Here is a 288,358-nt window from a genome sequence, read left to right on the forward strand (position 1 = left end):
CTCCCAAAATAGGTATCCAGCTGTAGAGAAAGCTCCCCTGTGTAAGTTATGGGTGGGAGTAGGAATAGCTGCATGGCTTGGGGAGGGCAGAGCTAAATGCCCTGCCCCCAATGTCAACATGTATACCTTGACACGCAAGTAACAAACAAAGATGGCTTTGATGGTGCAATAATCGAATGGGGTGCGAGCTTCTTACTCATTCAGCATTTGATTGACACATGATGCATGCTGGTTGTTAGTGACTGCTGTTATTTTGGGGGATTTGGTTGGTTTTAAGTGTATTTAAATTATTGGATCCTGCTTTAAAAATTTTCTTCCTTTCTTTTCCTTTCCCCCCCCCCCACCCTCGAAAGGTGGGATGTGAATTTCTTAAATGAATGAACAAAGGCTGCCCTTGGCTTGAATGCACAATATACAGCCCCAGTCAAAATAGGCACAACTGTCTTCCAGTTTGCAATCTGAAGCTACTGCTTTGTCATTCCATTCTTGCTTAATGTATTCTGAGCAATCGAGATGAGTAAAGATTAACGGGATCAGCAGAAAATGCTTATCAGAGCTGTCAGTGGCAGGGTGGGGGAGAGAGAAGATGATATAGAGATGGTGAATATCCATGACATTAACATTCATGTAATAGCGTAATATTTTGGGATAGGTTAACAGCCTGATCAAAATTGGGTAAAATCAAGAGCGTGACTGGCTGGCTGGCATATCAGCTTAATTTTAGCGACTGAATGGCAAACAGGAATCTTATTGGTAAAACTTCTCATCACCATACCTACTTCTCGGGGCAAGATGGGAAAAGCAAGAACTTCAACTTCTTCCATCAATTCCAAATCGTTAAGACAGATAAACACGATCCCAGAATATGGTTTGAAGGCCACCAGCTTACTGAAGCTAAGCAGGTCTGCATCTGGTCAGTTCCTGGAGGGTTGACTGCCTAGGAATCACGTGTATGCTATCTTGGGTTCTCTCCCAGAAGAAAGGCAGCTTGGCCATTTAAAGTAGCCCTTCTCTCTGTGTTGGGCAAGAGATGTGCTGGGAAGGGTTTATGATGCTGACTGTCGAACTCCAGTGGGTACCCCTGGGGGCTAATGTCCCAGTGCCAGGAGATATAAGCCTCTTACCAGAACACTTACCAAGGACAGCAGGTTTGAAGGCGCAACACCATCCAAGCAAGTTAGGGTCCAGCGCAGAGACTCGGTTCAGGTCCAAAACGTGATCCAGAGGCAACCGCCCAAGGTCAATAAGCACACGGGATGCAGGTAAGGTGCAAGGAGGGGATACCAGGCTTGGGAATGGGGTTCAGAGGTTATATATGTTGTTTGGGAAATATATACCAATGTCTTATGAGGTAGTGTGGTCCCAGGGAGCCTTTAAAACATACTAGAACTTTGCCATGTATTTGCTTGCTATTTTTACACATAGGTGAAGCGAAATATTTCACGAATGGTTGAAGTAGTTGGGTCTTATCCAGTGGTCAGTCTTTCATGTGAAATGTTTACCCTGAAATTATCAGCCTAAAAAAATCAACCAGTTGTCCTTATGCTTTTTGCTATGTGACCGGATTTGTTTTAAATAGTGATTTAAGGAAGAAATAAACAATTGTCATAAGTGTCACCAGGTTTGTCAACAAGTGTATTTATTCCATGGAGAAAAGACTGGGTGTACAGGACAAGAATGGTCTAATGCATTAGCAGAGAAGCTGGCCAAGGAAGTCTGAGCATTAAGAGGATTAGACTATGAGGATGGTTTCATAGGCCAGTGATATGCCTTTATTCAATTGGTGAAAAATGCACGAATGAACACAATATGAATTAATAGCTTTTCCAGTGGACTACCATGCTTGATAAATGCTCAAAATCTTCCTCAGGACACTAGCAGTGTTCGCTGACAGCCCACTGGGTCAAGAACCCACAAAAACTTGGGAGTGAAAGCTGATGGAGCTGAAAAACGAAATGTTACCTTAAACTGAATATCAATTTAAAAAATTGGAAAAAAAAAAACTGAATGGGGATTTGTGCCTTATTATTATTATTATTATTATTATTATTATTATTATTACACATGACTCACAATGTGGGGATGTTCAGAGAAAGTGAAAACCAATCAGATAATTATGCTGTTCTTTGGCAACGGTACCATAGGGCAAGCTTAAATAATGACCTTCCGTTCCAGCAGATGAAATACATTTGGTTTATTTCTTTTCTAGTTTTTTTTTGTTTTGTTTTTACATATACATATATCATATACATAAGTGAAATCCTTCACCAGCTTGTTCACTTCCATAAACATAAAAATCCATCCAAGAGGCTTTATGTTTTCGTTGTGCCAAAGCAAGAATATTCCAACTCATTTTTTAAAAAACGTAGTTGTCATGGTCATGAACATGTACACAAGAAAGGGGCTAGGGGAAAAACTACGATATCTCACAGCTTTGTAACATCAGGCAAATTATTGTCTGCATACCATAGAAGGGAGACTCCAGCAATGGTAAAACAGACAGAAGTGTATTTATATACAGGGGAAAAAACCAAAAGCAAATGTAAACTTAATCCCCAAAATATTATTTCAATGATATAAAAACAATATCCACATAAGTGAGTCCATCTACCATGTGGAAGAGGATCTCCATAAGTGCCTTCATTAAATATGAAATTGCCTTTCTAGTACCTGTAAAGAGGGAATAGAGATTTTAAAGGAAATTCTATAGTACCTGTAGAGAATATTAACAAAATGCTTTGGACCCTTTGGCTCCTGGTATGAAGGAAGTAGGTTGTGCTTTGCCACTTCTTGTTCCCATAGGGAGAAATTAACCTTCATGGGCAGAATCCTGGCACATAGGGTAGCTTCAGGATCCTGCCTGGCATAACAAAATCTACTCCGTATCTAAGAAGAAAATGATTGGTCAATAGTACAATTGGCCAATGAACAGTAGTGGAAGGACAACAATTAGGGGAAAGGGTTGGCCGTGAACCAAGATTGATGGAGTCCAGGTAACCTACATGGTTAGGGTTATAGTCTGTTATTCCAACCTCAAGTCGTGTAACGGGATGAAGGCTAGTATAGTCTACAATTCAACCTCAGTTGTTGTTTAGAGTTTAGCTTAGAGTATACACGGACAATTCCTTAAAAAAAATAAAAATAAAGGAGTAACAAAGGAATTTGCACCAGTTTGTTTGCATGCATGCAGGTTTGTGTGTATGTGTGTGCATGAGTGCACAGGAACAATTGTTTTGTCTTCCTATTATGCTTATGATCAACATTCCCCAGAGAGGTCATGTTCTATAAGCTCGTACCAGCAAGAACAAACCATTTTGGTGGCAACTGTGTATAGGACTGCTGAAGTTCAACCTCGACACCAGCATTCTTAATGGTTGCTGGAATTGTAGGAGGGAGTTCCATCAACTCAACTCAAGGCTAATGCTCTTGACGTGTGTGGCTCTGAAGACCTGTCACAGCCGATGGCAGCCTTCAACACCACCACCACCAAACTCTTCCACATGCTGCCTTCTACAATAGTATCCACATGTTTTTCATTAGGACACCCTTTTGATTACCTTTGATAAAAGTCTGGCCTACTCTCCTTGTCTTGAGATAAGATAATCAAGTCACTGGAGGCTGGCAGTGGTGCGTAATGCACTATGTCCCTCAATGTGAGGGATACTCAAGAGATATGCTTTCCATCTTAACTCTGATTCTTCTGTGTGCAGGCCTCAGATGAACTAGAGGTGAGAGGGGAAGCTTAGGAGGAAGGGAAGAGCTCCATGTTCTGCCTCGACCTTAAGGGCTTATCCATGCTTTCCTCTGCTCTTTCCAAGTACATTCCACATTTTAAAGCTCTCTGTCCAAGCGCCCCCCACTTTTGCTTCTGAGGTTTCCCCACAAAACCCCGCTCTTTAAAGCTTAATCGGAGTAAACGACAAGCCAAATGGATGTTTGCTTTGATTGAGTGCTAAAGAGCAGGTTTTTGCAGGAAAAGCTCTGGAGGAAAAATAAAACGCTTGGACGCTGAACTTTTAAGTGCAGACCTGTGCTTGGAAAGAGGGAGACAAAAGTTAAAGTGTGGGTAAGCTCTAAATGTTCTTCCTTGACACTGGGCGATCCAAGAAAAGAGAAATGGAGTGTTACCTTTTCAGTGTTGCTATGGTGAAAGCTTCACCGCTCAGGACATGGGCTTTCAAGACCTAGAGCAGGGTCCAGCCCAGCCCTTGTGTATAATTTCAGTGGAGGAACTCAGCAAGTGTTAAGGGTGTTTTACTGAAACAGAAGCAAGGCATGAAGTCCCTGATCCCATGAGCACATTTCAGTACTGCTATGCACAACCGATTGATTCATATGCCGACACATTATGCAGCAGTACTACTTTAAACTCCCACTAACCATTTACAATCAGCTTTGACAGGGAAATGTCTCCACCAAGAAATCAAATGAATAACCACAAAACAATGGTACAGAAAGATCTCCTTGAGTTGGCATTTTCCTGTTAGAAATAATAAATAAAACCTCATCCTCAGAGTCACTGCAAATGTCAAGTCAGCTACACCATTTCTTCAAGAGGTAACAAAGAAATAAAGTGGGTCCCGACTGGACTAACTTCTAATGTCACATGAATATGTAAGCTTTTGAATCTCACATACCTCTGCGTAAGGGAGGATGGAAAGCTCACTGCAGCTATGTATTGAGGAAAGGTGGTTACTGTTGCTTCAGACAAACCACTATTCTAGACACAGAAAAAACTTTAAACGTAAGTCGCAACAAGTGGGAAGCACGTGCTGTTTAAATGCCATCTCTGCTATGAACACAGAAGTCAGAGAAGGCTTGGATTAAAGCAATCCTTATGTAAATTGAACAAAAGAGCTAATGCATCTGGCTGCTTCCTTCCTAAAGCCGCATCTGAAAAAGAGGCAACTGCTTGCTGTAGTTTACTTCCAGTCACAGCTGATTTTTTTTTTTTTTTTGGGGGGGGGGTAGAGCTAGGAAATGATGACTAAAACAAAGCACCCAGAAACAATAATCTCATTATACAATAGGAGACCTATTGTATTCCGCCACAACAGCTACCTGTCATACAACACACAGTCACTTAAAAGGCATGGCACACGTTACTAGTACAAGGTGAAATTTAAGTTCTAAATTTGCCAGTCTATTCAAGTTCTCGAGGCAAAATTCACATGCAGTATGGCCTCCTAAGTGCTACGATATGCCTCTATAAAGAATTGTTGTTTTTTTTATTTTGAGGAGACACTAGCCAGCTGTCCAAAAAATATTTTACAGGCCTTTACATCAAGAATATAAGACCAGCCCAGGCGTGGTACTGATCCACTGTGCTCCTGCCATCCACATCTTTTCATTCTGCCCAAATTCAAAACGAAATCCAGAAATTTGGGATAGAATCATTCTTAGCACTTGAACATTTCCAGAGTGTTCAAAGCACTGAACATAAATTATCACAGCAAGCCTTGCAACAACCCTATCTGGCAGCCCAGTGCTATCTTCTGCCTATTGCAGATGGGGAGCTGAGGCTTAGAGATGGAGGCTTGCTTAAAAATATTCACATAAAGACCCCAATCTCTTCCGAAACTTGCAGCCATGTCTGGCAACCTAGTAAACTCTAGCACAGTGCCTGATGAAAAGACAGTTTTGTTCTGCCGTGTACCAGTTAAAGCAGTCTTGACAGTCTGAAAGAGGAATTTAAATCAATCACTGATTTTCAGACAAGTCTGTCTGCTGAGAAACGTGAGCGCATTACCTCTTTGCAGACAATGGTACCTAGGGCACACTGCAAATCGGAAAATTAAGTTGATTTAATCCACCATTTGGAGTGATCCTGGGAACGGATCACAAATTTGGCACTGAGAAGGTGCCAAGTTGTAGAAGATGCAAGATATGACTGCAAGATGTTAAAAGCAAGCACATATGCCATACAAACTGTCTGCCAGAAGCTTCCTGAGCTCAGGAATGTCATATTCACAATTAAAGGAGAATATAAATGACTCCTTGAACAATGGCTAGGCTGTAAATCGTCTTTTTTAAATGAACGAAGAGCTTTCTTGCTTTCTTTCTTTCTTTCTCAAATATAATTTTTACTTAGCATCTATTTGCAATAAAACAGGAACAGATGCAAGATCTCAGCTTAGCAGAACTTAGAGGAAAATTGAAATACTAACTTAGAGAGCTCTGCGCATGTGCACATGATGGGGAGCAATCAGCATTTGGAATACTTTCCAACCATTTCAGTTTGTGTGAGAGCAACCTGACTAGGCAAAAACCCATCGGCTGAAGATGCATTTGGGCCAGCTTTGGAAGTTAGACCACAGAAACTACTAACACCCAAAGTTCTATAAGCCTATCTGCCCACACATACCCACACTAGTCATTTGTGTAAATGAATTTTCTAAAGCTATCCTGAATGGTTTCTCTGGAGACAATTCTTACTTGCGGTAGGTGAGCAGACAAAGCAACACTTTACTAATCTGTTTTGGCCATCTCATCATAACCTCATCATCAGTTCTGGCTGGTGCCCATCGAAGGTGGTGGGGTGGAATGCAGGAAGCCCAAACAGTAGACAGAACCAGTGCCAATGAGAGGTAGAGCTAACTAATTCTACTTTTATTCCAACTCTCCTCCCCGCTGAGTTCTGCAAGGGCAACACTGAAACTAAGGGGGAAGAAGCTAACAGCCAGTGCCTCTCCCTGCACTGGTTTTAAGTAAGAAGGTAGGCTAGTGGGAACTGGCTGAGGAGAGACTTAACATGGGTGGAGCAGCGCCCCATTGAGCCTAGTCGGCCACCCTCCATTGAGGGTCAATTCTTGTACAGAAGGTTAAGCGCTGCTTGCAATCCTATTTCCTTTTGAAAACCCAGATTGCTACTACACTGTGGACTATGTGGATTCTCAATTTTAAAAGCGAGCAAGCAAGCAAGCAACCAACCAACCAAGTATTTATAAATATACTGTACAACCAACAGAGTATTTATAAATATACTGTACAAGCCAAGTTAACATACATATGGATGTAGAAACTACTCTGCAGATCCAGGGGTGAAAGTTAAGGCCAAGAGGGGTGAGAAGAAGAAAGAGAAGTGATTAAAAGAATAACAAGGCATAATTTCAAGGAATAACCGGCTCCAGTTAAGGTCAAGCACATGGCTTATAATTCCAGGTAGGGATGTACTTTTGTATCAACGTTCACCTTTGTTTGAGTATGTATGTCCCTATAACCACTATGGAAATGCTAGATCAGAACAACTACAGCTTGCTTCTCAAGTGAATATAAAAGAAGAATCTGAATGTATATAAAAGCCACAACCCATAGTTCAGTCGCATTCTAGCGTGACCAAGAAACAGAGCCCCAAAATGGGACTATGTAGGAGAGGCTTGATTCTTAACGGCTGGAGTCCCCATGTCACCAGGAGTGGGGCAAAAGCTTAGCTTCCTCAAGTGCATTTTTCAGTTTTCTCCTGTGAAGCAAATATACAGGAAAAATAAATGTAGTGCTTTGAGAAAAAGCAAAGAGCTACTCTTGGGAACAATGCTGCACTGAAAGCAAAACCTTCTGGGGCCTAACAGAGAGGCTGTCTGAGAGGCGCAGGGTGGGAATGGTGGGTGGGGTGGGGGTTGTCCTTGCAATTTACAAGCACTCCCTCAACACATACGCTCCGTCATCATGACGGACATTCTGCTAGTAAGAAATAATTAGAATTCCCCTATGGTTCTTAAAATAAATAAATAAGAACAGATATAAAATGCAGCATTTCAATTTATTTGCTCTGCCAACATTCACAATGAGAGCATGCATGAAGCACACTCCAGCTTTCAACTGTGCAACTTAAAACTGCCATCTCGGGGGCTATTTTGGTGCCCTGTAGTACTGCAGAATGATCAGCAGAAGGTTTCTCTGCGGTTACCCAGCCTTTTTAAGCTACCACACAGGAACATGGTGTACAACGGGCTCAGTTTGCATCTTTAGCTTCTCAACAACAGGAAGTGGGGGGGGGGGAGAGGATGGCATGTCAGTAGTAGCTATGTTTTATCCATGGGCAAAAGAGCAAGGTGAATGTTTCACTGGGGAACCTTCCTTTGAGGATACGGATCTCCCCAGGTGCGCTTCCTTCCTTTCCCTGAACTACCAGTACTCAGCTCTTTTACTGTTTTCAGCTCTCCTCTCCCTGCCAATTTTCTAAAGCAAAGATGGCCATTGGCCTTTGGGCCAATCCAGGTCACTAAAACACCCACAGATTCATTCATTCAGGAAAGAAAATAATACTCAAAGTGTGTGGGGGGGGGGAGAGAGAGAAAGAGAGAGAAAGAGAGAGAAAGAGAGAGAAAGAGGTATCTTCTATAATTTAAAGTTCTTTCATTCTCTTTAGAAGCCGTGCTCAAACTCAAAACATCCTTAGACTCATAGAACCATCACTGAAGGGATCAGGTTTGCACAAAAGGCAGTTCCAGCCCAAGGGCCACTGTCAGGCAAACAAAACAAGTACTCCTGTCCCCCAGAATACAAAGCCACCCACTGCTCTAAAAGACACTGCCAACTTGCACCTAGGAAGTGGTACCAAGTACTAAGGGTTGCATTCAACTAAGCTTCACTCTAAACAGAGCTGCTGCAATTAATGGCCCAAAATTAGTTGTGTCTATTAATTTCACTGAGTAGGCATTACAGTGAGTGCAACCCTAAGCCTCCAACAATGTCTGCATCACCCACCTCTCAAATGAGACTCCCAAGACAGTGCTATCTGGCCAAGAGAAAAGCTCCCTGCCCCACAGTGCAGATTGTCAAGGGGTGGGTATATATAGGGGGAAATGCAAAAGAAGATAGTGCTTGTGTGCCTTTAAACAGTTGGAGAAGGAGCAGCTTTTCTCAGCCTGAAACTCTTACAAAGCTGTGCATCTGGGCACCCTAAAGCATACTGTAACCGACACAAATATGGGCATTATGCTGGATTAGCTCCTCTGTGCTCTCGCTCTCTCTCTCTCTCTCTCTCTCTCTCTCTCTCACACACACACACACACACACACACACACAGTCATCTCTCCTTCAAAAGAGTCATAACTGGGTCACCCAGTTGTTGCATGACTGCAATATGTATCCTCCCTTCCCAAATCTTAGCTGATGCAAAGCTCATTAACCTCCAAGGGAAGGATATAAAGAGTCGCTACCTCTCCTTTGATCATCAGACTACAGTGGTTTAACTGTGCGAAAGCATATTGACCACCCCGTGACTCTGCATCTTCAGTGGAAGCAAGGTGAATACCACCCACCACCTGATAATTCCTACTCCAAGCTTTAGGATGAACACCATGTCAGAACTTACGTCGCAGCCATTCCAAGAAAAACTGCTATTCTAGAGTTTGCAAACACCACTCAGTAACACTCAGCAAACAGCCATAGAGGCCAACAGCCAAGCAACACAGAAGGCTCCTGAATAATTCAATTTGTTCCATCTATGGAAAACGCCAGAGAGAATCACAATGCAATATCATGGCTTTGCACATGTTGGTAACTGCAATCTCTCTTTTTTCTCACCTCTACCTGCTTCCCCAGCTTTCAAAACAGTGGGTGTTTCCTCCCCCCCCCCCATCTTTTTAAAGTCATCTTCACTTTTTGCCTGCACTCCACCAGAGATGATACACATAGCAGTGAAGCCAAGGTCACCTCTTCCTTCTCAGACAATGCTAATCGGTTCTGTCACTTTATTGCTGTCTCTCTCTTCTCATTATAACTGGACAGCTTGCTGACTTTTCTGAACCACTGGTGAAAAATGAGCTACAGCAGAAGAACTTGCGAGCCACTGCCTCACAAATGCCACACTTCTGGGCTCATTCATTCTCACAGTAACTATCAACCGGTCTACATTAATGGCCGGTTTCACCCTTCATAACGTAACAGGACTGACAATTCTCAGCTACAGGAAGGTGCAGGTGGCAAGGGATTCCTGTCCCACTTCTTGGATTAATCTCAACTAGTTGCCACTCTGACTGCCAATGCCAGGAACATACGCCTTTCGCCACAGAGACTGAGGGATAGAGCAACACTTCTAGTTGCGCCTAGCCTGTGTCTTGGCAAATGGCGGCTTTTGATTTAGCACAGCATGCCACTATAGTCCTTCTTCCTCATCTCTGAGGCAGATGGCTTCATGGGAAAGTCACCCTTTACCCTGTCTGTGACAGACAGAAAAACATATACACACACTGCCCCCAGATCAACAGCAGGGATGGGGAACCCGTGGACACTTTGCTGAACTGCCATCAGGCTCAGTCAGCATAGCCAGAGATTATGCTAGTTGCAGCCCAACGACAGCTGAACAGCCGCAGGTTCCTCATCCATCACATACGGGAGCAATGTGTGTCCTTAACTTTGAGCTGCCTGTTCTGGGAGCCAACAGGAAAATCTATCATTTTTATTCGTAGCCCATGTTCTCTTTGTGATGAAAGGAAACAGAATGTGGAGGGCATTATCTATGGTGGGTGATATTTTAGCTGGAGGGATCTGCTGGCTGGCACAGGGTGGCTGGAATGGAGCCAGTTTTTCATTTGTAGGAAGAAAGAATCTAGCTGTCATTCCTAACACCGTATCTCTAGGTCTCCATGACTTTTAGTTACAGAAGGGAACTGAGTAACATGCTGTCTCTTCAGACATTCCAGCATTCAGATAGAAATTCTCAGCTGCAGTCTTTTAGACTATAAAGTGCCTGAACATACTTCTGGAGGAGGATCGTAATGCCAATGGAAAATAAATACACATTACAGCTGTCTGTACAGCAATTGTATGACTAAGATACTGCTGAAAACTGTACAGGTAGCACAACTTGCTGATAAAACAGAGAGGTCCATGGATAAGACCTTCAGTTCAATGAAATGGAAAAATAACCCATTTTTGGTTGGAGCCATTTCAGATCACCAAAGGCCTTCCTTGGTGTCTAAATCTAGTATGCTAGCTTTGTTAACTCCATTTTTTCCCATTCGCTTTTCAGCCCCTTACAGACTGTGGGGCTCAGAGATCACAACTGAGTTTTTTCACAGTCTAGCAATTGACATGGCTCCCACCACATGCTAGTTACAGAGCTCTGCAGCACTTGGAAACTTAATTTTCTCCAAAGATGTGCAGTTTCACCTAGTCTCTTTTAATAGTGAGACTACTATTGTGCCACCTTGGGAAATGCAAGAATCTGTTCACAAAGCTAAACGACTCAGTAAGCTTCGGTTTGTCCAGTTACTTGCCCTACTGCAGGAAAGCAGCAGATGACTTGAGATATGAAAATTACAAGCCAACAAAGTAAGATAAAAAGATGAGAGAGATGAATACATCATCAAATCTCTCCCTTGCTGTACCTTTTCCTTCTCCCTCTCTCTCTTTTTAAAAGGACTGGATCAATTGCTTTATGATAAATGAACTAGGCAAATGCAAGTCAGAAGCCAAAACATCTCCAACAACCTGTACAGAAACAACAAAAATTTACAATTGAAAATGTCACTAACACCCCATTCAGGCAGATGTGTTAATTTTTGTTTGTTTTGTTTTTGCAAAGGACAGGTTATCAAAGAGCGAGTGATCATGTTGTTCCTCCAGCCTGCCTCAGTTGCCCTAAGTAACCTTCTGCTTGATGCTCGGTGTTTCGGGTCTATAGTCTTTCCTCTCAGAGATGTTACGCTTCACCTTGGCACTAAGAGGGGACTCCTGATTTAATGAGGGGCTTGAGTGGCATTTCTTCAATCCCGGGCCGTCATTCTCATTGGTGCTCAGCAACTCCTTGCCGGCTCCCTCTGTGAGAAGAGACACGTAGGTTTCGTACCGAGTTTTCTGAAAAAGAAAAAAAGGTGACAAAAAGAAAGACTCAATCTACAGCGCAACTTCAGTGATATATGAAGGAAGTCAAGCAAGGCGATTTCTTCCCAGGTGAGAGGACCTCCTCACCTGCACAGCAAGTGCACAGCATAACTATAGCAAATTGCCTTATGGGTAGCAAGAAAACTGAGATGCCACAGAAATTTCCCCTGTAGCAAAACTGGGGGGGGGGGGGGTAGTGGTTCCTCCTCAAGCAAAACATTTGAGGAAAATCTAAAGAGTCTCACCAAGATTATCAACATTTTGGGAGAGGGGAGGTGGAGATGTCCCACATATCCCTAAGTTACCATTGCATTTTGCCTAAAGCAATGGTTCCCATACTGTGGACGGGCCTCACTTGGGGGGTGTGGAACATCTGGAAGAGGTGGATCGGTAACAAGTTCTAGGGAACAGATTTACAGCTGTGATCACTCCAACACTTTCTCCATCATTCCAACCTAATTTGCGTAGATCAACAGCTACCTGTGGTTTAAGGGAGGAAGGTCTTCTTCTATGGTAGGAATTCAACATCATACTCTTATGCTTCCTCTGTCAGCACAAGTATTTCAGCTTGCCTGATTAAACGATCCCCCTCTCTCCTCCCCTCACATGTTGTTTTGTGGATTTTCCTGACACAAACCAATTTTGGGGGGCATGGGGGTATATAGGGGGAGGAGAGCAGGTTGTGTGGTTGGTGGGGAAAACATACAGAAGTTAGAATATGTCTTCTTGGGCAACATACCAGAGTAATTTTTAAGGAAACAAACAGGGAACTCGTAAGACGTGTAAAATGTCTGGGTGTGCATGTAACTACTGTTCTTTAAGGTATACATCATCAAAACAACAACAACAACCCTGGATTGTTTTTTCTGTAATCCTTAGATGGCGTCTACTTATATAGCAAGGCTTCAACAAGGTTTTGTTGCAAAGTTTTGAAATCCAGTTACTAGTCTTCACAATCAGTCCATAATATTAATATGGAAAATATACCGGCTCAGTCACAAGCACTGTAATTTTAGGTACAGCAAGACAAACCCTCATCTCTTTGATGAAGTGGATAATGCCCTTTTCCATGAATCAGACAGGCCTCCCCTTCATTTTGGATCTGCATATTTACAGTGAACATTGACACAATTAGATCCCCAGGAGCTAATGAGAACCTGTACATTTATACGTGTCCAATAGTTGAACATTTCTGTCCTACAGAATAATTGGACTAATACTTCCAAGGGCTTTAGGGCATTAGATTATGGTAATTACTATCAACCTGGAAAGTTCCCCTGATGATGAACTAGCCAACAAGTCTCAAAAAGTGGGAAAATGAAATGAGCAAATTTGGCCAGTCAACATGGCCAATGGTCCAGGGTGATAGAAGATCTAGTACAACTTATGGAGACCCAAGGCTGGAGAAGGATGTAATTCAGCATACTTTGTTTTTAAGGTGCAACAGGACCTGGATACTTTTTACTGCTATAGGCTAGGAAGTCTGAAAACACAGGAGCCATTTATTTATTTTTGCCCATTTCTGAGCAGTAAATATATTTATCTGTATGTCAAAAGAGAGGCTTTCACACAGGTGGGTGGGTGGATGCTTGACTGCTAAAGATTTCAACGAAACCTTAAGCACATAGCTGGTTCTTGCCTTTCTGTTCAGATTTTTAGGCATTCGGTATCATGATGTCAAAATGGCATTCCTAGAGAAGCCAAAGACAGACCTTTGGCTCTTCTCTGTGCATTGCATGCCAATGAGCTATGGCCTCGCTCTGAATTAATTTTTAAGGTACAGACCCTCGCTGCCCCTCAGCTGGGAGGACTGTGGCATTTCAAGCACATTCTGTTCCAGGTACAAATCTACTAAGCACACCAGGCCCAAAATACGAAGCTGCAGGAGACCCTATGTATTTCTGCAAGGAGCAAACTGCTGAATTTATTCACTGTCTAGAACAGCATGCAGCCCTCTGTTGTAGGGCAGTTCTATCTGCAGCCGCATACAATGGCTCTGTGATTAACTCAAATAACTAGTGATTAGCTGGGATTCAGAAAAAGGCTTTTAAGAGTTGCAAAATGCACACTCTGGCCTTCCAGAATAATTTTATTTAACAATGCCGTCTTCTGACCCGTCTCCAATGAATCAGTGCAAATGTTGATGAAGTTCCACCAGTTGCCCACACGGTTTTCAAAGGGGAGAAAAACCGATTGTCAAGTTATTTGCATGCCACAATGAGGGGGGAAATGCACACACTCTTAATTCAAAAAACAAAATTCAGGTAATCATTATTATTCAAATGCAAGAGGACTTCAATGCCTTTATGAAAGGGGAGGCGAGAGAGAGAGAGAAAAGATGGCTATGAATGGCCTTTCCAAAGAGCTTTTGAAGAGATAGATTCATGCAGAAAAAGATCGCAAGAAAAATCCACTTTAAAATTAAATGAAGAAAGACAGCCATACACTTGGTATCTATACTTCCACCAGCAGTGAGGAGACAAATAAATTAAATAGCTAAAGCATGTCACTCACAAATAAGGGAACTTGTGAGATGAATGCTGATAGTGCTCTGGGCTGATTCATTTTTCATCAAATAATGCATACGCCAGAGAGCTGTAATAGGAAACGGGACTACAGATGCTGGGTCATCATACAGTAATTCTAAAGTCCTGGTGTTTTTCTGCCTGCGCTGCTGTCAGTCAAAAAGTTGTGGCATCTTTCTCGCCTCCCCCGACCCCCCACCCCAATCTACAGGGCTCTTGGGAAACTTATAAAGGTCTTTCAATTAGAAAAGCACCGAAGGCAGAACTGCTTTCCTGAAAGACAGCTCACTCATCTGTTTATCTTCTCATGCAACCAACAGCGGGAGTCAATGCTTGACAGTGCACCCTCAGTTGACACGAGGAGATCAACAAGACCCAGAACATGCCTCAGAATGCTTTGCAATAGATGTGGATTTTTTCTTGGCTCAAAGAATGCATTCACCCTTGGCCAACCCTAAAGAAGTTGCGTGGCAGTGGTCGGTGTGACCACCCCACTCTCACTCACATGCACAACAAACAACCCCCAATCCTCAACTGATCCTTCTAGGTCAGCTGAGGACTCTGCACCGAAGGAGTTTCTCTTCTGAATATGTACCTGCCTTTGCAGCTTTTAAGCCAGCAGGCAGAGAAAGGGGACTCAGTTCACAAAGATACTTCTCCCTTCAAGTTTACTTTTCTATTTAGCATTTATGGTTCTCACTTTTGCTGGTTTCCACATACATCCAGATACTTTGAACTACTAACGTTTTTATCTGGCTACTGCCCACACAACATGACATTCTGCAATTTTGCTTTGAAACAGTTATTTAAATGCCAGCCCACTATTAATTATCCTATGAAACAGGATAATTTCCACTGTTTCTGCAGTGGCTATCTTTGTAACAGTGCTCTGCCATGGCTGACCCGGACATACCTCAAATTCCAGATAATGATCTTTCAGTTTGTAGTCCTCCACTTCCTTGCCTTTAAGTTTCTTATCTGGTGGGTAGGAACGATGCTCAGCTAGTTCAGTGGAGATTTGCTTCAGTTTACTTTCATGTGATTTCAGCTGATCATCCTGCAGGAGACAATAGTATATGTCACAGTGAACCTCTAGTATATTTAGAAAATGTAAAGGAAAGGGACAAGAATATGAACTATAGGTATCATAATATATTGCTAGGGGCTGTTTTGAACCAGGTAACACAAATACAGAGAAATGTACCAACAAATAACTTTCTGGAGGGTCAGTCAAGAGACCTGGTCAGCTAACTGTAACTATTGGATGCTCATTTATTTATACTTCTATTTTAGATGAACTGTGGCTTATCTTGACGTCCAAACTCAGACAACAGTGGCTAATGAACTGCTATGAAGTTGGCTTTTTCCAACAAACCTTAGTAAAATTTAAGCACATTCTATAGTTCAGACCGCTAAACGGCAGGTAATCAAAACTCAAAGCTGCTTATCTTTTTCTTGTGACAATGCTGGGAGAAGGGGGAATGCATGAGCCCAGTGGTTGCTGCAACTTGCCCATGTAGCACTAAACCAGGCATCCCCAAACTCAGCCCTCCAGATGTTTTGGGACTACAATTCCCATCATCCCTGACCACTGGTCCTGTTAGCTAGGGATGATGGGAGTCGTAGTCCCAAAACATCTGGAGGGCTGAGTTTGGGGATGCTTGCACTAAACCATAGGTTAGCGTTGCATGCAAACACAACTATTATGCCTCTCGTTCAGGAGCAATTAAGGTCAGAACAAATGAGGACTCCTCAAAATTGTGGTCTATAAACCTATTTAAGGATGATTTCAAAGCTATTTCTGGTTAATGCTAATTAGAGCTTGCCCAATTCTGGCATAGCAAACAAAACTACTGTTATGGTAAACCATGGAGAAGGGAAGGCAATTCACATACAATGCGGGGGGGGGGGGGGAGCCCACAGTGCACTGGGGAACTGGGAGATTAAATGTCTGAACTGGGTCACTACAGTAAAAATGGTGACACAGGCTGGACTACATGTTTACCACAGAACCCTCTATCCTGAGCTTCTTTAAAAGAAAAAGCAAACAAAAAGGAAAAGAGATAACAACTGGAGGGGCCTTGATCTAGCATTTTCAGGCATCCCCTGAAAAACCCCCACCACCCTCCAAGGTGCTATTTTCCCCTGTTGCAGAAAATGGCATCTTTAGGGGCAAATAAGCAGGTGGGGGTTTCATGGAGAAAAATTGTGCAGGGAAATAGGCAGATCCTGCTCTCCCCACATGCCATGGTCCTGATCTGGATTAGGGCCCTAAGCAGTTGCTTGTCCTTCCTTCCTTCCTTCCTTCCTTCCTTCCTTCCTTCCTTCCTTCCTTCCTTCCTTCTCTACTCCATTCTGGATCTTGGGTACAGAAACAGAGCCTGCGAAAGCAACTCTTTGCGTAGTCACATCTTGATATGAGCAGCAACTTCTAATACAGCAGCCAGGCAGAGTTGACAGTACACATTTCATCCTCTGCAGTATACGCAGGAGCCTACTGGCAAGTTCTCTATCTCATAGATAAAAACAGGCAGTTCTCAGATTATGCCTGAATTTATCTCATTGGGAAGCATAGCACTTTTTGTCCCTGCCTTTTGGCTTAAAACAGCTCCTGTCCTTTCACTTCTCCTTCTCTTCTTTCTACCAACACGCAAGGCCCTACTTTCCTGAATGGGTAGCTGAAACAGGAAATTATGCAGCCAGACACCAGTTTCCGTACTGTGGCAAATCAAAAAATAATCAAAAGCTGTAAGATAACTTGGGATTTAATACAAGGTAAAATAATATTGCAGGCCCAGTTCATAGCAGCAAGGAAGAGAAAGAATAAGTGAGCAAGAGACCTGGCCACAAAAGTGGCTCTGTCTGTTTGTGTGCTTCTGGACAGTGGCTATTTTGGGGTAGGATTCCATCATGTACGAGCAAATTCAGATTGCACAATGATTTGTGAAACAAATCTGCTTCCCCAAAAGATTGCACTTTTTGCTGTAAGGAAAGTGACAGAAGAACTGGAAAGTGTGGGATAACACTTGCTTTGATGCCACATCATCTAACCACCCTGCAAACAACTGAGAATGTATGCTCATTATATAGCCATTGTCATGATATAAGGATGAACGCTCAATAAACAGGTTGTCTGGAAGTGCCTCTGTCTAAATATCAGTCTCAGCACTCTTGTCACAATTTAACAGAATTAAGGAAGTTCTGCAGATGATATGGTAGGGCCAGATCAAAACATGATTGATTCTCAAAGGCTGGAAGGAGGGTGGGTCCAGCAGAGCAAGCAAAGACTTTTGCCTCCAGCCAAACTCTGTTTCCAAGTAAACCCCTAGACTTTCTCCTGTACAAGTTAAGTAGCTGCCACTCACTATGAGGGCAAAACCTGCCTTTTCCCCAGTAATGGGTGCTCAAGACTAACAAAGGTATTGAATGCAGAAGGCTGCAGGCAGTGCCTCTCTTGCCCTCCCCTCTATATATTCCAACCGATTGTGCAACAACATTTTACTGGTTATTACTTGAAATATTTCTACCCGTCCTCAAAAGTGTCCAATGTTTCAGGCATGCCCAAGAGCATCATTTCAACTTCTGGGGCTAGCCTTCATGGAAGACTGAGCACCTCCTACTGCAAGCTCTGCTCCCCTTTGCTACAGCATTTTGCTTCAGCTCACATGGGTCTGGACTAATCTGAAAAATGTCCTCAAACAGGGGGATTAACACCTACAAGCACCCTCCCTTCCCTAAATTCAAGCACTTGCCCTATCAATGGTTTGCTCTTTGCAAACGGGGTGGGGGTGGGGGGAGCTTTCTGTGGCTCATTAGATGCACCCTTGAAATACACTTAGGGATGTAGATTAATCACCTGAGACAATTTGGTTGTGGAAGCAGGTAACAGTGGGCGGCTAAACTTTTTCTGGGATCCAATAGCAGCTGGAAATGGTGGGGCAGAAAAAACGGCTGCCACAGAATTGATCTTGTTGATCCATAACTCCATTTCTTCCGGGCTCCTGCAGGAGAGAGCAAAAGGTCAGTCAGTCTGGGAGCTTGTCTGTTTTGCTTTCTCTCCAGCATCTGCTCTGCCCTAAAAGGAACCGCCGCTCTGAATCACATTTCCTACTTCAGCATCTCAATACTGGACAGTGGGCACTGACTGCACAGCTTGGAAGATTCCACCTGCTTCTTTCTCCATCCTTTGCTAGAGGTTGGTCTAAGCCCAGAAGCCCCCCTTCTCCTAATAGGTGAAATGTTTACCTTTTCTAATACTTGGTGCTTTTCAGCTTCAATTGCAGCTGAAATATTTAACCTGGAAAGGGCCAGAGCCATGGGAGAAGAGGAGCTGCAGGAGTCTAGCCTCTTCAGGGATCATTACCGCATGGCAATGTTCCCAAACCACAAAAGCTATCCAGAAGGGTACCACAATCAATTCATCTAGGATAATTAAACAGGATGGCACTCTTTCTTTAATTCTCCCAGCAGAAGTCATCCACCAGAGCAGTAGGAAGCCCATAAACAGTTCCCGGGAAACCAGACGGATAAGGGGCTAGATAATCTGCTCATCTGGGATTCCTTAAGCTGGGTACTGTTGCACATTCAATCACCTTCTCAAAGAATGGCACAATAGATAGACATATCTATAGGTTGCAATATTAAATGACTTCAGTGATGGTTTTCAACTGCAGTCTACTCATCGCTTCGTTCACTGCGACAAGGCAGCTTTCTCTCTCAGTGAAGTATTTATTGCCTCCAGTTTATTTATTTATTGAATTTGCATACCGCATCCGAAGATCACTTGGTGGTTCGCAACATAAAAATATGAAATAAGAACACAAAATACGTAACAAAACACCCACCTACACCCCACAAACACATCTAAAATACGATAATCAGCCAAACAGAACGATAATCAGCCAAAGGCTTGGTTATAGTTTCTTATGTTGGCTTGAAACTTCCATGGGGGGAAATGACAAGAATGTTAGTGGTTGGCTGCACTCCGCCAGATCCTTGCCAGCTTCCTCAAGGGTAAAAAAAAACAAAACAAAACCCCAAAGCTCACAAGCAATTGTGACCAGCAAGGGCCAAGGATACTTCCAGCCAGATTGTTCCTCAATACCACATTGGGTATTGGGTTGTAAAACTATCAGTTTTATACTGCTTTTCGATTGGACGCCCTATTCCAGAAAAATGACTAAAGCTCTATTTAGGCATTAACTTCCTTCGTTTGGTGATTATCATGTTTGGTTTGGAGGGTGTAGTCAAGCTTAGTACTATCTCTGTCACCTCAGCTATCGTTGTTTTCTGTCTTTCTCTTTTATATGCATCTTTGCTCTCACCCCCTTTCCCTTTCTTCATTTGTACCACATTATTTCTTTAAAATGGAATTTCTTTCAAGGAAAATATTAATATTTTTTAAAAAACCCAGTCTATTAGGCAGAAGGTGGGCGGCATAGCAACTGAATTCATAGCAGTGCCCCAAACCAAGTACAGACACCGAACGAAGAATGGATGGGGTGCCCAGTGAGGAAAATGGAACGTTTAGGGGTTTTGGTGACCCCAACCCCACATCTGTCTTGCTGCTGCATTGATTATCCAATCAGTAGCATCAGAGTCGAAACAGGATCTGCTGCCACATCTGAACAGGGTTGGGGTGCTGCACACCAGGTTGATGCCTTCATGCAAGTTCAAATAAGGGATCACAGCAGTGTTACTGGAATTTGAACTGATACTAAACTGCATCAGCTGTCAGGCTGATGAGTGACTGATGGAACCGCAGGGGTTTGATGAGCTGGAAGAAGCCTGGCTCTTTTCTCCCCTTTCCTGGCATACTCTGCTCTCGGCTATAAGCAACTATTCTGCCATGCAAATAAAAAAAAAAATTCCACAAGCAATAAGAAGAAAAAGATGGAGACCCTGTCCTGTGAGCTTGCTGGCTCAAAATGAGCTTGAGTTTCTGAGCTACAGTATGGAGTCTATGCCTTTTCATTTTCATACTATCTTATATTCAAGAATAATTTATTAATTTTTTTAAAATCCAGTGTGAGAAGGCACACCACCCTTGACTGTGAGCATATTTTGCTTGAATCCCTAAAGAAACCAAAAGGGAACCTACTGGGCTTGGAAAAGCAGGACCCTCCAGTCAGCTGTCTTGAGCTTCAGAACATTTGGCTTCTTCTCATAGTCGGTCGCCTTCGATGCCAATGCATGGTGCACGCTGACTGCATTCTTAAGATCTTCCTCTGATAAAGCTTTATCTGGTTTGTATTCATCCTGCAGAAGCCCAAATTAAGAGTACAAATTATTATATAGTGCCAGTGTTTTTAAAGCCTGATTACATTCCAAAAGAAGGCAATAAACAAAAGTGTATTTAAAAGACTCATCTAACTTGGCAAAAAACAAACCAACAATCCCATATGCAGCTATAACCCTGTGTATATTTATTCAGAGATGAATCCCACTGCACTGAGACTTAAGACTGGAATCCCATGCAAACAATTGGGGGTAAACACTGTTGAACTCTTTGGGACTTTCTTTGGAGTAAATCTGCATAGGATCAACTTATTTAAAAACAAAAATGCTGCTATTTAAATGTTTGGGTTGTGTTTTTTTTTTTTAGCATTTCAGATTCAAAACAAGCATTTGCAACCTTCAACGGGAGATGCCAGGATTTGAACTTGGATCCTTCTGCAAGCAAAACGTAAGCTCTACTACCACATTATAATCTTCTAATATTTTCCCAATTACAATTTTCCTAATGTACAAGACACCGTTGCCTAGCATCTGCTAGAGTGATGTGCAATGTTCAACAGAGAGATTGAGAGATCCTACCATAGCACAAGTTTGGATTGTCTTGTGTTCTTAAGGGCTTAATCACTGTTGGATCCGGCCGTCTACTTTTGAAAACTCTTGATGAATAAAAAAAAAATCCCACATTTACACAGCAGTAGGCTGCTCTGTAGCAAGATCCCCTGATCTGCCACTGTGGTTTCCATTTCCCATCCCCAGCAGTGAATGCTTTGCTTATATGACATCTCCAAAGTACATTGTTGGGGGCTGCTTGTTTTTTTAACATTATTAAGGAAAAAATATCATAAAAACAACTTCCAGTAGCGTCCACACTGGTTACATAATGTGTCTTCAGCAGACAGACATTACAGGTCAGCTCTTCATTAAATCAATTTCAGCTCAGTACTGACCCATAGCAAATTCACCGTAGAACAGCCTGCGGCCAGCATATTAAGAAAGGTAAATCAAAGATTCTTCCGTGTTCAGGAGATGGGTTTTGACTAATATGCTATGTATCCTATAAAGGATGGCTAACTGGAAGTCAAAGTATGTTTTTTAGGATGGGAAACAATGCTATAGAAATCAAGTGAGCGGATCTGTGCCTGTGTGCTTGTTAACAGTAGTATGGCAAGGCAAAAACACAGCTCAGGAAACAGAGGAGTAGCTGCTGTGCCTTTTAATAGTTGAGTAAAAGAGAGAATTTCAGCAGGGCCATCTTTTCCCAACCCTACAAGAGAATCTGCTCTTGCTGAAATCCACTCTTCTATAAAACTGTCAATGGTACATGAGTTCTGTCCTCCTCTAAGTCTTATTAGTCTATATAATCTGTCACCTGCTGTTGACAATGGACATGACACCTCGGTTGGTTTTTTTACTGACATTGCTTCTGCTGTTAACAGACCTACAATTTTAGTAGTAAATGATTCCAATTCGCGTTTCACAATGAAGGTTGGAGGAGGAAAGTTTTTGACATCAACAGAAAAGATCAAGAAAAGAGATGGGGGTATGTCTGGCAATGAATAAAATCTTTCTGCTTAGGCAGAGGTGTTTACTCAGATATAAACCCCACTGTCTATTACAGGGCCTATTCCAAATAAGTGTACATAGGATTAGAGCCTTGGACTGCAATCCCATGGACTTGTTTTGCATACCCACCTGTGCTCATTTGGGAGAAAGGCGAAATATAAAGGTAACAATAACAGAACTTTCCTGCACTCTTTGTCATGAACAGGCCCCAGCCATTGAGAACCAAGACTGTTCTTATCTGCGCAACCACATTCTGCGTCATCTGTTAACCACACAAGTGATGGAACTTTATGCATTCTAATGTATATTGATATATTTGCTCCACTCCTGAACCCATGGGACACTTGTTGCTAAGTTGTTTAGGAACTTCAGGCAGTTTCAGCCTGCCCCAATCTATGCCACTTAATGCTTTCAGGAGAAAAATCTGGATGTTGCTAGTTCCAATAAGCAAGTTGCCAAAAAACAATAGACTCATTCCCTGCCTCACTAAGCTGTTCCAGATGCTTAGCCATAGTACGGTAAGCATTTCCTGAACTTGATTTTATGGTATTTGTACCAGTGCTTTGTGAGTCGCTGTCCTACAATGTTAGCTCTGACCAAAAAGCTGGCAGTTCCCAGAATTGTTCAAGCTTGCCCCTTACGTATCTTGTACCTTCAGCTTCATTGTAAAGAACCCTAGATGCCCCATCACACAATTTCTGTGTCTTGTTCCTCTTCACAGCTTACTTCTTCGATTTTCCATTATTCCCCACTGAGAAATTATATTTCAAAACAAGCCCTGTGGCATTAAACATGGCATTTGAAGGCTATGACTTTGCATGTTTGTTCTGTGGGTCGTGTAGATTCCTTTTCTCCACTTTGACCATGTTTCTTTTCTTTTCTGTTTCAGAAAAGGGAATCTCTCACATTCAGTGACTAAGCTTGTGGCCGATACAATCTTCAGGCTACAGAAGCAGAGATGAATCAAGGCATTTCTTTTTAAAAAAATACTGAGCGGGAAAGCAGAGGCATCCAGAGGTGAACTGGCTGAGTCAAGGTCATAAAGCAAGATGGTGGCAAAGTGATGTCTTTCTGAAGCTATCATGTTGAAAAAGGAGTTGAAGCTTGAGATGTTTGCTAGAAAAAAAAGTCCACAGTTGAAGCTGCTTTCATTCCTGTTAAGACTGCAAATTCTTTTCCTCTTAGGGCTCCTCTCACATTACCTTCATGTTGTGAGAGCCACTGTAGCATAAGCTACGTCAGAAGCCCTGGCCCTAATGGAAAGGTCCCATATTGCAGCTCCCCTTCCACAACCACGTTGTTCCAGTTACCAGGAGTTGCAGTGGCTCAGAGATTCTCACGTTACTCTCACAGAAGTGAGAAGAAACCACACTAAAGTGATCCCAGTGCCATGAAGTTAACGTGTCAACACGGTACCATTGTGGTGGATAGTGTGTCAGACAGGGAAACCTGAATTTAAGCTCCTTTCCAGTCTAGAAGTTCACTAGTTGGGCCTTGTATTATCAAAACTTACCTAAAGAACCTATCATAGAATCACAGAGTTGGAAGATATCCTGAGGATCATCCAGCCCAACCTCCTGTAATGCAGGAACATGCAGCTGTCCCTTACGGGGTTCGTACCTGCAACCTTGGCGTTATCAGCACTACGTTCTCTAACCAACTGAGCTATCCTTGGGTTCCTCCATTAATATCTGGGAAGGGTCATAGCTCGCTGGTAGAACACCTGCCTTACATGCAGAAGATCTCAAGTTCAATCTCCAGCATCTCCAGGTAGGCCTGAGAATATCTCCTGCCTGTGCAGCCTCTGCCAATCAATGTTGATAATACTGAGCTAGACAAACCAATTGTCTCACTCAGTATGGCAGGTTCCTGTGTTGCAAGCAATAATCCTTCAAAAATGTTCCTGTTATTGGCTCATTTTCCACGGCTGGGAACCCTCCCTTGAAGACGGACCACCATTTAAAAGAAAAATGTAAGCAATTTGCCCATCTGCACAACATTATCTTTTTTTAAAAAAAAACAAAACCCAAAGAGATCAAAGAGCAGTCGAGTGGCCATGACAAAAGTGTAGCAAACTCCGACACACTCGGTAATTTTTCAAAGCCGCACGTGCCTTTTCATTCATGTCCTTAAAGACCTCTCCTTCAAAAATTAATCCTGCAATTGCCTTGTCGGCTAAAATCCTCCATTTTTCAAATCAGTTTTTGAAAAATTGCTTTTGTAATGGCTGAATTTGGGATTAGCTAACACACACATATCAAAAAGAAAAGGAGCTCATCTCTCTGTCTTAGAATGAAATGCGGTTGCTGGGAAAGTTGGGATAAAAAAAAAAGAAACAAAGAAACCTGAGTACCATCTGTTCGTTTTTAATTGTAAACAGGGATAGGATTATCATCTATAATGGGAGAAAATGTTTCCTGTAACCTTCTATCTCTGCCTCAGTCTCCATAAATTTCCTTCAGATGTGAAAACATTTGGCACTTGCTAATTACATAGTGTCTATTTCATGACAAAACTTTGGTGTTCTGGGTATTTCAAGGAAACAAGCAAAGAAGAAACGTTTGTGACTTAACATGCATCACTCTTTTGAGTACCCTCTGCTTCCAGGTTTCACATGCAGTGCTGGGGAAAGAGGAAGAATTTCCCAAACTTGGGAAAGTTTAAGTATCTCTGGGGGAGTTGGGGAGACAATATGTGCTCCTTCATCTTCACACCTGACTTTACATAAGACCTTAATGCAGGGATAATAGTAACAATAACAATAACAACAATAATAATAAATTTTATTTATACCCTGCCCTTCCTGGCCAGAACCTGGCTCAGGGCGGCTAACACCAATAAAATCACAGTAAAAACATAATAGGGGAAAAAGAGAGCAGGGGGGAACCAATTTAAAATACAGGTTAAAATGCAATTTAAAACGCAGACTCGTTTTAGAGTAGCTGATATTGGGGAGCCTCTGGCCCTCCCAATTATTGTTAACTCCAACTCCCATCAGACCCAGCTAGCATGGCCAGTGGACAGGAGTGATGGGATTCATAGTCCAGCAACTTCTGGAGGGCCACAGGTTTCCCGCTCCTGCCCTAAAGTATGTGGAGATGAAGTACTCCGGCTTCTGCTCCTTTCCTTGAAACAGCCAAATGCAGCTCAGATACAGGGAGCATCTAAAGCACCTCAGAGAGGTGAAGTAATTGCAGACCATACTATCATTCACTTGGCTTGTGGGCACAGACCACACACACAAGCCAACGAAGGAAGAAGACAGGGTGAAACACCTCTCCTTTATTCTTAATCTAACAAGGAGTTCAAGGGAGTGTATTTGGCAGGGAACCTCTTACCTTTTGCAAATAAAGCACAGTTCCTTTAAGAACAGCATAAAAGGCTTTCCATCCCCTCTTCCCTCGTGGAGCTGTCAAAGTAGAACATGGACAAAAAAATATATATGCATAAGTAACCATTGGTAATCTAAATCAAGATCATGCTCTGTTCAGGATCTACCCCTTGTTTAATATGGGGGCAGGAACAGAAATAAGCAACAGTGCATATGTTTTGTTGTTGTTGGTAATAATAATAATAATAATAATAATAATAATAATAATAATAATAATAAAATTATTTATACCCTGCCCATCTGGATAGGTTTCCCCAGCCACTCTGCGTGGCTCCCAATTGAATATTAAAAACACAGCACAGCATTAAACATTAAAAACTTCCTTAAAGAGGGCTGCCCTCAGATGTCTTTTTAAAGTAGGATAGTTGCTTATTTCCTTGACATCTGATGGGAGTGTGTTCTACAGGGCAGGTGCCACTACCGAGAAGGCCCTTTGAATACATCCTTGGAAGAAACATTGTTGTTAAACAGCTACTTATTGATATACCAGCCCTATTTTCACTGAAGCCACTTCCTCCAAGACAGTGACAGAAAGCCCTTCAGTTTGGTGGAGGGTATGAAAATGGGTGCTTGATGTAGCCTGGGCTGGAATATGTGAGGGACTAGGGTTGAAGTAAGGAACCTAGGCCTAAGCAGGGGTAGCCGTCATCGGTATAGGAAGTGATCGGCCTCCCCTTCAAGAAAGCCCTGGTGAAGAAGGGAGAGGGGAAGGGAGTTTTCTTACAGCTTGTTGGGTGCATGAGAAAGAGCCAGGTGAGAAATGGAGAGCTCTGGTGAAACAGCAAAAATATTCAGTCAGAGCGGAAGGGGCTGGAACCCTACACTAACCCTCCCACCTCCTCCTTGTACAAGGCCTTGCTTACAGAATGCTCTGAGCATCTGGGGGCTCCCTCCTTGGTAAGCTTCACATAGATTTGTACAGTGTGAACATTCCTTCGGTTCTCCTTCCAGCTTGCAAGGTGCAAAGGCTGCTCTGAAACCCTGGACTCATCTGCCGGCACCCTTTACTTCCCTTCCCATGAGGCAATGGGGGCAAGTGAGTTGGACTGGGCAGCTGCACACATGTAGCTTTCCGGTCATTTCATCCCCTTCCCCCCCTTCTCCGTTGCAGCATGAAGAGAAAACAGTTCTCATTGAAATGCACTCACTCTTCTTCCCATCCATATCAGCATGGATTTTACGTGCCAGGAATCCAGTTTTGTATACAGCAGCATTGGGGTCATGAGGAATGTCCAGGAAAGGGTTACCAGAATTGCCTATGCGGTTGCCAGACTTCGACTGAGTTCCATTATCCTTCTCGTCGGTACCATCCGAGGGGGATTTTTTCTTTTCTTCATCATCTCTAAAGCAAATTTGGAAAAACAACAACACATACATACATACATAGTAAAGGTAAAGGGACCCCTGACCATTAGGTCCAGTCGTGGCCGACTCTGGGGTTGCGGCGCTCATCTCACTTTACTGGCCAAGGGAGCCGGCGTACAGCTTCCAGGTCACGTGGCCAGCATGACTAAGCCGTTTCTGGCAAACCAGAGCAGTGCACGGAAACGCGGTTTACCTTCCCGCTGGAGTGGTACCTATTTATCTACTTGCACTTTGACGTGCTTTTGAACTGCTAGGTTGGCAGGAGCAGGGACCGAGCAATGGGAGCTCACCCCATCACGGGGATTCGAACCGCCAACCTTCTGATCGGCAAGTCCTAGGCTCTGTGGTTTAACCCACAGCGCCACCTGCGTCCCTACATACATACATACACACACCTAAATTCAGTTGGCGAGCCCAATGCAATCTTTATCTTTTAAAAATCAGATTAAGGAGAGGAACACTTTTTTTATCACCTCAGCCTACCAAGTAAGTGGAAAGACACTTCTTTCATGTTAGGCGCTGTGGTCTAAAACGAACTGCAGTACTTCTAACATACACCTAATTTTAAACCTGCAAGAAATCTTATTAGTTTCAGCGGGGTGGCTCATATATTTATATTTAGAGATATGAATCAGAACCAAAACCTCTGCACCATTCCCCTGGTGCTGCATGTTTTAATTCGTTGGTATCAACATTTCTACCCCAAGAGAGCATTAACTATGTAAGACATGTAACTAGAGCCAGTGTGACGTAATGGTTAAGAGTGTTGGACTAGGACCTGGGAGAGCAGGGTTCGAATTCCCACTCAGCCATGGAACTCACTGCATGACCCTGGGCCAGTCACCATCTCCTAGCCTAACCTACTTCACAGGGTTGTAGTGAGGATGACATTGTAGTGAGGATGACCATGTACACCACCCTGAGATCTTTAGAAGATAAAGGTGGTATACTATCATCACCCTCATCATCACTGCTATATGCCACTGTTGTAAAAAAATTGCCAGATTTGGTGTTGTTAAGAAGATGTCTCTCGCTTGAGTGTAAAGATTATGAAGGAACGGAAGGTAGAATGTAGTTGTAAAGGCATATAGGATTCCAGGTTTTTTTTTAAAAAAGTATGAACTATGACATAACGTTTTTTTAAGTGGCAAAATGTCGGAATGCTAACCAGGGGCAGCAGCTCTCTGTGTACCATACATTTTTGACCAAGGACTTATTGCCTCGGTTTAATCCTGCAAATAATGACTGCAGCAAATAACTTCAAGATTCTGGTTTAAAGCACAGAACAAGAGCAGTTAGACAGAGAACGCCTCTTGTCCAACTGACTGTCAACAAGTTCTCCCCCTCTGTTTCATCAGCAATGCACTAGTTCATTTTGTTCCAATACTACTGGAGTGACATCAACTAAGGGGAGTGAGAGCTGTTATTTGATCTAAAATGTAAGAGCCATCTGCTGCACCCATAGAAGCACAGCACAGTGTTTCCCACAGGGCACAGGGCTCACTTTGGAGCACCAGTGGAGAGGCCACAGTCATTTGAATGAATGCTGCACTATACAGAGTCTGTCTAGCCCAATGTAGTTTGCTCCAGTTGACAGCAACTTACTAAGGTCAGAGAGAAAGAAAGGCCTTTCTCAGGCCTACAACCTGGACGCCTTCTTGGTAGGAGAGCCTGGATCTGGGATACGTTTGTTGTCACGGCTGTAGAAAAGCCATACATGTATTCTGTCTTTCTCTCTGTGCTGAAATCAGTCACAGCCCAGGTCTCAATTAACAGAACTGCTATCTAAACTATAAAATGCACCCTTTGAAGACATCTTTCCTGGTGGAAATTCTGTCATCTTAAGGAGTCTGACATAGATGGATGATAAATCAGTCCTCTGCAATATCTCCTTTGCTTCCTAACCGTTGAAGAAAAACACAGCAGCCGTCGCTTATTTCGAGTTTTATCAGCTAATGCTCATTTCCCCAAGCCCCTTGGCCCTAATCAAGAAAAGCAATTCTACCCTCTAAATGTTAAGATGTTTATAAATTACTCCAAACAGAACCAAGTAATTCCACAAGTGTCCTTGTCAAGTGTGGAGTACCTGTATAATGTCAGGAGTTCGGGTGGTGTAGACTGTACAGAATATGCTTGCTGATCAAAAAGGTTAGATAGCTGAGTTGGTTAGAGTGTGCTGTTGATAACGCCAAGGTTACAGGTTCAATCCCCAAAAGGGACAGCTACATATTCCTGCATTGCAGGGGGTTGGACTAGATGATCCTCAGGGTCCCTTTCAACTCATGATTCTATCAAAGTAAAAAGCTACCTCATTTAACTTTGCTCACTTGGCCATCTGCTTCAGCACTGTCTATTCTGACTGGTAGTGGCTCTTCAAAGAGGTCTTTCCTGTTAATCTAGTGCCAAGACCATGTTAGACAAAGATGCTGGAAGTATTTTTTATGCAAAGGATCTGCCCAACCACTGAGCTGCAGGGCACTCTCAAAACAAGATCTAGTCCTATAAGTTTGATTCTGTAGATTCTACATTTCCCAAGGGCCATCTAAATCTTGTGTTCCAGTGCTCCAGCCCCAAATAATTGTTTTCTGGCAGAGATTCTTCTCTGGCCCAGAATTCTTTGGCTCCAGAGCTGGAAAAGAATTTGGAATATGGAATTAAGGTCCTAATGCACTCACCTCTTCTTTGTGATGAACATTATGAACCTGCAAAGCCCATGTCGAAGCCTGAGAGGTATGAGTTTCACTGAGGTAGTAGGGGAGAGGCTTCCTCCCCATTACGGAGGGATGTGCCCAACAAGGGAGCTCTTGGCAAAGGAACTGCAATCTAAACTGCACTGTTCTAAAACGGTATAGTTAAAAGAACACAGAGTTCTACCCACCCTCTGTCATCCTCTGCTACACCCTGCCCCCCCCCCATCCTGGTCATTTACCTTTTCACTTCTCCACCTTCCCTGGTTATTCAGGGCAGAGTCTCCATGATGACACATGTGTTCTAAATTGGCTGGTTTCTACTCCATGATGCTATCACAAGCAAGATGGCCCTAGAAAACTGGGTACTCTTGTAAGTGCTACTGAGAGGGAAACGGCTTTCTCCATCAGTAGAGAAGAAGAAAGAGGAGCAGGGAGGTAAGTTCCTGTGGCCACTCTTAAGTACATGGATGAAGGTTAAATGAAGGACAGGGTAGTTCAGACAGTGGAGGCTGGCAGCTGATTTCAACAGTGATGAAACCACATGATGTCAAAAGCAGCAGCTGATATAAGTGAAGATCCTGAAGGACCACAGCTACTCCAATGATCTGCTTTTAGGTATCAATGTAACTGCACTTGCCCACATTCCCCTATCCCAAAAGTCATCCCTGCCTCTCATTCCCACCCTGCCTGCCCCCCTCCCCCATTTGCTTTAAATTGGATGCTCTTTGAAGTGAGGGCCTTGCCTATTTTTCCCCCTTTGTAACTGTACACTAATGGGACTGTATAAATAATAATACATAATAATAATTAACTTCCATTATCACCAGGAGCAATTTGATAGTGACTGCTACTGTCATGGGAGTGCAAAGGACTCAGTAATACTGAACGGGTAATTATGGCATCTTTCATCCCGCAAACCACCATCAGTGCAGGAAAAGAGCCTGCAGATGTTCCACTGCAGTTGGTGTAACTTGAAAGCTCTTAGAGCAGCAAAAGCTGCCTCCATAAAAGCAGCCTTCTTACCAGCATCAAAATGGGCACGGCTGCATTTAAACTGACATCCTCTGTTCTGCCATAGCCTTCACACAACAGCCACGATTCTCTCTCACTACAGAAAGCACCAGCATCATAAGGAAGTCAAGCAAGCAGGGATGACAGAGAGGAATGATTAAAGTGTCTTGGCAGACACTGGACTCCTCATGCTTGGCTTTGAATTCCAATTGTTAGCTTCCTGAAAGCAGCCGAAGTGGGGTACATTAGGCCTTCCGCAATTAATTATCTTTGATATCAGTTCGTTGTCAAGCTATCCATAGTTAATCAAGAGACAAACACGAGACAACAAGCCAACAGGAAGAAATCTGACCCGAGACGTGTTTTCTACTCAGCAAGTTCTGACACAATGTCCTGGAAGATAAAAGGCCGAAAACTAAGCACGTGTTTTAATCATGCTGCCACAGATTAACCGAGGATTTAATTTCTCTCTCTAAGATGAAGTTTCCGAGCCAAATAAAAATGTCCTCCACCCTTACAAGTGGCCTTTCATCGCTAACAACTCGTTTTGCTAGCCGGAGTAACAGCAGGCATGTGGATTTCATGATATAATAAGGGTTTGACAACCTGCGCTCTTGTTACAGCTTTGAGGACAGCTCATCCAGTGTTTTGTGGACCAGGGAGTTAAAGTCCAAATGCACAAATCAGCACATTTTCCTGATGTGCAATCTCCACTATTTCAAAAAATTCCCATAAAACACCATCAAAACAGCACATTTGTAAGGCAGAGTAGAAACTCTGAAACTGTGCCATGAGAAGAATTATCCATCAAGGACACATTTCCCATTGGAACAACAAAACTCAGTGCAGCAGAATTATCTCCCCCTCAACCAGTAACATGAGCAATTGCATAATCTCAAGGGAAGGAACAAAGGCACACTGCGATTCCTGGATACACATTAAACAACTTGGGACTAGGGTATCTAGTGGACTGCCTTCTCCTGTATGTTCTCTGCTGGGTCCCCTTGAGAGCACTCTATGCCCCAGAGGTGTGCTCATCTTGTACTAGAAACCAGGTTCTTGGTGTCATAGCTCCAGTTCTCTGCAATCGATCACAAGCCGAAATTAGGAGACACCTACTGTCATAATGTTTAGATGCCTATTAAAGACATTTTTCTTTAAGAAGGCTTTCTGAAATGACCCAGTCATTTGTGGCACAGTTGTATCTCTCAGTAAATTGTTTTCTTGCTTTTAGAAGTTGTGTGTTTGAATTTTATTTTGTTGTTTATCTCATGTGCCACTTCAATGGGCTCTATGTTATGAAGCAGTCTATAAATCTGTTAAATTGTTATGGCAACAAAAAGCAACAATAATTAAAAAGCATCTCCAGTGCTTGAGTACAAGTGACTAGACAAAGGGGAGGGCAGGAGTTGAGGAGGCAATAACCATCAAGCCACCCTGAGTGTATGTACAAGGCATTTGTTCTGAGAGATGAAAATTACATATACATTACAGGCAGGATTATTGTAATGAGCTAAATGAGGCTTACTTTGAAGACAGTTTGAAGACTTCACTTAGTGTAGTGTGAGGCTACTTAGATTACCAACTGGGACTGGGCGTTATGAACCATTTCCAGATTCAACTGAAAGTGGCAGTCTAAGAACATCAGAAATTGCCTAAAAGTCAGACCACTGCTCCATCTCACTCAGTGCTGACATCATCAACCAGCAGTGGGTCTCCAGAGTTTCAGACGTGTTTCCCAGTCCTACATGGATATGCCAGAGATGGAACCTGGGGTGTTTTGTATCCATGCTCTTACCACTGAGCCCTGCCATTCCCCAAAGTTTGAACCTATAAAGCCCATCGTGATTTAGGAGAGTGAGAACTTGAAGAACCACGTGTCTCCATATGCATCTAGCTATACATGAAGATCTTTGGAGCAGGGTCTCTTGCAAGTAACTTTGCTGAGTGAGGCAGGTGGCTACTGGGCGGAGCGGGCCTTCTCAGTGGTGGCTTTTATGATTCTGTAACTTTTAGTTTACTGGCGTTTTGTATTTACACTTTAATTGTTTTATTCTGGGAACAGTCCTGGAAATAAGACTGGAAGGTGACCATAAATAAATAAATTTTGTGTGTGTGTGTGTGTGTGTGTGTGTGTGTGTGTGTGAGAGAGAGAGAGAGAGAGAGAGAGAGAGAGAGAGAGAGAGGGAGAAGATAGCTCAGTTGGTTAGAGTGTGGTACTGATAATGCCAGGGTTGCAGGTTCAATCCCCGTATGGGACAGCTGCATATTTCTGCATTGCAGGGGTTTGGACTAGATAATCCTGTCTATCAAATGTCTGTTTTATAGTATTTAAGTGCTTCTCAAAACATACTTCAGTAATCCTTGCAACACTACTGTAAGGTATTGTCAGCATTATTATCCTTACATTGCAAATAGAAGGAAAGACTGAAGCTGAGAAGTGCTTGGTTTGGCTAAGGGCCACCTAATGAGTTCATGGCTTGGGCTGAATTTGAACCCGTGACCTTTCAAGTCCACTGCAGCTCGGTCTCTTAATTGGCATACAGTACTAGCTCTCCTGAATGAATAATGACTATACAGCAAATGAATGCAAGAGGACTTGGTGGGTTGCTCCCCTGGATTGCTGGGGTGGATTTCTGCAAGATCTAGAATCTGTTCCATATGCTGCCTGCATATCAAGCGGAATGCCATAACAGGCGTCATTTTTAAAACTCATTAATTCTTCACAATATACTTACACTGCCCACTCAAGCTTCTCGTTTTTGATTGAATTGTAGAGAGCCTGTAAAAGGAAAGGAAGAAGAAATTACTGGGTTCGTCTTGACCGCACACAGAAGATTGCTGATTTTTTTTATTTAGGAAAAAAAGACCTAAATGTCACAAGCAAGCTGCTTTTGATCATGAAATCACCCATATACGGCAAAATCAAGCACAAATGAAAATATTATTCAAGAGCAGGGTGGCACAAATGTGCTTGCCATTTTTTAATTCTGCTGAGAGCACTCGCTTTTTACCCAAGTCGAGAGAACAGCAGATGGTCTCTGTGACCTTGCACTGACTTTGGAGGTTCTCCAAAGTCACACTGAGATGTCACACTGACTTCCAAGGTCCTCAGAGTCATAGAGTGAAGGTCAAAGTCCCCACCAGCCCCTTGCCCAGTCTAGAACTGGGTAGGATGAGGGAGCTTATACTGGGCCCCAAAGCTCAGCATTAGATCACTGAGAAAACTTGCTCTCCCCTTTTGGAGGAAGAGAAGGGGTCAATGATGGACAGCAGAAATACCAAGCAATCAAAATTTGCTGTCCCTTCAGATCAAGGAATAATGAATAACTGTTGGTATATATGTGTATAGAATTTTGGGGTTCCATCCTGCAATTAAGAGAAATCAAAAGCAATGTCCTGAACAGTGATGCCACAGACCAAGATTAATGCTGGATTGTTTACAGAGTTAGGAAACCAGCAGTCCACATTTTCCTTCTAGGCATTCCTGGGGCTTTCCATTTGGAGCCACAACACACAGCCTGAGCTCAATCCATTTTTCTTTTTTTTTTTAAGCAACACATTTGACTTCTCCAGACACAGGTAAAGGGGCTCTTTAACCCTATGCCTCTCCCTAGCTGAACAGCAACAGAGGCCTTGGTAAGTCAACAAACAAGCCAATTAAGAAAGAGCAGCTGGTGTCCACTTAAGGCAAGATGTTCAACCACAGCCTCTTCTGCTGTTTTTGTTGAAGAAGAGCCCTTTGTCTGTGGCTTGTCTGTAGTTCATGCAGTTGTAAAGTAGCTAATGTTGTGCAAACAAAAAATAGCCCACATTATTTACCCTCATACCAGATTGTGATCTTCTACCAAGAAACACACACACAAATGAAAATCGAAACTGACGAATTCCATCAATACATTTCAAACATCTCTCAATTGACTGTCATCATCATCATCATCATCATCATCATCATCATCATCATTTCACATACTGCTGTTTATTGCTGTTTAAAGTGCAGGTGGTATAGTGCCCTGTGAAGATAGATGGGCAGTTTTACTTTACAGAATTCCGTTATATTATTAAACACCATGCCAATCCCATATGGTGAGGGTCAGTCCCTACTTTGTGGTGCCTATATCAAACAGTATACTAAAAAATAATAATATTAAATTACGATACCTTTAGTATCAAGCAATCACTTAACTCCAGCAAGAGAAACCTATAGTGTGACTGTTAAAGGTCTTGAATGTTAGTTTCAGTAAGAGATTGCATTTTAGGCCTCTTTGATATGCAGACAGGTTTTAAACGAACGCATGCACGCACGCACGCACGCACGCACACTTTATTAGTATTATTTAATGCCATCTGCACACTGTCCTGCAGCGAAAAGGATCAATAAGAATCTATACAAAAATCAAACAAGCACAATCAAGACCAACAATCAAAAGCAACAGATTAAAATAATTGAAAACTCAAAACTTTAAACAATCTTTATGAAAACAAACAGATCACACCGACTGATGCTGAAAAGGTAAGCGTCTTTGGAGACAGAATTCCATAAACAAGGCACCACCACTGCTTAGAGTTCCCAATCCACCATATTAAGTGCAAACATGTTTGATTGTGCTCAGAAATGCACCAGAAGCCAGTCCAGTTCTTTAAGCACTAGTCTAAATTTGTTCCCAACATCCAGTCTGGTCATTGCAGCTGTGTTCTGAGCTAACTACAGTTTCACATAGCATTTAAGGGTAGCCCCAAATATGATGCTTTAAACCACAGTCAATTTTAAATGTTACTATAGATTACCAGGGCCAGGCAATCTCTGGCCAGAACTGGCACGTCAGATTCAGCAGATGGAGGATGTTCTTCATCACAGAGGCTCTTGGGGTTGAGGTAGCAAAGCTTGATTCTAGGAGCCACCCCACCCCCAGCTTTGCTGCTTTAGGTCTTAGGGGGATTCATTCCTGTCCAGAACAGGATGAGCATCATTCTCCCAGTGGTTGCTCAAAGGCACAAATATCACTTCTAAGGTCGCTACCAGAAGAGGCCACTTTGAACAATACTGCTGATTTATTTTCACAAAAATAATGCAGCGGTTACACAGGTGGAATATACGCACATATAGAAAACGCTGTGAAAATGCTTTTTTAAAATAAAAAAAAAGTTTTGAAAAATACATTGAAATTTCCATAGCTCACTGTCACTATCTAGTGTCACATTTCTATACTGAACGTCTGTTGTTGTTTAGTCATTTAGTCATGTCCGACTCTTTGTGACCCCATGGACCAGAGCACGCCAGGCGCTCCTGTCTTCCACTGCCTCCCGCAGTTTGGTGAAACTCATGCTGGTAGCTTCAAGAACACTGTCCAACCATCTCATCCTCTGTCGTCCCCTTCTCCTTGTGCCCTCCATCTTTCCCAACATCAGGGTCTTTTCCAGGGAGTCTTCTCTTCTCATGAGGAACTTTACAACACACTTAAAACGTTTTATTTGTAGCTGTATAGCTGAGTCCACAATGTTGCGGTACTTTCTGCCATGTTTTTCCATCTCTTTTTATGCCTCAGAAAATCCAGTTTTCTTTTCTGGAAGTGGATTTCGTTGCACAAGAGTGCTGTTCAGTTGTTGCTATTTATCGCAATATATTCACTTGCTCTGTGGTGGGTGATTAAGGTGCATTTATTGTAAGGTTACCAGACGTCCCCGTTTCCCGGGGACAGTCCCCAGATTTACAAAATCCCCCTGACAAAATCCATCTATTTAGTAGGAAGCTGAAAAGTGCCCCCAGATTCACTGGGGAAAAAATCTGGTAACCTTAATTTATTGTGCAAAGGCTACCTACGGACATCTGCCCAAATGCGAGGCAGATCTGCACAAAAGGCAGGCACCCTGGAGGTGCCCAAAGACTCTGCTAGTCTGACCTCTTTGAAGGACCACAGCAATTGCCCATCTCAAACTCAGAACACTTCATAGTGTATAGGAAGAACCATAACAGAAATCCAAATAAGAAATCTGTGTCCATTTAGAGAGGGACATTCCAAAGACGATCACTCTACCTCAGTTCTTCACCCCTTAAACAAGCAACATATCTAATACAGTTGTACCTCGGGTTACAAACTTAATTCATTCCGGAGGTCCATTCTTAACCTGAGGTGCCACTTTAGCTAATGGGGTGTGACGCCGACGCCGCTACACGATTTCTGTTCTCATCCTGAGGTAAAGTTCTTAACCTGAGGTACTACTTCCGGGTTAGCGGAGTCTGTAACCCGAAGTGTTTGTAACCCGAGGTACCACTGTAATTTATTGAGATTAACAAGTGGGGTAAATGAAACCATTTGGAAGAAACAAAAACAAGCCTAAATGACTGCTAGAAATCAGTTATTGCTTTCCCCGTTTCCAGTGGCTGCTTTAGAGATGCATTTCTCTCACTTGGTAATCTTCCAGTGCCGAACGTATTAGTTTCTGTCTTATTCTTAATGGCAATTCAGCCCAGATCAATTGTTAGCCCAGTCTCCGAGTATGAGTTGGCATGAGCAAGCAATAGTCTATTGCGGAGGGCGGGATGTCCTTGATGAGAATGATTCCCAGCTGCCGGGCATCAATCACACCTTCACAACTCTGGTTTGGGGGGAAGTAGCCACACTATGGGAAGTCCCAGAGGCCTGCCAGGATGCCACAGATAATACACTAGTCCCTCGTTAAACTAATAATGTTCAACTTGCACATCACAAAAACAGACTGCCATCTCCGTGTCCAGAGGAGGGCAACCAAAATGGTCAAAGGCCTGGAAACGATGCCTTATGAGGAACGGCTAAGGGAGCTGGGCATGTTTAGCCTGGAGAAGAGGAGGTTAAGGGGTGATATGATAGCCATGTTCAAATATATAAAAGGATGTCACATAGAGGAGGGAGAAAGGTTGTTTTCTGCTGCTCCAGAGAAGCAGACACGGAGCAATGGTTCCAAACTACAAGAAAAAAGATTCCACCTAAACATTAGGAAGAACTTCTTGACAGTAAGAGCTGTTTGACAGTGGAATTTGCTGCCAAGGAGTGTGGTGGAGTCTCCTTCTTTGGAGGTCTTTAAGCAGAGGCTTGACAACCATATGTCAGGAGTGCTCTGATGGTGTTTCCTGCTTGGCAGGGGGTTGGACTCGATGGCCATTGTGGTCTATTCCAACTCTATGATTCTATGATTCTATGATTCTATGATCTCTTGACATACAATAGAAAGCAACCAGCTAAGGCTACCTAAAAACATGTCAATGCTAAGGTTTTGGACTCCCAGTACCCAAAAAAGAAAAATACCATCTGAAACAGGAATCATATATTATTATATAGTTTATCAAACATAAAATCAAATAAACATACAAGTGCAATATAGTACTATTAAGGTTGTCTTTAATAAATCATTCTTTCACCACTTCAGTCCATGTGGATTTTTTTTTAACCTGGATGAGTCTAAGCTACAGAGAAAGTTCAACTATTTCTTACCAGTAGGATCATTTTTATTTTTAAAGTTGGCCATGCTTCCTTGCCTTTAACAGCTTCCTGACAAGGTCCAGTGGATGAAGTTTTCTATGCCTTTATCCCTTTGCCAGGAAAAGCTTCCATTGCCAAAAATTCTGTATGTCAAGCAGCTGTCATAGGTCTAGGAACCTAGCTAGGAAAGAAAGTTGGCAGTCCCTTTCTGCCAGACCTTTCCCTCATTTTCTAGAGTAGGGGTGAGGGAACTTTTTTTTCCTATTCAAAGCCACAGCAGAATCAACACTATCTTTAATTGTGCTCTTCATTGTTAAATATTCTTAATTCTATTAAAATACCATAAATAAATACAAAAGTCTACAAAGATGATACTAAGGTGTTGCCGTGTTGGAGTGCCTCTCAGTAGAAGCCCAACCAGCCACTAGCAGGAGTTGGGGTTTATTTTGCTTTTTTTAAAAAAAGTGCTGGTACTCATATCTCCATAAAAGTGCCATGGGTACCCATATGAAATAGGCAGCAAATTAAGAGGCAATTGTGAGTACTGTCACACACACAAAAGCAGTGTTAGTCAATTGCCCTTCCCTCAGAAAAGATCAGCAGGGCTGGGGGTGGCATTGGGTGCCACTTCTGGAATATGTGCCCACAAGAATGATGCCTGCCAGCTGTTCTTTAAACATGCTCTTCCTAAGGAGGGGGGCATACAGTGGAAGATCTCCATTTGGGGGCCCTGAACTGTCATGGGGGCCTCTTCACAACCAGCAATGAGCTCTATGTAACCACTGTTTTCTTCTTCAATGGGGTTGTTCCATGATAGATCACCACCATTTATTTATTTTTTAAAAAGATAAACTACTACAGCTCAGATTTTGATTAAAATTGCTATACTGGATTATATCACATGTCAAAGTTACTGGAGTGAATAAAAATTTGGTATGCTTTATAGTTTTTGAGTTGTGTGTGTGTGTGTGTGAAAATTAGGGAATGTTCTAAGACATGCAAGATGCACTTTTTAAAGCACTGGGTATGTATTATAGTTTCTTTTGGGGCCCCTCGAGGATTAGGAGCCTTGAAACTTAAGCTTGATTAGTTTCATAGTAGTTCCACACCGGGGGCATATGTTATGTTTTCTGAAAATGCCTAGGTGCAAGATGAAATTTAGCAAGGGGACAAATGTTCCCCAACCTAGAGGAATGGAAGCATAAAAAGTATGGCAGAAATCTCCGAAACATGTAGACTGTATCACCTAGACATGGATTCTGTATTGAAGTAAACACCTCTATAAGATATCTATTGGAGTTTTGGATACGTAACGTCACTCAGGAGGCTATTCACTATGTATGTACAGTCATTTATGAATGCTGGGTTCTTAGCAACAAGTGCTGCCTGATTTGGCAAAAATGCTAATTTTTTGCTATTTCTTTGACACTACTTATTGCACTCAGCATGCCTCTCCTTTCTTTCAAGGACCTGGTGTCCACCCTCCCAGGCAATCTTCCTTCCAGATGAAAGCAGAGTCCAGTCCCAGACCTGATTTCAAGCATGATTTTAATCCCTCTAAAAGTTCTTGCATGCCTGAAACCGGAGTTACAGAATGTTCTAGAAAACACAGAAGGTTCTAGAAAGCACAATTTTAATTACAAACTGGGGGTTCAACCTATAAGCCAAAAGGCATTTAGTTTAGCTGATAGGGATAGGGCACAGAGGGAAGATTCTTTACACCTTCTCTTTACAAAAGAACCGTAACACACTGTTCCGTTTTATATAGCTCAGGAGCCAAGGCTGACTGGTTATGCTGACCATGCATAGCCAAAACAACAAACTGGGGTCAATCTCAGCCATCCCTGCAGGTACCAAGAATTGGGCTTGGGACCTCGTGTGTGTAAAGCAGACAGCTTTACCGAGCTATAGCTTTCCCCATACGAATGAAGAATTGTGCATTCGTGTTGTTGCATTGATTTGTTTTTCCCCCTGGATTGCATCCTTCTACTCCCTAACGTCAATCGTTATTTTCTTCAGTCTGTTTCTATTTCCTGGCTGCCAAAAAATCTTAACATCCCCTGAGGTTGCTTGTTTTTATAATATCTTATTCAGCATTTCTATAATATCCTATTCAGGTATTCCCACCAGGATGGCGAATGTATGTATGTCATATGACTTTCTTCATGCATTCAAAGGATGCAAGACAGAGCCAGAGGGTTGTGCCAGCTAACCCCACAATTGTGATGACAGTACATAGCAATCAACCCATCCTCCATTGTGCATTCAGACTTCCACATCTACCAGTTCTCTGGACCAAAGCTGGCATAACTCAATAACCTCCTGACATGTACTTTCAACATACTGGTGGTAGTGATGGGGGACATGTGAACCTTCCTAGAGTCAACTGCAGCCTCCCTGTGGTGTTCTGAAACTTTTACAGACAAGAACCCTCCATTTTTAAATCATGCAATACATTAGTGACATTTCCTGAAAGAAAATGAATAGATCATGAACCAATTTCCTTGTCGTCTTCACCATCCACCCCTTCCCACTACACCAGGGGATAGGTGAGGAACAGAATTCAACTACTCTTGGCTTGAGGAAACTTTGAGTCCACTCAGGGAGGGTGTGGGTGTCAGAGACTTCAAGGAACCTCTTGACTTTATTCTGGGATTTAGTCTAGCGAGCCACCGTGGATGGCATATGCTGTCACAGAATTCTGACAAAGTAGGGGGAAAGAGTGTACAACAATGGCTGCTGCAATCAGCAATCAGCATGAAGCCTTAGTATAAATACTAGGGGCCTGGCAGTCTGCCTTTGCCTTCTCAAAGCAATATTTGCTGCCTACAGACCCCAGGACGCCCCCCTCCCATCTAAGGTCAAGCCTCCAGCTCCACTTCCAGCAACTTAACTCTTGGACTCTTGGTCTAGAAAACACACCCACCTAGTCAAAATTTAGTTATGGCTGGCCCTGATGGGAGAATCTCCAGAAGGTTCCTATTCTGCAAAGGTAAAGGTACTCCTGACCATTAGGTCCAGTCGTGACCAACTCTGGGGTTGCAGCGCTCATCTTGCTTTATTGGCCGAGGGAGCTGGAGTTTGTCCGCAGACAGCTTCCGGGTCATGTGGCCAGCATGACTAAGCCGCTTCTGGCAAACCAGAGCAGTGCACAGAAATGGCGTTTACCTTCCCGCTGTGCTTTCGAACTGCTAGGTTGGCAGGAGCAGGGACCGAGCAACGGGAGCTCACCCTATTCTGTAGGGGTAGCCAATATGGTGCCCTCCAAATGTTGCTCTGCCAGCATGACCCAATGGTCAGGGATGATGGGAGTTGTAGTCCAACAACATCTGGGGTACCCCATGTTGGCCTTGTTGTGCTGGGTTACACCACTGTCTCTAGAAAGGACACTACTTTTTCTCTTTCCATGCTTGTTTTTCAGTAGTACAAGATCATGTTAGCACCAGTGCACCTCTGTTGGCACCTACTGATGTACTGTCAAATTCTCTCAGACATATACAAATATAATGCTTTTTAGCATATCAAGCTAGCCATCCCTATGATGTAAAAAGCAAGCAGCCCATTTCAAATGCCTGTAGCTGTTGCTCGGGACAATACTGGTTTCATAAAACAGAATGCACACAAAAGAGCTGTATTTAATCTGACTCTGAAAGACCGTGGATACCGACCTGAGGCTCTAAACAATTTCACATGTTTTTAAAGAACATATTCTGACAGCAACAACTCCCTCTTGCTAGAGATACACAAACTTTCTGCCACAGAATCAGCCAGTTTCCTTAACTCCGAGGCAATATAAATCACACAAAGATTGAATGGCCTTTCAGAACACCCTCTCTATTACAAGTCTTCTGTTCAAGGGAATAAACATGCAGATCAAACCATGCGGTCTTAATATGCCAGCAAAATGTATTTATTACAGCTACCATCTGTTTACTACAGGTGCCATCCAGTAGGATGTTGCTGCCATCCAAAAAAACAAACACAAAAGGCCTGTGACTGTCTGTACGACCCTGAGCTCTGTCTGCCCTTGGATGTCCTGGCCATATGCCTGTTTGTGATAGAAGCAGCCTCTTTAATTGAGCCTAGTTTAACGTATGGATACTAAAGCCCCACGTTTCTTCCAAATAACTCAGAGCAGCTTACATATGGTTGCCACACGGTCTACAAGGGTTGGACTTGTTTAGTTAGCAATAGAAGCACTTGGCCATTTACAAAACGTTATAGCGAAATAGATCCTCTGCTCATTTAGATTCAATGGCAGAGAGAAGCACATGTTCAATTATCTCATTAATTCCAACTACAGGATCTCAAATGACACATACCACTGTCTTTCACTCCTAATGATGGAATAAGCACCTCACAACCTGGTCAGTTCAGAATTGGGCTTGAAAACCAAGCTTCCCACACCGCAAGAAAGAAATAAAGAAAGAGATTTATTTATTCCAAGCCATATTCCTGATCTCAATAATATCAACTGCCCTTGGAGCCCCAACTCCACAACCTGCTTCCCACTTATCAGATTGCTGGTAGCAGTGACATTTTCCAGGATACCTGGTGCCTGAAAAGCTGCTGTAGCAGGGTTATAATTATCTCTGCATAGCACCCTTCATCCATAGAACTCAGGGCAGTTCAAGGTACCAGATAAACAGGTGAGCGAGCATGAGGGATGAGTTTCTCAACAATCTGGATTACAATCTGAGATACAATCTGTGAAGATCTCTTGGATCATAATGCTCATCTCAGGACAGAACAAGTATTCTAAGAAGGGTGAGGAAACCTGTAGCTCTCCAGATGCTGTTTGACTGCAACTCCCATCAACCCCAAACAACGTGGCTAATGGTCAGGGATGATGGGAGATGTGGTCTGCAACTTCTAGAGAGTTGCAGGTTCCCCAGTAAGTTGCCAATGTTAGTATTATGAATCAAAAAATTGCAAACTTTAGCAACTTCACTACTCATTACCAACTCCACATAATTATCTTTCATTCAAATAAGTAGGACTTTGCATGGGTTATTATCAGCAACTAAAGAACACATAATTTGTTAGCTGTTAGCCTCAATTTATTGTCCTCTCTCATATCTTACTGCTATGATTTTAAATAATAAACGATTTCACATTATGACTTTTAATTAAATCACTCTAATAAAATGAATACTTTTAAACCATTTAACCAGCACAACCATTAATCTTCACTTGCCCTAAACAGAACCGGATACAGCAATGAAATGGCTATTCAGTCTTCACAAATAGCAGCAGATGATGTAGCTGACAGGAAAAGATGCAAGAAAAACAGTTTACAGACTGGAAGAAAAACAAACATAGAAACAGAAACCCAGTTCTTGATATTGATGCCTTTTTTTTACCTTATTAAACCGAGAGTGGCTATCAACTCAAGACAAAGACATATGACACAGCCTCCCTTGAGGCACAGGTAACTTTGTTCTGTCTTTGACCTGGAAGCAACTGAGTGAACCCATCACACATGATGCAGAAACACAGATGGTGATAAATAAAAGCCAACATCAGAGCAGCAAATCATGAAGACACACTTAAGCACTCCAACCATGCAGACACCTATGAGGGTGGGCACTTCGAGCCCAAAGAGACTTTTAATTATTTATTCTGCATGGCATACAAGAGGGCACTGGTGCAAAATTGGGAGGTTTCAGCGCCAGAACTGCAACAGCCTCAAAATGAAGTATCACACAGCTCCATCGATTAAATCTGCGGCCTTACAGATCAATCAGCTAAAGCTGCAATTGATTAATATCCCAATTAAGCCTATTAAAACTGCATCCCTATTATGGGCATCCTGAGATTCAAATCACATGAAAAGGGTTGTGCACACTGTACTTAAATTAATGAATTAGGCAAATTAATAACTGGATGAAATTTACACTTTGGCAAACTATAGCCACAGAAATATTTAGACCCTGCTATAGAAGCAAGTGGAGAGTACACTAAGGAGGTCTGTTAACATCAGTTTCAATATCGTATAATAAGGATTTCTGGTTTTAAACAGAATGCTTCAAGCTGGATAAAAACAAGCATCAAGAAGGTACTGCATTTACTGTAGTCCTATATGGGGGATAAAGCAGCTCCCCTTATTTAAGTCATGCTCCTACTACTCAAATGTTAATATGGTACCCAGTAATGAGAGCCGACCATCACTCTAGCCTTTGACTTATCTCTAGCATGAGGAAAGCCTGCAGGTCACAACTTGATAGGTGCATCCTTCATATTTACAGAACAGAGGCACTGTGGTCTAAACCACAGAGCCTAGGGCTTGCCGATCAGAAGGTCGGCGGTTCGAATCCCCGCGACAGGGTGAGCTCTCGTTGCTCGGTCCCTGCTCCTGCCAACCTAGCAGTTCGAAAGCACGTCAAAGTGCAAGTAGATAAATAGGTTCCACTCTGGCGGGAAGGTAAACAGCATTTCTGTGAGCTGCTCTGGTTTGCCAGAAGCAGCTTAGTCATGCTGGCCACATGACCTGGAAGCTGTATGGCAAGATGAGTGCCGCAACCCCAGAGTCATCCACGACTGGACCTAACAGTCAGGGGTACTTTTACCTTTAGCCATGTCTGTGGCTGCTGAGAAGCCCTTGTAGGAGAACACCATGCTTAAACTGGCTCTAAATCTACCAAACTCAGATTCTGAAGCAGACTCGCCTGATTCAATCTGGAAGGATCATGACCTGGACCAGGTCACGAGGCAGTCTGAGTGCTGCAGCAGTGCCTCTGTTCCTATAAAACATATTTCTTGTCATGACAGGTAAACCAAACACTCACAGCCTGGAGCGTTTAGCTAGTGCATGGGGCTCCTTGTCACTGCACACTGCAAACCCGTATGAGAGCAGCAGGACTTGATAACATTGCATTGCTCTTAGAAGGAACTACACAGGAACAAAAAACAACAACCCATGGCTGCATTATTAGGGGCAGCCATTCCACCCGAGAACAACAGGTCATTAAAACCCATCACTCCCAGGTGGACTTGTTGCATTGCATTCAAAGCAGGCAGCAGCAAGGAACTCTGCATGCTGGCTGCTCCAGGCTGTGGGTGGCTAGATTACCTGTTTAAACTTTTTTTAAAAGAAATGTATTTTATAGGAAGAGAGGCAGAACAGCAGTCCTTGGACCACCTCATTGAATAGTTTTTTTAAAAAAACTATACCACGGTTTTTTTGCCTTTTGGGTTCTGCACAGCCTGTTTTCCCTAAAAAAACCCATGCAGAACCAAGAAGGAAAGGATTTAGTCTTGTTTTCATGCAGAACTGAGACAGACTGGAATTTCATGGATCGGACCTTCCCTGTTGCCCAGCAGGTGTAGGGTACCCACCCACAGCCCTCAAACATTAACGCAAAACTGCTTCCTTAATGTAAGTGCTAGGCTTAAGGATAATCCACAGTTTGCAAAAAACATGTAGTATCATTGACTTAAGGCTTCTGAGCCCTTAGAAAGATTTGGGGCTACTGGAAATATTTTTGAAGAACACCCTCACCACCCCAGAACCTAACCCTTTGAAAATGAATGCATGTATTTTGAAAAGGGAAGCAGGTTGGAGACTGAGGGTTGAAACCCTGAAGAAAAACCTAACTGCAATCAGACAAGAAAATTAATTATTTTAATTTGAATCTTAAATGGCTGAAATTGCTAGTTGAAACCATAGGAAACAGTTCCTGCTGACAAATGAGTAGGTGGAGTTCTCAAGACCTGGGGAAATGCTGTTGCTGTTTGGAGGGAAAGAGCTGGCTGCTGATCTGCTTTTTGAGCTCCTGTTCCAGGAAGATTACAGGTAAAAATATTACATAGGTGAACATTTATTCATTAATTGCTCAAAAAATTGTTCTCATTGAAGTCCAAGCCACTCTATGAAAAATATGCCTACTACAAAACAGCTACAAATGAATCAGCAACTCTCTGTCGATATCTGTGATGAAACATCGGTTGGATCATGAAACTTTGTTGGAAGAAGCCTTTTGCACGTGGTCAGAGGCTCTCTCTTTTATTACTGATCAGCTCCAGCTAAAATTCCAGCACTGAAAGCAATCTCTAGAGACGGATCTGTGTGAGCACTGGCTCAGATTCAGTTCTGCCATAACAGTGATTTGGGGGCTAAGCAGCAAATTGAACTGAGGTCTCCAAAGATTAAGTCTGGCACCGATCCATTACACAGAGGCAAACCCAGATTTGTCACTGAGTACCTGCTTAATAGTTATGGTATATTCAGTTACATTCACCTTTTGCATTCTGAAGTGTGCACCTAAGATAATGCGTGATATAGCCCACCTGTGAAGCTAAGGCCAGGGTTAGCCAACATGCTGCCCTCCAGAAATTGTGGACTATTAGTCTCATCTTCCCTGATCATTGGCCATACTGCCTGGAGCTGATGGGAGTTGTAGTCCAAAACATCTGGAGGGTATTTATTTGGTTACACTCCAATTAAGGCCAACATTCAGACATGGCTGTATGTGGTCTCTTGGATGCCACCCAATAATATACTTTACTGTCTGAAATGGATCCCAAACCCAACCCACTCACCCACCCTCGGCTAGGGGCAATACTTTAAAAAGTCTTTCTGCCCTATTCAAACAGCAATTCCTACCTTCATCCCCCACCGCCCGCTGCATGGTGTCATCAGAAGTAGGCCCCTCCATGTTGCAGCGTGGCAAGGCACGCAAATCTTAAGACGAAGGAATCCCTGGAGCCATTTCAAACATGGGAGTGGAAAAACAGCAGATTCATGCACAGTCCTGATTGGCACTGAAAGTGAAGGAGTTTTCCATTCTGATCTCCAGTGCAACATGTATTGGGTTTTCGCTGGAGAAAAACCAAGGGATAAAAAAGGATGCTGTGGTGCGCCCACAGAGAATCATGGGCGACAGCAGCTTCCGGTGTTTACCACACATTCAGGCTGTGTGTCACACCAGTCTTTTTTCCATTCGGACTCACTCTCGAAAGCAAAATGCTGAACAGCAGCATCTGTAAACACCTGACAAGGCTAACCAGACAAGCACTTGTAAGTATCCATTGAGGTGAAAGCAGCAAGGGAAATGAAAAGCACAACCAGGTGTGCAGGGAAAGATGAAGATTGAACTAATTATCCCAGCTGTTTATTTGTGGAGAGGAAAATCATTTTGGTAAACAAAAAGCCCAGCCATCCTAAGCCACTGAATGCTGAGGAACTGCTCTGTGGGAGACCCTTTACTTATTAGGTGGCTGGTACCGCAGGAGGCTTTTAAGCCTGCTAAGTCAGCCAAAGGGTCTCTTAAAAAGAAAAGTGATGCTGACTCCATTAAAAAGCAGGAAGAGGAAACCTTGCAAGTCTAAGTTCGCACATAATACTGCTTAGAGACAACCGTCCTTGCTGTGTCCTTTTAAACATTTTTAAAATATATGACGACGAGGGAAATGTGTTATTCCAAAGCCATCTTTGACTTGGGCAAGTCTGTCGAATCAAAGACTGGGGAGTGCATGCTTTGAATATAGAAGGATGCAGGTGCACTTGTGGGCATCTCCAGTTTAAGAAGGAACAGGTAAAGACCCTGTACCTGAGTCCAGAGTTTTGGGTTAAGAAAACAAGTATTGTGATGACCAAGCAGCTTTCCATGGTCCTACAAAGAGGCTCAACTGCATGCCAATCCCCAAGGCTACTAGGGTGTGTGACACCCCCACACCATCAAAATCACTATGCGACTATTCTAACACTCCCTTCCTTCCCTGCCCCTCCACCCCACCTCATCTCCAGGGCAGTCTATAGTATCTGTAAAATCAAATTACAAAGCATTTTCTTTGAATCACTTCAGGCTGCAGGAAGAGGGAACTGCTAGCTGAGTGCTTGTCTAAGTTCAGGGCACAAAAGAACCAGCCTCCAAACTCATTTATTTATTTTTTAAGAAGAAAGCATTTCCCACTCGTGATTACACCACAACCTGTCCTGACTACATCCTTTCAAAGCCGCTGGGGGAAGAGATGAAAACCAGGGGCTGGGGCTGCAAATACTCTGCCCTAAAAAATAATAATAGTAATAACCACATTACCATAAGAAGGATACCCAAATTGTGCATATGTGCATGGGATGAACTGGATCGTATTTGAAGCACAGGAACGTAGCATTCGATTTGAAAAAGTATTATATGTTTTGGACACAATCCAACCGAAGTTGAGCATTCTGAAGTCTCAATGATTTCGGCTGAAATGGACAACTCTTCTGCTGAAATCAATGGATCTTGTTAACTAGAACTTGCACACTGAAACTTCAGTATTTAGAAGGACCTCGGGAGTTCACTCCTTTGTGTGATGATCGGTTTCCATTATTTCTAAAGTGCAATAGTATTTTCCTCTGGCACATACAAACATATGGTTCATAATCTTTCATGGTCTACTGCGGGTGAGCAACACTTTCTTAGGGCTCCTTGGTCATTTTGTGATTAAGAAGTGCTTAATTCAGTAATCTAATATATTAGGTAAAGGGACCCCTGACCATTAGGTCCAGTCGCGGCCGACTCTGGGGTTGCGGCATTCATCTCACTTTATTGGCCGAGGGAGCCGGCGTACAGCTTCCAGGTCGTGTGGCCAGCATGACTAAGCCGCTTCTGGCGAACCAGAGCACCACATGGAAACACTGTTTACCTTCCCGCTGGAGCAGTACCTATTTATCTACTTGCACTTTGACATGCTTTCAATATATATTAGATGGCTCTTTTTTGGCCCAATGGGCAATACCGATATCTTCCCTCACCATGTGGACCAACTTCAGCAGGTGGGCGGGGCCACCCATTTATCAATCATTTGATATCACAATGACATTAGGTGTCTTGTTCACCTGTCAAGTTGGCCTGCAAGGTGTGGGGAGGGGTCTTCTTTGCCTGCACATTCTCTGAGTTATTTTCAAACAAATGGCCTCATGAGCTGATTTGGGCCAAGACTGAGCCACAGGCCAGAGGTTCTCAACCCCTGAGATACCTTATGCTAAATTTGAACAAGTAATCTTCATAAGACTGTAAATCTATTTTTATTTTTTTGCAATAACCCACCAATTCCGTAATTGTTAATACTGTGCACAATTTATTGCAGAATTCAGTGCAAAGTTTATAATCATGGGATAAATAAGATTTCCAGGTTTGTGACCACTGTAAGAGTGCTTCTCGATGGGGGTTTAATATTGCTTATGGGTAATATTACAAATGGGTAAGCAACAGGAAATTATGAACTATTCCCTGGAAAGAGTAAATCCAGATTAAATGAGGGGGAAATATAGGTTAGCATTTGATGACAGTGGCTTCATGTATATGCTGCACAAAACGTGCATGCATGAGGAGCACAGATGCCACAATAAACAACTGTTTGGAAGCACCCAAAAACTTATCAAGCCGCCTTTCTAGTTTCTGAGATTTTACCTGTCGTTGCCCATTTAATGTCAAAGCTCCATCTGGCTCTATCAGAAGACAGCGTGAGGCGGCTGCTTCAGGCAGCTGATTTTGGGTGTCATGAAAGGGCAGCCAGTTGTTAGCTGTTTAATGTATTATTGCCAAAATGTGTTGAGGTGCAAAGTATCTTGGGCATGCAATGTAAAAGGATCCTGTATCAAATTATATTTCTTGTGGAGTTTTGCACCAACCAGAGCGCCTTTGTTTTGATGAGTCCCTTTAAAAAGTGATGCATGGAATAAGAAGTGTCCATCTATCGCCACTGCTGACTAAAAACTGGAATTGTTAAATCTCATCCCACAATGGCTGAGGGTTACAAGGACAGGCTAGTTAAAAAGATCTGAGTGACTAACAGAGCAGACCTTGCACCAAGAGCTGCAGCAAAAGGGAGGGGAGAAAGGAGCACTATTACACTTAACAACACCAGCTGGTGAGTTTTATAAAGCAATGACTGACTGGCAAGAAGAAGAGCTGGGCTTTAGCCTGCAAAGCTTTTATGTTTATGTTTGATTGATGACGTACCAGTCTAGGGATTAGCTTCTTGCAGTTCAAAATCCTGAACTGCAATACTTTTAAACAATGCCAGCTTTGTTTCGTTCCTACTTGTGATTGACTGCTGTACACCGAGAATGAAACTCAAGCTAGCATATAACTCGGCATGAACTAAATCTGCTCCATGTGGGAGAAAATAGACTTATTTAGTGTGCAACACCTCTCTCTCTCTCTCTCTCTCTCTCTCACACACACACACACACACAGAGAGAGAGAGAGAGAGACGCATACAACTGACTAGGCAATTTGTTGTCCATGTTAGCTTTGGATTAGCTAAACTAAGCCTAAATATCTCTCTCTCTCTCTCTCTCTCTCTCTCTCTCTCTCTGTGTGTGTGTGTGTGTGTGTGTGATGTTTTGGCATTTTGAAATGGGATGAGTAGGAGTTGGGACAGCTGGCGTCCGTTCTTAGCTCCACCCCTGAGTCACTGTGTGGTAATAGGCATGTTCGAGTCATATAAAAAACAGCAACGGCTATACTAATGAAATTGTATGCTTTGAAGATGAAATCTGCAGTAGAACCTTACATCTATCCTGGATTGTCATGGCAAGACTGCTAACTGGCCACAATTTCACCCTCCTGGCCAGAATAAGAGGGTGTAAAACCTAAAAGAAGAGATCCACCATTGGGTGGTTTTGTTATTTTCCATAAGATATGTTTCCCTTCCCGTCAAAATAAATAAATAAATAGGCTCTTCAAAGGCACACTTTGCCATTACATTTTAAAAGCTGCTCCCCTAGGGGGAAACCGCACTTTGCAAAGCCTCAAATTGGATTAGACCTTAGATCCTTAACAAGCAAAATCAACTGCCTCACTCAGGAAAATGCATTCTGTGCATTCTCACAATCATTATGCCAGAGGTGCCAAAGAATTTTAGGAAACCAGAAACTCTGGAACAAAATGCAGCAGCCTTGTAGGCAGGGCAGCAGAGAATGGGGGTGCACTTGTGGATTTGCATTTCATCATTACTCCCTCAAATAATGAACTTGGTGTCCCCATGCCAACAGGAATGAAGACAACCCAGCCACTGAGAAACAAGGAGGAGGCATCACCATGTCTGGGAATAGTAGAACCCCAGTCTACAAAATCACAAAAAAACCAAAAGCAGACCCTTTAAAAACAACCCCAATGGGGACAAACTCCCCCTCACCATGTCCCAAACAGCTCAATGGGGACTCAAAATGCCCATGGTCGCCAAGATCCATGGAATGTTGTCTGCCAACTGGAAAAGGAAAAGCAGTAAAGCAGGGTGGGAGGAGATGATAACCTGGCTTGCTTGAGCACCAAATAGCTTGAAGTATCCCAGAGGAAGAAATGGATGGATGGTTCTGTAAACAGGAGCAGTGCTGTTAGGGGAAGTGATCCCATTTGTCCACTTATAGTTCTCTCTCCCTCCCCACCACCGCCCCAATGTGTTCCAATGGATATAGCACTCAAGAGATTTGACAACTTAAGGTATTTGGTCTCAACCAGAACTGTGGGCTTTTTACAGCTTCTTAAACTATCTCCTTGTGCAATTTCAATTTACCAGCTCCGTGCAATGAGGAATGAATTAAATCTTGAATAGCATTTTGCACTAAAAGCCCTATAGAAATGCTAACAGATATCTATAAATAACTTCTGTTTTGTGTGTTGAAGAAAGCAATTAAAGAAGAAGAAGAAGAAGAAGAAGAAGAAGAAGAAGAAGAAGAAGAAGAAGAAGAAGAAGAAGAAGAAGCTGCTAAAGCTAAATCTTTAGTTCTGGGGGGCTGGGGTAGAAGGGGAAGAGTTTGAAGCAAAACTGGATAATCTCATTTCTGATTTCATAATCTCACATCTTCTTCCTACTATGGCTGAGAGGGGCATTTTCCACTGTATTCCAGAAAACAGCATCTGGGCAGCTTGTTTCCATCTCAGTGTGACTTCATTGGATTACTGAGATGTAACATGTCACTCACCAGCCTAATATATTTTGTCTAAAGCAGAGCCCAACTCAAAAATAATTAAGGGTAAATTAAGATGGTATGAATTTGCTGAACAAATTTTTAAATGGAATACAAAAAAGGAAGGTGTGAGGAAGTCATGAAAATAAGTAAATGAGTGGTAAGATATTAGAAAGAGGGATTTTTTTTTCTTTTCTTTTTTACGTTAAATTTTGGTCTTTGTACTTTCTTTGTGTGTTTTTTTGTTTACTGTTTATTGTTCTGTAACCTTTTTCTTTTTGTTAAAAACTTAATAAATATTATTCAAAAAAATAATAAAAAAAATAAAGCAGAGCCCAACTCCCACAACGGCCACCACTTTAAAGAGTCTTGTTGTACTATTTCATTTCCTGCCCTCATCTATATGCTCCCTCAGGGTGCAACCCAAAGAATGGTGCTTCACCTGGAGCATGACAGGGCTGCTCCTGCCCTCCCTCCCACCCTTCTGAGGAGCAACACCTTCAACTAGTACTACCCTGCTTGCTAAGGGCTCACTATAAACCAGTAAATGCACTTCATTAGAATGGGTAGGTGGTTGGTCTGTGTACGTAGGGAGTCTCACAAAGGACACTGCAATGTGTCAGCATATGCCTCTGCAGGACTGCTGAGTATTTGAGTGGACAGGCTTTGCCCTCATCACAACAGTACTCCCACTTTTAGACCACCCACTAAACTGGGCAGCCGCTATTCATTTATATGGGAGAAGAGTGCATTAGGATAATTCGCAGCTCCAGCGACTGAGATCTGGGGCTCTCCTGCTTGTTATGAACATTTGCCTGCAACAAGAGTCCACTTACTCACAGCCCTTAGCCTACAGCTTTTGGGAGGGTTGGAGAAGAGTTGGTGGAGGCTCTCTCCTAAGACAAGGTTTCCCAGAATATATTAGGCATCTCCTTGCACCATTAGCTTCAGGGATTTACTCCTGCTCACTCTCTCCACTCAGTTTGTCCACGTTCTAGTTACTCACTGAAATAATAGGGAGAGTGATATAAATGGACCACATGGGTGGGGGCAGGAGAGAAACTAAGTCACTCAGTGGTTAAATGACTTTCACAAGAATATGCTGAAGGTCATTCTGTTGTCTCTTTTCCTGGCTGACCCTCCATTGCTTTTTTACTTAGTGCTGTGCCTAATTCAATGTTTACGCTTTACCTTTTTATTGTATGTCAAATATTTTTGATAATATTCTGTATAGGGTTAACAACAACAACAAAAGAGAGAGATTGATTCCATAAATGAGAGACCTAGCCCTCAAATGGGATTAGGTCTGGGATTAGAAGTGGCTGGGGAAACTCAGCCAGATGGGCAGGGTATAAATAATAAATTATTATTATTATTATTATTACTATACACACACACAAATAATTTCACTAAATTCAGCTGGGGGACTGAGATGCATAAAGAAACTCTTCGAAGGCCTGGCTCACACAAGCACATCTACATTCCTTGAACGCTTGTTTCTCATTACGGCTAAAGTAGGTTCTAGGGCAGGGGTAGGCAACCTAAGACCCGGGGGCCGGATGCAGCCCAATCGCCTTCTCAATCCAACTCGTGGACAGTCCGGGAATCAGCATGTTTTTACGCAAGTAGAATGTGTCATTTTATTTAAAATGCATCTCTGGGTTATTTGTGGGACATGGGAATTCATTCATTCCCTCCCCCAAAAAATATAGTCCAGCCCACCACATGGTCTGAGGGACGGAGGACCGGCCCATGGCTGAAAAAGGTTGCTGACCCCTGTTCTAGGGTATTGGTCTTCAAGTGGTGGGCTGGCTGGGACCCACTATGAAATCATTGCCAGATCCAGTGTGGGTTGCAATAGCAGCACTTCTGCCCTATAAATATATGGCAAAAGGGAGAGAGAGAGAAAAGACATGGGTCCCCAAATGCATGTCTGGGTTAAAGGTAAGTCCCAGGTCCAAAAAGGTGGAAGACTACTTCTCAAGACTACAAAAAGTTCTCCCGCAATATAGCTGTTCACCTTTAATGTGTTACCCAATCCTCTTGGTGACTATGAGCCATCACGGTCAAGTCTACAAACTGCCTCAGTTCGAAAGTATCATGATTGAGCCAACTTGGGCTGAGTAAACTCTCATGTGTTAATATGGTAAACGAATAAGCATGTATGAACTGGCTTTAGGTTACAACCAGTAGAGAACTGAGAATTAGTAATTTCAGTCTACCAGAGGCTCACAGGAAAAGGGGGTAGGGCACTTGTTTTATGATAGTATATTGGGGGAAAGAAACAGAGAAAGCTGCCTTATAGCCTCAGATCTTAGCTCAGTGTTGTCTATGCTGCCCGAGCAAAGCCCTTCATTCAGACAGGTGCCTTCTCCAGCTAAGGATCTAAGTGGAGACCTTTTGCATGAAAAGTATGTGCACGGTCACTGAGCTGTGGCCCTTCCCCTGGGGATGCCCCTCGTGACTAATCATGATCATAACATGCTTAGTAGCACACCAGCTCAGCAATGTTATATTTATGTATACACCTCTCCATGCGTTCGGCAACGGTTATCAGCAAAAATGCTAGGGTTTCATTATATCGTTCATTTGCTGCAAACCAGCTAGATCTCGCCGCAGGAGGCAAACACCAACTGAGAGGTTTTATTGTTTTTTTCCCACAATGGCATTCCTTTGGGGGGTGGGGAGGACCTGAATGAAACCGAACCTATATAAAAGTGTGTGCAACCTTGAAGATTCCAGTCCTGCCCCTTCCCTGCAAAGGGGCAAGAAAGCTTAAATGTCTGCCTTGAAGAATCACAACAGGATGGTCGCAAGTTTAAAGATCCTTGCTAAGTCCACATGATTTTGGCATGCCCGCCCACCCTCCCCACCCATACTGGTGAGGTTCTCATGCAGATGGATATTTCGAACCTAGCACCCTGAAGGCAACATGATGCAAGAGGGAAGTAGAACAGGGAAAGGAAACATGTGCAAAAGCACCAAGTGTATACAGGTATAACAGTAGCAGCATTTACATCTGAATTCCAATACTGCAGATTTACTGGGGGCGTGTTTTAAAATTTTATTTTTTTACCACCCTCCTTTATAAAAGGCTACCGTACTTCCTGATGTGCATGCTAGTGGAAAAACATTGCCATTATGTGTTGCAACAGGAGGAAAGAGACAGAGAGGGCAATGGGTAAATTTGTGCTCAATCATGCCCACATGCAGATACCCAGACAAGGCTACACAATGTTGCTTTTAAAACAACAACAACAACAACATCAGCAGAACAGAACGCAATACGACAGTTTAAAGGCACTCCAAACAGCTCCTAAAGCAGGTGGCTGGAGCCAGCTGGATACAGTACTGTCTACGGTGACAAACCAAGTACACAGATGACAATTTAAGGGGGGGGGGGAATGCCATGCACACAAACACAGAGAGAAATGTAATAATGAATATTTCATTGCAATATTTAGCCATGCATTTTAAAAAACATCACCTGAATCATGCAAGCAACCCACACAGACACACACTAAGGGAGAAGGGAAATGCAATCAGCATGGAGAGCATTTCTGTCTAGAAATTGCAAGGTAGATCTTTCCCTTTCAGCTCCACCACCACCCCATGTAACACAGGTAAATGGCCAAAGAGAAAAACACCGGCTGGATTGGATCGGCTACCAAGTTGGCAGCATTGACCCAGCTCCATGAAGAGACATTCTCTGAAAGTCTATCAAATCCATCCAGCACCTACCTTCAATCTGGGATTTGTCCCTCCACCCCCACCTGCCAGCTCATTTCTTCCCCACGGTATTTTGTAAGAAATAAAAGGCACTATCAACCAAAGACTCAAGGGCAGCGTCCCCTTTTCAGGACTGCCAGAAATGTTGTGGAGATTTATATGCAATGTTGCATCCATTTACCTTGGCTTCTTTAGCAGAAAACTCCGTGGAGTTGGAAATTTTCATGGACTTTGAGCGGTGAGTTTGCCGCCAGACTGGGTCCTCTCGCGGGTATTTCACCGAACCTGTAGCTCTCACTCGGACCTTGCTGGTGCTCTGGACACTATTAACTCCAATCATTTCCACAAAGTAAATAAATATTCTCTCTCTCTCTCCTGTATATATATATTATATATATATATATGAAGCGGGGGGCAGAAGAGGAGAAATAAACCACACTTCACAAATTCTCTTCAAGGTAGTTTAGAAGGAGAGGAATCTCTGTGGAGCCTAAGCTGCAGCAATCAGTGTTTGCTTAAAAATGCACCAAGCTGGTCCCCCACTACCAGCCACCACACACATACACACAGAGAGCATCTTCAACTACACTGTTTTGAGGCAGCGTGATTGTTCCAGGCAATGCCTACGTCACTGGCTGCAAAATATAAAAGGGTGGAAACCCCACCCCTACTCACTACCCTGCTGCTCAGCACATATCGCCATCCTTTCCCAATACACACACACACACACACACACACACACACAGGGGGGGGTGCATTCTCCAGTGCGGCTCAAGGGTATCAGTTTCAAAGAGCGGAACAGATGGCAAAAGGCCAAGCAAAAAAGCAATTCATTTCTGACTGCAGACAGGCAACACTTGTATTCCAGCCATACCATGTCAAAGTGCATTAAGCTGGGTGCAATAAAATTAAGACGGCACAAATAAAAGACTGCCCCAAAGGATACGAGCCTGCCAGGTAGCCGCTGCTTCGAAAAGAAAATTGGGGTGGGGTGGGAGCTAAATGGATTGCAAAACATCTTAGGAAAGACAAGCATGTAAAAAAAAGATGCTGCTTTTTCACAAGGTGGTCTGCAGACACTAGCTTCAATTACAAGTGGGATTTACTGGGCAGCCCTGTGCATTTATACACAGAAGCACTTGGTAGCTGTGATATGGTACTGGGAATCAAGAAATCCCCCATTCAGATCTTGCCTCTCCTTAACGCAAGCTTCTCTCTGCCAGCTCCACACCTACAACTAGGATTACCAGGGCAATATATGCTCCCAGGTAATTTGTGAATAGGTTTGCAGATTTAGAACTTGTGTCTCAATTCAAGTTTTTTTTTGGGGGGGTGGGGGGGTAGGAAGAGGCATTAATGGCTCACATACATGCTCATTCTCAATTTTCGGATTCATTAACTGAGACACAAGGTCACACAGCTCAGTAGCAAAACCCCACTGTCCCAGCTTTGGCAGCGAAGGCTGGTATGTGAACCTTTGTTCCCAAAATAACTAGTGGAAGAGGCTTAAAAAGTGTGGCCAGTTCTGCCTTCAAATCAGCACAAGTGAACAAAAAGGCAGAGGCTATGATGGTATTCCAAGTCCTGGATCTGTTTCGCCAACTAAAGCAGCCCGTAAACCGCTGCACAAGAGGAGTGGGTTTTTTGCCCAAACAGTGTTTCAAACGGCGTAAGGGGAAGTAAGCTCCATATAAGGGAACGGTGGTGCTTACCTAAAGGCTACGAAGTCCAACCCCCACCCCACCCCCCAAATCATTTCTAGCTCCTGGAGACCCAGAACACAGCAGATTGCATGTAACCATAGCAACCAAGCTCAGATGAGAACTGATCCCTAGTACGTTGGCACACAGGGGGAGTATCAGCTGGTAGCACTGGCTGGAGAAGGTAAAGACAAAAGTTGAACTGCATATGACTGAGGATGCCAGGAAGGGCACACATACGCCAACTGTTCCAATTTACCAGGCACAGTTCCCTAATAGCTAGATCTATTGTTATATCTATCTAATAACACACACACACACACACACACACACACACACTCCTTCAGATGAATCTACAACTACCAGGTATTTATGAACACTGCCCACCATCACTTACAAAGTTTACTGAACCATCAGTATACAAAACTCCTTCATAAATTGCTGCATTCTGCACATTCTCTCAAGTTAGGAACTATCCTTGTTGCATGAGCTAAGAGAAAGATTATGCTGAAGTGTGAGCAGTCTCCAGTGTTTCATGAAGGCTATGCATATTGACCAGAGAAACACTCTTGAGATATACACCGTATTGACCACAAAATGTGCATATTGAGCACTGAAATGTACAAAATGCAGACGAGATAGGCACATTTTCATGTTATCACAACATTCTAAACCAACACCACATCCCCCCCCCCACAATAAATGGCAAATGACTCTTGTCCACCCTGCTATATGTTGAGGTTTATCCAGTAATATTTTCCCCCAGTGCCTTCTGAAGCAGAGTATTAGCAATCCAGTTTCCTTTTTAAATGAAGTCATTTAATAGAATGTTTTCTCTCACAATGCACTTGATTTGCACTTATTACAATGCATTTAGCAACAATTGCCACCTGAGGAGGCAGCTATCAGGTGGAAGGGAAGGGGTATATTGGCATTTTGTTCCTGTGTGTCTGCATATACAACTATGTGCACTAAGAGTCAAAATATATTCCCGCTCCCCCATCTGGGGTTTTCAATTCTAGTGACCCTGGGGAAGGATATGAAGCCCAAGGAAATCATTTAAAAGATTTTAAATTAATCAAACAGTGCACACAGAAGACTAATTAAAGGCCATGATTTACCAAGGACATTTTATATACAGTGGTACCTCGGGTTAAGTACTTAATTTGTTCCGGAGGTCCGTTCTTAACCTGAAACTGTTCTTAACCTGAAGCACCACTTTAGCTAATGGGGCCTCCTGCTGCCACTGCGCCACTGGAGCATGATTTCTGTTCTCATCCTGAAGCAAAGTTCTTAACCTGACGCACTATTTCTGAGTTAGTGGAGTCTGTAACCTGAAGCGTATGTAACCTGAGGTACCACTGTATACATTGGGGGTAATTTAAGATGAGCAGTACATAACAGCTAGTTATTGTGCATATTCACCACAGCTCCTGGATAATGTGCACATAATCAGTCTATGAAGAGAACTGTGCATATTTCCAGGTAAACGTACGTAATCCGCAAACAGCAGAGGCCATATTTTTATCTGCTAGGCAGGTACTGAAACTTTGTCAGTGCCTTTTAAAACACTGGTGTGTGGTTGGGGCGGGGGGAGGTTTACTGAGTTCTGATGTTTTTATGTGAAGCTGCTGCCAGCACTGCCATCATCAGCACACGACTTTTCCACCTCAGTGGTGAATGTTTAAGTTCAGTTACCTTATTATGCTGGCACCCCTGGGATATGACAGGGTTACTTTAAAGAGTAGGGGAAAGTTTTCCACAATCACTGTAACAACAGAAACCGATGTGGAGCTATGAAAAATTAAAAGGCAGGTCCTTTTGAAAGTGGCTAAGAGCTTTGTCCTAGAGAACACAAGCTTAACAGGTTGCCTAAATGCTTCTTTGCAGCCTCATCAACAGATTCTCTGCTTTGCACAGTTTGGGGACTTCATTGCACCTCTGCCTGCTGCTCTGACAAATATAAAAATAAGAATAATACAGTAGCAGCAGCAGATAAAACTTCAGAAACTTTCTTGCCTCCTCATTTTCTGTGTTAGTAAAAACCAGTCTTGACAATGCCCGTGAAAAAATGGTGTGCATCCACTTTGGAAGAAGCACAAATACCAAACCAAAGCTGCCCCATTTGGAGGTATGTGGATGTCCTTGGAGCAGTCTTAAAGTGAAGGTTGATCCCAAAGCTTCAGACCAACTACAACACTTTGTAAGGTCCTGGAGGAGCTGTCAGTTTCAAGAGTGTGCCTTCACAGCAAGCAGTACATGCTTATGCCAACACAGTGCAAGGAGGAACAGCTCTGAGGGCACATATCAGTGTGTTTGTCAGAAGAGAAGAAAAGTAAAAGCTATACTAAAAACAAAACAAAGGGACGCGGCTGGCGCTGTGGGTAAAACCTCAGTGCCTAGGACTTGCTGATCACAAGGTCGGCGGTTCGAATCCCCGCGGCGGGGTGAGCTCCCGTCATTCGGTCCCAGCTCCTGCCCACCTAGCAGTTCGAAAGCACCCCTAAGTGCAAGTAGATAAATAGGTACCGCTTTATAGCGGGAAGGTAAACGGCGTTTCCGTGTGTGGCGCTGGTGCTGGCTCGCCAGATGCTGCTTAGTCACGCTGGCCACGTGACCTGGAAGTGTCTGCGGGCAGCGCCGGCTCCCGGCTTCTTGAGCGAGATGACCACGCAACCCTAGAGTCGGACACGATTGGCCCGTACGGGCAGGGGTACCTTTACCCTTTTTACCTTAAAAACAAAACAAAATAAAATGGCTGGGAGTGAAGATAACGCCACAAGCAATGACCCTGTTGCCCCAAGGGTCCTTTTGGTGCGGGGCTTGCCACAATTAAAATGGAGTAAATGTTTATCATTCCTTTGGCCTGTAAAAGCGAGATAAGCGCCGCAACCCCACAGTCGTTCGCGACTGGACTTAATTGCCAGGGGTCCCTTTACCTTTTTAAATGCTTATCAGAGACATTTATGCTTATGTTATATTCAGATAGAATACTTTTAAAAGCATGTATTCTATCCTCCTATTTTTAATTGTTAAGTAAACTGTATTTTAAACCCAGTTGGATTAAAAACTTAAGTTATGAGCTGTGCAGAGCAGTGTATGCTGACCCTGATGATAAGAAACAGTTCAAGCCTTAGCAACTGCATGACAACCATACTGAAACATTTGTGTGTGAGAGTGGAATGAATTGTTTTCTTCCTAAGCAAAGGCTAAGGAGCAAAATGAGCAGGTTTGGCCAAGCAGATGTGCAAGGACTGATTTGGGCTTTGCTGCTAACTTTGAACCTACATAAATGGAAGTTTCCATGCACATCAAAAGGACAAATATTGAGACAATAATAATTATAGCAATGAATTTTGACAAAGCTAACGTTACTTTTTCAACCCAATGGCATTTTAGATCCTGTGGGATGGAACTTCCATTTTCCATGTTTATATAAAGGCAGGACTGTCTCAGTGCCAATTTGGAGGCACCAATTTGGAGAAGGCTATCACAGCATAATCCGAAGAGGCAACATGTGTCTGCAGCACTCACCTTTTCCCTCTTTGTGTTTGTTACAGGATGCTTAGCCCAGGCCATTGACAGGTGGATGGGTGTGAGTATACCCCATCTTTTGTGTGTATGAATTTAGGACTAGTGTACAAGGTAGGGCGGGGACGCAGGTTAAACCACAGAGCCTAGGACTTGCCGATCAGAAGGTCGGCGGTTCAAATCCCCATGACGGGGTGAGCTCCTGTTGCTCAGTCCCTGCTCCTGCCAACCTAGCAGTTCAAAAGCACATCAAAGTGCAAGTAGATAAATAGGTACCACTCCGGCGGGAAGGTAAACCGCGTTTCCGTGTGCTGCTCTGGTTCGCCAGAACTGGCTTAGTCATGCTGGCCACATGACCTGGAAGCTGTACGCCAGCTCCCTCGGCCAATAAAGTGAGATGAGCGCCGCAACCCCAAAGTCAGCCACGAGTGGACCTAATGGTCAGGGGTCCCTTTACCTTTACCTTACAAGGTAGGGCAATATCTTTACTCCTATCTCCCCTTTTCCCCAGAGTCAATCTCCACGAGGGAGAGAACACCTTGCTATGGAAACATGTGTTTAGGAAATAAAGCTTTAGAACTTTCATTTTCAATCTGGTTGTTTGTCAATCCCTGGACTCTCCAGGCAGAGCTGGGAAATACTTCCTGCCTGAAACCCTGGCAGTCAGTGTCAACAATACTGCGTCAGATAGTCTGACTTGGTATAAGGCAGCTTCCAATCATCCCGCAAGTAACCAAGGACAGGGAGCGCAATAAACTCTGTCTTAGTAGAAATGTTGAATCAGGATAGATGTCACCTGTCAGGCTGTTGTTGAATGGGAAGTTAGCCAGCTGGCCAGTTTCTTTTCCTCTTGCAAGCAAGCAGTAAGGACTAGGGGATCCTATATATGAATTTTGTCAGGGAGTTTTCATTTCTCTCCTTTTCAGGCTTTATCAACCAACACTAAGGATTGGTAAGTTCAGGACAAAAGAGGAAAACTGCTTTGACCTTGAACAAAACTGAGTGTTCTTTTTTGTTTCTTTCCCTTCCTTCTCTTTCCCTGAAGACCTACATTGGCTGAATCACATTCCAGTTTCCTCATATCCAAACAGCACCATCTTTCCTCCTTAGATGTCCTTCCAACTAACATGCACATCAATTCACTTTTCCATCATCCAATGTCATTTGGCCTGGACCTCCTCTCCTTTAAGCTCCTTTTTAAGACCTCCCCCAACTCCATCCGTTTTTCTTCTGCATTTCACTCATCCTCCTCCACCACCACTTGTCTTCCAAGATCCCTTTAGCCCTTAATACTCAGGTGCTAGGACTTCAGTCTGTCTAAAAAATCCCATCAGTCATACATTTCAGTCTCCTTGCTTTACCTCCCTCGAAGAGATAGATAGCAATTATGGTTATCTAATGGTGAGAGAAATACACGCCGAGTCCCTCTTTGCTATTTCCAGAAAGGAGCTATGCCAAAGCCCAGCTGGCATCAATGGCAGCTGCCAAGAGCGCATGCCATGGGCAAGTTCAGCATTCCTGGGCACTGTAAAGGGCTATTGTTTGTTCTGAGATAATTTTATGTGTATTCTAAGGAAGTGTTATTTTCCTGTCACCTAGAATCTTTACGGCCAAAGAACACACACCCGTTTACATTGCCTTTCTGATTTGTCTGATCACCCACACAAATTACCCATCAGGGCCTCGCTGTGAAAAGTACTTATAAAAAGGTGATATATCAATGTGCCACTGGGAGAAAGGGGGAAAGGACAGGTGTTATCTTTTCCCTGCTGCTTACGTGGACAGCCCTGGGATCATTATTTTCCACTTTCAGCAGTGGAAATAAAACTATTCCAAGAGAGGCGAGGATAATTACCAGTGGTGCTATTCCCCCGAGATTCTTTTAAAAAGTAGTTGGTGGTTGAATCACACTCATCAAACCTCCGGCACTTAAATGAGCATGCTCCAGATCATACAGCAGAGGACTATCAATAGCTGTTAGTCATGATAGCTATGTCTGGGCTCCACACTTAGTGTCACTATTGGGTAACCAGAGACTGGGAAGAAACAACAGAGGATTACCATGTCTATCAAGCCCTGGTTATGTGCTTCCAAGGGGGATGTGGTCAGCCACTACTGGACCTACAGCCCATACAGCTGGAACGGATGGAACTGCAGTATGATCAAGCAAATGTTCTTATGTTTTTATGAAACCAATGATGAACAAAAAGCAGGATTCAAATGCACTCGCAGCTGTTTGGAAGCTCCTTTCTTATGATGCTATCCAATGCTGCTTAGAAGAGCATGGAGGGTATTGGAATGGAACCAGGTTTGGAGAGGAGGGACAGAATGAACATGAGTAGAACCTACTGGATCAGGCCAAAGGCTTCACCTAGTCCAATATCATGCAAAGGCTTCAGGCAGGACCTGAACACAATAGTACTGTACAGGCAGCAACAGATTTGCATGGGAGCCACATTCCAGACCCCCACACACATAGGTGAGGCCCGTGTAAGGCTGCTCTGTGCTGCCCCTTTTGTGACCTTTTTGTGATGCTTTTAGGTCACTTCTAGGTTTGGGCCGATGAGTGCATACGCGGTTATGATCATATTGGACAAGCATAAATCAGTCGCTGCCTGTACTCTTGCAATTCCTAGAAGCTGATATTCAGAGGCACAGTGCCTCTGACAGCTGGTGTAGAACATACCATCATAACTAGTAGTCATTAATAGTCTTATCCTCTATCAATTCTTCCAATCCTCTTTTAAAACCTTCCAGGTAGATATGATTTGGGCTTACTGCACTTAGGACAGAATGCCTGGGGTAAGGAAATGTATCCTTTGTAGAATATTAGAGACAATTATAATGGAGAACGATGTAGAATAATACAACAACTCACTGGAGAATTAACCATATTAAAGGCTCAGCAACTCTGCTGTTAAGAATCATTCCATAAATTTGCATTCCGGTGCAAGCCAGACAGCTTCAATTAATTTAAATAAGCTCTGACAAGTACACAGTCCATGTCCAAAAATAATTCACTAACCTATTTGCCCTTTATTTGAAGTAACCTAGTTTTCACAAGTGGATTCATAAGGCCATTACTCTGTATTCCCTTATTAGAAGGGAAAGATCCAGAGTAACATAGAGCTTCCATCAAAAGTATATTGTAAGAACAACCGTCCAACTGGATACTCTGGTATTCTGGCTAGTCAGATGTCTCTGGGAAGTTCACAGAGCATGAAGTGAACAACCATTTCCTTGCCTATCTTCAGCTTCTGGTAGTCAGATGTGTCTGAACATGAGTGGCTCAGTGTAGCTATGTGGGCTAACAGAAGTGTCCTCGATGGATGAGTAATTCTCTTTAAAAACATAAAGTTAGTGGTCATCAACACACCTTGTACGAATGAATTCCAAAGCTGATTATGTGTTGCATGAAGTAGTCTTTCCTTTGGTCTCTCTTTAACGGTGAAATTATATTCCGAGAGGTTCCTGGAGAATAGCACCCTACCTCTTCCTTCTGGCTCCTGGTCATGTTTGTACAAGTGGCTTCTGACAACACCATACATATGAGGCAGCAGTCAGGGCCTCCTGGGGATTTCTTTACTGTTGTTCTATTGATAATGAGTTTATTGCTGTTGTCTTCATTCACTGCTTAGGTGCTTCTCTATTTCTAAAACTTCTGGCCCTGTCATAATGGTGGGCTGTCAGTCATGAAGCCCTGCTACAGTAATGGGGTCTTTGTTGAGGTTGAAGGGTAGTCCTTGCTCCACCAGCTGGTCTGGAGGGTGGAAAAGACCTTCTCACCAGGTGAGATCATCTGAACAAGGGGGTCCTGCCTGCACAACCAGTGAGAGGAGCCATCCCAAGCACAATGACTGCCTTCTAGCAGCCGCTGGGAATAGAAATTCAAGTTAAGAATTTCCATCCCCCCCCCCATAAAGTAATGTTGACATGGCAGCACAATATGATAAATATCACATTTATTTTCAATATTTCCTTAAAATTAATTGTGTGTGTGTTTAATAGTCTACTAACACGAACCTGTACAAATCGATGCACACACACCGAAGCTGGAGTGGGACCTCAACATAAAGTTTTATTCTCAATTTTGTTCCTTAGTATCATCAAGAAGGCTTTTAGATATACTGTACCTTTTTTATCAATAGAACACAGAATGCACTCTAATTATCAGCTTAGACACTCAGAAAGTACTGAGAAACATCTACTAGAATTATTCTTTTCATACTTTAAATGCTTTAAATTAAAGTACTATTTAAATCCTATTCTACCTGTGTCACTCAATCAGTGATACAGATTCAACAATCTTCATAACTGGCTTTTACAATTATTGACAGTAAACTAAATCTTCCATGAATTCCAGGGGACTGGGATCCTTAGAAATTTCTTAAGTGTCAGGTTTAAATGATTCACACTTGAGCCTTCAATGAAACTAATGTTTGGGAGGCTGCTTGCAAAGGAGGTTTCATTAATGCAAGTACTGCCATGATCTCTGATTGTAGGATGAGGACATATTGGAGGGGTAGGGGAGAAAGAGAGAGAGAGAGAGAGAGAGAGAGAGAGGGAGGGAGGGAGGGAGGGAGAGAGAGAGAGGGAGGGAGAAAGAGAACCTGTTATGGTGAACTACATCAACCCATGGAAGGATTAGGCTCCCACCTCCAAGCATTTTGCCAACAACTGCAAGAATCTGAACGTGTAATGCAACAATTCCAACTGTTGCAAGGTATGTGTATTTTGTTCCAAGCAGACTACAAAACAGAAGAAACATTCCTGAGGAGAGAAACAGACACTACTCAAAGCACAGGGCAGGTGCTGAAAATAGCTGACTGGTGTCAAGTTCCCTGACACCACATAATATATAGTAATGAATCTGTGATGCTGCCTCCATCCCACAATATCCATCACTGGCCACCAAGCAAGAAGAGAACACTCAATGTGGCATTATTAAGGCATGTAGGCTACATGACAGGGACATGGGAATGAGACTTCTGGCCTGAAAGTTAATCCCTGGCTGGAACACCTCTGGGAATATGAAACAAGGTGGATTCAATGTGCAACTCCCCCCAGGGGAGGGGGGACAACACCCAACTTCCTTCCATAAGTGCCTTTACCCCTCTCAAAGAGGGACTCACCATCGCTAGAGAAGAATGGTTGAGTCTGTTTGGGGAGGAGCTGTGTGTTGTGCGGACCTTGAACCATGTAGGACTACATAAAAACAAGTGTCCAAGTAAACGGCCCTGTTAGCTTCTGATCTTCCCAAAGTTTTGGATGCCTCCCAAGCCATTTGTATAAATTAGGCCGAACTGGATATCTAAATTAGCTGAGATGAATGGAATTCTATACCCAGAGATGTTAAACTGTAACACTGGTGTAAAGACCTGCCTTTCACTGTGGAAAGAAATCCTAGATGGCCTTTGTGATGCCGAGTTGGAGAAACTCTACCTATGGCGCTTTCAGAAGGGCTCCGCTTTCTACACAAACAAAAGGCGAAGAATCCATTACCACAGTTTTTAAGCCCGAGTCAAGTGACAAAAAAATTAAAAACCTTTTTTTGAAACCTTCCAATAAACTATAGGAACCAAGTGACATGTTTGTACTGGACAAAGTTCTTATAACATAGAAAGCAATAATGGATTAATTTTATGTCCTCTCCATCAGAAGATTTATTCCGCCCAGCTCTACATCTATCAATCTGTAGTAAACTGTAACATAGGGAAGCTACCTTGTACCAAGTCAGTCAAGTGGTCCATCTAGCTCACACTGACTGGCAGCAGATCTCTAGGGTTTTAGACAGGAGTCTTTCTCAGCCCTACCTGAAGATGCCAAGGTTTGAGCCCAAGACCTTCTGGATAGAAAACATGTGCTTTACCACTGAACTATGGATATTCCCCAAACAAAAGCATTAGCGGCAGTCACCAAACCATGGCCCTGTGGCTTCCAACCTTAATTGTGCAACAGTGTCATGGCGGCAATTGCTGAGGTGTTTTACTAGTTTGATATTTATCGCTTATATGAATTCTCAAGATTTACCAGTACTTCAAACTACTGTCTGTGTACCTATTGTTGTTGTTGTTTAGTCGTTTAGTCGTGTCCGACTCTTCGTGACCCCATGGACCAGAGAACGCCAGGCACTCCTGTCCTCCACTGCCCCCCGCAGCTTGGTCAGACTCATGTTGGTAACCTCGAGAACACTATCCAACCATCTCGTCCTCTGTCGCCCCCTTCTCCTTGTGCCCTCCATCTTTCCCAACATCAGGGTCTTCTCCAGGGAGTCTTCTCTTCTCGTGAGGTGGCCAAAGTACTGGAGCCTCAGCTTCACAATCTGTCCTTCCAGTGAGCACTCAGGGCTGATTTCCTTCAAAATGGAGAGGTTTGATCTTCTTGCAGTCCATGGGACTCTCAAGAGTCTCCTCCAGCACCATAATTCAAAAGCATCAATTCTTCGGCGATCAGCCTTCTTTATGGTCCAGCTCTCACTTCCATACATCACTACTGGGAAAACCATAGCTTGAACTATACGGACCTTTGTTGGCAAGGTGATGTCTCTACTTCTCAAGATGCTGTCTAGGCCTGTCATTGCCCTTCTCCCAAGAAGCAGGCGTCTTTTAATTTCGTGGCTGCTGTCACCATCTGCAGTGATCATGGAGCCCAAGAAAGTAAAATCTCTCACTGCCTCCATTTCTTCCCCTTCTATTTGCCAGGAGGTGATGGGACCAGTAGCCATGATCTTCGTTTTTTTGATGTTGAGCTTCAGACCATATTTTGCACTCTCCTCTTTCACCCTCAATAAAAGGTTCTTTAATTCCTCCTCACTTTCTGCCATCAAGGTTGTGTCATCTGCATATCTGAGGTTGTTGATATTTCTTCCGGCAATCTTAATTCCGGCTAGGGATTCATCCAGCCCAGCCTTTCGCATGATGAATTCTGCATATAAGTTAAATAAGCAGGGAGACAAAATGCAGCCTTGTCGTACTCCTTTCCCAATTTTGAACCAGTCAGTTGTTCCATATCCAGTTCTAACTGTAGCTTCTTGTCCCACATAGAGATTTCTCAGGAGACAGATGAGGTGATCAGGCACTCCCATTTCTTTAAGAACTTGCCATAGTTTGCCATGGTCGACACAGTCAAAGGCTTTTGCATAGTCAATGACTATGTGTACCTATAGGAACCAATAATACCCAAGAGCAACTACTTATCATTTAAGCGCGCAAAGACCAAAATGGTTTCCATAACAGGATAAGAGAATATGTTTCATGCATGATGTGGAAATGACTAATATCATTACAGCTTTCAGATTTTCACTCTTTAGGCCTTTCCTTGGTCCCTATCTGACAGGGCACATCATTTAGTTTTCCATATACAGTGGTGCCTCGCAAGACGAAATTAATTCGTTCCGCAAGTTTTTTCTTCTTGCGAGTTTTTCGTCTTGCGAAGCACGGTTTCCCATAGGAATGCACTGAAAATCAATCAATGCGTTCCTATGGAGACCATCCGGGGACAGAGGGGAAGCGCTGAGCCTGTTTAAAGCAAGGGGACCTGTTTAAAGCAAGGGGCGGCGGGGAGAAGATTGCTTCTCCCCGTTGCCTGCCCCGCAATCTCCGGGGACAGAGGGGAAGGCGCGCGCCTTCCCCTCTGTCCCCGGACCTGTTTTAAAGCAAGGGAAGGGGCAGCGGGGAGAATCGCTTCTCCCCGTTGCCGCCCCTTGGTTCAAAAGGGGTCCGGGGAGAGAGGGGAAGGCACGCGCCTTCCCCTCTGTCCCCAGAGATTGCGGGGCTGGCAATGGGGAGAAGCGATCTTCTCCCCGCCACCCCTTGCTTCAAAAGAGGTCTGGGGACAGCGGGGAAGACGCGCTGCGCTTCCCCGCTATCCCTGGAGCTTGCGGGGCAAGCTTCATTTTGCGAAGCAAGCCCATAGGGAGATGCGTCTTGCGACGCGGCTAAGAAAACGAAAAACTCCTTCGTCTAGCGAGTTGTTCATCTTCCGAGGCGTTCGTCTTGCGGGGCACCACTGTAAATATGTGTTTCTAGTATTTGCATTGAAAGAAGAAACACCATGGTGCATATGTAACAGCGAAACAGGATGCCTTCACCTGCCCCAGCTGCAATAAAACATGTCTCTCCTGTATCGGTCTCTACAGACACAGCAGGCACTGTAACTCTCCAACGGTTTGACTTTACCCCAATGGCAAACTCTTCCATTGTCTCCCAAGATAGACAGATGCCAACAACTGCACAATGTTCTGCTTGTTTAGCAGTCACCAGTTTCGCTGAAGCCAATGGGAGTTACGCACAGTACTGCCATCTTGAATGAATGATGATGCAATCATACCACTGCTACAATGGCTGGAAGTGGGTTAAATCAGAACCAAACCTGTTAGTACCAATAGGACACAAAGTCATCCTGGAACAGCAGGGCCATTTTGTCAGAGGAAGCCTGAGGAGCAGTGGGACAATGCCAGTGCAAGGGAGAAAGGTGGAACAAGTGCCGCCTAAAATCATTAAGGAGTGAGGTGCTAAGCCTGGCAGACTTCCTCAGGAAAAATGCTACACCACAACAGAGCAGTTCTTGCTGGCCACCCCTGTTCTCCACAGCTCAGAGATGGAGCAAGGGCTCCATGGAAGATCTCAGGGAGTTCATACGAAAGAAGGCATTCACTTAGATGGGCTTGAAGAGTGCTTTTGCACCATAATTCTTTGGGACACCTCACACATTATCCATGCTATATTGCTGGAGGGGCATGCACCAGAATATGGTATTTTTCATGTGGGCAAACTCCAAGCAAAATGGCAGTTCACTGATAGATGAGTGGAATGGCTATGTCCATTCCAGTCATAACCCTGGCTCTTTGGCCATCAGAAATACTGCCACTTCTGAATGAATGCTTCTTTTAAGTGCTTCTGGGACAGGAAGATATTATTCAGAAAACGATATTCACATTGGTCCAGTAACTGGACAGCTGACTGTCAAATCAAGGCTCACCACCCCTGGGGGAGAAGGTCTCCTTGCCCCAGGCGCTCTCCCTGCCCCTCAAACCTACTTTTCAGGAGCAATTCCTGAATCAGAAGATAATAATTCTAATCATGACAATGCTGAAATCTTGCTTGATTCTTGAAATGTATGATTTTTTAAAATAGCCACGCGACCTCCTATGCTAATTGCATGGTGACAAATATCCTCCTGACTGAAGCCAAACGAAGCTGCTCGGTAATGAGGTAAAACAGTAATATCCAAATAACAACCAATCTCATCAGTTAAGGAAAGAAACATTTTAAGCTGTTTACACAGAATTACCCTTGCTATTTAAAAAAAAACAGATTTGCATGCTAATAATTCCCAAAACAGTAGGGAATGGGGAGGGGGGTGAGTCTTTTTAAGGAGCTGGTGTAAATTATCTCTCTTCTTCTCCTTCAGTCTACTTGCAGGCTGGAACTTATATTTTCTAGCAGATCAGTGGGAGGACCATCAAAGGACATATTTGGCAATTTGTTTCCTTCCCACACTGAAGTGGGAGTAATATGTCACAGGGACCGGAATATATGTGACATTGAATTAAGAGATTTCCCAATTCCAAAGAAAGATTCAAAATATTCTGGAACATGCTTTTTCCTTTAAAAAACAAACACAACTGAATACAACAACATTTAATAGGGAGTTCAGGCTTTATCTCCCAATAAAACAACTACAATATGTAATGTTACAAGTTTGACTGTAACTGGGGATATTAAAGAGGACAAAGAAACTAGGTTTCTACAACCCAAATCAGGCTTAATATATTTGATACTAGGTTTCATCTTTACTCACTTTTTTACTCAAAATATATCAAACGTACTTAATGATTATAAATGACAACCATTAATTGCTTTTATTATTTATCTATAAAAATATTTACATATCACTGTATCATAAAGATATATCACGGCAGTTTACAACAATATAAAAACATAAAACATAAAACAATATAAAAACATAAAACCGAACAATAACATCATAAAAAGTTAAAAGCAAAACATAAATTAAAAACAAACATAAATAGACGATTGTGCGGGATGTACTCTTTAATTGCCTGCATAGGCCTGGTGGAATAGAAAAGTGTTCAGTGGGAGTTTAAAAGTTGGCGCCTACTGAATCTCTACAGGTGTTTGTTCCACAAGACTGGGCCAATGATTTTAAAGGCCCGATTTCTCATTGTGGTCAAACAAGCCTCACCAACACAGGAAACGACCAAAATACTCCTGAAAATGATATCAGTGATCGAGCTGGAATATTAGGGTTCAGGCAATCCCTGAGGTACCCTAGACCCATTATGCCCATGCCTTCATAAATCAATACACAGTCACTATGCCACAGTAGATCTTAGCCATCACCTCCATGCTTCATGTGGAGCCAATCTAGCCACCTGTCTGTCAGAAATGAAATTTACTTTGGCCCAGAAATGGAAACAAGAAGAGCTACCTACGATAGAAGAATGGAGAATGAAAATGATGGACTATGCGGAACTTGATAAATTAACAGGAAGGATCCGGAATCGACACGACCAGAGATTCACAGAAGACTGGAGAAATTTTACAGAATATATGCAAAAATTAAGTGATAATCAGATAACATTTTTAAGTTTTAAGGAAGTTTTGTGATAAGATAAGTTAGAAATATTGTTAAAAAAATAAGATAAAAAGTAAAATAATATTGTAGTGCAATATTAATATAAGAAATGTGAAAGAAGTAACATGAAGGATTACCAGGCAAGTTGAGGGAAGTCAAAAAGGAGAAATTGGTGATAAATAAGAAGTTCTGATTGTATAATTTTGTATTGGAAAATGAATAAAAATATTATTTTTTAAAAAAGAAATGAAATTTACTTCAGTGTCAAAAGTGTGTGAAGGGAAACTAAATGTTCTGAAGCCTCTGTTCTGTCCCACATAGCGGATGCATAATTTGTAAGATAAAACAATGGACATGGACAGAGCAATCCTAATCTCTTGCTGTGCTGCAGGAAGGGGGTCAGGAAAAGGCAGAGGCATCTGTCTCTGCTAGGCTCCACCAGTGTGGGTGGGTAGGGTGGTGGAGGCAGTGCCCACTAAATGTGTAGCAGAAACGTGTAGCTATCGCCAGAGGTGTTCCCAGTAGCAGCAGCCATGATAAGGCTCAACGATGGAGCACAGCAGGGTTGGAAATGGACCCAAAGCTGGCCCATTTGTTGTACCCGACTGGGCCTTGTGCAGCAAAAACAGTAGAGCCACACACACAACCTTTGTACCCTGACACAAAATGGCAAGACTTTTGCTGTGCTGATGGATCTGCTGCTTTGTTCTGCCCTATTGCTCCTGGCCAGGGCTTTGGGTTATTCCTTTATTTCCCTAAGTAATAATAACACGAACAATAACAAACGGTTCGCTATAAGGCTATTTATTTAGAACCCTGCTGTGCTTGGGAAAGGCTGATTTTGCCTGAAACAAAGCTTCTGAGTTTTGAGAGGAATGATGAGCAAGGCATGCAAATACATGGTTCCTATTATGTGCTTTCCTGATTTGGGATTTGGCATTTACTATCACTTAGCAACTTTAAGTGGGTTCTAGTAAGTGGCTTTTATTGAAATGTCTGAATGTGTAATTCAGATAGCAACAGGCAACAAAAAACAGCCTGTATACTTCATCACTAACTGAAACACTGAACAATAAAGCAGGCAGAGTTTATTCAACTCCCTTCATTTTGGGAGGTAACAAAGATTTTATCTCTGCCTCTCTCAGGGTTAGGGCACAGGCGTTTTTAATTAAAGGAGAATGACTTTGGAAATAATTTCTCTTAATGGGGAGTGGTAGTGCTGGCTGTGGTGACAAAGGGGTAATAAAAAAATAACAGAAACATTCTGCACATGTTCAGGACAAAAAGCTATTGTAGACTTGGAAAAGGCCCCCAAAAGAGCAACAAAAATAATCAACAGGGATGGAGCAAACTCCCTTGTGAGAAAAGATTGCAGCATTTGGGACTTTTTAGTTTAAAGTTGAGTAAAAGGTGACATGATAGAAGTCTGTAAAATTATTAATGGCATGTAGAAAGTGGATGGAGAGAAGAGCTTTTTTCTGTCTCCAGTAACACCAGAATTTGTGGGCTGAATGTTGAAATATTCAGGACAGATAAAGTACACAGTGCATACGGGAGGGCGTTCCACAGGGAGGGCGCCACTGCCGAGAAGGCCCTCTGCCTGGTTCCCTGTAACCTCACTTCTCACAGGGAGGGAACCGGCAGAAGGCCCTCAGAGCTGGACCTCAGTGTTCGGGCTGAACGATGGGGGTGGAGACGCTTCTTCAGGTATACAAGACCGAGGCCATTTAGGGCTTTAAGGGTCAGCAGCAACACTTTGAATTGTGCTCGGAGGGCACTAGGTTAGAGAAGGTTGAACTAGACCATTACCCTTCAGCAATATCCATAGTTTTAAACAGCAATGTCTATCTCCTCTGCCCTTACAAAAGCAGGGGTCTGTTTCTCATGCAGAGCAGATGAGATTGCAAATCTGTGATTACAGAAGACCCACATAACTGAATTCTCTTTCACAAATACAAATGTCTCATCACACAGAGAACTATGATGTCAATCAGACAGTCAAATAGTTTTTGATGTGCAAGGATATGGGCCAGGTGTTATGCGAATGATTCAGTCATGGGAACTGCACTTTCCATCTAAAGTGGTGCAGCTAAGATACAAATATACGTCCTCATTTACTGTTTGCAAGAACTAGGCCATAGTAATGTGGCAAAACTTAGGATGATACACAACACGCAGCATTCAACATTTATTTTCTCATTTTCAGACTATATTCCTCTTCGCTGGCACAGCTCTCACACAGGCTCATAATTAAAAATGCAAATACAAATCAAGCAGCATGAGCAAAACCAATAAAAATCAGTCACAACAATAACAGTCATTAAAAGCTCCAGCAGAAACCATTAAAATAGATGCCAGTTGTATACCAAGATTAACAACCTGATCTAGCATCCAATTCCACACATCAAAGGCCCAGCTAAATAAGGCTGAGAAGGAGTCAGCTTGGTGAGTTTGCCTACATAAAAAATACTTCTCAGAGTGGGCTTTCAACCATAGATCTCACCAGCCACTTTGTGGACACCAGAAGAGACTCTCCAAATTATATTGAGGTCCACAGGGGTTTGGGAAAGGCATTCCTTCAGATAACCCTTTTTTTTTCAGCCTTAAAAATTGGGGACTTCGCTCTGAATTGGACCCCAAAACTAACTGGTAATGAAAGCAAGTGCTTAAATGATAAGTGCGATGTGGTCTTTACAGCTAGCTCCACTCAACAACCAGCTTTCTGCTTTCTAAGCCTCTTACGTACACTGCAGTCAAACCCAGAATGACTTTGCATTATGTAAAGCAAGTGAATGGACATTTGTTCCCTTTTGCCTTTAGCCATCTGAAATGAATGGTCTGGATCACACACAATGTCACTAATTCACTTTAATCAAAGGTTTATTTTGCAGGGACAGGGCGGGTAGGACCCATGACAGACAGAAAAATCAAGAGTCCGATAAACAGATCTTTAATTAAAGTGCAAAAGAATGACAGCAAAATGATATAAATGCCTCTCTGCAGCTTCCAAAAGGGTAAGATGGGGAGGGCAGGCAATAAGAAGACTGAGCAAGCAAGCAGACCAGTTGGGAAAAATTAAGAATTCAGGAACAAATAGCTTTTATTGTACAGGGGTGGGGGGGAACCCTGCTTCAAAGATAAAATTCAGCAGAAAGCCTGACCTAAAATGTTTAGCTAGTAAACTCCTTGCTATCTCCAGCACAAACACAAAACCAAAACAGCAACATTTTGTATGCAAAATTTGCATTTCTTCTTTTTCTGCCATAATTCTTTATTAAACTAGGACACATTTAGGGATTGCTGCAGTTTTCTCTTTTCCAAGCTTGTTTTAAATATATTTGGCCCTAACTTGATACAACAGTTGTTCTTTGGAAAATGGAGAGGGGAAGGAAGGAAGGAAGGAAGGAAGGAAGGAAGGAAGGAAGGAAGGAAGGAAGGAAGGGAGGGAGGAAAGAAAGGAGGAAGGAAGGAAGGAAGGAATTTAAGATGGACAGTATGGCACAATGCAGTCTCGCACTTGGCAGTTATCTCATCCAGGAGCTGTGCTAAGTTGTTGACAGGTTTCAGCAGTAGAGAGTACATATATGTCTTCTTAAGGACATTTCAGTCAGTGGGAACCATAGAAACATTTGGTAACTGACATTTCCTATTATCTCAGTGCTTCTCTAGACTTAACAATGAACTGGAAAAGGACTTTTCTCCCAGTAATGAGTTGATTTTTAAAACCAACTATATGATCCCAATGCACTATTTCTTTTGTCCATTTTTGATCACAAAATCTATGTCTGTGGATTTCAAGACTAGAGAGATTTGGAGGAAGAGTTGTGAACCACAGGGAGTCATATCATTAAATTTTCTAGTGCAATTCTAGATCATGTTCACCTCTTTTTCTGGTCGGTCTTCTATGTGCCGCTTTTATAGACCTGAAGACGGCTTTTGACAGTATCTCTAGAGAGCTGTTATGAGAAAAACTGGCTCAGTAGGGCATAGATACAAGGCTGTTGTGGCTTATGATTAAATTACATGAAGGGACGGCCGCTAGGGTGAGGTTAACACCTGAGGGTGATCTCACAAACTCTGTATCAATAAATAAGGGGGTACGACAAGGGTGCATCCTTGCCCCCTATCTCTTTAACCTCTATATTAGTGACATGAGAACTCCCCTAGATGAGGCCCAAACCACCATTCATGCACCCAGGCTTGCAGACTATCGCTGCCCCTAATTATTGTACGCTGACGATGCTGTGATCCTCTCATATTCAAGAATCGGTTTGAGGAGGGCCCGTAAGATTTTTGCGATATATTGCCAAACAAATTTACTTACTATTAACCATTCCAAATCTAAAGTCTTAATTTTTTCCAGGAGTCGTAAACTGTATAGGTGGGAACTCGAGGGGAAGCCAATTGAACAAGTCTACAAATTTCAATATCTAGGAATTTACTTCCAGTATAATATGGGATGGAAAGCGCATATCACATATCTACAAAATAAGGTTAAAGCCCTTATCTACGCTCTATTACGCTTCTTCTTTACTGAGGGGGCTATGCATGTTCCATCCGCCTTAAAAGTTTATAGTGCAAAAGTGGTTGCAACTATGGCCTATGCGGTCCCTTTATGGGGCGCCTTTGTAAACCTCATGCCTCTGGTGACATTGCAAAATCTTTTTCTCAGACGCCTTTTGAAATTACCCTCCTGTATAAGCGACTCTGCCATTCGCCTAGAACTTAAGACCCCCTCCTTAGATTGGCTGTCCCTTTGGCATAAATTGCCATATTACCATCTTATTCAGTGCCTTTGGAGAGATGAATTCACCAGCCCATGGGCAACAAAAATCCATTCCAAACTGTTGTCTTATGGAATCTCTCCTTCCGATATACTAAATTTAGATCTAATTACAGCTAAAAAGGTCATCAAACAAAGATTGGAGGAGGTTGATTTGCAACAAAATCTTACTACAGGTGGAGGTACATGTTCTCCGATAAATCAGGGCATTACATCTATGCCCCAGATACCTCGATATCTGTCTACCCTATCGGTTGCGTCGCATAGATTCGCATTTGTTAGAGCCAGATTTAATGTGTTCCCCTCAAATGTGCTGAGCAATAGATTTTCTAACGGTAAAACCTCTGTGCTATGTGCATGTGACAACAAATCAATAGAATCCCTTTATCATATCTTGTTTAATTGCCCTTTATACATTGTTCCCCGATCAAGGATTCTGAGTTCAATCATTCTGGAAATTGTTGCTAAACCACCTGAATTACATCTAGCTTATCTACTCCAGGACATTGACTCTTATAGAACATTACAGGTTGCCAGATTCCTGTGTTCAGTTCTTTCATATAAAAGACTTCATGGAATGCTGCATGACTATTAAAAATCTAGTAAATTCTATGTACCATCTTTATCTTCAAGGCCATAATACGGTACATCTAGAGATTGTAAGTAATGTGAAGGAGATTATGCATTGAAATATTTTAGTTGATATTTTAGAATGTAAAATGCTATTTTATTTATTGATTTGTTTTACCTTGTGGGCTTATAGCCGAATAAAGTATTATCTATCTATCTTTTTCCGGTTTGTTTCCTGTTCAGGCCAGTAAAAGTTTTTTTTAAAAACTGTTTTGGCACATCTGAAACAAGTCAGTTTCTGTTCACATGGGGCATTTTAAATATAGCTTTTCTCTGTTATGCTCACTGGTATATGCCGTAATACAATTAATGCCAGACAGTAAGTATATTAGAGGAAGAAACCTACAATAGGCAACAGGATACAAAGAGCTAAAGGGGTGGAAATACTGTATAACAAAATAGAAAATGATGAGTTCTTCCAGTGCATAACCATTAATAAGAAAAAGAAATATGTTTATAGGTTGGCGTTTAGGTCAAATATTAGAAAGACGTAGTTTCAAATCAGAGATTTGTGGAATCCCAATAAAATTGTTATTCTTCTGAGCTTATCCGGGTGACTTTTAATGCCCCCTAGCTGTCTGGGGCCTGAAATTTGCACAGTTCTCAAAATCATAAATATTTATTACTACTAACCAAAATTTACAAACCATCTAATAGGAAAAAAACCACCTCAGTCTACCAACGCTTGCTTCTAAAAATTTCTGAACATGTTATCTACAAGAGGTTGTCTTGCTCAGTGTTACTTCACATATACACAGGAATAAAGGCAAACAGAAATCTGTATTTTTAAATATATTGTGGAATGTGTGCGGTTTACTTATTATCCTACACAACTGAAAAAAAAGTCACAAAGAAAGAGCAATTTATCATTTAAGTAATATCAGCTTGTTTAAAAAAGAGAGAGTAAAATTCTATATGATTTAAGCAATGATATATAGTTAAATTATATCCCCTGTGGGATGCGGGTGGCGCTGTGGGTTAAACCACCAAGCCTAGGACTTGCCGATCAGAAGGTCGGCAGTTCGAATCCCCGCGATGGGGTGAGTTCCCATTGTTCGGTCCCTGCTCCTGCCAACCTTGCAGTTCAAAAGCACATCAAAGTGCAAGTAGATAAATAGGTACCGCTCTGGCAGGAAGGTAAACAGCGTTTCCGTGCACTGCTCTGGTTTGCCAGAAGCGGCTTAGTCATGCTCCCTCGGCCAATAAAGTGAGATGAGCACCGCAACCCCAGAGTCGGTCACGACTGGACCTAATGGTCAGGGGTCCCTTTACCTTTACCTATGGCTGTATTCCATTGAAAATCAACATTTGTAAAGGCCATATCAAGCCAATAAATGTGTGATGCTTCTTTCTTTTTCTAGGAATATCTAAAGTGCAATGGAAAAGTGGATTTAAATGTAAAATTACTCGTTTGAATCTCTCTGATTTAACCCAAGCAGCGTTGGAGGGTGGGTGGGAGCCTTAAAGCAAAGATCATTGGGCAGTGGGGCGGGGAGAGAATATAGCAGAACCATCTTTACAAAAACGGTGGAAATGCAGTCTAAATTCCCTTTCAATCTATTGCTGCTTGCTATGAACGCATATAGAGATGCCTACCAACCCCAACACTTTACCGTTTAAGGACCCTTTGAAACAATGCCAGGGAGCTGCATGGAAGCAGCTCCAGCATGGTTTGGATGACATTTAAATGACTCAGCCAAACAAGAGAGAATGGACCACCCGGGTCTTCCCCGCTCTCCCTCCTGGAGAGGTGATGAGTCCATGATCAAGACCCACATGACTGTCACTCTCACACATGGCTGTTATTTAAATGTTATCTGAACGATATGGAAGCTGCTCATGGAAACGTGGACCACGTGCAAATAATTTTTAAGGGCCCTTTGAGGGTGAGATAATGTGAAGTAGGCAGGTTTACCATATTTTTCGCTCTATAGGATGCACCAGACGATAGGACGAACCTAGTTTGGGGGGGAGGAAACAAGAAAAAAAAAATTCTGAATCCCAGAAGCCAGAACAGCAAGAGGGATCTGGCTTCTGGGATAGCCTCTTGCTGTTCTGGCTTCTGGGATAGCCGCCGGGATAGCTGGTCTAGCTTTGCGCAAAGCCTCTGCAGGGCACGGGGAGCCTCCATCCCTGTGCCCTGCGGAGGCTTCTGGGACAGCCCGCGAAGCCTCCGGAGGGCAGCAGGATGAAGGCACCCCACTGCCCTGCGGAGGCTTTGCGCAAAGCTAGCCCCGAAGCTAGAACAGCGAGACGGAGAGCTGCGCAGCGCTCTGTCTCGCTGTTCTTGCTTCTGGGACAGCCTGTGAAGCCTCCGCAGGGCAGCGCGGTGCCTTCATCTGCGCAGCTAACCCCAAAGCCTTTGGAGCTCCAAAGGCTTCGGGGTCCTTTCGCTGAAGCCAGGAGAGTCTTGCTCCTATAGAGCAAGTGCGTCCTATAGAGTGAAAAATACAGTAAATAAGAAGCTGAAGCAATATCCTGTTTGGGGTATCCTTGGGGGATGATTGTCCCATTTTCCTCACTCAATTTTGGACCACTGGGTATATCTATCATGCTGAAAGATGGTCACTGCCACAAAATATCTTTTTTTTAAAAAAAGCAACAATTTGGTTGTAAAGGACAACCAAATAGCCAAAACTGGCAAAACAGTATGAAACATGATAAATAACAGAAACAGTATAAAGAGAAAACATTTGGATGTCAACACAGATCAATAAAACAGCACCTGCCAAGTAAAATCGGTTATAAACCTGGTCATTATTTTATTTTATTTTTTTTAAAGATTTAATCAAGCGGACAATGAAGGAAGAGTCCTCATTAAATGCTTGGAAGCAACAACTGGAAAAGGATAGAGACCCCATACCCATGTACATAGTAGGGAAACATGGCCATTTAAATGTGTACACGCCATTTACAAGTGACTGAGCCATATGTGTATTTTGCCATTTAAAAGTCTGGGTACTTTTTGTCCCCGAGTTCAATAAGTGATGAGTGTGAAGACACAGAGAGGAGACACAACAATAAAATCTGGCTGCAACAGCACGTTCTAGCTGGTTGCATTTTATTTCTGCTCTCGCAAGCTGTACCGCTCCAGGCAGAGATACAGCCACTGTGTCTGGAAACTGTCATCTCCTGCATGTGCCAAGGCCACTAACCAGTCTTGGAACACAGCAAAGCACACAGACAGCTGAAGTAGAGGACAGAAGCAGTGAAAAGACAGACCAGGTAGACTACCAGTTCGTGACACCAGCTGCTATTCAGGTTGCTGTTTTTCAGCCACCTCTGCACAGTGGGTGCAGTTAGATTAACCAAGTTAAGTAGGGTTTACAACCCAGCGCTAGGTCAGAATCTTAGCTAAGTGAGAGGCCTGGTATTCCTTAATCACTGACATCTCCCTTTAACTGTGAGTGGGATTTTAAACCATGGATAAAGCTTGTGGTGTGTGAGAGCATAAGATCCTCCTATCTACTCCCAATAAGGAAAGAGCCAGCTTTCACGTAACTAAACTCTGAAATCATATCTGCACCAGTACATACATAGGCATATACATTGCAGAGAATCTGTCTTGCACTTGCTCTGTCTCTTATGCATAGTCACATAGATTAGACTGTAAGATCTCCCTCTCATTTGGCTCTTTCCCACTCTACACCTACTGTACATTGCATCCACTATCATCAACATGCCTGTTTATTCTACTCACACCCAACTACAGTATACAGCTTCATTTAGGCACATACATTTCCATTTCACTCACAAGTCCTTTCTGTCTGTCTGTCTGTCTGTCTGTCTGTCTGTCTGTCTGTCTGTCTTTCCCTCTCTCTCTCTCTCCCTCCCTCTCTCTCCCTCCATTTCCAATACCAGGTAAAATCTCATCCTTGAATTCTCAATCCTGTTCTGGTATCTGGTGTTTTCCAAAGCAAAAAGATAACAAGAAAAAACAGGTTTGCATACCATGTATGGATACAGCATACAACTCTCACTCGCTCGCTCTCTCTCACACACACACACAATGCTTTGATGCAAAGTTTCTTTGCATGCTCCTATTTATGAATATACTGTGATTAAACATTGGAAACTATTCTGAGAAAATGCACAAATGCACCTGTTTGTGACAGCCACATCTGTGTTCAGTCATTTTCATTACATGCATATTAAGCATATATTTCGATTATTTTTGATCTGGCTGCTTATTCTGCACACAGCTGTCCATCTTAAACCCACCTACGCTTACATATCAAACCTAAAAAACTTGGTGGAACTGCAGACATATGAAGCCAGATCTCCTTGGATTTTAGGTGGTGGTGCTGTCTATTTTTTTTAAATGCCGTGTGAACGTAGTGCTTTCAGAACTACCTACACATATTATAAGCTGTGGGGTTTTTGCCACGACCGTATGTGCGTTACATTTGCAAGGCATATGCCGCTGGTGGCATATGGCTTGGGGTAACTTCTTGAAGTACTAGCTGTACTCATCACGAAAACCTCTGAAGACTCTACTGTTCTAACAACAGCTAATTTTGAGCAGACAAAAATCAGGCAAAGAGGCTAGAGTGGTCTCGAGCAGAAGAAGCAACAGCAGGGGCATCAATTAAGATTTTGATAAAGGGGTACTGCTAGATATTTTCAAGATTAGATTACCAAAACACAAAACACAAAAACACATTGTTTACTGTTCAAACCAGTTCTTTCCTGCTTTTCAATGAGACGCTCAAGATGGCCCACCAGAGGGCTAAAAACAATCCAAAGTAAAATAAACAAATATCAATCAAAACTCTGAAGTCACAATAATATGAAAATACTGCAGTAGATAACAAAACCCAAGTTGAGAACAGAAGAGAACATGACAGCCAGGAAGCAAGCAGGGCCTTTGACAAATGTTCGCTGCTGCATCTTTCTTTCTTTTTTTAACACCTCAAAACACCTACAAGCAATATTAACGATTCACCAAGACACAAACACACACACACCTTGTTTTTTTTTAAGCAAACAGATGTATGCTTTTGGCAACCATCAAATCTTTGCACCTTCACTCCAATACACTCTGATGTTTGGCCTGAGACGGGAGCTCCTATTGGTGCCAATGGAAGCAACCTTTGAAAGTCGAATAACAGCTAGAGGCAATTCTTGTCAGGACTGCTGAGCAGGAGGAAAAGCTCAAAATCCACCACTACTGCACTTCTCCGATTTTGTTTGCCCCCACTCCACCTCGGCTTGTTGTGTCCAATTTAAAAATGATAATAATGCAACCTCAAGTGGGCCCCAAGGGCTAGCTGGGCCCAAAGGGCTAGTACTAGTCTTTGAAGCACCAAAATCAGACTAGAAGAATGTCACCTTAAGGCCCATATGAACCTGCCCATGTTTTATGACGACTCTGCTCTCTTGCCCATCACCACCAGGAAGATGGCTGATGTATACCAGAGATAGGACCTGCTCACTTTTGCTGTGGGATCCTCTCTCTGTTGAGAATTGACTGTCTCCTACTTTCAGGCAGGTGATCTATTACAGTGGTACCTCTGAATATGAACGGGATCCGTTCCGGAGCCCCGTTCGCATCCAGAAGCAAACATAACTAGCGATGGCACGTCTGCGCCCGTCCGCATCGCTTTTCGCCACTTCTGTGCATGCGCGTGATGTCATTTTGAGCGTCTGCGCATGCACAAGCGTTGAAACCCGGAAGTAATGCACTCCGTTACTTCTGGGTTGCTGCGGAGTGCAACTTGAACGCGCTCAACCCGAAGCACATTCAACCCGAGGTATGACTGTATTTTGTTCTCCTTTAACTGCCTTATCATCCCTCCTGCTATTATAATGTTATTTTATTATGCCACTGTGCTTTTCTTATATTTTTGCCCACTATTTTGAATAAAATATTTCTATTCAGAAAAGGAAGATGATACATATTTATGAAATGACACAGTAATAAATAAACCAGGAATCTCTGATTACCAGATATGGTGGCCTTTAAACAAAAAACAAAAAAATACAGCCAAGGAGCCATCAGGTTCAGTTTATGCCTAGTAAGTCTGAAACTACAAGGCATTGGGCTGGTTTTGATATATTTATATCCTGTCCATCACAAGAAGCTTCCAGGAGAGTAAGTGACACTTCCAGGCACACTCTCATTCAGATACTGGGCAGATCCAAACCAGGTAACCTTTACTCCTGGAACTATAGAGCAAAGAAACACACTCTGGATTCACCCATCAACTGACTAGACATACACACACCTCAGAGAACATTACAGTATATGGAAGACTTGCCTGGTTCCCCTTCCAAAGGCCAGAAAGGGAGAAGAAGAAGAGGAAGAAGAAGAAGAAGAGTTTGGACTTGATATCCTGCCTTTCACTCCCCTTAAAGAGTCTCAAAGCGGCCAACAGTCTCCTTTCCCCTCCTCTCCCATAACAAACACTTTGTGAGGTGAGTGAGGCTGGGAGGCTTCAGAGAAGTGTGACTAGCCCAAGGTCACCCAGCAGCTGTATGTGGAGGAGCGGGGAAGAGAACCCGGTTCACCAGATTACGAGTCCACTGCTCTTAACCACTACACCACACTGGCTACAGGGTTCTGCTTCTCTCCTCTCTGCCAGAAACATCAGCTCTGATAGTTGCCCTTGGGTTACAGAAGAAGCCCAGTTGAGGGGAAGCCACAGCAATAGCCTCACTGATGCTTACTGGGATGGGGAGAGGGAGGAGCAAGGTGGCCAAGTGGTCAGAGCTGTACAGTGAATTATTGGAGCCAAGTTTAACTCATAGGGTTAATTTTTTTAAAAAAACAACTCTATAGTTTTATAGCTTCTTATGATTACCACCAGAGCTTTTTTTCAGCCAGAGTTCACAGGAGCTCATTTCATCCACCTCTCAGGTGGACGCCATTGGCATTCTAAGAGAACAAGGGAGAAGTTCGTGGTGAGCTCTTCTTCTAGAAAAGTAGAATTGACCCCCACCATCTATTACTAAACCTTCAGAAAGGTTATTAAGAGACTACACCATTCCTTCAGATGCAGCAACTGATGAAGCAGAAACCTCCAAAATGGGACTAGAGAAAGAGGGAGAGCTATGACTCAGAGATAAAATCTATTCCACGCTTCCTGTTTTATTATTAATTACAGGCAGTGGGCGTCTCTAGTCCCACAGGAGATAAGATAGTCCAACACAACTGGTGTGCTGCTACCACAGTGGCCTAGTGCCATCTGGTGGGCCCACAGATACCAAGCAAATCCAATAGGAAACATTGGGAGGTTTTGGGGAAAAGGAGGCTGTAGGTATTCAGGAGTTCCCTCTAAGCCACCTCCCATATTTAATTTAGAAAGTGATGTTTCACATACCTGAGCCTCTTAAGTTGTATGAAAAATGCCCTTGAGGAAGGGCAGACTGCCACATGTATTTTCCATTGGCAGCATTATCAGCTGCAGACATGTTTCAAGAGCATCCCAAAAGCTTCTCCAACCCAGCATCCTGTTTCTCACAGGGGCCAACCATATGCCCCTCTGGAACACCACAAGCAGGCTATGCCCCCCCCCCTTCTGCCTCCCACCCCACCAGCAACTGTTATTTCAGAGAATGCTGCCTCTGATCTTTGGGGTAGCATATAACCATCAGGACTTATAGCTTATAGCCACTTATAGCTTTATCCTACATTATGTTGTCTAATCCATAGGAAGAAGAAGAAGAGGAGGAGGAGTAGTAGTTTGGATTTGATATCCCGCTTTATCACTACTCTAAGGAGTCTCAAAGCGGCTAACATTCTCCTTTCCCTTCCTACCCCACAACAAACACTCTGAGGTGAGTGAGGCTGAGAGACTTCAGAGAAGTATGTCTAGCCCAAGGTCACCCAGCAGCCAGCTGCATGTGGAGGAGCGGAGAAGCAAACCCAGTTCACCAGATTACAAGTCCACCACTCTTAACCACTACACCACACTGGCAAACTAAGGTCCAGGGGCCGGATCCGGCCCAATCGCCTTCTAAATCCGGCCCATGGACGGTCCAGGAATCAGCGTGTTTTTACATGAGTAGAATGTGTCCTTTTATTTAAAATGCATCTCTGGGTTATTTGTGGGGAGTAGGAATTCGTTCATTTTTTTCTTCAAAATATAGTCCAGCTCCCCACAAGGTCTGAGGGACAGTGGACTGGCCCCCTGGTGAAAAGGTTTGCTGACCCCTGGTCTAATCCCTTTTAAAGCCTTCTAAATTGGTGACCATCACCACACCTTGTGGCAGCAAGTTCCATGGGCTTACTATGCACTGTGTTAACTCCCTGCAACACGTAACTTTCTTTCTACATCTTTATGCATCAGATCCCAAATGGGGCTTTCTTTTCTCTTGTTCAATAGGAACTCAATTGAATTTAACGAGATAGATATAATTGCAAACAACTAGAATTTTTTCCAGCACTTCTTTTCATAATACATATATTAATCAAATGAAAAATAAAAAATGAGATTCTTATCTGTCTGCTGCCTCACATAAATGTCTACTACATCATAAATAGGAGCGGTTTGACAGTGGAACAGTCTCCCTTGGGAGGTTATGGACTTTCCTTCATAAGCAGAGGTTGGATGGTTATCTGTCATGGATGTTTTAGTTGAAATTCCTGCATTGCAAGGGGTTGGACTAGATGACCCTTGGGTCCCTCCCAATGCTACAATTCTGTGATAAGTCACTGTGTATCTAGACTCTGAAGAGAAGGTCTAGTTTATGTTACTGGTTTCACATAAATGTGTATTGCACTACTGTTCTGTTAAGATCTTCTGATTCTGCTATATAAGCAAGCAACAGTCAGACCGAATGCTGTAAAATTTGTCTCTTTTAAATTGTTCCCTAAATAATCACACTTTAGCCGTAAACTTACCCAAAACTGCCAGAAACCATACCTCCAAAACAGACAGCACCTAGAGCAGGAATCCCCAACCTTCGGCCCTCCAGATGTTTTGGACTACAATTCCCATCATCTCTGACCACTGGTCCTGTTAGCTAGGGATCATGGGAGTTGTAGGCCAAAACATCTGGAGGGTCACAGGCTGGGGATGCCTGCCCTAGAGATTAATACTCTTGACCAAACATGACCAAAGTTTTCTGTTTGTAGCATCAGAAAGATGCTTCACAGTTCCAGATAAAAGTGGTTGTAAGGTGGAACAAGGCAGTTCTGGCCACGTTCTTGCAATGTTGCTCCTTCCCAAGTCACAATGTAATGTGAGAAACTCCAGACACCAGCTTCTCCCTCTGCCAGCGAACCCCCCCCCCCCCCCCGCCGCCCCGCAGGAGCTGTAGCGGGGGCTCCCCTTCCCCCATGGTCCTGAGCTACACTGCAGCCATTCCCATGCAAGAGATTAGAAAAGAGCTGGTTTTGTTCTATGCGTGGCACACAGGGTGGATAAAAATCAATGATTTTTAAATATATATATATATAATAAAAAAACAGATTTTTTAAAAATTTAAATTAGGTTTTTTAAAATTTAAATTGGATTTTTAAAATTTAAATCTGATTTTTAAAATAAAATGCTTTTGGAGGAAAAATCTTTCTAAATGTAGTTTTCTATTTAAGTTATATTATAGTCCAAAAAGGCTATTCAAAGGAAATAAGGATTTGTTTTAAGTTTTTCATGTGTGCTAAAACTCAGTCTAAGTTTTTTTGTTTTTTTGTTTAACCACATCAGTTAACAAACATGGATACATATGCTATAATGTTATTGTTTTAGTTAAATAAGTTGTTTAAATTGTTATTAAGGAAATGATTATTTTTTCCCTCCAATAAAGTACAGCAGAAAAGTTGTCCAAATATAAACAGTTAGCTTATTAAACCTCACAATGATTTCACAATGATCTGTCTTGTCTTTCAAATAGTACAACCAAATCAGTAATTTTTTAAATGGCTGTGAAAACTACTCTGAAAATTTATTATTCCAAAAATGAAAACTTCATCTGGTTGTAAATATTAAGATTATATCAGCAACAATGTAGAAAAATGTAGGAAAATGATTTAAATCAAGTCTTACTGACTAGTCATTTAAATTGTCATTTAAATCGTGAATCAATTTTATTTAAATCAAATCTCCCCTGTTGGTGCATGCCCACACCTGAAAACTCTTACCAGAGGAACCATTTAATCCCTTTATATAACATACAAATAAGCCCCGTTTCACAAGAGACTTGAGTTTATTTGACCAAATGTAAGAAGGAGCAAAGGAAGTTCAACAACCTCCTTTCTCTTCTCATTTCAGAAGATATGCAAGGCACATCCAAATTAAGGCAACCGTCGTCGGGTTTTTTAGAACTGAGCTACACCAGCCAGAGATCTGATGGAATGCAACATCCTCGCCACACGTTTAGCCTAGACAGGTCTTTAATCTTCATTCCAGCTGAAGGAACTGGGGGATATTGGCCAATTCATTTAGAGCAGCTGGGAGGACTATGTCTGGAATATGGTCATAAAAAGTACAATCTGCTCGCAGAAAGATATACATCTGGGAGAGAGGGATGAAGAGGAAGCTGCCTTTATTACACTAAGTGGGCTGCTTAAATACGGCGCTAGAGATCGATCCAGTCAATAAGAGCCTGTAATTAGAGTCTGGGGCCATTCCGCTGCACCTCTCCAAGACAGCATTATAAATAAGCTGATTTGTCAACATTGGCTGAAGCTTTCTCAGTCACAAACAGCCAGAGCCAGTATCTTTAAAAACACATGCTTGAATAATTCCTACATACTTGTCTAGGACAGAAGCCAAGCAAGAAGCAGCGACTCCAATCTAGGGAACCAGGGAGGGATGTGGGGAGACCAGATGAGCAACCTTTGTCAGAGCTAGGCCTTTCTGCCCCAAAACATATTGGCTGGAAATTATTTGGGTTGCTGAGGCTTAAGAGCTGATATTCTTCCACCTAATGGTACCAGCCTAAATAAAAGCACCAGTTTCGCTTTTATTTTATTTATTAAAAGTATATCATAGAATTGCAGCGTTGGAATGGACTCCTATGGTCATCAAGTCCAACCCCCTTCAATGCAGCTGTAGGAGGGTACAGGCTGTATTCTACAGTGTGATCTTCAGTTCATGTGGGCAAACACTGAGACACCCCAACCCCCAAGTACCCTGGGCAAGATGAGAACAGTGGTACCTCGGGTTAAGTACTTAATTTGTTCCGGAGGTCCGCACTTAACCTGAAACTGTTCTTAACCTGAAGCACCACTTTAGCTAATGGGGCCTCCTGCTGCCGCCACACCGCTGGAGCCCGATTTCTGTTCTTAGCCTAAAGCAAAGTGTTAAGTTGTGGGTGAACATATCAGACGACACAGCGATTCTTCAAACAGCTCTTGTTTATTCACAGGCCAGGACAGGACTGAACTGAAGGGCTCAGTCAGCCTGCTTATATAGAGCTCCAGTACCACGTTACTGTAACAACCTTCTAAAACTATCCAATCACTGAACGTCACTTTCAACCCTTCATTTGCATAACTATCTACAGTATCTCCCTGCTGGCCCAGGGTGAGAACTTCAGTACATAACACAAAGTTCTTAACCTGAAGCACTATTTCTGGCTTAGTGGAGTGTGTAACCTGAAGCATATGTAACCTGAGGTACCACTGTATTCTCCCTAGAATATGCCCCACAAAACTATTTGCAGCATGCAGGTAGATTCTTCAGGGGAGAGGTCTCCCTCAAAGTGGAAAAAATTGGAAAGCCACAGGAAAGCCCTCCAGATGTTGCGGACTACAACTCCCCATCATCCCTGACCGCTGGCTATGCTGGCTGGAGCGGATTGGAGCTGTAGCCCTCAATATCGGGAGAGCACCAAGTTGGCCACTTCTACTGCAGAGAAATCCAGCACTGAGTAAAGTTGGACTAAGCTTGTTTCTTGCACTCATTTCTCACCCACCCTCTAAGGAACTTATAGCAGCTTACCTGAAACTTTCCGTAATTCTCCCATCCCAATTCCGCTCAGGCCTAGACCCTAATTGCTTCACAGATAGAAATTATTTGCTATTCCTAACCCTCCCTAGACCATATTCTAGGCCAGTTTACCCTCCATATTCCAACTTCAGTGCAGGGGGCATCAACAGTACACAGCCCTCTTGTATTCCAAGTATCAATATGTTTCATTCAGGGACACAACAAAAGGAAAGACAAAAAAATCAACATAAGTCTTCCTTTGCTGGTGTTACAAGACTTCAAGTCACACTTCTTTGTGCATCAAAACATCATTTTTAAAAAAATCTTCCATTGCAAACCAAATGCAGTAGCAACCAGCAGTTCCTACACAAGCAAATCGGACAAAAGAAAGAGAAACATTCCTATTAGTGCCGACAATGGGGAATGTTCAGCACCTCAAACTCAGGCTTCACCAACTATTCAGATTCGTCTGCTGGAACAAATTGAGTGAACACATATACATCTCGGCACGCAAGGGGAGAAAAGCAGTAATGTGTACCATACAGAATGTCCCGATCTCAAATTATATCTTCCATTCAAATGTAAAAGCCCAAAGGCACCTTCTTTCCAAAGCTACCTAGAAAAAAACCTGTTACCATAAATACTCCGCAGGCAGCCTTAGCTTTCTAATAAAAAGCCTGTCTGGCTTTCTCTGCTTTCGCTTATTACACAAGGCACTTGCTAGTCTCAATCTAGTTTGGACAATTCAAGTGCTGAAGCAAGATCTGCTTCTATATACCTTACTGGATTGGGAGTCGTATATGAACAAATGGCCCCTGTTGTGCATTGTCCTTGCTACATCTGGCCTCTGGTGCCGTGCAGGTTCCAATGCTCCATAAAAACAGTCCTGATCAAGAAGCCTGGCGAGGAATCCAGTTTCTTCTGTTCTGATCTTATTGATCAACAAGCACATGGAGGTCTAAGGCATGCTAAGATGCCTGCGAGCACAACTGGGCCAGAAACAATTTCACTCACACCTCTAAACTCATTTTCCTGTAAAAACACACACCAGATCCATGATCCTCGGAAGACTTACGCATGGACTAATATTAAGGCAAAGGGACACGGGTGCCGCTGTGGGTTAAACCACAGAGCCTAGGACTTGCCGATCAGAAGGTCGGCGGTTTGAATCCCCATGACGGGGTGAGCTCCCGTTGCTCGGTCCCTGCTCCTGCCAACCTAGCAGTTTGAAAGCACGTCAAAGGGCAAGTAGATAGATAGGTACCGCTCCGGCAGGAAGGTAAATGGTGTTTCCGTGCGCTGCTCTGGTTCCCCAGAAGTGGCTTAGTCATGCTGGCCACATGACTCCCTCGGCCAGTAAAGCAAGATGAGCGCCGCAACCCCAGAGTCATCCACGACTGGACCTAATGGTCAGGGGTCCCTTTACCTTTTTAATATTAAGGCAATGTTTGCCAAAGTTTTGATACTCAAGCCACATGTTTTCTAAATTAAAACTGGAGGTGCACTGTTCACTCTTACACTAGAAAGAAAGGGCAGGTATTCTGTTTCCAACTGTGAGATAGTATATTAGCACTGCCTGCTGACATCCCGTCCTCCTCTTTGTTCAGTGAGTCAGGGTTCAGGGGTGGGATTGTGCTTTCTGGGCAATGGTGATGCTTCTGGGTACTGCTGCACCCATAACCCACGCTGCATCAGAGAACGTTGGTTCATCTATAACTTCCTTCCTTGGTACAATGCTGCTGGGTAAGCACTGGCAGCCGTGACACATCAATGGTGCGTCACATTTTCCTGCTCCAAGTACCATATTGCAGGTATAGGCAGATCGTGATCTACTGGGAGATCCATGGGAGTAGTTTTTAGTAGATCGGCAAGTGAGGTTTCGTCTCCCAATGGTTTAAACAGCAGCAACCACGAAAACGGTCCTCCACCCCCATTAGGTTACTGAGCCAAGAAAGAGCTTGCAGGAAAACTATGTGTGTGCGTGCACATATGCCTGAGAAACGACTGTCAGGTCAGATCTAATCCTGAAAACAAATGTCTGCTCTAAACATTTGCTTAATGCTAAGGGTTGTATTCAATGCTAGTCCTCTTCCAAGTAGACCCACTGAAATTAAGAAGCCTAAGTTAGTCAGACCCTTTACTTTCAATGGGCTTACTCCGAATATGACTATCAGTGGATACAGCCTTACTGGGAGAATTCAACCCAGAACTAAGGAGAACATTCCATCAGTACAATTGAATGTTCTCCCCTTCTCCTTCCTGCACCCCTAAATCTGTTCTGGAGGTTTCCCCAACCCCTTGGAGCAGCCTTCAGGATGACACAAGGTGCAAGCAGAGCAAGGAGTGGGGAAGAGGGGAGAAGTCCCATTGAGTAAGCAATAATTGCTTGTGCAAAATTATTTAAGGTGCATATCGTCCTAAATATCCAAAAGCCGCCATGCACCATCATTTGGCTCCGGTGAAGCTTGAGATTCTAGTAAAAACCAAAAACAAAGGAGGCCCTTCAAGCCTCAGGCTTGTCCATCCCTGTCCTAGAATGGCGGCAGAATCCAACGTGCTGGTGTAATGTCTTCAGCCCCTCTCCCAGTGCAGAGTATGGGAACAGCTGCACTACGAATGGTCAAAGTAAATGTCCATAACCGTAGAATAGCAAAGATAAATGTGATCGGCATATAGCAGGCACTATCAATGTATTACCATTCACTCTAACGAAAAAATAAAAATCATTAAAATACAAGAAGCTTGATCGTTTTGAAAGCATCACCCTAGCACAGGCGGACGGCAGAGTTAGAGTTAATGTTGTATTCCCACAACGGAAAGATAATATAGTGCCTCACCTTCAAGAGTTCCCTTGGGAAATCTTTGCCTTCATTCATTCCCTGAAGGTTGGCAATGAATTCTTGACAGGACATCTTTTTGCCAATATTCTGAAAGATAAATGACACATAAATATTAATGCAATTCTCAGAAAAGAAAAGGACAGTAGCCTATAAAATGAGTTGCATATTAAAAGCTCTAATTGATATTCCGCCACCCCCCCATGTTAAGTTAAAAACCAAGTTGTTAGCAGCAATCCCAGGGTAAGAGACATTGTAAGGGTGTCTGCATGAACATAGCTGCAAAATACAAATCAGCATAGACAGGCAACCCTACTGGGAAAGGGGGAATCAGTGGGAAAGTGATCCTGCTAGGATAATGGTGGTGATGAATCTTAACAATTGCACAGGATTTTCAACCATGGCTATCAAAGCACTTTATGGAATTGAGTTGCATTCCAAGAACGTTAAGGTCTTGCCACAAACAAAAGCTGGAATCATGCGGCCAGAGCAAGAGCTTGAAATTGACAAGCTGAAAAGAAAGTTATGGTATATATATATATTTTAAAACCTCACAAAAATGGAACATATCTGTACAAAATTAAGTTCCAAAAGAGGGGAAAGAAGCTTTTCAATTGCCGATTATGAGGTTTCTTTTAAAGCCCTCTTTTTCAGCCAGTGGACTGTGAGATCAAGACCATTTCATCAACAGCAACATTAAGCCACTTTGAAAGCAAACCAGGGTTCCTCTTTAACCAAGCTGGATCCAAAACCTGGTGAAAGTGGGAACCCTGGACCTCCTTCTCATAAAGCCCTGTGTAATTCAAGCACTTGCACTATGCACCATATTTTTTTTGTTTTTACAAAAAGGAAGTAAAAAAATGGAGGTCATCTTATACACAGAACATGGGCATCAGGGGGTGAGGTTTAAAATATTTGAGCAAATGTTTGGGATTTTGGCTTGGGTGGGCTAAGGCGTTCCCTGGGGCCGCCACCTCCTCTTTCCCCTCCCTCTCTGGGCTGTACGCTGGTGACTGGCTAGCCTCCTGAAGCCCCACTGGGCTGGGTGTTCATCAGTATGCGGATGATACCCAGCTCTACCTCTCTTTCAAATCATAGAATCATAGAGTTGGAAGAGACCACAAGGGCCATCGAGTCGAAACCAGTGAAGGCGGTGAAGGTCCTGTGTGAGTGTCTGGAGGCGGTTGGAGGATGGATGGCGGCTAACAGATTGAGGTTGAATCCTGACAAGATAGAAGTACTGTTTTGGGGGGACAGGAGGCAGGCATGTGTGGAGGACTCCCTGGTCCTGAATGGGGTAACTGTGGCCCTGAAGGACCAGGTGCGCAGCCTGGGAGTCATTCTGGACTCACAAGTGTCCATGGAGGCGCAGGTCAGTTCTGTATCCAGGGCAGCTGTCTACTAGCTCCACCTGGTACGCAGGCTGAGACCCTACCTGCCTGTGGACTGTCTTGCCAGAGTGGTGCATGCTCTAGTTATCTCCCGCTTGGACTACTGCAATGCGCTCTATGTGGGGCTACCTTTGAAGGTGACCCGGAAACTACAACTAATCCAGAATGTGGCAGCTAGACTGGTGGCTGGGAGCAGCCGCCCAGACCATATAACACTGGTCTTGAAAGACCTACACTGGCTCTAAGGACGTTTTCTCGCACAATTCAAAGTGCTGGTGCTGACCTTTAAAGCCCTAAACGGCCTCAGTCCAGTATACCTGAAGGAGTGTCTCCACCTCCATCGTTCTGCCCGGACACTGAGGTCCAGCGCTGAGGGCCTTCTGGCGGTTCCCTCACTGAGAGAAGCCAAGTTACAGGGAACCAGGCAGAGGGCCTTCTTGGTAGTGGCACCTGCCCTGTGAAACACCCTCCCACCAGATGTCAAAGAGAAAAATAACTGCCTGAAGGCAGCCCTGTTTAGGGAAGCTTTTAATGTTTAATAGGTTATTGTATTTTAGTGTTTTGTTAGAACCCAGCCAGATGGGTGGGGTATAAATCATAATTTATTATTATTATATTATTATTGACCACCGGATCGAGAGCAGCCGCCGCCACCGAGAACTGCCTTGGCTACCTTTCATCGCCCTTCTTTCCTTTTTCTCTCTCTTCCCCTCTCAAACCCCCAGCCCGTTCACCACTTTCCTCAGCTAGGTTTGCTCAACGGCATGGGCTGGCATAGAGTGGGCGCTGCCTTCCCTAGGCTCTCCCTCGCGTCCGATTCAGGAGCCTCCTTCCCCACAGCAGCGGCCACCACCAAGGGGGAGCATGTGGTGCTCTAGCCACTGCCTTTGCACCACCATGCACTGCATGCACCTCATGCTGGAAACTTGGATGGCGATTGCCCAAAGAAAGATCAGCAACTTGCTGCTGCAGACTGTCCAGAACGTTACTTCTATTTTAGGGTTTCCCGCCCTTAATTTTGGGTTCAAAAAACTAGGGGTCGTCTTATACATGAGGGTGCCTTATACATGGAAATATAATGCAATTGATGGGTGTGTTCATGTACAGAGAACCACTTAGGGCTCAAAAAGAAAGAAGGAAAAACGATGTATATAAATTTTAAAAACAGTTTAAAAAAATAAATTAATCCTGATACATGCTTACAGGATGAAGCGCTGAATTATAGTTAGGAAACAAATAATCTGGTTAAATGCATTCCAAGCTATGTTTTACATTCCAAGCAATAAATGCCCAACTTACCACCTAGAAAAACAATGCAATACAAACAAACAAAAAAGTATTATCAGTTAGGATAAGCATTCCGAAGGAAAGGGAAGACACAAAAGTGATGGGAAAATATTGCTTTATCAAGTTGGCCCTACGCATTTCTCACACTTAGCAAAACAAAGTGGCAGAAAGGAAGTGCATTTCAGCTTCAGGTGCCATCTAAAATGCTGGAAACCAAATCTCCAGTTACGTATCTCTCAGGCTTCACCAATGGCTAAATCACCAAATCATATTGGATTTCAGTCCAGAGTATGCAGGCAGAGGGGCTCTTCTGCTCTCCAACTCCCTAGTGAAGTCCCCTGCACTCCCCGCAAAGCCATGGGTCCCTCAGGTAGTGACTGGGAGTTGTAGTGGGAGAAGCAAAATGCTAAAAACCACGTGGAAGCAGCTTGTGCAAGCAACTTCAGAACCTGCTCATTCACAACAGCCAGATTAACAGCAAACTACTCACCTTAACAAATATTTGTGTGGTTTCAATGCTGTTCGACACCCTTTCTGTTTTCCTGGCTGTTGCTGCTACTCGGCGCCATTTCCCTTCTTCTCTGTTGCTGCCTCCGTTCTCCTCGACCTCACTTGCCCAGGTGGCTGCTTAATCCTACTGGCTGTGGCACTCCACATAATTTTGTTGATGAGCATATGTGATATCATCAGATCCGAAGTACATCATGATGTCATTCACAAAACCACATGAGTTGCCGCAGCCAGTAGAATTAAATGGGAGTGTGGGCAAATGAGACAGAGGGCGGCAACAGAAAGAAGGCGATGGAAACTTAACTGAGAAGAGCAGCTCTGGGAAAATAGGGTTGAGTTTGCAATGAAGTCAAGCCAAAAGGCTTCTTTTCTCTTTTTTTAACAATCCTCTCCCCTACATCCTACCCCTTAAGAAAAGCTGTGCCCTTAAAAAGCTGTGGGACTTGCCACCACTGATGGCAAGTCCCAACCACATGAAACTCTTGGGGGAATTTCTAACCCCCTGTAAAGAAATTCAGTGAAATGCCACCACCACAAATAAGAGTTACAGTCCATATACTAAGGTTACCAGTTGTTTTTTTCCAATGAATCCGGGAACACTCTAATTAATTAATTAATACACGTTCGGGGTGTTGGTGCTGCAACGATGGCGGTGGCAGAGGGGCAGCCGCCGCCTTGACCTCAACCACCACGTTTCCCCTTCCTCTGAGGCTTCTATCTCCTTTTTCCAAGAGCCTGGGCAGCCCCTGAGTTGTTCGTTCTTTGGTGGTAATGGGGTGGGTCAGGCATACAAGGTGGAGAAGGAGGGCCGAGAGTGGCAGCAGCGGCTCGGCTCAGGCAGCGTGATGCCTCCCTTTCCATCGGAGCAGCCCCAATCCCATTCCTACTTGCGTGCAAGCAGCAGGGGGCAGAGATCCCTCAGCTGGGAAGCGAGGCTTCACACTGCCTTTCGGAGGGAAGGTGGAGGCAGCCCGGAAGCTGCATCTTAGAGTCCCTGCACCACCATCATACGGGGACTTCCAAGCAGCTCCTGAAGCCAGCCAGAGCCGACTGCTCCAGGCTGCTGAGACTGCCGCTGCTGTGGTTCCCGGGGACATTAGATGAAATCCGGGGACATTCCGAGGATGGAATTTGTCCGGGGACTTATTCGCAAATACGGGGACTCTCTCCAGGAAACAGGGACGTCTGGTAACCCTATTTTATACGTAGCCCTAAGTTTGTGATGAGAGCAGAAAGTTGCCCAAAACAAGAGACCTTTTCTGGCACTCAGGGAAACAAGCACGAAATTAGGTAGCTAGTTTCAGGTTGGTTCAGGTGGGCCTCTTGGCATCTGACCTCTTCTTTACCCAGACAGCCAGAGCTCAAGTATGTGACCCTTTGCTTTCTGGCCAATGGTGATACCTGTTTTACATGTGGATTTAAAATGCAAGGCCCAGATAGGAATTTGCACATTCATCTGATGATGCATGAACAGTTCAGAGAACGCTATGCATGTTCTGCCACCTAGTGCCCGTAAGTTATCCTGACACTGCAGCAAAGCAATGCCGGGGAAAATTACATTTTAATATACAGGATACGTGTAGATCTTTTCTCTTTCCTTTTTAACTTTAATGAAGCAAGAAGAGTGACTGCCCCCTCACCTCTATGAGGTCACTAACACTGATCCAGCCTTGGCTGATGGGTAACTGTACAAACCTAATGTGAGTCACTACTCCCTTTTCAGCCACTCTCAGCTGCAGGCACTTGCCATAGTTGTGGGAAGCCTGTCAACAATGTGACCAAGTTGCACACAACTATTGTCCCAGTCAGTTTTAACCCCAACCCAGGCCAAACAGTTTTTAAAGGTCACATAAGAACATTTTTAAAAACTCATTTTAAAATAGTTGTTCAAAACTGTTGGGGTATATGGTTGTGTGTTAGCGCCCACGTGAACTTTCTGCTAAGCATGAGAAACAGCCACAACAGAACTTATGCGCGTCTCCTGCAGAAATGACGCTCACACTTCTGTAGAGTTATTGTCAGGTTTTTTTTCCCCAGAGTACAGCTAAATAAGCACGACAGAATTTGGTTGACAGAGGTCCTGGTAGGACAAAGAAAAAAACATGACCATTTGTATCTTGGTTAAGAATGGCTCTGTAATATGGCTGCCAAATCTCTGAGAAGTTGCCATCTATATATAGCCTCCCTTTGTGCACAAGCCAGGGATGCCAAGCATTCAGATTCTGAAGTGGGAGTAGTTTGTGCTGTGAGGATGATTTACAAGCTCTGCTTGCACTGGGGCTTGAACGGTCTGGCAGGCCAGACATCAGCTCCCTATACAACTGGGGCCAAGAGGGAACATCCAGCTTTTCAGGCAGATAACCCTAAGTAAGGACAGCCCATCCCAATCCACTCCTTGCATTGCATCTTTCAGGGTCTCCTGAAATCCAATAGTCTGGGCGATTTTCTGGTGCCCGAAATCTGGCTGGTCCTCTGTGCTTGTGAAACTGTTCTTCTACCTGCCTTCCTGTTATGAGCTACTGGGTTTCCAGCCTGGCCCTCATTCTTATGGGACGCATTCATATAGGATTTGGCTCCCTTGCCAGTTTCACAAGCTCTTCACACAATTGCCTTCCACCCCTGCTAATGTCACCTGAAATCTTTCTGGCTGCTTCAACCCGAGCCTGCGAGGACTTGAGCAGTGAGTACTCAACCACAACAAGCATACTGAAAGAGCAGTTCAAAATTTCTGAGCAAACAGGACAATTTGCAGAATACTCACATGGCCGTGGAGGTCAGTGTTCAGCAGCATGATTGCGCATGTGAGGCAATGGACTCCATCTGTAGGGGGGGAAAACACCCCAAGCATGACACACAGAAAGTCACACAGGCAGGTGGGGTGGGGGAGAGAAATCACACTTCCTGCTACTCACATCTGCTTATGAAAGAATGATTCACGTTGAGTTGGGACCCCCCTGAAGCCTAATTAACACTCCCTTCTTCTTCCAAAAGCAATTTGCTTATAAAGAAATGCATGACATTAATCAAGAGAGACCGTCTCATGAGATGAAGTCATAAGGGTTGATAAGGAGGAAGGGAGAAACAGCTAGCCCAATTTGTTCCTTTGTGGGGGGGAAGGTGGAACCTCCTAAAGTTTAGGACCCAAATGCTTTGAAGGAAAGCTCCACAGATGTCAAAGATCCGTGAATATCAACCTCAGCCATGTAAGCTGACCTTCCAAAGGTTTTGTCTGACTTTTTACAACCCAATCTACAGTCCAGTTAAGCCAATGGTTTTAACCAAATTCAGTCTCACTGAAATCATTGTCCCTAACACCAGACCAGCCCAAATTCAATGTAAAAGGATTGGCCCTTTTGATACCTTCAACAACACCCCACCCCCGCAGAACACCCACAGGGTGCCACCTCTTTCTGTTCCTGCCCCCATTAAATTCCTGTCTTTAAACCTTGTTGTTGTTGTTTAGTCGATTAGTCGTGTCTGGCTCTTCATGACCCCATGGACCAGAGCACGCCAGGCGCTCCTGTCTTCGACTACCTCCCCATCTTTAAACCTACATCATCACAAAAACCATTAACTAAATTCCTTAATCCACACTCCTCCAATAGAAACTAAAGAAGCCTATGTAACTGCACTTGTTCGCCTTGTTACCTTTGCCTTTCCTTTTCATTCTCCTGTTGTGCTCCCCCAATGACAACATTAAATCATAGGATGTTTGGGGGGGTGGGCTGCCTTATTCTATAAAGCAAATGCACAAAGGAGGAGGAATAATTGGAGAAGAAAATAACTGCCTTGTTCCATCAGCTCAGCGCTGCCTCCAAAGTGGCTGGGCATATTTATTTTTTAATGTCTTATTGGTTTGTTTATTTATTACATTTATACACCACCTTTTCCTCCAGGAAGCTCAAAGTAGTACACATGGATCTCCAGCTCCCCATTTTATCCTCACAACAACCCTGTGAGGTTGAGTGACAGTGCCTGGCACAAGTGGGGAAGCTCCTAAGCAGGGCACAACAATAACAGTCACCCCATGTTGTTTATTTCCAGCATCTGGCAATGAGAGATAAACTGCCTCTGGAGCTACATGTTATATACAGTGGTACCTCGGGTTACATACACTTCAGGTTACTGATGCTTCAGGTTACACACCCCGCTAACCCGGAAATATTACCTCGGGTTAAGAACTTTGCTTCAGGATGAGAAGAGAAATCGTGCTCTGGCGGCACGGCAGCAGCAGGAGGTCCCATTAGCTAAAATGTTGCTTCAGGTTAAGAACAGTTTCAGGTTAAGAACAGACCTCCAGAACGAATTAAGTTCTTAACCCGAGGTACCACTGTATTCAGTTTAGATCATTAGTGCTCACTACTGTTGCCTTTAGAGATTACTGCAGCTATTTACAGATAAATAGTCTGGGAGTACCCCAATACTGTACTGTAGGACTTGTGCAACCAAGGTGTGAATGTGATCAGTACCTGGATAAAGTCCGGGGGGGGGGAAGGAAAGTGGGATATGCTTTTAACAGTAATGTAGGATAGGTAAAAGTTACACTATCCCTGGACAATTAAGTCCAGTCAAAGGTGACTATGGGGTTGTGGCGCTCATTTCGCTTTCAGGCCAAGGTAGCTGGCATTTGTCCATAGACAGCTTTCCGGGTCATGTGGCCAGCATGACTAAACCGCTTCTGGTGCAACAGGACACATGACGGAAAACAGAGCACACGGAAACTCCGTTTACCTTCCCGTCACAGCGGTACCTATTTATCTACTTGCACTAGTGTGCTTTTGAACTGCTAGGTTGGCAGGAGCTGGGACAGAGCTCACCCCGTCGCGGGGATTTGAACCGCCGACCTTCTGATCAGCAAGCCCAAGAGGTTAAGTGGTTTAGACCACAGGCCACCTGTGTCCCCAGTAATGTAGGACAGGCTGCAGATAAATGGAGATCAACAATGCCTCTGGCATATCCTTATCACCACCTATATTGAACAGCAGAGCAAAGCAGAAGCAGAGAATTCAGCCAAAGGACAGCCAGAGTGGCAGATGGAACAGGTAAGATGGGACCAGAAGGGCTAAGGAAAGCCTTTGGTGGCAAAGGAGAAGTGGGACAAGATATAATGCTTCATGGACAGTATAGCATTTCTATAGTGCTTTAGGGTGTTAATTTTCTCAGTAAGTCTTGTGAGGCAGGCCAGTACTATTATTATTTTTGCTGCTGCTGCTCCTGCTGTTGTTAACCCGCTGCAGATGTGGAGAGTGGGGAGATTCAGTTGGATTTGATTAGAGTCCTGCACTGAGTTCATAGTAGAGGCAAGTTTTAAACGTGGTTCTCTGTTCAGCTTCTTAGCTCAGACTGCATGTGACAGTGACTGAAACACATCTAGAGGTTTGGGTGTGCTCCCTTAGGTCACTTGTACAACAAATGGCTGCAAAGAGGCACAAAATCAGGTGGTGCAGAACCCATCCACACCTGCTTATTATATGCTGCACAGTCCAACCACCCCGGTACTTTTTTGCTCCACTGAACCTAGCTGGGAGAAAAGCACCTGAGGCCAAGGAGCTACAGGGCAAAAGCACAGGGGCAGAGTTCAGCACACACTAGCAGCCCACCTCTTTAAAATACATTCCTCATAGAGAGAGAAAGAAGCTGGTCCACATACACCAAACAATTTGGCGGAAAATATGGTGCTGTAAGTGGGAGACAAGGGTATTCAACACCCAAATATGATGTATTATTATTAATCATTTCCCAAGCCAGAGCTCTTCAGATGCTGGCTGGGATTGCTGTAGCCCAAAACATCTAGAGAGCATCAGGTGGGGGGGGGGGCTGCTATCCAGGTATCCCCCTCATGTAAATGGAAATACCTAATACTACTCCTAACCAATTCTTGATCCTGACAACAAATAGCATCTTGCCTTATTGCTTTGAGTTTTCTAGGTTTCCTTTGTTCCCCAACTAGATCTCAAAAGACTGGAGTGACTCAGTTGCAATCACAGTGGCCGTTTGATCTGACAAGTGCCAAAGCCAAACTGTGGCCTTCAGTGAGTTTATGCTTCGCTGGGAAATTGTTCTAATTTTACTGGGAATTGCTTTGAGTGGGTGCATTTGTTTTCCCTTGACTTTGTTGTCATTCCTGCATTATTATCTTTGCATTACTGTGATGTTGCTTTAATTTTCTACTGTTGCTAGCCACCTTGAATTCTGCCTGAGGAAAGGTAGGAATGGAAATGTTTTAAAAGCAATGGAAGTAAAATTACCTTGTGTGGAAATGGCATTTGGGTTGCACTGGTAGTATCTGTTGGAGAAATGAACTAAAACTCGCTCTCTTTCCTGAGTTTCTCCAATAAGAGAAAAGGCTTTGAAGAATGTCCTGAGAAAAAATGTAAAAAGTGGAGGGGGAAGTTAAACCAGCCTTTAAAGTCAAGTCAAGTCATTTTACTACAGTCAATGACCAGAAATTTCTGTAGCCTTTAAAGATGTTTGTACAGTGGTGCCTCGCAAGACGAAATTAATCCGTTCCGCGAGTCTCTTTGTCTAGCGGTTTTTTCGTCTTGCGAAGCAAGCCCATTGACGGCTTAGCGGATTAGCGGCTTTTAACGGCTTATCGGCTTAGCGGATCAGCTTAGCGGCTTAGGAAAAGGGGGGGGGGAGGGAAAAAACCCGCAGGAACTCGCAAAACATTTTCGTCTTGCGAAGCAAGCCCATAGGGAAATTCGTTTTGCGAAGCGCCTCCAAAACGGAAAACCCTTTCGTCTAGCGGGTTTTCCGCCTTGCGAGGCGTTCGTCTTGCGGGGCACCACTGTACCAAGGTTGGAAACAGAGGACAGCATTTTCAGAGAACTGAACATAGTTCAAAAGAGCAACCACACATTATCCAACGTTTGTAAAGTGAAAAGGTAAAGGACCCCTGGATGGTTAAGTCCAGTTGAAAACTGACTACGGGATGCGGTGCTTGTCTCCACTTTCAGGTTGGGGGAGTCGGTATTTGTCCACAGACAGCTTTCTGGGTCGTGTGGCCAGAATGATTAAACTGCTTCTGGTGCAACAGGACTCTGTGACAGAAGCCAGAGCACATGGAAACACCATTTACCTTCCTGCCACAGCGGTACCTATTCATCTACTTGCACTGGTATGCTTTCAAACTGCTAGATGGCAACTCCCACTTTTACCCCTACCTAGTCAAACAAATATTGCAGGTTTTTAATATTGTTCCAAAAACCCACAGAAGCTGTTTCAGCAGAGGAAACAGTGGGAGAAAAATTAGATGTATAAACACAATGGGAAGTACTATCTCTCTCAAACCACTTTTAAAAAGCTGTTACCTGTTTCCAGCCTCAGAATGTGTTGCTTCTCAATAAACGTGTTGCAGTAAGGGGGGTGGGGGAGGCAAAGGAAAAAACAACCCCAATACAACCCCCATAAAACGAGAGATCGTGTAAACCACTGTTACACTTCTTGCACCCCAGACATTTGAGGGATGGGGCTAGGACTGGCTGTGATTACTTTTTCTCCAAATGCAGTCCTATCTTTCTCGCACACACTTAGGACTTGCTGGGTGCTGAGCTTCCTTTAAATCTTCCTTCCAGCAGAGAGAACACACTGTTCAGATACACATTCCAAAATCCAGCTAATCCAAATAGCTGTATATTTTTTAAGGTAACACAGCTGTTAGGGTCTCTCATCTCCCCTCCCTATATATATTTCATAGAGATCTTGTTACCTCTTGTCTCCCTCAGTCTTTGGATCACACAATGGCAAGCCTTTCCAAATTTGCTATTATTCTCTCCCTTCCCCCTTTCTTTTTCCTTTTCTTAAAAAAATAAAGCTCTTGTGGGGTTCAGGAAGGTGTTTCATGGGTTTCAAGTCTTCGCCACTCAAGAATTACAAAGCACAGAGAATGCAGACCTATCTGTGGTTTCTTTAAAAAAGCCTTAAGAGGGACTGACAGATCATGTCTGCCAGATTCCAGCTCCTGCTCCTTTCTGACCATTCTGCTCCAAGCCCCAGCTTGGGTAAGAAGCTCATACGCAGAGAAGGAATCATAGCTCAGTCATAAGAAACACACTTTGCATTTACAAATCTCCAAGTTCAATATCTGGCATGCAAACCGGGGGCTTCCCAATAATCAAGGCCTAGGTGTGCGGCATTATACATTATATTCAATGCATGTAGGCAAGTCAGGCCCAGGACAGAGTGGGAAGAGGCTTGTTGCTGGGTGGGTCAGGGGCAATCATGCCAACCCACCTTAAGAGTGAGAAGGCACACCTTAAAATGGGCACATATAGGATTATCAGTGGATGAGACACAACCCAGGAAAAGACACAGAGATTTCCTACCTGAGTGAGTGATCCAAAGACATGCCTGTGAAATCAAAGAACTTGAGGTATTCCTCAGCGACAAGTTTGCTGAACTCATTGCTTAAGACGCAGGAAAAGAAACAAGGAAAAGAAACAAGCCACATTACTAAAAAGTGAACTTTTCATGTTTTTTTTATCATTCTGCAGATGCAACATGAACACCCTTTGAGATAGAAAGCCAGATCCTTACTTTTTCCCCAAGTGCTTTGCTACATCAGACCGCTTGAATCGATCCAGATGATACAGACGCTTTGCCAGCCTCCGGGCTGCTTCCGCATTGCCGCTGGTGGTCCCATTGATGAAGTCATGCCCCAGGTTTTCGTGCCCATCTTTCTCCAGGAAATCGTTGCTTCCCATGTCCCCTACGGCATCTGGCGCCGTTGTGCATTCCAGTCTTGCATTGCTATGAAACAAACGGGAATATTAAGGGAACTGGGGAGGTGAATATCCTTTTTTTAAAAAAATAATGTTTTTCAAGAAGAAATCCCTTTTAACAGCAAAAGAAGACTACATCAGACAATAAGAAAGGGTTGTCCCACTACTCTTTAAATATCTGTTCGCGTTTTATTCCCTCCCCCTCTTTCTTTTTTCTTTTTCCTTTCTCCTCCTGCGATGAGGCTACATTTTAATATTTTAATGTTTCAATATTTTAATGTTGTATTTTAATCTTGTTCTTAAGTTGTATTCATTCAACTTATTTTTATTATTGCTTGTTAGCCGCTCTGAGCCCGGCCTTGGCTGGGGAGGGCGGGATATAAATAAAAATTATTATTATTATTATTATTATTACTACGTCACTTTGAGACTTTCTTTTTTTCTTTTTTCTTTTTTTGCATAAAGCAAACTAATACAATAAGAAGAAAAAGTTCACATGCTAATAGTGAAGATAATTCTAAACAATTCCATGTATAGGACACAGGTAGCAGTTTCTGCACTTGAGCTTCCTCTGTCCTTCCTCAAATTCTGGTTATATTTGTCAACCACATATATGGGGAAGCCACTGAAGGCCTTTCTAATAGCACCTACTATGGGCAAGCGAGTCGTATCAAATCATGGCCCTTATTCAACTTTGGCACCAATCTTATCATACCCGTTCAATCTCCCATTAGAGCCATCCACGTCACCGGCTTGTTCATGTTTTTTCATTCCTCTCAAACAAAGATTAAGCACTGGGCACACACGCAGTGTGCCCATGTAATGGCAGTATGCAGCGCTCTCTCTTCAGGGAGGCGAGCTAGGAGATCCCCTCTCGTTAGTTTACAGGAAACCTAAACTGGTACTGGTGTGCACCAGGAAGTTCAGAGAAGGGGGAAAGGTCTCTGTCATCGCCATGTCAAGATGGCTGTAATCTATGCCTGCCATGCACACCCCCACATGACTTGAGGAAGTTCCACTGGACATTCCAGATGGGTGGCATTCTGCAGAAATTACATCACAAGGAATTCTGTTCCATAGTGGGTGTGGCATATTTGGACACACTTGTGTAAGTGACATCTAAAGACCCAGACCAATGCAAGACCAGGGAAGGCAGCAATGCTCACCTGACCACTCAACAGCTGAGTCATTGGAATTATAGAATTGTAGATTTAGAAGGGACCCTGATGATAACCTAGTCCTAACCCCTACATTGACACGGGTGGCGCTGTGGTCTAAACCACAGAGCCTAGGGCTTGCCGATCAGAAGATCGGCAGTTCGAATCCCCGTGACGGGATGAGCTCCCGTTGTTCAGTCCCTGCTCCTGCCAACCTAGCAGTTTGAAAGCACATCAAAGTGCAAGTAGATAAGTAGGTACCGCTCTGGTGGGAAGGTAAACAGCGTTTCCATGTGCTGCTCTGGTTCGCCAGAAGCAGCTTAGGCATGCTGCCACATGACCCGGAAGCTGTCTGCGAAAAAACGCCGGCTCCTTTGGCGTATAGAGCAAGATGAGCACACAACCCCAGAGTCGTCCGCGACTGGACCTAACAGTCAAGGGTACCCTTACCTTTACCTTTTAACCCCTACATCACAGGAATCTCAACTAGATCATACATGACAGGTGACCATTCAATCTCTGCCAAAAAAAACCTCCAAGGAAGTAGAGTCCATCACCTCTCACAGGGGTCTGTTCCACTATCAAACAGCTTTTACTGCCAGAAAGTTCTTCCGGGTGTTTACCTGGAATCTCCTTTCCCTTCCAGTCTTCTGCTGTTTGGTGATAACTTTTGTCTTCCAGCCTATATTTTCTGTGGTGAACTTACCATGAAATCACATTATTTTATTGAATGCAAGCCACGCCAAATATGCACACCTATTAGAAGGGGAGTCTATAAATTCTCAAATAAATATGCATACATTGTGGAAATCATTTAAACTATTCCTTTTTGTTTTGAGCATACTCTCTAGCATGGCACACTGGATCTGAACTTAACGAGGCCTGTATTCAAGTTTCTGGGCAAAGCACACCTTATTTTCTCTACCTACATCACAAGGTTGTTGTATGTATAAATAAGGGGCACACACTACCCTGAGCTCCTTGGGCAAAATGTGGAATCCAAGTGTGATAAAATAAGGGAAGGGGGAAAGCCCACAGTGAGGAAACTGGAACGCCTCAAATAAATTTGTATTTCTGAATATAAGAAATGCCTTGCTGGCTCAAACCAAAGTCCTATCTAACCCAGCTTTCCATTTCTAGCAGGAGTCCGACAGATGCTTCTGGGAAGCTCACAAGCAGGATGTGAGTTCTAGGGAGTCTGGTTACTTACCAGGCACCTTTGTGTTTATATCTATAATCCAGGAAAAAATGTTTGAAATTCCTAGGACGTAGCAATGCATAGAACTTGTCCAAAGAAAACCCACACCGACACATTCCTGGGGGCCAGCATCAAATATCTAGGTGCCTCGTAGCACCAAATGCAAAAGAATAACAACAAAAAAAGTCTGCCACCTGTTCATATGGGCTGACAGGCTGCAACTCTTGTAAAGCGGCCTGAAAAACATGCCTTTGTTGCCGCCGCGGCCACAACAGCACTGTGTGGCCATCGCTCAGTGTTGCTGCCAGGAGCCAGGCGCTTGGATTACAGCCAGCAATAACAGAATACACATTTGCATTGTCCCAGGAATCAGCCCACACAGAATAAATAAATGAGTGGATTTGCATTTCAGCTAACTGAGATGCTATTTGAGATTTGCAAAAATGCCCATGAAGATATGATTATTTCAGATGCGCTTCTTCATTGCTGGAGTACCTGAGAATTGAAGTGGGTATGGAAGAGCTAATTTGTCTTACTCTTCAGCCCGGTGGAAGAACGAAGGGTGGATTCAAATTCAGAATTGCTTCTCTCCACTTCTCAGTGGAATGGAGAAGAAATGGAGTGGGGGTTGGACTAGATGACCCCTGGGGTCCCTTTCCAACCCTACAATTCTATGATTCTACCACGCCTCTGTACTCAACCAGAAAGCAACAGACTAGCAAAGGAGTTTTTTGACCATTTGGCAGAGTGAATAGAAACCAATATGGAAGACTAGCCCATATGGAACTCTTTGATAACTGTATGCTAGCATGTCCAGCAGTGCTGAATGTGTCTATTTACTTCCTAGCATAGATGTGTATACACACATGTCCTTGATAACCCCCTCCCTCGCTTTTCCCTGTTCTGGGGACACATCATCTTTTGAAATGTTATAAAACTAGGCAGAAAGGCTGGATAAAAAGTGTTAAAGGCATCTTTAAAAAAATTAAATTACAGTAAAAAAAATACTGAACAAAAACTAAAAACAACTGCTGATCCCCTCAAAGTTTTAGACATCCAGATTTTTAATCAGTGGCCAGGTCAAAGCTTGCAACCATCTGATTAGCTCTGCATCTTTGCCTTCCAAAAAGTGTGCAGTATTTCCCCCTCACAATCAGTCAAGGCATAGTGTTATGAAGGACAGTTCTCTCTCTTTTTGTTTATTTTTTATTGTTTCATTTTATGGGATTGGTCTGAAAAACATCTGAATGCCTCTGATCAGTGTGAATATTCTCGGAACAGCTCTCACAGCAAAAATAAAGTTCTGCTTTCAAAATTGTGAACTTGAAACTTGTTTCATATAAAAGATTAAAAGAACACACCCTGCAATTTATCTTTAGTTGCAAATATCCTACCAACAGTTGCAGCATTCAGATAGAACGCCATATGCGCAAGAATGTCGCATGTGACAATCAACATGACAGACTGAGGAGGCTTCTGCATAGCATGGAAATTCATCAGATGCGAAGCAAAGACTTCCCTGTTAATTAATTTTTTCTCTTGAAAAAAGAATCAAGACGGTAAACAAATCCCCACTCTCAGTATTTGACAAATTGCATTACCCTGCGTTAACCTGGCTTACACACCATTCGATGCTGCACTTTGAAGTCCTACACGAAAATGGCCTTCAGTAGGTATGCTTTGAAGAAGCTCACGCTTCTGTGATAGGAGTGACCCAGCTGCTCCCACACACAACTCCAGAATAATGCTGCAAAGTCGCTCTGCGCCTATCAGCCTATGAACAGAACTTCTGTGCCATTCACTCACTCACTCACACAGTGGAAATCTGCCAAAAAGACAATGACAAGGAGGGGACGGGGAGGGTGAGAGGAGAGAGAGAAAGAACCGCACCAACCTGCTGAACTCACCACACTGCAAAGGAACAGTTATAGGTTTCCTTTAAAATAACTTACGCATTCTGGCTTACAAAGCATTCTCATCCACACCTGAAAAGCCTCAAGTCTAACAGGATGCAAGGTGAGTTGCTATGGTGAAGTGTCTCAGGCTAAGCAAACCTACCTCAAAGGGTTGTTTGTAAGGCTCAAACGTCAGCTACTGTATGCTGCTGCAGGGAAAAGCAGGCTAAATTTGAGGTGGACAGACGGACCGACCCTTAACTCCTTACTGCTGTGTTTCCTGCATATTGGTAGCTGGGGCACGTGTGTTTGTTTGTTTTATTTAGAATTGTTGGTACACTACACCATAGGTCGGCAAACTAAGGCCCGCAGGCTGATCAGGCCCAATTGCCTTCTAAATCCGGCCCGCGGACGGTCCGGGAATCGCTGTGTGGATCGCCAGCATGCACATTCTTTCCCTCTCCCTCACACAGTGGCGGCGCCTCCTCCCTCCCTCCTCCTGGCTTCTCCCTGCCCTGCCTAGAGGAGGAAGAGGGCTGGGCTTTGTTGCTGCCAGCCCCTCTCTGGAGCCCTTTCACACACAGCTCATTATCCCTCCGCTGCCGTTCTTCCCCCCCCAAAAAAAAATATAGTCTGACCCCCCACAAGGTCTGAGGGACCGTGGACCGACCCCCTGCTGAAAACGTTTGAGGACCCCTGCACTACACTCTTATAGGCAATGAGTTTGCTTTTAGGGTGCATGTTTAAATAATGTTGCCAATATAAATTCTTACCTGTATTGCAATATTTTAAATGGTAACTTAGATAATTCGGGCACTGAACCTGATGAGACACACAGAATTACCTGCACTGAGATGAGACAATTGGGATAAGCGGCGCCTCTTGGGATCCCTTCATTATTTAACACAAACTAGGCCCCAAAATGCAAGACCTTCACTCTCACTCCCTTATAGACACTTTTAACAGTTTGTCTCTGTTTCTATCTTTTTAAATATGTACGATATAATCACCTTTTAATTACTAGTTTTTTAACTGACTCTGTCAAGTCATACTAAGGTGTGCTGGCACACATCTGAGGTCTGTCTGCTTTGCTGTAGCCCAAGAGAATCATGGACTCACTACGCCAACATCCTCCTCCCTTCCTCCGCTTTCTCTCTGACAAATATATATACTTAAAACATTTTTAAGCACTGGTTTCTATTAGCAGCCAGCAAGTAAAACAGGAGAAAATCCCTAATTAATGAGCAGATTTATACTTATTTATATTTCTGGCAGTTCCCTCACTGCAAGAAGCAAAGTTACAGGGAGCCAGGCAGAGGGCCTTCTCAGTAGTGGCGCCCGCCCTGTGGAACGCCCTCCCATCAGATGTCAAACAGATAAACAACCACAGTATATGACTTTTAGAAGGCATCTGAAGGCAGCCCTCTACAGGGAAGTTTTTAATGTTTGAGGTTTTATCATGTTTTTAATATTTTGTTGGGACCTGCCCAGAGTGGCAGGTACTGTTTCATCCAGGTACATCTATTAAGTGTCCAGCCACACACTCTCAATCACCTTAGTGGGTGTCTAGATTAGTGGACGCAAAGCCTAACTTTATAGGATAACTATGATAAGAGGATCAAAGCTATCCCATGCATGAAAGCAGGATTAAACCAATAAACACAACTCTTGCCACAATGGGCAGTTTGTTTGATATTTTACTGATAATGACAGTTTGCTGCTCCTTAAAATCTAATTTTTGAAAGGTTTGATAGAATCATGTGTAAAACAAATTCTTGTTTATATGAACAGCCTCTGTACCATTTGCACCACACTTCCCGAAGTGGAATTGTGTCTATATGTGCAAGAACTTCATCATGTATACATTGTGCATCTCTCAATCATAAGAAAAACAAGGTAATTGTAAGAAGAAGAATTTAAGGTTTTATTTAATTTACAATTGGCAGGGCAATATAAGGCTGTATAGCATTATGGGGTCAAGCTTATTGAAATCTATCAGCAGGCTATCAGAGATCAGCTAAAAGGAGAATTCATGGCATCTTAGGCCCAGGTAAATAGTAGAAAGTAATTATGGGCCTTGGCAGCTTCACTAATCCCTAATGATTCATCTGAATTAACTGCATATAAACACAAGGATTTATATACAACCTCAAAGTGGTTAAGTCACACTATCTCCAATGGTGCTTACTCCCTAGCAAGCGGATTTAGAAATGAAACCTTAAACGGTGCAGGGACAACAACATTTTAATTATCTCACAATGCATTGTTAACGCATTGCTAGATATAGACACCGTTCTTGACTTTATAGTCACAAACTTGATTTTCAAAAGCAGCATGTCTTAGGCTGATTCTCAGAGTAAAATTGCATTATTTTCCTGCTAAATCACAGTTAACTGAAAAAGAAGTAGGGAAATATCTAATTACCTGGCTTGGAAAATGGTCAGCCGGTAACTATGCCCTTGACAAACGTGTTATCAGTGCATTTTATCTGCTCAGCAATTCTTTTCTCTCCACCGATGAGGAATAAACACACATCATACACAAGTTTCTGTTCTATGCATCCCTTGGGGAGTGGGAATCAAAACTTAAAACAAATTTAAGGACTTCCTTCCCCTTCTTCCTAGTTCCCTAACATAACATCCCTCCGACAGACCTGCTTCAATCAAGCACAATATACAATGAAGTCACCCCTGACCCCCCCCACTTAACATTCCCTTTAACCATTTGGAGACCAGAACAAAGAGTAGCTCAAGCTATTTATACAATTGCTTCTGGATTAAATTCTGTCCTCAAGAGGAGAGAAACAGCTGCTCCAAAAATACAGCATTTACAATTCCTTTTCAAATAGGTGGTGGTGTTTTTTCCCGAAGGGGGAAGGGAGGGGGGCATAATGGAATATAAACATCTCATGCTTGCCGGATGCATAACTCTTAAAAAAAAAAAAAAAAACACTAGCAGCTCCAGCAAACTAACCTTTCCACTTTGCAAATCAGCTTCTTTATCAGCTATGCAGCCAAACAGCTTGAATACTGGTTCCTAGCGGTCACGCTAAGTTTGGAGGGGTGGGGAGAAAGGAGAACCCTGAATTTCAGCGCAAGTGATTGCAGCTATCACTCTAGGTAGACAGCTGAGAACAGCAGAGTTAACTAGCAAGAATGCAAAGGGTTGTGGCATTTTTCTTTTTTTTTACTGACAGACCTAACTAATGGATCAGAGAAGCCACGCTGTTAAATTCTGAGCCTGCATGCACCAGTTTGACTAGCGTCTCACTAAAAGACAGATGAAAAGAGCTATGCTGCAGAGATTGAAAGGTACTGGGATTCTACAAAGCTGGAGCAGTTTTCCCACCTAGGAATTTCACTCCCTTGTTATAGATAGTATTAATATTTCTATTTTTCTCACTAAAAAGCCTGAGCTATTTTCTGTTCTCACCTGCTCTCAAACAACTCTATCAATTCTCCCTTCCTGTCTCTTCACCCCAAATCTCCCTTCCTCAAATGGTACTACTGCTCACTGTTCTTTGAAAGCCCATCTTAAAAGCTGCCTCTTCTGTATAGCCCCCAATTATTTACGCCCCACCTTTCCTTTGGGAAGCTCAAGGTAGCGGGCACTGTGCTCTTACTCCCACCATCCTCACAACAACCCTGACTGATTAGGCATGAAGTGTGTGTGGCGGTCCTAAGGTCCCCCTCAGCTTAACCTACCTCACAGGGTTGCTGTGAAGATAGAATATGCAGTATTTCTAGGGATCCTTCGCACTAACCTTTGAAGCCTATGGAGAGTTGAGGTTTGAGCAAGGAAGTTTAGAGGGCATTTGCAAGCTTTTCCAGTGGTGTTACCAATATACAGTGGTACCTCAGGTTACATACGCTTCAGGTTACAGACTCCGCTAACCCAGAAATAGTGCTTCAGGTTAAGAACTTTGCTTCAGGATGAGAACAGAAATTGTGCTCCGGAGTCACGGCGGTAGCAGGAGGCCCCATTAGCTAAAGTGGTGCTTCAGGTTAAGAACATTTTCAGGTTAAGAACGGACCTCCAGAACGAATTAAGTACTTAACCCGAGGTACCACTGTACACAATTTCACTTAAATGCGCAGTGCCTTGGAACGTAACCCCCACATAAATGCTGCCTGTATCCAAAAACTACAGCTAAATCTAACGGATGGTATATGTTATCCTTCTCTCTTCCATCCCTCCTTCCTCTATGTTTCTTCCACATAAAACATTAGAACGTCACATTTCTCATTAGGAAGGAACAGAAGGAACCTTGAGGCAGTCCATTTTTAAAATATATATATATTATTTTGTGTTTATCTTGCGTTGTAAAATATCATGCATGTAACCAGTACTTTATAAACAAATATATGAAACATACACATAAACCCCTCTCCCTCCCCCTTCAAAGTTGAACTGGGGTACAAGGCAGGAAGAAATTCAGCAGTACAGTGGTACCTCGGGTTAAGTACTTAATTCGTTCCGGAGGTCTGTTCTTAACCTGAAACTGTTCTTAACCTGAAGCACCACTTTAGCTAATGGGGCCTCCTGCTGCTGCCGCGCTGCCGGAACATGATTTCTGTTCTCATCCTGAAGCAAAATTCTTAACCTGAAGCACTATTTTTGGGTTAGCGGAGTCTGTAACCTAAAGCATATGTAACCTGAAGTGTATGTAACCTGAGGTACCACTGTAGTCTTCAACCATTTCAGACCTGGGGTTCACCTTTAACTCAAATGTGCATTTGGGTACCCATATTTTAATAGTTCACCAAATACCGTATTTTTCGCTCTATAACACGCACCTGACCACAACACGCACGTAATTTTTAGAGGAGGAAAATCCGTAGGCATGCCACCCGTAGGCATTCCCTCCATAACACGCACAGACATTTCCCCTTACTTTCTAGGAGGAAAAAAGTGAGTGTTATGGTGCAAAAAATACGGTATACGTGGGGTAGTAGTGCTGCTGCTGTGTTGTAAACCACCTTAGGTCAGGTTGTGACCCTGTAGTGAGTCTTGACCCACGAACTGAAGACCAGTGAACTAGATGCAGGCCATCATTCTAACTCTGAATAAGGCAGGTTCTTCTATCTGCCTTCCTGCCCTGCAACACATGCTGTATTCCCAGCCTACATCAAAAGTTGTCACTTCATTTTATTTAAGTGTGTGCATGAAAAAGTTGCCTATTTCATCTGAGCTAGGACGCAAAACAATAACCAGTGAGAAATTGGGTCTCAGTTTGTCATCTCCTACACCACTTTCACATCCTGCTTGTGTACACATACACATACACATCTCCATATCCTCTGCTCCTAGGTGCCTATAACGCCATGTAAGTACATGTCCGTACGTACACACACAGAGTCCCACCTCCTAATATTCATACATCCACTTCAGAGTTTGTATACCTCCAAGTACCAGCTGCTGGAGCCAAAGAACAGGAAAGGGGTTGTTGATTTCATGCCCTGCTTGTCAGTTTCCCAAAGTCAGATTGCCCTGCAGCTGTCACAGAGGCTGCTAGACTAGATGAATCCTGGTTTGATCCAGTGGGACTCTTATTGCATTCTTAATAGATAGGAAACATGTGCAGAACAATGGAATTGCCCTAAGGTAAAACAGACTTGCTCTGAGGCTCAGAAGAGATACTGAATTAATTGCATACGTGTCGTTATTTTTATTTTTTTAATGTATCCCGCTTTAAACCATGTAGGTCTCAAAGCTGTTTTTTTTAAAAAACAAGATATACAACTGTTGTACTAGCCACAGACAGGCTTCCTTCCAGTGAGGCTTGAACAGAAGACATTCCAAGTAGACTTTAATCCTATCTTAATTAAAGAGAAGAGGGTGCAAAATATCATGTGTCTGTACTGGTGGTGAGACAAGGCCCAAATTCCCCTTTTTATACCCCTAAGTGGCCTCTAAACACCACAGACATCATTCATTCCCCTGCCCCCTCCCTTTTTCATTTCTGGGATGGCAACCATAGGAGCAGATCTGGATCAATTTGCTGAGGGGGGGGGGACGTGTGTGTATCTATATCTTATCTGTGCATCCTATAAAAAGCTGGCTCATATCCATTCAATGAGCCGAAGCTGGCGATGGCTAAACCTCCTGCAATAGCTGCCCTGTCTCTTCAAATGCTAGCTATCGAACTCCAAGGCAAAACAAAACAGAAACAGAAACACAAGAGTGGAAATATCCTTCCAGAAATAGCAGGTTCTCTCTCTCTTTAGCTCCCAACTCTTTTGTTGGATGCTGCACCTTATTTGGAAGTGAGATCACATAGTAACCGAACTATGTTTAAGAGAGAGTTCCCCTTTTCAAAAACAACCTCGCCCTTTAGGGGAAACTCAGCCAAGATCCTACATAAAACATGCATGCTAACTGATTTCAGAGCAGCCAAGGCCTCTCTCTCTCCCAGCCATGCCTCTCCCACCTTGCGATCAAAAGAACACTGCTTCCCCCCCCCCCGCCCCAATGTCACAGCAAGTACACTGAAGCCATGCAGAGTTTGGGCGCAGACTTACTGAACGTAGCCAAGGTCAGCAGCTGAAAGGCCAGGCAGAGAGAAACACCCAGACACAAAGGAGCCCATAGGGACTCCTTAGCCCACAAGCTACTACTAATCAGTCTTTTTAATTTCAAAGCCATGTGACTCACTTTCACAGAGCGGCTTCGCCTCTCAAGCCCCCCTCTCCCTGAAACTCAGCCCCTAACAGCTGAACCGCATGGAGAAAAAGGTTGGTCCCCTTCTGCTCATTCATTTAAAGGATTGGATAACATTACTGCCACACATCACCCCTCCTGTCGATCAGCTGATCTCTAACCAACATTTAGAGCCTGGCTCTGCTTTGCACCACAGCCGTCAGAGCTTCATAAACGACCACACACACACACTTAGGCAATTGGCCTCTGATCTAAAATCTACCTGGCATCTATAAAAAAAAAAAAAGATGCAAAGCGATTCTTCAGTATTGAGACAGAAAATCCGTTTCCTGCTGAGCTCTGGTCCTCTTGCTCATATCTTGGCTTTCAAAGGACCAGCTGGTTTCTCCAATCTGGTCCTCTGTACATCCACTAGCTATCAGATATGCTTACCAACCCGTTTGACGCTTCAAGTCCATGTTAAAGTTAAAAAATATTTCTAAACTGATGGGAGTCAAACGTCGTAATTTGCATTCCTTGGCATCTCCAGGTAAGGCTGGAATAGACCCCTGCATGAACTCCGCGGCCAGAAAGGACAGACAATTCTTGTACAGTGGTACCTCAGGTTAAGAACTTAATTCATTTCTGGAGGTCTGTTCTTAACCTGAAAGTGTTCTTAACCTGAAGCACCACTTTATCTAATGGGGCCTCCCACTGCCGCCACGCCGCAGCACGATTTCTGTTCTCATCCTGAAGCAAAGTTCTTAACCAGAGGTACTATTTCTGGGTTAGTGGAGTCTGTAACCTGAAGTGTATGTAACCTGAAGCATATGTAACCCGAGGTACCACTGTATAAGGAAACTTCCTATGTTCCTTACCTAGATCAAATACACGAAGGACACTCAAGGACAGCAGAAATGGGTCAATGAAGAGGGCACTATCAGTACTGAATTTACTAAATAGGTAGTAGTTTTGTGGCCTGGTGCAGGCTTCGAGTTCTATGTCTGGCCCCTCTCCGGAACAATAAACACACACAAGATTTAAGAAGATGTCTTCAAGGAGAAGATGTGCTATCTTCTGCGTTGCTTCTGTTGGAAGCACTGAAGCAACTTGGAAAAACAATTACCGTATTGGTACCTGCTGGCCATTACTGGTCAGTCGGCAGCAGCTAGCCAAAGTCTTTTCTCACACAAGCAGTCTTCAGTCTCCACTAAGCCACCAAGCTCACTAGGCAGCCTTGGGCAAATCATTCTCAGCCTATTTTACCATCTAAGACTGTGGTAATGCTGGAATGGGGTAGCCCTATGTATGCTGCCCTAAGGTCCCTGGAAGAAAGGCAGAAAATAAATTTGATCAGCTAAGCCTAAGTAGGAAAACCTTTTTATGTAGACTAGAGTTGTCTTTTCTCAGGGTTTGGGTCTTATATGTGGGACCAAGGATGGGGAGAATCAAACTTTTTATCTCCCTCTGTGAGCTCCCTGCTGAATACCAAAATAGTGGCACAGAGGGGTTATACGTTTCCAGGAGGAGAGGGGTCTGACAGCCGCTATGAGCCGATCTGTGCCATTTGTAGGAATAGGAGGGATATTGTGGAGGAGATTCCTTTGCAACTAGAACAGAATAAAGGTGGGAAAGAGACCAGCTGGCCCAAGACCATAGGGGCCAGGTTGTGAGCAGAAGGGAGGGTGCATCTAGCAGACCCTGCCTTGATGTTGCCTGGGTTTTGCTCTGCAGCTGTTCCTAAGGTAAAGGTAAAGGTACCCCTGCCCGTACGGGCCAGTCGTGACCGACTCTAGGGTTGCGCGCTCATCTCGCTCAAGAGGCCAGGAGCCGGCACCGTCTGAAGACACTTCCAGGTCACGTGGCCAGCGTGACGAAGCTGCAACTGGCGAGCCGGCACCAGTGCCACACACAGAAATAGTAGGGACGCAGCTGTTCCTACTATCCCCTAAAAGAATGGAAGGCGGATAAAAACACACACGAGCTTGGAGGCCTAGTCACAGAGTGAAGCAACTCAGCAACTGGAGCAGATTTCTGAAGGACCCCATGATGCTCTTACAGCTGTGCTCCATGCTTGGGCCTCTGAGCTCATGCATGCAACTGACTTGTTTTTTCCCTCAGGAAACGCAATGGCCCCTGTGAGGAGATAGACAGGGAGGCAGAGGCACACACACACACACACACACACAAGCTCTACCTGCTGTTTCCTGGGATTGGGCACCTAAACTCATTCATGTGCCTGCCTGCGTCCCAAACCACTTCTCTCGTTCTCCTTACAGTGGCTACTGTCTTTCCTGAGGAGAATGAGAGAAACTTGGAAGCAGGTGGGTTGGAAGTTAGCAGGAGTAAGAACATTACTTTGCCACTTCGTACTGGTTCCAGATGTGGAAGCCCTGATAAGCGGTGGTCAATGGGACCCATCAGCACCGTAACAGGACAGGCCACAAAGACATAAACCTTTATCGGATTACTGGCTTCGATAGAGAGCAGGCAGATATTGAGATATTGTGCCTTAGGTTTAGAGAGGCTCCCTCTGACTGAGGCCATTTTCTTCATTTGTTTTGAGGACAACTCTCCTGGCTGAAGGGAGCTTGAAATCCTCTCACCTGTGTTTACCTGAGATAAATTCACATATATCTGAGGACTTAAACGTGTGAGGAACGGTATATCGTTACACAAGAGTAGTAAAGCACCAAAAAGGGAAGTGGTCTCTTTTCTCACACTGCGTGCCCCTAGCATGACCAAAACAGAGAACTCAAGATGGGACTAAGTGGATGTGGTGTGACATGGCCTGATTTCCAGTAGCTGAAATAATTGAGGCAGGGAACAGGAACAGTCGCCAAAGGCAACCGTCGAGTTCTGAGGGAGGAGGGAACGCTACTGTCCTAACGGCAAAAAATTGCCACGGATCCCTGACTCTGTGCGACCTAACCCTCACTGTCAGGGATCCTTCAGGGGATCGCAATAAAATTTCGTGTATGGGGCAAACTGTTTCTGCTGGAAGTCTTCATAGTAAAAAGCCCTTCCCTCAACACCAACCTGCCCATGATACTGATAGGTATTTTGCATGCAAGTGTACATGAATGTTGGAAGTCTAGAGTTAAAGTATGCGCTGGCTACTTCAAGCCAGTCTGTGACATTCAGCCCCCGCCATCGCTCACTGCTTCCTAGTCCACACTCTGGCCCCTTAAGATGGCCAGGTCACAAACCCTTCTGTGGCAAAATTCCAATATTCAGGTCGATAAATTCTCCTCAAAGGAAACCTATCCCTACCCCCCCCCCCAATCTCCAGTTCCTCCCCTTGCCCATCCACTTCATTCAAGAAAGCACAACTTCTCCTACCTCTAACCCCTTATGTGTAATTCTGTCTCGGTCCCACTTACCCTTTGGTTCTGCTGTTCTTCACGTCCCCACCCCAAAAAATAATTTCCTCAGATTTATGCCTTTTCAGGCCACAGCCTACTTTGTTCCACTTCCTTCTTCTACCCTGTCCCTCAACAGTCTCCCTAGCATTTCACATTCTCTTTCTCCACAGTATTTAGCCCCTCTTCATCTCAAGTGCCTCACAGATGTTATTGTTCCTTTCACATTCAACCGTTCTGGAATTATTATTATTATTATAACATATATTGTATTGGAGTTTTCTAACAAGGCAAACAGCAAACCAAGAACACTTCATATAAAAGCTAGAAGGGCAAGTAGCACAAGAACAGAAGCTCAAAAAGGAGATTAAGCACATCAATTCAATTGCAAGTAAGAAAACCTGACCTCTATTATTAGGGGACCACGTTCCACAGAGTTCTGGAGTTATTAAACCTTCCCTTTCCCGTTTTTGTTTGATCATACAATATTTAATAAAGATATTGGGGTCGTTGGTTTTTCAAAACATCCACACAAAGAGATTTGCATTTAAATACTAGCCCGGTAACCATAGGTGATCAGGCATTTCAAGTTGGTAAGTGAGGATCCCTCCTCTGTACCTAACATGGAAACCAAACGGGCTGCTACTAAAGGAGGAAATGTAGCTCTCCAACCCTCTTCTGTCAGCCCCCACCAGGCTAGCAAAACATTACGGAGGCTAATAACTTTAGTGAACTTATAAAACTTGTTTTAGCACTGTTGTGTTTCCCATGTTATCACACTGCATCAATTCTTTGTCTCCTCTTTCCTTGTCCTCAAACCTCATTCTCCACTGATCCCTTCATCTCTCAGTCCATTCCTTACTCTGCACCTTCCTTTCAAATTCTTGCTCTTAAGTCTCCCTTAGTTTCTCTTCTTGGACCTGTTCTCAGTCATAAGCCACCCCATGTGAGATTTTGATCTCTGCACATCCAACAAACTTCCTGTTCCGCTGCATAAACTGGATTGCAAACTGCTTTAAGTAACTGCACAGTGAGCTTAGCTATCACACCTACTCAGCCACAAGCACAGTGCAATATAAAAATAAGTACGTAAAGTCAGTTCCTAGGTTCAGTCTCTTTGTCACACTCTAGTGTGAGCAAGAACAAAACGGAAGGTGGGTTTGCACAGGCCACAAAAAAAGCTCAGTTTCCAGCAGGCCCCACTCAGTACTAAGAGCTGCAATCTGTTATGTATTCTGCCTCTCTTCAACCATGCCTCCCTAGTTGCAGCCCATTTTGTCTCCCATGCAAGTCAGTTGATCCCCAACCTGCCCTGAGCATATAAATGGGGGTTGCTAAGTTGTTGTTGACCGTATCATTTGGAGCCTGAGCTACCTTTGAACCAAGAAGCTGCAAAAACATGCTGTTCTGAATACCATACTGAACTCACAGCAGCTCAAAGGGGACACCTATTGGCTGCTCAGAGTTCTTCCAGGTTTCCTTTACCTTTTTAAACATTTTTTGCTTCTATTGACAGCATGACTTATCCTAATGAATCAGCACAGGCTGCCACATCGAGCAATTGTTAAACCCCATTGTCTTGAAGGCCGCTATTCTCCTTTGCCTGTTCTCTGTGCCCTAACATGTAATAATTCTTTTTCTCTCTCCACGTTACAGCAACCATGTGGGAGTTGCCTTTAAAAGCTTCTCAATTCAGAACTTGAATGCAGCTGCACTAAACACGCATGGTGGACGGACAGGGCGAAATGTCTAGCACACATCACAAAGTTGTGTGTCAGTCAAAGCACTGCTATTTAAAGGTGATTTTATTTTGGCCTCTGCTTGCGAAAGGTCTTTTAACATATTCCTCGATTTCTCTTGTGGTCTCAAGGACTTCTTGAAAATGCATCATGGTCTGCAGATCATATTCCCCCGGCTTGTTATGAAGCTTAGGGATCCCGGGTTCAAGTGGAAGGAAAGAGCAGGCAAGCACAGCATACTGCTGAAGCTCATCCACACAGCACTGCCAAAACATGGCTTTATGTGGAAATTCAGCCAATATAGGAGACGCTGACTAATACATTTCTAAAAGGTACACATTACAAGTGCATCAAACTGCAAAATCCTAAGGAACAGAAGAACGTTAAAGGCTTTGATATCTATTGAGTTTGGTTAGTAGGCATAGTATAAATAGCACAAATAAATTAAAAATATAGGTAAACAGAAACAAATGTCCAACTAGCAACTGACAACACAGCCAAGCTTAAAAGCACATTCAGTTGGGGGAAATGTGAGGTATATTTAGCTTATGTTCCAATTTCCAAGTAAATCTGGCTTGCTAACTTCCCCTGGGAAGATTAGTTCAGCCCTAGCTTTCATTCTGTTACAACATGCAGAACCGGGAAGCTGTGCTGCCAGCACTCAAGATACTTAAGCTAAAAGCTTTCATTCCGCCCCCCCCCCCCCGCCGTACTTTTCATTAGGAGATAGGACTGAGTGCCCCATGCCTTGAAGCTGTACATCAAAGCGCAGAGAAGCCCCACCTATCTGTTAACTTATTTTCTTCCACCACACAGGCTTAATAAGAGAAAGTAAAATGAAATCCAAAAGCCTTTGTTGATAAGACAGTCCAACAGCAAATAGAAAATGCGGAGTTAAGCTTCTTATGACAGCTAGTTCAGCATTTGCTTACACTTCTAGCCTTGGTGGTTCCAAGGCAGATCTTCGAATTTCCTTAAATGAGCTGAAGGCTTATTCTAATAATGAATAAGATTAACAGACTGTCCATGGCAATGGCGACACATACCCACCCAGATTCCTGAGCCAGCGTGCATGCCTTCCATTGTACCAATAATACACTGGGAGAGGCCTGCAGCTGACACAATGGCTATAGATTGCCTATCAACTCATCTGCACTAAAGGTTTGTTTATATTGCACTATTACTGTGCACCGAACTTTATAAGGTAACATAAGCAGGGCAGACAGACAGAGAGGTCCCTGCCCAGAGAAGCTTACAATCTAAATTCTAGCTGTCAGCAAGACAGAGAGGAAGAGAAGGCGAACAATGGGTAACTGTGAGCAAATGCTATTTACAGTTTTAAAAGATTCCTAGTGCTTGAAGTGGCAAGCTTCAGATTACTTTATATCTGGCCCTTTGACAGAATATGTGGCACAGTGTTCCTGTGTCTGTACTACTGCACACCGCTAGGATAGGGAAGGTCATAAGTTTGGATATTTCCCAACATCAAAATCTCCATGCTTATGGGAAACTGGCAAAGTCATGGAGAGATTAATCCACTTCTTTAAATATTTTGCCACAGGTAGAAGGGATTCACCGAAACTGGGACCAAGGCTTATCCCGTCTACTTCGTATACCAGGCAAAATAGGTTCTTGCTAATAGCACATACAGTATTTAAGTTCCAAGCAGTTGACTGAACATACTGCATGCCCATCCAGGTATTAAAAAGAGCCAATGTCTCCAAGATTTGGTCCTACAGTTAGCTTAACCAAGAACACTGTGCAGATAAAGAGAGGCTCAAAAACAGTCTTCCTCAACTTTGGCCCTCCAGATGTTTTGAGACTACAGTTCCCATCATCCCTGACCACTGGTCCTGCTAGCTAGGGATAATGGGAGTTGTAGGCCAAAAACATCTGGAGGGCCGAGGTTGAGGAAGCCTGCTCAAAAACCTCGTCCACAGAGAGTGCACGTAAACATGCCTCTATCATTGAGCGGCCTAGCCTTCAGAAAGCAGAACACCCAGCGGCACTATATGGCTCTGTGCACAGAGCACAAACAGCCACTCAGAGGGCTCTGCAGCATAGAGACTCTTCTCACACTAAGGTCCATTTTACTAGCAACTAATTAAACACACACACTTTTTTGTGATGTGCCACTCAGCTAACACTTTCTTCTACCCGTGAGGATTAAAAAGCTCATTATCAGTGCAAAAGCAACAGCAAATGTAATACGGAAGCCATTTCTTAGTTACCTTTCTAAATGACAAGCTTCTGTGATGTCCGTCTCCTTCACATCTCCTAGTCCATTGGCAATCCCGTCGCTGTGGCCTTTTCTTATTGCCCCATCAGGAGTCCTTTCTAAAAACTGAGCGTCTTCTTTGATACGTTGCTGGATCATGGGAGTGAGGGGCATTTCGAAGCTGAAGTAGCTATCCGGCTCAGAATATAAAGTTTCCAGAGACTCTGCGCTATAATATAAAGAGGCATTGTCCAGAATGCTTTCAAACTGGGAGCTGTACACATCTGTGGAGACTTCGGAGTGCGGTTGCCCAAGGACATCTTCCACTCTTCCACTGATGGCTTCGTCGTCGTCGTCCTCTTTCTCCTCCTCCATGAGCCTAGGATTCAAAACCAAAGACAGCCTCTTCAGTTTCTGCTTTAAGGTTTTCATGTGGGCACACTCAGATCTTCTGTGGATGTTTCATGCGCACACATACACACATAACTAGCCTTTCCTTTTGATGACCAGGTACCAATGTTTACACGTCTGGTTTCAATTGTGTTAATGAAGAACAGACACCCTTGTCTTTCCCTCTGGCTCCCTCCACCCCCTCCCCACCCGGTCCCTGTACTTGAGTAGAAACAAAAGTGGCTTGCACATTATGATGTGTACTAAGAAAGAACATCAGCTCATTGTGTTCGTAGAAAAGACACACTTTGTCTCCCTACTCCAGATTAGCTTTTGGAGATTCTGAAGCTTCTGGGTCTGTTCTCCAAACATCGCAGCCAAGTCACAGAACAAAAGGACAGACAATGGCTATTCAGAGAGTTGAAGGTGGCCTAACACAGGCTTCCTTTCCCTAGACATTTCTCCCCATCTGTGTAATAACTTCCATGGGGAGATAAGTGTGATCCCGTTTATTTGTTTTTAGAAGAATCCTAAAACTTTCTAAAACAAAAAAAGGACTACATTGTAATAAATGGTTTTATTGTCTGCTATCATTTTAATAGGATGCGGGTGGCACTGTGGATTAAACCACAGAGCCTAGGACTTGCCGATCAGAAGGTCGGTGGTTCAAATCCCCGCAACGGGGTGAGCTCCCGTTGCTCGGTCCCTGCTCCTGCCAACCTAGCAGTTCGAAAGCACGTCAAAGTGCAAGTAGATAAATAGGTACCACTCCGGCGGGAAGGTAAACGGCATTTCCGTGTGCTGCTCTGGTTCGCCAGAAGCGGCTTAGTCATGCTGGCCACATGACCCGGAAGCTGTACGCTGGCTCCCTTGGCCAATAAAGCGAGATGAGCGCCGCAACCCCAGAGTCAGCCACAACTGGACCTAACGGTCAGGGGTACCTTTACCTTACTATTATTTTAATATTGCTTGTTTGTTATTTTATAATTTTAATATGTTGTAACATTATTGTGTTGCAGGATTCTTTTTAACAATAAAAATATATAAAATAAAATAAAATAATTAACCCGCAGGTTTGGCTTTGCTCAGTTGGTAGAGCATCAGACTCTTAATCTCAGGGACATGGAATCAAGCAAAAGATTCCTACATTACAAGGGGATGGACTAGATGACCCTCATGGTCCCTTCCAGCTCTATGATTCTGTGATTTTGAAGCTCTATAGAACCTATGGATGGAGACAAGAGTGGGATGGGTGTGCATACCACAAGCAATGATGCCTCTAGCATGCAGGATTTGTGCAAAGTGCTAAAGTGGTTTGTTTGCATGTGAGTTCAAAAGTTCTACCGTACTGGTCTGAATATAAGCCTTACTTTTCCCCCAAATACCAACCGTGAAAAGTTAAAGTGTGGCTGATATTCGCAACCTTACGGTATGCAGCCAGGAGTGTGCAGCAAACAGCGCCAGGAATGGAGTGGCTTATATTCGGGTATGTTTTCTTTTTACTTTTTTCCCCTCCAATTTTAAAGGTACGGCTTATATCTGGGCGCAGCTTATATTCGGGCCAATGCGGTATTTAGGAAGTGATGAACTAATGGGAAGCAAAGGACTATTGTGCTTGCTGTTATCTCCATCTGCTATATATTTTGGAAATTTGTTTTGTTTGTCCACTATGCATTTGGACGCTTTTTAAGATATCGGAACCAAATTTTACAAGTTGGTTCCTGAAATCAAGAAGCAGATTTCTAGCTACAGTGGTGCCTCGCAAGACGAAATTAATCCGTTCCGTGAGGCTCTTCGTATAGCGGTTTTTTCATCTTGCAAAGCAAGCCCATTGACGGCTTAGCGGATTAGCGCTATTAGCGGTTTAGCGGCTTTTAGCGATCAGCTGTTAAGCGGCTTAACGGCTTAGGAAAGGGGGGGAAGGGGGAAAAACTGCAGGAACTCGCAAGACATTTTCGTCTTGCGAAGCAAGCCCATAGGGAAATTCGTTTTGCGAAGCTCCTCCAAAACGGAAAACCCTTTCGTCTAGCGGGTTTTCCGTCTTGCGAGGCGTTCGTCTTGCGGGGCACCACTGCATGTCTGGATACAACTGAATGCCATTTTGAATCAAATGGCTTTGTGAACCCTTCCCAACCTGCATTGATTTTAACCACCAATTTGAAAACTGCACTGTATTCCTCAGCAATGCTGGGTAAAACAAGGCTATCAAAATAACTGTCACATTCAAAGTCACTCTGAAAGAGGCAAAGATTATAACTGATGCTCTGCATAACGCCAGACCAGCTTCCTTCTAACCCAGTCCTCGTATTGTTCCATTAAGATGAGAGAGAAGAGGAATCCTGTTTGATGAAAACCATAAATATCTGTTAGTAAACCAAGCAATTTGGTCAAATGACTATGGCTCAGGATGGGGTGGGGTAGCAGAATAGTAAGAATATTTAGATAATCCTTCAAAATCTGCTTTTGGCACTGGATTTTGCTTTAGAAACCCATAATCTACTAGCTTTCAGAGCCTTAATATCTCTGACTAAAACAGCACTAGGCCCCAACACAGAAGCATAGAACTCCTGGTCTTATAGAGACGAACTGTACATGACATTAGGCACATAATTCCATTTGCTTGGGATGTATATATGGAAGGGGGAGCTGTTTCACATTGAAACCTTAGAATGGGAAGCAGCGGGGCTTTGACCCTTTGCATCCTGCCTGATCGGAACTGGTCTCTTGCACCTGTCATTTGTATTGTCAAAAAAACCATTGGTTTCACTGACTAATGAATGCCACATGTAGTTTGACCCGAAAGGTAAAGGGTAAAGGGACCCCTGACCATCAGGTCCAGTCGTGACCAACTCTGGGGTTGCGGCGCTCATCTCGCTTTATTGGTTGAGGGAGCCGGCGTACAGCTTCTGGGTCAAGTGGCCAGCATGACTAAGCCACTTCTGGCAAACCAGAGCAGCGCACGGAAACGCCGTTTACCTTCCCACCAGAGCGGTACCTATTTATCTACTTGCACTTTGACGTGCTTTCGAACTGCTAGGTTGGCAGAAGCTGGGACGGAGCAACGGGAGCTCACCCCGTCACGGGGATTCGAACCGCCGACCTTCTGATCAGTAAGTCCTAGGCTCTGTTTTTTAACCCACAGCGCCACCCGCGTCCCTTAGTTTGACCTGTAAGAATGGTAAAAACAGCAGGAGCAGGACAGGGGAGAATATGTATTCTTTCCTCTCCTCTGCTATGAACAGTCCCCCACTCTTCCTTCACAACGTTTACTAATGGTTAAGGGTTGCATGGTTTAAGTAGGTTAAAGGTAGACAATGCAAACCAGTGTTCTTTTTTTAGCTATGATGCAAATCCTGGTTAAGAGGGGACCTAACTGTGGTCAACATGGAGGCCAGTGTAACTTTTTACCACACTTCAGACCAGGAGGAGAAGAGAAGGGGGGATGCATTGTCTTCATGTAACTGAATCAGGATCATCCTGTCTGCACCAGCCCAGGGGTCAGCAAACTTTTTCAGCAGGGGGCCGGTCCACTGTCCCTCCGACCTTGTGGGGGGCTGGACTATATTTTGGAAAAAAATAATAATGAACGAATTCCTATGCCCCACAAATAACCCAGGGATGCATTTTAAATAAAAGCACACATTCTACTCATATAAAAACACCAGGCAGACCCCACAAATAACCCAAAGATGCATTTTAAATAAAAGGACACATTCTACTCATGTAAAAACACACTGATTCCCGGACCGTCCATGGGCTGGATTTAGAAGACGACTGGGCCGGATCCAGCTCCCGGGCCTTAGTTTGCCTAACCATGCAATAAGGCGTTCTAGTGACTCTGTATAAATTCTGTCCATTCACGAGTAAGTCTACTGGACTAAATTTAATTTTAAGAACTACTCTTGTGAGGAATTGCATCTGGCCCAGGTGATTACCTTTTCAGATAAAGGACTACAATCCATTGAGAGGCATGGAGCCAACCAAATAATATTTGATATAGCAGCTGCCGTTTGATCCAGGAGGTTAGTTGTTCAAACAGTTTAAACTAAACTTCATTATAACAATGGGATGTCAGCTGCACCCAAGGAATGATGGATAAAAGCAACAAGCCGGGGGAGGCGGGGGGGGGAGAGATATAATGTCTTACAAGGACAGGAACACACACCATGGACAGAATAATTGCTACCCACAAGAAAGAACAATGATACAGTGCTGCCCCGCAAGACGAATGCCTCGCAAGACGAAAAACTCGCTAGACGAAAGGGTTTTCCATTTTTCGAGGTGCTTCGCAAGACGAATTTCCCTATGGGCTTGCTTCGCAAGACGAAAACGTCTTGCGGGTTTGCTTCCTTTTTCGTAAAACCGTTAATACCCAGGGAATCCGCGCTCCGCAAGATGAAAAAATCGCAAGACGAAGCAACTCACGGAACGAATTAATTTCATCTTGCGTGGCACCACTGTATAGTTTTGAGTCCCTCACTTGAAGTTTTATAAATCATTTAATGCGTCAACACATATAGAAGCTATTAACATTGCAGTTGTTGTATAAGGGATTAATATGACCAGAATGTACCGGTAATTGAAACCAGTAAGATTTTGGAACGCAGAAATAAAGAGAATTAGAAAGCCATCAAATCTAGCCACTTTAATTAAATTATATAATTTAGTGTTTGAATGACTGGTATTAATAATTGCATTATAAATTGGCATTGTTATAAAGAGGCTATTATTGGAATGTAATTGAGAACTAATAAAAAAAAAATCTACGGTTGATAACACATATTACTCATTCCTCCATCATGTTTATACAGTTTATTTCTTGCTTACCATATAGATGAAGACAGAATGCAAGCTACAACTAAAGAAGTTGCCTACTGCTGCTGCTGCATAGTTTACAGTGTTAAAGGAAACTGAAACCAAGCTGCAGCAGCAAACTGGTTTTGCCTCTGGACTAGGAGCGGCTAAAGCAAGCTGTTCTAAAAATGCAAAATAGGTTCATAGAAGGAGAACCCCCTAATGTGCCTGTGAAATAAAGGTACAACAGAGATTTGCCCTTCTCCCCTCAAATTCCAAACCATAGTAAACCCAAGATCTACCCACACTGGAAGAATGGCAGATGCAACTGATAGACTATATGGAACTGGCTGAGATGACTGGCAGAATTCGAGACCTGGGAGAGGAGACGGTGGAAGAAGATTGGAAGAAATTTAAGAACTATTTGCAAAAATATTGTAAACTGTATGAATGTTAAGGAGGATGCTTGATCACAAACAACTTGGCACCATTGAATTAAATAAACTGAACTATGAAGATAAGCTAAATTTAGGAAAAAATCAATTTTTAGATAATGATTAGGCTAAACTAAAAAGTTTTAAAAAGTCAAATGAATATATCTAAATTTAAGATATAACATTGGAAAATTAGATAAGGTGGGGACAAGGTGATAAATTGCTGAATTAATTTTTATATTTTGGAATGTAGGAGAGGGAGATGTGAGGAAGTCCAAAAAGGATAAGAAAATATGTTATGAAATGTGATGTTTTTTGTATGTTTCGTTTATTATGTTATAATTTAAAAAAAAAACTATTAATAAATATTATATAAAAAAAAAACAAATTCCAAACCATAGTAAGGCTGGGACAGAGGAAGACCAGGAATATAGTGGTGATGGGAGCAACAGCAACAGGATCTGGGAGGTGCCAGTGTTGCAGGGGGTTGCCTCGTTCAGTGCTCATCAAGCCTGCAAGTCCAGTTGTTGTCAGACTGCAACTCCAGCTACCTTAGCCAATCACCAAGCTGAAGCTGAGCAGTCGCCTCGTGAAGGGCGTTCGCAATAGTGGCAGCCCGAATCTCGAACGCTGCCCCCTCTCTGGTGTGAGTGGCACCAAAACGGATGGAGCTGTGATGCTCTGCAGCCAAACATTTTGACTCCAGTGGTGCCTCTCATTTGGCAAGTGCAGTTGTGTTGTGAATGTAAAACCAGACAATAGACTAAGCTGCATTTAAATGAAATATTGTTTCATGGTATCATTTGTAATGTTGTTTGCCTCTCTGGGGTTAATGAAGGGTGAGGTATGAATGATTTAAATAAGGTAATAGTGCTCAGTTCCTATCCAAAGCTCTGTGCGTGGTAGGGGAGAGCCCACAAGCGCAACGGGACTCACTCAAACTCCTCTTGGCATATTTACACACCAGGTGGCAAGCAAACAGAGACAATCAGTGCTGTCAAGATGCCAGCCAAGTGGTCTCTGCCAACTACAGATATGTCTCAGGACAAAGATACTGAGAGGTGTCTCAGTTTCACCTATTTCCCTTCCCACACATTCACCAGTGGCTATTCCAACGCTTCATCTACTCATGAGATGAGAGAGCCAGTGTGGTGTAGTGGTTAAGAGTGGTAGTCTCGTAATCTGGTGAACCAGGTTGGATTCCCCACTCCTCCACATGCAGCTGCTGGGTGACCTTGGGCTAGTCACATTTCTTTGAAGTCTCTCAGCCCCACTCACCTCACAGAGTGTTTGTTGTGGGGGAGGAAGGGAAAGGAGAATGTTAGCCGCTTTGAGACTCCTTCTGGTAGTGATAAAGCAGGATATCAAATCCAAACTCCTCATAACCCAGTTTCTCCACCCCCCAGTCTGCACTTAGACCCTACTTCCCCTTCTGCTGGTCGTAAAACCAAGGTGATGGGGAGGGGAGTGTATCCCCCCCTCTTCACCCCCCACGTTCCTGCAAAACTCTCATTCTCATTCATAGCTTGCCTGCAGTCAGGAAGCCAGGCTGAACATTCTGACCAGCTTTGAAATAACCTGAATAATCAAAAGGGAGTGATGCCAGATGCATTCATTTAGCATTTCAAAAAGCATCTTGTGACTGGCCTTGAACCAGAATTTGTTTGCTGCTTGCTGGTAGAGCTTTCCTGTTGCTATGATAGAAGCATCCAAAGAAATGAAAGGCGGTGGGGAGGGGGGGGGTTTCACAGAGTTTCACAGCCGAATTGTTCAGAAAAAAATATCTGCAAGATCTGTTAACCTTTTTTAAAAAATGCACAAACCATTCTAGTGCAGTTAATACATGACAGAGAGACATGCTGTTGTTTTGAGGCAGGTGTTTGTAAAAAGTTGGGTTAAATAATGAGCTTTCAGGTATTGGAATAAGGGGAGAGAGTTTCGCGCTGTTCCCATTGCTAAACACACAGTTTGAAGATTAACTATGTGGTTGTAGTTGAAAATAAATAATAGGCAAAAATATTCATTTGTATGGCAGCAGGTCACCGTAATGCTTAAGTCCCCTCCTAGCTAGTTACCATAGCTTCAGGAATACTTCAGCCAAAGCAAACCTCTTCTACAGAGAAACTTAGTTCAGGGTCCTTTGCCCACTGAAAGTTTCTTTGGCAAACACATGAGACGTAGTTGTAGCACAAAGACCGGGAACCTCTCTCCCTCTAGAGACTCAGCAAGCTGCACCCACTGAATGGTTTTAAGCAGCTTGATAAACAGTTCTTAATTCTCCTAAACCTACAGCCCTTAGCCACTGAAGAAACTAGAGATTTCCTGGTCACCCACAGTTATTGTCTTCTTTGGTGTTATTTGTTTTAGTGATTTATTCAGCAGTATTGACTGCAAAACAAAACAAAAATTAAGCAGTTTACAAAAATTTAAATTAAATAACTAAAATACTCAGTTAAAACAAGTATTTAAAAGCATTCAAAGGATGATTACAGCAAACAGCAGCGAAAAAGAGGTAAGACCAGTGCTATTTTTCTAGAAAAAGAGGTGTTGGAACTCACCACGAACACCTCCCTTGTTCTCTTATAATAGCAATGGTGCCCACCTGAGAGGTGCTCCATCAAATCGTGGCTGAAAAAAGCCCTAGATAAAACACGTCTGAATAGGGTTGCCTGAACAAAAAATGTTTTAAGACCAAACTTTGAGAAAACTGCTTAGGATAAGGTTTTCTGGCGGTTGCTTTTATTGCCGCAGGGGGACGGGGTGTTGTGGGTGTTTTGTATCATACCCTGCCTTACACACAACAGTATACACTGTTTGTACTGATCAATACAATCCTTGTGTTGAGCAACAGGATACCAACCCAAGAACATTATGAAGCCAATACAATCATACCTTGGATCCCGAATGCCTTGTGACTTGAACGTTTTGACTCCTGAATGCCGCAAACCCGAAGTGAGTGTTCTGGTTTGTGAATGTTCTTTGAAAGCCAAACGATTGAGTGCAGGAAGCTCCTGCAGCCAATTGGAAGCCGCGCCTTGGTTGTTAAACATTTTCCAAAATCAAACGGACTTCCAGAATGGATTCCGTTCAACAACCAAGGTACAACTGTACCTAACATGTTGCCTAGTAGCACTTTTAAGTATGGACTGTGTTCCCTCCCAAATCTGTAGAGACAGAGTGAGAGACTTTCTCATTCTCTCATTCTTTTTTCTTTTTTACCTGTCCTTGTCTGACATAGATTTCCTCTCCAGTGCCCTGTTCTTCTTTTCCTCTACTATGAAGACTTCATCCTCTCCACCTTCGGCCAGCGAAGTTAAAGGCCTGAAGTTTTCCCAGGATACATTCCAGGAGCGTTCCGGCAAACAGTCCAATTCTGATGAGACTGCAGGTGGTGTGTGGTGTTTTGAGAATCTTCTTTCTACACTATCCGTGTCAGAGAGTCCGGTTTCCTTCTGCTCCTCTGCTTTTTGGATCCAAAGGATTTCCACCCCTTGAAATTCCACATGTTTGCTCACAGCCGCCTCTTTGGATATCCTCCTCTCGGGCGCTCTTTCTTCCTTGTCTGAATCAAACACAGAAAACTCCCGCTCAAAGTCTGCCCAGGCACCGCCAAGGACTCCTGAAGCACCCACCTTTCTGTCCTCTGGCTGGGCCAGAGCTTTATGGCAACTGGTTTCACATATTTTGTGGGCCTCCTCAGTTGCAACGCCAGCAGTTCGTAAGGTCTCGGGCTGTATTTCCACAGTTAAGACCATAGAGTCTTCTTCTGCGATCCAATACAATTTTCTCTCCGCTGTTGCTTCAGATGGAAGAGGCATTTCTGGAGGTTTATCTTGGCCTGCAAGAACCATCTCCCTGGCTGCCACCTCAGCCCCACTGCCAGCTTTCCTCTCTTTTTCCATTTGCATCTCTGAAGCAAAAGCATCGTTTTCCCTGTCAAGTGCCTTTTCAGATTCTAAATCTTGGGAGGTTTCTATAGTCTCACTCGGCCTGCCAAACTGTTCTGACACTTCTTCCTCTTGGGGAGCCATTTGTAACCCCTCAGAGAAAAACTCTACCTTATCACTAGGTCTGCCGTTCTCAGAAGGCAGCTGGTCACATGGTTGCCCTTCAGAAACACACACTAGTTCGTCTTCGTGAACCTCAGAGGGAATTTCCGAAGTTTTGGCACCTTCCTCCACAGCCCCATATTCCGGGAATTCGTTGTTGATGTTGTGTGGAAGGAGAGTGCTACCTCCATGGCTGCCTGCAAAAAAATAAGCAGAATAAGAAGGACTTAATTCCAGCACCGATAGTTTGTCTGCATTCCTATTACATGGAAACAGTGTTCCATTTCGGTCCCTCATGCATGATGTCATTTCTCATTCAGTCTTATTACTAGGCTTGCTTTTAATACAGCTTTGGGGTTTGGGACAGCATTGCATTTTGGAAGGCCAGGCTTCCAAGTTTTAAAAGTTCCAAACAGTCTGCCATCACCTCTTTCTGGGGAGCTGCAGTTCTGAGAGAGGAATTGCCTGACAAAGAATTCTCTTCACCAGCTGAAAACCCCCAAGAGCCAGACACTTCAAAGGAAGCCGTTCAAGCTAAACTGGCTCAATAAATCCACTCACCTGCTTGCCAGCATCATGCACACCTGCACCACACAAAGATCCCCTTCTGTACCACTGGTGCTTCTTAAAAACACCCAGCAGGAAGAGACTTGAAGCCACACCTACCATCTCACACTTTACTCCTTCCCTGCTCCTGTTGATGACACACTGGGGAGGAAACAAGTCGCAGTTTGTGTTGTCACTACATAAGAACTGGACAGGTGCTTTGTTTCCGCTGGAAAAAACCACGTGCAGAAGGCCATGAACAACCTTTGACTTCCACTCCTGGCTGTTTGCAGAGAAACAAACCACGAGGCTAGGTTCCCACATAATGACAAGCCCCCCTTCTTTCCTTCCCTGTGCAGCATCAGCAGGAGTAGGAGAGCAAAACTGCAGGGGCTTTTAAGCAGTGTGCCCCAAAATACTAAGTGTTTACTTTAAACCAGGACTGACCTGCTGCTACTGCTGCTGCTGCTGCCCAGGACTGACCTGCTGCGAGCCTGAAGGGCCCGGCCCTGCTTCTCTCCACCTGGCTTGGGGCAGGGCCTGACAGGCACCATAAAGGACTGCTGACGCTTCTGCTAGGCAGAGAGGGCTCCATTTTTATTTGTTTTGTTTTTAAATTGCTTTTATTTTTTATCTATGTCATTTTAAATTGTGATTGATATTAATGCTGTACTCTTAAGGTAAAGGTAAAGGGACCCCTGACCATTAGGTCCAGTCGTGACCGACTCTGGGGTTGCGGCGCTCATCTCGCTTTATTGGCCGAGGGAGCCGGCGTACAGCTTCCGGGTCATGTGGCCAGTATGATTAAGCCGCTTCTGGCAAACCAGAGCAGCGCACGGAAACGCCGTTTACCTTCCTGCCAGAGCGGTACCTATTTATCTACTTGCACTTTGACATGCTTTCAAACTGCTAGGTTGGCAGGAGCAGGGACCGAGTAACAGGAGCTCACCCCGTCGCAGGGATTCGAACCGCCGACCTTCTGATCGGCAAGTCCTAGGCTCTGTGGTTGAACCCACAGCGCCACTCGCATCTAAAACTCTCTGTTTTAGATTTTATTATTTATGTGGAAATTGTTTTCCATTTGGTTGTGTACTTTTCGATGTGTTTTATTTATTGTTTATGACTTTTGTTATGTTGGCAATTATGTAAATCTTGTCATGTTGTGAGCCGCCTTGAGCACTGTTTTAATTATGGAAAGGCGACATACAAATAAAATGATGAATGAATGAATGAATGAACCATTGTTTAGGGTGGTATGTGAACCATGCTACTTAATGTTACTTGTTTTTGTTTTGGGGGTGGTTGGGGTTGTATTATGTGCCATAAATGTTAGAAGACATAGTTATCCCCAATGCTGCTTAGGATAGTAGGTTTACCTTTTTTTTCCTTCCAGGTGGCTGAAAACTGAACTACTTAGCAAGCCAACAAGGCAGATCTCCCAAAGGAGATCAGCACTCAGTAGCACCCATTGTTCGGATTCAATAATGGCTTCGATTGTTTATAAACAGAAGCCGCAGAGTCCTTCTCCTGAGTAGCAAGTTTAAAGGATGCTTTCTTGATCGGCAAAGTACCAAGGCATTGCTCAAAGGACAGAAAACTGCTATTCAGTTTCTAGATTGCTCGGCATCCTCTTTACACTTGCGTATAATGCTTCTTAAGTGTTCGGTGTCCTTAGATACAGTTTCTCAGTAACCCATGGAACAATGGCTTAAGGAGAGGCTAGGTGGCTTGCCCAAATGTGTGCTTCCCACTGCCCTTCACCTTCCCCCAGGTGGGAGAAGAGGGGCCTTGCTCTCGTCTGTAACATCATGAGGTTCTTCAGTGGCACCTTGAGTAGTTCTGATGCCCACGGCAACCACAGAGGGATGCCCCTGTTCCACTCACAAGCTCCAGTCTGGGTCTAGGCTGGGGTAGAGGCTCTCTCTGGCACAGTCTGAGACACACTCAGAAAGCACCATCTTCTCACTAATCCCTTCCGTTGCTTTTCTTCAAAAAGTCTTTCCCCCTTCCGTCCCTCCAACATGCTTCCCAACACCACCCAACAGGATTCCAGACATTTCTCCCCCAACTCTCATGGGCTCGGGTCTGGAAATTTGCAAGTGAAGGAAGCAGCTTGCCAAAGAATGAGTTTCAGGGGAGAAGAGTTACACTTCGGGCCAGGCTTCCCCCAACCTAGGGCTGAGGTTGGGGAGCTATATTCCAAAAAATCTAGAGCGCACAAGGCTGAGGAAGGCTGGTCTGGATCAGTACTTATTCAGTCACATATGCCTCAACCTTCAGTCAGATGTGTACAGCTTAACACCTGTGTTTACCACACTAGTGAGATCTAGGCCCTAGTGGGGCCATAGCAGAGGCAAAATTTAAAGTAGGGCATTCCCGCTTTATAGCTCAGTGGCCGAGCCACTAAGTGCTGATTGGCAGCCTGTTGACAGGTGGTCCAGGCCACTAATTGCTGATTGGCAGCCTGTTGGCAGATGGTCCAGGCCACTAAGTGCTGATTGGCAGCCTGTTGACAGGTGGTCCAGGCCACTAAGTGCTGATTGGCAGGCTGTTGACAGGTGGTCCAGGCCACTAAGTGCTGATTGGCAGCCTGTTGACAGGTGGTCCAGGCCACTAAGTGCTGATTGGCAGGCTGTTGACAGGCGGCTTCCTTTGCCTTATCCCAGAGCCATGTGTCCAATAGCTGCTATAGGACAACTGAACAATTGTCACTTAGGAAACAATTCAAGTGGGCCTGAGGTCACATTGACACAATCACTGGTGGTGAGACAATGGCCACTCGGGCGGTCATATAATTTTGCATCCTGCCTGCTGCAGGTGAATTTTCACTGCCAATTAAAAAATCTCCAGCTGTATCTGAAACAGGGTGGTTTAGTCTTCTGCTGTTACGAAATGAGGAAACCCCAAAAGAGAAAACCACAGGCTAGAGGTAAGGCTTCAAGGGCTAGTGCAGATCTAAATCTGTCCTGCACAATAACCATGGAACCCCTAAGCCCAATCCTTGGGTTCCTAAAGTATGGTTTACGGACTTTGGTAGGAATGGCAGTCCATCCAGGTGGTCTATGAAAGGTTGTGGAAGAGCAGTCAAGAATACTTTACTTGGCCTTATTTATTCTGACAATAGGGATCAGTGGCTTTTAACCTGGACTGGATTTATCAAGCAGGGTAAAAGGGTTCTGGCCTAGATCCCATTACAGTGGTACCTTGGGTTACAGACGCTTCAGGTTATAGACGCTTCAGGTTACGGACTCCGCTAACCCAGAAATAGTACCTCAGGTTAAGAATTTTGTTTCAGGATGAGAACAGAAATTGCGCAGCAGCAGCGCAGCAGCGGCACAGCAGTGGCGGGAGGCCCCATTAACTAAAGTGGTGCTTCAGGTTAAGAACATTTCAGGTTAAGAACGGACCTCCAGAACAAATTAAGTTCGTAACCTGAGGTACCACTGTATTTACATATTACGGTGCTGGTGCAATCAACCATTTCCCAAAAAAGCTTTTTACCAATTAAAGGGGCTCTGATTCCATAAGAGAGCTGGGTTTTTGCTTTGTTTTGTTTTATGACAATGAGGCTAAAGGGGTGAGGAGTGTATTAAGTGGTCTGCCAAGCCCTCTGGCAATTTTTAAATGGTCCAGAAAACCATGAGATTTCAGAACTGCTGCTCTAAGCATTATATGAGATAGAGCAAAACCAAAGTCATAAGATTCAGAGACTGATTTCCACTCATACCACTAGCAGTCGGCACTTTTCAACGCCTCTTCAATATAATCTTGTAGTTGAGAGGCTGAGCTATGAATCATTAAAGCTCCAGATTTGGATCACGGCTCATCCACAAACTCACACGGCAGCCTGATTCCAACAGCCCACCCTAGCGCAAAATGGGAATAATAATACCACCTTACAGGGTAGTTGTAAGAATAACATAACAATAGGAAACACTCTGAAATACTCGACAGCACCACACAGGTGTTAGCACTGATATAATTACCGATAGCTGAAATGTATGGTAGCATTAAAAAAAAAAAAAAAATGGACAGTTTACCACTTGTCAATCAGGAGCAATGAGCCAACCTCACTTTCAATTTCTAATTTCACTTGCAAATGAACTTATGCGAGGATTAAAGCTGTGCTCTGGCTTCGCTGTGCTAGCAGTAATGCGATTATTCTTTAAAAGTCTGTCCGCTCTCTTTTTTAAAAGTCCTCTGCTCCCCATCCAAGAGTGCCTTATTCTATTCAGGTACAAAAGCTTTTTTTAAAGTGTTCCAAGCTCTTTAAGAGAAACTCCTCCCTCGTTCCCATCAAGCCACACAGCATCATGTCTTGTTCAACAACGAGCATATCACGTCAATCCTCCACTCACCCACCCTCCCCGGCCCGACAGCCCAATATAACTGCCTCACAAACAAGACCAGTAAAAGGAACACAGCTACAACATTTTAGGTGCCACTGCATGGAAGAAAAGCAGGGAAATCATGCATACTGAAAAGGAACTGGGTAAATCTCCCTTCCCGCCCCCCAGGTAAACCCTTTTGCTGTCTATCTCTTCCCCCTCCCAACTTAAGTTTTATTTCTTTCTGGTAAACATATTTATGCCTTGAGGTATAAGACTGCATGAGAAAGCTGAGCCAGTGCAGCAAATATAGCCTGGAAGCAGCTGGCATCTTTCCTGATGACAGGGGCTTTTAAGAATCCAAAAACTTAATTGAGCATTGGAATAAATATGATCTATATGTCACACGTTAAAAAGCCAAAGGGAGACCGTCAGCTGAATGCCCGAAACTAGCTCGGGAAGCAAAGCACATTCATAGACCTCCCCCCGCAGAGAATGAGAGAGTGCTCTTTTACACACACGTTTGTGGGTGCGTGAGTTTGCGCGTGTCCCTAAATCCCTATCATCTCCCTGAACAAATAAGATATAATTTTGTTGAACAGAGGCTACTACTCACAGAGATTACTGTAGCTCCAGCAGTTACCCATTGGTCAATGAAAACACACAGATCATCAGTTTATCTAATAAGGATGCAAGCTTAATTCAATTGCTGCCGTTCTAAGTCAACTGGATTTCAGAATAGTTTCAAATTTCCTGGCGGTGGCGGCAGCAGCAGCAGCAGCAGCCCGTTGCCCTGCATTGCACACAGTGATGTAAATGGAAGCATTCTGAGCATTATGAAACTGGAGAAAGGACTGCAGTCTCATTCCAGCTATGGCTGAAGATGAGTCCACCTCAGCAGCTTGTAGCAGAATAGCTACAGTAAGCTTTTCTCAAAATAAAAATAAAAATCAAGATCTACTGTCTGGATATGATTTTTGCAGCCGACATTAATGAGAGTTAATTTTATTCCTTGTTAGGCGTCATCGTAAAGCAAAAACCAAATAAAAGCAAGGAGGAGAAGTTCCGGTGCATTAATACCAGTGACACAGCAACACACACACAATCAATGATGTCACACCGTAATTGAGCCTTTTCTTTTATGGATTTACAAATGAAAGCAAGCTCACCATGCTTGTCTGCTGCTTTTATATTATGTCTATTCCAGTTCTGAATATTTTTTTACAATATAGGTTCCCCCGCCCCCCGTGCTATGCATACATGTGCACACAGAATTCAGGATAGTCAGGGCAGTGTATATGCCAGGACTTTGTAGGAGCAAAAGGGAAAAGTGCAAAATAACATACTGAGCATAGAATATCAGCTATCTTCTTATAAAAAAATCACACTCTCACACTCAAGTATCTTTCCTTCATGACTTCACAAAAATATACTTGAATTAGCCTGGTTCGCATGTCACAATAAACCATAGTTAAACGCAAATTATGGTTTACTATAAATGAGAAACATGCTGGGGCATGCTGCTGAAAAATTCTCACTGGGCTCTTCTCCAGCTGCTGCGCCAGTAGGAAACAAGCCAGATGTTGGCTTGTCATGTCCAAACCCAGGCTCGTGATTTGTTTCTCTCTCATGAATGGTAACAAAAGTTTGTTCTTGTCTTAGCATTTGCAGTTTGTTTGGAGAGAAACAGACCGTGATCCTGGGTTTTGACAATAAAATATGACAACAGCAGAAGGAGCAGCGGATAAGCACAAGAATTTGTCGGTAGCATGTACCAGCATGCTTTGCAGTCACAGTAAACCATGGTTTGCTTTTAACTACGTAGTTCTCGAGTGTGACTCAAGAACTAGGCCATACTGTGAGCCATGTAAAGCTCCATGCTTCTCCTCATAAGTAACCAGACCAGAGCAAAGTATGCAGAGTTGTAAAGCATACACAAAAACAATTTTGCATAATTATAAAGGCTATACAGGATGCAGTTGTCTTAGCACAAAACTTCAATGTTGTTAGCACAAAGGGGATTTAAAACAAGAACATCAGGGTAATTCAAATGCTGTCACCCAGGTGCCTATCGGAAGCCCACAGCCGAACATCAGGGTAATCCAACTGCTACAAATGGATCTCAATTAATAAGCAGCAAAAAGTGAACATTACTAATCTGTATGTGAGAGAATCTTAGCCAGATAATTTAAGCGGGGCAAAGGAAGCCTGATTGTGGAACACAACTTAATGGGAAGTAAAACAGGAACTAAGTTATTTATTTGCATACTAAATGTTTATGGTCGCTACATAATATGGTTTCACTTGGTGGAAATACAGAAGAAGAAATAAAACATTAACAGCTACCAAAACTACAATCAAAACAAATGTTTTGCCTATCGTTATACCTTTCATCTTTTTTAATTACACCTATTCATCGACTAAAATATTTCAGCATTAATTAAAAACTGCAGTTACTGATGTAACATTTTACTATAATTTATTAGGATTACTGTATTTCATTGCGGGAAATTACAGGAAAGCCGGTTTGCTACAATTTGCAAATTCAACTAGAACATAAGACGAGCCCTGCTGGCTTCAGAGAATGGCCCATGTAGTCCAGTACAGTGGTACCTCAGGTTGAGAACTTAATTCACTCCGGAGGTCTGTTCTTAACCTGAAACTGTTCTTAACCTGAAGCACCACTTTAGCTAATGGGGCCTCCCCTGCCGCCGTGCCATTTCTGTTCTCATCCTGAAGCAAAGTTCTTAACCCGAGGTACTATTTCTGGGTTAGCGGAGTCTGTAACCTGAAGCGTATGTAACCCGAGGTACCACTGTATCCCATTCTCACAGTGGCCCCCCCTGATGCCTATTAGAAGCTCACAGTTAAACAATCACAAACATTGCCAGCTTGCCTTTTTGACACATACTTGTGCATCACACAGGATAACTTGAGCAAAGGGTCCATACAGAATTATGTTCTTATCAAGCAACTTTGTGGTGTTGCCCTCTGGAAGCCAGACGTGGTCAGTTGCAACACAGAGGCCAGAGAGGGAACTGAGGCTCAAAGCAGGCAAGAGGATATTTACCCAAACACATGCGCGCTGCCAGGGGCATAGGAAGGGTGGGGGGTACGGTCCGCCCTGGGTGTCATCCTTGAGCGGGGTGTCGTGGGGGTCGACACTTACTGCCTGCAGCTCGCAGGAGCCGCGCATCTCTGCTGGGAGTTATGTGGTGGCTCGGGGCCCTGCGCTGCCCAAAATGGCAGCGTGGGGCTTGCATCCACCAGGCGGACTCCGTGGGCAGCTCACTACACCACCCCCGTGGGCAGCTCACCCCACCCACACCACTCCGGGTGCCAGAGCAGCTAGCTACGCCCCTGCGTGCTGCTTTGGGCTATGAAGTGTTGAGTGGGATGGGAGAGCTGGAAACAATGCCAATGTATTTCACATCTGGCAATCAATGTGCCGCCCCTTTGGTTTCTAAAATGCCCGGGACACAAATTTTCACGGCCCTCTAGCACAGTGTTTCCCAACCTTTTTTGGGCAAAGGCACACTTGTTTCATGAAAAAAATCTCGAGGCACACCACCATTAGAAAATGTTTAAAAAATTAACTCTGTGCCTATATTGACTATATATAAAGTAACTCTCTTTAATAGGAATCAAATAAACACAAAGAAAGTATTTTATAATTACTTTATTATGAAATGGTAAGTAAACAGAAATATGAAAAATTATAAAATACTTTATTCAGTGCGCCTTTTGTCCCTCTCCTCGAAATGCTCCAACTCAATGTTCCTCCGCGGGCTGGCCATTGGAGAGCCGTGTCGCCCACACCGCAGCCCAATACAATATGAACCCTCCCCTCGCAAGCGGCAACCCCTCCACACTCCCCACCTTAAGCCTCCACACGCGCCCTGCCCAAAGAGATGCCCGCCCGCGCGCGAGGGGATCCTTTACCTCAGCATCCCGCCAAAAAAAAAAAAAAAAAAAGAGGGCGGGAGACTGCGGTCCCTCAGAGGCTGGGCGTTAGGAAGAAGCAGCCGCCTTCATCCAAGCAGGAGCAGCAGCAGCTGTAGCTGTAGTAGCGCCAAGCTGTGCCGGGGACTCCGTGCCCATGAGGGGAGGGAGGGGAGAGAGAGGAGAGGCAGCAGGTCGCCCTCTTAAGTCACGCGCGCGCAGGCACCACCACGCATCCCTCGCGCCCTCTCGCAGAGCCCCTGCTCAGCACCTCTCCCTCGGAGACGCCCGTCATGAGCCGCTGAGAGGTCGCCAAGCCTCCAGGCTGCTCCCATTCAGCCTTAGGCGCGCGCCCGCCTCGGGAAAAGCGGTGCTGGGAGGCGGGGAGAGAGAGAGAGAGGACGCCGCTGGCCGCATCCCACCCTCAGTCAGTCGGCTCGGAGCTACTGAGGAGAGGGAGGTGGGGACGACGGCGCGTCTGTTCCGCTCGGGGCCAGCGTGCCCCCGCCCCCCTCTCCAAAATCCCCAACTAAATACGATGCGCTAAGGGAGGGGGGGAGAACCCACCCACAAAGAGGACGCCTTTCTGCAGGGCGCCTAAGGCCTCTCGCCGCCCGCCTCGCCCGCCTCCCTCCCACGGCACACCAGGCAACGTCTCGCGGCACACTAGTGTGCCGCGGAACACTGGTTGGGAAACACTGCTCTAGCAGCTACAGCGGCTCATTTACCAAAAGTAATGTATTTAGTGTTAACTCTGGAACTGTATACAGTGGTACCTCGGGTTAAGAACTTAATTCATTCCGGAGGTCCGTTCTTAACCTGAAACTGTTCTTAACCTGAGGTACCACTTTAGCTAATGGGACCTCCCGTTGCTGCTGCGCCGCTGCCAAGCAATTTCTGTTCTCATCCTGAAGCAAAGTTCTTAACCCGAGGTACTATTTCTGGGTTTGAAGAGTCTGTAACCTGAAGCGTCCGTAACCCAAGGTACCACTGTACTCAATTTGGACCAAACGAAGCCCCCTAGAGAAAATGCAATGCTTCCTTCCTTCCATTTTCTGCAACCACTTCCTGAATCAGGTGTGAGTGCCATCCCCCAAACCCAAGAGTATGTTTTAGAAAAGAGTAGGGAGGCAGCCCTGACTTCCTGAAGCCATTTCCCCAACTGCTTGAGCGACCGGAATTCTCAACAGCATTCTGAGTGTTGCAGTAAAGCTCCTCAGTGAGATGTAACCAATCGGAGTAAAGGGATTTGCATTAATATATTAATGTAAAAACACACACATCCCATTAGCCAAGCTGCAAATAACCAAATCTCTCTGTAATGATTGGCTACAATAATCCTGCAGCTCTCCTGACAAACCTTTTCAGGATTTGTTCCAAGCCATTTGCTCGTGACAAAGAAATCATCACCTCCGGAATGGGGCGAGGCTGTCACTCCAGCAACTGTGCCATTTGAGACAAAACCACAGTTTATATGGGAGGAGCGGGAAGTGGTCTACGTATGGTAAGTACACAGGAGGTAGCTTTGCAGATGATCACGCTATCCTGAAAAAATGATGGTACAGATGACATCTCTTTTTGCAGTCCTCCAGCATCATAAACATGGTTATGAAGCCTATCGCACATATTAAAATCTGCATTACTGTATTTAAAACCACAACATCTCCAGTGGAAAATATACTGTGGAGTGGAGATGGGCAAAAGGGTTCATTAGCTGCTTTAGAGGTGCCACTTTACAGCATTAACCTTATGGACAGAATTACTTTGCTACAGGGAGAAAATGCCAGTAATGGAGCTCTAATCTTCTGTAAGTCCCACTGAATTCAGTGGGGCTTTCTTCTTAGTGGACGCACATAGGATTATGCAGTCAAAATTAAGTGTCTGAAGAACACAAGCACACAAAACACTATTTTCTCCTAACTACTGTGAGGGTATATAGCTTGGACATTGAAACAACTGCCCTTGAAAGAACAAATCTGCTAGGACCCAGATGCTCTGTTTCTGTTGATGGTATCAACTGCAAAAACACACACACACACACACACCCAAAAAACAGTCTGACAAGCAAAGGAGAGAGAAAAGAGAAATAAAATATTAGGAAAGGGAGAAAATATGAAGGAAAAAGTTTCCGTCCGGAAACGTCCACTGGCGCAGAATTCGGCAGCCAGGTTGCTCACTGAGGCAAGAGGCATGCGATGGCATGAGAGGAGAATTTGGGGACATGAGAAATAGTGAGACTGGGAGGAGGAGGAGAAGAAGAAGAGTTTGGATTTGATATCCTGCTTTATCACTACCCGAAGGAGTCTCAAAGCAGCTAACATTCTCCTTTCCCTTCCTCCCCCACAACAAACACTCTGTGAGGTGAGTGGGGCCGAGAGACTTCAGAGAAGTGTGACTAGCCCAAGGTCACCCAGCAGCTGCATGTGGAGGAGCAGAGACGCGAACCCGGTTCCCCAGATTACGAGTCCACCGCTCTTAACCACTACACCACACTGGCTCTCACTGGAGGAGATGTCTCTGTTCACCTGGGCACTTAGCTCATAACTGGGGTCAAAGGGTACAACGAGAAGCCCATATTGGTGTTCAACTTTTCATATGGTTCGGTACAATTTGTCCTTTTTATTATCGTTCTCAGTCAATTAATGTTCTATATATTTTTGGTGCATTTTAAATCCTGTATCCAGTGTTAGAAACTAGGTATATAAGCTAGGCTCCAAATGGCTCCTCAAATCAGGCTTACAGTCGCCAAAACTAGAATGCCTAGTTGCCATTTGGGGGCCAGGCGGCTCAAAAGTCGTACTTTTCCACATGACTTTTTGGTTCCCGAAATTCGTTGCGATTGTGCAAATAAAATACGACGGATAGACTTCTACAGGATGTGCTACTAGTGTGTGAAAACAGTCAAGATCCAAGGATCCTCAGGCGTGCACCTCCAGATGGTAGAGACGTCAGGCGCCATCTTGGCACCCGGGCATCTTTGCTTGGTTGCAAGTGGCCAATAGCACCTTGTGAATTTCGAACACAGCCTGTATCATGTATGTTTTTAAAACTGTACATCACTTTGAGACATTTTTGGAGTAAGCAATGAATAAATGTAATAAGTAAAATCATAATAATAGCCAAATGGGTGTCTGGCCCAAGTTTGTTTCAGAGACAAAGAACCGTAAGAAGGAAGAACAAGCGGTGTTGAAGATTCCCACCAACAGTTAGTGCCTTAATAGCAAGATGAGAAGGCACACAGGCCACTTGCTTATTTTCTCCCACTGTGGCAAGATGTACAGTGGTACCTCGGGTTACATATGCTTCAGGTTACCGATGCTTCAGGTTACAGACTTCGCTAACCCAGAAATAGTACCTCAGGTTAAGAACTTTGCTTCAGGATGAGAACAGAAATCGTGCTCCAGCGGCACGGCAGCAGCAGGAGGCCCCATTAGCTAAAGTGGTGCTTCAGGTTAAGAACAGTTTCAGGTTAAGAACGGACCTCCGGAACGAATTAAGTACTTAACCCGAGGTACCACTGTATTGTCCTTTTTTCAAAATTCTAGCAATTATGAATAAAGTTGTATCTATACATCTAAACAAGCATTTGCGAATCTGTGTCCTCTTTTCGATGTCAAAGTGCCGCCACCCCAGTACTGACCGACTGTGCAAAGGCCCCACCTTCTCAATTCACAGCCTCACCCGTTAAAATTGATCTTCACTGATTATCACGTAAAGCTTTGATAGAGCTACTGAGGAATGCTTGCAGCTCTAAACTTGAGGCCTGTGTGGAAGCAAGTGGGCCCTGAACAAAACGACAACCAAAAACAAATTTAAAACACATGCACAAACTTTGCTTCTGGGCTTCTGCGTGCTAATTAACTTGTCGTTTTTGCAAAGCCAGAACAGCATAGGATACTTTGTGCTAATTCATAAGGGACCTTTCTGACAACTCAAATGTCTGCAGGTGGCATACTCCTCATTTGTTAAATGAGGAGGGGGAATCAAATTGGGGAGGTGGGTTCACATATTTAGAGAACACCATGCCCTTCTTAATCACATGCCTCTTTAAACTCTTTGGCAATATCTGAGCAAATATTTTCATGGCTAAACCTTAATAAGCAGAGCTCCACGTTTTAATCAAATAATCAGTGCGGCTAATCACCTTAAAGAATTAGTTGCAGAATTAAAACCGATCACAAAATTAAGCCAGGGGGCCAATAACAAATGAAAGCTCTAGGTCTTTGAATTCTTGCAGGACCTTCATGATGCAAGATTGAAGGAGAAGATGCATCCGTTTCAGATCCAATGAAAAAGAAACTTGAAAACAGAAGAAGAAGAAGAAGAAGAAGAGGAAGAGGAAGAAGAAGAAGAACAGTGGGGCTGAGAGACTTCAGAGAAGTGTGACTAGCCCAAGGTTACCCAGCAGCTGCATGTGGAGGAGCAGGGAATCGAACCCGGTTCACCAGATTACGAGTCCACTGCTCTTAACCACTACACCACGCTGGCTCTCCTCCTTGCAAAGCTGTCACATAACTTGTTGTTCCGGGTGAAACTACTAAATTTTTTCTGCTAACGACAACCACAGTAGAACATCGGAGGCATACAGCTCATTTCCCCAGCAGGCATCTATCACAAATAACTGGTATTCCCTATTTCATCCCCATTTTTGCCTTTGACGGACGGCTTGTTAAAAAAACTTTAAAAAAAACCATGGCATCTTAGGGATCAGAAGATTTATTGTAGCGTTTAGCTTTCACAGAATAGAGTCTCTGGCTGACACAGTTTCCTCTTTGGGTGTTGACAACATTTTGTTCCTAGTGAGTTGCTAGTAGAGCTGCCATTTGGAGATTTATCTCCTTCTTCAGGGCCTAAATTTGAGGGGAGAATGGATGTCTCTTGGTGGGGAATATGTGGCCCCTGCAGCTGTTGCTTAGACCAAACTTCCATCAGCCGCAGCCAAGACCAGAGCGGATTTAGGGGGGCAAAACCAGTCCAGTCACACTGGGCAAAGAGCCTTGGGGGGCACTGCAACTATGATTTAGAATGGATAGAGAGAAGTGAGGGCAGCAGGTTTGGGCATCACACAGAGCACCAGTTGAAATATGAGACCCCAACTCTGCCACGGCCAGCACAGGGTAGTTGGGAATTGCAATCCAAACCAACTGGATTGGCTACAGGTTGGCACAGGCTGCAGTGCACAGATAACCATTTAACAAACTGCAGCAGCGGAGGTGTATTAAGATGGCATACTTTATGGCATTCAGTATGGAGAAGGAAAGATACAGAGATAAGTACACATACCTAAGGGACGTGGGTGGCACTATGGGTTAAACCACAGAGCCTAGGGCTTGCCGATCAGAAGGTCAGCGGTTCAAATCCCGGTTACGGGGTGAGCTCCCGTTGCTCGGTGCCTGCTCCTGCCAACCTAGCAGTTCGAAAGCACGTCAAAGTGCAAGAAGATAAATAGGTACCGCTCCGGCCAGAAGGTTCACCAGAAGCGGCTTAGTCATGCTGGCCACATGACCTGGAAGCTGTCTGCAGACAAATGCTGGCTCCCTCGGCCAGTAAAGCGAGATGAGCACCACAACCCCAGAGTCGTCCGCAGCTGGACTTAACGGTCAGGAGTCCCTTTCCCTTTTACACATACCTAGCCACACTTCAAGCACATTGGCTTGAGTTTAAAATCAGTCCTGAAGTGAATAGTGAATTTCAGCGGTATAGATATTAGAATTCATAATAACAGTCTAAGTCTAGCCATGGATATATAGTTCCCTCCATCACCTGTAAGTCTATGAGATACTATTGGGGAGCGGAGATCCTTAAGCAGTTAATCAGTACAGCTAGTAAATTAATCAACCAAAATTTTATCTGATTAATTGGTGAGTGGGGGGTAATCTTTATTGGTGGAAGTGAAAGTTGAGGGTACACCTTTTATTTTCTTTCTGGTCTGCATTAGTGCTAGTGTCTTACTATAACAGAGCATGAAAAAAATATTCTAGATCCCCTTTCTTGCAAAGTGAGAGCTTTGGTTTATTAAGTTTTCTTTTTAAATTGTTTTTATTAAAGATTATCTTGGGTTACAAAAGTACATACATCGTCTCTATTTTCAGACCATAAAGTCCTTTCTGCAGTTGTAAGTTTATTGCACTTTCTTCAAGGGCATCTATATTGTTTGGCTCATACGGGAAAAAAGCAGTCAATCCGCTAAGAGGCAGGTGACTGAGTACAAAATTCTTTAGTCAGTTGGCATCCCTTCTATTAAGTAATCTAATCGTATCTCTTTTCACCTCCACCATGAGATTATGTGGACTGAATGCTATGATGACTGCACCACTAATGTGAGCAATACTCTGGGTTTCTTGAATAAAGACTGTTCCATAAACAAATATGGGTTTTTAATTTTTTTAAAAAACCTTCTTGACACGAGCCAAGTTCTACAAGTCAGTAAATGTTTCTTATGAGGCACTTCAAGAGTTTTCCTCACTTGAAACGCCAACGCTTGGGAACTTTCACTAATGAATCAATGGCCCCTTTCTTCTCCCCTCGCTCCAGATAAAAGCTCCTTTAGTTTTCCTCTTTCTTCTGTTTCCTAAAAGAGCGAGGATGGGACTGGGTGAGAGAGAACCTTCTTCCCCAGGTCTGCCAAAATTAGCCTAATGTGCAAACACAGACACAAACCACCACCTGGAATTACCGTATTGGCCTGAATATAAACCTCACTTTCCCCCCAAATTCCGACCGTGAAAAGTTAAAGTGCAGCTTATATTAGCAACCTTACAGTATGCAACCAGGAGCGTGCGGCAAACAGCACCAGGAGCGTGGCAAAGCGGTGCCCGCCCCGTGCGTAGTCCCCTGTCCTCTCCCCCAAGACTGGGAAGGGAGAGAGAGAAGAAGGGGAAAGGCCTCCGCCGGCAACGCAGTGTAGCTCCCCCCCCCCCCCCCAGTATGCAGCCAGGAGCAGCGAGGAATGGAGCAGCTTATATTCAGGTATTTTCCCCCCTCCAATTTTAAAGGTGCAGCTTATATTCGGGCCAATACGGTATTTAAAACCCCTGCCCAATGTGCAGAAGAACTGACTGTGGTCCGAGGGCGCTTCCACACTGAAGTACCTGCAGGAGCAGCCCTGAGATTGTTGGTTTTCCAGATCCAAGCCCCCTGCTCTTCTTACTGCAGAAGTGGATGTGTATCAGTCAGCTATCTGTTCACATGCGACAGCCATCCAGCTCTCTGGAAAAGTATGGAAGTGATCGTTTGCTATAATATGTCCACGCGGACCCTGGTATTACCTCCAGGGTTTGCGGACTTCACAAACCATTGAGTGTAACAAGAGACAGAAGCTTACTACACCCGATGTTCTACCACCTTCTCTTAAAAACCATCCATCACACACCTCAATGTCTAAACAGACAGTAGTAGCACAGACTCGGTGCTCCTGCTGTTCCATTTCTGTTCCACCCTTCCCAACTTCCCTTGCAATCCTTAGCATAACACAATCTGCAAAGCAAGGACTTGTTGATGTGCACTGCCTCTAGCACAGACTGCCAATGGTTTTCCGACAGGGGATAGGAAATGCACAGCATTTCCCGTGTTCAGTTAACCAGTGTTTCTCAACCTGTGGGTCCCCAGATGCTGTTGGACTACAACTCCCATCATTCCTAGCCAGCATGACCAGTGGTCAGGGATGATGGGAGTTGTAGTGCAACAACATCTGGGGACCAACGTGCTGCAGGGGAAGAGGAGAGACATGGGAACCGATCATTCGGCGATGCAAGGGGCCAGCAGCTAGTCTCCAGCACCCTACCTTCTGTGACACCACTATTTTGGATCGTCAAGAAGCCAGGCAAAATAGGTTGCAGCTTCTAACTGAACTGAGAATCAGCTGACCTCCCAGCTTGAATATGGTCAGCTGACTCTCCAAATTCTCAGCTTCCACAATCAGAGGCAGGAATGGTCCTGAATACCAATTGCTGGAAGCCGCAGGAGGGGAGAGTGCTGCTAAGCTCAGGTCCTGCCTGCAATTTTTAACAGAAGCATCTGATTGGCCACTTTGAGAACAGGATGTTGAACTGGATAGGTTGATCCAGGAGTCTCCTCTCACATTCAGATGCTTCAGAGACTTCAGGATTCCCCTGAAGTGTGGCCCCAGCTGTTGGCATATCATTGATTAATGCAATTTATTCAGAATTTTATTTCGTCCTTATCCTTTCTTGCACACCATTTTATGTTAAGTGGTACAGTGGTACCTTGTTTTAAGAACAGCCTAGTTTATGAACAACTTGGATTAAGAACGCTGCAAACCCAGAAGTAGGTGTTTTGGTTTGTGAACTTTGCCTTGGAAGCAGAACATGTTTTGCTTCCTGTTGAGTGTGTTCCATTTGTAAACTGAGTCCCCCGCTGCTATGGGAAAGCACACCTTGATTTAGGAACACTTTGGTTTAAGAATGGACTTCTGGAATGGATTAAGTTCGTAAACCAAGGTACCACTGTATATAAATCTGTGCAATAAATAAATAAGTCAATAGTGAACCCATGCCTGCCTTCGACCTTGTGTTTGCTTCTGGCTCCCTCATGTCCTCCATTGTTGCCTTGAATCTAGACCTTCTGTTTGGCTTCAGCTCTGCACCTGCTTCTGGCCCTCTTATTCTTGTCTGCCCAGTCTAGAGCCTGACCTCCAGCCCCATCTGTGGACCATGCCCACTATCCTCCAAAATGTTCAGGTAAATTCATATGAACCTTGTAGGAAGGCAGGATACAAACTATTGGGTGGGGGCTGGTTGTCCTACTGCCATATCATATATCCATTTTGGGGTTTCACCAATCTGCTCAATTTGCCTTGGGGACTTTTCTGGATGTGAAGCATCAGATTTCCAGTAGATCCACTCCCTGCTCATCCAAGGTGGTGTGAATTGTCAAGGAGACTTCCAAGGCAGGTGGTCCTCCAGTTATTATTAGAGTACAATTCCCATCTTCCCTGACCACTGGAGATGGAGTCAAACCACAATCTTGAGGTCCACATGTCTCCATTCTTGGCTTATGTAGAGGAAATGAAGGGAGGCGATCATAATCACAGTTGAGAGACCAGGAGCTCCCTTTCCTATACCTGCCTTAATTTCAGATCAAGGATGTGTCAACACCAATAGGTCCGACTTAAACAAACAAACAAACAAATATATGTCCAGCACTGAAGGAGTGCACAATCTTGCACCCAAGAGTCGGCACTTAGGAAATGATCAACGCTTACCAGATTCTGAAATATTTTCATTTTCTGATCCACCAAATAAAAACTCATATTTGGCCTTGGCAACACTCTGAGAATGAGCCGATGCACCGTTAACCCAAACAAATGCTTCTCCCTGCAAACAAAAATAGAAGAAAAACATGTTCAGTTCACTGTGACACATTCCACTGGCAATGCTCATCTCAAAGCGGGAGTGGGATTTATTTATTTTTAAAAAACAGCAGACTGACCTTGAACACCCTGCAAAGCAAGATCCTTGCTTATCTCCCTCTTTCTCTCTTAAACACACAGAGGGGGGTGGGTGGGAACTATTTTTGCAATGGCAAGCATACACACCCCTCTCATTTCCTTGCTCTTCGGCAAAACGCTTTCCAATTATTAGTTACACAACTTATACAGCAATCCTATGCGCACTTTCTAGGGCTGAACTCACCAAGGCTTACTTTTCAGTAAACATGCATAAGCTTGACTTACAAATCTCTTAAACCACATTTTTCTATTCTTATGTATACATTGTCAAAGCATACAAGATCGTCTGGGAGATAGGCACCATTTCTCTCCACCCAATGCACATCTGGACACATCACAATCTGGCACATGTTAAAAAGACGGTATACAGCCATACCTGGGTTACAAATGCTTCAGGTTGTGCAATTTCGGGTTGGGCACCATGCCAAACCCGGAAGTACCGGAATAAATTTTCAGAGCATTTTTTACAGTTATATAAAAAATTACTGATTTGGATATACTAAGAAATACATAGACAGATAATTACAAATTTTATTGTGAGGTTTAATAAGCTCACTGTTTATATTTGGACAACTTTTCTGCTGTACTTTATTGGAAGGAGAAAAATAATCATTTCCTTAATAACAATTTAAACAATTTATTTAACTAAAACAATAACATTACAGCATATGCATGTTTGTTAACTGATGTGGTTAAACAATGTAAAAAACAACAATTTAAGACTGAGTTTTAGCACACATGAAAAAATCTCATTTCCTGATTAATAGCCTTTGGACTATAATGTAACTTGAATAGAATACTATCTTTAGAAAGATTTTTCCTTTAGAAAGATTGTTGATTTTTATCCACCCTGACGGCAATGACTCTGTGGGATTGCAGACCAGGGTCTCTTCCAACCTCACCAGATGTCAGAAATGGAGCCTGAGACCTTCTGCAGACAAAGCTCTACCAGATCAATGGACCAATGATCTGATTCAAGGCAGCTTCCTTTGTTCTTATGAAATGCCCCAGGACCATGCTATAGCTCCTTCCCATACAAGCATTGCCCAATTTCTGGAGGGCCAACACTGGGCCACAGGGGAACCTCCTTGTCCCCCATCAACCCAACAGCATCTTAATTCTGTTCTGCAGCATCTCCTAATCCCATCAGGTACCAAGTCTGGGTGCATATACAGCAGCCATGCCTCAACTCTTAAAGATGCCTGTTTTGACAGCATGAAACCGTAAAAGCGGGATAGCTCAGTGAATTTACAATAGGGAGGGGGAAATAAATAAGCGAGAGGCAAGGCCACAAACTTGATTCTGAGCAAGCAGAAGTTTGTGGTGGCACTGAAGATGCCCAGTGTGTTTTTCAGCTGATTTGCTGCTGCCTCTGAAGCAGGCAGTCTTCTGCAAAACTTATTCCACTGTCTTGTTACTTTAAGCTTTTAGGTGTATCTCACAGAGCTTTCGGTGCTGGCTGCCCTTCCTTTCCTTCCACCAGCGCATTAGCGGTTGCATCTCATCAGTTCCAGCAATGAGCCGGATATTCTCAGAATCTGGCTTCTCCCTTTAAAAAGTTAATGGAACTCTGAAGTCATTCAGAGCCTAAATAAGATCTGTTCTGGCAACCCTGCTTTGCGGCTTCCTGTGCTGTCAAGCAATTTTATGAGGATCTTCTGGTCAGACGTAGGGAGCGATAATATGGAAGGCAGTGTGGTCTCGGCTAGGAAGCACAGAAAAGATTGTCAGGGAGTCCAGCTCCTATTTTTTTGCCTCCGCTGCTGATCTGGTGCAAACCTCAGAACAAACTACTGCTCCTCGTCTTATAATTTGGATCATGAGGGTATGCAGGCTTTCACGAAACAAATTGGGCCGGATTGCAGCCTGCGGGTCATGACACAGTCTTTAGCTTCGCATGCCATTTATCTCACAAGGCCTGCACATAAAGACTACAGTCCTCTGACCAGTTAAATGCCCTTAAGTCACATTTTACTTGACACTTTTCCTGCTCAGAGATCATGTGCACCGTCATATATGAAATGCCGCTCAAAAGCATGGACAGGAAGACACTGAGGTAGTGTCACTAAAGCAGCAAACACAGGCAGAATTAATCTGAAAGTAAGTACAAGAGGGAAAGGGACGCGGGTGGCGCTGTGGGTTAAACCAGAGAACCTAGGACTTGCCGATCAGAAGGTCGGCGGTTCGAATCCCCGCAACGGGGTGAGCTCCCGTTGCTTGGTCCCTGCTCCTGCCAACCTAGCAGTTCGAAAGCACGTCAAAGTGCAAGTAGATAAATAGATACCACTCTGGCGGGAAGGTAAACAGCGTTTCCGTGTGCTGCTCTGGTTCACCAGAAGCGGCTTAGTCATGCTGGCCACATGACCCAGAAGCTGTGCGCTGGCTCCCTCCGCCAATAAAGCAAGATGAGCACCGCAACCCCAGAGTCGGTCATGACTGGACCTAATGGTCAGGGATCCCTTTACCTTTACCTTTAAGTACAAGTGGAACTTACAAGGACTGGGTGATAGATTAATATATTATTCAAAACCAGTTCGAAGTCCATATTGTGATATCGGTTTCATAGTTTTCGACCTGGCAATATATTACAACTCAAGATGTGCGTGTGTGCTATACAAAAATCACAATGTGGGGGAAACTGTGAAGCCAGCCAGTGCTTCTGCTCAATTTCATCCTTATTTCAGACATTGAGATACAACAGTCTATCACACCGTTTAGCTGGTGTTATATCACAAAGCTGGGAACCATATATTTGCCCAACCCTACTGCCCGCCTCTACATAGTTCCATCCTTATTTCAGACATTGTGTTATATCCATATATTGCGATATTTAGTTGGTGATATATCATGATGGGCAGGGGTACCTTTACCTTTTACCTAGGGGGACGCGGGTGGCGCTGTGGGTAAAAGCCTCAGCGCCTAGGGCTTGCCGATCGAAAGGTCGGCGGTTTGAATCCCCGCGGCGGGGTGCGCTCCCGCTGCTCGGTCCCAGCGCCTGCCAACCTAGCAGTTCGAAAGCACCCCCGGGTGCAAGTAGATAAATAGGGACCACTTACTGGTGAGAAGGTAAACGGCGTTTCCGTGTGCTGCGCTGGCTCGCCAGATGCAGCTTTGTCACGCTGGCCACGTGACCCGGAAGTGTCTCCGGACAGCGCTGGCCCCCGGCCTCTTGAGTGAGATGGGCGCACAACCCCAGAGTCTGTCAAGACTGGCCCGTACGGACAGGGGTACCTTTACCTTTTACCTATATCATGATGTCGAAAACAAGATGTCGCCCAGCGCCATAACTTACTTCTGAGCAAACATGCATGGATTGCTCTGCGTCATTATGAGTTTATAATGTAGACCCATGGACTTCCTGGTTAACTCCTTGGCTTTCTATCTCAGTCTCATCTTCTGGCTACAATACCACCACTTCTAATTCAGATACTGAGTGCAAACAGAATTACAGTGGTACCTCTACTTACATGCACCTCTGGTTAAATATCCTTCGGGATATGCACGCGGCAAACCCAGAAGTATTTTTCCGGGTTTTGCCACGTGCGCATGTGCAGAAGCGCTCTACCGCGCCACGCACGTGTGCAGAACAGGTACCTCCAGTTGCGAAAAACCTTGGGATCGACCGGAGCTCCGGAATGGATCCTGTCCGCAACCAGAGGTACCACTGTACAGCCAAAACATGGGAAGTCAAAAAACAAAGAGGTAGTATTAGCATAAAGAAGATACAGGAAAGGAAGGAAGGAAGGAAGGAAGGAAGGAAGGAAGGAAGGAAGGACAGCTCAATTGGCCACAGAGTGTTGGTGTCAGTTGGAAAAGAAAAATGAGAAAGGAGGTGGAGAAAAGAATGAAGTAAATATCCTGAAGGAAAGTGCATCTGGAACCTAGAAAGAGGTGAAAATACACTGAAATATTTTGCAGCGGGCCTTTTGCAAGGGCTGCAAAGTATATACACAAAGTATCAAATGTGGTGACAGTAATAATAATACAACAAAACAACAACACCACAAACTGGCTTATAAGTATAAAACCAAATTTGCTAGAATAATAGCTAGAATAGAGATAGACGTGTAACCATTCAAACAACAAACATACTAAGGCGCCATGTGCAAAACAAAGCCTGGAGATACTGTAAACATGGAGTGGATAAATGTACAACTGTATCTTAACCAGTTACATGTGCAGTAAACGTTATACAGACTGGATAAATGAACCGTTCAACAAGTAAAGTAAGTCCAATCACAGAACGGCAACCCCGTGCCACCATAACGGCAAGGGTAGCACACTGGAGAATATGAAAAAGTTTTTCAAAGCTGTTTTTCAAAGATTGAACCATGGGAAGGCAATCACGGGAAGGCAAATCAAAGCCACCACCTTGGTGAGAATAACGCTTCATCAGTCCAAAAAGTGATGCTGCACCTTTAACCATGTAATCATGTTCGTTTATCCAGTCTGTGTAACGTTTACTGCACATGTAACTTGTTAAGATACAGTTGTACATTTATCCACTCCATGTTTACAGTATCTCCAGGCTTTGTCTTGCACATGGCGCCTTAGTATGTTTGTTGTTTGAATGGTTACAAGTCTATCTCTATTCTAGTAAATTTGGTTTTATACTTATAAGCCAGTTTGTGGTGTTGTTCTTTTGTTGTATTACTTTTGCAAGGGCTACCTAAAGAACATATGTGACACACATTGTGGTGCTGTATATATTCCAAGTATTATTTAAGGGTTTCTTCTGAATCAAGTACACTAAGTGCACTGCTGACCTCAGTGGGACCAAACATGTACACAAGACTGGAAGAGAAGAAAGGCAAATCCAGATCATGGTAGCCAAGATGGGCACAAACTGAATCACTGCACATTTGACACAGCCAGCGTGTTGGCCGGAGCTCTCCATGTCTTGCACTGGGGTTCCACTACAAAAGGGCAGACACACATTGCTAAATACATCCTCAGGGACATGCAATAGGGAGCCACAAATCCCCATCCACTGGATATTTAAGAATCCCACCAGACGCTAGCAGGCGGCAATGGCTGTGTTCCATTTGATAAATGGGTACAGGAGTCTTGCTCAGCCAGTGGACAGAATGCAGCCAATGATTTCCGCCCCCCCCCCCCCCCCGTTTCTATAAAAGAAAAAAACTGGAGAATCATTTATTAAAAACCTGAGGAAGGTCCAAAATCCCCCTAGGGTGAGCCAGACACTTCACAGGACAGTTCTTTTGAGAACTGCCTTGCATTGCTCATGGGGAAAGATGTCTCCCTTAAATCAAGAACACATGACCCAAAGTCATGTCTAAGTCAGCTGTACGGCTGCAGCGCTTGATACTTCTTCCAGTCATTGAAAAGTTGTCAGTAGGGAGTTACACGTTGTTTTTCTCAACGGCCACCCTCAACAAAAGTTCTCTCTTTCACAGTAGTGACTTTAATGTAGTCCAGACTTTTTGGGAGCTATTGCAGGAAATTCCCCAGGTTCATCATTGCAATGTGTTAAACTGAGCCTGATCTCTGGAACTAAAAATAGGTTTCAAGCAATCAGATGAAACAGAAAAGAGCTCTCTCTCTCTCTCTCTCTCTCTCTCTCTCACACACACACACACACACACACACAGAGCACTCTTTTGCATATAATTAGAATGAACTGGGACAGATGCAGGCTGTCAACCAACTAAGAATGGGGGAGTAAAGACCATATGGGACAAAGACCTGCGGCAGTTATAAGATGTATGGCCCAAGTGTGCCCAGATGTCAAGACACAGAAATGTGTCCTTTAATTAGCTACATAAACTGAGCTGTATCCAAATGTTAGTCATACTCAGAACAGACCCGCTGAGATTGAACAGGCACTGCTAATAACTTAGGTCTATTAATTTCAACGGGTTAACTCTGAGTGGAACTTAAGTTGTCTACAGCCCAGTTAACCTAACAATTACCAGTGTTTGTAGATATGTGCCTAATGACCTAGATGCTATGCAAAATACAAAGGGACAGGCCCCGTCCCAATACATGTGCACTGAAAAATAAGTCCCATTGAGTTCAGTGGCATTTATTCCTGGTTAAGCAGGAAAAGGATTGCAGCCCTAGAGAACAAAGTTACAAAACTGGAGGAAGTGAAAGACAAAGCGACGACCAAAGCAAATTAGATGCAAAAACATGCCAACTTGCAACTTTGTTTTGGCTGTCGAAGCATTTCCATTATAATTTTAGTGGCCTGTGCAGTTTTTATCCACAGGTGCTAAATATCAAAAGAGGCGGGGGAGAAATCACAGCCATATCGTGCTACTTTCGCTGCTCTGCTGAAACACAACGAAGCTCCGGCCTCTGGAGCATAAACATAGCAAAAAACAAAACAAAACCCAGCCTTTGTTAAATACACTTCACATTAACATCATCGTCATTTACATTCCCAGTAATCTTTACAACAAGCCTGCGAGGTAGGGTAGTTATAAACTCATGCTTCAGGGGTGGGGAATTCAAACACAGAACCGCTTGCAGAGCAAAGCTTAGATTTTAGCAGGAAACTTCAAAGCAGGGGACCTCTGTACTATTTCAAAACAGGTCGCTCGTCCTCAGGTGAGCTCAGGTGGTGGTGCTCATGGTTCCAAACCCCCCCCCCCCGCGCCCCTCTTTTTCCTCACAACAACCCTGGAAGGAAAGCCCGCCTAACTAAACACGACCGCCTTCTCCACTAGATCCAGATGTCTTAGAGGAGCAGGGATTTGAGCTGTGCCTTCCCTAAGTAAGCCACGCTCCCCACCCGCGCCCCCGGGGAATGGAACTCGCCTGAAGACGCCGGCGCGGTTGCCAACAGAACCCCCGCCAGCTTCCAAAGCACCCTAGAAATGCGTAAAAGCGCAAGGCGCATCGCCCTATAGATTTCCTTTTCGCTCTCATTCATTCGCTCGCTTGCACACACATCAGAAGCAGCCGGAACGGCAGAGGAGCTGGGGGGGGGGGGAGGACGGCTTTGCCTCGGCAGCTCCAAGCAGCACATAAAGAGGAAACTGTTCCCAGGCAGCATTTATGTAAGAAAGCAAAACTCAGCCACGGGCGCCTGGCGTTCCCAGGGCGCACGAAGAAAGGCGAAGGAATAAGGCGCGGAGCAGGGCGGGGGGCGGGACTCCCTTACCCCACCGTCGCCTCCTTCCATCTTCCATCTCCCGGCCCTCGTCCGATGAAGCTGCAACAATAGCCCGCGGTTTGGTCGCGTGGGGAGGGGGCTGCCTCGCCTCCCTCGCCGACGATCCCTTTGTTAGAGGCGGAGAAAGAGGGAAGCACGCCGAGGCAGCAGCGCCCGGCAGCCGAGGGTGATGCGCGGGGATTGCAACTGCTGCTCCTGCCGGCGGCCGGGAGGCGGGCATGTGCCGGGGGGGGGGGGGAGAGAGAGAGAGACGGGGACGCGCGCGCGCTCCTCTCACGCGGCGAGGGGGCGGCGGCGGCGAGGAGTCGGCATGACAACTAGGCGGTGGGGGGGGTGGCCGCCCGCAAGAACTTCACGCTGGGCAAGCGGCAGAAGCTCCTACACGGGGAGGGAAGGTGAGGCGGTTCTTCTGGGCATGTGCAAAGCCCTCCGCCTCGCTCCGGTGGTGCCTCCAAGCGGCAGCACATGCGCAGTGCGGGGCAGTGAAGCCGCCGGGGGAGGTTCCTTTGCCCGCACTTTGGCCGCCTGCTGAGAAAGCGCGGCTGTTCTGGCTGCCTCTGGGTCTGGCTTCGCTGAGAGGCGAAGCGAGGTCGAGGTTGGTTCGGGCGGTTCGGGTTGATGAACGGTTAAGGCTGCATTAAAATACAAAAACCACACACACACAGACAAGTTTTATCCTAATATCTCCAAGGCGGCAGGAGAACGTGCAGCCAGGAATTTATTTAATGTTTTGATTTTGGTTTGTTTTTTAATAAATTTTTTATTAAATTGTCAGTTTTACAATTTAAAGTACACTCATTTTTACATCCTTAAAATATCAATGGCTATACTGGATTGTTTCGTTTCTGCAAAATATGCAGGGATTTATGATATGTAAAATGAACCATGAAAAGAAGGGGAGGCGTTGATATTTAATGTTTTGATTTTGTGTGTCCAGGATCATAATTATTCGACCCCCGAGACAGCCCTGTATAAGGGAAGTTTGTTTAATGTTTAATTATGTTTTTATATATGTTGGAGGCCGTGCAAAGTGGCTGGGGTGTGAATAGTAAAATATTATTATAATATTATTATAATAATAATACTACATAGGGTGTCCCTATTTTCATCAGAGAAGTCTTGAAGGGTAGGCAGTCTGCAACAAAGGAGAATAACCAGGAATCTTTTATATCCCATTGGTATCCACTGGAATGTGATTCCAACCGATGCCCTGAATAAGCAGAGCCAGCCCTACTGTTGGGCAAAGTGAGATGTGGCGCTACAAGCAGAGATTACGAAAGATTGTTAAAGAAACAGCAAATGATTTAGGCTGGCATCCTATACTGTACTCCTATACCTGGGAGTAATCCCCAGTGAACAATGGGACTTTTGAGCAGACATGTATAATCAAATTGTGCAGTTAGTTTATTACACTTTTCCCGCCGTTTGGACTTCCTGCCTTGGCCTGTCTCTGTTTGGAAAGATCTAAGCTTTCCCCTCCCTCTGTGACATTTAGTGCCTTCTGTATCAAAAAAGAAATAAGCGCAACAGATTTGCAACAGATGAGCCAATGAAGGCAGCAGCAGTGCAGTCGTACGCCACAGGGAAGGAGAGTCATCAGCTTGTTGACACAAGTGTGACTCACTCTTACAGGCTCTACGTATAAGAAAGACAAAAATTAATCTATGTCACATTTGTGCACAGCTATATTCTACATGCTCTCTCACTTACCTTCTCTTCTCTGTGTGTGTAGTGTATTTGTGTATATCTGTGCTTACGTGTCTATACAGCCAGCCATACTGACCCACTGAGCCACAGGAGGGATCATTTCATTTCCCAGGGAAAGCCACCTTGTAATTTCATTTTTGCTTTCTGCACTCACACTTTCAAATAAAATTAATAACATGAAAGTACACATCATAAATTGTTGTGTTGTTGTTGGTCCTTTATTCAATTTATTCTCTGCCCTCAACAACGAAAGCCATGGTAGTTGCCTATAACCAGTGTCATGAGCAAAACCAGTCCATTAAATAACAGGAATGAAATTGAAAGTCATGTGGTTTTAAACACATGTTGGTTTCTTTTCCTTCCCTTTCTGGATTCTAGCATTTCAAACAACACTCTTTCCACAGAGGGCAGAACAATTCTTCAAAGAACACGAAGGACTTTATCCGTTTATCAAGCACATTATTTCAGGCTATGGGTGGTAATGATATTAACAGAATACTGACCAAGAGCCAGCATGGGGAAGAGGTCAGAGTGATGGACTTAAGAGACTTGGGTTCAAATCTCCACTCAGCCAAGAAGATCACTGGGTGACTTTGAGCTAGTCATTGCCTCACAACTTAACCTATCTCCAACCTAACCTACCCTCATAGCGTTGTTGTGGAGGGGAGAAACTTGAGGTCCTTGGAAGAAGAATAGGATATAAACGATGCTATTGTTTTGTTGCTATACATCACAAAGCGCACAATCTGTTATGTCACTTTAGTGCAAACCAAGCTATGATAAGATCAATATCTAATTGCAATGTGAGGTATTAAGATGAATAAAAATGAATGGGTTTATTTATTAATGTTTATGTAAACATTACATAAACACTGAGCCTGGGGAAAGTCGTTATCAAAAGTGCAAATAAATAAATGCCACTAAATAACAATTACATCTCTATGGTGACATTAAAAATGCTGTCAACGTTGCTTCAGAAAATTTATCTGTGTTCTCATTATCAATACATCTGTAGTTTCAAATATTCAGAAAAAGGAAAGTGTATACCTTTTTCAGGCTTAGTCAGTCTATAAAAACATAGAAGGGAGAGAAAGACAGTGTGGTGTAATGGCTAGAGTGCTGATTTATGGCCAGGGAGACCAACTCACCTGCGTGCAGACAGTAAGCTACCTGCAGTTCTGTATGGTGAACATTAATCCTGCTTTGCATTCACAGAGTCAACATGGAGGTTAGACTGTGTCCAAGCTTTACCAAGCTTTTGTTCTGATTGCAGGGAAGTTGTACGGCAGTGAGCACACAGCCTGAATCCTGGCTGAATTTCTTGTGCAATTTCTCAATCACTCATCCATACCACACTTTTCAGTGCATTTCCCCATAACTTTTCAAAATGCAGAATATCTGGTTTTTTATTTATTTAAAAAGCGGGTTTGTTATACCAGGGCAATAGAGCATCTTCAACCACTTCACTTGCACAGTCCCAAATTTCAAGTGTGCCCTTGAATCTGCTGCAAAGCGCTGACCGTCAGGACTCAGCCCAATGCAAACATGTCACATGATCTACCAGTGGACCTGGAAAAACCTTTCCATTCCCAATTTACTGAAGTAGCCAGTTGGTTGGTTTGATTTTTTAGTGCCTTGTTTCTTCTGCAAAAGTCAGGAAGTATTCCAATTTCAGATCTCTCTAGGTGGAGCCCAAAGAGATACAAGAGTTCAGAGAAGCCAGGTGAGAGCATTGTGCCTCCAGGGCAAAGTTTTGAAGCACAGGGTGGGGCCGGCCTGCTCCTCCGTTTACACGTCTTGCTGCTAGCCTCCAGCCGCAAGTTAGCCAGCTGCACACAGAGAGTGGTGTGACGAGCTGATCTGGAAATCTTACTGTACGGAAAGACATCTGGTTTGAATTTGGCTGGAGACGGCATGTTGCAGAGTATCACAGCACGTGATGGCCTGATCAGCGAGTTTTGCAGATGAATGAACAGCGCTGGAAAGAAAAGTATTGGGCTGCAGTACAGGGCAGGGGGCAGGCAGAGGGGAGCAGAATATCCGGCTTGCCATATATCACAGAAGCTAGATAATCATCAACTTCAACATTACAGTGGTACCTTGGTTCTCAAACTTCATCCGTTAAGCAAGTCTGTTCCAAAACCAAAGAGTTCCAAAACCAAGGCATGCTTTCCCATAGAAAGTAATGCAAAACGGATTAATCCAGACTTTTAAAAACAACCCCTCAAACAGCAATTTAACATGAATTTTACTATCTTATAAGACCATTGATCCATAACATGAAAGCAATAAACAATGTAGAAAGGTAAAGGGACCCCTGACCATTAGGTCCAGTCATGGACAACTCTGGGGTCGCGGCGCTCATATCGCTTTATTGGCTGAGGGAGCCGGCATACAGCTTCCGGGTCATGTGGCCAGTATGACTAAGCCACTCCTGGCGAACCAGAGCAGCGCACGGAAACACCGTTTACCTTCCCGCCGGAGCGATATCTATTTATCTACTTGCACTTTGACGTGCTTTCGAACTGCTAGGTTGGCAGGAGCAGAGACCGAGCAACGGGAGCTCACCCCATCGCGGGGATTCGAACCGCCGACCTTCTGATCGGCAAGTCCTAGGCTCTGTGGTTTAACCCACAGCGCCACCCACATCCCTAAAAAGCAATGTACTGTACTATAAAATAAATAAAACAGTATTGTAGATGTTAAAAATTAAAATTAAAAAAAATTCTTACCTGCACTGAAGATAACCATTGTTTGGATGGGGGGGGGGGGGCTTTTATCCATTTCCATAGTCACACAATCCATCAATCAGTAGCTGAACTGGGATCCATACAGTCACAAAAACAAATTACGGTAACTGAAAAATCCTCAAAACAAAAACCGCAAAATAAATAGCAAAATCAAAAGCTCCAAATATAAGCTCCAAATATCACCTCAGAACACTGCAATCGGAAATGGAAGGCTTGAATTACAATGGGGGGAAGCAAATTAGCAGTGCAACAGGAAGGACAGGGGGACTCAAAATGGAGCACGTTCGGCTTCTGAAAAAAAGTTCAAAAACCGAAACACCTTCCGGTTTTGCAGCGTTCGGGTTCCAAGTTGTTCGTGAAATAAGCTGTTTGAAAACCAAGGTACCACTGTATGTTATTTATTAAATTTGCATCCTGCCCAGCTCTCAAAGGAGCCCTGGGTAGCCAACACCCAAAAGTTAAAACCATACCATTAAAATAAATTAAAAGCAAAATTTAGATATCTAAAGGCAATGGCGTAGTAGTGCTCAGAGTGCTGGACCTGAGAGACCAGGGGCTATTGAGCACTGCAGGGGGTTGGACTAGATGACCCCTTGGGTCCCTTCCAGCTCTACAATTTTATGATTTTATGAGCATGTTGATGCCTCCCTCTCATTTCCCAGTGGACCCAGCAGCACTCACCTGCTGAGTTTGCTACTAGAAGGCACAAAGGCATGATGCTGCAGATTGGAGGCAGGGCTGAGACTGGGAGAGCTGCACTCATGGTAAGTTCATAGAAGAAGAAGAAGAAGAAGAAGAAGAAGAAGAAGAAGAAGAAGAAGAGGAGTAGTAGTAGTATTTTGGATTTGATATCCCCCTTTATCACTACCCTAAGGAGTCTCAAAGCGGCTAACAATCTCCTTTCACTTCCTCCCCCACAACAAACACTCTGTGAGGCGAGTGGGGCTGAGAGACTTCAGAGAAGTGTGACTGGCCCAAGGTCACCCAGCAGCTGCATGTGGAGGAGCAGAGACGCGAACCCAGTTCACCAGATTACGAGTCCACCGCTCTTAACCACTACACCACACTGACTCTCACTGAAAGCAAGGTAAGAGATGAACTAGAAACCTCCAGGTTCCTAGTCTAGTCCAGTAAATCACCAAGGAAAACCCTGGTGCATATATCTGAGTTGTCACGGGCGGGGGTAGGCTGGATGCCCGAGTTCCTTACAATTCCTGGATCTAACAAGGACCCAGTTACTGGAATAGCCAGACAAGTTTCTTGGTGATCACCCCCTAAGCATGGGTTGTTAAGGTAACAAAGCAACTGGCTCTGTGCCAGATGGCAAATGGGTGGAGCCCCCTCCCTCAGCTAGCTGGCAATTAGAAAGGCAAAGTTGAGAGTTTAGATGTATGTGAAGTCAAAGCTAGAAGCAAGACAGCAGGGCTGGGAAAGCAGAGAGTCAGAGCCATGCCTGATTTCTGCAGGAACCCAAGGTTGTGGCTAGGGCAGAAGCAAGGCCCTCTTGGGGTCTTAACACTATGAAGCCCTCCATTGTAGTCTCAGGTTGTATACTCCCAGAATCTCGCACCATTCAGAGACTGGGGTGGTGCACAACAATATTTTGCATTCTGTTCCAAAACAGCATGAGGAGGGGGGAGGGATATAAGCACAACCTACAAGGTTTGTTGGCTGCCGTCCTTTTTTTGACTGCTTATAACATGTCAAGCTGTCAGATTGTTCCCATCATCCTGTCTCTACTCCAAACCTCTGTGGTGGAGTACTGGCAAGGCAGAATGGACTGTACCACTTCAAACTGCAGATAGGGAAAGTACAATATTTCAGATCTTCCTTGTGTGCAAAATTCTCTGCGTATAAAAAGCTGGCCCAACAGAAAATTATCATTAAGCAACAACAGCATACCCTTGCTAACTTTCTGTGTGTCGTGTTGGGCGATAAAGCAGTCGCAAATGGCTTTGTTTCAGCAAGGAAAGAAGTAATCCCCACCGCAGGTATGTAGAACTTTCTGCCCCCATCACGTTTTAGTGAAGCTTTATGAATTCCAGAAGGTAACGCTGTTAGCACATTCTTCTGGAATTTGACTGCTAGCTCAGGGTTTTATTACAAATCCCATGATACACGGTTCTGGCAGCATTAGGGAGCCAGCATTCTGTGTAAAGGTCAGAGTTTCATTACACAGGAGCTAAGGCACAATTAGGGTTGCCACTTTTGACCGGGCAAAATACAAGACAGGTTGTGCGGGGAACTGGGGAGCTAAAAATTACTTTACCTGGTGCAGAAACAGCTTCAAAGGCGACTCGACACCAATGAGCCAACACACCACCACCTTTGCAACAAAGGAGTTTGGGGGCAAGTGCCCTCACATTTTAGCTGCTATGCTGCGCTCAGTGATTTATTTTTCTTCCATTCTTGCTCTTCGGCCAGCTGCCCCTCCTCCTCGTTGCCTATGCAAACTCTCCACCAGACTGAATGGGTCAGGCCTGTGCAAAGCGCAAAGGCCTTCTTTCTCTCTCTGAAATATAGTCGGAGTTGAGAGTGGATTTCATGCTCTTTATTCAGCTCATAGTGGTGAGGAGGAATGGAAGTTCCCCCAGAATGTCTGCTTTATATACATTATTTACACATTGGGCCCCACGTGATTGGCTAATTCCGGGATTCACCTGTAGGCCAATCAGGTTGCAGAGTCACTTCCACCTGGAGCTGGATTGGGTGGCTCCTGTGGACCAATCAGACTGCTGCATTCTGGATCCTATTGTTCTAGGACCAATCAGACTGCTGCATTCTGAATCCTATTGTTCTAGGACCAATCAGACTTCTGCATTTTGGATCCTATTCAACTCAGTACATAACACTCTCTTTGATTCCCCCCACCTCTTCCCACCCCTCACATATTTCTAGGGACAGGAGGCAACCCTAGGCACAATGCACTCTACTGAAACATAGGGTTTGCTGAATGGGAGCATGTTGGAATCAACTCTTATCTCAGGACTAGTAAATATCTGGCTTTCCTCACCCCTGCCCAACCTGGTCTTCTCCCAATGTTTGGTACTATGACTCCTATTAGTTCAGCCAGCATGGCAAATAGTTGGTGGTGCTGGAAGTTGTAGCCTCAGAACAACAGAAAGGCACCAAGTTCAGAAAGGCTAAATCTGCCAGTAAGTGACTGAATCCCACCTCTGAAATAGCCACAGTCCAGATGTGTCCTATATTAAATACTACCTTAGGATCTAAATACTACCTTAGGATCTTTGTTGCGCTTCTGTAGCACATTTCGTAATGGATCAAAGCGTTGCACAGACGTTGCCTCACTCATCGTCACACCATCCTTGTAAAGTAGGCCTAGTAACAACAATAGCAATAATTTTATGATTTATACCCCGCCCATCTGGCTGGGTTTCCCCAGCCACTCGGGGGGGCTTCCAGCACATATAAAAACATAATAAAAGTCCAAACATAAAAAACTTCCCGATACAGGGCTGCCTTCAGATGTCTTCTAAAAGTCGTGTAGTTATCTCCTTGACACTGAAGGAGTGAGGACCAGGGGTCCACCTTGGTCCACTTTGGAGAGCCAGGCTGGAGCCATTTTATAAGCTGAAAGCCATCTTAGAGAGCAAACTAAAAGCTAAAAAGACATTTCTCTCTCCCCTGCTTGCCCCTGCTTGCAAAAAATAATATTTTTTGCAACACAGCGAGTTTGCAAGAGGATGCGGTCAGGGGATTTGTCTGTTTGCCCAGGATGTCTAGCTCACCACAAAGTTCTAAAAGCAGACTTAGGCCTGAACCTGTTAAAACCACAAGACCCCTTTCCTGATAAACAGGGGGGCCAGAGCATTTCCTGGAAACAGCAATTAGGTCAGATAGTTTATAAGCTAGCAACGCCATCTAATGGAGAAAGCAGTTTGGAACCAAAAGGCCACCATCAATTTTCTAATTGGTTGAGCTTCAATGAATATGCATAAAGGGGAATGTTTAAGGGGTGGGTCAAGGGGCTGAACTGTTGCTTTGCCTTAGGGCATAAAAGTTGTCTGCATCTGACTGACGGGGGGCATTCTCTCATTTCTTCCTGAATGCACCCCTTTTTGTATTTTGTCTGACAAAATTCAAACTGAATAAAAGACTTTTTTAAAGAAATATTGCTGCCTGGATTTTTCCATTCTGGTCTGTATTCTGAAGTCCCCAACATTTCTGGTGCCTGCGTGACTCGGATAGGGACCTTAAGTCCTCAAAAAGACCAGAAGGCAGCTCCCTTGACCTTTTCTAGACAGGGCACAGGGGAAGGGGCAACCGGCCGCTTGCTCCTGGCGCCACCGAGGCTTTTCTTCGGAGGAGGGCGAAGCCAATTTGACCCTTCTGCTGGATCCTGTGAGAGGAGACAACGGATTGAAGGACCGAGGTTGACAGGACAGGGCAGGAGGAACCAGCCGGCTGGGGTGAGTACATGGCAAAGGGCCCTGAGGACAGAGGAAGGCAAACCCCCTTGTAATTAAGGGGAAGGGACATCCTGATCACATGTCCAGTGTGCTTGGTGGCAGTAAGGGAAGGATTGGCCCCTGATACCCACCCACGCTTAAGGATTTAAAAGAAGGAAGAAGGAAATGGGGCAGAGGGAATTGGTGTTGGTGTTTGTGTTTTGTATGTTGTATGTCAGATACTCCAGTGCATGAATTGTGAATGAGCGGTCAGGGCTTAGCGTCCCTTTGGCCAAGCGAGTGCAGGGTTGTGCATTTCCTAGTAGGGCGACCTCACCTAGGTCACAACCTGAAGTGTGTGGAGAGTGGAAGGAATTTTGAAACCCGGTTAGGTGCGGAGTATCTGAAAAATGGGGTCTGAAGCAAGCCAATGTAGTCCTTTTGAATGCTTTTGATTTGGCCCAAATTACTTACAATCAGAGAGAGGAGGCCTCAAAGGAATAACCACCCCCAAGCTTTTCTGATGTCTACTCCTCAGTCAGCAGGCATCAAATCTTTCAGAAACATAGGGGCCCTAGCTGGGACAGGGCAACAAGGAGTATCTTTTGAGGCTGAGGACCTACTTAGAGAAGAGTTTCAGACTCAGATTCAACTTTGGGAGCGATGGAGGGGATCGCTCGAGAGATCCCTTAGGTTATTCAAGTTGGTATATTGCACTAGAATGCATACAAACCTTTCAGATCTCTGGACCTCAATGAAGGCAAGAGTTCAGGCAAAGCTGGAGGACTCTCTCCTGAGTTGTGGCTTTGGTAGCAAGGCAAGCCTCCTAGTTTCTCCAAAGCCCATCACTGAACTGGGAAGCACATGAGCCTCGCAGACATCCAACAGTTTTGATCCCTATAGTAGCTACACCTTGACCAGGGAGGGCAACCTAAATCCCAGAACTTAGCTAGGGAAGAGCTGGGTATCTCTGTGACCAGCGGCAGTTTGGAACACATCAGGGAAACCACCAACAGCCCCCTAGCTTCTCTGATGACCAGAGAGGTGGTCTATGGCTAGGAATTACGAAATGCTTTCAGACCTATAGCAGTTACAGTTGAGACAGGGAGGGCAATTTAATTGGTGCCCTTAACCAGGCACCAGCTGGATGGCTCAGAGCTCAGGTGTGTCTCAGAGAACACTGTAACAGACCCCTAGCTTGAGGCTCAGGCAGAGGAGTCTCAAGAGAAGACCTGCATGTCTGTGGCCACCACAGTTGACAAGTTAGTTGCCACAGAAAAGGATGAAGGAAGAGATGAAGAAACAAGCCGGACACCTGAAGCTGACACAGGGTGTGAGCAGCCAGTGGCAGGTGTCTGCTGGGAGAACTATTAGAAGTTAAAACAAACAAACAAAAAAAAAACTGCACAAAACAGAAGGAGGAAGAAGAGCTTTGTCCATTTAACTTGGATGAGTTTGTGACCATGGATGAAGTTCCAGAGGTTCACGTGATAATAGAGAAACCCCCCCACCCCCCTGGCTGAAGAAATATAAGACTGATCAATGCAAAATTATGGCCCTTAGGACTGAAATTAAAGGAACACAGGCAGGAAAATGTCTGTTCCCAGTGCCGTGGTGGCCCCCTTGGGAGGACAGGGACAGCCCCATGTCCCCAATGCTCCACCGTTGCCCCACTATGTGGCCCCAGGAGCCGAAGCAATAGGAAAGGGGGGGCTGCCAGACACCCCAGAAGTAGACAAGGCAGAGCCCAACGACCAGACCCTGGAGGAAATATACCCCAAAGTTAAAGAATTGAGAGAACAGATGGCCAAATACAGGACGACTACCCCTATGTATTGAGAAGCTGAAAAAGCTTATCACAATGCTCGAGCCAAAGCATTGGGGGAGTACATAAAGCGGTCCAGGTCCACCGCAGAGGCAGGAGAAGCAGAAGTCCTGACCCCCCCTTCGTGTAATTTGGGACAACCCGCTCCCTGCGCCTCCGTTCACCCTCCAATATGTCCCCTTCACCACCACCGATTTGATGAATTGGAAGACCCACACCCCTGCGTTTGCTGAGAAGCCCCAGGCAATTGTGGACTTGCTGTCCTCTATATTTGCAGCGCATGAGCCTACCTGGGCAGACTGTCAACAATTGTTGAACACTCTCTTTACCTCAGAGGAGAGGAGGAGAATTAATACACAGGCTTTAGAACACCTGAAAGACCAGCAGGTTCAGGAGGCAGATTGGCCTAATCGGTATCCCTTAACCAACCCACAGTGGGACCCAAATAATGTGGACAATCGCAATGCTCTAAGTACCTATCGCGAACTCCTTTTGCATGGAGTTCGCAGGGCAGCTAGGAAGCCCACTGACCTGTCTAGGGTGACTGCCGTCGTGCAGAGGTCTGATGAATCTCCGGGCGATTTCTTGGAACGCCTGATGGAGGCATACAGAATTTGGACCCCCTTTGACCCTGAACTCCCTGCACATGAGTTAATGGTAAATGCCTCCTTCATAGGACAATGTGCAAAGGACATTAGAACCAAAATCCAAAACAGCCTGGGTTCCAGGGCATGTCCAGATCTCAGATCATGGCCATCGCCCAGAAGGTGTTTGAACAAAGAGGAGAGGCTGAGAAGAGGGAGAAAAAGCAGTGGAGGAAAGAAAAGGCAGCAGTGTTAGGCACGGCAATGGCTCACAGCCCAGGGACCCGAGGGGTCCGCCGTAGCCATTCAGAGACCCGCGGCCAAGGGGGAGGAAGATGCCTGCTCAGCAACAGCAAGGCCATGAGAGTTACCCCTGTGAAAGGCTGCATGGAGCCAATTGGGAAGCCTGGTCAAAACGCATGTACTACTGGCTGGCAGAAAAGCAGCTATGGGAAAGTACACAGGCTGAAACAGGCTTTGCCCAGCCCATTAAGAAGTTTACAGGCACAGTGGAGGCTTGTGAAGCAGACGTGGCTGATGCTCTAGAGAAGCCCTGGATTGCGTGGCAGGGACTGAAGACGGCATGTTAGGCCGCAGTAGAAGCCAGACCAGAGGGACCTGGAAGCCCAGAAGGGGCTGTGGGATGCCCAGAAAGCCCAGAGGGGCCTAGAGGATGCCCAGAAAGAGTACCAAGCCCAGAGGGGGCTGAGGCTGCTTTGGGAAGTTGTTTCTACGGTTCAACGCATCTGTGTGATGGACTGTGTGTTGGAAAAAGGCTGAGAAGGCAGCTGCAAGTTGTTTCTCAGGCAGCAGAGCACCCAAAAGTGGGGGTGCAGGCCAGGGAAGCCGTTCCAATAGCTCTGAGAAGGCCAAGTCCAACAGCAGAGTTAAAGGCAACACTGAGGCTAAGGAGAAGCGAGGTAGCCGAGCTGGAGGCTCAAGTGAGGCTGGCAGGGGATCAGAGCCATAAGGACCTGAGTGCAGCTGAGTCCAGCCTCTCTAGCACCAGGGCAGCCCTGAAGGAGAGGGCACCGAAGAATTGCTCCCCCTGCTGTGGGAGGCGGGATACAAAGTTTCCCAACAGAAAGGTCAATTGTGCCAAAATAAAATGGAATACTTAGGTTTTAATGTGTCACACCAGCAAAGGGCACTGCGACCAGAGAAAAAAGAAGCTATTTGCTGCATGAAGGAACCCACCACCAGAAAACAGTTGCGAGGATTCCTAGGAGCAGCAGGTTTGTGCAGAATTTGTATGCCAGGCTTCAGTATTTTAGCAAAACCTCTAAACGAGAGTACCAGAGGAGGAGAAAGAAACCCCTTTGAGTGGGGGCCAGCCCAACAAGAAGCTTTTGAGACTATTAAGTGATGCCTCATGACTGCACCAGCCCCAGCCTCAGTTATTGGAGCACTGGTCCCAGAAGGGATCTTAAGCACTGCTGACAAACCAGCCTATACAAAGCAGGAAAGGGACACTGCAGATGCTCAGGAGTTGACATTGTCCAAAGAAGGATGGTACCTTACCCCTGATGATAGGATATAGATCCCAGAGTCCCTTTCCCAGCAGATAATTCAGAGATACCATGAGTCCACCCACATGGGGCCAGATGCCACAACCAAGCAGCTGGAGAAGTATGTCTATATAGCCAAGCTTTATCAACTGGCAGCCCAGATTTCCAGGAAATGCCTGCTTTGCCAAAAGAATAATCCCAGAATACATTTACGGGTTGCCAACACCCTCAACCCAGCTACTCTACTGCCTTTGCCAGACACAGACAGCATGGAACACCATGATTGTCTCCAAGTGATGGATGAGGTCTATTCCAGCAGACCGGATCTGAAGGATGAGCCGCTGAAGAATCCAGACGTTGTATATTATCCAGATGGCAGCAGTTTCATTGTGGACGGCCTTCGTAAAGCAGGATATGCTGTAGTGACCAATGAGGAGGTTGTGGAAGCAGAACCCCTGTCCCCCGGCGCTTCTGCCCAAAAGGCTGAATTAATTGGACTGACTAGGGTCCTGCAATTGGCAGCTGGATGCAAGGCTAACATCTATACAGATTCCAAATATGCCTTCTTAACCCTGCATGCGCATGGCGCCCTATGGAAAGAGCGGGACTTGATTGGAGCCCACGGGAAAGCCCTGAAATACGGTCCAGAAGTTGAGACATTACTGGAAGCTGTATGGGCCCCCGAAGAGATTGCTGTGATGCACTACAAAGGCCATGGGAGAGGCTGGGACATGGTCACTAAAGGCAACCAGAAGCTCGTGAAGCAGCTCTGAAACCTCCACCAGTGGTCACCGCAGCCCTCATCCCAGAACTCACTCCAGACAACGTAGAACCGCGTTACACCCTTGATGAACAGCAGTGAGCACGTCAAGAAGGAGCAACGCTCCAGGAAGGACCAGACAATCGTGTTTGTGTCCCACAGCATCTGGCCAGTGTCATTGTGAAGAATTACCACGAATCCACCCATTTGGGAGGCCCAGCTGCTAAAGCACACCTTGGGAGAATACTCTACATCCCCAACCTATCTCAACTAACTAACTGCTGCTATATCCAAAAGGTGTGTCGTGTGTGTTTGCTTCCTTTCCAGGTATTCCAGTCTCGCTGAGCCGGTTCACTAGTTCCAACCGGGTGACAGCGTCTGGCGACCCCCCTCATCCCCAACTGCGGTGAAAGTAGCCGAGGTGATCCCCTGGGTACATCACACGCGTCTGAAGAAGTCGGAGGGTGTCTGGACTTGCAAGAGAAATCCTGCTGACCCTCTGAAGCTGATCATCACCTTGTGTCTGACGCTACCGGGAATGCGCGTTGGGCCACGGGCAACGAGATCCTGCAGCTGATCATCACAAGGACTTTCATAAGGACTTTCTCTTTTCTCTATTATGTTCTATATTGATTTGTTCTGTGTCTTATTGCCCTGACCCCACCGAGCCATACCAAACTTACTGGCCTGCTGGCCTCTGCTACGACTGGTTCGTCTTGCCGGTGGTAAGAGATGGCGTGCTCATTGGCTATTGGAAACAGGGGTTTGATGAGGTTGCCGTATTGAAACATCCCACTACCCCATTGTGGCTCCTCTTCCACACCACTGTCCAGCGCACATGGGTACTGCTCCTACGGGAACTTGCAGAGACGGTCGAAATCTATCGAGTTCTGGACCGCTCTTGCTGTTGTGGGGGGGGTAGCCAACTGTCAATCAGGAGGTAGAGCACTGTACCAACCCCATTTAATAGACCAGGTCCTAATCTTAATCCAGGTGTTGCATGGGACGGAACCTATCTTAATGCAAGTGTTGTAGGGGAGGGAGCCTGAACCAGGTGTGCATTGAAATTGCTGAACAAGTGCCACTAAATTCTGCAGCCCCACCTGTGGTTGTCGTGGTGGCTCGAGCCTCCCAAAATCCCAGAATACTACCTAAACTGCTGGGCCTGGTAACTCCACACCTAATACCCTTGAATGTGGCAGGGTATTCTTGTGGCTGCATAAGAGTTGCCACCCAGTAGACAGACAGGGCACCTAGTTCCGGAAGAATTGGATGGGAGGGGCACCAGTGGGCAGCGTCCCCAACGTAGAAACTTGCTCTCCAGCAAATTTAGAGGCACCACTAGGACTTTTGGTATTGGGACCAGAACCCCTTGATATAGTCACCCCGTGTGTCAGGCCGTTGCAGGGGTGGATATATTCTTGTGGGTGCAACATCATTTACGTGGAAAAAGGGGCTCCTTTTGGGTATAGTATTTTCCCAGGAAACCACAGGGGTCTCCACCCACCGGGAATAGTTGGAAAGTTGATCCAAGTGGTAGGAGCTTCCGAAATAAGGTGGAAAATGACCCCAGAGGCCCAAGCGTTTATAGAATATGAATATCAGTGGGCCCTTCAGCGGTAAAAGAATATTAGGAATGGCCCCCGAGTATTGGTGGAAGGAACTATGGAAATATTGGGGTTGGTGGGTAGGAGTGGTATGTACTGCTCTACTTCTTTGGATGCTCCTGTATTCTTGCTGGCATGAACAATATCATATCTGGTTGGAGAATTGGAGAACCTACCTGTGTATTGGCCAAAGCGGGAAAGAGTCCCCTGGCCTCCCATGCCAATTTTTCCCCGTCCAACCCCTACAATAGGTGGTTACAAATGGCTGAAATGGTAGCCCATTCGGCCAATAAGTCAGAATGTCTGGTATGCATCTTGGCCCCAACAGATGCCACGAGTGGACTACCACTTCTCCCACTGCCACTTAACCGTTCCACCATTCACAAACGAGCACTGGTCAATGTCTCAGCACGTACCCATATCCTGGCTCTCTATGACCTATAGGTCCATCAATCGAAAATGATGAACCGGAACCGGTCAGCATTTTCATGATGGAAAGGGGGGAATGAAGGAGTGAGGACCAGGGGTCCACCTTGGTCCACTTTGGAGAGCCAGGCTGGAGCCATTTTATAAGCTGAAAGCCATCTTAGAGAGCAAACTAAAAGCTAAAAAGACATTTCTCTCTCCCCTGCTTGCCCCTGCTTGCAAAAAATAATATTTTTTGCAACACAGCGAGTTTGCAAGAGGATGCGGTCAGGGGATTTGTCTGTTTGCCCAGGATGTCTAGCTCACCACAAAGTTCTAAAAGCAGACTTAGGCCTGAACCTGTTAAAACCACAAGACCCCTTTCCTGATAAACAGGGGGGCCAGAGCATTTCCTGGAAACAGCAATTAGGTCAGATAGTTTATAAGCTAGCAACGCCATCTAATGGAGAAAGCAGTTTGGAACCAAAAGGCCACCATCAATTTTCTAATTGGTTGAGCTTCAATGAATATGCATAAAGGGGAATGTTTAAGGGGTGGGTCAAGGGGCTGAACTGTTGCTTTGCCTTAGGGCATAAAAGTTGTCTGCATCTGACTGACGGGGGGCATTCTCTCATTTCTTCCTGAATGCACCCCTTTTTGTATTTTGTCTGACAAAATTCAAACTGAATAAAAGACTTTTTTAAAGAAATATTGCTGCCTGGATTTTTCCATTCTGGTCTGTATTCTGAAGTCCCCAACAACACCTGATGGGAGGGCATTCAACAGGGAGGGCGGCATTGCCGAGAAGGCGCTCTGCCTGGGTCCCTGGAACTTCACACCTCGCAGTGAGGGAACTGCCAGAAGGCCCTTGGAGCAGGACCTCAGTGTCTGAGCTGGACTATGGGGGTGGCGATGCTCCTTCAGGTATACTGGGCCGAGACCATTTATATCTAGGTATAACAGGTAGAGATGGCAGAGCTGGCAAGCCAATAACTTGTCTAAGGCCATCCAAAGCAGTCACAGCCGAGATACCCACTATAAGACCCCAGCTACATGCAGCAACCAGAAAGGAGCCATTTTCTTCGCCGCCCTTCTGAAATGGCACATTGCCGTTTCCTTTCAAAAAGCAGGAGCTCCAGAAACCAGAACAAAGAGCTGTGCTGAACAGACGGGAGTATCCTGTTGCACGGTGATATTGGAGATCGTTCTCTTGGGTATGAAGCTATAGGAACAGAAGCTGCGGTTGGATCTCAGCTACAACTGCACTATATCCAGGAGCTAAGTAAGTTTATCTTGTTTTATTAAGATGGCTCAAAAAGTCATTCCCGTGGCACTTTGCAAGAGTCACAGGGGTAGCTGTAGAACTGGGGTGCTTAGAGTTGGTGCAGATTTCCTTCAGTACGACTTATTGCTGAAGTCGAAGACAAAAGGGGTCAAAGGATGATAGTCTTAGAAATGGATCTCCTGTAAAGTGTTTTGGCCATATTTGCAGCCTTCAGTTCATGGATGCTGAATGATGGATTTCTTTAACTGCATGGATGTCTCTAGCAAAAATATTATTAATGATGATGATGATGATGAAATATCTGGCTTTCTCTGTTACATGTGCTTTGGAAAGAAAGGCAAAATATGTTTTTTGTGCAAATGAATATGGTTAAGCTAAGGCATGATCTGCTCAAAAGCACACAACACACTAGGCTTGCTGAAGTTAAGTAGGTCTTCACTTGGTAGGTGCTTGAACAGAAAACTAAACTGAGGGACTGCAAGTGTGCTCTTTACGCTTGGAAGACAGGCAGAAAATAAAACAGACATAATGAACAAACTAAACAGCGTAAGAAGTCACATAGTATTACATGATCACATTTTCTTGGGAATCTGCGACTTCTCTATTGATTCTTTTCAAGCGTTCAGTCAGGAGAACAATGACTCCCCTGCTGTTTCAGCAGATGCTGTCTGCAGTTCAAGATGGCCGTTACAGAAGCATCATTTAAAATTTAAGGTTCTGTATCTGTATCCCAAGGGGGTGTTGAAGAGCTATTGCAACGCTGTACAGACAAAAGATTAAGATCTCTGTGTGCTTTTGATAGAAAGGTCACAATGGCCAAGCTGCCAAAAATGGATTTCTTTTAGCCAGTTGCATGAGAGAGACATTGGAGAGAGGGAACCTCTTTTATATTTGTTGTTGTTTTTAGATGGGATCTGTATATTGTTTACCAGGTGACAATTGTATCTGCCTCTTTTATTATAATTTTTATCTTTTATTATGACTGATGGTTAAAACCAATAAAGAAGGAATGACCAACCCACAGTTCAGGGACTTAATCTTTGCCCGCAAGCATTTTTTTGCACCCTCACCTCCCAAGATCTAACTGGTTTTGGTGGCAGTGGCAGTAAAGGGAGCGGTGGGGGGGGGGAGAATATAGATTGTTCTGTAGCTAGACAAAGACTGGTGTCTTGATGGAACTGCAAATTTCCTCCTATCTGGTCATCAGGTCACTTATTTGACCCTGCAGCTAAGCTGGTGCCAAACGTATTGCTCTGCTTTCCTTTGGGCCAGTCATCAGCGAGGTCGGGGGCGGGGCGGATCTTGCTGTCTGGGCAACCCAGGACCTCCATACACACTGCTTGCGCCCCAGGGAGGTGTCTTCAGTGTTGCTAACACAGCGGTTTTACTTCACCCTCAGAGGCGCACTCCACTGTCTTTCGAGACAGATGGATGCCAATGACGTACAGTGGTACCTCGGGTTACAGATGCTTCAGGTTACAGACGCTTCAGGTTACTGATGCTTCAGGTTACAGACTCCGCTAACCCAGAAATAGTACCTCGGGTTAAGAACTTTGCTTCAGGATGAGAACAGAAATCGTGTGGCAGTGGCGCAGCAGCCGTGGGAGGCCCCATTAGCTAAAGTGGGACCTCAAGTTAAGAACAGTTTCAGGTTAAGAACAGACCTCCAGAACAAATTAAGTTCTTAACCCGAGGTACCACTGTATCGGCAGCCTCATGAACCACATGCTCCTCTGTAGTTTACCTCTCACAAAGCTACAATCCCCTCACCTATAACAAACCACATTTCCCAGGATTCTTTTGGGGAAACCCCCTCCATGAGTGTTTGGGGGAGGGTGTCAACACAAGAGCAGGGCCTTTTCTGTGGTGGCTCCCCATTTGTGGAATGCTATCTCCAGGGAGGCTCGCCTGGCCTCACCATTATATATCTTTACACACCAGGCAAAAACTTTCCTCTATAACCAGGCCTTTGGCCTTTAACTTTCTGTGGCCTTTTAGAAGTGGGTGGGATTTTTTAAAAATGTACTTATAATTCCTCTTGGTTTTAACGTATCTATGCAGGGCTTATTTGTTTGGTTTTAGGCCACTTTGGGTTTCCCTGAGCAAGATATAGCGATTGACAAACCAAATAAAAAAAAATTAAAAATGTGCTTTATGTGTGCCTTAAACACTTGGGGTGGATGTGACTACTGACTTTGACTTTCCGTATGCAATTGTAAAATAAAATAATAATAATAATAATAATAATAATAATAATAATGTACCAATCTGTAATTCATATGCCCCCCTCCCCCTCTTTGTATTCTAGGGACATTCCCCACGGTTGTCCAAGGAACAATGCTAGATTCTTATTTTTTGAAGGAGCTAGAGGATGAACAGGTATCAACCCCTCCCTTGCTTGTTTTATGTGCCTTACCTGGATCCTGATCCTGCCTCTGCACACTTCATACAGTTTGCAGCACTGATGTAACAATGGGAGGGGGGGAGGGCAGGGGGCTGGGGTGTACAGAGGAGGGAAAGCAGGAGGCAGCCGTGATGGACAGCTTGCAGGAGAAGAACAGAGCCCGTAGTGAGGCCAGTGGGCAGTGGGCCAGCATTTTGCTGAACCCGGATTCCTGGATGTATAAGAGTTGGGACATCTACCCTGCTCTGCATGCACTATGTACAAAGAGGTAATTTGACCCTGTAGACCTGTAGTTGAGCAGACCTCTTTCCATCACCACCACCCCATTTTCCAGGTACTGTTAAATACCGTATTTTTCGCTCCATAACACGCACCTGACCATAAGACGCACCTAGTTTTTAGAGCAGGAAAACAAGAAGAAAAAAAATTCTGAATCACAGCTTGGGAGGCTTTCCTTCTTCTCATTTTTTTCTCCCCCTCCCCAAGCAGCACAGTCCCCTTTTCCAGCCTCCTCCTCTCCATCCCTTTCGCCCAAACTCCTCAGGTGACGTCTGCAATTTCTCCCCTTCGCTGCTGCCTCTCCTTTGCCCTCTACCATGACTCTCCACTCATGGCAACCTACCCCCTCTCCCTTCACCCAGCTTCTTGGTCCCCCTCCTCTCCGTCCTCTTCCTCCCCTCTCTTGGCAAACAACCTGCCAGCTGCTCCCAAACCTTCCCGGGGCTTCACGGGAAAGGGGAGGCTGCCGGCAGAGTGGTGTGGCTCCCTCACCCCCAAAGAGCAGCCCAGGAGTGCGGGGCAATGGTGAACAGCCTGCCCACTGCTCCCAAACCTTCCCGGGGCTTCAGGGGAAAGGGGAGGCTGCTGGCAACCCGGGAGGGCGGGGTAACGGCGCGCGCCACACTCGGGCGATTTGGCTCCAGGGGGACCACACATTCGCTCCATAAGACACACAGACATTTCCCCTTACTTTTAAAGAGGAAAAATGTGCGTCTTATGGAGCGAAATATACGGTAGATGTATACTCAGAACTAAGCCCCTTAGATTTCAACAGGGTTCATTCTCAAATAATTGGGTGCTTCCCTGGGAAGAGGGATTGGCTGTTAAACCACGCTAAGAAATGTAGCTCTGGAAAAGGTGTGGTTGGGTGCATAACCTCCAACATTTCTCTGATGAAAATCAGGATGTCCTATCCCATAATAATAATAATAATAATAATAATAATAATACCATTTATACCCTGCCTATCTGACTGGGTCGCCCCAGCCACTCTGGGCAGCTTCCAACATATGTATAAAAGCACCATGAAGCATTAAACCTTTTAAAAAACCTTCCCTATACAGGGCTACCTTCAGATAGCTGGGGTCGCCGCAGAACTCCATACCGTCCAACATTTCTCTGACGGAAATAGGGATCTCCTAAGGAAAAACGGGGCATCCTGGGATCATATCAGAAACTGGGATAGCTTCTGTAAATCTGGGATGGTCCCTGGAAAATATTAACACTTGGAGGGTCTGGAAATTTGCTGTTTTACTCTGTGCACATGTGTATTTGTATAAATGCACACAGTGGCATAGTTTTTAGACTCCAGAATTCACTAAGGGTCCCATTTAATTGAGCATTCACCCTGATTTGCTTGCACCAAGCTTACATCGGAGGTTAGGTTATATTTGCTCTCAACTGAGCTTTCGTCCTGATTTGTGTGCAGGGCAGTTACACAACAACATTTATCTGCATTCATTCTGATTTGCTTGCCAGTTGTTTACACATCTTTCCACCAGCCATTCCTCCATCCCCTTCTTTTCATGACATTTCTTCCCCCTGTGCCCTGTTACTTTCTAAACCACAAAAAGTTAAAGTTGTCTTTTTTTAAAAAAAAGATAGATTTATTATACTAGGCGCAGTGGTTCTCAACCTGTGGGTTCCCAGATATTGTTGGACTACAACTCCCATCATCCCTGAGCTCTGGCCTTGCTAGCTAGGAGTGATGGGAGTTGTAGTTCAACAACATCTGGGGACCCACAGGTTGAGAAAGGCTGTAAACTGCTTGAATTCCTCCTGCAAAACAGTGACAGTACAGAGGCTCCTTTTAAGGTTTTATAGGAACTCCCCTCCCCACTCCTGAGATGGAACTGTGTATTACTTTAGGAATTGGGGCACCCTCCTGCTCACTTTGCTGTGGGTGGGTGCGCTCTGGACCTCTGCCCCCCAAATCCTGCTTCATCACTTCCCATTTAGGTCACGCCAGCTTGTTCCTGGGGTTCTTGCAACCCAAAGTACACACAGCAGCTTGTCTCTTCCCCGCCACAGCCATTACAGTCACTGCCACATGTTTCCACTGGGTGGCTCTCCAAACTGAGTATGCTTTTGCTTTGCTTTGCTCTGGCTCGGAGATGGGTTGCTTGGCTGGCTAGCAGGCCTGGGAGCCATCTGGTTTTCAACATTGTGATATATATTACCAGCTAAACATTGTGATTTATCACGGCGTCTGAAATAAGGATGGAGCTATGTAGAGGCACTGGCTGGCTACCAGGCCTGGGCGCTGTCTGGTTTTCAGCATTGTGATGTGTATATCACCAGCTAAACATAAAAAAAATAAATTCCTGTAGCACCTTAGAGACCAACTAAGATATCTGAGTAGGGACGCGGATGGCGCTGTGGGTTAAACCACAGAGCCTAGGGCTTGCCGATCAGAAGGTTGGTGGTTTGAATCCCCACGACGGGGTGAGCTCCCGTTGCTCGGTCCCTGCTCCTGCCAACCTAGCAGTTCAAAAGCATGTCAAAGTGCAAGAAGATAAATAGGTACCGCTCTGGCGGGAAGGTAAATGGCATGACTGGCCACATGACCCGGAAGGTGTACGCCGGCTCCCTTGGCCAATAAAGCAAGATGAGCGCCGCAACCCCAGAGTCGTCCACGACTGGACCTAATGGTCAGGGGCCCCTTTACCTTTAAGATATCTGAAGAAGTGTGCATGCACACGAAACCTATACCCAGAACAAACTTAGTTGGTCTCTAAGGTGCTACTGGACAATTTTTTAATTTATTTCGACTGCGTCACACCAACATGGCTACCTACCTCCAGCTAAACATTGTGATTTATCATGGCATCTGAAATAAGGGTGGTGCTATGTAGAGGCACTGGCCAGCTTCACAGTTTTCCCCACCTTGTGATTTTTGCCTAGCACACACACACACAGACACGTGTCATGATTTGTGATATATTGCTAGGTCACAAAAATTATGAACCCAGTATCACAAAATGGACTTCAAACTGGTTTGGGATGATACATCGCCTGGCCCTAACAGACATCACAATTTGCGATATTTTGCCAGGTCATAAATTAGGAAACCGATACCACGACGTGGACTTCAAACCGAGTTTGGATGATATATTGATATATCGCCCAGCCCTACTGGCTAGACAGAACCGTGTAGTCTCACGTTCCCACACCATCTTCACTGTATTGCTAGCAAGCAGACGGAGAATGGATTGTTTGCTTTGGCCTCAAGAGGGCTTTGGAGAAGGCTGAGATGAATTCGAGGAGGAAAAGTCCATCAATGGCTAATAGACAAAGCAGCCCCAAATGCAGCCTCCATGTGCAGCTACAGCTTACCCTTAATTAACATTTATACTGGGGACTAATGACAACAAAAGGTAGCTATCCTGCAGGCTTTGCAGAGGTGTCTTTCTAGCCACTATTAGAAGCAAGACTAGATGGACTCTGGTTCGGATCTTGAAATGTGATTCTTACGTTCTTAAGCAAGAGTTCATACGCAAGATCATATTAGCTGTGCCTTAACTTTAAAGAGGTCCAGAATATGCCCTGTTGCTTTGTAAGTTTAAACGCTAGAGGTGTAGCATTCTTCTTCAGCCTGAGCCTAATTTAGGGGACCACTTGTTGCATCCGAACAAAGTGGAACGTCTAACGGACAAAAGCTTTGGTCACAAAATATGTTTCGCTAGCCTAAAAGGTGCCATCCGACTCATTGCTGTCTGTTCCTTTTCTGTTTGTTAGTTAGAACAAGTTCTCAGATTTAACAACAAATGGAAACTTTCCGGAATCCAGAAGATCCACTACAACTCTCTAGAAAAGATAGTGGGAGGATATGGCACAATCCCCGGCAAGCTGATTTGGCCAAACAGCCTGACAACAACTCCCGAAGGTGACTTGGCCGTGAAAGACAGTGGAACTGGGCACATCCAGATCTATAGCGCAGATGGTCAGGTTAAACAAAGGTTCCCTTATGGATTCGAACCAATTAAAGGGCTGGGGGACATTACCTGCATGAAAAATGGCGTGCTTCTCGTTACCAACGGGACCAGAATCATCCAGCTTTTCAGCAAAGATGGGGAGCTGATCCACGAGCTGAAGTCTCCGAAAATCACCTGGCCTAATTCATATGGGATAGCCGTCTTGAAAGCGAACAAAATTGCAGTGACAGACTGGAGTGACGGAGGGAAAATTAACATCATTGGAGTGGACTGGAGAATGAACGCCGTTCTGAAGACAAGTTCCATAGAAGGGTTTCATAGGCCGGTGCGGGTGGTAGCCAATAAGGTACAGTATGAGACCCCAGAAGGGCCAAATTTCTGCTTATTGGTTGGTAGCACAGAATGCTTCAAGCCTCTGCCTAAGTTTAGACAGTGGAGTGGGCAGCAACTAGAGAAATGGGAGCATTTGGGCCTTTGGAAAGGAAGGCAGCAGGAGGGCCTCCTTCTGTTTACTCCTCTTGGCACCCTTGTAAAGGACTGTTTGAGCATCCCAGCTGCTCAGGGTTCCATGCAACCTTACCTGTAGCACCTGGTTGAGTGTCAGAGGGCTGGATGGATCCTTGCACTGATCAGGCCAGCAAGGCAACTGAGAGAGAAAAGGAGTACACAGCTTGTGGTTTGTGAAAGATGCAGGCAGAAACCAGAACATATCTCAACAAGATGTACATGCCAAGCTTTGGCTTGGATTGATGCCTTTTGATCGGCTCAAAGTTAATCAAATTGATAGACCGCTTCACATTGGAGCACTGTACACGTTAAAAAACCCCCACAGAAACACAATACAGTGGTACCTCAGGTTAAGTACGGTACTTAATTCATTCCGGAGGTCCGTTCTTAACCTGAAACTGTTCTTAACCTGAAGAATGGTGAAACTTTAGCTAATGGGGCCTCCTGCTGCTGCCGTGCCGCTGGAGCACGATTTTTGTTCTCATCCTGAAGCAAAGTTCTTAACCTGAAGCACTATTATGGGTTAGCAGAGTCTTTAACCTGAAGCGTATGTAACCTGAAGCGTATGTAACCTGAGGTACCACTATATCTAAGAACAATAAAGTTGATTCAACCAACTCTAAAAGAACAACATATGCACCCTGAAAACAATGGAACCATTTCATCTGATATAAAATTGACTGGCCTCAGGAAAGGCCTTTGGTTGGGAGTTCCCCCCCCCCCCATATTATCCATATTGAGTGCCCATGAGCCCCAGTGGGGAATATGTTTCACTTGATGCACAGATAGTTCAGCTGGTTAGAACAGGGGCCAGCAAACGTTTTCTGCAGGGGACCGGTCCACTGTCCCTCAGACCTTGTGGGGGGCCGGACTATTTTTTTGGGGGGGGGAGGGGGAAATGAACGAATTCCTATGCCCCACGAATAACCCAGAGATGCATTTTAAATAAAAGCGCACATTCTACTCATGTAAAAACACGCTGATTCCCAGACAGTCCATGGGCCAGATTTAGAAGGCGATTGGGCCGGATCCAGCCCTCAGCCTTAGTTTGATCCTCAGAGTCCTTTCCAACTCTACAATTCTATGATTCTATGTGCACAGAGACCTTCTGACTCACAGGCAGAAATATGCATGTACGGGTGTTATGTACTGAGTCGAATAGGATCCAAACTGCAGCAGTCTGATTGGTCCTAGAACAATAGGATCCAAAAGGCAGCAGTCTGATTGGTCCTAGAACAATAGGATTCAGAATGCAGCAGTCTGATTGGTCCTAGAACAATGCAGCAGTATGATTGGTTGGCAGGAACCACCCAATCATGCTCCAGATAGAAGTGAATCCACAACCTGATTGGCTTACAGTAGAATTCCGGAATTAGCCAATCATGTGCAGCCCATTGTGTAAATAATGTATATAAAGCAGATACTTTGAGGGGACTTTCATTCATTCCTCCTCACCACTATGAGCTGAATAAAGAGCATGAAATCAGTTTGCGACTCTGAGTATATTTCAACGGGCATGGCTGATGTTGATGTGGATCCCACTGGATGGGTTGGATGCAATATGGATGGCATTCACAACTGCCCCTGGATGGACCTACGGTAGATGGGGCCAAGATTTTCAAGCGGCCCCAGCTGCTTTCTGGCCCTGTCAGTTAGCGACTTCTTTGTTTCTTTGCATTCTCTTTTCCCTATTTAATCTCACTTGTATTAAACCTCACATTGAAGTAGGTGGACATTTGCTCTCTGAATCATCCAACTAAAGGTTTCAATCCAATACGCATCCCGGTGAAGTATGTGCTGGTTTCTGCCTTAACCTTTGACAAATAGCAAACTTGGTTCCCCCTATGAGTCAGTGTGTGGTATAGTGTCAGAAGAGCACTGGACCCAGGTTTGGTGTTCAAAGCTCTGCACAACCACAGAAACCACAGGGTGTCAGACTTGGCTTATGTGGAGTTGAGAATGGAGAAAAAGGAGGAGAGCAAATAAGAAGTCCCTTAGTCCTTCAGGTCAGAGAGTATCACCAGGCCTAGTCTTTCACCTGGTCTGTTGGGATAAGGAATTTATTTGTCTGTGCCTGAATTTGATCACACAGGTTGAATCCTTGCCTGACGGCCCTCAGGTCACAACTTCAGGACTTGTTCTGTGCTCAGATCCTCATCCCTAGTGACTCTGGGCCAGTTACTAACTCTCACCAGATCCTACTATGCAAGGCTGTTGTGAGACTATTTCCCTAAGTTCTTTTGGAAGGTGGGAGGGATAGCTGGGTGAGTAATAAAGGCACTGTTTCCTGAGTTACAAAGCGGCTTTTCTAAGACCTGTGTGAAATACTGTTAACATTGTTCTCTCTTCCACCCCCTTCACTCCACAACTTTGCCCCCACAGAATGACGAAATCTTAGTTACAGAAGGGCAGCTTTTCGGAAGGTACCAGGGCTGCTGCATCAAAGTTCTCGACAAGGGAAATAAGGTAAAAAGGACCATAGGGCCGCGGTACGGGCATGTTCATACCTTCGAAAACCCTTCTGGCATCTGTGAGGATGGGCACGGGAACATCTTCGTATCTGACGAAGGAGAAAACTGCATTGTGATGTTTAATCCCGACTCATCCCTCAGTACTGTGTTGGTGAACGAGGGCCTGCAAGGACCAAGCGGACTCTCCATGCTGGACCATGGGATGATAGCTGTCACCGACTGCTACAACCACTGTGTTAAAATCTATCGGTACAAATGAGCAAGTCACCACCTTCAATGAGCAAGGGAACTCACTGGAATAAACACAGCTGACTCTCTGCCATCCCAGCCTTGCTTCCAGCTTCTAGCTCACATAACTCAACTATCCACTCTGGTCTAGGCTTTTCTAACTACCAGCTAGCTAAGGGAGGGAGGGGCCCACCCGTTTGTTATCTGGCACAAAGCCACTTCCTTTGTTACTTTAATGGCCCATACTTAGGCTATTGCCTCATCAGGATGCTACCCGGGCTAGTCCAGGAATTTGAATTCTTACTTGCTGGATGCAGGAATTAGAAGAGTCTTGGCATGCAGCCTAACCACCCACCCCAAGCCATAGCATCCCTAAAGCCTGTGATATATTACAGTGGTATCTTGGGTTAAGAACTTAATTCGTTCTAGGGGTCCGTTCTTAACCTGAAACTCTTCTTAACCTGAAGTACCAGTTTAGCTAATGGGGCCTCCCGCTGCTGCCACACTGCTGGCACGCGATTTCTGTTCTCATCCTGAAACAAAGTTCTTAACCTGAGGTAATATTTCTGGGTTAGCAGAGTCTGTAACATGAAGCGTCTGTAACCCGAGGTATACACTGTACTTATGTATACAGTCTGCAATGTTTAGCCCAAACCGATGCGTGGCAAATATTCCCACTCCTGCAGCCATTTTGGATGGTCCCAGAGAACAAAATCTGTAGCTGATTTTCCATCCCAATGCAGCACATCCATGCTTGCTGACACGGGAAGAAAATGTGTGTTTCTGTTTCTGTAATGTCCTTCGGAGGCAGGCTGGATGGGCACACCCCATTGGCTATTTTGCAGCAACATGCTCATGTCTCCTGTTCTAAAAAGATTAAGCCTTGTGGCCACCTTTACAGAGTAGTTAAAACAAATTACGTTCACATACACTGCCAGCCTGCAGTTAGAAAGCTGAGCATGGGCGAGGGAGAGAAAGAAATCAAAGGAACAAGGACATGCCTGCCCCATTCCTAAAAACCTCTTGGTAAGAAGCTCTTCGACAGTGGAGCAGATGAGAGGTGGTGGACTCTCCTTCCTTGGAGACTTGTAAGCAGAGGCTGGATGATCAACTGCCATGTATAAAATCATAATTGTAGAGTTGGAAGAGATCCCTCAGGGTCATCTAGTCCAACCCCCTTGCAATGCAGGAATCTCTTGCCCAATGTGGGGCTCAAACACACAACCCTGAGTCTCATGCTCTACCAACTGAGCTATACTTGCACCCAGTGCTTCTTTTTTTTGTTCAGCCGGAGCTCACCAGAACCCCATTCCGGCACCTCTCAGGTGGGCGCCCATTGACATTTGACGAGAACAAGGTTCATGGTGAGCTCCAGCCCCTCTTTTTCTAGAAAAATAGCCCTGCTTGCAACTATGATCTAGGTGAGATTCCTGTATTGCCTCCATAGCCTTTTCTTCTCCCGAAGGTGTCCTGCAAGACAGCAGTTCAGGTTCAGAGTTTTCCTTCTCCTAAATGGGCTACCTTCCCAGGTTGTCAAGCCCCATCTGCCCCTCACTTCCCTCTACAGCCCGTGTAGAAACCACCTTCTTGACCATTGGACCCAGTATGGTTCTGGTTCTGGTCCACTCAATCTGACGGAGCCTGTCTTCACATGCAGGAGATGTCCCTAACTCACCAAGGATTTGACACCCATCTGCTACCCTCACCTGGTTTAGTGATTTCCTGGGATGTGGCCACGGTCCATGCTGACAGCATCTAGGAGCCACTGTTGAGTGCAGGGGGGCCAGGGACCAAAGGTGGACAAACTACCTTTTTGGCACCACGGAAGTGGGGTGCGGTGCCAACTCTTGAATAAAATATTGGGGGACCCAGGTAAGACACACACCCCGTACACAAAATCAATCGCAATATGCGGTGCACGCACGCCATTTGAATCCACAGGATCCTGTTCATTTGAAACGAAAATGTCAACGTAGTCCGGACGAGATCAATCTTTCTGCCTCTTCGCAAGGCGGGGGGAGAGCCTTGTGAGCCGACAAACAGGTTTATTCATTCATTATCACCCTCACCCAATCTTTCCAGAATGACCATAAGGCATTTAAAAAAGGCACGCAATTATCATCTGTTTGGTTACAACAGCTGAGTTCATTGCTTCTGGTTTGCAAAGCGTTTTAACTACCAAACTGGAACCCCAAAACATTTATGGACGATTGCAGTCTACCTTCCCGGTTTGGCGATCTTCCTGCAGCTGCTATTCTTAGAAAGCGCCACGCGTCTTTTTGTCTCCCTGCAGCCTCCATAGGCAAAGGGTCGGGGCGAAGCCGTGCAAGGAGCCTTTTGCTTCCTTGGCAGCAAAGCAGACGGCGGGCGCTGCATGATGGTCTCGCACGTCCTCGGCTCCCTCCGCAGAGCTGCCTTATCGCGGTGCAAAGCCCAGGTAAAGCCGGGAAAGAGGCGCCAGGCTTCAGATTTCTTCTCCTGGCTTCCCAAGTCCATCGGGAACGAGGCTGCCAACTTTTAAACTGCTTTTCTTTTCTGTGCAGTTGCGCATTTAAACGTGCCCATGGGTATGGAGACCATACCATTTTTAACCGTATCACATTTTCCGGGAAGGGTAGGGGAAAACCGTCACCTGCTCATTTTCACGCAGCGAGCTCCTGTTTCAGACACCCGGGATTTGGGGAAAGGAAGGTTCCCCGTTCCCACGTGGGGAGGCGGACACGCTTGTAGGGTCCCCCTGCCTATAACAGGCAGGCACCCAACAGGTGTGTGGCGCTTCCAAGATGGGTAGGTGTTACCTGTTGGATTTCTGCCTGCTACGTGAATCTTTAACGGTGCAGGAGCCTGCCCGGAGAGGAGGAAAGCAGAGGCACGCTGGAAAGGATAATATTCCTTCAGTATAAATCTCCACCATTGCTGACTCTCATAGATTAGTTGCCTCATTCGGTTTGGATTTCCAGCTTTCTAACTGGCCCCTGTGCCTTTAAGATACAGGTGATTCACCTTCTTCAGCTCAAGAACTGCCGTCAAGGTTAGCCAACCGGAAGGTTGCAGGCCAGAGGTGATCATTGGCAAAGGCCCCACCAAAAACGCACACACAGCACATTGCATTGGTACTTAATTCGTTCCGGAGGTCCATTCTTAACCTAAAACTGTTCTTACCCTGAAGCACCATTTTAGCTAATGGGGCCTCCCACTGCCGCCGCGCCGTCAGAGCACGATTTCTGTTCTCATACCGAAGCAAAGTTCTTAACCCGAGGTACTATTTCTGGCTTAGCGGAGTCTGAAGCGTATGTAACCTGAAGCATCTGTAACATGAGGTACCACGGTATTGCTGCCCTTCAGGGTCTACACTGGCCCCTTGTTCTCTTGCGGAAATGATTCAAGCTACTGATCCTAATCTACAGGTTTCCCAGTGCACTCGCTTCTTTGTATCCTATTGCAATCTCCAAGATTCATTGAGAATGCCCTTTTCACGAGACCATATGTGCATCAGAAGGCAACTGGATTAAAGACAGATGTTCCCATGACCGCCTCTCCCTCACCGCTGCCCAAGTTGCAGAATTCTCCTTCTGCCAGAGCATTTTTAAAAAATATATTGTAAGATCCAGTGCTGTCCTTTGGAATTTAGGAATAAGTCAGGAAAGGGTGGGAAATTTCAAGGAAGTTGATAAAATGTTTTTATGCGATTCTTCTCTCTCTGCTGTTTTTTCTTCCCCAAACTAGTCTTCAGGATGTGCAATGAATTTAAATTTATATGTGTAGCCATTGAAGATGAAACGCTAGTGAGCAAACAAGATCAAACTTGTTTAGGGAAATTTTTAACGTTTGGTGTTTTATGGTGTTTTTAATATTCTGTTGGGAGCCGCCCAGAGTGGCTGGGGAAACCCAGCCAGATGAGCAGGCTGCAAATAAATTATTATTATTATTATTATTATTATTATTAATTTATTTAGGTTTGTTGCACTAAGTAGATTAAAAAATTAAAGAAGCATTTGCAGCTTCACATACTAAAACTATACCTTGTAATACTACTGATCCAAATAATTATTAGCATGGCTGCAAACTTAGAAACAAAACCCTCATTTCATTTTCTAACTGGAATTCTTGCTTTTATGTCTCTCTTTTAAGCCAAGTCTGTATCAGGTTTGCTCGTCTCTTGCCACAGGACCCAGGCAAGATGTTGGCACCTTCTATGAACTCCGTACTTATGATATCAAACCAGCAAAGGCAAAGGAATTCCTTGAGTTGGTCAGTAAAAGCATCAACATTCGCGTGGCTCATTCAGAGATGATTGGATTCTGGACAGCGGAGTTTGGGTCAATGAATAAGGCTTTCCATATTTGGAAATATGGTAGGTACTACGCGGTAGCGCTTTAACCATGTGGGACCTCTATGCAGATCCCGAGTAGGATATTTCTCAAGCGATTGTAGATATTTCGGGAAGGTTTACTGCCAGGTTAATTTGCTGCAATTGTTGTAGGTAAAGGTAAAGGTAAAGGGACCCCTGACCATTAGGTCCAGTCGTGACCGACTCTGGGGTTGCGGTGCTCATCTTGCTTTATTGGCCGAGGGAGCCAGCGTACAGCTTCCAGGTCATGTGGCCAGCATGACTAAGCCGCTTCTGGTGAACCAGAGCAGTGCACGGAAATGCCGTTTACCTTCCCGCTGGAGCGGTACCTATTTATCTACTTGCACTTTGACGTGCTTTCGAACTGCTAGGTTGGCAGGAGGAGGGACCGAACAACGGGAGCTCACCCTGTCGCAGGGATTCGAACTGCCGACCTTCTGATCAGCAAGTCCTAGGCTCTGTGATCTAACCCACAGAGCCACCTGTGTCGCTGCAATTGTTGTAGGTGTCTGTATCCAAATTCAGACCTGGGATTCTGGAGTCCAGGTGGCTGAAGCCAGAGATCAGAAGCAGTGCTGTGTTTGACCAAGCAATAGGCCAGACTCCTAGTATTTGTATCAGTCCTAGTTAGCACAGAGACTTCCAATGGCCTTTCAATCACAAAAGTTGATATTGCACACCTAGGCTGTGCCCATGCTAGAGCATTCATGCAGAGGTGGACCAGTTTTTTTTCTGTCTGCATGTTTTTGTAGCTTCATCCACACATGAGCACTTTTGGTCTTATGCTCCAAAATCATTCTCAATGTTTCCCACCCACGCTGGCAGACAGTGCTCAACGGGATATATTTGCGCTGTGTGTTGTGTCATCCTTTCCATTGGTATTTCCCCACCAACCATAAATTCTGAAAACCTGGTGGGTTTCTTGGGTATGCACATAGGTATTTGCCTCGATACACCTGCTTAAGAAACAAATTGTCCTTGTGCAAGAACAAAATTCCATCATACCAGAATATTATTACAGTGGTACCTCAGGGTACAGACGCTTCAGGTTACAGACTCCGCTAACCCAGAAATAGTACCTCAGGTTAAGAACTTTGCTTCAGGATGAGAACAGAAATTGTGCGACAGCAGCAGGAGGCCCCATTAGCTGAAGTGGTACCTCAGGTTAAGAACAGTTTCAGGTTAAGAACGGATCTCCAAAACGAATTAAATTCTTAACCTGAGGTAAAGGTAAAGGTAAAGGGACCCCTGACCATTAGGTCCAGTCGTGGCCGACTCTGGGGTTGTGGCGCTCATCTCGCTTTATTGGCCGAGGGAGCCGGCGTACAGCTTCCGGGTCATGTGGCCAGCATGACTAAGCCGCTTCTGGCGAACCAGAGCAGCGCACGGAAATGCAGTTTACATTCCCGTCGGAGTGGTACCTATTTATCTACTTGCACTTTGACGTGCTTTTGAACTGCTAGGTTGGCAGGAGCGGGGACCGAATGACGAGAGCTCACCCTGTCACTGGGATTCGAACCGCCGACCTTCTGATTGGCAAGTCCTAGGCTCTGTGGTTTAACCCGAGGTACCACTGTATTATTGTTGTTGTTGTTGTTGTTGTTGTTGTTGTTGTTAGCCTGCCCATCAAACCTGGCCGATGGAGTTCTAACACTTCTTTGCTTTCTTATATAGACAACTTTGCCCACAGGAGAGCTGTAAGGAAAGCTGTGGTCGCTGATAAAGAATGGCAGGAAAGATTGTCAGTACTTCTTCAATTCCTAGACAAGCAGCATATGGAAATTGCTTACATGGTCCCCTGGTGTGAGCTCGGGAGTTCTCCAAAGCCAGGTGAGCTGTCTTACTGCACTAACAGTATATGGTACTGGTCTTTAGTATTGGAACAAATTTCAGGGAGCATTTTGAGGAGAGGGCATAAGTAACATTACTGTGCTACCAGAGAGCTCTGGTTAAAGTTACCACAGGCTGCTCTGGCCCTTTCTGGTCACTGGGTCAAGGGGGAAGAGGAATTCCTATGAGACGTGCCCGGGAAATGTGGTGCTGTGCAGATTCCTAATTTCTGGAAGAAGCCTCTCCAAAGCTCATGGGCGTAGCCGGGGGGGGGGGGGCAGCTGCCCCCAATCAATAAAAATACATAGCTAACTGAGGTTCTCCCCCCCCCCAACAAAAGGCCTGCCCCCTGCAACAAAAATCCTGGCTATGTCCATGCCAAAGCTCTTCATTCTTTGCAGTTGAATTTGAAACATGCTTCATACTGTAGTAGAATCATTTGGTCAAAAATAAAACAGACATGCAAGGAGGTAAGCAGGAGAAACAGAAGTGGAATTTTTCGTAGCCTGATCTCTCCCCCCCCCCCCCCATTAATGGACCTAAGCTACAGCTTTGCTTCAAAACATCCATATTTCATAGTGATTCAAAAAACAGTCCATGTCTCCCAGTATATTTCGTCGTTCATATCGGTATAATATCTTTCCATATCCATAGCTTCCCCCTGAGATAAAATTGTTCTGCCCACTTCCGATCTTGAGATGTTTTTAATCCCCTTCTCTAAAATACACTTACCCACAGATAAGGGTAGAAGAACTAGACGTTATACGGATTTGCAGGGGAGAATTGGCAGTGACTGGTACATAGTTGTAACTTCTCAAAAACGAAAAATAAATTAGAAACCTAAGCACGCTGTTCAAAGAGTGGGAAGCATAGATGTTCATGAAATGCAGAAATAAGATTTTGGGTCGCCATCAAAGAACTAAAAAGTAGGCTGAAAATAAATTGTGAAGCAAATAAGAATGTTGGTGAAGATATCGGCATAGGGTGAGCAGCTTTTTATTTTTTATTTTACTATCTAGCTGATAATTTCTCTCTCCTCCCTCTACCCCACCCCACCTGTCTAGGAGTTTATGAGTTGGTTACTTATCAGTTGAAACCAGGTGGACCCGCTTTGTGGGGAAAGTCATTTAAAGCAGCGATTGATGCGCACATCAGCAAAGACTATTCTAAACTGATTGGTGTCTTCCATACAGAATACGGATTACTTAATACAGGTACAAAACCTATTCCCTGTGTTGTTATGATCTGTAGTTTCACACATAGAATCATAGAACTGTAGAGTTGGAAGGGACCCTGAGTACCATCTAGTCCACGCATGTCCGAAGTCCGTTTCGGGGGCCTAATGCGGCCCACCTGCCTGTGTAATCCGGCCCCTGTGGCAGTTTATTTCCTGGGGTAAAATCCTTAAAAAAAACTTCAACCCTAAAAAAAGGTCAACGACTTTGGTTGGCCCTCACGGCCCTTCACTTCATCAAATCTGTCCCTCTTTGATCTAGTCCAACCCCCTGCAACGCAGGAATATGCAACTGTCCCATACGGGGATCGTACCGGCAACCTTGTCATTATCAGCACCACATTCTATTCCAGTGAGCTATCCAGGCTGTTCGTCATGCTCGGTTAGACATGCTGGTCTCCATTCATATCTGTGGAGGGACCTGACATGCACCGACATTCCTTTGTGCTATGGATTATGTGCAGTGGTAAAGCAGAAAGTCATATCTTGAAGCTGTTGTCTTAATCCTGTGACTTCTCCCCTTCTTTGTTAATCACTTCCATTTATCATCACACCCTCCCATATTTGGCCATGCATAGGAGCTAATGATGAAAGGTACTTCTGAACATGCACAGAGTGAGTTTACATAAAGACATAAGAAGAGTACTGTTGGGTCAGATCAAAGTCTCGCCCAGCAACCTGTTCTCACAGTAGCCAATCAGATGCCCATTGGGACTTGTGCGCCCCGGATCTTCCTCTCTAGATCTGGGTGTTGCAGATATTAATATTATGCAGTTTGAAGTAACTGGGTGCATGAAAACTGACTCCTTTTGGAAATGAAGCATTGTCCAGACCCATGAAAACATTGTTCAAATTTTACTAGCAGAACTCTTCAAAATAAAACAGAAACATCAAATGATATATCCAAAAATATTCATACAATGTCTTGTGCTGTCCAGCACAGGCTCTGCATCTTAGAAAATATGAAATAACCCAAACAGACCTATAAGCAAAGGTCTCTCTCTCTCTCTCTCCCCACAACCTGCTTTCCAGCCTTCATTGGCCTTAGTGTCACGGTCTGGTTCACAGGCGATCGAAGTCCCAGCTGGGGACATTGGGACCAGGGGCAAGATGGCGGGGTGGGAGCAGGAACGGGAGTCCAGAAGCCAGAAAACCAAGAGTCCAAGGGTCAGAGAGCCAGGAGTCAAGAAGCCAAGGGCCCGAGGATCAGGAAGCAATGAGTCACGAAGTCAGGGGTCCAAGGATCAAGAAGCAAGGAGTCAAACACAGCATGGCAGGGAATATGTTGCTGTGGCAAAGAGCTAAAGGGAAAATGCTGACCTTATATCCCTTCCCGGCTCTTGCCACCAGGTGCTGTGAGTTACCAATCGGCCTCACCTGTGTGGCCATGCCTTGCCTCTTCAGAACAAACTTAGGAAAGCCCCAGTCCTGCAGAGTCCTATTGGTCACAGGGCCTGGCTCCTGCACGCACTCCTGACACTTAGGCTGAGAGCTTCATCTACATCTTCACTCCATAGAGCTTGGGAGACCAAGACTCAAAGGCAGCTCCCTTCAAAATGGAGATTTGCAACTCAATACCTTCATTACGTGATCTAAGGTTACAACACTCACATGTTAACTAGCAGAAAACAACAATTAGATTCACTCAGCAAAAGCCCAGAGTCCTTTAGAAAACAATACTGGAAAAACCCCAATATTAGCAACCCTTCAGCAATACATGTTTAGCCACATTCCATTTTAAACCTTCATTAGTACACATACATTTTTCATTTCTGTTTGAACTGAATCAGTTATACTTAACCGTGGATAAACTTTTTCCAGAGCTGACCTTGGTTTTGCTCCTGTTTTCACAGTTCATGTGCTTTGGTGGTATGAGAATCCTGATAGCCGTGCGGCTGGGAGGCATTTTGCCCACGAAGATGCCAGGGTGGTAGCAGCAGGTAAGAGGTGATGGTGTGTCTTGGCGTATGTGCCAACATTTCTTTAACGCTGCTCAGAAAGTTTAACCCGGTTTTGTCCTACATTGCATTTACTTTCAGTACGGGAGAACGTTCAGTACTTGGAATCCCAGCAAAACATGCTCCTGATTCCTGCACCATTTTCGCCTTTGAAATAGTTCTCTAACAGATGAAAGGCAACAGATGAACAAATCCTTTCTTTATTTCGGCACTTCTATCCTCCAAGTGCAATGTTTGTGCCTTGATGCATATTGAGTGTAGTCTTGCAAAATGTTGAATTGCGTGTGCGAAACTTGATGTTCCCGCCGCTTGCTAGCAAAGAATACACACTAGCTTGCTTGTCTTTAAAATATGTAGATTCAAACTATAGTTATGTATTTACTTATTATGACATTTATATCCCATTTGTCCTCCAAGGGGTTTAAATGGGCTTATATGCTTCTTCTCTCCATTATATCCTCACATCAGCCCTGTGAGGTAGGCTAGGCTGAGTGATAGTGATTAGTCCGAGGTCACCCGGACTTCATGGTTACTTCATGGCCAAATGGGAATTTGAACCCCTGGTCTCTCAGTTCCTGGACTGAATATCTAATCACACTGGCTCTCAAATTCTGTGAACATCTTAGGTTACATTTAACACACAATCAGCTCTTAGGTTTTTATCATAGATAAGTGAAAATATGCAGGACAAATCTGAGCTGATGCTTTTTGTTTTATGCACATACCATTTTAAAATCGTGAAAAGTAAAGTAAAATAAAATATTACACCCCCAAACATCCCAGAATCCCACTGGATTAATCATAGCCTTAATGGGGAATCTACCATACATTAACATATAATTCCTAGTACTGCTTTTACAGATTAACATCCACTATCCAGATTACATGAACAGTGTTAAAATTAGAGATGCATTTCCTAATAATGTTTTACAGTAACTATAATAGATTGTTCAGGCTACATCTGATTACTTTGTGGGATTTGTTATGGGAAGAAATGACGATCAGGGTTGTCAATGTAAAATTAAAAAATGGATGAAGTCCTTCTGAAACACCCCCCAACTGAATTGTGTAATATTTTAGTAACTGGTTTTTCCCTGCATTTTAGAGGACAACTATTTCCCCAGGGTTTAAGCTTTTAAGCCCAATAAACTTTTCTAAAAACCCGAAGTTTTATAGCACAATGAGAGGTTAGCCTTCAACTATCCCAAGTCATACACCCACACCTCTGGGAAAGTGTCCTCTACAACCCGTTTCAACATGTCATTCTGGCACATGACACTATCAGATATGGTGCACCTATACGGCAATTATAAGCAAAAGCAGAAATAGAACCGAAGACTAAATCTCAAGGGGTGCAATACTGTTTAGTCGCCTGGGCCCCTTTCCTGATGCATACCTCTGTCCCACCCCATAGGTATATTTCCATGAGTCACAAAAGGAACTCTGTTTTGATTTTGAAATTAGTTTTTCTGTTTCTAAAATCGCACCATGCACAACAGTGGGGCTTTTGTACCATGTCCCCCAACACTCCCCCATTTCCCTTTTTAATTTAACATAATCAGACAGAACAGGAATTCTATAAAGCTCGCTGGTTATTTTGTTACTTTCTTTTTGGTTAGTTCTAATAAAGATATTAATCTGCCAGCACTTTGATGTTTTTATTCTAATACACCAGGCACCCCCAAGCTCGGCCCTCCAGATGTTTTGGGACTACAACTCCCATCACCTCTAGCTAACAGGACCAGTGTTCAGGGATGATGGGAGTTGTAGTCCCAAAACATCTGGAGGGCCGAGTTTGGGGGCGCCTGTAATACACCAATGTGGTCGCAAGCATTTCAGACTGCCTGATTTGTATACCTTAAGTGTGTGTGTACGCACATGGACATTAGACATTTACATATATTTTGGACTTTTAAATCCTACCAGCAGCACTAGTTCCTGCTACCCCTGGGATTCATGCCCTTGGCAATTAAGGAACTTCATTCTTCTCACCAGCTGCCAATCCTGGCTACGCAGAGGGATGTCTGGGACTGATGGGTCCTGAGAGAGCTTGTTGCTTAAGGAAGCACCACCAAAAACTGCCTCTCAGAATAATACATACAGTGCAGGATGACTTGCTGTGTGTGGAAGGCTGCTGCTTTTCGTTATCACCCGTTTTGTTTTCGTTGTTGTTGTTGTTAATTGAATTTATATACCACTCTATACCCGGAGGTCTCAGGGCAGTTCACAGGGCAAAATCAAAATAAAAACAACAACATTTTAAAAGGGAATAGATATCAAGCAGATCAACCAAAGGCCTGGTAAAAAAGGAATGTTTTTCCCTGGTGCCTAAAGCTGTACAATGAAGGTGCCAGGCGAACTTCCCTGGGGAGAGCATTCCACAGACAGGGAGCCACTGCAGAGAAGGCCCTGTTCTCATATTGCCACCCTCTGGACCTCTTGAGGAGGGAGGCACACAAAAAAGGGCCTTGGAAGATGATCTTAGAGTCTGGGTAGGTTCATTTATATACAGTGGTACCTCGGGTTACATAAGCTTCAGGTTACATACGCTTCAGGTTATACACTCTGCTAACCCAGAAATAGTGCTTCAGGTTAAAAAATTTGCTTCAGGATAAGAACAGAAATGGGGCTCCGGCGGCGCGGCAGCAGCAGGAGGCCACATTAGCTAAATAATAAGAATAATAATTTTTTATTTATACCCCGCCCTCCCCAGCCAAGGCCGGGCTCAGAGCGGCTTACAAGCAATAATAAAAACAAGATGAATGATTACAAACTTAAAAACAAAAATAAAATACAACATTAAAATAATGGAACATTAAAATATTAAAATGTAGCCTCATCGCAGGAGGAGAAGGAAAAGGAAAAAAAAAAAGAGAGGGAGGGAGGGAATCAAAGCACCTAAAGTGGTGCTTCAGGTTAAGAACAGTTTCAGCTTAAGAATGGACCTCCGGAACGAATTAAGTACTTAACCCAAGGTACCACTGTACTGTTAAAGGTAAAGGGACCCCTGACCATTAGGTCCAGTCGTGACCGATTCTGGGGTTGCGGCGCTCATCTCGCTTTATTGGCCGAGGGAGCCGGTGTACAGCTTCCGGGTCATGTGGCCAGCATGACTAAGCCGCTTCTGGCGAACCAGAGCAGCACACGGAAACGCCGTTTACCTTCCCGCCGGAGAGGTACCTATTTATCTACTTGCACTTTGACGTGCTTTCGAACTGCTAGGTTGGCAGGAGCAGGGACCGGACAATAGGAGCTCACCCCGTTGCGGGGATTCGAACCACCGACCTTCTGATCAGCAAGTCCTAGGCTCTGTGGTTTAACCCACAGCACCACCCACGTCCTATATACTGTTACACATGCCTAATAACAAGCTGGCTCCTTCATCTGCCCTAGCTGCAACAAAACACGTCTCTCCCGTATCGGTTTCTACAGCCACGGCAGGCGCCGTAACCTTCCGATGGTTTGACTTCACCCACAAAGGCACCCTCCCAACAGTAGATGCCAGCATGTGTTACATGCCACATTCAATCTCTGCCAAGTGGAAGATCCCAGGGAGGTTCCAGGCACTCTCCCAGGGTTTGGTTTCACTTGGAAAATCAAGCAGCCTGCAGCGTCTTAGAGATATGGCTTGTTGTTGTTGTTGTTTAGTCGTTTAGTCGTGTCCGACTCTTCGTGACCCCATGGACCAGAGAACGCCAGGCACTCCTGTCCTCCACTGCCCCCCGCAGCTTGGTCAGACTCATGCTGGTAACCTCGAAAACACTATCCAACCATCTCGTCCTCTGTCGCCCCCTTCTCCTTGTGCCCTCCATCTTTCCCAACATCAGGGTCTTCTCCAGGGAGTCTTCTCTTCTCATGAGGTGGCCAAAGTACTGGAGCCTCAGCTTCACAATCTGTCCTTCCAGTGAGCACTCAGGGCTGATTTCCTTCAGAATGGAGAGGTTCTCACACATATTTGCACCTTCAGCGGAGAAGGGTGCAGAACATTGCGCACCAAGAAGCTCTCTCCAGTTGCTCCCCTCCTAGCTTCAGCAAGTTTGGGTCCCAGGCAGCAGGCAGTCGTGGCCCCCGGCCTCTCAGGGAAGCCTCCTCCTGCCAGTTCCGCGTGGAGTCCTGCCTAATTCCCTCCTCCTCGTTCGCAAGACACCTTGCCAAAAACGAAAACCCCTGTGCGTAAAAGGCCTTTTCCCCTGCGCAATACGACGCCCACGTCGCCCTGGCCACCCTCCTCCCTCCCTCCCTCACCAGCAGCGTCTTTTGAATTGTAATGGTCAGGCGATTCCCCCCCCCCACGCCAGCCGCCCACCCCGCCCCCCCCCCACCCGCGAGCTCGCGGAAAGAAAGATATGGCGAGGGGGACGCGCGCGCAAAGGTCGCCGCCGTAGCCGCGCGCCTTCTGGGCGGCGGCCACGAGGTGCGCGCCGTCCAATGCTTTCTGCGGGCGGGCCGGGCGAGGGCAGCGGCTGCCGTGCGACGCAGGAAGCGCCTCTCGGTGCATTTAAGGGCGGCTGGGCTGCATTGTAGTTGCCGCCGCCTCGTCCTCTCCCGCGGGGAGACCATGCTGGCTTCCCGCGCGCTCTTCGGGAGAGTCGCCGCAGCGGCGCGAAGGGCCACCGCTGAGGTAAAGGGAGAGCCCGAAAGGGGGTGAAAAGGAGCCCGAAGGAGGGGGGACAAGGGGCGCAGGAGACCAGGCGAGGAGAGGCACCCTAGGGCGCCCTGGTGCTTAGATGAGCGTGCCCTGCAGGCAGCAGAAACCTGGGTGGCGCCGCCTTCTCCAGGGTAGCGGGTGGGGAGAAGCTGCTCCTCTTGGTTTCCTGCCTGCTAGAAATGCCAGCAAAACTTAAGCAGGAGGGGAAACGAGTAGAAGCAGGAAGAGAAGGAGCAAATGTCAATCCATAGAAGCATCCTAGCATTGTCGAGTTGGAAAGGATCCCGAGGTATCTCGTCCAAGGCCCTGCAATGCAGGAATCTCGACTAAACCATCCATGGCAGATGGACATTCAACCTCGGCTTAAAAGCCTCCGAGGAAGGAGAGTCCAGAAGCCCAAGGAAGGCGGAGGGATGTGACCCGATCCCAAGCCTGGGACTGGACTTTGAAGACCTCAGGGCCTGGCAAGAACTTGGCTGAGGCGCTTCCTCTTGTGCCAGTTTCAGAGGTCGGGGTAGCTGCCAGCCTTTCTTGCACTGCGTCTCATGTTCCGGGGTTTTGAATAGGTATCAAGGGAGCAGCAGCAATGGCAATCCACCACTGTGTTGCTTTTAGCCTATCTGCATATATGGTGATGTGCATTCAAAAGAAGTATACTATGCTTCTGGAAGGGACGCAGGTGGCGCTGTGGGTTAAAGCCTCAGCGCCTAGGGCTTGCCGATCGAAAGGTCGGCGGTTCGAATCCCTGCGGCGGGGTGCGCTCCCGCTGCTCGGTCCCAGCGCCTGCCAACCTAGCAGTTCGAAAGCACCTCCGGGTGCAAGTAGATAAATAGGGACCGCTTACCAGCGGGAAGGTAAACGGCGTTTCCGTGTGCGGCTCTGGCTCTGGCTCTGGCTCTGGCCAGAGCAGCGATGTCACGCTGGCCACGTGACCCGGAAGTGTCTCCGGACAGCGCTGGCCCCTGGCCTCTTAAGTGAGATGGGCGCACAACCCCAGAGTCTGTCAAGACTGGCCCGTACGGGCAGGGGTACCTTTACCTTTACCTTTTATGCTTCTGGAAAGTGATGGTCTGCCTATTCTAGGACAGGCTTCAGGCTTGTTGTATTTTCTTTTTCTTTTTTCTTTTTTACTACAAACCAACAAGAGTACGTCAAGGTGCAAGTAGATAAATAGGTACCGCTCCAGCAGGAAGGTAAACAGCATTTCCATGTGCTGCTCTGGTTCGCCAGAAGCGGCTTAGTCATGCTGGCCACATGACCCGGAAGCTGTATGCCGGCTCCCTCGGCCAATAAAGCGAGATGAGCACTGCAACCCCAGAGTTGGTCACGATTGGACCTAATGGTCAGGGGTCCTTTTACCTTTACCTTTTAACAAGAGCTGGGTGCGAAAGGCAGCTTGGGGGAGAATTTATGGCTTAAGTTTGATAAGGAAAACTGAGTTGCAATTAAAGGAAGAGAAACTAAGAAGACGCAGAAACTTGGTGCAAGTCATAATTTAACGAAGGTCTAATTTGAATGAGGAGGAAAAATAAATAAATTCAGGTCTCCCTGGCTTACATCCAGTCCTTTAACTAGTTCAGCACCATGATTATTGCACTGCAGGAACTCTCTGGAACTTGTGTGAAAAAAATGTGGTTTCTTCACAAAACGATAGCTTGTAAAACTGCAGAAAACAAAACTCTGCTTCAGCCACAGCAGGACCCTGGCACATGTTTGCAAAGCGAAATTTTGAATCTTGCAATGTGAGTCTGATAATATCCTGGAGAGAATAAATCCAGGGCAGTTGGGAGGTTCAGCTGCTGTATTCCAGTGAATTCTCCAACTCTTTCTACATTTAAAGTACAACTAACTGATTTGTATCACTGTGAACCAAGGGAAGTCTATAGAGCCCTCTAGAGAGATGCAGTTTCCAGCAGCTTCTCTTGGGTGGGTGGAGAAAGCTGAGCAACAAAGCAAATTGTTCCCTGGAAACCTTACAAAAGAGTACAGCTGAAATATAACATGTTCGTTTATTTCCCTGGAGGTATTGCTGGCACTTGGGATAGTCTAAAAACAGCGCAGAAGCAGCAATTAATTTCCCACCTTCCTTTTTGGTTCTTGCTGGTAGTTGTGAGCGCTTTGCAATAAATGACTGCTAGTGCCGGGTAGGCAGCTTGAACTGAGAAGAGAGGAAACTGACCTTGTGTGTTTTATTTCACTGGGAAACAAGCCCAGTTTGATCACGTCTGTGTAGTGTCCTCTCTGGTGTTTTGTGTAGCACAGACTTCTGTGAGATTAGGAAGGACCAAAGTACAGTTCTTGAAATGCAGCCTGGGCTGCCGTCTCTCTTGAATGCACTCTGGGAAGTAAGGCCTGTAGAACTCAAAAATGATTTAATTCAATCTATTATGAGGCTGTTCAAGTGTCAGCTGAAGTCAAAGCCCTCATACAAGCGCACTTGGGATTTTTCCTGCCTTCTTGGAGTACGTTGGAGGAAAGATGGGGTATAAATGTAATACAGTGGACAGAGTCAGTGTGGTGTAGTGGTTAAGAGCGGTAGTCTCATAATCTGGGGAACCGGGTTCACGTCTCCGCTCCTCCACAGGCAGCTGCTGGGTGACCTTGGGCCAGTCACACTTCTTTGAAGTCTCTCAGCCCCACTCACCTCACAGAGTGTTTGTTGTGGGGGAGGAAGGGAAAGGAGAATGTTAGCCGCTTTGAGACTCCTTAAAGGGAGTGAAAGGCGGGATATCAAATCCAAACTCTTCTTCTCTTCTTCACTTGGGTTGCAGACGTGATCCATGGGGGAGGCACGTTCGCAACCCGCAGCATTCGCAACCCACAGTGCCGTGTCTGCACACGCATGGGTTGCCATTCGGCGCTTCTGTGCATGCACGACCGCCAAATCCCAGAAGTAACCCGTTCTGGTACTTCCGGGTTTCGGTGCGTCTGTAACCCGAAAAAACGCCCCCAACTAAAGACTCATGGCAAGAAAAACTGATGGACTATGCAGAACTGGCAAAACTGACATATAAACTACGGGACAAGGATACCTGTGACTTTAAGGATGAATGGGAACCCTTCGCAAAGTATCTGAAGACACAACAAAGCGAACTCGACTCCTTGGCAGGTTTTGAATAAACATTCACAAACTTTTTATTGATAATAATCAGCTAAATAGTTTGAGGATCTATACAACTGTGTAACATGCAGAAAACAGCATTCTTAGAGAAACCAAAGACTGGAACTGAGGGAAGTCGGGGGGTGCAACCTGAAGCATCTGTAATCCAAGGTATGACTGTAATAAATAAATAGGATATACCCGCCACTATCCAAGTGTCCCCGAGGCTCTTGCCCTCTGAAGATAGCCTGGCATCAGAGAGGGTTCTCCTGCATCTTCAGGCACAAAAGATGGGTGGGGGCTTTTCTTTGATCCCATGCTCCTGCTGGAGTAGAAGCTGTACTAGCCCAGTGGTAAGCTGGCAAGTGCATTTGTGGATTCTTAAAGATTCCTAAAATTCGCAAGAACGTTGGAAGTTACCTTACAGCAAATCGGACCATCCGTTCATCTAGCTCAGTATTGACTGACTGGCAGTGACACTCCAGGGCTTCAGACAGGTTTCTCTTCCAGCTCTACCTGAAGATGCTGGGGAGAAAACTTGACACCTTCACTGGCATGTGAAGTATGTGCTCTGCCCCTGAGCTTTGGCTCAGCTGGAGTGGGCAGCTTGGAACTCTAGACTCTTAATTTATACACAGTTGTCCCTCTGTACACTTCACAGTAAAGTAGATTCAACTGAAGTCATTGCTTTGCATTTAAACTCTAACTTGGAAGAATTTGAAAATATATAAAAATGTATAAAGGCTGCAGTCCGAACCATGTCCACTCAAAAGTAAAAGGGGGGGGTGTGTGTAGGACTGCAGTTTTTTTCGTAGTGCTGCTTTTTTCAGTCGTGGGAAGATCAAATGTTGTTTGAGTGACTTCCAGTACAGTCATACATTGGAAGTCGAATGGAATCTGTTCCAGAAGTCCACTTGACTGCCAAACCGTTTGGAATCAAAGCGCGGCTTCTGATTGGCTGCAAGAAGCTCCTGCAGCCAATCGGAAGCCATGGAAGCCCTGTTGGAAGCTGCAGAAGCCCTGTCTGACGTTCAGTTTCCAAAAATAATTCGTAAACTGGAACAGTCAGTTCCGGGTTTGCGGTGTTGAGGAGCCAAAACATTCGAGAACTAAGCTGTTCAAAAACCAAGGTACAGCTGTATTTTTTATTCATTGACAGCTAATTAAAATTTTAGCTGAGTGAAGCTCAACCAGAATGAGTTTGTGGTCTTGTCTGCTATTGCCATCAGTAATGACAACCGTTCTCTTTCTCTCTGACCTTGTAAGTTCACATTGCATGTGCAAACTAAGTAACTTGCGGACTGCGTTCTTATGTATTTCCCCCCTAAATTATTTTCTTTTCAGGTCTCATCGCCTTTTTCCACAGGGCCCAGGCAAGATGATGGCACATTCTACGAATTCCGTACCTATACTGTTAAGCCAGACAAGATGAAAGACTTCCTGGAACTGACCAGCAAAAACATTCACCTTCGTACAGCTCATTCTCAGATGGTTGGATACTGGACCTCAGAATTTGGGGGACTGAATAAAGCTTTCCATATTTGGAAATATGGTATGCAAAGCTTCTCTACGTAGTTCCTTGGGGTTGTAACCGAGCATCTAAGACTGTTGCTCTGGATCTCCTGTGGGGTGTGAATCTACTCAGGTTACTTGTGCAACATGGGAAGCTGCTGCTCTTTAGGAGCTCCTATGTCATCAGTGTTGTTTAACAACCATGCCAAAGTTGGCAACTGGGAAGTGGGCCAAGGAGCGTCACACAGGGAGTGTAGGTTTTGTCGAAGCACCGCCAGTTGCTGACCCCCCCCCCTAGTTCATTCCAATTGAGTGCATTTTATTTTGGACCAACTTAACTATTTCAAAGTCATGAGCAATTCTGGCGAGGCTGGCATCAAGGGGCACATGGCTGTTGCGCCCTCCTCGTGCCATCCTCCCCAGATCCAAACTCTGTAAGGTCGCACAGGGAAGGCGGTGTGGGGACGCGGCAACCGTGCGCCCTTCGAGCCCAGCCTCACACATCCCTCTCTTTGACATCCCTCTTTTTGGATTTTAGAGAGCTTTGCTCAGAGATCTGCGGTCCGGACAGCATTGGCCAAGGACCAAGAATGGCAAGAAAAATACATGTCTCGAATGCTGCCCTTGTTAGACAAACAAGACAACGAAATTGCGTACCTGGTGCCCTGGTGTGAACTTGGCACCCCTCCCAAGGATGGTAAGCTTGTGTGTGTGTGTGTGTGTGTGTGTGTGTGTTTGTGTGGAGCCCAGCGTAAAGCTGTTGACTCACTACTATTAAATGGTTTCATTTAGTGGAAACTTGTAGATATGTTGGCATCTTTGATTATATAGACTCTTCCCCCCCCCCCTCCTGAAATCAACTGTCACGCAATGGGTTTTCAATCTGTGTTCTGACTCTGCAGCCATATGGGCTAGAAATAGGCTTTTAAAAGGCTGTGGTTCCTTATATTCTAGGATGAAGAAGCTTTTAATCCATATTTCTCCCAAACTTCAAATGAACTTTAAGCCTAATTTTGTACTTTTTGCGTTTTGTTTACTCCTTGTTCTTCTCACCTCCTTTTTTATTATTATTAAAGATTTTCTTGATTTACAAAAGTGTCTGCAATGTCTCTCTCTCTCGTATTCCCCCCCCCCCATGTAACATTTTTACAAATCAGTTTCATTTGTTGAGACATTAGGAAGAAAAACAAACAGCAAAGAAACTGCACAAGCAAGGCTGGGGTTCCTTAGAAGCTTGTTAATGGTAGATGAGCTAAAGTATATTTGTGCGCCTCAGAAATGTGAACCCCCAACACAAAGATAGGATTCATTGTGCTGCTGGTACAGATTCAGCCAATTACAGAGCAGTCCAGTGGGGAAGGGGGGAAATTGCCTTTTCTCATGTCCCGCTGGGCTCACACTGTTTCACTGCTCCAGAGATGGCATGTCTTCTGTTCTGGGAGTATGTTGAAGGAATGGGTGAGCTATAAATTCAGTGTCTCTCCTGACACACCCTTGCCACATCTCTTTGCCCAACAACACAGAGAAGCTGGCTGCAAACCTTCCTTCGGTCTCGAGGAGCATCTCTTTCTCTCCGCTCTTGGAAAGAGAAATCCAACAGACACCCTTGGAACACTCTCGCAGAAGCTATAGGATTGCAGCTTTTTAGCCTGTATATTTTTATTCTGCACATTTCATTCTATTTTGCTAGTTAAGGGGCACACAGCAAGATGTTATGCAGGGCATTGAATCCCCAACCCGTTAATGCTGAAATCCTGCTAAGCGTTCCCCCCCCCCCTTTTGAAGATCTTGTCAGAATTCCCGCCAATCACAAAATTGTACCTGCTCAGCCACAAAGGACTACAATTAATTTTTTTTTAAGAGTTGAAGACTGATGTATTCTGGAATCTGTGCTTTCTGGTTTTGTTCAGTTGCATAACCCTGGTTAGGTTCTTTTGGAGGCCTAACACTAGTTAATCAATTTGTTCATGATGCTTTGCTTTCTTTCCTGTCTAGGAGTCTATGAGTTGGTTACGTTCCAGATGAAGCCGGGGGGACCAGCCGTGTGGGGCCAATCCTTTAAAGCAGCAATTAGTATTCACATAAAGACAGGATACACTAAACTGATTGGTGTCTTCCACACAGAATACGGACTACTTAACAGAGGTACAATACTTGTCCATTTTCAGTACAAACCTGGGCTCTGTCACCTGCTGGTCTTCTGGCAAAGTATAATAATCAAGCAGTTTGCCTTTTGAGTTGGAACTGATGTAGCTCTTCCCCGTCCTTGAATCTCATAGGGACTAGAAACCTGGACAGGGGCTGCAAAATTATCTCCCTTATTTGAACGGCGACAGATTTTAGCTCTTCATTCCATTCTTTGGAAGCACGTCTCTGTAACTAATAGTGAAGTCCAGAACATTTACTAATGTTTCTTTGTTTATTGCATTTCTTCTCCAAGCAGCTCAAGGTGGTGTACAGTGGTGCCCCGCAAGACGAATGCCTCGCAAGACGAAAAACTCGCTAGACGAAAGAGTTTTCCGTTTTTGAGGTGCTTCGCAAGACGAATTTCCTTATGGGCTTGCTTTGCAAGACGAAAACGTCTTGCTGCTAAGCCGCTAATAGCCGTGCTTCGCAAGACGAAAAATTCGCTAGATGAAAAAACTCGCAGAGCGAATTAATTTCGTCTTGCGAGGCACCACTGTATGTGGTTCTCCTCCTCCTCAATTAATCCCCTACACAACAACCCTGTGAGGTAGGTTAGGCTGAGAGGCAGTGAGACTTTTAATCTCAGGGTTGTGGGTTCAAATCCCATGTTGGGCAAAAAATCCGTGCATTGCTGGGGGTTGGGCTAGATGACCCCTGTGGTCCTTTCCAACTCTACAATTCTATGATAATAAATCCATGGCTGGCCCAAGGTCACCCAGTGGCCAAGTGGGCATTTGAACCCTGGTCTCCCAGGTCCTAGCCCAACACTCTAACCACTGCACTACACTAACTGTACTGCATAAGCACTGCTTTCTAAAAGAATCCCTTTCAGCAAAACACTTTTGTGAATGCTTTCCTTATCCGGAGCACAGGATTTCCCAGCAAAACAGAAGGAGATAGGCAGGTATTTAATTCACAATATAATTTAGCTATAGCTTTTTCTTCCTAGTTCATGTGCTTTGGTGGAATGAAAACTCAGACAGTCGCGCTGCTGGAAGACACTCTGCCCATGAGGATCCCAGAGTAGTAGCAGCAGGTAAATGAAAGGTTTCTCTTTCTTTATTTCTTTTACAATCCTTTAAATCAAAACCCCTTCTCTTTTTAACTATCTGTTTAATTTATTTTCAGTTCGGGAAAGTGTTCAGTTCCTGGAATCGCAGCAGAACTGTCTCCTGGTACCTGCAGCATTTTCACCCCTGAAATAGTTTTCTATACCTACTAATGGCGGTTTTCTTAAAAACAAAAAAACCACAGACTTTTAAGTGATGTCCTAATGCAGCCTTACTGCTGCCCGTTTACAAGGTTTGGTGCAAACCCAATCTCCCATCTTTTCTTTCTGCTTGCAGCAACACACCTCTCCCCCTGTTGGAATTGCAATGCATGATGGCAGAGGGCACGATCCACCCACTAAACGAGAATTCAGAGCTTACTAAACTACTTATAAAAATTGGCTCTCATAAATTCTTTGCACGAGGGCTGTGCTGCTAGCGATGTGATGTGAAAGTCCTCTGGTGTTGGGAATAAATGGTCAGGGAAGTCCGGGGAAGAGAGTCTAAGGCAGAGGAAACGCCGCTTTGTAAACCCTGTCAGCCTTGCACTGGTCAAAGCAGAAGGTGAGGCTGCTATATATTTCCCCCCTGCCTTTTTTCTTCACACTCCCAAACTTGTTTCAGTGGGAAGACAAGTTATGCCAACTCTACAGCTAGCAGAGCTTCCTTCCTATTCTGGGGGTCATGTCTGGGGAACAAGGCAGCTTTGTAACCACAGCTTCCCCCTGCCCATCCCATCATGACTTCGCTTTAACCTTACTGCCTTGCAGAGATTTCCATTGCTGATCAAAGGAGGGATTCCAGAGTGGAGTTCCTTTTCCATGGGTGGACCCTCTTCTCCACCTGCAGTGGGGAAGAGTACATGCTATTGTGCCCTAAGAGAGCTAAAAAGTGATTTAAGAGACACACAGTCTTTTCCCCACAGTCTACATGCTTCTTTTAATCAAACCCTATTTGCAGGCTTTCAAACTATGCACACGGAGCAAAATGGGAAGAATAGCAAACATCATGAGTAGTGATTTCTTTCTTTTTTTCAGTTCCACAAGCCCTACAGTTTCCACCTCGGCTGTTCTAAAGCTCAAAAGCTGCATCAGCCCAGTGGTGAGATCTGTTTGCCTATGATGATACAAATTTCCAATGCTGGCCTAAGCAATGTAATTTTTGGATTTCTCATTAACTGCCTGGCTGCAGTTGGGTCTAAATCTGGGTCAGAGGAACCCTTGCAGTGCAGTTTACATAGTGGTTGAGTGAGTAAGAAACCATGAAGATGACTTTCTCCCCTATACACACATACACACGTTTTTAAATGCAGCATGGGAACTCATCTGTCAGTTTCTGTTTAGGGTCCAGGCTGGCTTTTATTACCTTTACAATACATGGAAAAGTTCACCTCATTCATTTCATGTGCATGGAGCTCTCGCTGGCTTGCTAAAATGCTGAAACTGTGAATTAACTTGTTATTTCTGGAAGCGCCTCTGTTCATTCATCTCCGTTGCATATGCTTGCATACCTAGAACAATCGTCTCAAATACCTGGGATGTGAATGTGGAAATGTGAACATTAAAAAGGACTCCTTTTGGGGGGCGTTTATACATACTACTGTGGTCTTGCTTCTGTTTTAATTGCTTCTGGCGCTTCAGATTTTAGACATAGCATCCTTACTGAAGTGGCTATCTTCAGTTATGTCAGGGTGGTAAAGTTATTTTAAAAACCCAAGGGTGGGTTTTTTTTGCAGATGCAGGAAGAGTTCATTTACAGACTTCACAAGGGAGAATGCAGCGGCTGAGATCCATTGTCTTTAGGTGCTGAGCTACTTAACGATGCAGAAATGAATGTTTGGACTGTTGCCACTTCAAATGGCAATGGGGTGGCAGATTTTTTGAACATCACTTTTTACCAGTAAACTTGGAAATGATTTCTAACTTGGCAATAGATTTGTGCAGTAGTCTTAATAGTAAATGCACAATTGTAGACCAGCAACACTTTATTTTTTATGCTCGATACAAGGCAATTAACAAATGCCTATTAATACTTCACAAATAGTTATTAGCAATACAAATATATATTCGTTTTTCATGAAAATGTCCATTGAAAAGATTAACTTAATTTGTGTGTGAGGAAAAATGCTCTAGATTTTTTGCAAAGTTAACGGGGTATTCCAGTGCAAAAATAGATCCCATTACAGCTAGCATAAAGTGCTTGGAATGAAGGACCAATCGTATTAAAGGGAGAGGAGTTTGAAACTGGGGAGGAAAGACATGGTAATAGACGCTTACCATATTACTTCTATAAGGAAAAAAAGTGTCGATAGCAAAGAGCCTCTACAGCGCTACGAATACTGCAGAGGGATGCAACAACTTCGCCACACACATACTGAAGTGGTAGGTGTTCTTAACACAGTTCCATGATCAGTGGTTTTGTATCACAATATGTTTAGCACGGAGGAGAACCACACAAAAAGCTTGTGTAACGTGACTTATTTTGAGGCAACTGTACCATATTATACACAGTGCTAAGTGTTCAATATGAGGCCAAAGCTAGTCTGGATCTCCACTCCTGCCAGGAAGCACTGCTAAGAACTCGTTTCACATGAAAAGAGTTAAGCACGTGTTCTTGCAAGCAGTTAAGATTTACAGTGCAGTCCTCTCTACGTGTCTCTCATTTCAAACTCTTGCTGCAACCCTATCGCATTTGCATGGGAGCAATAGTCACTGAACTCAAATGAAACAAGACTTCTGAGTAGACATGTAGAGGAGCTTAACCTCTTGTTTGGACTGTGTCTTTCTTGGGCAAAATTGCAAGTATTATTCTAAATAATACATTAAAAGGGCACTTTATATTATGCCCAGAGAGGCTGACCATTGTGTACAATCAGTTAAGCACTCTTGTGCGTTAGCATTGCCAAACAGCGGCTGAGTACTAATTATTCATAGTATCCTCTGTGGGGAAAAGAGAAGCACCCAGCATTGAGTTGCATGAGCTGTAGGCATTTTGTGACTAGTGGCTTGGATGGAAAAGGATGTTAAAGGATGGCAAAAGGCATTTGGGCATACTCTAGCAAAAGCTAGTTGTATGGGCACTCAGGACAGTTTCTGAATAAACGTGTAGGATCCAGACGCCTGTCCCATTTACTTTCAAAGACTTTTGCTGTAACCAGCCTTTTCTGCCTTGCACTGTCATATTGGAATAAGGACATGGTCATGTTGCAGGCATGACGATGTTTGGTAAACTCCAGTTTTTGTTTAAAAGAAAGACAGTCCAGTGTTACAAAGAATTGCCCACAGCCATTTTCCCACTAAGCCTAGCCTTGCATAAAAGTACCTACTCGATTGACCTTTTTTTCTAAAACAAAACATTTGATTGCTTCCCAGATGAGCAACTGTTTTGCAAATCACCTTTAAAAGATCACTTCATCATATTTTTCAGTTGATTCAGTCTAGTAAACTTTTTGCCTGGGATTGCCACGCCTAAACTGGGATGGGATAGATGACAGGACTTCGAAAGGAACAAGTGGCAGCAATGTCCATCATGCGTCAGAGAAACATGGCTTGACTTCTAATGTGGGAAAACCTATCACAGTACATTGTATGATTACCAAAACTGGGGAAAGGATTGCTAGACTAGAAAAAGAAATGTGACCGTTTGTACAAATGAATCTAGGTTCTAGACACTTGGCGTAATATAGGCCCAAGACTGAAAGTGATTTGATACTTTGGGACAAGGGAGGCGTGACAGCATCTCCACGTATCCCCAGAAGGTGCCAGGTCACATTTAAATAATACTGTTGCAATGAAAACAGACATATCAAACTTGATTCTTAACAAAAGCTGAAAACGGCTTCACGAAAGCAGAGTGGAAGAATGAGCAATTGGTCACCATACCATTGGGACAGAAATCCTCTCAAATGTTTCCATGGTTGATTGTTAATTCTGCCGCACCCTAATAAGAAACTAAGTGATTTGTTGTTGTTTTTATGCGTGTTTTGAGATGGTGTGCTTCACGGCCCGCTGGTAAGGCCAACGGTGATCTTCCTCCTCATCCCCCTAAACTTGTGTAGTTAATGGGGCCCAACCGCTAATACTTAAATAAGGCCACAACAATGCATTACGTGGTGAAGAATTGGCACTGGTTTCGCCGGTACACTCATTGCCAGCAATGGATGTTGCGCCACAGCAATTCCACCCGCCCTCTGGAAGGGCAATGCATGCCTTAAAATGGCAAATAAATAATTACTGGCCAAGAATCCTCTGAGCAGTTGTTGCGCCACCCCTGACCGGGAAACGTACTAAGTAGAAACAAGCAGGAGTATGGCAGAAGACCACATAGTAGAAAGTGGCACCATACCAGAATTTCACAGAGTTATTATGACGAAAGAACAACTAGATTCAAGTCTTTCACTAGAGAACAGTACAACAAGGCAACATCTCCAAGAGGCACTGCCTCCGTAATGGAATATTGATTTCTTTGCATTGAGTTGCATTGCATCAAATGGTTACTAGTAAAAAAAACACACGTTCAGTTTTATTTCCTTCCTCTCTGTATCCTCTTGTCTCTTTGCTCGTGGGACGATCTCCCCACTATGGCACAGAAAGGATGTCTGCCTTCACCTTTCTGCTCAGAACGGCTGCTGCGCCCTTTGCAACAGGGCTGCTCATACATAGCTTTCTTTCACCTTTTCATCTTTCAAAAAGGAAGTCAGAAGTGAGACATCTACAACAGTCTGGTTTTTGTGCAACGACAAGTCCTTTGTGTGGTCATCATCGCTTTGGTCCTTGGCGAAGTTTACAAATACCTGAGAGGGAGAAAAGGTAGAAAGACTAGGGTAAGTTGTTGACATTTTTATTATTATTGGGATACATCCCTCTAAGCTTTGCCCACTAAAGTTAGTCATGCCCATTAATTTCAATGGGTCCTGTTCTACTTTTGAACCCAGATCAGGTTGCAACACACAAAAAAGAAAGCACACCATCATAATATACTATCAGGATGCTGTCAGCGGCTCCCGGCTGGTTGTCCAGGAAAGTATAAAGACAAGAAAAGGTTTCTTACCGTCCTTTTTTATTTCAATATTTACAGAGAGAGGTTATAGAACCCAGCCTCTTGGATAATGGCATTGTCCTGAGGGAATCTCCACCCCCCATCCCTTCCTCATTCATCATCATCTCTACGGGTGCCACTAAGTGCCCTCTGTCTTTGAGCTCTTTGCTCTCCTACTTTTAAGGCTCGTCAGGTTCTGGGAGATGGAGGGTGTCAGGGAGAGGAAGACGGGGGAAGATTTAAGAACAGAAACCAGCACTTATAGAGAGCCTAAAAAGATCATTAGCGGCCTGTCGTCTGACAGCGAGTCAGAGGCAGGGGAGTAGGAGGATGAGGAGCCTGGAACAAGTCATTCTGTACACAGAGGAAGTCAGGGGAGGGGTTTCCGCAGACTTGCATGCTGGGTAAAAAAAAGGGGGGGAAGCAGAGGCGGCAACTGTGCCAAAGGGGCTGGAAGTTAATGGAAACACTGGAGATGTACTTTTGAACTTTGTCAATAAATCAAATAGACTGGAACTGGCCGTGAGCCCGGCGTTTTATCTATGCCGGCTTGACAGCATAAAGCCTCTGACAGAGGGTCTGGAATGCTTTCTAATGACAACGTGTCTGCTGGGTGTTGTTGTTCTGGCTCTCCCTTGACTTCCCAACTTTCCCCCTCATCTGCCTCTGATCTGTGACCTCCCGCAAACCCCTGCTGTAAATCTATACTGTCTTCCTCTTCCTCATCTCTGGAAGGGTCAGGAAGGGGAGACGGTCTCCACCATTTCTCCTCCTCTGCCCAGTCCCCAACATATACACACGCAAAATTATCGGAACAGCTGTTAAACATTAAATCAAGCAGAAATTTAAAACAAACAGAAAAGTACATATTTAAATGCATACAGAAAAAAGGCCGGTCTTCAGGTTCTGGTGAAAGATACTCTAAGGCAGAGCTTTCCAGACTTTTAACGCTGGTGACACACTTTTCAGACATGTATCATTTTCCCGCACAGTAATTCAGTTTTACTAGCAAACCTGAGGGTCAACTAACCCCTTGTAAGAGATATGGACACATATTGTACCGACACACCTACGCACTGCAGCCGACACACTAAAGTGTCGTGACACACAGTTTGGAAAGCTGTGCTCTAAGGGGACGTCAACTGGTTCACACATGCAAGTAGGTCATCAAGTGAGCCACAAGCGCGTGGAACTTCACCTCATGCTTCTCATGGAACAATAATTCCCCAGAGTTCCTCCACAGCTAGGCCCTGTGAAAGGGGCTACACATATCTTTCTTCTGCCGGCGTGGTTTGGGCACATGGTGCTTTGCAACATGATGGCGATGATGGATGGGCTAGATAACTTTGCATACTATGACCAGGGCTGAAATTGTCCAAGGTGGAGAGGAGCTTTTTTTGGGGGGGGGGGTTTGGTGGCATCTCCATGATAAAACCCTAGGGCAGATGCCTGAGGGCCAAATGTGACTCTCCGGACCTATCTGTCTGGCCCTCTGAACTCTCCTGGACTCAAAAATCCTACAAAAAGCAACTGAAGAGCCTCTGGGTTCCCACTCAATATGAGCACTGCCCTTAAGATATGAGAAACTTACTTGGTCAAGTGTGGTCTGTGAAACGGAGTAGTCTTCTATGTGGAGTCTCTTTTTGTTCTGGGAGAGGATGCTAAATATCCGAGCCAGAGAAGACTGAGAAGAGGGCAGCTGGTACTGCAGCATGTTGCAATGCTTCTCCTTCAGCACACTGCCCGGGAAGGCAAGCTCAAAGAAGTCTTGAACAGGCTTCAGGTCAGGGTTTGCCCCTGCTATTCGCACTATGATTGTGTAGCCATCTCCAAACCTGAAAAAAACAAACGGAGGAAAGTGTGGGACTTTCAACAGAGTAGCCTTCAAAAAATGGAGTGTTTTTTTTATTCCTGTAGCTTAAAAACACAGTAGGTGTTTGGTAAAGATCTTAACAGAAGTAGAATGAACACAAGACTATGCAGGAGAGCTTCAACTGATTTAACTTTTAGGCTAATCAACCAACAGCACAATTGTATACAACATATCTACAGTGGTACCTCGGTTTACAAACTTAATCTGTTCCGGAAGTCCATTCTTAAACCAAAACCAAGGCGCACTTTCCCTAAGGAGGCCTCTCGCCACCAGTGCCCTTCCACCATTCGGCTTCCGTTCGTAGACCAAGGTAAAGTTTGCAAACCAGGACACTACTTCTAGTTTTGTAGAGTTCATAAACCGAATAGTTCATAAACAGGGCTGTTCTTAAACTGAGGCACCACTGTACTGAGAAGCAAACCGTTTGAGTTCAAAGGAAGTTCACAGTGGGCATAGGATGCTTCCCCAAGTTTAAACTAATTATTAATCAAACGGGGCTGATTTTAAAATGGCAGGACAGCGAGGTAAGGACAACCAGGTTATTTTTTGAGACTATTTTGTTCTGGTGTGAGTTTGGGGGGGGGGACACACACATTAATGATGGCCTTTTCTCCTAATTGTTTTTGTTTATTAAGTTGTAAGGTACCTAAAGCATCCTTATTTTAAAAAGGGTGCTGATAGTGTTGTTTTGATATTATGCAAATGTGAATAAATGTAATCCATTAATTTATCAGATGATCCAGAACAGACTTCAAAATAAGTACAAAGGCAGCAAGGATAAAGCAGTGGCGCTTACCTGTTCTTCAGGTGCTGAACACTGCCAAGGCACCTGAACCGCCCATTGACCATGATCGCCATTCGAGTGCACAGGGCCTCACATTCTTCCATGCTGTGGGTAGGAGAACGAGTGAGTTAAATTGCGCAAATAAAGGTTCCGGCAAGTTTGCAAAATCAGTTTTGCATGGCACAGTTTTACATCCTCAAACAAAAAGGAAGACCTGGATATGCAGTCTTTAGAACCTTCAATACTAGAAGCTGCATTCTTTTAAAAAAAGAGAGCAATTGTCCTTCTAGCTAGCTCAATACTGCCAAGTCTGGCTGGTAGCAGCGCCAGGTCTAGTTTCAGGTCTTTGGCACCCTCCTAGCTGAGACAGAAATATCTCAGGACAGACATGTGCTCTACCACTAAGTGATAAGACCTTGATACTTAATAATATTAATAACAATAATTATAATTATAACATCTGAAACTGCTACCATCAGCTGCTATTTTTGTCATTTTCTGTACAACTACTAAGCTCTCTTTTTTCCTTGTATGGCTGAATTTAAAAATCAATTTTAAAAAGAATATTCAGTACTGTTAGGATATCGTGCTGTGTTCTGTTTCACGTTGTGTGTCTGTCTGGAGTTTTTGTACAATTTACACTAAATCCAGCCAAAATTAAACATGTCTCATTCATTTTGATGAAAGGGATTTTAGCATCCTTTTAGCTCCTTTTTTTGGTCACAATCCACTTGCAACCGAAAATGAAACAGTGGCTGAAACACACCACTGTGCTGTGTGATGCAAATAGCAGCTAAGAACGCCCCTCCCAGCTTACCTGTGAGATGTAAGGACGACAGACCTTCCCTCCTTGATGACGCTCAAGGCGCAGTTCCAAAGGAAACGGCGGGCCTTGGGGTCCATTCCTGTGGTCGGCTCATCCTGCAATTGAGATAAATAAGCACTGATCTTACTCGGCAGAGCATCATTTCATGATGATAAGCTCCATCACACCTTCCCTTCCTCAACCATCATGAAGCAGGGCTCATTCCATCAGTTTTGCTAAAAGACCAGCTGCATTAGTGCCTCCTTGATCCTGAGCTGTTTCCCATGGCAGTTGGACATTATAATAACTACTATTTAAGAACTGGTACTAGAGGCCTGGGGAAAGACATATAAAGATTTGAAGGTAAAGGTAAAGGGACCCCTGACCATTAGGTCCAGTTGTGGCCGACTCTGGGGTTGCAGCGTTCATCTTGCTTTATTGGCCAAGGGAGCCGGCGTACAGCTTCCGTGTCATGTGGCCTGCATGACCAAGCTGCTTCTGGCAAACCAGAGCAGTGCACGGAAACGCCGTTTACCTTCCCGCCGGAGCAGTACCTATTTATCTACTTGCACTTTGAGGTGCTTTCAAACTGCTAGGTTGACAGGAGCAGACACCGAGCAATGAGAGCTCACCCCATCATGGGGATTCGAACCGCCGACCTTCTGATCGGCAAGTCCTAGGCTCTGTGGTTTAACCCACAGTGCCACCCGCGTCCCTCTAAAGATTTGAAGAGAATGTGGAAAATGATTGTTGTTAAAAAAAACCTGAAGTTATGATACTGAGATGTACAGGATTTGATGGACTTATTGAGAGAAGGACTTGGTTCCTGTATTTGAGAGTGGATCCCAGGCCAAGACCATCCCATCCCTATAGATCACCAAAGAAGATAAAGAAGATTGGCAAAATAAATCAGTGAACTATGCAAGGCATATTAAATAATTTGAAAGCCCAAGCAGGGACAATTATTTAATGAATGTATTATTATTTTTTTGGAAGCTTTGTGTATAGATTCCTACATTGGTATAACTTTTAAAACTCAATTGTAATAAGATGAAAAGGTTTTAAAAATGGATTGTTAAGAATATAAGGTTTTATGGACGTGCATGAATAAGTACTAAACAAGAGGGGGAGTGGAGGGAAGTCAACTGAAATAATGGTTTAAAAAATTGTTCATGATACTTGCTCCCCCCTCTTTTTTATACAATGTTGATATTTTAATGCAATGTTGTTATTTATTTATTCTGGAAAATTTATAAAATGTTATTGAAAAAGGGGGGGAAAGGGGGGAAAAAGAACTGTATATAGAATTGCCTTTTTGCAGAATACACATTGCTAATGTGAGCAGCACCCTACTCACCAGGAAGACCACAGGAGGCCCTCCGATTAGGGCCATGGCAGTTGACAGCTTGCGCTTGTTCCCACCGCTGTAGGTGCCGGCACATCTTTCTGCATACTTCACGAGGCCCAGCTTGCGAACAGCCCATTCACCAACCTGCCAGATAAGAGGGCAATATGAACAGAGAAGAACAACCTCCAGGCTCTCTGCAGCTTTAAAAAGCTGCTGTTTGCGACTCCAGAATCCTACTTAGTTTTAACTGTCTGTTATATATTCCAGGCCATTCAGCACAGCAAATGAGGCTGAAGCACCTCCAGGTTCTTTAAGGTTGGAGACTTGACAATACAGCGTTGCCCCGCAAGACGAACGCCTTGCAAGACGGAAAACCCGCTAGACGAAAGGGTTTTCCGTTTTGGAGGCACTTCGCAAAACGAATTTCCCTATGGGATTGCTTCGCAAGACAAAATGTCTTGCGAGTTCCTGCGGGTTTTTTCCCCCTTTCCCCCCCTTTTCCTAAGCCGCTAAGCCGCTTATCAGCTGATCCGCTGATAAGCCGCTTATCAGCTGATCCGCTAAAAGCCGCTAAACCGCTAATAGCGCTAATCCGCTAAGCTGTCAATGGGCTTGCTTCGCAAGATGAAAAAAACGCTATACGAAGAGCCTCACGGAACGGATTAATTTCGTCTTGCGAGGCACCACTGTAGTGTTTCTAAAGAAAGTTGAAAGTGGCTCAGTTCACTTCCCACGGTGTATTTGCACCTTCCTTTTTACCCGCTTCTGCCTCTGTTCAATTGGAAACAATTCAAAAAATGCCCAGTGTTGCGTAAGTGGCTTGCTGTACATCATAATAAGTGGGGGCCTCTTTTTCAAGCTGCCTTTGATCCTCTGAAAAACATGACTATATATATCCAGTCAAAGGAAGCTGATGGCACAGCCAGAATGTTATGCCCATTGGGCTTTGCTGCAGCATTGTTGTTTTGCAAACATTCCTATTGTGTGTGCATTTACTTACTGCTTTAGATCATTGTTGCAAGCCACCACATGATTCTGGTGAAGCAAGATAGAAATGTCTTAAAATAAATAAAAAAATTATTTACTTTAAATAAATAAAGTAAGAGACCAACTAAGTTTGTTCTGGGTATAAGCTTTCATGTGCATGCAGACACAAAAGCTTATACCCAGAACAAACTTAGTTGGTCTCTAAGGTGCTCTAAGGCAGTGTTTCCCAACCTTGGGTCTCCAGCTGTTTTTGGACTACAACTCCCATCATCCCTTGCTAGCAAGACCAATGGTCAGGGATGATGGGAATTGTAGTCCAACAGCAGCTGGAGACCCAAGGTTGGGAAACACTGCTCTAAGGTGCTACTCTAAGGTGCCGAAGAATTGATGCTTTTGAATTATGGGGTTGGAGGAGACTCTTCAGAGTCCCATGGACTGCAAGAAGATCAAACGTATCCATTCTTAAGGAAATCAGCCCTGAGTGCTCACTGGAAGGACAGATCATGAAGCTGAGGCTCCAATAATTTGGCCACCTCATGAGAAGAGAAGACTCCCTGGAAAAGACCCTGATGTTGGGAAAGATGGAGGGCACAAGGAGAAGAGGACGGCAGAGGAAGAGATGGTTGGACAGTGTTCTTGAAGCTACAAACACGAGCCTGACCAAACTGCAGGAGGCAGTGGAAGACAGGAGTGCCTGGCGTGCTCTGGTCCATGGGGTCACGAAGAGTCAGACACGACTAAACGACTAAACAACAAAAATAACAAGGTGCTACTGGACAATTTTTTATTTATTTCGATTGCATCAGACCAACACGGCTACCTACCTGAATGCTTTAAAGCAAACAGAGATAAATGCCCCCTTTGCTCCCTCCCCTTCATCACCAACCCTATGAAGTTTGTTGCAGTAATTAGCACCGGTTGTCCCTGTTCTGCCACCTTGATTTTTTTTACCTTGCAGACTTCTTTCTCAGGGACGCCTCTTAAGAGTGCAAATAATTCCAGGTGTTCTCTCCCCGTCAGCAGCTCATTTATGGCATCGAACTGAGGGCAGTATCCCATATTCTGGTGGACGTCTTGGATGTTAGACAAAATACTGCAATGAGAGAAGATGCAGATCTTGAGTGTTTTGCTAGTGGTTCAGCACAGGGTGGGTTGTGGTGGACCGAGCAATTGGGAATTATCAGACGTTGACAGCTAATGCAAAAAAAATACCACTACATGGAATTAAGTCAGAATTTTAAAAGGATGTATTGGAAGTGCTAAACAGACTGTTCAACAAAATTGTGCTGCTGGCAACAACCTTACTAATGTCAATCAAGACTTTTGGAAATGGTGCATTTCAATACAGAGTTTGTGATCATGGTGTTGAATTCTATGTCTTTCCTTCTGGCTCATGTTAATGAACAGAGTTGCCAAACATTATTAAAATTCAAATTAGGAAGTGAAAGCACATTTGCATAACCCTAGTTTTTCTAGCCATAGGGAGGGGCAAGAGTTGTGCAGAGTACCAAAGCCACAACTGAAAATCTTATTCAGCCACCCTCCAGGCTCCTAAACTTTTAGCACCTACAGTTGCAAGTTATGGACTTGCAAACTTGAGGACCTTGAGGACTACAGTGGTACCTCAGGTTACATATGCTTCAGGTTACATACGCTTCAGGTTACAGACTCCGCTAACCCAGAAATAATACCTTGCTTCAGGATGAGAACAGAAATCGCGTGGCAGCAGCAGCAGGAGGCCCCATTAGCTAAAGTGGTGCTTCAGGTTAAGAACAGTTTCAGGTTAAGAACGGACCTCTGGAATGAATTAAGTACGTAACCAGAGGTACCACTGTAGTCTCATTTTATTCGATGAAATGTACAGTGGTGCCTCGCAAGACAAAATTAATCCGTTCCATGAGGCTCTTCGTATAGCGGTTTTTTCGTCTTGCGAAGCAAGCCCATTGACAGCTTAGCGGATTAGCGCTATTAGCGGTTTAGCGGCTTTTAGCGATCAGCTGTTAAGCGGCTTATCAGCGGATCAGCTGATAAGCGGCTTAACGGCTTAGGAAAAGGGGGGGGGAGGGAAAAAAAACCGCAGGAACTCGCAAGACATTTTCATCTTGCGAAGCAAGCCCATAGGGAAATTCGTTTTGCAAAGCGCCTCCAAAACGGAAAACCCTTTCGTCCAGCGGGTTTTCCGTCTTGCGAGGCGTTCGTCTTGCGGGGCACCACTGTAATTTCATTTCATGCAGTGCAAGTCTCTGCTGAAACAAGCCCCACTTTGAGTTTTGTGGGATTTGTTCTCAGGGATTATGTCTAGGACAGAAACCATTAAAAAAGTTATGCACCCGATATTATATTCTACACTTTTTCTGCACTCCTTCAGAATCTCGGCATGCGCACAGCTGTGGCCTAAGCCATGTTCTGATCGCTGGAGATCCTACTGATCCCTTTTTTTGGCTTCCCAGATTTCACTGGCTGTGACAAGCTGAACTTCTCAGCCTAGAAAATCAGGGTTGTTTAAATAAATGAAAATGGGTGTTTCTCAGGATGTTAAATAGTGTGACCAATACCAAGTTCTTCCCTTGCATGGAATACCTACAGCAACCATGAGCATGTCACTGCCCCAACAGGGCAGCACAATCTAGTCTCACACACCAAACCAACTTTTGCTGTGAGTGGCAATGAAATCACATCTGCTCTGAAAGTGCAACAGCAGACAGAAAGGCCAATGAAAAACATGGCTTTCTGCAGAAGGAGCCGCCATTTCTTTTCATACCTGTTGCCCTTAAGGAAAGCATCTCCTCCCGTAACATCCGTATCTCCTGTCAACATCTTGAAAGTGGAGGATTTGCCAGCACCATTCACACCCAGGAGTCCAAAGCACTGCAAACATTAAAAAGACCGGATCAGCACATGCCTCATTCATCTCTCACACATTCCTTGTGTTGTTGCATGAAAACAGAAGGAGCCATGGGCAGAGCAGTTGGTAATGGTGGGAGATTCCATGGCAGGGAAATGGCTACTTTTTTTTTTTTAGCCGAGGGAGCTTGTGCTGGCCAGAGTAGAATATGTTTGTGTGGGATTTCCAGTGTCCCCGAGAAGAGCCTTGCATCTTGAGCAATGTTTCACTAAATACTGTATTTTTTGCTCTATAGGATGCACCCGACCATAGGATGCACCTAGTTTTAGAGGGGGAGAACAAGAAAAAAAAAATTATCTCCCTCTCTGTGCAGCGCCCCTTCAGCGAAGCAGCAGGAGAAGCAGCGAAGCAGCGAAGCAGCAGGAGCCCCTTCCATTTCTCCTCCTGCTTCGCTGAAGGTGTGCTGCACAGAGAGGGAAAGCTGCACAGCGCCTCTCCAGCGAAGCGAAGCCAGGAGAGCAAGAGGGATCGGTGCGCACCGACCCCTCTCACTCTACAGGCTTCAGTGAAAGCAACACGAAGCCTCCGTAGCGTGGCGGGAGCGCTCCCACTGCGCTTCGGAGGCTTCACGTTGCTATTGCTGAAGCCATGGAGCCTGCATTCGCTCCATAAGAAGCACACACATTTCCCCTTAATTTTTGGAGGGGGAAAAGTGCGTCTTATAGAGTGAAAAATACAGTACATGCAAACAATGACTTGGAAATCTTACCTCTCCAGGTGGAATTCCAACACAGATCCTATCCACAGCAGGCTTTTGTTTCATTCTGTATACCTGGAATGAAGAAAAGAAATTTGCTCATAGCTGGCAACAGCTAAGCTTTACATCCTCTATGAGTGCATTTCTCTTCTTTGGCAAAATCAGTAGCAGGGCCTCTGCCTATGGTTCAGTTTCTCAAAAGACCTCCAGAATTTGTCCTATTTGTTTGTAAATTCGGCAAATCCCAGCAAGTGTATATGGGGAAAAAGCACTGATGTGATCAACAAATGCATGAATGGGTCCATACCAACTAATCCAGACATAGGCAAACTCGGCCCTCCAGATGTTTTGGGACTACAACTCCCATCATCCCTAGCTAACAGCACCAGTGGTCAGGGATGATGGGAACTGTAGTCCCAAAACATCTGGAGGGCCGAGTTTGCCTATGCCTGAACTAATGGTTCTAGTGGCAGACTTTGGACTCTCAAATTTCAGCAGCACTCTGTGTGATGATAAAATTTGGTGCACACACACCTCTCCCACACTCTGTTCTGCATTGTTGTTGTGGCACCTAGTGCAGTTGAACCGGTCACGCTACCCTAAAACCGCCTCTGTCCCTAGCAGCACTGATGTCAGGAAGTAGGGCAATCATCTGATGTGCATAGTGCTGGGAGGCAGAGCTAGTTAGCATAGCCCTGTTTGATTCAATGGTTGATTCAATGAGTGAGAGGTTCTTTCTTTCTGTTTGAAATGCAGACCATTATCAACAGCGGCAATCCCTTTTGATTCTAGGGAATGCATGAAAATAGAGAGTGAACCCCATGAATTTGGGGTGTCACAGAATGGTCGCTGTGACGTTAACATATGAGAGTGCTGGAGGTGAAATAGTTAAACAGGTTGCCCAATCACAAACCAGGGGGGTGGAGTCAGAAGGACTATAAAACCAGCTCTGGGAGGGGCAAAGGGGGGAGTTTGTTGGGAGTTGGGTGGTTGGTTGGAATGGGAGTGAATTGGGATAGAGTTTTTGGGTAGGTTGAGTTAGTGTAGCGAAATAAGCTGAGTCAGGAACAGTTAGGGGCTAGGAAGACAAGTAAATATCTGAGAGGTGGTTTAGTGAGTGAGAGCAGATAGCGGAAGTTATAGGTCTGGATAAGCACCCCATGATTGTAATTGACTGATACCGTTTATGAAACCACACGCTTGTTAAACTGCAATAAATAAACAGAAGTTTATGTTCCAATTTAACCCTGACTGGACTCAGTTTTGTACCAGGTAGGGCCTGGGTGGTGGCAGCGAGAAATAAAGTGGTGGCGCAGGAATCAATAGACGGTGAAACGTCCGGGGACCCTGTGTGATCGCCACAGTCGCTATCAACACTTGCTCCATAATTTCAGGCATCCATCAGCAGGAAATTGTACAGCAGCACCATTAGGGGGTTGCTAGGCCCCATGCATCAGTGGCAATGGAAATGCAAGCTTTCCCCATGCACAGCATGCCCAAAGAACTTCTCGCTTGTCTTCTCACCTTGGTTAGTTCTTTGATTTCTAAGATATCACTCTGCCCACCGCCACCAAGGATCCTCTGCCGTTCTCTGTTCACGTCTTCATCCTCTTCATGCACAGGCGGAAGTTTAGCATTGCCAGTTCTGTGTGGGGGGGGGGGGGGAAATGCATCACTTGGAGGTCAAGTTTGTGCACTGATAATGCATTCAGTAACAGGCAGACCAGTCCTAGACTTCTGGATCCCATTCCAAAGGTGGAGTACCCAATCTCTTTTGTAATTAAGGTTGAAACTCACTCTTTAGCTAATAGCCAGCTCCCAGCACATCCTGGAAATTAACACACAACTTCGCGAGCCACTTCCCACCTTACATTTTAAGGTGTGAGCCTTAACATTTGTAGGCAGCTCGGGGAGTTTATTTTTGCCTGAAGAGTGGGATAAAATGCTTTTGAATGAATGAATGAATCATGGGTTTCTGGTGCTATTATTGCTCCCTGTCTTTCCTCTTTTCTGACTTCACTTACTGTGGGGAGGGGTGGTAGAGACGCTTGTCTTAGCCGCGCTCCCCCCCCCCCCAATTATTTGGATCCTCAAAATCTGCATATGCCTTTCCCCAGGATGGGTGTTCATTGTCACAAAGGCCATTTTACCTGGATTTGATAAAGAACCTGTACTGGATAAGCACAGTGATGAGGAAGAAGACGACTCCTTCCACAGCCATGGCGAAGAGATTCCGTCCCACCAGGTCCCAGGAGAGAGGAGAGACAAAGCGGTTCTCGCCTAATGGGGAAGAGCAGAGGCTGTCATTCAACTGTCCGATCAGACGTCTAGGAAGGCTCCCTATTACAACACTGTATGCAACAAGCTCGTATGTAAGAGCAACACACACTGTACTGATCTTTAATATACCTCAGATGTTCGTCACAACAGAGACACAATTTAAACACTCAGCAAACCTGATGCTGGCGTCTGAGATGTTCTAATGCTGATTTCAGTCATTTGCAAATTACCAAGGATTTTTTCCCACACGCTGTGCAGGAAACCCCTGAGTTTACCTCTGATCTAAGAGTCAATCCTGGCCCCCCAGTTTGTAAACATGATACATCTGCTAGAAAATGTGTATTTGTTGCTGCTTGTTACCCATACAGTGGTACCTTGGGTTACAGACACTTCGGGTTACAGACGCTTCAGGTTACAGACTCCACTAACCCAGAAATAGTACCTCGGGTTAAGAACTTTGCCTTTAGGATGAGAACAGAAATCGTGCAGCGGCGGTATGGTGGCAGCGGGAGGCCCCATTAGCTAAAGTGGTGCTTCAGGTTAAGAACAGTTTCAGGTTAAGAACGAACCTCCAGAACGAATTAAGTTCTTAACCTGAGGTACCACTGTACATTAAAGCATCTTAGAATGAACACCTAAAAGATTGGTTGCGTGCAAAGTGGTTCTCATATTCTAATGTTCCTGACGACAAACAGTACTTTTGAAAGGACATTCCTATCCCAAATGGTTACAAAGTTATGCTTGGAACTACGTTGAGTAAAGGCTGCTGAAATATCTGAAGACAAACAGGTGGCCAATTAAAGTTTGCAATGGTTGTGGTGGAGAAGAGAATAATTCTTTTGCCCTCCCTCCACATTGTGTAAAATGGTTAAGAATTGCAGAATAAATAAGAGTACACAAATGCTCTTAATTTGAATACTTTATACAGGTTGTAAAATTCAGTCTTCGCAGTGCAAAATGTGGGTTGTCTGATTTCAGAGTATCCACCCTTACAGCCCAAGTCTCCACAATCTAGGACGTGTTGAGAATTCCGTTCCACCTTAAGGGACAGACGCGTGGAATTGTTGCATGTCACATGTCTGTTTACATTCCAGCACAGTATGCTGGGAACTTCCGTTTGTGTATAGTTTCCTGTTTTGCTTTGGACACGAAGGAGATCAGACATGTTTTCCTTTTGTCCTAATCTACGCTGAATAAACCTGCTTGTAAATATGCCCACACAGCCTCTTGTGCCGCTTCTGTTTGCGCGGTGTTTTCTCTGCTACATAGCGTGCTCAGTCTTCTGAAGCCTGGGCCGCAGATTTATGCTGCACCAAGGACCGGAGTTTGCCTGGCACACCAGCCGGTGGGCTGGAGCCAGCTGGGGGCCTGCCAATTGCCTCCGTTTCCTTGGGTGCATGTCAACAGGATGATGCCACTAGGCCAACACCTCACTTACCAAATCTTTCTAGGGCATCTGCCATAGCTTGATTTTTCACCATGTCAATCAGGCCCCGGCCCAGGCAGAAATGGGGGAAGATGAGGAATACTGACTTCAGGATGTCATTGATGTTGGTCAGCTTCTAAAGACACAAAATCAGTGGCAGTCAGTTGCTTGGAAATTTACCATGACAACGAAAAAGGGACACATATCAAGAGGCAGAGAATGGAAAAACTCAGAGAACTTATCCAGAAAGAGTGAAGCATGCACCCACTGAAATTAAAGACTAAACTGATTTCAAGATTAAGGACTTATTTCTTTGGCATAAAAGAATTCAGGTTGGTTTTGGGTTAAAAATGTGGCAGATTTAAGGGCAACGTCGCATTATTGAAGCCAAAATTAATGGCTTACCATGAGCAAACAGGGTGCTAGTGCAGGCAGCCCTGGAGCTCTGCTTTTCCACTGATACAAGCAACAAGCCATCAAGCCTTGGCTTGCTGTTACATACGAACCAAGGTTGTGCTTTGTTTTTCCTGAACATGCCAGGTTCAGACTTTGGCTTCCTCAACTTTTTTTCCAGAAAAAACAAATCACAATCCCAGTTTGGACATAACAACAGTACAAGCTCCATGGCTTGTTGCTCTGGTCTGTGCAAGGAGAGGGGCAAGGCAGGAGCAAATGGGCGGTGTTCACTAGCATGCTGCTTGACTTACTCTGACAGGCAAATTGGCCCACTGTGTTCAATCCAAATGGACCGGAACCTTCCAATGTTGAACACTGAAACAGAACCTGATCTGGTTCAGATGTCACACAAGAATGAGCCTAGATGCATGTCAGAGTCACACACTTTTCTTTTACTCCAGCATGGCCACAAGAAGTGTGGAAGCTTTTGCTACTGTTTTGGATAAACCGCAGCTTTTGTTTCATCTGAAGCCAACAAAACTGTGCTTAATATGAACTGTGGTTTGTTTGGAATAAGGCAGCTTCAAACCATGGGTTATATGTTCCAACAAACTATAAATTAAGGGAAACTTCAGTTTAGGGTTCGGATGTAATGCTGAACTGTAGTTAGTTGAAGCAAAAACTTCTAATCTCCTCCTCGTGGCCATGCCAGAGGGGTGTGAGAGCATGTGAACCTAAGGCTCACCTAGGCTCCTTGTCATCCAGGGGCATTGTACAAAAGGAGAGCGGTTGCCCCTATGGGTCCAGCTATATTTTTTTCCGTACAGTTTCCTTGGAAGGGATGGCATAGCAGCATGTCTCTTCACTCCCAGAGGTATTTGCGACTGCATTTTTAATGTGATCTTGATACGTCCTGCCTGGATTTCTAGTCACATGCAAAGCCCATTACCTGTATGCATTCACATGTTTGTGTACACACTGGCTTAGGGATATGGGGGGTGGAGGGGAACCCCACCTCGGGTGTCATGCCTAAGGAGGGTGACAAGATTGCCCCCCCCAGGTGGATCACCAACGCACCAATCGGCGCAGCAGATCCGCTCGGGGAGCAATCTTGTCACCCCTCGGCGGATTGCCGACATGTTGATCCATTTGGGGGGGCCCACGCGAGGCTTGCGGCAGCCGCCCCCACATAAGGATTGCGGCGGCAGTCCCATGGGCAGCTTGCTCTGCCCCCGCTGCACCGGGTACCAGAGGAACTAGCTGCATCCCTGTGGTTACAGTGTTAGGCTAGGAGGAGAGGAATGAATTCCTTAAAGCAAAATAGAGGGCAAATGAATTACCTGAGCATCTATACTTCAGTTTCCTCCTAGTCTCTTTCACCTACTTCTCTATTGCTACAGAATGTACATCCATTCCTTTCGCTTATCAACTCAAAGATGTATTTTTTTTTTAAAGGATTCTGAATTCCGGCAATATTTCTCAATTGGACTAAATCAGGAAATCTAAGCAAAATCACAAAGATGTGACTAATTCACCTTTTAGCAACCATCTAGTATTTCTGTGTTGAAATCTGAAAGGCCACGGAGCAGGCTGAATTAATCAATTCAACTTTTATCAAATCTTTAAAAAATAAATAAAGCACAGCAAACAGCAAAGCATGCTGGCTGCGGCCACCAAGAACTCACATTGCTGGTGAAAAGCTCGAGGACAAAAGTGGCGACACTCCCATTAATACCGATGAAGAGGTTCACACTGGTGAGCACCACGTATGCTGTGCTAGGGATCTTGAACACAAAGGATGCCGGGTACATGAGAGGCGTTATGGACCACCTGGGAAACAGAAAGGATGTGACATTAAGGAAGTCCATTGCTACATCTTGATCGGTTGTCAGCACCTGAGCCGAAAGGGCCTCCCTTACCCATAGAGCAAGAGGAGAAGAGCCAGCACGGGAAGGTTGCTTGAGGACACGTAGGATTTCTGCTGGAAGCCAATGAAGATGATGATGACCAAGGTGGCTGGAACTACATAGTTGCACTGCAAGTTGAAAAGAGAGAAAGGAAAATGCAATCAGAATAGCTCCATCTTAAAGGATTCAAATGACCATAGACAGGGTAGGGTTTTTCCCCTATCATAGAAACATAACTGTCAATGTTTCCCTTTTTTAAAGGGAAATTCCCTTATTCCGAATAGGATTTCGCGCAAGAAAAGCGAAAAGTTGACAGCTATGCATAGAAAGCAACCCTAAAGTCAAGCAACGGACAAAACTGAGCTTCTCCAGATTGCAACCACAGTGAGACAAAGATGGTGCAGGAAGCAGAATTCTCTCTCCTCCTTCGCACAACAGTGTCAGGTAGATGGACAGAAAAGGGAAGGAAGCCTGATGAGACTTCATGATGCCTATATTACTCTATTAGCAGGTCAGAGTGTGGGGATAGGCATGCAATACACACTTCAGATGCACTCTTTGATAGAATGTGTTCTCTCTTTAAAGACAAAAGTGGGGGGGGGGGGATAATGCAGAAACATATATAGCCTTACCATATCCCACACAAAATTAGCCAGCCAGTAGGTCACTGGCTTCACGCCACAGATGAACTGAAGGTGCTTGGCCTTAGTGACACGCTCCTGGATCAAGAAAACCACAAAGCTGGCCGGGACAAAGGACATGGCAAAGATGACGCAGATGGAGACCAAAACATCCACCGATGTCGTCATCCTGAGCAAAGAGAAATTTCAAAAGAGGGTGAGAAATGAGCTTGTAGATTTGTGCACCGTAACCCGTTGCTCAGCTACATCCTTGGTTAGGAGTACCCATGGAAACAGGCCAGTTTCTACCACGCCCTGTAGCTGCCGAAGCAGAAACTGGACTTAACTCTCCTGTTTAATTTTAAGGAGGTCATTTTCCCTCTCCCCTGATCCTCTCCCCATCCACCCGCTTCCGGGACGTACAAGGCGACTTCCGAGAGCTGCTGCTTGGTGAGGTTCAGAGGGTGGTTGAAGGCCGTGATGCCGTAAGCGCTGGGGTCCTCTCCCTCTTGCAGGTTGGCGCGCAGAATGGCATTGTTCATTATGTTGAGAAAGGCGCTGATGGCGTGCCAGCCTTTGTTGTTGAACCACACCTGGAAAGGGCGCACAGTGGAATTAACAAAGAGTAACGCAGAAGCTCTTCACTTCGGGAATCAAACTGTAGACGCTCCCCACCGGTTTATTGCAAATTTGGCCTTTTCTCTTTCCAGGTTAATTTCAAACACAGTAAGAGGAAAGGCTTCTGGGTGTCTCAGTGAAGCATGCCTTCGATTTTATTTTATTATCAAGTGCTTTAGCTATTAAACTTTGAGAGAAGCCTCTGTGGACATTCAAGAACCTGGGCTACCAGGATACGGAACAAGCAGATGGAATTACCTTTACATTATCATTCGTGTCCATGCCCTTCATGAAGCTTGACAGGCTGTTAAGGAACCGTTCTCCAGAGCCCCCCTAAAAGGGATAATAACAAAGAACATGAATTGGAATATGCTTGTGGGGGGGACGGACAATCCTACACAGGACAGGTATACTCAGAAATACCCTTGAGTTCACTAGGGCTTACTCCCAGGTAAGTTGTTATAGAATTGCAATCTTGCGTACCTAAGTTTGCACTGTTTAGCTGTTTTAGAATTCCTTCCTACCCTTTCCCAAAAGACCACCTGAATTCCAAATCAAGTAGCAAGGCCTAAGCCATTTATTTTCGCATAGAAATCTCTGCTCTGTTTACCTTGGCTATTTCCAAGATTTTCTTCACTTGCTTGATTGCTTCATTAACTTCTTCACGGCGAGGGAGCACCAGAGAGCTACTGGCTCCCAATGAAAAGCCACCATACCTGGGAACACATTAAACCAGATTAATTTTTATGGTTTGCGTATATGAGTCTTCCCCCTCCATTAAGAGACTTTTGCTTTTCTTGTCAGCAATTTCAGGTTTGCAATCCTGATCTGCTACTCAACAAAAAGAAATTAAATTGTTGGGATGCACAGCTCTCTGGAGCCTCACACTGACTGAGATAACAAAATAATAACGTACACTATAATCTTGGACATAAACATGCCTGTTGACATATATACATACAGTGGAAAGCCATTTTGTACATGCCTGTGAGTCACATTATCTCCCAGTGGTCAGATACACTGAGTGAATACTTACTGGGTAAAATTAATGATCTAATCCTGCAAATGTATTTCAGGAGTTCCTATCATTCTGAAACTAGAGGCAGGAGTGGGGCATTTGGGAATGAACAAGCTTCACCAAAAAAAGACAAAGAAAAAGGTGTATTTACCTGAATTCGTTCACCCAAAACTTATTGCTCAAACTGTGAATGCAAAAAGAAGAGAAAAGGGGGTTGTTACGTCAGACACAATGAAGTAAAGCAGGGACAAACATAGCAACCTCCAGATGTTCTCGGACTACAACTTCCATCCTCCCTGACAGGCTGGGGTAATTGGAGATGGAGTCCAAAAACAACTGGGAGGACATCATGTTGTTAAAGCATACTGCACATCAGGTACCTTTTCCCGATGATCTGTGCATAGGTCTTCACCAGGTAATCAGAAATGTTGCGACCTGTCAGGTTTTGCAGGATATCTGTCGTGTTCAGTACTCTCTGTGGCCAAGGCGGGGGAAAGAAGAAAACAAAAAGATAGATCAAGGGTTTTATCGGCTATGAAATACCTTGAATGCTGTATGTCATTCATTTGCTCTACCTGAAATCTAAAGCTATGAAGAAACATAGAGATTTTGTGTGGAAACCTGATGGAATTTAATCAGCTCATGGCTGATTAAAACAAGATATAGCCATAATGAGAAAATTAGACAAAGGCACCATGGCATATCTAAAAACACATGTTAGGTGCCCACAGGAAGGTTCAGTTCTTGCTGCACTTACAGAGGCTGATCCTTTACTCTGGAACCGTACAGGATCCGGTGAGAGTGTTTTGACTAGTTATTGTGAATAGCTCAAAAGCCTCTTTTAGTCAGACTATAAAACGTTACTCTTGAATATAAATTTATGTTATACTTCATTATTGTCATCATTGGATGTTTTGAGTTGCCTGGTGTGCTTTGTTAAGTGTTGGCAGAAAGTGTTTATTTTATTATTTGTTTATAAAAAGATATCTATATGCTGCTAATTTATTTATTAAAAAACCAGGGCAGCTTACAATTGTACATAAAAAGCATATGTCACCTTACAGACAAAAACCTAGCCTTTTCTACATACCAAAGTAACCAAAATATTTTTTACCTGGGGAGGAGGGAGGCCACCAGCTGCTGCAGGGCAAACTGGGAGCATCTTCTTCACCTTCTCATTGCTACAGACACACGATGGGGAAGGGTTCTCCATAGTCCAATTGCCATTCTGGAAGATTTCCATCAATTCCTCAGGCACAGGATCAGTGGTCCAGCCCTCTTCACCTACTGAGCAAGGAGTATTCCTGCACAGAAAAAAGGCAGAGTCAACATCAAAGCGTTTCAGAAATCATATCGTCCACCAGGTTGTCTTTGTCACCTGCTATGCTCTAGCAGCTGTTGTGGTCAGTCTATCTGTTGCACTTCTAAGTTGCGCTTTAAGTAGATTACGGTTGACAGGAAATGGGTTATAATAAAAATAACAATTGTTGTTGTGTTTATGGTTCGCCAAACTTATAACTTCAGGAACGGTATCATGCTTCAGGTGATAGTTACGATGCTGTGATGTGATGATTGGCCAGAAGGGACAGGGCACTGAAGCCCCACTTTAAAATACTGGAAGCCTAGGATGGATCTACAGTGGTACCTCTGGTTGTGAACGGGATCCATTCTGGAGGCCTGTTCACAACATTAAAAGAGCGCAACCCGCAGTGGCGCATCTGCGCACGTGTGGCTTGCGATTTGCACCTTCTGCACATGTATGTGATGTCATTTTGCGCGTCTGCGCATGCGCAAGCAGCAAAACCCGGAAGTAACCCTTTCCGGGTACTTCCAGGTCGCCACAGGACATATCCTGAAAGAACGTAACATGAAGCAGATGTAACATGAGGTATGACTATATATTGATCTTCTAAACATTGTTAACAGAACGTTCTAATAATAATAATAAGAATAATAATAAATTTTATTTATATCCCACCCTCCCCAGCCGAAGCCGGGCTCAGGGCGGCTAACAACAATCAAACAATCAAACAATCAGATAATCACACATTCTAAAAATATTTCATTATAAAAATCAATTAAAATCAAATTAATGGCAACTGATTAAGCAAGATTCTGTGCAGGTTGCCAGCAGAGAGAGTCAGGCTGCGCCCTAACCAAAGGCCTGGTGGAACAACTCTGTCTTGCAGGCCCTGCGGAAGGATGTCAGGTCCCGCAGGGCCCTAGTCTCTTGTGACAGAGCGTTCCACCAGATTGGAGCCGCAGCTGAGAAGGCCCTGGCTCTAGTTGAGGCCAGCCTAACCTCTCTGAGGCCTGGGACCTTGAGGATGTTATTATTTGCAGACCGTAGGTTTCTCTGTGGGGCATACCAGGAGAGGCGGTCCCGTAGGTACGAGGGTCCTAGGCCGTATAGGGCTTTAAAGGTTAAAAGCAGCACCTTAAACCTGATCCTGTACTCCACCGGGAGCCAGTGCAGCTGGTATAGTACTGGATGAATGTGATCTCGCAGCGAAGACCCCATAAGGAGTCTCGCCGCAGCATTCTGCACCCGCTGGAGTTTCTGGGTCAGTCTCAAGGGCAGCCCCACGTAGAGCGAGTTACAATAATCCAGTCTGGAGGTGACCGTCGCATGGATCACAGTGGCTAGGTCAGGGCGAGAGAGATAAGGGGCCAACTGCTTAGCTTGGCGGAAATGAACAAAGGTCGCCTTTGTTATAGCTGTAATCTGCGCCTCCATAGAGAGGGAGGTATCGAAGATTACACCCAAACTCTTTTTTTTTTTTCCATATAATTTTTATTAATCAACATCAGCAAACAAAACAAAACAAAATACATTAATTTCACATCGTTTTCATAACTTATTTCTCTTTTGGACTTCCCTCAGCTGTTCCGTAAATCATCCATAGTCATAATTTTAATTACACATTTCTCAAATTTATATTGACATTATTTATCTCTTTTTTCCTATTCCCTTTAGACAATATTTCTTACTTTTTTAGAGTGCTTCTTTAAATCCCTTAAGCGTCATCTGTCCTTCACTTAAATATTCCAGATATTCCACAAATTTCCCCCAGTCCTCGATGAACTTTTGGTCTCTTAAGTATCTAATCTTCCCTGTCAATTTATCTAGCTCTGCGTAATCTAACAATTTCATTCTCCACTCTTCCACGGTCGGTATTTCTTGCTGTTTCCATTTCTGGGCCAGTAACACTCTTGCGGCTGTGATTGCATATCGAAAGAATTTGCAGTCTTTCCTTTTTATCTCATTTCCTACTATTCCCAATAAAAAGACTTCTGGCTTCTTTATAAATGTGTATTTTAAGATCTTCTTTAACTCATTGTATATTTTCTCCCAGAAGTCTTTCACTTTCTTACATTCCCACCACATGTGGTAGAAAGTACCCTCTTTATCCCTACATTTCCAACACCTATTGCATGTCTTGTACATTTTTGCCAGTTTTACCGGTGTCATATACCATCTATAGAACATCTTCATCATATTTTCTTTTAACGTCATACAAGCAGTGAATTTTAGACCCTCCTTCCATAGTTTCTCCCAGTCCTCAAATTGTATATTATGACCCACATCCCTGGCCCAGCTAATCATCACCGACTTAACTTCTTCATCTTCCAAATTCCAGTCTAACAACAGCCTATACATTTTAGATAAATTTTTACCATCATTATCTATAACCTCACTTTGAAATTTCGATTCCTTATCCGTAAAACCTCGTTCTTTGCCATCTTTCTTAAACATCTCATTTGTTTGGAAGTAGTGCAACCAATCATATACATGTTCTTTTACCTGCTCATACGGTTTTATTTTCCACTTTCCTCCTTCTTTAAATAACAATTGACCATATGTTATCCATTTACTTCTCATATTAGTTCTCTTTACACTCATGACTTCTAGAGGTGATAACCAACGTGGTGTTCTAGGTTCTAATAGGTTTTTATACCTGTCCCATACCTCAATTAAAGGACCCCGGAAGATGTGGTTCTCAAAGCCTTTATGGACTCTCCTTTTCTCATGCCATAAATAGGCATGCCATCCAAATCTATTGTCGAACCCCTCTAAATCCAACAATTCGTTATTCTCTAGTTTAATCCACTCTTTCATCCAGCAAAGACATGATGCCTCATAATACAGTTTCAAATCTGGCAGGGCAAAGCCTCCTCTTTCCTTTATATCTGTTAGCAATTTAAATTGAATTCTCGGCTTTTTGCCCTGCCAGATGTATCTTGAAATCGCTCTTTGCCATTCTTTAAAAATCTTACTCCCCTTAATTATAGGGATAGTCTGGAATAAAAATAATATCTTTGGAAGCACATTCATTTTAATTGTAGAGATCCTTCCCCAGAGTGACAATTTCAGTTTTCCCCACACCTCTAGGTCCTTTTTTATTTCCTTCCAAACTGGTTCATAGTTATTTTTATATAAATCTATATTTTTGGGAGTTATCCATATTCCCAGGTATTTCACCTTTTTAACCACCTCTATTTGTGTTTGTTGTTGCATTACTTCTATTTGATCTTGATCCATATTCTTCACAATCATTTTTGTTTTTTTTTCTTGTTTAGTTTAAAACCTGCCACACTTCCAAACTGTTCCATTTCCTCCAAAACTTCTTTTACCGTACTTGTTGGTTCTTCAATCATTATTACCAAGTCATCTGCGAACGCTTTGATCTTATATTCGTTCTGACCGATTGTCACACCCTTTATTTCCTTATTTTGTCTAATCGAATTCAAAAGAACTTCTAATACCGTTATAAAAAGTAACGGTGAGAGTGGGCATCCCTGTCTTGTTCCTTTTTGTATCCTTATTTCTTCTGTGACTACATTATTTATAATCAGTTTGGCTTTTTGTTCTGTGTAGATTGCTTTTATTCCGTTAAGAAACTCTTTACCAATCTCCATATATTCTAAATTTCTCAACATAAAATCCCATGTTATGTTATCGAATGCCTTTTCGGCATCGACAAACATCATTGTGGCTTGTTTATCAATCCTAACAGACAGATATTCCATCATATTAATTATATTTCTTATATTGTCTTTCATCTGTCTGCTTGGAAGGAAGCCCACCTGGTCTTTATGTATAATTTCTAATAGAATCTTTTTCATCCTCTTTGCAAGAATCGCAGCGAATATCTTGTAATCTAAATTTAGGAGTGAGATCGGCCTATAATTTTTGACTTGGGTTAAATCTGAATCCTGTTTTGGAATAAATGTAATATATGCCTCCTTCCATGTTTCCGGAATTTCTCCTTCTCTTAAGATGTTGTTCATCACTTCCTTCAATGGCATCATCAAAGTAGGTTCCATTTCTTTATAATAGCAAGTGGTGAATCCATCCGGCCCTGGAGCTTTTCCCCTTTTTAAGATTACACCCAAACTCTTAACGGACGGTGCTGGCACTAATTGCACCCCCGCAAGAGATGGGAGTTCTATAACTCTTAATGGCAGTTTTCCATTGCTGGTGGCTTGCTGCTCTGAAGCGCCCTCTGCTGTCACATTTTAGTGACGCATTTTTAACGTCGTAAATGACGGGTGAAGATCCGACCCTATTCAGCAACTTCTCTGGGCTGCTGAGATTTTATCATGATTTCACCATAGCATGCACTTCCCAACGTATTGTAACTGATAGGCTAAAGTCGCAAACATAGATCCTTTTCATAAGCTGCATTCTGCAGTCAACGCCAAATTCGGCAGCTCCCACAGAATCAAGATATACACACACGCAGCCTTGACGATAACTTCAAAGAGAGGCATTAAGGAAAGAGAGCGGACTTCTCCTCCAACGCCAACCCCCGCTTTCCACAAGGGTTTTGCAAAGGTTCCACTTACGGAATGGAGTATCCTTCCATGCAGCGGGTACCGAAACCAGGTTTGTTGAGGAGAGCATCCAAAAGCCTCTGGGTTCCAGTGTCTTCTGGAGCATCATTGCTGTGGGACCAAAGACACCATCAGGGGCCTGAACTACAGTGCAGGCAGAGAAAGCAACCAACACACTGAGGCATAGGAACAGAGAAGCGTTCAGGGAGATGAAGTCTTTGCTTCAAGCAACAGTATCTGTGCCTTATTGTCAATACTTCTATTGTTTGGAATGGCACAAATTTTATTTGGGCAGGAAGGCTAGGTAATACAGTGGCACCTTGGTTCTCAAATGCCTTGGGACTCAAACAACTTGGAACCCAAACACTGCAAACCCGGAAGTAAGTGTTCTGGTTTGATAACTTTTTTCGGAAGCCGAACGTACTCCGTTTTGAGTGTTACACTTCCAATTTGAGTGCCACGCTTCCGTTTTGAATGTTATGCTGAGGTCAGTCTGTTTTTGCTATTTATTTCGCATTTTTGTGGCTCTTTTGTTTTTGTGACTGTGTAGAACCCAGTTCAGCTACTGATTGATTGATTGATTGTGTGACTTCAGTACATTATTTATTGCTTTCATTTTATGGATCAACGGTCTCGTTAGATAGTAAAATTCATGTTAAATGGCTGTTTTAGGGGTTGTTTTTAAAAGTCTGGAATTGATTAATCCATTTTGCATTACTTTCTGTGGTAAAGCGCACCTTGGTTTAGGAACGCTTTGGTTTTGGAACAGACTTCTGGAACGGATTAAGTTTGAGAACCAAGGTACTAGTGCAGTAACAAATAAACAGCTGGCGTTCTCATCGCACAGTTCACATTTTACTTCTATCCTCCCTCCCACCTCCATTGCAGAGTTTGATACGTACCTGATAAACGTGTACTGCTGATCATACATCCATGGTTGCAACTCCAAGCTGGGATATTTACCAAAGGGAGGCACAATCAAACTGAATATAAGAGCAATGCAGACGAAGACCGCTGGGAGAACAATCTGAAAATTATAATTGGGAAGAGTCGTTCACATCAAATGTTCTGAGAAATAAGAATGCCGCCTCACGCTCATACTGGGACTTGGTTCTTCCCACTTCTAAAACCTTGACACCAACAGCTGAGTCAACTTGGTCACTGAATTGCAGACTTATTTAACCACACTGCCCTCTGGCGGTAATGATGACAAACAAAACTCACTAGCAAAAGTAGCCTGCTTAAGACTGGATTAGACGGGTGTTCATATCAGTTCTGCTTTTTCAAGTCTGCTAGCTGCTATTGAGTGTCAGCTAACTGGATTCTATCAAATTCCAAAAACAACCTGGGTGAAAACTTGCCTGTAAGACAGAATCTGTCTCAAGCGGTGCATTTATGAAACAAGAGGAAAACGTTTTTGAGAAACCAATAAAATACAACCCACCCACCCCCTTTTGTAGCAGGCAGAGCCCATCTCACCTGGGCAAAGAAACCTTTCCTGCTGCGTTTGGCAATAAGCAGCCTCTTCCAGAGGAGAGCTACAAACTGCTGCTGCATCAGCTTCCAGCCCTTGATCTGGCTAGATCCTTTGCCATCCATCCCACTCAGCAGGTCGGTCTCTCGGGATTCTGCAGGCAAACAATTGCAGGTCATGAAACACTCACCCCTCTATCCCCTAAGCCAAGCAATCTCCCCTAGGCAAGATATGTTCTCTGATTTAACCTGCTCATCAAATGCAAGAAGCAGGATGAATATTTAAGCAGGGAGAAATATATTACATCATCCAAATGTTCTAACAAGCTTTTGAGGTTGAAGGCACGCCAGCTCCTCTTGCCTTTGATGTATGTAGCTGAAGGAAAATGCTGGCAGCCACACAACAGAGAAACCCTCACCAATATTGCTAACAGACTTGTACGTGGATCCATAATGCAGTTGGTCTGGCCTACATTTATGGAATGCTGAACTTGCAGTTATAAGCCTCCAGAGATAAGGCGTTGGGGACTGCTCTTCTCGGTCCATTGTCACACTTGGCTAGAGGTTTTATGGGGTTCTGTTGGCTGGCTTGGGCTGTATTGGGACTAAGAGCTAGCTCACACATGCATGGAAAACACTTGACTACTCATCACTTGACGGTTCAGTCTGATGGCCCGACATGGCCATCAGGTGATGAACATGTAAGGTGTACATTATGGGTAGGCAAACTAAGGCCCGGGGGCTGGATCCGGCCCAATCGCCTTCTAAATCCGGCCCGCAGACAGTCTGGGAATCAGCGTGTTTTTACATGTGTAGGATGTGTCCTTTTATTCAAAATGCATCTCTGGGTTATTTGTGGGGCCTGCCTGGTGTTTTTACATGAGTAGAATGTGTGCTTTTATTTAAAATGCATCTCTGGGTTATTTGTGGGGCATAGAAATTCATTCCTCCCCCCCCCCAAAAAAAAATATAGTCCGCCCCCCCAAGGTCTGAGGGACAGTGGACTGGCCCCCTGCTGAAAAAGTTTGCTGACCCCTATATGTCATGTCTTAGCTTATCAGCAACGATGTTTCACCCTTTAAATGCAGTATAACATACAGTGGTACCTTTGTTTACAAACTTAATCCGTTCCAGAAGTCCATTCTTAAACCAAGGTGTGCTTTCCCATAGCAGCGGGGGACTCAATTTACACTCAACAGGAAGCGGAACATGTTCTGCTTCCAAGGCAAAGTTCACAAACCAAAACACCTAGTTCCAGGTTTGCAGCGTTCTTAATCCAAGTTGTTCATAAACTAAGCTGTTTTTAAACCAAGGTACCACTGTATTATACTTCAGTAAAGGGAGACCAATTATGGGCTCTCCCTTCCTGGAGTTTTCAAGCAGAGGTTGGAGAGCCATCTGCTGTGGGGGGAGGGGTCCCTCTAGTTCTGGATTTCCTCCTACACGCTCTGGGGTGAAGTAGCCCCCATCCGCCTGGCTCCATGAATCACACAGGGACCCTTTTCATCTTTTACCTGGGTCCACGTCGGAATCATTGGGGTCAAAAGCATCATCTTCTGTGAATGGACGGAGGCAGCTTTGCCTGTCTCCAAAGACACGGTTTCTTCTGGCTGGTAATGTCCCATCTGAAAGGGAAAGCTCAAGAGTTAGCTTACTGAGGTTCACCAGAAATGTTCAGCTGGCTCCATCTTCTTCTAACGCTAACTAGAGAAGTGACACTAATGAACTGTTGCAGCAGGAAGTCTTCAGGTGGGCTTCCATTTTGTTTCATTTTCTCAGTAGTAAGAACCTTAGATGGAATGCAGCTTCAAGGAAGTAGCATGTGCATTCTTCAGGTTGCAAGGGAAATGCAAAGTGTTATGAGAGGAATGCAGGTTTGGTTCAAAACTGAGAGTTGAACAGAGGGAGAGAGACACACCTCTCTAGGCCAGGGGAACTTGTGCCTCCCCTCCCTCCTCAAAGGTTGATTCACAACAACATCTACCATCCCTGGCCACTGGCAATGTTGACTGGGGCTGGTAGGAGCTGGAGTTCAGCAACATCATACTCCAAACTCCAGCCCCTCGGGCTTGTCAAGGCTGGCCCAAGACATTTTGCTGCCTGAAGTAAAGCAGCAAATGTCCCCCCTCCCTACAGGCTAAGGTGCACCGTCAAAGCAGGTCAATTCCCGAGGCAGAAAATCAAGCAAACAAACAATAATTTGCTGCCTTCTCATGACACTCAAAAGCAGCTGCCTAAGTTGACTGCCTCCCTTTGCCTAACAGCAGGGCCGGCCCTGATGGGTTTCTGAATATTCTGTGCAGCCATGCTAAGGGTAAACTCAAATGGCATAGCCCCTTAATGAAAGCTACCCCAAAATGAAAACAGCAATGCCACCAACCCAGGCACATTAAAGGATCACCAAAACATTACTCCACAAATTCCTGAAGGTCACTATTGCTGATGTAGAGTTTCACTGTGCTTGGCATGGACTTGCCATGTGTTTGAGCTGAACCACGTGGCAAAAGGATTGCAAACAGATCTGAATCTGATATGTATTGGAAATGCAGAGAAGTAGAAGGAACATTTTTTTCATACGTAGTCGACACGCAGAATAGTTAAGGAGTATTGGGAAATGATACATAATGAGATGCGGGAGAAAAAGTTTTAAAAAACATTCACCCCCAAACCAGAGGCATTCCTTCTGGGAACGGTGATGAGACAGAGGTGCCCAGGATCCAGAAAAACTTGTTTATGTATGCAACTACAGCAGCTCGGATTTTGTTAGCCCAAAAGTGGAAGGCGAGAGAGAGGCATAACCAGCAAAATAAGAGAGCAAGAAGATCAAGTATATAAAGAGGAGTGGAATTTTGTGTGTGGAATATTTGGAAAATAATGCTAGCAGGATTAAAGTATAATATAGTACAAAGATATAATTAGGGGGGGAGGGGGAGGAACTAAATTAAATGGGTTTTTTTGTTCTTAGAATATGCAGAAATTATGAAAAAAATTTAAAGAGCCATGGATGGGGAAGAATGTATGACTACAATGGTGGATATTTAATGATGGAAATGCATATCTGAAAAATTTACAATAAAAATCAATATTTTTAAAAAAGGATTGCAAACAGGATGGACACAAATGAAGTGCTGCCATGCAGAAATATTTTTTTTTGGCAGGCCCAACATTGGGGACTATAATGTCTGAATAGTCAGATCTGCCAACATCATATTTACCTGAGGTCTCTGCGTCCACACCATGTTCTTCTGCCACTTTGAGAAATATCTGCAAGGGAGAAATGTTGAAATGACTGCACTCACCTTTGTTAGCCACACAATGGGACCTACTTTCCCCCAAAGATCTCTGTAATTCCCTCCCTCCCGCTTCAGAGCACGCTGCCAATAGAACACAAGCCATCTGAACAACAACAAACTGCTTTCAGTATCGGGTAGGTTTATACAACTGAGAGAATTGCATGGCAAAGTTTCTCCTGGATTAATAATTTCAGGAAGCAGGTGAGGGAATCAGACTTTTTGATGGGGTTTGCCTGAATATGCAGAGAAAGCTCATGCCTCCAAAACTGCTGTTATTTCTTCAGGCTTGGTGGAAATCTAAATTCACCCACACATTTTGGACAAAGGGTCTCCAAAACCATTTCCAAAATTGTTAAAACAACCTCTCTCGCCAATTCCAGCTTTAGCCTTACTCTCATTTAAACCTAGATTCTGATCTTATATTCAACATAAAGATCTAACTTTTCCTTCTACTGATGGCTGCACGTTTGGCAATAGTATGCTTTTGGAAATCCCAGAATGAGCTTCCCCTTAACGCGTGGTTCTACAATATCTGGGACGTGGCTATTTCAGTGTGAATTACTGGGCTTAGAAAGGTAGCAAAAGGTGTTATAAAGAGAGACACCTTTGATGAAACCTGGTTCCCCTTCTTTTCATACCTGAAGGAGCATCTCCACCCCCATCGTTCTGCCCAGACACTGAGGTCCAGTGCTGAGGGCCTTCTGGTGGTTCCCTCACTGCGAGAAGTCAAGTTACAGGAACCAGGCAGAGGGCCTTCTCGGTAGTGGCACCCGTCCTGTGGAACGCCCTCCCACCAGATGTCAAAGAGAAAAACAACTACCAGACTTTTAGAAGACATCTGAAGGCAGCCCTCTTTAGGGAAGCTTTTAATGTTTAAGAGACTACTGTATTTTAATACTTTGTTGGAAGCCGCCCAGAGTGGTTGGGGAATAAATAAATTATTATTATTATTATTATTATTATTATTATACGTAAGAGAACTAGATAGCAAATTGTTCCCCCACCACCACTAAAGAGAGAGGGGGGGGGGGAAAGAACTGCTGGTATTTCTTCATTAGGAAGCACATGGCTCACATACCTCTTCCAGAGTCGTCTCAGAGATGCCATAGCTGGAAATGCCAAGGTCAGAGAGGCGGTCGTCAATCTCATGAAACAACTCCACAAAAGCTCCCTCTTTAGCGGCTTCGTAGGGCAGAACATAAGTTATCTCATGGCCAATGTCTTCCACCAGCCTGGCTTCAGGGACGTGCTTCATAATGAGATTAGAAATCGCAGAAACATCTAGAAGAACCAAGAGATCATCAAATTCTTCCACTGCTGAGAGTTTGCTCTCCACCACACTAATCACAAACCAGAATTATTTAATATTTGAGGATTTTTGATCCATTTCTCTGGGCAACATCCCTGCATGTAGGCTTACAAGTATACACTCATAAGGAACCCATCTTTTAGCACAGAAGAACTTACCCTCTGAAATTCCCCGCACATTGAAATTCGGCAGGCAACTTCACTGTACTGTTTAAGGAAGGTGCTAAAAACTTTGCTTAGTCAAGCCTGCCCAGATATGTAAAGTTGACATGCATTTAAATAGGTGGTTTTATCTTTAAAATGTGTGTTTAAACTGCTCCTTTTCATTTTATTTTTTTGTTAAGTTGGTTTTTAACTCTGACTTCTATTGATAATTTAAATGTATATGTGATTTTGTGATTAAGAAGTATACAAATGTCATTACGAAAATAAAGTAAAATAAATGATGGAAGATTTAAGGTAAATGAAAAAGAGAGGGGAGGAGGAAGAGGAGAAGAAGAAGAAGAAGAGGAGGAAGGAGGAGAGGAGGAGGAGGAGGAGGAGGAAGAGTATTGGATCAAGCCAATAAATAAAAATTGCTGGGGAAAGCAACAGAAAAGTGACAGGGTGAAAACCTTTTTTAAAAGAAGGCACAGAGGAAGCCAGGCAGATGAGATTATTGACTAATCTCAACAATAATTTAAAAAAATACAACCACCACCACTCTGCTGACTTAAAATTATAAAAGACAGAGACACAAGAAACAACCTGAATGTTTTGTTATCTTTTAAAATCCCTTACCTATTGTCAAGGTGTCACTTTCATGGTCACTGCCAAGTCCAGCATCTGAACTGCTCTGAGACACGCTGTCATCCTAATGAGAAAAGAAAAGGCGATCCAATTATCTGAACAAAGTCAGGGTGTTTTTTTAAAAAGAGAGAGAGAGAGGAAAAAATGCAATTCTCAAGAAACAAAAAGGACACTGATATTATGTCTCTAAGGAGCCCATGTGGTGCAGTGGTTAGAGAGTCAGTCTAGGACCTGGGAGACCAGAGTTGAAATCTCCACTTAGCCTTCAAGAGAAAATGGGGTGTGGAGAACCATTTACATACAATACACTGAGCTCCTTCTATGACTACACGCTATGATCAAACTGCATTATTGTACACACTATAGGGACGCGGGTGGTGATGTGTCTAAATCACTGAGCCTCTTGAGCTTGCCGATCGAAAGGTTGGCGGTTCAAATCCCCGCAACAGGGTGAGCTCCCATTTCTCGGTTCCAGCTCCTGCCAACCTAGCAGTTCGAAAGCATGCCAGTGCCAGTAGATAAATAGGTATCACTGCGGCAGGAAGGTAAACGATGTTTCCATGCGCTCTGGGTTCCGTCACGGTGTCTCGTTGCACCAGAAGCAGTTTAGTCATGCTGGCCACATGACCCGGAAAGCTGTCTATGAACAAACGCCGGCTCCCTCGGCCTGGAAGCGAGATGAGCACCACGACCCCATAGTCGCCTTTGACTGGACTTAACCGTCCAGGGGTCCTTTACCTTTTTACTTTTACCTTTTTTATTCGAGACATATATATATAAAAATTGTCCAGTAGCACCTTAAAGACCAACTAAGTTTGTTCTTGGTATAAGCTTTCGTGTGCATGCACACTTCTTCAGATACCTGCACATGAAAGCTTATATACCAAGAACAAATTTAGTTGGTCTCTAAGGTGCTACTGGACAATTTTTTAATTTTTTAGATATTTCTAAATATATGGCTACCTACCTGAATCTAGAACCTTTTTTATTGTACGGGCTATTTCTGGTTGTTGGCTAAAGAAATAGGATATGTTACTTGAGGGGCCCCAAAATCTCCCCATTGTTTCTAGAAGAAATCAGCAAACTGCACCCCTCCTCCTCTCCCCTTGACAGCACTTCTGAAAGCAGTACCTTTTTCAGGTAAGACACGGTGCTGCTACTGTTCCTGTAGGAGCTGAGTGAGGAATCCACGTCCTTCTTGACTAAGGTCAGATAATATCCAGTCCCCAACTGGTTCTTCAGGAACAGCGAAGAGCCAACGCAGCACAGTTTGCCATGAGAAATGATAGCAATTCGGTCTCCGAGGATGTCCGCCTCGTCCATATGGTGTGTTGAGAGGATGATGGTGCGACCTGACAACCAGGAAGAGAAGAAGCCAAATAGACCAGACTGGTTTAGTGACTGTGCACCCATATATTGTTTCTAACAAATGGCAGCTTAAAGAAAGCTGGTTTACATTAAGGAAACAGCATAGCCCTACAGCATCAAAGCCCCAGTCCAACTGTGGGAGAGTGGAGGGGCTGCGGTTGCTTTTGGAGACCATAAAGAAGGCTGATCGCCGAAGAATTGATTCTTTTGAATTATGGTGCTGGAGGAGACTCTTGAGAGTCCCATGGACTGCAAGAAGATCAAACCTATCCATTCTGAAGGAAATCAGCCCTGAGTGCTCACTGGAAGGACAGATCTTGAAGTTGAGGCTCCAATACTTTGGCCACCTCATGAGAAGAGAAGACTCCCTGGAAAAGACCCTGATGTTGGGAAAGATGGAGGGCACAAGGAGAAGGGGACGACAGAGGACAAGATGGTTGGACAGTGTTCTCGAAGCTACCAGCATGAGTTTGACCAAACTGCGGGAGGCAGTGGAAGACAGAAGTGCCTGGCGTGCTCTGGTCCATGGGGTCACGAAGTCGGACACGACTAAACGACTAAACAACAACAACAACAAATAGAAATGAGGGATCTGGTTGCAGATCTCCACCAATTTGACTAAAGTCTTTAAAAACAGCAACCCATGATTGAGCTGTCTGTTCATAATAACTTTAATTAATTAATTTTTAATTACTGTACAATTTTGTAACATGCAGAGAATAGCATTTATAGAGAAACCAGAGATTGGAACTGAGGGAAGTCAGGGGTGGGGGTGGGGAGGATGGTGTTGTTTTATGGGAGGGAGGGGGAGGGGGAAAATGGGGGGGGGATTAAGGATCATATGTTTTAAGATAATATGTTTTGTTTAAAATTTTTAATAAAAATATGTATATAAAGGTCTCATATACCATGAAGCTAACAGATGCACAGATTTAAGCCAAAGAAGCTCTAATGATATTTGCCAAAATTGATACAGGCTGATGCAGTAGGAGTTTTATCAACATCACAATAAACTTTATTTTACTGAAGAATAAAAATAATAATTAATTTTTAATTAAATCTCTTTTTTTTAATTCTAAAAAATGAGAAAAACCCATTTAATAGGACAGGGGTCTTTTTAATACTGGTATACAAATAAAGAAAAGGACGGTCTTCTCCAGCCGTTTGCCAATCTTCCTTCTTCAGTTCCATTTGTGGATCCGTTTTCAAACTGCACGTTAACTTACTTATATAGGAGAAGGAGAAAGGTGGGGTCTAAAATCTCTAAAGGCCGGCAATACCAGAAGGAAGTCATCAAAGAGATGTCAGGGAACATGGCTGCAGTGCAGAACCACCACACCATACAGATGAAACTTTTCACTGGGTCGCAAGAGGAAAAGTGGTACCTTGGCGATATTTCACAAGCAGCTCCCAGATCCCTCTGCGAGAATAAGGGTCAACTCCAGCCGTCGGCTCATCCAGAATGACAACCTTAGAGCCGCCTACAAAGGCCAAAGCCACTGAAAGCTTTCTCTGCATACCACCTACGAAGCAAAAAAGGACAAGATTCAGTCTAATTTAATCTAGGATTCGATTCCGCTTTACCTGGGGTGGTCTGTGGAACTGCTGCTATGCGCTTATGTGAATGCATGCATGGTAGAAGAGATTTAGGTCTAAGACAACATTCCCCAGCCTACTGACCTCCAGGTATTTTAGACTCCCATCAGCTCCAGACAGAATAGTCAATGATCAGGGTGTATGGGCAATCTATCTGGAATATATTTGTATTTCGAGGAGTTAAGTGATCTGACTCAATTGTCATCTCCTGCCGCCTCTTCCTTCCCCCTCCCTATCTCTTGTTAAGATCCTTGATGGTTGGAAGGAAGTGATAGTGCTGGGTACCTTCATTGATGTTGGACATGGTTTGGACAAAGTGAGGCATTGGGTAAAAGGTAAAGGGACTCCTGACCATTAGGTCCAGTCGTGGCCAACTCTGGGGTTGCGGCGTTCATCTCACTTTATTGGCCGAGGGAGCCGGTGTACAGCTTCTGGGTCATGTGGCCAGCATGACTAAGCCGCTTCTGGCGAACCAGAGCAGCGCACGGAAACACCGTTTACCTTCTCGCTGTAGTGGTACCTATTTATCTACTTGCACTTTGACGTGCTTTCGAACTGCTAGGTTAGCAGGAGCAGGGACCAAGCAACGGGAGCTCACCCTGTCGCGGGGATTCGAACAGCCGACCTTCTGATCGGCAAGTCCTAGGCTCTGTGGTTTAACCCACAGCACCACCCGCGTCCCTCTCGAGGCATTGGGAGAGAGTGGCTAATGAATAATCTGCATACAGCTAGTAATGTATGACTTCAAGTAGCCAGTCAGGCAAGCCACAAGGGCTAGCTATCTAGCTATCAATAAACTGGATGGTTTGGGGCAGGGATTTGGAGAAGCTCGTGCATGGATTGATTGGCCACAGGGGCCATGCAACCTAAGGCTACTTGGGGGAGCCACTTGGCCACGTCTTGAGGCTTCCAAGTGGCAGGTTGAAGAGCATGCTTGGTATGCATATACTGCTTGCTGTTTAGAATAAAATCTTTAATCTTCTCACTCACTCATGTTTTGTATTGCTTCTGAATCTCATTTTAAAAGAAACACCTTGCATGTGGCAAGACACAGGGATGGTGGGAGTTACGGTCCCAAAACATCCACGGGCATTTGGCTGCCAATTATTGGAAGCCAACAGACAGATTAGATGGGTCTCAGGCCTGATCCAGAAGATCTCTTGTTATGCTTTGCATGCAGGGGTATACAGGGCAAGGCAAACAATAGTTGCATTTGGCTGAATAAATGAAATTTACCAGAGAGTTTGCTTGTCTTTGATTTGAGTTTATGAGGCAAACCAACATCTATGGCCATCTGCTTCATTTCCTTTTTCACCAGCTTTTCCGACAATCCCTTCAGGCGCGCATAGAACCAGATGTGTTCCTCCACTGTCAACCTAGGCGTGCGGGGAGAACAGCCACATTTTTGTAAGAAAAAACACACATATTGTCTGTTCCTTATCATCCAGTTTTAAAGTGCTAACGTGATAATAAAAATACATTTAATTGTACCTTGGATCCCAAATGTCTTGGTACGTTTTGGTTCGGTTTGCGAATGTTCTTTGGAACCCAAACGCCTGACGGGGCTTCTGCAGCTTCCAATTGGCTGCAGGAGCTTCCTTCAGCCAATCAGAAGCCGCGCTTTGGTTTCTGAACATTTTGGAAGTCAAACGGACTTCCGGAACAGATTCTGTTCGACTTCCGAGGTACGATTGTATTCAGAGGCGGAATCCCAAATTAGGCATGATAGGAAACTGCCTTATACCAGGTTGGATAACTGATATTGTCTTTGCTGATTCTCTCTCTCTAAACACCCCCCCCATCACAATCGTGGGAATTTTGCTAGTTAAGAAACAAATGAAAAGGTCCAAGGGAATGGTGATTCATAGCGTGACTCACTCATCAAACAGGACATTGTGCTGGGGGCAGACACCCAGATTCTTCCGGATGGTGCTGAGCTCAGAACGGATGTCTTTGCCAAGGATGAAGGCTGTGCCCGAAGTTGGGGGGAATAACCCAGTCAAGATGGACCTAAATATAACAAAAGGGAAGTTGAGTGCAAACAAGCAAAGCAAAGCATGACTTTGGAAGGTGTTTTCCCACCGTACCAATTTTGCCCTCTTACATTGTGGTGGTTTTCCCAGCTCCGTTGTGTCCCAGGAAGGAGGTAATCTGCCCTTCGTAGAAATTCAGAGTAAGGCCGTCGACAGCCAGTTTCTTGCCATCGCGGTAAACCTTCACCAGGCTTTGAATCGACACCCCAAGGTGAAGATGACTTGGCTCTTCTTCCATGCAGACTGTTGCAACAGGAAAGTAAATCTACTTAGTGAGGCATGACATGTTTATAATACCTGCAAGCTACTTCAGCATCGGACTGGACAGGAGGGGGCAGAGGGAGAACTGCGGTGTGACCCCCCAGAAATTGGGTTTCCCGAATCCAAGGGGCTGCAGGTCTTAAGAAATCAAACTGAGAACAGCAGGGAGCCTTATCCATTGGAAAGGATTCCATCAGAGAAGCCACTGAATAAAATGTAGGAGAACACCAGTTGCTTACTTTCAGATGAATTTTTGTGAAGAGAAGGGGTCTGTTGCTCTCCAGATTCCTCACCACACCAGTAGGACTTCGTAAAGGGAAAGTACCAGGGTCTGGGAATGCCGTATTGACCTAAACAAAAGGGGACAAAGTGACCTGGGTGAGACTTGGGGGGAAATCATTCAGATGTGCAGAAGATAAGATGCATCTCCGAGTACTGAATTTTGCAAAGATTGGAGCCCGATCTGTCCATATTATCTAGTCACTTTACCAAACACCCTTCACACACCTTGAGGTGGCTAAAGGTAGTTTGTATGGAGTAGCTTCAACGCGCCAGAAACAATCCAGCCAAGGGAGTTAATGTGCTTGGACTAACCACAGACCTGGGGAAAGGAAGGATTGCTAACGGCTGCGAGGAACACTCTGCCCTTGATCTTTGGAGGAAGCAGCCTCATAACAGTGATGTAAGAGGACCAAAGGCATTTCACTGCCTCAGGTGAAGGACAAGACAACACCACTGTCCTGTTCCATGCACAAAAGTGGGCTGGGTTAGCACCTGAAAGCTACTAAAATGCTGGCACCTGAACAGTATCCTCCATTGCAGGACAAGGATACAGGGCAAGCCACATGCAGCTCTGTCCTCTCCTCTTCCCTATAGCCTCTGCTGCCTTAAACGATCAGCTCACTTTGCTCAACAGCAGAGTCAGCCCTGTCTAATGCATAACCTTTTTATTACATTTTCAGATTTTACAAGTTCTTTTAAACAACAAATCTCTCATATCCGCTAACTTCCCATCCACCCTTCCGCAGTGTTCTAAAGCTGCTATGTTACAGTGGTACCTCGGGTTACATATGCTTCAGGTTACATACGCTTCAGGTTATACACTCCGCTAACCCAGAAATAGTGCTTCAGGTTAAGAACTTTGCTTCAGGATAAGAACAGAAATCGGGCTCTGGTGGCGTGGCAGTAGCAGGAGGCCCCATTAGCTAAAGTGGTGCTTCAGGTTAAGAACAGTTTCAGGTTAAAAACGGACCTCCAGAATGAATTAAGTATTTAACCTGAGGTACCACTGTACTTACATTTTACCCATTACAGTGGTACCTCTGGTTAGGTACTTAATTCGTTCTGGAGGTCCGTTTTTAACCTGAAACTGTTCTTAACCTGAGGTACCACTTAAGCTAATGGGGCCTCCCAGTGATGCCGTGATGCCGCCACGTGATTTCTGTTCTCATCCTGAAGCAAAGTTCTTAACCCGAGGTACTATTTCTGGGTTAGCGGAGTCTGTAACCTGAAATGTCTGTAACCTGAAGCGTATGTAACCCGAGGTACCACTGTACATCAATTCTGACTACCAATTCTCATCTGTTGTTATCCTGAATACGTTTTAACATAACCATGGTATTTTTTCTTCCAAACATTCCACAGATTATTTCCATTCTTCCAAAAAAAAAAAATAAAAAAATCCCTCCTTTAATTCTAACAGTTGGTCTAGCCATCTCAGCATATTCCACCATCTTCATAAGCCAATCTTCTTTCAGTGGGACTTCTTCTTTCAATTTTTTGCACAAAGATTATTCTTGCCACCGTTGTAACACACATAAACAAATCAAACAATTCCTTCAGAGCACAGTCAAGGCTCTTGTACTTGCTATCTCTGGTGGATCTGCAAGAATCTGTCACCGCTCCTCCTCCTGTGAGACTGCTGTTTGTGGGATCTCCCATGGCTGGATAATAATATGGAAACAGCAGCATCCCTGACTTCCAAAGGGAGGGAAGTGGGGTAATGGGAAGTAATGGGCTAAGACGGAGAGAGATTTGATGTGCTACTGCTCACCTGGAAAGACAGCCTCGATGTACCAAGTCAGAACCCCATACAGCAGACTATCGAACAGCATCATACACACAGAAGTTGTCAGATTGTAGCTGTCTCCTTCCAAAGGGCTCATGAAGACATTGTCCCATTGCAATCCAACACCCTGCTCTTCAAACAGGGAAAGGTACTCACTGCCAAACCCAAAGGCGACCGGAGAAAGCAGGCTCTGCAGAGGAAAAACACCAGTTAACATCCTGGGTGCATTCACTCACTCACTCACTCACATTTTCAGCGCAAGGAAAGATTAACCCTGCCATAATGGCAACAGGGAACAAAAGCAAAAGCCGATTCAGCTGTGACCAAATGGGTACCTGAGCTAGTTCCACATGGGTGGGACAAAGGATGCAGTTCCTTACCATCTGGGTATCATCTCTTTAGTATGGAGGCTGGCAATCAGTTGGTGAGGAACTATACCATTGGCCCTGCTCATGTAATCTCGAAACCAAATATTCCTGGAGCAGATTTGGAATAAGTTGGGGGGAAGAGTTTCCAGTACCACTATGGGAAACATACACACCCATCGCAGGAATTCCTGAGAAGGACAGTGTTTGTGGTTGCAACTCTGTGTCAACAGAAGATACAACTCATGTGCTCCTTGAATGCCCTTTTTATAATGATCTTAGAAACAACCACATTTACCCATTGTTAAGATCACAGAAGGGAAGCTCACCCCTAGCAAAGACTTGTTTTTTGCTGTCCTATGTAGAGACGTATACAGTCATACCTCATGTAACGTTTGCTTCAGGTTACACATTTTCAAGTTGCATCCCACAGCGACCCGGAAGTAACAGAACGGGTTACTTCTGGGTTTCACTGCTTGCAACCCGTGCACGCACAGACGTGGGTTGCGTTCTGTTCAGGTTGTGAATGGGCCTCTGGAACAGGTCCCGTTTGCAACCAGAGGTACCACTGTATATACTTCAGAATATCTAAATTTCTTGCTAAGGCTCTACAAATCTGTGATATTAAACTTAAAGGGGGTATGGGAAATGAATTATCCTTTAAAGGTTAAGGAGCAGAAATGTAAATCTCTATTATTATTATTATTATTATTATTATTATTATTATTATTATTACTATAATTATTATAGTTATCATTTGTATAATGGCTGCCTGCTAAAACACAATGAACTGACTTGATCCCAACTTTCCCACAAAGTGCTAAAGGGTGCAGGTGATATACATATTATTTTCATAATAACCCTGGGAGGTAGATTAGGCTGAGAGTTGGTAACTGGCTCAACACTGCCCAGTGAGTTTCGTGGCCATGTGGTCATTTGAACTCTGACCTCCCAGATCCCAATTCAATACTCTAACAACTACACTGGTGTAGTGAAACCAATTAAAGTTTGATTAAAAGTTGAAAGAATTAGGGAATGGGGGAAGGGGGTGTGCAGGACCAACCCCCCCCCCAAAAAAAAAATTAGTCCAAGAAGGTATCTACCCAGACCAGATTAAAAAAAGATCTCTCCTTGCTGGCGGTGCTACCCTCCCCTCGCCACCCCGTCCCCCTTGCACTGACTCACCGCAAACGTTTTGAGAGAGAAGGTCATGTAATCATGCCAGGCAAAATTCAACGTGCAAGGCAAGTAGAGAGTAAAGTAGATGATCCCTGCACAAGCTGCCGCCAAGTTGGCCCTTGAGAAAAAGGTGCTGATGAGGAAGCACTGCGTTATGGTCACTATGCCAAAGATAGACAGGAAGACAAACACCACACTGGGGTCACTGTAGGGCAGCAGGTTTCCTTTCTGGAGAAAGAGAGGACCAGTTGTACAGCCATGAAACATTTGACAATTCACATTTCATTATTGCTTTATTATTATCACAGCTTATTACAATTACTAGTATTACTGTTATTATTTGTACACACCTGTGGTGGTTTACATTAACAAGTGGGGGCAAACATGTGTTTGCAGTAAGCAAGTTGATGGGTCAGACATACAGAGACAGTCCCATGGGGCCTGGCAGGGTAGGATACAGATCCTTGGCCAATGTGTTTAGCTATCAAACCCACATTTGCTACTGTGGAATATGTGAAAAGGTGCTTAGCCATCCCATCTTACAAAAAAAGAATGGTCACCTCTGAGCTCATGTGTTCTTTCTGAAAACATTATTATTATTATTATTATTATTATTATTATTATTATTAGCCACTGTGGGCAGCTTCCAACGTATACAAAAACTTCCTGATACAGGGTCGCCTTCAGATGTCTTCTAAAGACAGATGTGTTGTATAGTTACTTATCTCCTTGACATTTGATGGGAGGGCATTCCACAGGGTAGGCTCCACTGCTGAGAAGGCCCCCGTCACCTCACTTCTCTCAATGAGGGAATCACCAGAAGGCCCTCGGAGCTGGACCTCAGTGTCTGGCTGAACGATGGGTGTGTGTGTTTGTGTGTGGAGATGCTCTTTCAGGTATACAAGGCCGAGGCCGTTTAGGGCTTTAAAGATCAGCACCAACATTGTGCTTGGAAATGTACTGGAAGCCAATGTTTCAGAACCAGTATTTATTGACTACTATGCTCTGCTATTATTTTTACGTTCTTGTTCATCCTTAAGGGAGCGAAGGCAAGCAAGTTATACCACAGGATGCATTCTTCTATCCCCTTAACTGGGAGTAAGTCCCATGGAACCCAGTGGGACTTACTCAAGAACATAAGAAGAGATCCGTAGCTAAGGTGAGAATTGAACAGTGGGGGATCCTAATATTGCATGGTAAGCCACTATAGTAGATCAACAGTTGTGGATTAAACATCCTATTAACCAAAGGAGTGAGAACGTGGAGCCAGGCTAACCTTGAGGATGAGCGTCAGGAGCCCAGCGCTCATGAGAATGGGGATGAGGCTGCTAATGAACCAGCTGAGCCAGAGGGTGCCGTTGTTTAGGCCCATAATCCTCATGGTCTCTTTCAGGCGGGCCTCCTTTTCGTACACAATGCCCTTGACGATCACGGCCACAGAGTAGATCCAAGCCAGAGTCATGAAGAGGGGCATGGAGCCGCTCATGACACGCAAGAATCTGCAGAGGGGAAACCAGAGGAAGGCCAAGACTTGGGGTTATCGTTTATTGGTAACAAGTTTAAGGCAGACCAAAAGAAATACTTCGTCATGCAGTGTGTAATTCACCTTTCAAGATTCGATGGTGGCTGCCTGCCTGCCTGCCTGCCTGCTTACAAAGCTTTTCTAAAGAATGAGAATTTGTGTATGAGTGGCTACCATAATAGCTAAACAGAAAGCCGATGTTCTGAATGCTGGGGAAAACAAGGGGGAGACCATTTCTGCTTGGTTTCAGAGCCATCTGTTCAGCCACTGCTGGAAACAGAATCTAGATTGCCCTCTCCTCCCCCTCCAGCGCTATCTTGGACCCAAGAAGTATGAGCTGCTCTAGGAGGCTAACCTGCCACCATCTTGAAAGCTTCCTCAAAGATGACCCATGGAGGCTTTATAGAGAAGCTTGCCTTCCCCCAGGAAGTGGCATCTTTGAGAAAATGTCACCACTTGAAGAAGACTCCCAAACCCCATCATGGAGGTTCTTTCCTGTCACTGCCTCTGCAGTCGGGTGAAGAACCAGCTCACGTTTCTCCAAAATCTGCCACCCTAAAACTCGGGTCCACTCTGACTTAAGCAGAGTCAGCCACGCCAGGGGACCACTCACTCAGAGACTGTCACTTACACATCATCCACATAACAGGGGTAGGGCATCTGCTGAACGTAGACTCCCGTTTTCTTCTCGGAGCCGGTCACAGTACGGATGATCGCCTGCTCTATCACATCCTGCAAGTAAGCAAAGCCTCCCCAGACGTAGCGCATGTCCTCAAAAGGATCAGCTCGAGGACCTGGATCCCAGTACCTATAGCACCAAAGCAAAACAATAGTTGGGTCAGAATTCTCACGCCCATTCCTGTTAATCGCGAACCTACCAAGGCCTCTTTGAGGACTGCTCACCCGTCCTTAATTTTGTTTGTTCTCTCCACGCTATCGATGTCCATCCTTATCTTGTACTTGACATGTTGTGGCAACTTCACGCTGCTAGGAGTGATTTCAGGGAAAACGATGCCTGCCCAAAACCTCCTCTGATCCAGCAGCTCCAGGGACTTGTCGATAAGCCGCACTTCACTAGGCATGGCTTCCAGTTTGTCCAGATTGACACACTGCAACCATGACGGACATAATGAATCAGAACCTGGGCTGAAGTTTCTTTGAGAAGCAAATATTTGCGCAAACACTGAAATAAGAAGCATGCACCATTTCTGTCCGATTAAATGCTACAGTGCCAGTGTGGTGTAGTGGTCATAGTGTCAAGATTAAGATCAAGAATGGTGGACTTTGACTTACATCATCAAGTCGAAATGTAGCTTTCCCCCCAAAAGATGTGGGCTCAGCGGACTGGGTATTCTTAGGGACACCTAAGCTTTAGTCCATTTGGCCAGCTAAGGAGGCCCACTGATGACATCTTTTCTGAGAGTGCTCTTCCCCCACCGCCCAAATCCTGAAAAATGGCCTTGTGTATCTCTTAGGACCAGTTTCTGTTCTGCAGTCTATTGCAGAAATTATTCTTTCTGAATCGACTTGGAGAGAGAAAAGAAATAGCCCCAATAATAATGAACAAGATCAAAACACTAGTAAATATGAGACTCACTTCCATGAAGCGGGAAATAGTCAGAACAGCATGGTCAGTTTCATTGAAAGCTTCCCTCCAGGTGCGGGTTGAGCCATTCACCGGATGGACATCCTCCAGGTTCTTTGCCAAGAACAGGGATAGATCTTCTACGGTCCAGCTTGAACCCATTAAGTGGTGTTTCCAAAGGAACTTGTTCTTCAGTAACGTCTGGTGTTAGCAACATAGCGAAGAAACTTAGTGAAATTCACCATGAAGTAAGAGCAAAGAGCATAAATAGCATTTCACAGATCTATTGCCTGTGTTTGCACAGAACAGCAGGATGAACAAACCAAGAAGCTTTGGCTTCCCATTACACCCAACCCATGGATGGTGGCCTCTTGTTCCCTAACAAACCGTGATCAATGGCCAGCCTGAAGCCATTAGTTTGGGGCTAACTTACTAAGGAAGCCACACACCATAGTCCTGGGTTTAGATGGAATGGGAAGCCTAAACTACTTGATTTGTTTGCGTGGCGATACCCGCCCCCCCCCCCACAGATGAAATAAATAAAGACACCGGAGACCAGAATTAAGGTTGATGGGCGAAAATGGCCACAACTTTATTGATTACAGGTAAGAGCGGTATTGGCTTTTTAGGCATTGGCCCCTAACAGAATAACCGGTCTAACCGGGGAGGGTTAATCACCAACAGGGGGAGCCCCCCAGATGTACATCCGTAGGCGCTCCCCAAGGGGTTACCGCTCGGGAGCGCGCTTTAGGCCCTAGCCTCCGTAGGTTTCGGACGAGGCGACGCCCCCCGGAGTCCTTTAACGAACTACCCTCCAAGCATTGGGGGAGGTGATGGCGCTCCTCCCCCCCGACCTCATTTGCATAACAATACCCTGGCCAATGCCTAACCGCCAAAACCAGAAAGTTGTGACGTTTGCTACGAGGTAGGCGAAAAAACCAAGTGGCACCAAATTATAGCCAATTAGCCAAATGGAAAAACTCCTACCAGGCCCCTTGCGGCGACCAGCCGAAGCCCATAGCAAAGTCCGGAAGCCTGCCTAAAGGGTGGGTGGGTGGGATATCGCTGAAGCTGCCGAGGAGGAAAAGGGGCGAGCCTAGGCTGCCCCGACCTTAAGTGCCCTCCCGCTAGTCCCGCCCACGGCGCCCGCGATTGGCTGGCGCTGCCAGCAATGAATATGCATGAGGCCTCTAAATCCCGCGGGGCTGGTATAGCCCCGCGATAATGCGGGTGGGGGCGTGCGCCCGCAACCCCCCCCCTCCGTAGATCGGGAGGGGCTTTGTCACACTTGTACCAGGGGAGGAGTAAGTGATCAGGCAAGCGACTAAAGTGTGCTGCTCATTCAAAGTAAACCATGACAAGCCAAGATGTCTGGATTGTCATTGCGAGAGAACAGTCACTGTCAGTCTTCCCACTTGCAGCTCAATCTCAGGCTTACTGCTACTGGACAAAACCTCTTTCCTACACCTACACTAGAATTCAGATTAGGTGGGAAAGGCTGCTCATTATTTAATGGTGTATTCCACTATTTTGGACATGCCCAGACTGCTTGTTGCCTAACTCTCAGTTGCCTGGTTATGGGCAATTGGGTGGAATATTGCCTGCGTAAATTTGCAGGCAGTATTTCTGTCCAGTTGCTCACTATGATCACTGAAGGAGGGGCCTGGGAGACCCCTGAGAGGCCAGGCCCCCTCAGGCTTCCTTGTGACAGTGGTCCTGAGTAGGACTCTAGTGACACTACTGCTACACAGGGCATAAACTGAACAGGGTAAGCTGAACATTCACATGATAGCTCAGTTAGCTATCCTATGGGACAGCTGCATATTCCTGTATTGCAAGGGGTTGAACTAGATGATTCTTAGGGTCCCTTCCTACTCTACAATTCTAAGATTCTATGATGGTCTTGTTCTGCTCATTGTCAGATCTGAGCCTTCCCTTTCCACAATTTCTATTTTTGGCTCACTAGGCGGCAGCCTTGTACAATATCTCAGCAGGGAAGCAACAGCCGTTGCTGAAAGCAAACAAACAAGGCCCTGTTGAAAACTGGAGAGGGGCAAGGGAAGAAATTTGTTTCAGCTGCTTGGCGATTGTTAAAAGCACTGCCAGCACTGTCTAGAGAGCACAGGCAAAGAGGCAACGAAGCATAAATGGAATATTAACGTCATAACACAGGTTTCCTCCGATGCCATGAAGCCAGAGGGAGCCTCTCTCACACAGCGAGCTACAGGGCTCTTCAAACGAGTTAGGAACAAATCAGAAACTGGGCATATCAGATTTTCCCCCCTCCCCTTTTTAAATGCATGTTCCGTATTTATACTGTGTCAAAGAGTTCAGTTAAACAAGTTGAGGTGCCATGGTAACCAAACTCTGGCCACGTTTGCAGGGCCAGCCATTATGCAGTGGGAGGTGCCCCCATTGGCCAATTTGGGAAGGTATCATCATAAATCAGCAACATGTCTATTTCCCAGCTTATGCTTAGCTCCATGAAGGACAGCCATGGGAGTGGCACCAAAATTTGGGGTTGAATATGTCATATTAGTATGTTTATAGTTTGACCACAGAGAATAACTTAATGAGGATGGTTTTGGCTCTGTGTTACACATTATGCTTCCCTCTTATCAGCAAAGGGGGAAGACCCGTTCCAAACAGCAGGCCAGGACAACGGGACGCACACACAAGGAGAGGGAATTTCTGAAAATGTGGGTGAAACGGAAGGTATGCAGAAAAATATTTGAAATTTGCAAATGGAACGTGAGTAAAACATAGCAAAATCAACAATTGCACATGGACACTGTCCTAATGCTTCCATAGAACTGGCAGGATTAGGGTTGCCAGGATTATTAGGGTTGCCATATTTCAGAAAGCGAAAATCCAGACAGAAAAGTTGTTTTGAGCCCTCCCCTGCTGTACAGCACTGAATATTTTGGTCCCTAACAGTCCACAGGCACACGCCCTGTTAAAACATCGAAACAAGTCACAGCATCATGTTGCAACACCCACTTGTTTTCCTTCTGATTAATATGTGCAGAAATGGGAAATGGAGGGAGCCATAAAAAACAAAGACCACCATCCGGCTGGGTGGAAAGGTCATCCACCAGAGAACCTGCCTTGCATCCTCTCTGGGACATCACAGAGCACACTTTGTGTTCTTGTGAACTCTAAACAAAAAGTCTGTCTTTAGAGAATGCTACCACCTGAACATCTCTCCCACTGTCACAACTGACCATATGTGCTGCTGCAAAATGTATCTGCTGAGGCAGCTGGCCAGACACTTCTTGTTTTCTGGCAGCAGGTACACAGGCAGCAATGAGGTGTTCTCCTCACACGTGACGGTCCCTACAGTTTCTCTGTTTTCTCATAGAAGTTGTGGGTGAGTCAGGCTCCATAAGAAAGCAGTGGATTTAACAAAAGAGTTATGTGGTCGATCTGGATCTGAACAGGTTATTAGGCTTCCAGGGTGAGTATCTTTGATTAATGGGACATCCTGAGCTTTAGGTCACTGACAGGACAGTTTTCTTCTCTCTCTCCCTAGTAAGCTTCATGGCTTGAGAAGGAATTTCAACCCCCCAGCAATGCAAACTACATCACACTGGCTCTCCAATAACAAATAGCACACTGACTTTGTATTGGAATTTTTTTAAGGCAATATTACAATACAATAAAGGTTGAAATGAATTATTGTTGTCAGTCCAAATAGTTATTTAAATACAATGCTTGTTTTTCACACATCTGGATAGCGCCAGTTTGACCTGCGTCTGTTTCCTCTGTTAAAACGGGTGAGGTAATATTTAATCACATTCGTCTCTAGTTCAGAGCCCCATGTAATGTGATTATGGCAGAACTCAACATAACAGAATGTGAAGCCTGCCTGTACTTGAATAGCCCCTCGTTTCACATTCATTATGGGCCATGTCCTTGGCAGGTGAACACACACAGCGGCCTGCGGAAGGGAGGATGCAGGCCTGATTTATATGCTGGCCAGAATCTGCCTGAGTTGTGCACAACAAATCAGCCAACCTGGCACTTGGGGAAATCACAGAGGGGAGAGCTATTGTCTAGAAGGAATCACCTTCCTGCCGAATCTCAGGTTAGAGTCACATTGCACAGACAAGGAGGCCCTGCCCAAGCAAGCTTGTCAGAAGAAATGAGGTACTACATAGACATGCACGCACTCGCTCGAGGCCAAAGCGCCAATCACGATACCAAAGTAAACAGATTAAAATCACTTCTTGTAAACTGGTCTCCCAAGAAATATCCAATGTTATCTGGGGAGCGAGAAGTTATGGCATACTGACCCGAACTAGTTCCATTTCCTGGCTTTCCTCCATGAACACTTTTATCTTTGGTTTTATCTCCTCCCACATCCCTCCGAGATCACGGAAGACACTCAGCTCCTGGAACGTCTTGTTTACCTGCCAGGATAGTGAAAGGGTCAAAGGTGACATCGAAAAGGTAACAACCAGGGACAGAAATTCGTCCCCCCCCCAAGATGATTAAGTTGTTTATGTATGCAACAACAGTGGCTAGGGTTCTCTATGCACAAAAATGGAAAAAGTAGTTCCCACCAAAGAACAATGGATAAGTAAGGTGAGGGACTATGCTGAACTGGCAAAGTTAACAGCCAAAATAAGAGAACCTAACAATGTTTGCTTTGTGGAAGAATAATATTGATGTTATGGTATAAGAGTTTGAAGGCAGCATGTAGCAGAGGGGGAGAAATAAAAACACCATGGAAAATGGGGTGGAAAGTCGGGGAAAATATAAATTTATTATTTATGTCAAATTTTTGAAAATTTCTTTTATAAAACAAAAAGGTGACAACCTGCAGAACAGACTAAAAAGAGTGGCTCTCTCTGACTTCTGCCCTAAGAAGAAGCAGTGTTGGCTTTATCTTTCAGTATCAATGGCCTTTGATTAAATTCTGGACATTAGAACCCAGTTGCAACATCTCCCCCATCAGTCAAGCAGTTTATAACGTCTTCCTCCACTCTTCTGCCCCTTCAGCTTTGCAACATCAAAACATCAAGCACTGCAGTGCTTGAACATAAAACCTAGCTGTTCTTGAGCATCTGCCTGGGTCAGCAAATGTAGCATGTGAGCGAGGACCTTATGAATGTTAAAGCAGAATTGCATAAATGAGCAGAACGTTCCAGTACAGCATATCAGCACAGAATCTGCCAGAGTTACAATGGCACAGGATTCAGCAAGGCCTTTGGCAATGTCTTCTTATGGACAAGAAGTGCTGTGCAAACCACGTTTCCCGAAAGGCAGAAAAAATGCCCAAGAATATAATGTATACACTTAAAAAGTATGGCTGCACATGTGACCCTACCTTATACTGAGCCAAGTTATTGCTTCATTTAACCCAGTATTGTCACTGGAAGTTCTTTAAGCCTAAGCAAAAATGCCATCTTCTAAATCTGCCATTCCACTTGCAGTCAATTTGAAGGGGTATTTGAGTGTTTTGGGAGAAGGATTTAAAGTCTTCAAAATGTTAGCAAATACAATGGCAGAGGTTTCTTTTCTATCCCTCTCTCTCCCCACCCCACCTCTCTCTTTGCAGTCCAGCTGCAGGAGCAGAGGTCTCTGCAATGGTTGTTTGGCTTCCTGGCCAGCTCACAGATCCACCCACTCCAACAGTCACAAGGACAGAGAGCGAGGCAGGAGCTTCAGAGACATCAGCAAACTCGTGAACCACATATGAGTCCATTCAGAAGAACCAGGAAGCGGACACAGCCTCTAGTTCCTATATAAGTTGCCATTAAGAGTTGAATCATTGTTGGAAGGAAAACCTCATTGGTGCTCCAAGCTCAAGAACACAGCCTCCTCCAGACTGGGAAAATGCGACCAAGTGCAAACTATGCGGCAAGTCCACTTTGACCCCCTACTCCAGCGGTTCTCAACCTGCGGATCCCTAGATATTGTTGGACTACAACTCCCATCATCCCTGGCTTTGTTCGCTAGGGGTGATGGGAGTTGTAGTTCAACAATATCTAGGGATCCGCAGGTTGAGAAAGGCTGCCCTACCTACTCAATACTTTCAGTTCCCTCTTGTGCATTTGCTGCAGGAGCCCCGACAGCAGCAGTAAAAAGCAAGCCCCCCCCCTTTCCTTTGAACGATGTGGAATTGGGATCTTACCTCAGCCATGACTGCCCTTGTCGCTGGCGTGTCAGGGGTGTACAAGACCTTCCCTATAAGCAAAGGTTTCAGAGCTCTCCATATGATTCTGGAAAGTGGACTGGACTCCAGCTTCTTCATGAGGTCATTGCAGTAGGGTGCTTTAAAAGAGTTTAAAAGAAGAAGAAGAGAAGAAGAGTTTGGATTTGATATCCCACTTTATCACTACCCGAAGGAGTCTCAAAGAGGCTAACGTTCTCCTTTCCCTTCCTCCCCCACAACAAACACTCTGTGAGGTGCGTGAGGCTGAGAGACTTCAAAGAAGTGTGACTAGCCCAAGGTCACCCAGCAGCTGCATGTGGAGGAGCGGGGAAGCAAACCCGGTTCCCCAGATTACGAGACTACCGCTCTTAACCACTATACCACACTGGCTCCTATGGGAGATGAGCTAGGTGCACAGTATTTTTCTCACCTCAATCCTAGACAGCACACCCGGTATAGACAAGTGCTATCAACCCATCATCATACAGTAGCTTCCTGCATCTTTGAAAATAAAAAAGGCCTGTAATCCAAATGATCTGCCCAAAATCAATAAGCATGCACGGAGTTCCACTTACTTGTGTAGTTGTCATAGAAATCGGCAGCATCTTCGTCAGTGCTGTTGCCTCCAAACAAAGCTTTGTAGTTGCTGTCTTCATACCAGTTGAGAGATTTGATCTGCAATCCCCCTCCCTCAGGATGTCCACAAACTATTCGGGATACCGCCTGGTAAATTTCGGTAGAAGAACTTGTGCTGTTCACATTGGTTAGGAACACCACCTCCTGCCTCATGTCGCTCCAGCTTTTCATGCTCCCGAGCTTTAGTTCAAAAGGAGAGGGGAAAAAATAGGGGTTCACCTACAGATCAAAGCTCGATCCATTTTCCAGTAAAACTGGTAACAAATATTACACCAAAGATCAATTGGTTCAAAAGCATCCTGAACAAACCTTAGATTTCCTATTGTGTCCAAGGAACAGAAACTGTTCCTTGGACATACCAGTTTCTATTTGTGCAAACTGCTTGCGTTCCATTGTATTCCCCACCATTCCATGGAAGGCGTGGAATGTGTTCTTCTTGGGGAGCAAAATCCATTCATTCTCTCACCCCAGAAGAGTCACCTTCCTTTCAGGTAAGAAGACAGGATATCAACAGGCCAAACTAATGAGCAAGCCCTTCTCTCCAATTTCTAAGGACTAATTTTCTTGGAGTTGTGTCTATCCATAATTTGGACCCAACTTTAGTTAAATGCCACTGGAGATATCCCAGTTTGATTTCACCAGCAAGCAGAATGTGTGAGCCTGAACTAACTCCATTATTTTTAATCACAAGCAATGGTATTTTTTGAATCACAGCCAATACAGGAGAAGATGAACTTCTACTGAACAATTTAAAAAAAGCTGCTTCTACATTGTGCGGTGCATGTCCAAATATCTGGAAAGGAATTTGCAACTCATGTGATGTTAGGTGAGCATTTCATGAGTACAATGATGAAGTCACACGTCTAGGGGGGGAAGCCACTGGGTAGTATTCAACTAATTTTTAATCATTGTCTAAGTTAGGCCCATTAATTTTAATGAGTCTACTCTGACCCATTGGCAGGGAAATAAATCCTATGAAATTAGATCCTTAAGTATTGCAGCAGCCAAATGTAACCTACAACTCCCTTTGTTTTATTTGTATCCTACTCTCTTCCTCCAATAAACTCTTGGCTAATCCATTTTATCCTCAGGACCTTCCTATGAGATGGCTCAGGATGAGAAAGAAGGCCCCTTTTGCTGAAATTGCTGGAACTCAATTCCAGCACCTCTCAGGTGCCACTGCCATTCTAAGAGGGAGGTGTTCACGGCGAGTTCCAACACCTCTTTTTCCAGGAAAAATAGAACTGGTTATATGACACCATAGTTAGGCTTTCCGTGTCCTAAACTCTGCTTTGTTCCTCTTTCCTTTAAGGCTTATACGCCACTGCTCAAAAATCACATGAGCATGACATGAAGTCGAAGAACATTCAGGCGTTCTGATAGTTCTGACATCCCAATTGTCGTGATCTGCCAGCTAAATTTAAAAGGAAGAGAAATAGCCAAGGTCCTTCCAGAGAACTGACATAAGAGTGATTGTACAAGACGTGACAGGAACATTCTAGAGAAAAGTGTGTGAAGTTCTTGCATTGCTTGACAACACTCAAGGCAGTGGGTTTATAACGGTATAGTTCAAAAACAGGAGAAGGGAGAAAGGAGGGGGAAATAAACTCACACACTAGTTCTTAGGTATAACTTTCTTATGACAATAAGTCACACATGCTGAAATTCCCATTTTTGCACAACTACTAAAGGCGAAGACGCCCTGTCCTTTTTTATCTAGGCATTTTACGGGGGTGTGGAGAGAATATGAACAACCATGTGCAGTAGCATACAGTATTAGGAAGCTGAAAGGGTCTTCATGATTGTTTACAGCTATCCATTCTGACTGCTACAGTCACCCAGAGACTTCTGAACACAGGAAGTCCAGTTCACAGGCTGCTGTGCAAGTCAGATTTAAGAGCTGCACCAATGGCACAAAACTCAACGGTTTCTAAACATCAGCGTTTCCTGAAGAAGGAATTTCAGAACAACTTTTACTGCAATAAAAGCCTCACGAGATACGTTCGGAACAAGCCGCCTGTTCCCAGCTGCCCAGTTTTACATCTAGTTCAATTTCATACGGACTTGTCTGGTTATGGCTGCCACCTGTCCATGTTTTTTTTTAATATATAGCTAAGCTGTATCCATTCAAAGTACAGTGGTTAAAATTTGCATACATTTAAATAGATTAGTAAATGCATATTAGTGGCGTCTGGAAACTTGGTTGCCCTGCCCTGCCCCTCCCCCTCCCCAGACAGATGGCAGCCGTACTAACACAACACTAACCTAGGGAGAGAGAAAATGCCGGACTTAATGTCTCTATTCCTATACATATTTGTCAGAGAGGATTTAGCGAGCCATGACATTAAAAAGCAAATTTTGGTCATGCAGATAGGTAGCCGTGTTGGTCTGCCATAGTCAAAATAAAATAAAAAAAATTCCTTCCAGTAGCACCTTAAAGACCAACTAAGTTAGTTCTTGGTATGAGCTTTCGTGTGCATGCACACTTCTTCAGATACACATGCAGTTCATGTCATGCAGTTCAGAGTGGTTTTCATGCAAAGCCTCCAAGCTGTCTTTGTTTTGAAGTTGAATAAGACAGCAAGAAAAGGTACTGACTGCTGTTTGGGAAGACTGCCAAAGAAAAGTCACATTCCTCAGCAATCCAGCCACATCAGCAAAAAGAATGTCACATGGTTTTGATTTCTGATTTTTTTTTTAACTCCGCACCAAAAGACAAGAGAGAAAAGGAGAACGAATGAAACATCGCCGATGCTCAAATGATGTAACAGGAAACAGCTGTAACCAGAAACTCATAGGCAAACTTTTAGGATAGTTAAAACTGGCTGCAGTTTTATCTTAATTCCAACCAGATTTTTCTGCTAATTTCCATTAGCCAGCCAAAAAAGAACACAGCAGGTTCTATAACTCAACAGAGGGCAACCTACTCCTAGGAAACAAAGTGGCTGGAGCAACAGGGAAAAGGGGGTGGGATATTGCCCCCGCTCCTCCGCAGGAGTACAGTTCTTAACAACCTCGAGTGACCTCACCACAACTCCGCAGAGAGGTTATTATAGTTCAGGGAGGAAAAGCTTCACCAGCAAACAGTAAGAGAGAAAGAACAATAGGTGTAGCTGAATCTCCACCCCTCGTTACTTGTTTAAAACGGCAACTTTCAAACTGGAGGAGAAAATGTTTTGAGAATGGCAAAAAGCAACAACAACAAAAAAAAGCACTTTGCAGAAACGGTTAGGTGGAAGAAAAGAGGCAGCTCGTTTGCTCAGGAAAGAACACACAGCATAACTTTATTTATTCAAAGGACTTGGAAAGGGAGCTCCAAGCCAAAACAATGAACCCGAATTACCAAAGAAACCATCCGCTATCAAAAGCAGTTTCGACAAGGAAGTTCAGATCCGCTGTCTCTTTGGCTGGGTACACACCAGAGTACCAATGCGCATCTGGGTTGCGCAGATCTGGTTCTTCCATGTGCACTTCCATGTGCACATTCAATTGACCTCAGTATTTCCTGCCCACACTAGTGGACAGGCTTGATAGGATGAAGTCACATTGTGTATTGTTATCTCCTCCCATCAGTTAGTATTTTCCCATCCTCCCAGAGTTCTGGAAACTTGAGGCCCATTGTGGGCATGCACGCAGATGCTTGTTCACCTATGTACACAGCCATTTTTTAATTTCATTCTCGAGCTACAAGTTTTATGATATACCAGGCTTGTACAAAGCAGCTGGTTACAAACAACAACATGCATGTGTGTGTGTATCAGAACCAGCCCAACTATCAGCCTACTTTACCTCATTTCCCCCCTTTTATAACATCATCTGCAGATCAGGAAGATCCAAATTAATTGGAGGGGGTAGGTAAAGGGTAAAGGACCCCTGGACGGTTAAGTCCAGTCCAAGGAGACTATGGGGTTGTGGCGCTCATCTCGCTTTCAGGCCAAGGGAGCCGGTGTTTGTCTGCAGACAGCTTTCCAGGTCATGTGGCCAGCAGGACTAAACTGCTTCTGGCGCAACGGGACACTGTGACGGAAACCAGAGCGCACAGAAATGCTGTTTACCTTCCTGCCGCAATGGTACCTATTTATCTATTTGCACTGGCGTGCATTCAAACTGCTAGGTTGGCAGGAGCTGGGACAGAGCAACAGGAGCACACTCCGCCACGAGGATTCGAACTGCCAACCTTCCGATCGGCAAGCCTGAGGGTTTAGACCACAGCGCCACTCACATGTGGCATGCCACTTAGATGAGGGCAATGCCATGTGGACGAGGTGACAAACATGAATACCTCAGATGCATCGAAAGCACTTTAAACTGCTGTGTGTGAGTTAAACTGAACTTCCAGTGTTTCTGTGCCCAAAATGCATGCATATCAGAATGCTTCCATGCAGTGGTGTCGCAACGGGGACGGGGCAGTGTGCCCTGGGCTCCATGTCTGTGGGGGTGACAAGAAGTCAGCCCGCGGGGTCCCGCAGAGGCACGAGCAACCATCGCGCCGCTGCAGCAGCATGTGGAGACCCTCCGTTCACGGCTGCAGCTGTGAGCAGAGGATCTCAGCACCAGCGCTAGAGCAGCGCCGGCAGCAACAAACTGCTATACAGTGCATGTGCAGCATCACTACTTACAGCGCATGCGTGCGCCGCTGCACATGCGCTGTACTTAGCGGTTTGCTGCGGCTGTAGCGGCGACGGAGGGATCCTGGCATCATCCGTACGGTGCTGGAGCGGCACCGGCGGCAAATCGCTATACAGCGCATGTGCAGCATCGCTACATACGGCGCATGCGGTGTACGTAGCGACACCGCATGTGCGCCCTACATAGCGACGCTCGCCCCAGGTGTCACGATCCCTTCCTTTGCCCCTGCTTCCGTGTGGCCACAACAGGGTGGGGAGAGCTGAACTGCTTTTTCTTCTAATGGCTCCTCCTGCGCTCCCTCCACCACAAGGAAGGGCATCCTGCACCTGGCTCTGGCAGACGTAGCGTGTGTGGCACAAATTGGAGATGGGAAGCAATCTTCAGTTAAAGAGCCAAGTTAATGACTTGAGCAGAGACATCACCTTGCCAACAAAGGTCTGTATAGTTAAAGCCAAGGTTTTCCCAGTAGTGATGTATGGAAGTGAGAACTGGACAATAAAGAAGGCTGATTGCCGAAGAATTGATGCTTTTGAATTATGGTGCTGGAGGAGACTCTTGAGAGTCCCATGGACTGCAAGAAGATCAAACCTCTCCATTCTTAAGGAAATCAGCCCTGAGTGCTCACTGGAAGGACAGATCCTGAAGCTGAGGCTCCAATACTTTGGCCAACTCAGGAGAAAAGAAGACTCCCTGGAAAAGACCCTGATGTTGGGAAAGATGGAGGGCATAAGGAGAAGGGGATGACAGAGGACGAGATGGTTGGACAGTGTTCTCGAAGCTACCAGCATGTGTTTGACCAAGCTGCGGGAGGCAGTGAAAGACAGGAGTGCCTGGCGTGCTCTGGTCCATGGGGTCACGAAGAGTCGGACATGACTAAATGACTAAACAACAACAATGGCTTGATGCATTGGTGATGTCCGGCACAGCAGAAACCTCTGCCCAAAGGCAGCAGGAATGCACTCACAGGCTTCACTGAGCTGCTCAGGATTAAGAGTAATTTGGATACCTCAACTGGGAACATCGCTGTATCCTAGATGATCCTAGTGATCCTAGATGAGAGACAAAAGGCACAGCCTACCTCCCTAAGGAGCTTCCCAAGGCTCTCCATGAAAGTCTCCGTGGTTTCCTTGAGATCCTGAAGAGTGGAGTTGGAGGCGATTCCTTTCTGGAATGACAAATGGGGATTTAGCTTTAGAAGAATCTTAATTGCAACACAGCAGATAGGAATCAACATCATCATTTGCATTTAGTACTCGAAGGAGGATAGCATTTTGTATCAGCAAGGGCATCTCTCATATGTCTAGTTCAAGGATCACAAGTGAAGCCAGCACGCACTCAAAAAAGGATGCCATTTGGCAAGAGAAGGAAAGCACCCCCCCCTTCCTCCTCCGTTTCTGAAAATTCCTCATGAGAACCAGCATCTCTGGCCGTCTCACTTCCCATTATTACTGCTCTAAACAATTACATTAAATGGGCCTGGGCATTAGCTAAGCAAGCGGAAAGCACAAATCCATTTGTTTCAAGAAACTCTGGCTGCTTACACTGCACTGAAAACACTACCACAATTACTGTGGGACATAAAAAATAAATTAATCACATCAAATGCTTGCAAGATACACATTTTGGCAATGTGCCTCATATTGGGCCTTTGCACCTCAATCGTTAATCAATTCCATCAAGGACATATGAAATGGAACCCCCCAGGATGTGACAGTCAGCCAAAGTTACTTCACCCTCGGGACATCACGTTATTGTGCAGGCTTGTCCACACGTGGTTTTCTATTTGCCCTGCCACTTTCCCTGGAGAAAACCCGCTCTTTTGCACTAAATGGGAGCACCTGTAAATCCACGGAAAACCCATCTGACATTTGCTCTGATTCAATGGTAAAAAGCAGGTTTCCTAGGGGACAAGTTGTGGGGCAAGCAGAACTGTGGAAGCTCTGTGTCTCGTGTTCTCATTTTGGAAAGGAAGGAAGGAAGGAAGGAAGGAAGGAAGGAAGGAAGGAAGGAAAGAAAGAAAGAAAGAAAGAAAGAAAGAAAGAAAGAAAGAAAGAACACCATATTTAATGGCTTGATTCAAGTTACACAGCATGAGTTTTGGCACATATTTTTCCCATTTGCTCAGCTACAAGGACAAAGATGCCTATGTATACTATAGCATGTGAATTACAATACAGATGACACCTAGGAACAGAAGAAGCTGCCTCCTACTGAGTCAGATCATTGGCCCATCTGGCTTGCTATTGTAGAGTCAAAGCTGATTGGCTACAGCTCTCCAGGGTTTCAGAAATAAGCCACCTCCCTTAGCTTTGAGATTTATCTGTCCACTGGCTTCCCATCACTCCGAAAACACTGCATCACCCGATAGCACCGCAGAGTTCATTAAAACTTAATTGCCGTTGGCATTACAGATCCACATAGCTCTATTTTCCAGCACCAAAACATAAATTGTTAATAAAATAATTGTTTTAAAAGAAATTAGAACCCATGAAAACTCAATTAAATTTGTGTTTCTACAGAGCTTCAGAACTAGCTGCCTGCCCTGGTGCCATCTTCACCCCTTAACTCTACCTGGAGATGGCTGCAGTTTGTACCATCTGCATGTGTTGGGTGTTCAACATTCATTCCAGCTGGTATTGTTCAGTGTTTCTTTCATGCTACGGGAACACTAAAATGTCACCCAAATTATTTAAAAAACATGCAGACAACACAAGGGCTTTCAGAGCTCTTCCAAGTTCCTTTGTGGCCTCTGAATGAAGCATGAATCACAACCATCACAGTCATCTGAAACAGCCGCCCACACAATATAATAAAAGACTGGGTCAAGATTATTCATGAGAAATATCCCTCCAACCTTTTTTAATCATACATAGTTCGTCACACCCTAATGGCCTACTCTACTGGTTTATGAACACATGCTTATTATTACCATCATATGTTTATTTGGAGATCCGTTCCAGAGCTGGCCTGAATCATTTTTGTGCCTGCACAAAAGCTAATCAGGTTGCGAGTTCAATCTTATTTCAACACTGCTGATCAGACAGCACCTTCCAATGCACTTGAGGGCACAAGGATAGATTGAGAATGGAGGCCATGTACCACAACACAGCAATATCTGCTCTCCAGTCTTTTTACATCTACCACCTGAGGCAGTAGTCTGCCCACTAAAGCTTTCGCTAGAAGAGGAAAGGTATCACCAAACGTGGAGGATTAAGAAATGGACACAGATTTGAGTAATATTTCTATATGGGAACTCATATGCGTAGAAGCAAACGCAGACATAATTGCTAATATTTAAATAGAAACACAGTGGTACCTTGGGTTACAAACGGTTCAGGTCACAAACACTTCGGGTTACAAACACTTTGGGTTACTAACCCAGAAGTAGTACCTCAGGTTGAGAACTTTGCCCCAGGATGAGAACGGAAATTGTGTGGTGGCGGCAGGAGGCCCCATTAGCTAAAGTGGTACCTCAGGTTAAGAATGGACCTCTGGAACAAATTAAGTTTGTAACCCGAGGTACAATACATCTATCTCACCATCGTATGGAAGGCTGTGACCAGGTGACATGTTTGCATGCCCAGTTTGCTGTTGGAATAGCAACTGTTGAAGGGCAACATCCAAGGCCCCTGCTCTCCCTTCTTAGGGTCCAGCCCCTTTAAACCATACTTGGACTTAACAGCCCTTCAAATAGGACCTTCAAACAGAGGACTGACCTCTCTAAAGTAAGACACATGGCCACTGCCTCATTCTACATAACGGATACTCCTGGTCTGTTCTTCATAATTTTAGAAATCTCCTTATGTCCTGTTCATGTATCTAAATAAGCAGTATCTGGAGGTGAGGGGCAGGTGAATATTATATACTTTAAATAGTGAGATGGCTTGGGATATCAATGGGGGAGTTATTTGTTTTGTTGCTATGTTATGTATTTTTGTGGTTTTTATATTGTAAATTGCCCTGTGGTCCTTGGATGAAGAACAGTATAGAAATAACAACAACAACAACAACAACAACAACAACAACAACAACAACAACAACATTGTTCACTGTCCCTGTTAGTTAGAACAAGCCAAGAGTCACCTAGGTTTGGGTAGGAAAGCTTGACCCATGGGACACAAATATCTGGGCCTAGCTTGGCAATGCATGATGGATTTTAATTGTAGTGACTTTGGGAGTCAACCTTAGCTGAAAATAAGGGAATAAATGAATTAATAAACAAAGGCCATATAAATCACTACCTCCATCTATTCCTAAACCCAGACTCCCACCAACATATGTACTGGTCCTGGCAATGAAGTAATGGGAAGTGACTGCTAACATCTCATGACTGAGGGTAGTTTTCCACTCATGTGTTTGGTAAAGCGTAGCTCATGATGGATAGTGGGCCATTGGTCTGACTCATCAAAGCTGTTCTTCCTGTGTCTCCTTTCCCTTTCTAGGTTCCTGAACCATAATTTTATTTATTTATGATGCTTATAATCCTACATTTCCTTAGAAAGTACAGAGAAGTTTAAGTAAGACTCCCCAAGGTCTCCCACTGATCAACCTCAAATCTTCTTAGTTTCAACAGTGTCAGGCATGAGACAAACACACAGACGTCATTCACATTTCCCATGGCACTGGTTTCCCAATAAATAATATTGCTGACTTGCAACATCACGAGATTTCCCTAAGTTTCTTTTACTGATCAGGAAGTAGCTTTTCATTTAGCTGCAAACGGAAGCTCAGCTTGTTTAATTTCTGGCTTCCAGCTCTGCTCCTAAATTTGCAGTATGATTTATAGAAAAGGGTTTATATTCACCATATTAAACCCAAGCCTTTCATTTGGAAAGTAAAGCGAGTTACAATACACATATCGAAAACATTTCCAAGCATTGCAGTGTAACAAACAACTACTTAATTCAATTAAGCTCTATTATCGCCATACAGAAAAAACCCAAGAAAATGTTCCGTCCCTTGAGTGCTAGTGTAATGAGATTCCTGCATAATCCTGTCAAGCATTAACATTTTCCTCAGATGTCGTTCTCTGAGATCCCATGTCACCTGAAGCCAGAGAGGCACCACAACCGAAAAGACCCTGCCTTTGGAAATCTCTCCCTAGAAGGGCTAGCTAAGCAAGATTTCTTTCTGGTGCCAGGTGAAATCATTTCTATTTGCACGGTCCTTAGGAGTCTAAAATTTAGGCTGATTGGTTTTCAATGAGCTGGAATTTTATTAGCTTTCAACTTTTGCTGTTTGGCTTGATGCCTATATTACAGCTACTCTCAGTAACTCTTAGGCTGGAGAACAGGTGATAAGCTTTCAAGCAAGCAAGCAAACAAGCAAATGACAAGGAAAAATATGAGAGTCCAAGCAGTTTAGTGAAAAACAATAACAGTTTAAAAAGAGCTGACCTTTACATTCCAGACAGAGCAGAAATATGACTCCAGTGTCAGATATCCTATGCTTTTGGCTAGGCGAATAGCCAAACAACTGAGGCTTAATTCTGTATCCCCCAAGATATATCAAAACTAAAAAGGGCTTTTGCTTTGCACTTAGCCAGGCATTCACATGCTGGTCCATAAGAGTGTTGCTTTCTGTTGCTCCCATCATTTATGAACAGCTCGCTCCCACTTTAGCTTTTTAACATAGCTTTATAGCTAAAGAAAGTAACAGCTCCTGCGGGAAGCAAGTTGCCCCTTTGTCACACAGCTCTATTTGAATAGGCGGTGAAAAAAATCTGATGGACAGAGTCGCGCCATTTCATAGGCTGCTTAAGAAAAGTTAAGTCTGCCAGTCCTTTGGGAGCAGGGATTAGTCTGTTTTGCTTAAGTTACCATTGATGACATTGAATAGCAACACAACCTTATTATGCTAAATTGGGAACTGGTGCAAATGTAACCTTGGCTCCCCCCAAACAATGGTTTACAGATCTGAAGCTAGTCTTAGATATCTGAAATCTATCCTCCCCCCTCTTCCATTTTCTGAAGCGAATAACTCCTCCATTCTTCTATCAGTATTAACTAAGGTTTAGAATTACAGCTGGACATATGCTAACCAGGTTCCCTCATAAATATGATTTGCAAACACACTTCGAATCAAGGTTTCAAACTGGAGCTATGATGGGGCCATGGTTACTATAAAACTGGCTAACATCAAAACACATGTAATTCTAAACCATGGCAAATGCCAATAAAGGAAGGAAGGAGGGGAAAGGGATATGTATCCCAAATACTGGCTCCTGGTTTTCAAACCATGGGTTACAGGGATGCCTAGACCAGACCTAAATATTTAGCTTTAGATACTAAGACCACAGAAGTAGAAAATTTAGACCTTTGGACTCTCTCCCTTCTTTTTGCAGAGATAATGAATCACACAGTGAATTGAAATAACCAGTCGAATCTTTAGCCACAGGTCTCCTACAATCCAGGTGTAATGATAAATGTAACGTGGAAAGGGTTTGTTTGCATTTTGTTTTGTAACATAGTACGCTATATTATGTGAACCACGATATTCTGCTGATTTAAAAACTTGCACTGTACCTTGGTGAATACAATTCAAAATACTCAAGCCAACACACTCACCATAAATGGCTTCATGACATCTAGATTGTCCTGAAACACTCTCTCTGCAGCAGAAAGCTTTTCCTTAGGAATGGAGCAAATCAAGGCACTGCTGAGAACATCTACCACTGGGTTTTGGATGTTGACAAACTTTGACAGCTTGGTTGAATTGCAAAGGTCTTTCACACTTATCCGGTAGCCAGATGTAATGACCTAGAAACATGTACCAGAGGTTGTAAATCTATAAATCACTCCTGGGACTCGAGCTAAATCATCTTTTCCACATCACATTCACAATTCATGACATTCAAATTGAGAACTGTAGACTTTCTTCCCAAGTGCTGTTCATTGACAGTATACGCTTCTTACCTGTTGGAGGTTAACCTCGGCATTCAGGATTTCATCTACAACAAACTTTGGTAGGGAGGCATTGTGATGGAGAAAGTCAGAGAAGGTCTCATTGTCAACCAGGAAATCCCGGACCTTCACACCTGCCAGATAACAAGAAAACCATTTTTTCAAAATTCAAAACAAATCGAAACTCAGAGAGGGTATGTCAGTATTACAGCATCAAACCTGTTCAGCTATCATGCACTTTTCCCTTTGAAGGCTATAATTTGGATGGAATCGCGGGAGTGAGAGGCTAGGAATTGTCCAACAGAAAATTATGTATCATTCTCCTTACCAAACTACTGCTAGGGCTGTTCAGGGGGAAAGTGTAACAGTTAAAACTAGAATAAAGATCACACCACTTTGTAACAGAGATGTGCCCTTTAGCCAGAACCCGCTCCCCTGCTCTGGTGCATAAGTAGAAAATATTTATTTGCAATCATGGGAAGAGAGAGGTGACATTTCTTTCCAGCTACAGCCCTTCACATCTCATAGATATACTTCTCAGGCCTCCCAGGTGGGTTAGCCAGTTCACATTGTCACATTTTATTTATATAATTTATGCACAGAAAACATTTCTACACCACTTTTTGGATTTGCAGACTGCAACAACAAAATGGCATGTTAGCCTGGGCTTCCCTTTCACACTGTATAATATACATGGAGGATAAATCCTGTAACTATGGAGTGCGTAGTGTTTGGTGGTACACTGCATGGGATGCTTCCCCTCTAACCTTTGCAACGAGTCCCTTTAGCTACTGTTTTGGAGGCTCTGGGGAGGCATGATTTGACCCCATACCTCTTCTGAGGACCTCCCATTGCTCCCTTGTCTAGATCTCTCCACTATCCTCCTCTAAGGCAGGGACAGCCAATGTGATGCCCTCCATTTGTTGAGGACCACACTCCCATCATGCCCTACCATTGGCCGTGCCAGCTGGGGAGCTGTAGGCCACAACATCTGGAAGGTTCCATATTTGCTTCCCTTGCTCTAAGGCCATGTACCTGGCTGAAGGGGTCAGTCTTGTCCCCAGTTCTGTATTGCTTCGTTCACTCAGATCCACCAATGTTCAGCGCTTAGATATCAACGGGGATTATCAAGAGAGTTACAGTCCTCCCATAGGGCTGCTAGGCCGAAAAATGGCGTCCAGGTGGATTTTTGGAAAATTGGGCAAGATGTCCAAGAAGGGGTGCTAAATATTTTTTTAAAATCTTTATAAATTTCCAAAAAAGGCAAAACAATTGGTTTTGGGGCAGATGTACCCCCCAAAAAGCTCAACATCTTTGAACAAACCAAACGCAACAACTTTGACCTTAAAAAAACCCTCAACAACTTTATGTGTACCCCTCCAGCTGCTGTTTTTGTTTTGTTCCTATTTATTTGTTTCATATAAATAATAATAATTATACCCCACCCATCTGGCTGGGTTTCCCCAGCCACTCTGGGAGGCTCGCAATCGAATATTAAAAACACAATACAATATAAAAACTTCTCTCCTACCCTTCCAGTGTCTAGGAAGCTTACAGCCATTTAAAGTCACAATCTCATTTAGACCAAACAATGCATTCAACTAAATTACAGTAAAAAAAAATATTAAAAAAATAACAGAAGTAGGAACCACAGATACAACACAACCTTGAAGTAAAACAACACTTTTTACAAGACTATGAACTGGAGGGGGGTGGTCTGCCTAAAATTTGGAGGAGTTAGTGATTATTACTGGGTATTATTCATGGCTGCCTCTGCTTCTCTCCCCCCCCCCCCATAATTCACACACAGTGTTTGTGGCAGTGGGGAAGATGTATTTCGGGGAACTTCATCCACCAGTTGTTGTCATCCGTCTCTAGAGACAACGGAGTATGCCTCCAAGGGTGAAGTCAAACTACTGTGTTAGCAGCACCTAAGTGACTTCTCCTAGGGCACAAGCCTGGGCAGTGTGTATGAAGGTCCTGGGCTGCCCAGATGACATGACCCCCCCTCTCAGCCTCGCTGATGTGGTCCAAAGGAAAGCAGAGTAAGACGTATGGCACCAGTACTGATCAACATATCGAAGAATCCCTGGAATACGCTATGAAACAAACTGATCTAAATCATATAATCTGGGTGGGCACAATTGCATTGTGGATGGCCACGGCTTCTCCCACCCTTTCCCTCAAACAGCGAATACAGTGGTACCTCAGGTTAAAGACGCTTCAGGTTACAGACTCTGCTAACCCAGAAATAGTACCTTGGAACTTTTAAGAACTTTGCTTCAGGATGAGAACAGAAATCGTGCTCCGGCGGTGCAGCGGCAGCAGGAAACCCCATTAGCTAAAGTGGTGCTTCAGGTTAAGAACAGTTTCAGGTTAAGAATGGACCACAAGAACGAATTAAGTTCTTAACCGAGGTACCACTGTATTATGAGGAGACTTATGTAGCTTGAAAGCTTTAACCCTGTTCCTTAACATGTTATAAATGCACATTCTCAGTATGTGTGTTTTTGAGCTGCGGAAAATGACGTGGCTGCGAAGGCTTCAGGAGCTCAAGTGCAAAGCGCAGAACACCTTCTGGGGTAAAGAGGAGGCAATGCGATGCCAACGCAGCCTTTAGAAGCTCACATTCCCAAACGCCGTTGCCGGATCCCAAGGGGGCAGCCGATGCTGGTTTGCGAGGCTGCCTGATACTTTAAAAAAATGTTAATTAGCCATCTCGCTTACAAGAGACACTTGGCATGCCAAGAGGGATGGAAGGAGAACTCCACAAATCTCCGCTGCAATGGAATGGCGGGTGGAAGACGAGAAAGGAAGGCGGAGGCACTGTGTTTTCTGCATTTTGTGGTTTGCAGCCTCTTCCCACACCCTGCCCCTGCCTTTATGCCGCTAAGCATTGCGATTGTATTGCTCAGACCCTGATTTGGCAGGACACCAGTCTGGTTTGGAGAAGAAAAGTTATGAAGAAAGAAACACTTCCTATTTTTCTCCCGAATACCCGTGCTCTGGGGTTACTGTCGGTCAACGCTCTCTATCCCAGTTCTCCGGTTACATGTTCCCTGAAGCTTTTTTGTTCTACAAGCAAAATAATCGCTGTCACCAGAGGGCTTGAGGCAAAAGCTGGGTTACTTGAGGATGAAATCTTTTCAGGGCTGTTTAACAACATGCTCTTAGATTAGGGTGGGGGTTGGGGAGAGAAGAACAGGCTTGGGGAGAAAGAAACAAATTTATTCTTTGATGCCACATCCAGGAACTTCAAAGGTAAAAAACTGATCTAGACCTATAACCACGGATAGAATGATTTACTCTGAATGGCACCCTTCTTTCAATACAGTGATACCTCAGGTTAAGAACTTAATTTGTTCTGGAGGTCCTTTCTTAACCTGAAACTGTTCTTAACCTGAAGTACCACTTTAGCTAATGGGGCCTCCTGCTGCCACCATGCTGCCGCGGCACGATTTCTGTTCTCATCCTGAAGCAAAGTTCTTAACCTGAGGTACTATTTCTGGCCTAGCGGAGTCTGTAACCTGAAGCGTCTGTAACCTGAAGCATATGTAACCCGAGGTACCACTGTATTCTGATGACATGGGAGGTGCAAGCCACATTGTTAAAGGCCATCCAGTGGTTTCTCTCCATGTCAGCACTCCTGGGTGATCCTGACACAAGAATCATAGAATTTTAGAGTTGGAAGAGACTACAAGGGTCATCTAATCCAACCCCCTGCAGTGCAGGAATCTTTTTGCCCAACGTGGGGCTCGAACCCACAATCCAGAGACTAAGAGCCTCACTGAGCTATCCCAGATAAGAAGGAACCATAGCATGGTGAAGGGTTAACTTGGTGCAGGAAGAAGCAGTGGTCTAGCACTGAACTGGCAATGGAAGAAAGGAATCAGTAAAGGCAACAGAAACAATAAACTGGGTTTTTAGTTATAATGCAATTTTTTTTTTTAAAAAAAGCCAAGCCTGTGATTCCCCTTTCTGCCAGTTTAGTTGCAAAACTTCTGTGTGGAAAAGAGCATTCCGTATTATTGTCTAAGTGTGCCTCACAAATATGTTTGGAGAACAATGCTCACTCAGAAAGAGTGCTTGTGTAATACAGTGAGAGCAACTTGACCCAGAAAACTGGCTCATTCCTGCTTTTCCTGGCTTGTCAAAGTACCCCTGCAGTAAATATAAAAACCTACTAAAAAGGGGGGTAGGAGTTGGAAAGTACAACAATGTCTAGTGTGAGTGTAACCAATTTACTAATGCTTTCTGGTACAGTCTGTAAGTAATGGAAAGGGACACTTAGATATCAGATCAGACACACTCCTGTCTTGGCTTCAGATTCCCATCTTTATCATGGAATCATCATACACAAAGGCTTGTTTTGAGATGTCACAAGACTGTCAAAGGAATTGGTGGCAATGGCCTCGTTCTGATTGGCTAGAAAGGCCTCCAAAAGGTGATCCAGATGGCACAGTTTCCTTGTTTGCCGGCATGGAGCTGGTCGCACCCTCAAGCATGATATTAGCAGATGCTCTGGAGCAGGAATGTATACCTCCAGCTCCCTGGGCAGCAGCTTGCACTGGGAGCACCAGAGCCATTGAGGATAACCAGGGACCGTCTGCTTTCTCCTTCTTCAATGCATAGCAGTTCACTTTGGGCTATGGGACAGCTTGAGATAGCACCAAATGGATGCGTTTTTCTAGCTCTCTCTGAACTGTTACACACCTGCCTATAGCCAGAGGATGCTTTTCTCTTATGCTGCTGTTCTTCATTCCCAAAAGAGGGGAAGAGACAAACATCCCTCGCTACACCTCTTATTTCTGCTGGGTCATTGCAAGCATGAAGAAAGTCATGAATGTTCAACACTGCCTTTTTAATTTGATTGTTTTCAATGTTTCTTATTGAACAACAAAAGCACAATCCAACATCCACAATATAGTCTGTTTTCATATACCTAGTTGCTGCAGAAGTGACAGAAATACCCCCTTTACTCTTCCCTTTCCAATTTAAAATCAGTTTCCACTTTAAAAAAAAAGAAAGAAAGGCTTATGAAAGGAATTGCTCTTATCAATAGGAATACCGGAAGCTATTGGTGCATCTAACTCAGTACTATCTGACTGGCTGAGAGCATTTCTTGAGGGTTTTCAGATAGGAGGAAGACACCAAACCTGGGATTGTGCCACTGAACCACAGCTCTTCCTGATAGCAATTATAAAGCGCTTTCCCACTGCCTTCTGCAATGACAGAATAATTTTGAACCATGCTCGAATGACCCATAATTTTAGCAACCCAAGAGCAAAGGCAATTGTACTGGCCTACTAGTAGAGCAGCTTTCTCTACAAAGACAGGCTCAGCCAGCCTATAATCGTGAACATGTCCTGAATTCCACGGAACAATTGGTCTAAAAGAACCGTGCGTGTAAGATCTAGAAAGTTTAAAATGGAAAAACCATTATCGTTACAGACAGCGCTGGAGAAACAGTGGCTTGAATTTAAACATATCAGTTCTCATTGTTTTGAGAGCAGGCAGATAATAACTACCCCCATCTGAATAACTTCAAAAGCTTTTAAAGACAAAGTAATCCCAGATACAGTAAATCCAGGCTAGTGATAAGATTCAGTTGGAATAAAGGTAAAGGTAAAGGTACCCCTGCCCGTACGGGCCAGTCTTGCCAGACTCTGGGGTTGTGCGCCCATCTCACTTAAGAGGCCAGGGGCCAGCTGTCCGGAGACACTTCCGGGTCACGTGGCCAGCGTGACATCGCTGCTCTGGCCAGAGCCAGAGCCAGAGCCAGAGCCGCACACGGAAACGCCGTTTACCTTCCCGCTGGTAAGCGGTCCCTATTTATCTACTTGCACCCGGAGGTGCTTTCGAACTGCTAGGTTGGCAGGCGCTGGGACCGAGCAGCGGGAGCGCACCCCGCCGCAGGGATTCGAACCGCCGACCTTTCGATCGGCAAGCCCTAGGCGCTGAGGCTTTAACCCACAGCGCCACCTGCGTCCCTCAGTTGGAATACATGCCCCTAAAACAGGTAAGCTAGGACAGCAAAGGGACTGCTTTACTGTCATCCAGCCACAATGATTGCATTTGGCCATGGTATGTAGAATAGTTGGGAAGCAAGGTTATTCCATCCCATTGGCTCCCTTTTGCTCTCATTGTCAGGGAGAGATGAAAAGCAGGAACACCCCCCTCCCTGTCAGCCTTGTGATAAAACAGCTCCATTTGTCTCCTCTGCTCTCGCAACTGTTTTTCCAGCTGCTCTTTGTACAAACTTTGCCACGTCATTAAAACTTGGGGCAACAACTTTCCTCCCCCTTCTCCTCTCTTTTTCATTTGTGTCATGACTTTTAGATGGATCTGATTTACGCCTTGTTCTAAATTACTTCCGGTAAACCAAGAGAGAAAAGAAACATTTCTTTTTTTATTCTTTTGAGTTCATCATTCACAAAGACCCTCCTAAGTTCAGGTTATCTTATAAGGCCTAATTATCAGCCAGGCTAACATGGGAAGGGAGAAAGGAGCAGGGGAGATTCACTTGCTGTAAAGGTAAAGGACCCCTGACAGTTAAGTTCAGTCACAAACGACTCTGGGGTTGCGGCGCTCATCTCGCTTTACTGGCCGAGGGAGCTGACGTTTGTCCACAGACAGTTTTTCCAGGTCATGTGGCCAGCATGACAAAGCCGCTTCTGGCGAAACCAGAGCAGCTCAAAGAAACGCCGTTTACCTTCCCACCAGAGCGGTACCTATTTATCTACCTGCACTTTGACGTGCTTTCCAACTGCTAGGTTGGCAGGAGCTGGGACTGAGCAATGGGATTTGAACCGCCGACCTTCTGATTGGCAAGCCCTAGGCTCAGTGGTTTAGACCACAGTGCCACCCGCGTCCTTTGCTTTAAACACCTATAATTTTTTGGATCACTCCTTCATAAATTCACCCCAGTTGAGGAATAGGGATCGTACAGAGTGTTTCAAACCAGAACTTTCTGACTGCCAGGCTTAGGGCATGCCCAAACTTATATCCCTGCTTCTTTCTGTGTGTTCTGAAACTGTGCAGAAGCCAAAAGTCTTTAGGAATGTTGAGCTTTGCCAATACTGGGTAGTATTTAAAACAAAGATCACTCTGATATAGTAGCTCTACAAGAAACCAATGTGCCCACAGTGATCACCAAAAGCCTGCCCCATTAACAATAGACTTAACTGTATGCCGTACATAAGTGATCACCTTCATTTATGAAACAATATGTGTGCATCTGAATAATAGTAACTTGGAATTGTAAAGTCTGGTAAATAACCAGCAGAGCAATCCAAGCTTCCAATACTCTGAGCTGGGAATGGGAGGGTTGGATGAGATGGAATCGTCCCTCTGCCCAGCTCTCCCAGGTAAGCTGGTGTCCTGCCAGCCACCAATATGTACAGGTGACGAGGAGGCCCACTGGTGGAATGCATGCCAGCAGAAGTGGAGTGTTCTAAGGGCAGAGAGGGGCTCAGCCAGCCAGAAAGGGATCTGCTGAATCTCAAGTTGGTCTCACAGCTGATGTGCAATGACATCCAACCTGATCTGGGCCTGTGCTAGCCTGAAGTTGGCGCAGGAATTGGGTCCAGATTCCCTCCTGAATGCCCTGGTCCCTAATTCCACTGCAGCTCTTGTGAGTGACAAGGTTGCAGATGCACCAGTGGTCCCGCCGCTCAGCAAAGCCAAGGAGATAATTAGGATTGTGCCTGAAACTATCAACAAGCTGTATCAGATCCCTGTAGAGACTATTATATTTGGGGTAGGGGTTAGATGTGAAGATTCATAGCTATGGATGCAGGTCAAAAATCGTTAGATCGCAGTGCAGAATATGCTACAAAGTGCACATGAAGTTGCACAGGTGAAAGACTCTGTGTATTCATCACAATTAAAAACAACAGCAATCTGTTCCAGACAAAGTATGGTTTAAAAGACAAGATTTCAAACACGTCAGATGACTAAAGCGAAGCCAGCCCCCCCCCCATTTCTCCCTAAAATAATCTGACATCATGGCTGATAAATGCTCAACTTCCCCATAAGTAATCACGAGGCAAATAAGACAGCGCCTTTGAGTTGCTGCACCGCCTCTTCCTCCAGGAACAACACTTGTCATGTTCAGCAAAATCTATCACTGAAACATGCAAACCAACCAGGCATGCAGCCAGTCTGGACGCTGGCAGCCAATCCGCCTACAGCGTAAGCAAAGGAGGTGCAGAGAGGTTCTGAGCCATCCTCTCTGCCCGACGCAACAGCTTTGGTTCAAAGCATCACGACTGTGTACGATATGGCATGGTGCACAATCTTCACAACACACAATTTTTTTGCATCAAATTCCTCAGGTTGTCCTAAGGCAGGGTTCAACTCTACCTTCCTGGAGTGGAATGGCAAAGAAACGACACGATGCTTTGCCATGTGCATCAAACACCCTGTTACTGTAGCTGGATTAATTCTAAAACTTTGTTCACTATCTGTGAATGGAATGAGAGAGAGAAAGAGAGGGAGAGGAGGGACAAACTGCCCCTAATTAATTATAACTTAAGGTAAAGGGACCCCTGACCATTAGGTCCAGTCGTGACCTATTGTCACTTTATTGGCCGAGGGAGCCGGCATACATCTTCCGGGTCATGTGGCCAGCATGACTAAGCTGCTTCTGGCGAGCCAGAGCAGCGCACGGAAACGCCGTTTTACCTTCCCACCGGAGTGGTACCTACTTATCTACTTGCACTTTGACGTGCTTTCAAACTGCTAGGTGGGCAGGAGCTGGGACCGAGCAACGGGAGCTCACCCCATCACGGGGATTCGAACCGCCGACCTTCTGATCGGCAAGTCCTAGGCTCTGTGGTTTAACCCACAGCACCACCCACATCCCCACCCACGTCAATTATAACTTAATAACTCAACTCAACTGCTTCTTTAAAAAGTTACTGGGTCAACTTTTTTTATTCATTCTCCATACAACAGGACTGATATTTCAAAGTTGTAGGCACCTTTGTGTTATCCCCTTTGGTGAGAATTAAAAAAACAACAACCGAGGGGAGCCTATATCTGCCAGTTTCCGTGTTCATCTACAGCAAGGGTACCCAACACAGTGACCTTCAGATGCTTTTGGATGACAACTCCCATCATCCCTGACCACAGGTCACGTTGGCAGAGGCTGATGGGAGTTGGAGTCAAGCAACACCTGCAAGGCACTACATGGGCAATCCCCACTCTACGGTATAATTGAATTTGCCACAGAAATTCATCCAGGGATTTTTCCTCTGCTCTCAGTTTTGTTCTTTGATGTAAGACCAGTGTTCCACTTGCAGACAACACAGGGATATGCACATGCAGTGCACAGAGCCAAGATTTGAGATAGATCTTCCCTTGAGAGAGTACGGCATCGATCAACCTCAATGAGATGCCTCTAATGATAGCACCATCATTCAACAGCATTGCTCATCCCACTAATCAATACTAAATTAAAGTGGCAAAGTTTTAGCAGTCAAGAATCCCACACTTCATTAAGCTTTGTAGCTGTGCTGTTTGTTTCTGTTAGAAATTTGATCACCATGATGTCATAGTAATTTAAAGCTATATTGACATTTGCTGACCACTATGGCTTCTTCTTGGTACTAGCCATACTCCTCAATGGAGGCCTCCTGCAGACAACCGGTTTGTTCAGCAATCATCCTGATTTGTTTACACAAAGCATTCAATGGTGGTTAGACTATGTCCGGTCTTTATTGAACATTCCTTTTGATTTATTTGCAGGACAGGTACCTGACTATAAGCATTCATCCTACTTTCATCCTGATTTGCTTGCAGGGTGTTCACAGAGTGGCTGGGGCAACCCAGTCAGATGGACAGGGTATTATTATTATTATTATTATTATTATTATTATTATTATTGACGCGGGTGGTGCTGTGGGTTAAACCACAGAGCCTAGGGCTTGCCGATCAGAAGGTTGGCAGTTTGAATCCCCGCGACGGGGTGAGCTCCCATTGCTCAGTCCCTGCTCCTGCCAACCTAGCAGTTCAAAAGCACGTCAAAGTGCAAGTAGACAAATAGGTACCACTCCGGTTGGAAGGTAAAACGGCGTTTCCGTGCGCTGCTCTGGTTCGCCAGAAGCGGCTTAGTCATACTGGCCACATGACCCGGAAGCTGTACGCCGGCTCCCTCGGCCAATAAAGCGAGATGAGCACCGCAACCCCAGAGTCAGCCACAACTGGACCTAATGGTCAGGGGTCCCTTTACCTTTAATTATTATTATTATTATTATTACACCTGCTTCTGCTAGTCATTTGTTCACACACACACACACACTTTTCAATGTACAGTCATACCTTGGTTTTTGAACAGCTTAGTTCTCAAATGTTTTGGCTTCCAAATGCTGCAAACCTGGAAGTGAGTGTTCTGGTTTGTGAACTATTTTTGGAAGCCGAACGCCCGATGGGGATTCCATGGCTTCTGTTTGGCTGCAGGAGCTTCCTGCAGCCAACGAGAAGCCGTGCTTTGGTTTCTGAACATTTTGGAAGTTGGACAAATTTCCGGAACCTTACCTTTTTGTAGAAACCTCTTCACTGCTATTCTAAGAAGGCTACCAGTGGCTCATCATTTGGTTAAAACTGGAAGGACTCAGTGGGTGGTGTTTGTTATTTGTGGGTTTTTAAAGGGTCTCCTACTTCCTCCCTCATAATTTATTATTTAAAAAGCAAAAAAAAAAAAAAAAAAAGGACATTCTCTCTCACACACACATATATATATTCTTTTCAGAATACTCATTTAAACAACCTTAAAATACCAGTGACTTCCCTTCTTTTCTTTCCATGTTTCATTTTGCATATCATAAATCCCTGCAGATTTTACATAAACTAAACCATTCAGGATTCCATTATTGCATCCATCAAAAATTATTTACACTGTTGAATTTATCTTAATGCTGCCAATGTTTTCAAGTGTACACAATTCCCCCCCCCCATATATTCAATAAACATTTTCCAATCTTCTCTAAAAAGGGGGGGGGGAGTTCTGGACAAAAGGTATACTGTAGGAACATAATTGACATATGACATGCCTTATGAGATCCCTTAACAGTTCACAATGAGTCTCACCAGCTGCAGCAGGTAAAATAGCAAGCAAATCGCGCCTCCGAAATAACTGAAAACCACCATAGGCAAAAGATTAAATTGATTCCCCTTCCCATGCTGTTTACACATTATCAGCTGATTATACCCTTGTTTTGTGGTTTTTCGAAGCTAAACTGTCAGGCGCAGAGCCCCTAACTTGCAAAGTTACTCAGTGTGTGTTCTCAGCATGATAAACTTTAACAGCTGGAGATAAAGGTACATCATTGATAAGTACATTTCCCGTACTTGGCTCTCCATAAAAAAGTAGCTGAGTCAATGCATGTGCACGTTCTGATAGCAGAGTTCTGAAGAGAGCTACAAGGTCAGTCAGAACTTAGGTCCTTCTGTGCAGAGAGATTCAGCTGGAGGCAGATTACTGTTAAGAGCTGACTGAAGGAGCTATCCTGGTTCAGGATATTCACCTCTTTGCACAGCTGTTTTTAAAACCTGAGAAAGAGGACAAGAGCAGGGTAAGAGTACACTATGGGAACCAATGCCTCACTTGGTTCCATCTTTAAAAATGGCTGTCTCTAGTCTAAGCTTGCTATGGATGCAACTAACTGAAGGAAGAACCTACTCAGACAATACCTCTTGTGTTGAAGGATACTATGGTAGGAGAAATTGCTCCCAAGGAAAAGAACTTGGCTACAACATATATGCTGTGCTCTATACTGTGCCTCCACCCAGTATACCTGAAGGAGCGTCTCCACCTCCATTGTTCTGTCCGGACGCTGAGGTCCAGCGCCGAGGGCCTTCTGGCGGTTCCCTCATTGCGAGAAGCAAAGCTACAGGGAACCAGGCAGAGGGCCTTCTCGGTAGTGGCGCCTGCCCTGTGGAACGCCCTCCCATCAGATGTCAAAGCGATAAATAACTACCTGACATTCAGAAGACATCTTAAGGCAGCCCTGTTCAGGGAAATTTTAATCTGTGATATTTTAGCGTATTTTTGGTTTTTATGGAAGCCACCCAGAGTGGCTGGGGAAACACAGCCAGATGGGTGGGGTACAAATAATAAATTATTATTATTATTATTATTATTATTATTATTATTATTATTATACTGTTCCACAGCTCATCAGAACACATTGTATCTTGAGGCCTGTTCCTTGGTTTGGTTTTGATCAATCCAGTGAAACCCTGTTACTGGGGATTTAAATTCCAATAGGAAGACAAAGAATTAGATCTGAATATTGCTTGAGTCTCAGAGCCTTGTTGCAGGAGAGGCCTCTTGGGCTTTCTAGTTATAACTACACCCATTTGCATGATTAACAAGAACGGCAAGAAATCCAGTAAGTCCCAACATCATGGCCCATTCCAAGCCCCTGAGACCCAAACAGAAATGTCAAAAACTCATCTGTGCAGACTGACATCTTAATGTTATGTCTGTGCAGACTGACATGTTAGCAGCATGGCTAAAAGTCAGCATGGGCAGGGTACAATTATTTCAGCTGCAGGGAGCTCAGAAGGGCTGTGTGAACTAGCCTCAAGTTTGAGGAAGGGTAAGGCTCAGTGCAGGGATGTGGGTGGTGCTGTGGTCTAAACCACTGAGCATCTTGGGCTTGCCGATCAGAAGGTTGGTGGTTCAAATCCCCGTGACAGGGTGAGCTCCCGTTGCTCGGTCCCAGCTCCTGCCAACCTAGCAGTTCAAAAGCACGCCAAAAATGCAAGTAGATAAATATGTACCACTCTGGAGGGAAGGTTTCCGTGTGCTGCTCTGGTTTTGCCAGAAGCGGCTCAGTCATGCTGGCCACATGACCCGGAAAAACTGTCTGTGGACAAACGCCAGCTCCCTTGGCCTGTCAAGGGTCCTTTACCTTTTTTTTTTTTTAAGGCTCAGTGCAGAGACAAGAAATTCCTGCTGGAAAAGCAATTTGCAAAATTTCAAGAAACTGATGCCAGTTCCATGTCTTTCTGCAGTTAAGAAACACAATTTTGCCAAATGGCTGACAGGGACGCAGGTTGGAAGCATGATGTCTGACCTTGCAGCCTTTATGTCCTGATGTGAGACTAGCTTGTGTGTGCCATGATATCAACGTTTTGACTCAGCCGTACCTTTTGGATACAGGCAGTTAATAGCATTACAACTGCACCCACTCTTGAGATTTATTTCTGGCTCTGACCCAAAGAGTGACTCAGTGAAACGGAGACACAATATACAGTCACAGATAACAAATGCTTGGCTCCTAGTCCTTGTAAGAAATGGCTAGACTAAATGTGGAATCACTGCCCTGAGATTATCAATCAAAACAAAGCCACTAAGTCATGCCACAGAAGCAAATTGAATCTGGCACAAGTAAAGTTTGGAACACAGTGCTCAACAATGGTGTAGAAATAATATTTTCATTTCTTGGGAGTGCCATGTTCCGGGAGGAATTCAATCTGCATATTTTTATGTGTGGAATAGTTTTTAAATGTTTGTCTTTTTTTTTACATATGGAGAGGTTTTTAGACTTGTTTTATGGTTGCAGCTGTTTTATTTGCTTCACAATTGTATATTATATGGCTGTAACCAGACTTGGGACCTATGTGAAGTGGCGAGTAAGAAATCTAATACAATAAATAAATGGCGGGGGGAACAAATGGTGTTTCGCTCTGTCACAAGAGACTAGGGCCCTGCGGGACCTCACATCTTTCCACAGGGCCTGCAAGACAGAGTTGTTCCCCCAGGCCTTTGGTCAGGGCGCAGCCTGACTCCCTCCTCTGGCAACCTGCACAGAATTTTGCTTAACAGTTGCCATTAATCTGATTTTAATTAATTTTTATAATGAAATGTTTTTAGAATGTTGGATTATTTGATTGTTTGATTATTTGATTGTTGTTAGCCGCCCTGAGCCCGGCCTCGGCTGGGGAGGGCAGGATATAAATAAAATTTATTGTTGTTGTTATTGTTGTTGTTGTTGTTGTTGTTGTTCTCCCCTGCAAACCTCCCCTTGATTTTAAAGGTTGCTCCCTTAACCCTTAGTCTATTATCACGTTGTTATCTCAGAAAACAAGAATGATCAGAGAGCATCGGCTCAAGAAGCAATTTTTACAATAGCCCAAATGAAGAAGCCACATATTTATTCCTTCCCCCAAAAAAACCTATGCCCAAGGGATTCATTCTGTCCAAAATGTTCCTCCAAGCATTAAAATGCATCAGAAACTGATGGCAATAATCAGAAGGCAATTGCTTGAGGAAAAAATGATATTATCTCAAAAACAAACCACCCCATCCAATTTGTCCTTTTTACACCATGGCTGATGTTTTATGGGAAAGGCAGGAAGACTCTCCTGGCTGGTGGTGGTTTCTTCCTGACTTCTTCAGGCAAATAATCTCCAATTACGAACCAACCCTAATATCTCTTAAACAATCTATTAAGTTCCATTTGAGCACTGCTCTAGTTCTTATTAGCCATGGCTCTTGCCAAACATTTATTCCACTATTCTTTTTTTTTTATTATTCCACTATTCTTGATGTTCCAGTTCATAACAATCTCCAAAATATATGGTTTTGTACTTAACAACTACATTGTAGCCCAAGTCAAAAAAGTTCCATCTCTCATGGCCCTTCCTTCACCTTTATTCAGCAAAGGTGCAATCCTGTCCTCATATATCCACATTTCAGTCCAGCTGACTTAGGCACATAGTGATGTGTGAGTGTTGCTTCCTATTGTATTTGCAGAGCACAGCCCTATCTTCTCTCAACTTCCTTTTCCCTAGGCTCAAGAGGCAAAGGTCTTTTAACCTCTTCTCAGTAGTAAAGGATCAGGAGAGCACACAAATGCCTCAAGGCCCTGAATATCTGCAGTCAACTATAATTGTAATGACCTTCCACAGCAATGTCACTAGGCCACTGAAGGTCATACTAGCTGTGATATTTAAAGTGTCCTTGTATTTCATAGAATCATAGAATCATAGAGTTGGAAGAGACCACAAGGGCCATCGAGTCCAACCCCCTGCCAAGCAGGAAACACCATCAGAGCACTCCTGACATATGGTTGTCAAGCCTCTGCTTAAAGACCTCCAAAGAAGGAGACTCCACCACACTCCTTGGCAGCAAATTCCACTGTCGAACAGCTCTTACCATCATTTAACCATCATTTTTTTAAAAAAAGAATAGCAGCCACAGGGGGGCAGGGATGGGGAGGCATCAGGATCAGAAAGGGAGAAGGAATCAAACTTTCCTCTCCTCTGCTCCTCTGGCACCACTATTTTAAGGTTACCAGATTTTTTTCAGTGAATCCAGGAGCACTTTTGTATGGGGACTGATTTGTAAATCCGGGGACTTTCCCTGGGAAATGGGGATGTCTGGTAACCTTACATTTGCATTCGGGGGGGAAGGCTGTGGTTGGTGCCAGCGAGGGATTTCTTCCTAAGGCAAATACCAGCCCTGATTTTTCAAAAAAGTAACATTTCTAGTCCCATTTGGGAATTCTCTCCTTGTCTGAAACACTGAAGGAATTTTGAAAGGTGAACAAGCAGTGGCTTTGAAAGGGGACGTGGTCTTCAGAGCTTCGACCCGCAACACAGTTTTGCCAAAAAGCAAAAACGAATGTGGAGAGTTCTGCTTTGTCAAGACATCCTGCAGGGAGGTTGGAGTAGATCAATCTTGGGGGTCCCTTCCAACTCTACAATTCTATAATCCTAGGAATTCTGGAGGAATCCAAAACAGTTTTGATAAGACTAGCAAAACATATACCTGGAGGTGGGGGTGAGCAGGTGAGGCGTTGCAACACTGTGCTGGTATAGTTGTTGACATGTCCCAATCTAGTACAGTGGTACCTCAGGTTACAAACACCTTAGGTTACAAATGCTTCAGGTTACAGGCTCCACTAACCCAGAAGTAGTACCTCAGGTTAAGAACTTTACCTCAGGATGAGAACAGAAATCGCACGACGGCAGCAGGAGGCCCCATTAGCTAAAGTGGTACCTCAGGTTAAGAACGGTTTCAGGTTAAGAACGGCCTCCACAATGAATTAAGTTCTTAACCAGAGGTACCACTGTATAGAATATTATTTTATGATGAGCTCAAATGGGGCAAGCCAGAGAGCTTTAGGTAGAGAACTGGCAGCAAACATGGCAGCTGCAGAATGGCTGGAATGTGGCAGTGGGAGGGCATAGTTTGGAAGGGTGAAAGGTTCCTCTACTCTCCTCCCAGTTGTACCATCCCTGCAACTTCTCATCTGTTTTGTCTCACTGTGGGCCAGATGAAGCAATGCAAAAAATAAAAATAATAAAAATCCGGCATGCAATTATGGAAAACACTGTTCTTACATGGAAAGTGAAGAAAAAGCCTGCTGCCCAGATGTTTGTGATAGCTGCAGGAGAGAAGGCTTAATATGGCTTTATGGTTCCTGGTGACATCTCAAAGCCATTGGAGTCTGGATCATACCCCACCTGCCAGTGTGGGGGATAAAGGAAATATTTTTGCCATTCATATCTAGCCAAAGAAAAATGCCTGAGTTTTGCAGCCCCGGGGGAGCTGCATGGGTCTGCAGTTGCTTTTGGGGGGCCAACACTGATTCAATGTTGGTAATTGCCCATCGTAAACAAACAGATATTACAAAAGCATTGTTAAGTACAGTAGTACCTCGGGTTAAGTAATTAATTCGTTCCAGAGGTCCATTCTTAACCTGAAACTGCTCTTAACCTGAAGCACCACTTTAGCTAATGGGGCCTCCCGCTGCTGCCGCGCTGTGGCAGTGCAATTTCTGTTCTCATCCTGAAGCAAAGTTAGCAGAGTCTGTAACCTGAAGCGTATGTAACATGAAGCGTATGTGACCCGAAGTACCACTGTACTGTCTCATCACGAGGAAAGTCACTCTGTAAAAAGGTCCCTCAGATTTCCTACTACTTGGGGAAACTGAAAACCTGAAGTAGCATGCAAGTTTTCAAGGCCTCCTCTTTAATCTTTAGAAATAATGGTCATCTAATCCTGAAAGGTGCTTTTCATTTCTGTGCGTGGTCTTTCTTTTCCATTTGCTGGCAACAGAACCCTGAAGCTATAGGTCACTGCTACAACAGCTTCTGACTAATTTTCCCGGAGACTGTGTGAGTGTAACATAAAGGACAAGCACCCTTTTGTTCACCACAGCTCGCACCAACAATATGGTGTCTGTCATACAAACATTCTGAATTGCAGTGCACAATGTTCCTTTTTTAAAAA

The 288,358-nt window shown here is 44.5% G+C and overlaps 5 protein-coding genes and 4 long non-coding RNA genes across 17 annotated transcripts in view; 6 read left to right on the forward strand and 3 right to left on the reverse strand.

Annotated features, from left to right (window-relative positions):
* Nucleotides 1–4,963: 4,963 nt before the first annotated feature.
* Nucleotides 4,964–157,100, reverse strand: PSD3 (pleckstrin and Sec7 domain containing 3). Of its 7 annotated transcripts, XM_079959226.1 has the most exons (16): nucleotides 156,857–156,959; nucleotides 149,482–149,593; nucleotides 130,613–131,639; nucleotides 121,789–122,154; nucleotides 103,383–103,595; nucleotides 103,172–103,252; nucleotides 101,093–101,205; nucleotides 97,606–97,664; nucleotides 91,657–91,746; nucleotides 33,350–33,393; nucleotides 26,694–26,887; nucleotides 25,493–25,563; nucleotides 20,455–20,612; nucleotides 18,211–18,355; nucleotides 15,268–15,411; nucleotides 4,964–11,802 (listed from the first exon to the last, which is right to left on the reverse strand). In XM_079959226.1, exons 1-16 carry the CDS (start codon nucleotides 156,875–156,877, stop codon nucleotides 11,587–11,589), a joined length of 3,054 nt encoding a protein of 1,017 aa, XP_079815352.1. In that variant the 5' UTR covers nucleotides 156,878–156,959; the 3' UTR covers nucleotides 4,964–11,586. The 7 variants fall into 7 exon arrangements, with proteins under 7 accessions (XP_079815352.1, XP_079815351.1, XP_079815353.1 ...); XM_079959225.1 differs by lacking the exon at nucleotides 149,482–149,593 and having other exon boundaries at nucleotides 156,857–157,100; XM_079959227.1 differs by lacking the exons at nucleotides 149,482–149,593; nucleotides 156,857–156,959 and adding an exon at nucleotides 136,933–136,978.
* LOC307206640 lies at nucleotides 105,067–121,776 on the forward strand. The gene is made up of 3 exons (XR_013834447.1): nucleotides 105,067–105,906; nucleotides 111,014–111,128; nucleotides 119,475–121,776. It is a non-coding gene; the product is annotated as an uncharacterized lncRNA (long non-coding RNA).
* Nucleotides 134,621–143,537, forward strand: LOC307206584. The gene is made up of 3 exons (XR_013834385.1): nucleotides 134,621–134,917; nucleotides 141,627–141,762; nucleotides 143,400–143,537. It is a non-coding gene; the product is annotated as an uncharacterized lncRNA (long non-coding RNA).
* A 19,100-nt stretch (nucleotides 157,101–176,200) lies between the features above and the next one.
* Nucleotides 176,201–183,631, forward strand: LOC307206074 (E3 ubiquitin-protein ligase TRIM32-like). The gene is made up of 3 exons (XM_079958863.1): nucleotides 176,201–176,380; nucleotides 180,130–180,672; nucleotides 183,216–183,631. Exons 1-3 carry the CDS (start codon nucleotides 176,369–176,371, stop codon nucleotides 183,561–183,563), a joined length of 903 nt encoding a protein of 300 aa, XP_079814989.1. The 5' UTR covers nucleotides 176,201–176,368; the 3' UTR covers nucleotides 183,564–183,631.
* A 2,179-nt stretch (nucleotides 183,632–185,810) lies between these two features.
* LOC307206480 (protein NipSnap homolog 3B-like) lies at nucleotides 185,811–194,549 on the forward strand. 2 transcript variants are annotated; one of them, XR_013834324.1, is made up of 7 exons: nucleotides 185,811–185,969; nucleotides 187,664–187,886; nucleotides 189,558–189,713; nucleotides 190,778–190,927; nucleotides 192,801–192,887; nucleotides 192,987–193,382; nucleotides 193,532–194,549. XR_013834324.1 is itself a non-coding variant. In XM_079959797.1 (6 exons), the coding sequence occupies exons 1-6, from the start codon at nucleotides 185,907–185,909 to the stop codon at nucleotides 193,061–193,063; spliced, it is 756 nt and encodes a 251-aa protein (XP_079815923.1). In that variant the 5' UTR covers nucleotides 185,811–185,906; the 3' UTR covers nucleotides 193,064–194,549. The 2 variants fall into 2 exon arrangements, 1 of the variants encoding a protein (XP_079815923.1); XM_079959797.1 differs by having other exon boundaries at nucleotides 192,987–194,549.
* Nucleotides 194,377–196,529, reverse strand: LOC307206644. The gene is made up of 2 exons (XR_013834451.1): nucleotides 195,804–196,529; nucleotides 194,377–195,570 (listed from the first exon to the last, which is right to left on the reverse strand). It is a non-coding gene; the product is annotated as an uncharacterized lncRNA (long non-coding RNA).
* A 785-nt stretch (nucleotides 196,530–197,314) lies between these two features.
* Nucleotides 197,315–206,982, forward strand: LOC307206485 (protein NipSnap homolog 3B-like). The gene is made up of 6 exons (XM_079959806.1): nucleotides 197,315–197,526; nucleotides 201,998–202,205; nucleotides 202,704–202,862; nucleotides 204,161–204,310; nucleotides 205,302–205,388; nucleotides 205,481–206,982. The coding sequence occupies exons 1-6, from the start codon at nucleotides 197,464–197,466 to the stop codon at nucleotides 205,555–205,557; spliced, it is 744 nt and encodes a 247-aa protein (XP_079815932.1). The 5' UTR covers nucleotides 197,315–197,463; the 3' UTR covers nucleotides 205,558–206,982.
* A 385-nt stretch (nucleotides 206,983–207,367) lies between these two features.
* The window catches only part of ABCA1 (ATP binding cassette subfamily A member 1), a 112,693-nt gene continuing 31,702 nt past the window's right edge, over nucleotides 207,368–288,358 (reverse strand). The window contains exons 6-50 of one of the 2 annotated variants that reach the window (XM_079959045.1): nucleotides 271,120–271,241; nucleotides 270,772–270,963; nucleotides 265,284–265,370; nucleotides 259,516–259,756; nucleotides 258,920–259,059; nucleotides 257,076–257,192; nucleotides 252,793–252,981; nucleotides 252,099–252,304; nucleotides 251,827–252,003; nucleotides 250,950–251,172; nucleotides 249,680–249,901; nucleotides 248,115–248,319; nucleotides 246,301–246,411; nucleotides 245,872–246,043; nucleotides 245,646–245,777; nucleotides 245,004–245,143; nucleotides 243,557–243,694; nucleotides 241,935–242,155; nucleotides 240,795–240,867; nucleotides 239,785–239,987; nucleotides 238,629–238,677; nucleotides 236,928–237,038; nucleotides 235,420–235,568; nucleotides 234,843–234,967; nucleotides 233,953–234,051; nucleotides 229,217–229,406; nucleotides 228,483–228,577; nucleotides 228,254–228,286; nucleotides 227,695–227,800; nucleotides 227,343–227,417; nucleotides 226,890–227,059; nucleotides 226,479–226,656; nucleotides 225,859–225,974; nucleotides 225,625–225,769; nucleotides 223,556–223,679; nucleotides 221,988–222,117; nucleotides 221,362–221,482; nucleotides 219,850–219,912; nucleotides 218,997–219,103; nucleotides 217,187–217,328; nucleotides 215,258–215,392; nucleotides 213,913–214,016; nucleotides 213,108–213,200; nucleotides 212,030–212,273; nucleotides 207,368–210,193 (exon numbers count right to left, since the gene is read on the reverse strand). In XM_079959045.1, coding sequence (XP_079815171.1) covers nucleotides 210,053–210,193; nucleotides 212,030–212,273; nucleotides 213,108–213,200; nucleotides 213,913–214,016; nucleotides 215,258–215,392; nucleotides 217,187–217,328; nucleotides 218,997–219,103; nucleotides 219,850–219,912; nucleotides 221,362–221,482; nucleotides 221,988–222,117; nucleotides 223,556–223,679; nucleotides 225,625–225,769; nucleotides 225,859–225,974; nucleotides 226,479–226,656; nucleotides 226,890–227,059; nucleotides 227,343–227,417; nucleotides 227,695–227,800; nucleotides 228,254–228,286; nucleotides 228,483–228,577; nucleotides 229,217–229,406; nucleotides 233,953–234,051; nucleotides 234,843–234,967; nucleotides 235,420–235,568; nucleotides 236,928–237,038; nucleotides 238,629–238,677; nucleotides 239,785–239,987; nucleotides 240,795–240,867; nucleotides 241,935–242,155; nucleotides 243,557–243,694; nucleotides 245,004–245,143; nucleotides 245,646–245,777; nucleotides 245,872–246,043; nucleotides 246,301–246,411; nucleotides 248,115–248,319; nucleotides 249,680–249,901; nucleotides 250,950–251,172; nucleotides 251,827–252,003; nucleotides 252,099–252,304; nucleotides 252,793–252,981; nucleotides 257,076–257,192; nucleotides 258,920–259,059; nucleotides 259,516–259,756; nucleotides 265,284–265,370; nucleotides 270,772–270,963; nucleotides 271,120–271,241 — 6,356 coding nt within the window. In that variant the 3' untranslated portion in view covers nucleotides 207,368–210,052. Of the gene's footprint in view, nucleotides 210,194–212,029; nucleotides 212,274–213,107; nucleotides 213,201–213,912; nucleotides 214,017–214,195; nucleotides 214,236–215,228; nucleotides 215,393–217,186; nucleotides 217,329–218,996; nucleotides 219,104–219,849; nucleotides 219,913–221,361; nucleotides 221,483–221,987; nucleotides 222,118–223,555; nucleotides 223,680–225,624; nucleotides 225,770–225,858; nucleotides 225,975–226,478; nucleotides 226,657–226,889; nucleotides 227,060–227,342; nucleotides 227,418–227,694; nucleotides 227,801–228,253; nucleotides 228,287–228,482; nucleotides 228,578–229,216; nucleotides 229,407–233,952; nucleotides 234,052–234,842; nucleotides 234,968–235,419; nucleotides 235,569–236,927; nucleotides 237,039–238,628; nucleotides 238,678–239,784; nucleotides 239,988–240,794; nucleotides 240,868–241,934; nucleotides 242,156–243,556; nucleotides 243,695–245,003; nucleotides 245,144–245,645; nucleotides 245,778–245,871; nucleotides 246,044–246,300; nucleotides 246,412–248,114; nucleotides 248,320–249,679; nucleotides 249,902–250,949; nucleotides 251,173–251,826; nucleotides 252,004–252,098; nucleotides 252,305–252,792; nucleotides 252,982–257,075; nucleotides 257,193–258,919; nucleotides 259,060–259,515; nucleotides 259,757–265,283; nucleotides 265,371–270,771; nucleotides 270,964–271,119; nucleotides 271,242–288,358 lie in introns of those variants that run through there. The other variant, XM_079959046.1, reaches the window with a different exon arrangement.
* LOC307206658 lies at nucleotides 214,212–215,173 on the forward strand. Its single transcript, XR_013834465.1, has 2 exons — nucleotides 214,212–214,263; nucleotides 214,632–215,173. It is a non-coding gene; the product is annotated as an uncharacterized lncRNA (long non-coding RNA).

This window comes from Podarcis cretensis, assembly GCF_951804945.1.
Source record: "Podarcis cretensis genome assembly, chromosome: 17".
Lineage (NCBI taxonomy): Eukaryota > Metazoa > Chordata > Lepidosauria > Squamata > Lacertidae > Podarcis > Podarcis cretensis.

Coding starts and splice junctions, on each gene's coding strand:
- LOC307206480 (XM_079959797.1), top strand. CDS start 185,907: ATGATGGTCTCGCACGTCCTCGGCTCCCTCCGCAGAGCTGCCTTATCG. Junction 185,970..187,663: donor TATCGCGGTGCAAAGCCCAG/GTAAAGCCGGGA, acceptor CTCTCTTTTAAG/CCAAGTCTGTATCAGGTTTG. Junction 189,714..190,777: donor CGGGAGTTCTCCAAAGCCAG/GTGAGCTGTCTT, acceptor CCACCTGTCTAG/GAGTTTATGAGTTGGTTACT.
- PSD3 (XM_079959225.1), bottom strand. CDS start 157,088: ATGCCCGCCTCCCGGCCGCCGGCAGGAGCAGCAGTTGCAATCCCCGCG. Junction 97,665..101,092: donor AAATGCCATTTCCACACAAG/GTAATTTTACTT, acceptor CCCCCCCTACAG/ATGGAGTCCATTGCCTCACA. Junction 18,356..20,454: donor GTCCTGCTTTTCCAAGCCCA/GTAGGTTCCCTT, acceptor TCTCTCCTGCAG/GAGCCCGGAAGAAATGGAGT.
- LOC307206074 (XM_079958863.1), top strand. Junction 180,673..183,215: donor TGCGGGTGGTAGCCAATAAG/GTACAGTATGAG, acceptor TTGCCCCCACAG/AATGACGAAATCTTAGTTAC.
- LOC307206485 (XM_079959806.1), top strand. CDS start 197,464: ATGCTGGCTTCCCGCGCGCTCTTCGGGAGAGTCGCCGCAGCGGCGCGA. Junction 197,527..201,997: donor CGCGAAGGGCCACCGCTGAG/GTAAAGGGAGAG, acceptor TTTTCTTTTCAG/GTCTCATCGCCTTTTTCCAC. Junction 205,389..205,480: donor TCCCAGAGTAGTAGCAGCAG/GTAAATGAAAGG, acceptor ATTTATTTTCAG/TTCGGGAAAGTGTTCAGTTC.